This window comes from Protopterus annectens, chromosome 3.part0 (assembly GCF_019279795.1).
Source record: "Protopterus annectens isolate FY-2018-M chromosome 3.part0, PAN1.0, whole genome shotgun sequence".
In the NCBI taxonomy this organism is placed as follows: domain Eukaryota; kingdom Metazoa; phylum Chordata; order Ceratodontiformes; family Protopteridae; genus Protopterus; species Protopterus annectens.
Genome location: NC_056731.1, coordinates 138,481,315 through 138,701,314, shown reverse-complemented (window position 1 = coordinate 138,701,314; position 220,000 = coordinate 138,481,315). Strand labels below are relative to the sequence as shown.

Genomic DNA, 220,000 nt, shown 5'->3' with positions numbered 1-220,000 from the left:
AGCTGTTTGCCTGCATTGCAGTAGAAGGCAAACAATTGCTTGGCATGTAGCTGGGGGAGAAATGCTTCTTTAATAAAGCAATGCCAATCATTTGGGTAGTAGAATATGCCACTTTAAAAAAAATAGAACAGCATTGTGCTGGGTATGGAAGAGTGCCAAGAGGGAAAACAAATAGCAGTGCACTTCCTAGATGGCTTCCTGATAGCAGGATCGACAGTGGAAACAAGGGGAAGGATACTGAATTACTACAGCAGTTGTGTTATGAGGTAGGGATCCCGCTAGCATCTAATAAGTTAGATGCATAAACTAAGAAGTAAGCCTTTCTGAGTCTGGAAATAGATGTGCAAGTTCAGGCTTTTCGTTTACTAAGGAACAAAGTCTGGGCACTTAATGACATAAACTGACTTTTATGCTTACTAGTGGAAATTGCAGTTGAGGATATGATGTATTTACTAGGATCATTAAGCTCTGCATGTAGGGCAATAGAGTCAAGAAAAACATTTGTCAGAATACTGGCAGCATTTTGCATGGCAAAATGAGAGATATTTCATAAGGTTGACCTCCACATGTGAATCAGGTGTAATGATTTGGAAGTGCCTTCTAACGGACTTCAGTTGCACTTCCTTCTGTCTGGCAGGACAACTGGGTGAAGAAAAAGGATTTATGATTACCTCTTCATACAGCAGAAGCAGTGGGTATCCAGGGTTATTTGGAGGGAAATGGTTTGATACTACTTGGCCCAAAGAATAGAATCAAATGGGCATGCTGAGTGACATTACCTTGTTTCATTTACTGCCTATCTGGGCAGAAACAAGAGTCTGTATGCGAGATTTAGACAACAGAAACATTGTGTTTCAAACAGACAATCAAGCAGTAGTTCAAGATCTGAACAAGAGAGCATTGATCAAAATCAGTCAGGATGCAGATAATACTGAAAAGACTATTTTACAGTATTTGAAATTTAACATAATGATCTTGATATTTTCTGGAAAACTTGAATTTCATACATTCTGAATTTTAGAGTTAATGGCAGATGGACAGCAGATCACTATTATAGTGGAGGAGTAGGATATTGAACAGTGGTTGCAGGTTGGTTGATTAATTAAAAGAAAACAAGTACCAGAAAAGCTTTTAAAGCAAAATGTAAACCATTTGGGGAATTTTTGCTGTCATTGGAATGTTGGGGTAAGAAGCATTCATTGGGGACCTATGGATGCATTAAGTACACAGATAGTACAAAATAAATGCAGTCAGAACATTTAGGGAGAACCTGACAGCACTGAGTGTAGCTTTCATTTGCAGGGTCTATTAAACTATAAATGCAATTTGCTGGTAAGCAGGGTAGTAAAGGGATGAGTAAGACTACAAGGAAGGCATATGGGTCAAAGAAAGACCATATAGATTATTTTGTTATCCCTGCTAATGTGAGGCCATCGTATTGTATGCAGTAACAATGTGACTTACATAATTCTCAATTATCCAGATTTTCTCAGAATGTCCAGATTTTTGCTTGGTATTTTTGGTCTGTTCCTCATAAAATCTGTGGTTATCTGGCAAATCAGTAGGATGGTCTGAGGACTGAAGTCACTGAATATTGACATACACTTGAGTTTTAGACTTCATATCTTTCAGAAAAATGATTAATAAAACAAATCCTGTTATTCTATCAACTTTCTGAGTCTATAAGAGCAGTATTGAAAACCTGTCCATATTTTTGGGGCTTTGCCCCCCACCCCCACCTTGTCTCAGGCTTTATCAAGATTTCATGCACTAAGAGACTGAAAGATATGGTGACCTATGAAACATGGGGAGCTTTGGCAGTTTTCATATGTTAGGGAGCATTCTGAGATGGTGGACTGCCACATTGTTGCACTTTAATTGCCATTTGCCCATGATATGAGGTGAAGTAGACCTGGAACACCAGCTGGTTTTGTGGTTGGGCAGCTTCATAAGTATCCTTGTTAGAAGAGGATGGCAAGCCTCTTTGAAATCCAAAGAACAGGAGATTTGATGTGGCCATTGAGATAGAGTTTGTGCTGAGACATCAGAACAAAGGAAATAGACTTAATGAGTCTGCATTTGCATGTCCTTCAGTGGGATATAACAGATACATCAGCTGAAGTGCATAGCAAAGAGTATTCTGAGTAACTTATGCATTTATCCAGATCACTTTTCAATGCATTTCTTCAGGATTATTTGGTCTATTAAACTGTGGGTCATGGGGCATTAATAGGAGTTATCATGAAGGTGGGGAGATGACAAATAGGCATTTATGAATAATGTATAATATAAAGGAAAAACGAAAAAGGAAAAAGAAGATAAACAAAGAGAAAAGAAGGGGAATGATTGTGTGGGACATATAAATAAGGCAGGAAGAGTGATGGTTTCAGCTGCTCTTGTACAATGGCTGTCAGCAAACCAATTATTTGCCATATTCTTACACATTTATCTGTGAAATTAGATGATAGTGTGGATATTGTGGCATGTTTTTTATATATTGCACTGAAAAATAGGCCAAGTGAGATGTGGCAAAAGACAGCTCAGGTTTGATATGTCAAAAGCTAGTATGAGATGGAAAAAGAGGTATACAATGGAGTCACCTGGTTCCAATTATACATCACATGTTCTAGGAAGAAGAAGGAACCCTTCAGCATTTTGTTATAAATATGGGGGAGAACAGTTGGGGTCCATGCTTAAAAATGTTTGGAGTACCACATGATTTATTGTACCTGAAAGGGGTTTAGTGATGGGGATATTATTTGGATAAAAACAGTCTCCAGGCTTGTCTGCTAAAATGGTTTTAGCCATAGAACAATGGACACAACTATGAGGTACATCAGCAAAGAAATGTAGAGTGAGTAGTCTTATTGGAGATTTACCATCATTATGCACCATGATTCTTTGCTTTTTGATCAAAGTCTGAAGGGTACACGGCACGGTTATAAGACTACATCTGTTTAACATACATACTTAAATTATTCTGCAGGGTTTTAACAGAAAAAATACTGTAAAAGAGTGCGTATATAATTGTATGAAGGTAGGTAGGATCAATGAGATAGGTGAAATGCGTATGTGTGCAGGCAAGAAAAAAAAAAGAAGAAAGTCTTCTCTAAGGGCAAAGGAGTGGATAGATAGTCAGGTGTGAGTGCTTAGGCCTACTGGTTAAAAGTCAAGCTCAGTTGTACCTCATTACGAGAAACATTCCTCATTTTGAGTCTTAACAAGTCCATATTCCATGCTTTTCCACATTGAAAATGTTTGTTACATATTCATTGTTTATAACTGTTTAATCAATATCTATGGTAAATAATAATGAATTATACTAATTAATCAAGAGAACATTTTATAAGTATAATGTAGCTCATTATACGTACTCTGTCACCTTCCTAGGTGAATCTGTTAGAAGGTGTGTCACACTTTGCCCATCTGTTCCACAGTTTAGAGATGGAAGGTTGACATCTATGGACAAGCCTGAGACTGGGTTGTCTTGCAGAGGGAAGGCTGATAACTCAAGATACGCAATTATGTCAAGGTGTTTCATATATTATTACGGTGAATTATGTAGGTTGGAGGATACTCCACCAAGCATTGATCCAAAAAGAAGCTTAAGGTACTTCCACTGGAATCTGCATGGTTTTAACAAATTGCTTCAACTATAGAAACGTGTTCCTATTACCTGATTGAACGTTTAGGTTAGCGAATACTTAAACGTCGATCTGGTAATAGCAAAAGCAAAAAACTGCGAATGGCTGATTTAATGCAGGGAAAGAATTCCCTTGGCCATTATGTGCATTTTACCCCTTTCCCCACTGTAGAGCGATCTCAGAGTTGGTATATTTAGTTAGGGGGGTACATCGGAGGAGGGGTGTGAGAGGGGGAGAAATTTTGGTTTCATTTTTTTTTTTTTTGCGGCCAAGGGAATTCATTCCCTATATTAAATAGACCATTCATTGTTTTAATATTTTGATATTACCAAATCGGCGTTTAGGTATTTGCTAACCTAAACGTTAAATCAGGTAATATAGACACATAGAAACAAGCTGGTGGACATCTTTATCAACATTTTCAGCCTGCAAGTAATTGGCAACACCAAATTTTTGAGAATATGCATGATGGGTAATGACAAACTGGTATAGTTTGGTAGACCATTCATAGCATGGAAGGTAGTATGGAAGTCTGAAGGTAATAAAAAAATAGACCCATTATAGAATACAATGCCCCATTTGGTATGTACCTCCCAAGACATCTGCAACAACTGGAAAGGCCACAGAAATACCTCACTAAAAGAATCACAGGCCTAAAGCAGATGCCCTATGCTGACCATCTAAAACAACTCCACCTATACTCCGTCGCATATCGTTTACACAGAGGCGATCTCTGCTTAACATACAAGGCCATGTCAAACCCAGAGCTGTTGGACATGCTACACTTAAAGAAAACCCAATCCCTCAGAGACAGACGCTCCAGGGATCTAACCCTTGTCATCACAATGAACAAAACATGCTGGAGGGATAGGTTCCTGACCCAGAGACTCCCCAGACTCTGGAATAGACTGTCCATACATGTCAAGTAGAGCACCTCTTTGGCCCTCTTCAAAAAGAACCTTGATGATTGAATGGGCGATAGGAAATTCACTCCAGGGATCACATCACTTGCCCTGCTAGACAAGGGTCCAGGGAAGTAAATACTGTGGGATGAAATAGCCAGGGAATTGTTATGGCTAGGCTTGTATAGGCCCTAGGGCTGATAGCCTAGTACCAACCTTTGAACGTATGAAATGGATGAGGAATGTGGAACAAATCAATAAAGAAAATAATGAAAGTCGATAATGTTTCTGCAATATGAAAGCCGAAACTGATTGTTCTCGACAATATATGAGCAATGTTCAAAATCTATAACTTGGCAGTAAGTTGTTAATAACGTAGCTGATGGTACTCAGTTATGATGTGGTGATTTCAGAAGGGGAAAGCAACTGGACAGAAGTGGTTGTTTCTGTATATGAAGTAGCATATTTAGCACGTTTTCAGTGGCAGAGTAACAGCCATTTTGAGATGTCAGGTTGCCAGTCCATGTCCACTTAATCAGAGAAGAGAATACTTGTTGATGGCAGGTTTAGCTCAACACCTGTTTACAAATTCTGTAAGAGATGATAAGATTAGGTTTTCTATGTATTTTTTTGTGGAGAATAAAGTAATAAGCTAACAGTTGTCACTGAAAAGTTGGAGGTAGGGGTTGTAAAATGGATTTACGAGTAAGCATTCAGATAATTAAGCAATGGTCAGAGTTAGTGGAAGCTATGACCAGTTGTGAAGATGGCCATATCTTACTTATGATACTAACAAAATAAGTTAGCTTCTCTATATTGTATTTCTCAGTAATAATCAGATTTTATGTGATGCCTAGTTTTGCAACGTTTATCGTTAACATAATTTTCATTATCTGTATCCTTGATTAAATTAGTTAATTAATGTCAGCAAGTTTATCATTAGCAGAGGGCTCCACCCTTTTTACTGCAGTAACAAACAGGAATTTTAGCATTAAAATATATCAGCACTGTATATAAAATAAAAGATTATTAAACTGCTATTTGAAAACACAACAAGTAAGAAGTATTTTCTTTCTTATAAGCAAGCATTCTGATTCCTTTCAAAGTCTACCATCACTACACAAACGTGCACTGTTGCTTCTCATACCTTGGAATTAGTCAGTCTTAGTAAATATAAATTCTCTTGAACAGACACTGTAAAGCTCACCTCCTCAGAGACAAATGGACACAGAGTACTGCCTACTAGATTTTCCCTTCACTAGATTTTTCTCCACACTGTCTTCAGAATCTGAAACACTGTCATTCAAAAGATGGGTTATAAATATCATGATGTATACAGAAATGAAAATAACAACGTGCACCCTCCTTAGTAATGTACAGATTATTGTGCAATTAAAGGATATGCACTTATAAGTTAAGACACTTCATTGACGTTAACAGTTTGTGAAACAAATTAGCTTAAAATGCATGTGAGCATGATACTAACATAAACAAAGGACAATTAGTTTATTAGATGCCATGAAGCATTAAAAGGGAATACTATATTAATTACAGAATCTTTTGTCTCTAGATTAGAAACAGCTGTAGCTTTTCATTGCCTCAGATTTCATGTTACTTTCATAAATGGAAGTGCCTTGTGAGCACAGGTGCAGTACTGACTGGGTGCATGACAAAAGTTAATGAAGTGCCACACACATATCCTTTTTTCAGCTGCTTAATTAGCTGTTACCTCTCCCCACTTAAGCAGTTAGAATGAACTCTGCAATGTGATATATCAGATACTAATTTTTTGCTCTTTACATATATACCTCTATCCAGAAAAAAATAATGATATGACATTATGCCTTTAGAACTGTTCTTCATTGAGGAAATAACATTTGTTGTAAGACCAAGCATCCCTAAATATTAATGCCATACAAAGAAAGACACATGAAAAGCAAACACGTGTCCCTATTCATTTAAGAAAATAATTGCTGCAATTCCTTTAGTGAAACAATATATAGCCCCCATTTTATCATTGAAAGTCAACTTTCTTATAAGAAACACTCTTCTCAGAAGGCGTTGTACATCCTGATGTTTTTCACATTGTCATTTGTAAGAAGTGCTAACAGTGTGTCATATGTTATAAGTATGGTAAACAAGAATTATGTGCTCATTTGCCTACCTAACTAGTTTTTCGAGTGTACTCTTGGTTTACACATTGCTAGTTATTAGAAGGCTATTAAATAATTGCTTCATAACTAGAACATTGTAGACATTTTTATTTTGTCAAACATTACTTTTGAAAGTTAAAAATAAATTATATTAGAGATTTATTAGACTGCATGTTTCATTTTTAAAATACATTTTTGCTAAAACTGACAGTTATTCATTTTGCCCGAGTAATGTAAAAAACAGGCAACTTGCAATGCTTGGTGCTTTAATTTAAATCTCTGAACATCCTGTTAGCTGTGTTTCATTTCCATGATCAGTGCTGTACAAAGGATTGGCAAACCCAGCAGCAGGTTCTTTCCAGTCTGTTTCTGTGAATTCCTATGAAAAGAATAAATGAAAACATTGTAATGAATATATGAAAAAAAGAGTAATTTCACACCACGATTATATTAAAGACATAATTTCAAAGGGAAATTTAGTATTAGGACAATTACTCACAATGCACTGAATGAGTAAGGTTTAGTAAATATCATTCAGAACATTTGGAGTCTGTTTAAACTGTTTTTTTCTCTTATAGAAATGATAGTGGGGGGGATTCAGTAATCCTCCGTGTAGGACAAACGAAGCCCTACTCTGAGACTGCCATCTAAGAGTATGACGTCAGCGCATCATGCATATGCATGAGTGTGCACTGAATCAACTCCCTGGCTAACATGGAGCGTGTAGGAGTGCATAGGGCATGTCAGACTGCCGAGCAGTCCAAATATCCACACCCCTGCAAGTGCCTAAATCTGCAAATGTCAGCAGATATGAGCGAGTCCGCTCAAATGTGTATACCCCCAACACTACACTCCCCCACATTCAAAAGCCCTGTACAAATGAAATAAAATGTAAAAAAATTTTTTTTTTAGTATTCACGATATAGCTGCCCGTATTTGCGCGTGTGTGCTCGGGTGTACCCATTGCTTATCTACAGTTAGCAGTTTAGACATCGAAGAGGATAATAAACCCCTTATATGCAAATTAAGCCAAATAGCAATAGTGTAGTGGTAGAGCCTTCGCACAAAGAGGAGGCATTCCCGGTTTGAGTCCCACCACTCCCCTTTCCATTTTCTGTAGGAAATCCGTGCATAAAAAGAATTCCTGACATTTACCTTTTAAATTTTATTAAAATGCATTGAAATGGCCTATGTAGTAGTGAATGATATTTTAAATATATATAAGAAAGTGAAACGGTCATGCATACTAATGAATGCATAAGTAACCTATCTTAAGCAATGTGAAGCACTGCTAAGCAATGTTTACCAATAGTAAGCACATTTAAGAATAATTGCCCATAGCTAAGCACTGGTTTAACTAGTGCAATCGCTTTGCGCAGAGCTGCACATCGCACCAATTAGCGAAAACCAAACATGTTTGCGCGGAGGTGCGCACCATGCTAACTAGCCAACGTCGGGCAACGTCGGTAAACGTAGAGCAACGTTGGGCAAAGTTGAGCAAAGTCGGCTAAACCCACCCACACCCCCTACCGGTCAGGCCAGTAGTAAAATAAAAAAGCAATGACAGGTCTCGAACCAGGGATAGTGTGCACCATAATCACAGTACTAATCCACTAAGCCATGACAGCATTTGATGCTCTTGGACTGTCAGCACACATATACATATAAATCAAAGTTTACCCAGTGCTAAGCAGGTGTGCACTCAGCTGAGAACTTTCAAATCTGGCCAATCACAAATAAGTGTGGGAAATGAGGCATATTTAAGCTCCTTAGGCAGGAATACTTGCCATAACTGGTTGTAGCTCCCATCTGCAGGCAGCAATGGCTGGTGTCAGAGAGGGCTCTTGCTTCTGAGCGCAACGGTGGGGCATTGAGGAGTCAAAAGTGATGGTTTGGCTCCTCATCCATCATCATCATGCTAGACTCCTGCAGGGCCAGTTCCAGGGAATGGAATACAAAGCGGAGGCCTGGAACCGTCTCGCACATGAACTCACTAGTGCCACAGGCATTCCTCGGACTGGTGAGCAGGTTAAACATCACCATGCAGACCTGAAGAGACGCAAGCAGGACCAACTGAACCAATGGATACAGGAGGCCCGTGGGATGCAAAATGCCCCGCTACTGAATAGGTAGCCATGGACTGAAGTATGTAACAATTGCTAGTGTAGTCGATAGTATGGATAGGTATATGTCTCAATACCACTTCATTTACTTCACAGCTGCAGGTGTCCATGCTGCGAATCAGCAAGCCTATGCAGATAGGCTGCTAAGGCTGCGCCACCAGGCAGGTTAGTAATTTTTCTGCATGTACTGTTATATAAAATAAGTGAGAGAGCCTGACTAAAGTTGTCTTAGCCCAATAATAAAGGTATAATAAGGCTTGAATAACCACTCTGCATGAACTGTTATGTAAAATAAGTGAGAGAGCCTGAAAAAGAGTGTTGTAACCCATTAATAAAGGTATAATAAGTCCTGAATTATTTCTCTGCATGTATTGTTATATAGAATAAGTGAGAGAGCCTGAAAAAGAGTGTTGTAAACCATAAATGAAGGGATAATACATCCTGAATAAGATGTCTGCATGCACTGTAATAACAAATAAATGAGAGAGCCACTAGAAAAGTGTGTAATGTAATTAATAAAGGTATAACACCTGTAGTGTGTCCGTGTCACTTTCTTTGAAATGTTGATGTACTCTTGCAGTATAGAAATAGTAGTGTTGTATTAAGCGCTGTCAACCCACACTTGGGTAAGCCCATAGAAAGAGGATGAAGGGAGTGCCAGTATCTCAAGCATATATGCAGTCCACAACTGTAGTTTCAAGGCTGGCATGTATAGGTAAATCTGGCACATGAGTAGCTTGTAATTGTGTGCACCGGAAATGTCAGAGTGCTGCTAGAAATGTAGGGGGCTGTTAAAATATAACTGATAATGTCACCTGAACACATCCAGATATGTAGACATATGAATATAAATAAAATATATAAATACGTAGCAGTAACATCTGCATCCTGGACAGTTTGTATATTAGATACAGGTCAGGTACATAAGGAACTAGCAAAACACATCCCACAACGTAATGGACATTGCCTAGTGTAATAATACATATAGGGGATATATACCTGCAGTCAATAGGAATGTAGTGTAAACTATAAGTTCATATACGTTGTTAATGGAGGTATCTTTTTACACCCTACTGTATGTGCATAAACAATGCAATTCCACACCTCAATGGGTATGTGTAATCTCAAAACATTTGTTGAGACATGTGTCCTATTGGTTTATAAATATCTGCATAACTTTGATGCATGTGCCCTGTTCAAACACCACAATCTTGGTGGCCTATTGCCACCATTCATTCCTGCATGCTGCTGGAATGTCCATTGTAGTTCAATATATGCATGTGTTATGCTTGCTGTTCAACTGTTGGAACTCTGGTGTGTTGGGTTAATGGGAATATTACTGCATGCTGTTGCAACTAATTTGGAATGCTGTTGGCTATATTGTCATTAAATTCACCTAAACACAGAATGTATGGGAAGGCCTGTCCCAGTGGACCCACCTGTCCCACCTCAGCTGGCGATGGCACCTGGTACCAGCAGGTCCGGTGCCCAGCCCGGAACCTCCTCCTCCGTTTGCCCTATGCCACCTTCGGGTGGAAGCACTGCAGGGAATTGGGCTTGTCCCCCCATGCAAGCATGGCCAGAGGAGGGCCACCTGTCACCCTCCAAATGGTCCGGGCTGTGGTGCCTAGGGAGATCAAGCATTCAGTCGCTGATCCCCTACGCCAGCTCGAGGCAAGAGTGGCGTGACTCACGGGTGAGCCTGCCCCTCCTATTCAGCCCCCAGCACAGCCATCCTCCGGGCTGTGAAGGTGCAGTGGTGACTGCCCATGGGTGGGATCTCGGTTCCACTGTTACCATCTGTGTGCTCATGGGCTTGCGATTTCCAAACATCCTTCCCCATCAATTGTGTTCACCCATCCCATGTGTCATATTCCGCCCCTGTATGCGTCTTGTTTGTCTTGTCTGTTTACCTCCCCAACCTACCTCCCAAAACATACATACTTCCCCTACCCCACATTCCACTCTCACCTGAAAAAAAAAATGGGCAATCTGCTCCAACAAAAAAATTACGCCCCATACATAGCTGCCCATTTTGCACAAATGTCCACTGGACACAAAAACTGAAATTCAATTGGCAGTACAACATACTTTGTTGTCCTCATCCCTCTCTCAGGGGTGGAAGGTTTCAAAATTCCCTTCAAATTACTAGTATATGCACAGCTGTTGCTGTTAAAGAAATGGGCAGCTATGGACCTTCCCTACACCCGTCCTGCACATCCCGAGCTGTTTTCCCTACTGTCTTTCCCTCTTTGTGCTCCTTTTTCACCACTTTCCTATCTCCCCATTTTCTTTTATTTCAAACAAATGAGCGCGGGGGTTAGCGGGAGTAAGCACTATTAAGCAGTAGTAAGCGGGTTTGAGCAAGTGTGCACATGTGTGCGCTTAGCTAAGTATTGCTAAGCATCGCGCAAACATGCGCAAACCCGCTTACAACTGCTTAAAAGTGCCTTAGTCACCCTGCATATGAGGGGCCTTATTCTGCTCAGCAGCAAAATAAAACACCACTGTCAGTCTCGAACCCCGGACCTTGGACACACTAGACTGCATGAAGTACCACTAGGCCACAGTAGATATACAGCAGGATGTTGCTGAAATATATATATCATGCATCAGAATGTGTGAATGTAAAGTAAAGATAGGAATGCCATAACACAAAACCTGCTCTGTGGAACTTTACCAGCAGTCATAGTGGAATTGCATTACATGACTATGATAACAGAACCAGACATTCTAGCAGTAAATAATGTTACAGCAGCACTTCACAACCCACACACAGTATCATAGCAGGACAATCCCCACCCAAATGTACAAAATGCCAGTGTGTTCAAGGTACAGCAAGGATGTAGGTAGGCATACTCAGTACTGGAATTGTCCAGTTTCATGAGCATCCTGTGATAATGTCAACAAAATAAAAAGCACAAACAGTGCAGAAGTGAGTACATTAATATCCACAGTATAGCTATTCCCAAACAGTTCATGTGCCAAATGAAAACATCTCAATAACTACATATGTATGGCAGCTAATTGTAGAAGTTGTAAAGAAACTCCATACTCCCATGTATCTTGTGTTAGCATTTCTAGGGGTGAGTACAATTCTACACTGTCAATTGTGCACTGAAAGTGGCAACATTCAGGTCTGAGTACAACATACAAATAACTGGCTACACCCTTAACAACAGTTAGAAGAAGTATACCAACCTTCTGACTTACACAATGGTGTCCACAGCAAACCAGCATGGTCCCCACTTTGGAATTCTGAAAGGGCTACACCTACCTGACCTAGCAATTTATAGCACTGGGTTGCTATGACAGTGAGTACTACAAGTACCACACAGCAGGCTGCATGCAATTGCCAAATGGTGGCCACCAATTGGTACACAGGCCATCACATGCACATGTGCAGATACCTATAAGCAGTCTGTACTTGCTGTCCACACATGCAATCATTCCATTGCAGGTATGGAGGGAGGGAGAGAGAGAGAGAGAGAGAGAGAGAGAGAGAGAGAGAGAAAAAGTTATGTAATGTAAAGGAATATAACAAAAATAATATATTGAAAACAAATTAATATACTGACAAAAATTATATTGAAAAAATATTGAAAAGAAAGTATATTAAAAACAAATATTGAAAAAAATATATTGAAAAATATATTGAAAGAAAAATATATAGAAAAAAATTGAAAAAAAATATATTGAAAAAGAAATATATTGAAAAAAATATATTGAAAGAAAATATTTAGAAAAAAATATATATTGAAATAAAAAATATATTGAAAAGAAATATATTTTGAAATAAAACTCTATTGAAAAAGAAATATCTTGAACAGTAAAAGATATATTGCAAGGAAAACGTATATTGCGAAACAAATATACCAGGATATACGACAACAAATATGAACACATACAAAGGAAAGGTATGTAACAGGTATGTATTTACTGGAATGTAGTAGATGTTTATAAAGAGTACTGTACATAGTTTGAATCATCCATATGTGGCAGCAGTACGTATCAATGCACAGATGCCCTGCATAACTACTGGCATGGGGAAATGAGTGTGTAGCTGTGTGCTGTGGGATGTGACGATGAAATATGTAGTTCAGCATTAAATGTCAAACATCTGATCAATTTTATCTGTGTTCTGTACAGTAGTGTGTACAATGTCTGTTTGGGGTAGTAGCCCATACGGTTATGCAAACATGGATGTGACAGAGTAAAAAATGCATGATAGTCATATTAACGTGTAGCTTACCATTGGCAACAGCTGTACCAGGCTAGTATGTTATTCAGCATTAGCAGCTATGTATACACCCTCTAATATTACTGTGTGCTCACATGTGGCACCTGTTCATGTTGCAGCAAGGCCTAACAGGTCAGCCGTGAGGTACATGTACTTACAACAGTGTGGTCTTTGTGTGTGTATGGCACACACATATGGAGAGATATGTCCGTGTCAGATATATTAGCATCTGTACATTTGCATTGAGCAAGGGACATACTGCAACTGTTTGTGAAAGGTGGATATATATATATATGTTGTTGAAGGTTGTTATGTGCATATTTCTATGTAGGTTGTAGTGTGCGGCAGACCAGACAGCATACAGTGCTGGTATATGACGTGGTGGTTTAACGCTGTGTGTATGATTCATCAGGTTTGCAGTGTTGCAGCCAGTGAGGCCTGCCAAAGCTACATGGGCTGAGAACACCTTCAATGCATTCCGCACAACACTGTGCAATGTTATGACATAACTGTATACCTCACAACCTTCCCATACCTGATATTCCCACTATGACAGGTGGACTGTATATGTGCCTATATGTATATCTATATGTATACCAATGGATGTTCATATGTATGTGTGTGTGTGTATATGTATATATATATATATATATATATATATATATATATATATATATATATATATATATATATATATATATATATATATATATATATATATATATATATATATATATATATATATATATATATATATATATATATATATATATATATATATATATATATATATATATATATATATATATATATATATATATATATATATATATATATATAGAGAGAGAGAGAGAGACAGGGTCATAATTACTGCAACAGATGCCTGGTGACAAAGCCATGGACTCAAGCTCAGTGTTGAAACTACATTGGCATCCCTCCTTGCAAAGACTCAGTACCCATGAACTACCACATAGGTGGTATTCTACTTAGCAATGAAGGTGTGATTAGAGACCATGGGACACAGGTGGACAGTGTCTCTACTTCGATAGTCACAGTGCCACACTAGTCATGTAATCCATCTACGTGGCACACGTCATCACAAAAGGTGTGTCATCCAGGGAAAATAGGTCCGTGTTCCCCTCTACTCCACATACATAAAACCCAGTATAGAGTACAATGCCCTATGTGATATGTACCTCACAAGATATCTACAGCAAGTGGAAAGGACACAGACATACCTCACAAAGAGTAATACCGGCGTCAAACAGATGCCCTATGCAGAGCGTCCCACAAACCCACAACTAGATTGTGTCGCATACTGCCTACCCAGAGGTGACCTCTGACTGACATACTAAGCTACGTCAAACCCAGATCTGTTGGACGTGCTCCATGTAAACAGATTACAATCTGTATGAGCTACATGCTCTAGGGACCCAAACCCTTTGACCACAATAAACAGCACATGCTGGAGGGATAGATTCCTATCTCAGAGACATCCCATACTCTGGAACAAACCAACTATCCATAGCAAACAAAGTTCCTAATTATCAGTCGTCATAAATAATCCTGGAGATTGTATGGGAGATAGTGAATACACCCAGGCAATCACCTCAGTGTCTCTGCTTAACAGGGCCATGTGAAATGTAATTACCTGTGTGTCAGAGGCCAGGGTAGTGTATGGCTAGAGTCCTATAGGCCCTAGGGCCAATAGCCTCTTACCTACCTATGAAGTGATACACACCCACATGTACTTGTTGCAATAATCGATATGTGAGGTTGACTGAGTGTGATGGTGAATGTGTTGGTGAATGTGTCAGAGTTCGGTATATGTGTGATAGCTTAGTGGGAAACTGTTTCTGTCATGGTATTATGTGTCCTAGCTGTGATCCCAGCAAAAGATGTGTATGCAATTGCTAGGCAGAAAAAGCAGTATGCCATACGGTCTGACGTAGTCCCTTGTTGTCAACTGGGGTGTCCCATTGTAAGCTAAAGCAGTACATATATGCTTACTGAATGTTACTGCTGGTGAATCCAACTCCTGTATGAACTGTAGTACTACCTGAAGCTGTATGCCTAAACAGCACAGTATGGTGTACGTCCACATTTATTGGAACCACTGTTTTGTGTGTTCCCTGTAGTCCTCACAGATTACATACCTCAGGCATAGGGTCTTGTAACTACTGACACACAGTACTGTAAGGTACACAGGTAAAGGTCACCTGGGTTGCCATACCTTTGTGTCTGGTATGTATGTCTGTTGTGTGTGTGGGTATGCCTGTACCATGGCCTCGGTCATATGTGTGTTACAGGATATAACTGCGTATCTAGCAACATGTACTACAGAAGTATGCCACCTATATTAACAAATATGCACATATGTTAGGCAGGGGTCTGCCATCAACGACTAGTGTGGTATACTGGTAATACTGTCACTGGACTTTACAATCATTGCAATGGATTACATATTTCATGACGCATTAGCATGATATATACCTCCTGTGGCTAGGTGGTACATTGTGTCGCATACAGTGTGCCATGTACTGTTGTATAGTCTTACATACTGTTTAACTTTGTTGCTGTGCAAAATATGGTTTGATATATAACATGTGCCAGGCACTGTCAGGCATCTGTAGGTTGAGAACTGATATGTGGTATTGAAAGTGTGTATCTTCTGACAGCCAATAGGTTGCTATATATGGCAGTTAATTGATATCTGTACTTTAGAATGTTATGTGTGCCACATGACTTGCTCACACATTTTGTTTCATTGTCTTCCATGGTAATGTCCCACCATCGTAACCCTGCATATAGCACGGCTGAGGAAGAAGCCATCACAGCGAGCCTGGTGCAGCACTATGCGCTGCTGTTCTCCAGTATAACCAGGACCAGCATGAGCGGTCTGAGCTGTGGCAAGATCTTGTCCATAGGGTAAATGACATAGGCATGCATAACTGGACATATGAACAGGTACGCCATCACTGCAGTGATTTAATTAGACATGTCCGGCAGCATGCGTTTGATATCTGAGGACAACAGCTTGCCACAGGTGGGGGGGGTAGCCATCCACCCCCCCACCAGAGTGGAGGAGTTGCTCCTGAGCCAGGTGGCTTCTGGCCAACAACAACCACAACAAGTAACATGTATCATCATGGAGGCCGGAGCCACCCAGCAAGTTGACATGGAGCGTGCAGGTAACATGGCATAGCTGTAGAATATTGTTACCTCTATTTGTGCAGCATGCTTATGTGAGATGTGTACTGTGTAGTTAGACAATGTGGTGCCTAGTGTTGTGCAATACTAATAGATAGGAATATAATCTGTAGGCCTGTGACTGTCAACCTTGTACTACTGTAAGATTGCAAACACACAGTAGCAATGCCACAGATGTTGTCACTGACAAAGTGTCTGATATCCTCGTAGGTCCCTCTGGTGTGACAGCAAGGCAGCAGAGCCATGCTGGTTAGTGTGTTATACCTTTAATATTGCTAATTAAATGTGCATGTCATAGGTGAGGTGTAGGCCATGTACACGTAACACACCTACGCATAATGCATGCTGTGCATGTTTGCTGTGAGACTATGCACATCCTAGTAACATGGGTAGCTGCCTAAAACACATACAATACACAGAGCATCCCGCACAATTGTGGCAACACTGTAGTGGACATTGGATAGCAGAGTCGCTACACATGCACACAACATACACACCTTTGTCATACGCAGTACACGTTAACATGCTGCACATGGCGTATTCAGACACCCGCTGTAAGGTCACACTACAGTATCCCAAACCTCATCCACACAGCACACATAATATACCTGAGGGGTAGATGCCTCACATGTGGCTGTGCAACACTCTTCAACACATAACACATTCATGTTAGGCAATGCCCCCTATTGGGCACCTCACAAACCCATGTAACAACTGGCTGTGAAATGGTGAATGTAGCCATGGTACTGCAGTTCAGGTACAGCATCCTGTGTGCCGGTCTGGCACACATTAGTAGCCTTGAGTGACCACATGATGCTGCATGATGATGGCTCATGGTACTACACCCCATCCAGTTACAGTGGCCCCACTTCTACACATATCATGAATTGCTATGCACCTCAATGTTGTGTGTGTGCAGAGATATGCACCTATATACAATATGCATAGCAATCACCATTTGTAGAAAGTGACACACATATGTCTTGTAATGCTATGGGGTGTATAGGTCACATGACACACGTTGTGTATGTGTGATGTTTTATGTTGCAGTTGTGTGGTAGCATGCCATGTCATTGCTGGCACTGGCATGTCCACAATATGTCCTACACTCACCATAACCACTGTATAATGCCTATGTTGAGCAATGGTATTCCATCAGGTATACATGCACCACTCATCCTGTGTGTATACATAGCATGCATGTGCTACACCTGTGTCCACAATTATCTGCTAAAGACACAGATGCTCTAATCAGAAATGGATATCTATGATACACATCCAGCCATGGTATGTATACCTGTGACTGATGGTGCACAGGACATTGCAGGGCTTTTAATACCTGCACAGCAATGTTGTGTCCATGTACACATTGCGTTCCAGGGTGAAGACATTCACTGAACAAAACACACATGCATCAAGGCCATGTATACTGTTATTAGCAAGGGCTGTCTGCACTCACACTGCATGCTGTTGAGCAACACACGTCCTGCATACTGTCACGTTTGATATAAATGTTTGGCTTGTGATACTGTACCCCAACATCACACGCTATTGAGTATATTCGTGATTGCGGGTGGTGTGTGTGTGTGTGTGTGTGTGTGTGTGTGTGTGTGTGTGTGTGTGTGTGTGTGTGTGTGTGTGTCTGTCTGTTCTAGTGAGGAGTGTATTTGTGTACATATGTGCATGTGTGCATGTGTGCATGTGTGTTGACATCATGTACAGGTCGTAAAGTGTGTTTTCTGTCTCCCTCTCACAGGTGCTGATACTGGGCTGGTTCAATGCAGCAGGAATCTGTCACTGAGCATGATAGTGACAATGATGATAGGTGTGTTGAGGCACAGGCATGTTTGCCAGAGTCTATCGTTGGGCCACCAATCGACACTACACAAGTGTCCATCCCATCCATGCACACAGTCATACTGCCAATACATCCGTCGCCAATGCCCTTAGCAGAGGGACAGCATACAGCTGGCATTGGCCAGGACAGTGTGGTATCCATGGCACATGCATCCCAACACAGCAGCCATACCCAGATATTTGGAAGGGTACCACATAGGCAGATGTCCAGGGGTTCTCGTCGGAGCACTGCTGCCCATCATGCCACTGGCAGATGTGCCACAGGTCTAACAACCTCACGCATGTTCCAGGCTGTCATGGAGGCACGTATGGAATGGTACACCAGACAGGGACTGAGGGCACAGAGGGCACATAACACTGCCGTAATAGACAGTATCCGTGACCTAGCTGGTGCCATCTGTAATTACACTGAGGACACGATAGATGTTGGGAGAGACATTAGATGTCCTCCGCAATGTCATGTCCATGTGTCAGGACAGTGCAGGACAGTTGAGTCATCGACGTGGACGTATGCCAGCAACATCAGCAGCTGGCAGTCGCCGCGGACATCCCTCAAGCAACAGCCGCTTCAGTAGTGCCATTACCAGCCCCAACAATGTTGTGGGTGGGCTCTCCATAGAACGTCCTAGAAGACCACATGCACGTGGCTCTGGACAGTCCCAGCAGGGACCTGGGTCCAGTGTACATCCATCTACCTCTGGGGATAGTACCCAGTCTGGCTTGGTACCTGATAGTATCAGTAGCACCCCTGCCAGGCACAAGTACTGTATCCGTGGCCAGAGATGGTGATCTGTAAAGCCTCACAGGTACAGTCTGTGGCTGTCCCACAAGTACCCATATGTGGCAGCCACATGGTGGAACTGTGTGCATGCAGACACACACACACATAATCCAGACACCTAGGGCTAACACATACCCACACACATTACATCAACATTGGCCAATACCATTATTCTTGCCCCCCCCCACACACACACACATACATGTCGATTGGATGGCTCACTATAGGCCTCTGGCAGACCAACAGCACACCCTGTGCATATGATGAAACCTGTGCTACCTCCTGTCATCTGTAACATTGATGCAGGAACAGGCTACCATGGTGCTGATGCACAGGGTGTCTTTATAGCAGTATAGCAATGTTAGCATGTTGTCAGCAGTAGAGTGTAATGATATGCTTGAATGTGTAGCTGAGCAGGCATGATGCATTAAAGCTATGATTGTCATTGTAGTGTTGTTTACACCAGTATTAGTTCCAATTGAATATTGTCCGCCCACGTGCCACTTTGCCACTTGGCTGATGTATGCAGTATTGGCAGCATATGTTAGAGAGTGGACAGTATGTGTGGGATGTGTGTAGCACATATTTGCAGATGTACAGTTGTGGAAATGGTGGAGGTGCACTGTCTGCATGTACGTGCATAGTGGACACATGGGCAGGGTGGCATGCTCTGTATTACACAGTAACACTGCATAGTTTCTATTGGTGGCCAGTATGCATTGTACTACACACATTTTGGAACCTGACTACACACGTGTGTATGACATGGTGTGACACTGTGCTGTGGGTGATACTGTTACTATCTGTTATTGTTTTGCATTCTGATAGTATACATGACTTCAACAGCCTGACCATAACCAATTGTTAGCTGATGTCCTGACAACTGACACACAGATGTAGGACACACAGCAACATTTGAATCCTTCAGGTACTATACTATGCCAGTAACCAGTGGTATTCAGCTGCACCCATTACTGAGACCACTCCTGTTCGGCATATGGCTCTCTTAGGTACAAGTAATCACAGTAGAGATATGTCTGTCCATGTGTGCTAATGCATACTGTGGCCTATACTGCATTCTCCAGGTGACACACACATCTTCCACAAGGGTATCATACAGACAGATACCTGTCGTCAAACCCATGCTGTAAAGCTATAGGCAAAACTAAGCATAGTCATCCACCTTTACAGAACATAGTATCCCCCACAGTACCACATAGGTAGTAGCCACCAACATCATGAACAGGTACCGATGTGTACATGCAACCTAGTGTTACGTCATCTCTCCTTTGATAATCACATTCCCTAAGGTATTTTGAAATCCCTCGGTGGATCACATAAGCAATAAGGGCTCTGCATGCATGTCTACAAAGGTTGTTGTACACCTATAATGCATAGTCATCATCGACAGACTCTGCTTCTTTTGAACAGGTCTAACATATACCTCGGACATAAACCCTCACAGACCCAATTCAATAGAAACCGTAATGAGTGTGTGTGACACTGATGACCTAGGCCAGGCATAACTGCAGTGGCTGGCCTTGTCACAAGCATACAGATGTAACCTAAGGTCTGTGAAGCAGCAGCAGAGTTTGGCAAAGATGACAACTGTGTACTTGGATAAAGCAGGATTCCCACACATGCAATAATTGAGGTAACATGTACATATATGTATTTGCCTCACAGCTACCTCACATGTGCAATGCCTACTGATATGTCATACGGTAGTAAAAGCATAACCCCCAACACTGTTACACACATAGAGCACACACACTCACCAAGTGCAGGATTCAAACCCCTATCTAACTACTTCATGATATTAGAGAAGTACGCATCAACATGCCGTGCTATGCACATTATTGGGAAGTATTGTTTCCACATGTATATTTGTAGGATGGTGACATAATCAGACTTGACAAAGAATAGTTTACCACTTTTAAGGTGTTTTGCTACTCTCCTAAAAGGTTGCTCCTTCCCCAGGAGACCACACACAAACACACAGTTGTCAAGTGCAGGCCTCAAACCCCTACCTAACTACTTCATGATATTAGAGGAGTACACATTAAAACGACACACTATACACATTACTGGGCGATATCTTTTCCACAGGTATGTTTGTAGGATGGTGACATCATCAGACATGACAAAGATTGGTTTACCACTTTTAAGGTGTTTTACTACCCTCCTAAAAGGTTACTCCTTCCCAAGGAGACCACACACACAAACACACACACTTGTCAAGTGCAGGATTCAAACCACTACCTAACTACTTTATGATTAGGTTCATACTAGGCTATCTGCCCTAGGGCATTTATAAGCCTAGCCAGAGTGTGTTTGGCTTTTGCCACCCTTTTAGATTAGTTGACTGTGCCTCTGTATAGTAGGTCACAGAAGGTAGCCCTTTTAAGGTTAGTTTACTGTACCTCTGTCAAGCAGGGACACAGAAATGATCCCAGGGGTAAACTTACGATCTCCCATCCACTCATCAAGATTTCTCTTGAAGAGGGTCAGTGAGGGGCACTGCCTAACATGGATTGGGATTTTGTTCCAGAGTGAGGGGAGCCTCTGGGATATGAATCTGTCCATCCAGCATGTCTTATTTATTTCTGTGCTGAGGTTCAAGTCCCTGGAGCGTGTAGCTCTAAGGCATTTGGATTTCCTGAGGTGAAGCATGTCCATTAATTCTGGGTTGGACATGGCTTTATACATCAGACACAGATCGCCTCTGAGTAGGTGGTACGCAACTGAGTAGAGCTGGAGTTTCTTTAGCCAAACTGCATAGGGCATCTGTTTGAATCCCTTGATCCTCTTGGTGAGGTACTTTTGGGGTCTTTCCAGTTGCTGCAGGTGTCGGGTAAGGTGCATCCCAAATGGGGCACTGTATTCAATTATGGGCCTGATAAGTGATGAGTAGAGGGGCACAATGACCTCTCTTGATCTAGATGGGAACCCTTTCGTGATAAGGTGGGCTATATAGAAGGTCTTTCTAACCACTTTGCAACGTGATTGTCAAAGGAGAGATTGCTATGTACTTAGGTCCCCAAGTCCCTAATTACTTCTTCAGTACTTAATGGATTACCACCTATGTGGTAATTTGTGGGCACTTTGTTTTTCCCAAATGGGATGACTATGCACTTTTTGGCATTTAGCTTTAGGCCATGGCTCTGGCATCAGTTATCCGTCTCTGTGAGACCCTTTTGGAGGATGCTTGTGTCGGCCAGAGAGTCGATTATGGCACCCAGTTTGCAGTCATCTGCGAACTTGGTCAGCCATAGTCTGCCCATGTTAGCCTGTACCTTGGAGAAATATATACTGAACAAGAGAGGACCCAGGACTGAGCCTTGTGGGATGCCACTTGTAACTGGTTTAGAGTCTGACATGGCACCTGCTATTCTGACCATGTGGGTTCTATCCCTGAGCCAGTTTGCAACCCATCTTGTGACATAGGGGTTGATATTTAAGCTGGTGAGCTTATTTATGATGCCCGAGTGGGGTATTATGTCAAAGGCTTTTGCGAGGTCCAGATAGGCTGTGTGGACTACCTTCCCTTCATCTATGGCTTTGGTAACTGTTTCAAAGAAGTTGACCAGATTCAAGAGGCAAGATCTTCCCTTAACAAAGCCGAATTGGGTAGGATCCAGTGTCTGGAGGTTCCCAATGTCTTTGTTTATGATTTCCACGATGATACGCTCCATAGCTTTGCAGACCAGGCTAGTCAGGCTTATATGGCAATAGTTTCCAAGGTCTGTTGTGGCACCACCTTTGTGGAGCGGGACCACTGTTGCTGTACACCATTCCTTGGGTACATATCCTGTAGTAAGGCTGAGACTGAACAGTGACTTTATATGAGGGTTTAGTTCTTCATGGAGCTCATGTAAGACGCAGCCCGGGACACCATCTGGTCCCATTGATGATGTGTATTTTGCTTTGGAGAGGACAGCTCTCACCTGTGCATCTGTGATCTCAGGAAGGCTACACTCTGTTGGGATAGACATTTGCTCTTTTGGGGGGAAGGGGGGGAGTTTGCACTGAACCTTTCTGCCAGGATGTTGGCAATGCCTGTGGGTTCAGTGTATTTTATGTCATTTTGCACTAACTCAGAGCATATCTGGGAGTTGCCTCCCAGGTTCCTGACATAACTAAAGAAGGCCTTGTGATTATCTTTAGTGTCTTGTGCAATTTTTCTTTCGAAGCTGGCCTTAGATGATTTTATGAGGGATCGTAGTTTCTTGCTAGTACTGATCAGAGACGCCTTCCCTTTTTGGGATTTTGCTCTATCATGTAGTAGCTTTCTCCTTCTGTTGTATAGCTTATTTATGGCCGGGGTCCACCAGACAGGTCTCCTGCCTTTGGAGGAGTGAGTCTTGGTTTTATTTGAGATAGCATGCTCCATGCATTCCTGTAGGTGCCCATAGAATGCTTTTGTAAAGGATTCTGCATTTTGGGCCGTATTTTCCACTGGCCCGGGGCTTTGAAGGATTCCACCTCAGTTTTGAGAAGTGTGAAGTTTGCTTTTGAGAAGTTCCTCAATGTGGTTGCCTTGGCTGGGGGTGGGGACGGAATATGGATGTCCAGTGAGATTAGTTTATGGTCTGATCTTACCAATGAGGGGTATACCTCTGGTGTGGAACATAGAGACCCCATGTTGGTGATGACCAGATCCAATATGTTTTCCCCTCTTGTGGGAGTGGTGACCAGTTGTTCCATAGCATTTGAGTTTATAAATTCTAGGAACCGTTGGGCAAGGGTGTTTGGGCTTGAGTAGTTTTCCCAATCAATGTTTGGGTAGTTGAAGTCACCCAATATAATGGTGTTTGGAGAGAACTTCTTATTCTCCAGTGTTCTCAGGAAAGTCAAGTGGGGTTCCTGTGTTTGGGAGGGTGGTCTGTAGCAGGCTACAAACTGAAAGGCAGTTTTGCCCACTGTTAGTTGCACATGGATGGTCTCCAATGCTTCGTGCAGTGCCACTATCCTGGAGGTGTGGGTATCTTTGATAAATATGGATACTCCCCCTCCTTTTGTGGTTCAGTCTGAGTTTTGGGGCCGAAAATCATGGTATGAAGTATAACCTGTTAGTGCTGGGGTGCTCTCGGGATCCTTGAACCAGGTTTCTGTTACTGCACAGATATCAATATTCTCCATAATGAAGAGAGTCTCGAGTGCGTGCATCTTGAGGTTTAGACTTCTGGCGTTGAGCAGCATTACCCATAGTTTTTTTTTTCTTTGTGTTGTCTATGGAGGTGGGTTTGTCTTTTGAGCCTTGCCTAAAAAAATTCACTATGAGAGATGCAAGAGCCTTTGCCAGTATTCGAAAATCCAGGGGTGACAGGTGCAAGCCATCCCTAGCAAAGCAACGTGGCTTGTCAAGCATGTCATCCAAGGCTGAAAGACACTGGATCCCCTTTGAATGACACCAATACTTTAGCCAATTGTTAAAATTGATAATTTTGTCTTCATACTGTGGCATCATTCTTGGTGAGGGCAAGATGCTACTCAAGGTCAGGGTCATACCGGCCTGGACTCCATGATCAGAGAGTTCATGTAGTCCAGGGAGGTACATCTCAGGTCATTCACACCAGCATGGACAATGACTGAGTCATAGTTGTACTTGCTTTGGAGTGACCTGAGTGCTTGTGTTATGTGGCGGATCCTGGCACCCGACAGGCAGCTTACAGTGACCTTCTCCTTGTTCAGTCTGGTGAGTGGGACATCAGTGTGTCTGACAATAGAGTCACCTATTACAAGTGTATTAGGTGTATTAGGTGATACTACAGAGGTACGCATTTACGCACCGCGCTATACACATTACTGTGAGTTATCCTTTCCACAGGTTTATTTGTAGAATGGTGACATCATCAGACTATACAAAGTGGGTTACATTAGGTGGGCTACATTGAAGGAATGTCTAAACACTTTGGCCATGTCATCATCAAGGGGGTGTTTACCTGTGTCCCCAGGGCCATAATGACTTTCTCCGTACATACTGGATTACCAGCTATGTGGTAATTTGTGTGCACTTTGTTGTACCCAAAGGGGATGACTATGCATTCTTTGGCATTCAGCTTGAGGGCATTGTTTTGACACCAGGTATCTGTCTCTGTAAGACACTTCTGGAGGATGTCTGTGTTAGCCATGCAGTCGATTATGGACCACAGTTACCATTCATCTGCAGACCTGTTCAGCCATACACCTCCCATGCTTGCCTGTACCTCTGAGCAGTATCTACTGAACAGGTGGGGTCCCAGGACCAAAACCTGTGGGATGCCATTTGTGACTGGCTTAGAGTTGGACATGGCACCAGCAACTCTGAACATGTGTCTTTGATCTGTGAACCACCTGGCTACCCATCCTGTGACATAGCTGTTAATATTCCAGCTGGTACACTTGTCCATGATGACAGAGTGGGGAATGGTGTGGAAAGTCCTTTGTGAGGTCCGGGAGGGCTATGTGGACTACTTACACCTCCATCTATGTCCTTGGTAACTGTTTGAAATAAGTCAACTAGGTTTAGGAGCCAGAATCTGACTTTAACAAGGCAAAGTTGTGGAGAGTCCAGTGTCTGGAGTTCTCCAATGTCTCTGTTTATGGATTCCATGACAATTTGCTCAATAGCTCTGTAGACCAGGCTGAGTAGACATACTGGGCAATGGTGTCCATGTTCTGTTGTAGCACCCCCTTTCTGGAGCTGGATGACTGTTTGTGTATGCCATTCTTCGGGTACATAGCCTGTGGTACACTTGTGTCAGGACAGTGAATGTGAGTGAGGGTTCAGTTCCTCATGGGCCTAGTGTATGACGCAGCCTGGGACACCATCCAGTCACATTGATGCTGTGTTCTCAGCTTTGGTAAGGGCTGTCTTTACCTGCATGTCCATGATGTCTGGGGCTCTGCATCCTTCTGAGATGGACACAGGCCCTTTTGGGGGTGATGGGGGGTGTTTACACTGAACTTGCCCCCCTGGATATGGGCAATGAAAGTTGGTTTGGTGTATTTCTTTCCTTTTTTCAGTAGCTGACAGCATATTTGGAAGTTGACACCTACATGTCTGGTATAGCTACCGAAGGCTTTGTGGTTGTTATTCTTACATTCCTTGGCTATTTGTCTTTAGAAACTGTCCTTGGATTATTTTATGAGCGATCATTGTTTCATCCTGATAATGATCAGTGATGCGTTTCCTTTAATGAAGTTGGCTCTATCATGTGTTCATTTGCTCCTTCTGTTGTCTAACTTATTTATGGGCAACAACCACCTGATTGTCATCCTATTTTTGGAGGTGTGCATCTTGGTTTTATTTGTGATGTCTCATTCCATGGATCCCTGTAGATGTTCATAGGATGCAGTTGTAAATGATTCTGCAAATTGTATTCCATTATCCTATAGCAAGAGGGCTTTGGAATGCTCCACTTTGGTCTTGGGAAGTGTGCAGTTTGCTTTTGCAAATGTCTTCACAGTGGTTTCATTGACTGGGTGGGGGGCTAGATGTGGATGTCCAGTGTAATTACTTCATGATCTGATATTACCAGCGAGGGGTTTATCTCTGTAGTGGAACACTGGTACCCCATGTTGGTGATGATCATGTCCAGTATGTTGTCACCTCTAGTGGGCATGGTGACCAGCTGTTCCAGGGTGTTAGGGTTTTTAAACTCTAGGAAACATTGGGCGAAGGACGTTGTACATGAGTAATTCCACCACTCACTGTTTGGGTAGTTGTAATCTCCTCATATAATGGTGTTTGATAGAACCTTTATACTTTCCACTGTTCCCTGGAATACTGAGTGAGGTTCCTGAGACAAGGTACGTGATCTGTAGCAGGCTGCAATCTGATGGGCAGCTTTGGCCAATGTTCGTTGCACTTGCATGGTCTCCAAAGCCTCATGCTGTGCCACTAACCTGAAGGTGTGGGTATCAATAGGGTAAACGGGTACACCCCTTCCTTTTGTATTTCACTCGTGGTTTTGGGTCCAAAGGTCAGAGGGATTATGAGTGTTTTGCGTGGACCATATCCAACAGCTCTGTGTCTGACATGGCTTTGTATGTTAGGCAGTGAACACCTCTGAGTAGGCAATATGCAAGGGAGTACGTATGGAGCATTTTGAGATGGTCTGTGTATGGCATGTATTTCAGGCCACTAATGCTCTTTGTGTGGTATTGCTGCTGGCTTTCCAGTTGTTGTAGTTGTCTTGTGAGGTACATAGCAACAGTGGCGTGTTACTCTATTATAGTTCTAGTGAGTGATGAGTGGAGGGGAACATTGTCCTCTTCTATTCTGCATGAGACACATTTTGTGATGAGGTGTGCCACATAGGAGGGTTTCCTGATTACTGTGGGAATGTGATTATCACAGTTGTATCCACTGTCCACCTGTGACCCACGATCTCTTGTCACACTTTCAGTGTGAAGTATACTACCACCTCTGTTGTAGTTCTTGGCTATAGAGTTTTTAACATAGGGGATGACAATGCACCTTTTGTCATTGAGCTAGAGCCCATGGGTTTGACAACAGCCATCTGTGCCAGTGAGGCCCTTTTGTAGGATGTCCACATCTTTTGTGTTTACCATTATGGCTCCTGGTTTACAGTCCTCTGGAAAATTCAGCAGCCACAGACCTGCCATGTTAATGTTTACTTCAGGGAAGTAGATACTACACAGCCTGGGAAGTTATCTGGTCCCATGGCTGCTGTGATACTGGCTTTGGAGAGTGTTTATTACCTGTGCAGCCATGATGACAGCAACTTTGTAGTCTTCCATTATAGAGATGTGCTCATTCATGGGTGAGAGGGGGGTACAGTTAACAGTGATCCTATCTGCCAGGATGTTGGCAATATCAGTTGGCTCTGTACATTTACTGCCATTGAGCTGTAACTCAGAACAAATCTGAGTGTAACCATGACATGAACCTGTCTGTTGGGCAGAGATCTCCTGAGCAGACAGTATGCCACAGAGTACAGATTGGGTTACATTCAGTCTTGTTGCATGGGGCAACTATTTGAGACCAGTAATCCTCTTGTTAAGGTACTTCATTGGTCTTTCTAGCTGCTGAACGTGCCTAGTCGGATTCATCGCAAGTGTGTTGTGGTACTCTCTGACAGGTCTGATGACTGCTGAGTAGTGGGAACCTCCTTTGACCTACATGCACAGACCTTGGCAGTTTGTGTGAATACATAGCATGATTTTCCAACTACTTTGTGAGTGTGTTTCTGGAAGTAGAGATGACTATCCACATTTGTCCATAGATCCCTAATTATCACATCCGTATTTAGCCTGTGTGTGTGAGCATGCCCAGTATGACCTTTCAGTATGTTGCTGCCTGACATTTGCTTTGTTTCTTTAAGTGTGTGAGCACACCCAGTATAGGCATTTATACTATATGTGTATGGAAAATCAAGTTGTATTTTTACAGCAGGGCTCACCTTTGCGTCATAGATCAACAGGGATCATGCTGTGCCTGCAGGGCTTCCATGCGACACTTTGCATAGACTTATCAACATTTCTACATACAGGGGGAACAGCTATTCTTTGTACATTTCTACCCTGGGGCACACCTGATTGTTATTGTGGGTGTACATAGGATGTGGGTTTCACCTGACACTTATACACATTTGCTATGCCTGCACTGCTATGTACAGGACACCATTTCAGTCTGTACTGTAGCCTGTCATAGTGGCTTGAGGCATACTACTGTACTACAGATGTTGGTGTCCAATGTCACGTATATTACACTGCGACTTCATAGCCTAGACAACCCACACCACACCGCCTAGCCTAATGTTCTCGGTCTGCATAGGCGTGTGGGGGAGGTTACCCATTTGCCTCTTTAGGGGCATGATACTGCATTTCTTTGTGTTTGCATTAGTGTACAATTGTCCTGCTGTGTCGGTGCCACTGAAATGCTATCATGACTTAGTGGTTCAGTACTGTGACTATACTGCACAGTATCCTGGGTTCGAGCCCTGTCATTGCTTTTTATTTTCATGCTGGGCAGACCAGACTGCTTAAGGAACAGTAAAGCTTATATGAGCATGTTTAACTGACTTTGCTCAACTTTGCCCAACATTGCCCGACGTTGCACTAGTTGGCACGAGCAATTTTGTTTACATATACTAGATATTGGTAAATGCTGCTTAGCACTGCTTTATATTGCTTAAAACATGGCAATCATGCCTCAGGTGGTGCTGCAGGGCTGCCTATGTCGGATGCACATACTACACTCCCTATACATGTTTGGAAACAGGTAGTGTCAAGTTAGGCATCCCTATTATTTTACGTACGAGTCAGAGGGAGGTATCATTTCCAGGGTTCCTACTGAACCAGTGTATGTGCTATGCGTTGCCTCTTTGCCACGGCCAAGGCATACTGGGCATGCCTCCTTCTGCCTACTGGGGCAGGCTCAGGTTGTTCCTCCAAGTCATGCTGTGCCCATGCAGGCCTTGGCAATGATGGGGGGCTGTTTGGCCCTACCCCATGCTGTTCCTGCTGTAGCTGTTTTTGCAGGATCATATTGTGCAGCATGACACATACCATGACAATTTGGGTACATGTAGTTGGTGAGTACTGCAAGGCTCCACCAGATGTGTCCATGCAACAGAACCGTGACTTGAGCATCCCAAATACACGCTCGATTACATTTCATGTTTGTGCGTGTGCCTTATTATGATGTTCTTGTTCAGGTGTCTGTGCATTTCTGATGGGTGTCATCAGCCATGGCTCCAGTGTGTATCCAGCATCCCCCACTAAGTGACCGTCAGGGGTGTCCCCACTGGCAAATGTCTGGTACAGCTGGACAGATGCCAGATATGGGAATCGTGGTAGCTTCCAGGGCAGCCAGCACACACATTCAGTATTATGTCCTGGGCATCACACATGACCTGGCAGCTGATGGAGTGGAAGCCCTTGTGGTTGATGTAGGCCCTACCCCGCTCACCAGCTGGTACCTTGGTTTCCACTGGGATGGGTTCCCCTCTGTTGGTTCTGTGTGTGAGGCGTGGCCTGCACAGCTCAACAATTTGCTGCAGAAGCTCTCTGTCCACTCTATAGTGCTCCACTATCTCCAGCTCATGTAGCCCCTGGTAGGTTGCCTTGGGTCTGTACACTCTTCTCCATCTCCTCACTGTGGGTTGCTCAGCAACGTTCGCAATGGCACCACCCTCAGCATCTTGCACATGTCGCCTTATAATAGCAATGGCAGCCCCTAACATTTTTTTGTCTCAGTTAAGCTCTTTAAGTTTTCACTTCTCTTTGTAGACTGCAGTGTTTGAGAAAAACATGGGGGAATGTGGTTTGCAGAGTTTTAAGTGCTGGGCTGGGCTAGACTAGTGCACTGCCTATGTAATTGGCTGATTCTGATTGATTTCACCTGGCAGCTCTGTTAGTTCTCCTTGGTTAACTTCCTACTACTTCCTTTCCTTCCTTTTCCCATTTCTGTTTCCACAGGGGGCAGCGCCACGCAAACAAGCGCAAACACACACACACACACGAGTGCACACAGCCTTACACAGGCTTACACGGGCTTAGGTAGGTGCATATTCATGCATACATGCTTAGACAGCCTTACACAGGCTTACACGGGTTGACACGCGCACACAGGCTTAGACCAGTTTACAGGCGCACACACGCGTGCACACAGTGTAAGCAGCTTTGCAAGAAACTTCAGTGAAAGCCACAGAGTACACCTTCGGTTTCTGGGTTTCAGTTTAGACAACTGTAGACACGCCTCTTCCAGTCCTGAGTACCTCATAGCAAACACATGCCACTCTGCTCCAATAAGCTTACAGTCTTTTTGATACATACCCCCCTCATGATGTCACCTATCTTTTACTCTGTTACTCCCCTTATCCTACTCCTACACTCTAGGGACATGATTCACATGGCAGGGATATTTGGGATTCACTATCCTTATACTGATTTGCATAGGATTGCCTACTAATACTTGGTTACATCTCTCAGACTGAGCTTCCCCCCTTAGCAACCACTATTCAGTCGCCATGTTGTCTTCAGCCTGCCATTCACCTGCATGGCAAATGAATATTTTGAATAAAATACCTATTTGTGGCTTTTATTTTTTGTTTTTAGGGTTTTTAGAGCACTGCACATTTGCGTGGTGCTGCGCTATGCTTAAACCTCGGAGATTGAGGAAAAAAAATGTTATTTTTTAATTATTTTGCAACGGATAAAAATGCCAATGGCCATATATTTGGCCATTGGCATGCTTCCTCAACTGGATGCATCCTTTATTTGGAGCTGTCATAGCTCCATTTTGCTATTTGCAGAACAGTACTCAGTTGCCAACCGAGTACATTTCTGCAAATAACACTACTCTTACTCGGACAGGTTAGTATTTCCTGGATCGCAAATTTACCTAATTTGCATAGCTTTCAGCAGCAAATGAGGTAATTTGCATAAACTAACACTGTCCATGCAAGAGTCATTTTAGGAGCTCTCTTGCATGCCCCTGTCAGCTGTTCCTGGATCGCTCGGCAGATATGTTGGCTTGCTGGAGTTTTACTCTACTCTTAGACTCCGTGCAAGCCTTCGTGAATCCAGCCCAGTGTCTTCAACTCTGTTGGTTTACTAATTTCTGAATCTTATTTTTTCTCCAGCAGTATCATATTTGTACCCATAGATAATGCTGTAGTCAAGTAATACACATATTAAAGGTTAGAGAGTTTTTTTTCTTGGTCCAAAATTTGCAGCAGAGATTCTCTTCAGTTTCATCATATGTATACCATTTAATGGAACCTTTAAAATACTTCATAAATAAGAGAGTCTTGCTTTTATTTGTAGCATCTCTATAGATACCCTGCTTTAATTATTACTGGAACACATTAAGTCCAAGTCTCACAGCAGTGCCAGTAGGGCAACAGGTGGTGCATTCACCTTTAGTACAGAAGGCTGTGGGTTCTATTCCTACATCAGGAAGACAGATTGTTGACAACAGTGTAATTTTTTTTTTTTTGGGGGGGGGGTCACTTCTGAGTTTTTGCCCTTCAGGGAAGATGTAAAATCAAGGTCCTATCTGCCTGATTTGGTGTCAGTTCAGGTGGATGTAAAATATTCTTCTAGGTGAAGTTCCCCAATGCCTTGGCAAAATTTCCCCTAGTAGTCTAAATACCACTTAGGGTCTCCCCTGATAAAAGGATACTAGCCTAGTGGGACTAATTTGGTTAACATAAGAAAAATAAAATAAATAAATTGTGAAGTAATATTTTTGAATATTAGCCTGCTGAAACATACTTTCTGAATAACCACTCTTTTCACATAGCAAACAGTCAGAAGAAGTTTCCAAAATGGTGTGTTAGCACACTACTGAAAAACACCTTTGCAGGTATGCATGGATCACAATCCAAAAGCGCACACATGCACACACACACACACACACACACACACACACACACACACACACACACACACACACACACACACACCTTGCTAGTTTGCATTCTCACACTTTATTCCTATGTTATTAACTTCTTAGTCCCTATATTGAGCATGACTACTCACTAAGGTGACCAGGGTGAAGAGGTCCATGCTATAACACAAACATCATGTTGTTACTAGGCTTATAAAACTTTACTCAAAAGCATTACATATGTAATAGCAATAAGATATTATAACAAACTTTAGTTAATATTAGTACATTGCATTATACTGATTATTTATAGTCAAGGATATTTAGTATTTGTTTTCTACTCATTTATTCAGAGCTTCCCGGTGCCTGGCTTGGACTCCTGTGACTATAAGACCTAGGATTGCTTCAAAAACCATCTGTAGACCTACAAGCTGATAGAAGTATTTTTTTTCACTTGTTCCAACTATCTCAGTGTTATTTAACACTTCTGTGCTGCATTTATTGATTTGGCTGAATGTATTACTGTTTTTCATCCTGCACTTGTTAAGGAAACACAATATTTTTGTTACTATACTGCTATTAGTTAATTTTAACAGTATTCTGACATTTCCTAACTTCCTCTGATACTGAAAATGTTTTTATGAGTTTGAAAAAGATCTCCCGAGTTTACTAAAATATTTCTAAGTTTTGCAAAATGTTTCTGTATTTGTAAATGTTATCCCATGCTTGTGTGCTTTTTTCTGTATTTGTGAACATTTCTCAAGGATTGTGAACTTATTTCCAAGGATTTCTGATACTGCAGGAATTCTGCCTTTTGCTATAAAGCATTTGTTACTGCACTTGAGCACAAAACCAGTTCATATTACATTAAGAGTTTTTTTTCTACACTCTGCCGACTGCTAAGAGCTGAATCAATCCATCTGAGTTGGCAACTGCTGGTGGAAAGCATATTGTGTGTTCATCTGATTGGCCTGAGGGCGTAAATGTTTAAAAGTTTTTCATCATGCTAGCATTTTTGTTTTTGGAATATTTTTCATGGTTTATGAACTTATTTTCAAGGATTGCTGATACTGCAGGACTTCTGTCTGTTTTATTTTGAAAAGCATTTTGACTATACTTGAGCTCAAAAACAGTTTGTTTTAAATTAAGAGGGTTTTCTGCACTCTGGTAGGAGCAGAGGGCTAATTCAACCTATCCAATTTGGGAAGAGCTGGTGGAAGTCTTATTATGTGCTTATCTGATTGGCCTGACGGCTTAACTGTGTAAAAGTCTTCATACTGTTGATATTTCTGTATTTGGGATCCTTTCTCAGGGTTTGTGAACTTATTTCCAAGGATTCCTGATTTTGCAGTTCTGCCTTTCATTGTAAGGTATTTACTACTATCTTTGAACTCAAAACCAGTTTGTTTTACATTAAGAGGTTTTTTTTGCACTATGGTGGGAGCAGAGAGCTGATTCAACCCATATGAGTTGGGAACTGCTGGTTAAAGGCTTACTGTGCATTCATTTCATTGGTATGAGGGCTTAACTGTGTAAAAGTGTTTCATCCTGCTGGCATAAAAGCTAGCAAACATGATTACCCTTTGCCTGTATATAAGCAAACTTTAAAATCCTATATAGGTAATACTCTTTATAGTCTCTCACTGTTCATAGCTGGTCAAAGAGCTGCCAGTTTGTACAGAAGGCAGCACCGCTGCAGGTCATCTAAATGTATACTACTAAACAGTCTCACTTAGACCTTTAAGTGACTCTCATCTCCTCCTTCCCATCTACTAAGGATCTGGTATAATAGATAGGTGCTTCTCTGTCATCTCTGTTTCTGACCTCATGGAAATGGGCACCCTGAGGCAGTGTAGTAACTGCCTCATGTATACTGAGAAACATTTAATTTCAGAAGAAATACAATGTGTGAGAGCTGTAGATATACAATGTCATTGGATGCAAAGCTCTTGCATACACACATGAAAAATATGAAGCAGGCTGTCACAGTTACACCCAAAACATCCACTACCAACACTAAGGAACAAACAGAGAGACCCACATATACAAAGGTACTTACTTGTAATCTACTCAAAATTCCAAGGCATCCTAAAGCATCTCGGAGTGGCCTTGTGTATACTCAAAAAAAACAGCACCTTGCACAACACATAAATCTGAAAATCACAGTAGCCCCATTTCCAAGCCATTAAGGCAACACACCACACAGACAAACATTCTAGTTACTGGGGATTCTATAATAAGACATACTGATATTCCCCATACCATGGTAAACAAGGACAAGATCACAGTGAGCTGTCTATCTGGAGCCAGGATCCCCAGATCATGCATGCACTTAAGTATTTAAACCACAAGCACCAGTATGGCATGGTCATAGTCCTTGTGGGAATGAACAACCTAAGATGTTCCTCACTAGATTATAGGAAGAGAGACATGATGGAGCTCCCTGAATATGTGTCCCAGGCGGGCATGAATCTAGCCTTAAGTAGTATCCTACCTTCAACACTGATGATACTGGGCACATTGTGAGTGCTGTGAAGAGCACTTTTGACTAACATCAAAGATTGAAACAATACTAATTTCATGAACTTTAATCATACTTTGACTTAGGAATAGGATCCATTCCCGTCACAGTATTAGAAACCCAAAAGACTTGGAGAAATTTAAAAAGAGAGAATGATACCACAGTACCAGCAAAAAATGATTGACTTCAACAATTGGTTTATTTTCTGGTGTCACAACAAGGGGATCCAATCAATATCTGTCAGCCTGGGGAGACAAGATCAACAAACCATGATGTTTGCCAGGGATGGTTTGCACTTGTCACCACTTGACTTCCGATACTAGCATAAACTTTATCTGTCCCTATAGTACCTTTTTTAAGCTGTGCTAATTTGTTAGACACTCTAGCATAACAAAAATCACTCACAACTACCTAAAGGTACTGCTACTTAACACAATGATTTTAAATTAAAAAATGCACTACCTGGAAGTACTCCTCACCTTGGACAATGCAGACATATGTGCAGTCATGCAAAAGTGGTTCAGAACCATGGAAAGAACCCTGGCTATGGCTATCAAAGGTTACAATGCCTTTCATACATTTCAGTCCCCCTCAGCTCAGGATAAAACAAAGGGAAGTGGTGTCTCAATGTTCATAAAAGACAAGTACATCACTAGATTGGTCCAACAACATGGCTCATTTGTGCTGTTTTATTCCCAACTAACCATTGGTGAGAGGCACTATCATACCCTTGCTAGCTGAAGATTCCTTAACATGAGTCTGGAAAGCCACTCCTCCAAACTAAACCTACTGCAAGCTCTTAACATTCAGCCTAACACCATACTTATGACTAACTTCAACTATCCCTCCATAAACTATAGACTTATACAACCAATAATTCAATTGCTCAGAGGATTTTGGACTTCAGCAATGCAAACACCCTGGAACAACTAGTTATTAACTCCCCAACTAGAGGTACAAATATCCTAGACCTAGTACTCATGAACATGAAGGGATGCTGCTCCCTCCTGTGCAGTAACTCCTCTCTGGCAAGATCTCACCACAAAATGATCTCCTTTAGTATTAAAACTAACCCAGAACCCCCATCAGACTCCAAACCTGTTAAGAACTTTGCTAAGGCCAATCACCTTAAACTATGTGACAGCTTATCAAACTTCCAAGCCTCTCCAAACCCAGATGACACTGAGGCCTACTCTTAACTACACACAAAAGCACTGTACAACCACTTTCAAAGCTGCATAGAAGAGACAATTCCTGTCTGAGTCAAACGTATGATTACTGGCAAAAATAAATAACCCTGGTAGACCCCTAGCATAAACAGACTATTCAACAAAGGAAAAAAAATCCTCTCCGAAGCCAAGAAGAAACAGACAAAACAGTGCAAAAAGACACTCACCAATCTTAACAAACAAATTAGAAAGCTGGTCAAATCTGCCAAAGCAAATTATGAGGCAAATATAGCCTCCCTGGTGAAATATAACATAAGACTTTTTTAAATTATGTTCATAACCTCAGGGGAAATGCTCAGCAATGAGCTGAGTTAGTCAGAGATGGCAACACTTACACCCAATCTGAAACTATAGTAAACCTGCTGGTCAACAAGTTCAGTTCAAATGCCCCCCCCCCCCCATCACTTCCTACCACATCCAAAGAAATACCTGCAACCATCCTCCTACCACTCATTATGAGGGAACAGGTCCTAAAGTCAAAAACACAGCTGCCATGGGTCCCATCAACATTCCAGTATGCTTATTAAATAGCTTAAACAGATTGTACGATGACTAGCCATTAACATTCTAAAATGGGCACCATGTCAGTTGTAAATCAAGCATATACCAATGGAAAAAGTGCGGTCGCCTGGACTTTCTTCCATTACTATATCCTATAACTTTTTAAGCTTTCTTCACCATAAATAAATTTAAAAAAAAGTAGCAAAATAAGAAATCCAGACAGTCTGGACGTAAGAGAGAGACAGTATAAAGAAAATAGGAAAGTCACGAAATATACTGATTTTCCTTGTATTTTTTCCATCCTTTCTCTCTCTCTATTATTAAATCCTCACATACCTCCTGTCATGCATAAATATGTAGAATACTGGCATAATATGACAAAAAGGAACACAGTAAGCAGAGTTTTTCTGCAGTTCAAAAAGTAAATAAGGATAAATTTGCACTGCAACTTTCAGATTCAAACCAACCATAGACTGTGATGGCTTACTTAGGTGTAGCTAGAAATTCAGTTTTCTGCACTATAGGAAATGAATACAACTGGTTTCCATAATTTGGGCATTGTTTTGCTGGTGCTCAAAATACTTCTCCTGCAGTCATTAAAACAACTGGACTTTTGAAACTTTAAAATAAGTATACTTCAAGAGCAATCCACCTAGGTGACAGCACAAATGTAAGATCAAGAGGTGCACCTACCAGAAGCAGCAGCGTTACCATAATTTTTTTTTCATGTAGTTGTTTATTTTTAGATTCTGTTGTACTTCTTAAAAAAAAAAGGCAACAGAGATCTTCCTTTCTCCATTTCCTTTACACAGCACTGATGTACTGCATAAGCAGTGGAATGAAAGTCCCATACACATGCACAGTACATCAAGAAAGCCCCAGGATACCAAGTGAAAAACACGTCAGAGTAGCACACCGCCCTTATACAAGGACATTATTTAAGAAATGTAAGCAACTTTTTTCTTAAATAAGGTCATTGTGTAATAGCAGTAACCCATGGCTGGGTGTGGGTGATGCTGGATTTACCCACACCCAGCTGTGGGTTATTGCTATAATCTATCAGTGCTACCAAAAATCCTGTCTAACCACAGCCTCCAGATGGTCTTTGACCCAGAGAAATGTAGGACTGCAACAGTCGTCCCTTTGTAAAAGGGGGGGGGGGGCATCAACTGTCCTAGGGAAGTACAAACCAATAAACTTGACCAGTCTTATCTGCAATGCCATGGAGTAAATTATCATAGACAGGATCAGTAATGACAGGAACTCTCCAAACACTGGATCAGACCCAATTTTGGTTTTGTCAAGGGAAGATCCTGCCTGCTCCATCTGGTGGACTTCTTTGAGAAAGTTATCAGGGCCGTGGATTAGGGTAAAACAATACAAACCACTTATCTAGACCTGGGCAAAGCTTTTGACACAATCCACCACTCAGGGTTATAGACAAACTGAGTTAGGCATAAACTGCTACACCATCAGTTGTATAACCAAGTGGCTCACTTACAGGGGACATGTTGTCTGGATGGGTGAATATACTTCTGATAAGAAACCTGTTACTAGTGGTGTCCCACAGGGCTCAGTGTTGTGACCCCTCCTATTTGGTAAATACTTTTCTGAATTGAAGGCAAATGCTGCGGGCCTCTGACTCACCAATTCACCTAAGAATGTAAGCTGGGAGCAATCATTGTATCCCCAAGCAATGCTGACGTCTACGAAGAGGCCTAAAAATGACAAATGACTGGTGCCAAAAAACATGGTCTGAAACTAAATACTAAAAAATGCGTAATCAAACTCTTCAGTAAATCAGATATCCCTGACAATTATAATACTGTTAGCACACCCATAAAAGTAGACCCAGTGGTGAGAGACCTAGGAGCACAAATAGATAACCAGGTAGCTACAGCAGTGAGGAAATTTTTCTGTGAGGCTCAACTTATAAGTAAAGTCATGGCATCAAAATCAAAGGGAGTCATAGTGCCATTGTAGTCAGCTCTCATCAGGCCCATAATCGAGTGCAATGCTCCCTTCTGTATGTATCTAATGAGGCATTTACACCAATTGGAGTGGTCCCAGAGGTTTCTCACTAAAAATGCAATGCGTAAGACATGCGTCTTATGAAGACCAACTAAAGGCCCTATCCCTTCACTCCATCTTATAATGTTTATTGAGAGGGGACTTATGCCTGACCTACAAGGCATTCTCTGATCCAGCCCTGATAAAAATGCTACATATTCACAACATACCTCTTAACTGTCCAGATTTTCCCAAAATATCAAGATTTTTGCCTCATATTTTTGGCCTTTTTGCAGTTTTTGCGGTTTTCTGGCAAATCATTGAGAACTGAAGTCAGAAAATAATGGCAGGAATTTGAATTTCAGACTTCATGTCCTTCAGAAAATTCATACTAATGAAACCTGTTAGTCAATCAACTTTCTAAGTTTGCAAGATAAATATTTAAAAAGTGTCCCTATTTTGGGGCTTTTGTCCCCCCACTATTTATGGCTTTGTCTAGATTTTTTTGCAGTAAGAGGTTGAGAGGTATAATTCATAAGAAAAATTATATGAGGGTTATGTGTTCCATGCACCTAAAATTTTTTCTGACTCAGACAGAACTTGCTGGAGAGACAGATTAATATCTAAAAGTCTACTTCCTCTATGGGTGAAACTTCCCATTTTCATAAAATAAAGGCCATCCCTCACTGTTTTCAAATAGAATTTGAATAAATGGATGGGGAACTGTTAATTTACTCCTGGAGTACTGCCCATGTTCTTTATAAAGAGAGGCAGTCTGTAAATTGACTTAGGGCTCCAACACCCAAAGACCCACTGCCCTGATACTACCCTATCCCATATCTGGGGAAAAACTTGAACAGGCTGTAGCATATTTCAACAAAACATTTCTACAACACCTAGACACTGTTGTTCCATTGCGCAAAATCAAGGTTAGAACCTCTACAAACCCCTGGCTCAGTAAAGAAACCAAACAAATCCTCAAGTCCAGAGACACTGCCTGGCTTTACTATCAAAGAACCAAAGAAACACAAAGCCTAAGTACCAAGAACTGCACAACCTGCAAAAAATGCATTAGGCTGGACAAAAAAATCCTACTATACGACATTACAAACTAAATACCAACACAACCCCCAAAAAGTTTGGAAAAATGTAAACCAGCTACTAAAACCCACCATAAAGGCTACCCCCAAACCAACCACCTCTGACATTAAAGTTCCTATCGAAACACAATTCATCTCCCACTTTGTGAACTCAATTCTATCCTTAGTATCACAGGACAGTTCCTACCTCACTATATCCCCAACACAAATAACACTATTACAAGCTTTACCCTCAAAACAGTTTCCACCACTTCAATCAAAAGCATGCTCTCCAAACTAAAAATTTCATCAACAGCAGCCGACCTACTCCCCAGCTATTTCTTGAAACTCACAGCAGATGCTATTGCTATTGCTATCCCAATCTCCACTCTCATAAAAATATCAATTGTTGAAAACTATGTGCCCAAACTCTGGAAAATATCCTATGTTACACCCATACATAAAGGCGGGACCTCCACTGAACTTAATAACTACAGACCCATTGCTTTACTCTCCCCTCTTTGCCAAAATCCTAGAAAAATGCATCCACACCCAGGTGCTAAAATATCTCCTACACAGCAACATCCTGTCACCTACTCAGCATGGTTTCAGACCTGCCCATAGTACCACTACAGACCTCCTCTGCTTCACAGACACAGTAAACCATCTCAAAAATAAAGGCCTGCAGGTGTCAACTCTTTTTTTGGATATTTCCAAAAGCATTTGACACAGTCTTGCACCAAATCCTGCTAAACAAACTAAACCAGTATCACCTATCAAATTCCACTCTTACTTGGTTCTAAAGCTACTTAACTGACAGGTACCAAGCTGTAAAATGGGAAAATTCTCTCTCTCTCCTCAGCTTCCCATAACTATAGGAGTCCCACAGGGTTCTATCTTAGGACCACTACTATTCACAGTCTTCACAAATGACCTGCATACCTTCACACAGCATGCATCTATCATTCAGTATGCAGATGATACTACCTTAATCTGTGCTGCACAAAACATTGCCACCCTCCTGCAAACAACTCAACTAGCATTCTCTGATGTTGAAAACTACCTTACCAAAGCCCAACTTATCCTCAATCCAAAGAAAACTCAGCTTATGATTATAACCAGTTCAAACAAAAACACTGATAGCAGTCAATTCACTATCTACTCCACAAATGCTACTCCACTCGCTCCAGTGGCACAGACTAAGCTATTGGGAATAACCATAGACTCCCACCTAAAATTTGATAGTTATCTCAACTTAACTATTAAAAAAGTACATGCCAAACTGGGATCACTCCACCGTATCAAACCATTTCTTGCCAACAACAGAAGATCAGCCATTGCTCTCTACCAACGTCTATCCACCCTACTCTATGCATCTCCTATTCTGACTAATCTCAACAAAACTGAACTAAGCAAAATGGAAGCCTGCTATAACAGAATTGCCTGCTTTGCTGCAAATTACTCATATAGAACTCATCACTGTACTGCTTTGAGACAGCTCCACTGGCTTGAAATGCCCAACCTCCTAACCTACAATCAGCTCTACCTCTGTCAGTATATCTATTACCTCCCCAATAAGTGTCCTGCCCTCAAAAACCTAGTACAACATCACTCAGCCAAAAGGCCTCTTAGATCATCAAGCAAACTACTAGTAGAAGTCAGCTACAGTCAACAGCTACAATAGCTTTGGAGACACACTATATAGTAGTCCAGTGGCTAAAAAACAGAACTCTTTTCCCACTAGCATACAAAACATATTGTCCAAAGCCTCCTTTAAAAGCCTCATTAGGCAACATCTCATGCAAAGTTGGCAGTGCCATGATTGCTCACCAGGCTAGTGAAAACAGATAAGATACACATACTAAACCTAGAGTACTTGATAATAGTTTTCACTCTTACTCACAAACACTGACTAATGTACAATGTATGTACTGTACCTGTGTACTATGTTTGTATTCTGCCTATGTTCCAAATTTCAGCTGTACACCACAAATCTATTAATTACCTTTATTTTTAAATGAATATTTTCTTGTTTGTTCTCTCCACTGTAACTCTTGATGTGCTGCATACCACTGTAAAAACATGTCTGTTATAATTTGTATGTATACTGATCATGTCTAAATATATAAATGCATCTGTAATTTTTCTATCTGGAGCTATTTTCCTGGGCCTCTGCTGAAAAAGAGCCTTTTCAGCTCAGTCAGACACTCCCGGTTAACAAATGTAAAATAAAATTAAGGTATAATATTGTCATATCCTCTGTATTATTGGCTAGGCTCATAAAAAGTCCTGTTCCATTAGCCTAGTAATCAACAATGAATTTATGAATCTCTGCAGAAATATATATCTGCATGCAATAAAATTAACTTTAACTTTGACAGTAAGTATCAAGTACAGTTGAAAATGGAGGACCAGACAAAATACACAAGTAATATAATATAAAGCACATGGCAATTAAACTGTTTACATGAAGTGTAAACTATTTTTGACTTTGGCATACACTAGCAGGCAGGCTACCAAAGACTGGCTAACAATATACTCAAGTATAGTTACATTACTGGTAGTAGTGTAACTAACCCTTGAGCAGTGGCAGGCATAGTATAACTAAGAAAAAAGAGTATATAGACTAAATGAGAAACAATGCCATGTACACCCCTATTATCAGTAATGCAATTGTTAACATTTTAATATTATAATGGCTGAGGTTGCACTACCTTTGTGAAGGATTTGCATGCCTTGTTTGTCACTTATTACACCTGCCCCATTGCTGACAAGAATATGCAACCTTTGAGTGAACATTCAGCATAGTGGCTGGTAAGGCATGACTGTTGAAGAAGATAGGACAGTGGCACTGAATCATGAGAAAGAGACAGAGAGATGGTGACAGCTGATGCAACATCCCAAACTCAGGTATGACAATGGGAAAATGGGGTTGACGATTATGATGATGATGATGAAAGAATAATGAGTAGTACACTTTGAAGGGTATAGAGGAAGATGTCACCCTGCGAAAAGTTTTATGTAACTTGTTTGTTTGCTCTTTGGTTACTGGATAATTCAGTTTAGAATATATGTCTATTCAGTAAGTAGAGTTCTGTCCCTTGAGGTGAAAAAAATAATGGCTTCTTCTGCTTTCTTTTGCTACCATGAGTCTGTTGCTTTGATGACTCACTGATATTCCATTTTTCAATTTTTCATGGTTAAATAACACCTTTCAAAACAACACTACTGAGTCAGATTGTGCATCTATTCCATCTTTCTATTTTATTACCAATACGCTTGCATTTCATCCTAGTTTAGAGCTGTGGTATTCAAACCTACAGCAAAAGACTGCATATTACAGAGACCTAAACCTTTGCTTGCCAAATTCACATAGCTGTAATTTTCCCATTAGGTTCTTAAATGATTCCCTGAAATACAAGATTCTAGTTAGACACTTTAGATATCTAATTAGAACAAGAACACTCATCCATCTATCTACTCAACTGAATGAACTACTTGAAACTTCAAAAGGCGTCTTTATTCCTCCCACTGGGAGGGTATCAGAGAGTCTCCTAGATCTGCTGATTAAAGTGATATTATCTGGACTAATCCTTTGTACTCTGTTTCTTGTTAGTCCTGTCACCCTCTGGGTCATAGGTGGGATACCAGACCTGACCTGAGCTTTCTGGATTACCTCTGTTTTCTTTTCCATAAATATTGTAATATATTACAATGCACACAAACCCCAAATGATATTGTTTCTAAATTTTCATATTTCAAAAGCTATATAACCTAAACATATATTGTTAGAGCACTTTTGCTAACTAGACATAAGCTTTCACATGACAATGGATTCCTCTGTAAGTGCATGCCTACTGAGATATTTACAGAAATATGAAAACATGTTTAATTATATAATTAGCAGTACAAACAATACTGGATAATTCTCAAGATTTGCAACTTACAGTGTGAATATTAAGGCCACTGTTTTCAACAACATCTAATGTTTCAACTGTCACGCAACGGTTTGTAAGTCACTTATTTTTTGAGGGATTAAGCACACATGGAAATATTGTTTATTTTCATAATTACTAACAAACAACTAGCAATATTTCCAGAATAATGTGATATAAACCAACATTTTCATTGAATTATCCTGCTTCCCACAATGATGTTTCACACCATGTACCTCAATAAAATCTATCTCTCTTAGTTATGAAAATATGAACATAAATATGAAAATACGAATAATAATTGATAAAGATTCATTTTTCCACTGTAGAACAACCTAGGCTACCAGTCTTAGTGCCATTTTGTTAATAACTACTTGCACTTTCTAATACTAACTAGAATAGCTGGTAATTCACTTAAATAAAGATGCCGGACCCAAAAAGTTCTGTACACCATAAGGAGGTTTGGGTGTAAACTGGAAGTCTACAAAAAAGGTATTTTTGACTTGAGTGAGTTAAATTGCATCTTGCTTTCCTATTATTTCCTTGTGTAATTCATTTGAGCATGTACTCCTGACTTTGTTTACTTTGGACACATACCTACCGTTTAGTACGACCAACTGCTCTTAACACAGTGTTCCGTGTTTCTCTCTTCTTATTCCACAAACTGTTTGCTTTATTATTACTGAATCAAGCATCAAACCAAATTTATACACTTTTGTTTTATTCTGCGTTTCAGAAACACCTTATAGTGAATAAATGGAAAGATTATTTCAGTCTTACAATAATTTCTGATCTTTGTAATTACTGTTCCTCTGTACTTTTGTTTACAAGAAAAGTAAATTAGCTGTCCATCCTTAAGGTGTCTTCATCACTGACTCAGATGAGTATACTATATTATACCATTTGAGGCTCCTTGACTAACATAATTATAGCATCAAAGCTTCTAAGTTTTTGCCAATTTCAATGCCGAAAATGTCTGGTTGCTGCAGCTGAGTCATTCTTCTAATGAGAATTGAACTTCTGTACTTCCATGCTTACAAGATATCGAAGGCAAATATAATTTCACTTCTACATTTATATTTCTCCAACTGTAATAAGTATTCCTTTAATTTATCATCATGTGATGTCTGGATAAGGAGGAAAGAAGATATACACACTACAAAGATTGTCTTCTCTTCCTGATATCTACATACTGAACTTTCTAAAAGAAAAAGTACACCATATAAGATACAACTTTTGTAACTAGCTCTCTAGCATTTAAACCCACAAACACAGACATGCACCTATACATAATTGATTTTTATAGTGATATATTGCTATCATAAAGACATTAAAATGCATTTCTTGCCTTTTTAAGCAATGTTGTTGTTTTCTAAGGCTTAATTATATATTTTACTTGAGCACAAAATTGTAAATAACAAATGTTGAATATTACATCTCATAATTGTAGTGTATGTTAATTTGCCATGAAGGGATAGCATTTTGATTTATCTATTTAATCTTCTTGCAGTGCATAATTATTATTTGGTGACTTATTGTACAGTCTTAGGGCCGGATTCAAGAAACCTCCATGTAAGACTTAATATGTCTTACTCGGAGGCTGCAGTTGAACGGTATGACGTCAGCGTGCCATGAATATTCATGAGGGCACACTAACTCATCCGTAACTCTTACACGGACTGAGTAGGCAAGCAGGGGGCATGTCCGACTGCTGAGCAGTCTAAAAGTCCACGCCCCTGCAAGGTTTTAAAAAGCATATTGTCAACAGACAAGAGCGAGTCTGCTCAAATGTACTTGCACCCAACACCACACTCCCTGACACTGTAAACCCCCATCAGAGTTATAAAACGGAAAAATTAAATTTTTTTTTAAATCCACGATATAGCTGCCCATATTTGCGCTTGATTGCACGGGTGTGCCCATTGCTTAACCACAGTTAGCAATTGTGACATTGAAGAGCATATAAGAACTACTTATGCAAATGAATCCAAATAGCAATAGCGTAATGGTAGAACGTATGCACAAAGAGAAAGCATTCATAGTGCGAGTCCCACCACCCCCTTCTTATTTATGTTTTAAATCAGTATTTGAAATAATACCAGACAAATATGATTAAAATTTTATTAAAAGCAGTGACATGGCCAATGTATCAGCGAACAAAATATATATTTTTAAAAGACCCAGATATATAATAGCCTGCCATTAAGCAACATTTTACACAGCTAAACACAGGTGCCCATAGTTTAATAGCGCTATACCCATCTAAACAGAGGTGCCCATAGTTTAATAGCGCTTTATCCAGCTAAACAGAGGTGCCCATAGTTTAATAGCGCTTTATCCAGCTAAACAGAGGTGCCCATAGTTTAATAGCGCTTCACCCAGCTAAACAGAGTTGCCCATAGTTTAATAGCACTTCACCCAGCTAAACAGAGTTGCCCATAGTATAATAGTGCTTTACCCAGTGCAATAGAGTTGCCCAACATTTAAAAACGCTTTACCCAGCGCAATGTGTTTGCGCGGACATTTGTGCCGCGCCAACCAGGGCACCGTAGAGCACAGGGGAGCAACATAGAGCTAAGTTGCTTAAATGCAGCCACACCCCCTAGCCTGTCTAGACAGTATTAAAATAAAAGAATGACAAGGTTTGAACCCAGGACCCTTTGCATCATAATTAAAGTACAGAACCACTAAGCCATGACAACATAGGGGAAACAGCCACTATTAACATACATAAACTTAGGAATGGTAGTTTAACCATTACTAAGCAGGTCTGCAATCAGCTGAGAATTTTACAAAATGGCCAATCACAAAAAAGTGCGGGAAATGCGGCATATTTAAGCCCCACAGGTGGGAATACATGCCATAACTGATTGTAGCTCACATCTGCGGTCAGAATGTCTGGTGTTGGAGAGGGAGTGTGCTTCCGAGCGCAGAGATGGGGCACCGAGGAGTCCAAATACATGGTTTGGCTCCTAGCCCACCATCATGAGGCAAGACTCCTGAAGGGCCAGTTCCAAGGGACGGAGTACAAGGCAGAGGCTTGGAACCGGTTAGCTCGTGACCTCACCAGTGCCACAGGTGTTCCCCAGACTGGTGAGCAGGTCCGTCACCACCATGTGGACCTGAAGAGACGAAAGGAAGATCACCTGAACCAGAGGATACAGGAGGCCCGTGGGATGCGGGATACCCCAAAACTGAGTATGTAGCCATGGAATGCAGTATGTAAGGATTTAAAATGGAGTATGTATAACGGATAGGAATGTCTCAATTTCCCTTCATTTACTTTACAGCTGCAGGTGACCGTGTTACGAATCAGCAAGCCTATGAAGATAGGCTGCTAAGGCTGCGCCGCCAGGCAGGTTAGTGATTATTCTGCATGTATTGTTATATAAAATATGGGAGAGAGCATGAAAGAAAGTGTTGTAGTCCAATAATACAGCCATAAAATGGACTGAATAAGTCTTCTGCATGTACTGTGAGATAAAAACGTTAGAGAGGCAGAAAAAGAGTGTAGTAACCCATTAAGAAAGGTAACAAATGTCTGGAATAATATCTCTGCAGGCACTGTCATATAAAATAATATGTGAGTGAGCCTGAAAAAAGAGTGTGCTAACCTATTAATAAAGGTATAATATGTCGTGAACATGTCTGCCATATATACCGTTAAAACAAATAAAGGAGTGAACCTGTAGAAAAGTGTGTAATGTCATTAATAAAGGTCTAAAACCCAGAGTGTGTCTGTTTCACTTAGTATGAAATGTTGTTGTACCCTTGCATTATACAAATAGTAATGTGTTAGAAAGTGCTGGCAACCCAGAGTTCTGCAGTCCCATCTAAAGTGGGTGATGGAAGTGCTAGTAGCTGTGAAGTAAATATACAGTCCTCAACAGTCAGTTACTGGCTGGCATGCATAAGTAAATCTGGCACATGAGTAGCATGTGAATATGTTCCCCAGAAATGTAAGTGTGCTTCAATAAATGCAGGGTTCTGTACAATTAGAAGTGAAAATGTCATGTGAAAACAACCAGATATGTAGATAAAGAAATATAAATGCAACCATGAAATATGTAGCAGTAACATCTGCATCCTGGACAGTTAGCACGTGAGATATAGGTCAAGTATAGATTGAACTAGCAAAACCCATTACACAACCTAATGCATGGTGGCAAGTGTAATAATACATGTAGGGAATATACACCTGCAGTCACTAGGAATGTAGTGTAGAGTAAAAGTGTTTATAAGATGTTAATGGAGGTTTTTTCTACACCCTACTGTTTGTGCATAAACCATGCAATTCCGCACCTCAATGGGTATATGTAATCTTAAATATTTGTTGGGATATATGTCGTATTGTTCCATACATATTTGCACTCATGCTGATGCATGTGCCCTGTTTAAACACCATGTTCATGGTGGCCTGTTGCTACCAATCATCCCTGCATGCGGTTGAAATAACCACTGTTGTTCAATATATGCATGTGTTATGTTTGCTGTTCAACTGTTGGAACTGTGGTGTGTTGGGTTAATGGGAATATTACTGCATGCTGTTACAACTAATCTGGAATGCTGTTGTTTATGTTGTAATGAAACACACCAAATCACAGAACGTATGGGAAGGCCGGTCCCAGCGGACCCACCTGTCCCTCCTCAGTTGGCGAGTGCACCTGGCACCAGTGGCTCTGGTGCCCAGCCCGGACTCCCCTCCTCCGTTGGTCCTGTGCCACCTTCGGATGGAAGCACTGCAGGGGATGGAGCTCGTCCCCCATATGCAAGCATGGGCGGAGAAGGGCCATCCATCACCCTTCAAAGGGTCCGGACTGTGGTGCGTAGGGAGATCCAGCGTTCAGTCGCTGATCCCCTACGCCAGCTTGAGGTGAGAGTGGCGCATCTCACGGGTGAGCCTGCCCGTCCTACTCAGCCCCCAGCACAGCCACCCCCTGATGACTGCCCATGGGTGGGGATCTCAGTTCCACTGTTATCATCTGTGGGCTCATGGGCTTGCTATTTCCAAACAACCTTCCCCGTCAATTGTGTTCACCCACCCCATGTGTTAAATTCTGCCCCTGTATGCATCTTGTTTGTCTTGTCTGTTTACCTTTCCAACCTACCTCCCCAAATATACCTATTTCCCCTACCTCACTTACCACTCTCACCTGAAAAAAAAAAAAAGGGGCAATTTATACCCAAAAAAAAATTACGCCCCATACATAGCTTCCCATTTTGCACACATGTCCATAGGACATGTACACCGATAATTCTAATTGGCAGTGCAACAAACTATGTTGTCCTCACCCCTCTCTCAGGGGTGGAAGGTCTCAAAACTCACTCCAAATTTACAACATATGCACAGCTGTTGCTGTTAAAGAAATGGGCAGCTATGGGCCTTCCCTATACCCTTCCTGCACATCCTGAGCTTGTTTTCCTACTGTCTGTCCCTCTCTGTACCCCCTTTTTTCACCACATTCCTATCTCCCCATTTTCTTTTCTTTAAAAGAAATTAGCGCGGGGGTTAGCCGGAGTAAGCACTTTTAAGCAGTAGTTAGTGGGGGTGCACGAGTGTGAGCTTGTGTGTGCTTAGCTAAGCATTGCTAAGCGTCGTGCAAACAGGAGCAAACCCGCTTATAACTGCTTAAAAGTGCCTTAGTCACTCTGTATGACAAGGCCCTTGTATTGCTCAGCAGCAAAATAAAAATACCCTTGTCAGTCTCAAACCCAGGACCTTGGACACACCAGTCTGCATGAAGTACCACTACACCACAGCAGATATACAATAACTTAGTGCTGAAAGCAATTTATCATGCATTACCATGAGTGAATGTAAAGGGAAAATAGGAATGGTATAACACAAATTTTGTTGTGTGGGCCTTAACCAGCAGGTGTTGTTGAATTGCATGACATGACTGTGAAAAGAGAATCAGCCATGCTAGTAGAGAATAAGGTTACAGTAGTGGCTTACAAACCCCACACAGTATCAGAGCAGGATACACACTGGCATATTAGCATAGGTCACAGGCCAGACCTCCCAACATTGACTGCTCTACAGTGATGACCCTGATTAGTAAACAAAAGTTAGCTGTGCCCCTCTGACTCCCTGTGAAATGTACTAACAGTAGGCAGAAAGGTGGTGAATCTCACTTAATAACAAATGCCAATAAGTGAGAGTAGACACTGCTTGCATGTCAGAAAAGGTGTAGTAATAGAAATGGTCTGAATCACCCAAAGTCTGAACTGAAAAATGTCAGAACTATATCACAGGTGTATCCCAGTTATATGTACCTTTCCCTGAGGCTGTTCAAATATATACATGAGAGTATCTGAGGCCTGGAAGAGTCAGAAACACACAGGCATATCAGCCTGTCTGCTGTTACACACTCTGCAAATAGCTGTAGAATGAATCCCACAAACATGCCCTTATTAGAAGTACAACACAGAAATAGCAAAAGATGTAGCCATGTACTGCTAGCAACCACCTGTGACAATGCCATTGTTCAGGTGCTGAAAAGACTGCTGTGGTGCACAGTCAAAGAATACTAGGCTGACCTCTGTCTACCATCTGGATATGTCCACAGGTGGGAGCTACTCAGACAGACTACAAGCCTTCATAGACTTACAGGTACACAGCAACTCTGCATGTTCAGCAAGATAAACATCACACAATAATAAATAATGCACACTGCAGTTCTGCACTCCTACCCAAAGGTACTATACACCCGTGTAGTCAGGCACAACCAAGGGTGTAGGTAGGCATACACAGTACAGAAATATGTCCAGTCATCCTGAGCAGACTGTGCTAATGCCAACACAAACCACAAACTGTTCAGATGTGAGTAACGTACTAATGACAGTATAGCTGTTCACAAACAGTGCATGTGCCTGATATTCATAATTGGTAGTACAACATACTTAGATATCCTCACCACTCTCTCAGGGGTGGAAGGTTTCAAATATCCCACCTAATGTATTGCATATGCACAGCTGTTGCTGGTAAAGAAATGGGCAGCTATGGACCTTCTCCACACCCATCATGTACATCCCAAGCTAGTTTCCCTACTGTCTTCCCCTCTTTGAGCACCCTTTATCACCACAGTCCTATCTCCCCATTTACTTTTCTGTCAAAGACATGAGCGCGGGGGTTAGCAGGAGTGAGCACTTGTAAACCGTAGTCAGCGGGTTTGCACCAGTGTGCGCATGTGTGTGCCTAGCTTAGCATTGCTAAGATATGATAAGTTCCGCCAAGCTTAGCTTACTATTGCTAACATAAAATAAGCTTAGCTAAGTTTAGCTTAGTATTGCTAAAATACAATAAGCTAAGCTAAGCATTGCTTAGCATCGCTAAGCATCGTGCAAACCCACACCAACTCACTTACAACTGCTTAAAAGTGCCTTTGTCACTCTGTATGACAAGGCCCTTGTATTGCTCAGCAGCAAAATAAAATACCCTTATCAGTCTCAAACCCCACACCTTGGACTCACCAGTCTGCATGATGTTCCACTAAGCCACAGCAGATACACAATAACTTGGTGCTGAAAGAAATATAACATGCATTACAAGGAGTGCATGTAAAGGGAAAATAGAAAAGCCATAGGAATACATTGTAATGAAGAAATATAACATGCATTACAAGGACTGAATGTAAAGGGAAAATAGGAAAGCCATAGGAATACATTGCAATAACTACTGTTGTATGCCAGTTAATTCTCTACTTCCAAAAGAAAGTACATACTCCCATGTATCCAGTGTTAGCATTAGGAGGTGTGAGTAAACTTACACACTGAGAAGAGTGTACTTGAAGAAGCAACAGTCAGGTGTCAGTACAACATGCATTTCACTGGCTACAACCCAGCTTCAGATATGAGACATATACCAACCTTCTGACTGACACAACAGTGTCCACAGCAAACAAGCATGGTCCCCACCTTGCAATACTGAAAGGCCTATGCCTACCTAACCTATCATTTTATAGCAGTGTCCTGAAATCACAGTGAGAACTGCAATTACCACACAGCAGGCTGCATGCAATTACTAAATTGTGGGCACCAATTGGTGCAGAGGCCATCACATGCACATGTGCAGATACCTACAAAAGCAGCCTGTACTTGCTGTCCACACATGCAATAATATCATTGCAGCAACTGGAGAGAGAGACAGCGAGTGAGAGAGACAGACAGACAGACAGACAAACAGTTGGAGAGACCAACCCAAACAAAAAAAAAAAAAAACAAACAGAGGCAGTGGAAGACACCAACCTAAACAAATAAAAAAAAAAAAAACATCAACAGGTACAACAGACTGAGGTGGGAAATACAAAGGTAAGGTATGTAACACAGATGTATTTGCTGGCATCTGAATTATGTGTCTGAAGGGTACTCTATATTCTGTGAACACACCTTATGTGGTAGCAGTCCGTATCTATATGTATATGCAGATGTGCATAGGGCAAGGGGCATACTGCAACTGTTAATGAAGGCTGGACATATACATGTATTTGAATGTTGCTATGTGCACATATCTATGTAGGTTGTAGTGTGTGGCATTGAAAACAGCAAGAAGTGCAGGTATATGTCATGTGGTGGTTAAATGCTGTGGGACTGAGTTACAGCCAGTGAGGTCTGCTACGGCTATACAGCCTGAGGACAGCGAAATGCATTCTGCACAACACTGTGCAATATTATTACATAATTGTGTGTCTCACAACTGTTCCATAATTGATATTCCCACCATGAAAGGTGGGCAGTATATCTGCATATATGTGCATGTATATGTACAGCAGTGGCTGTTTACAAGTATGTGTGTGTATATATATATATATATATATATATATATATATATATATATATATATATATGTATATAAAGAGTGATATATAAATATATATGTATATAAATATTCATATATATATATATATATATATATATATAGTGAGAGAGGGAGACACAGGGTCAGACGTATTGCAACAGGTGCCTGCTGACCAAGGTATGGACTGAACACCAGTGTTGATACTGCAGTGCCATACCCCATACCAAAACACTTTACCCACTAACTACCAGATAGGTGGTTGCCTGACTAACACTGAAGGTGTCAGAAGGGAACATGGGACACAGGTGGACAGTAGCCTCCCCTTTGATATTCACAGTGCCACACTAGTCTTGTAATCTGTCTATGTGGTACGTGTAATCACAAACGATGTGTCATGTACGGAAATATAGTTCAGTGTTCCCCTGTACTCATCACAATGCCCCATGTGGTATGTACCTCACATGCCAACTACAGCAAGTGGAAAGGCCACAGACATACCTCACAAAGGGTAATACTGCCCTGAAACACATACCCTATGCAGACTGACTCACATAACCACAGCTACAGTGCGTTGTATACCGGCCACCCAGAGGTTACCTCTGCCAAACATACAGAGGTATGCCACACCCATAGCAGTCAGACAACCACCATGTCAACACCTCACAATCCCACTGGGCTACACGGCCTAGGTCACTATTCCCCGCAACCTCACTAACCAGCACATGCTGGAGGGTTAGGCTCCTACTGGCAAATATGCCATACTCTGGAGTAAACCACCCAGCATGAACAAACAAGGCTCCTCAGTAGCAGATGTCAGACATACCCCTGATGATTGTCTGGGGGATAGGTAACACGCCCTGGGAATCACCTCTGTGTATCCTGTTGACAGGAGGAAGTGAAATCTAATTACATGTGTGTCACAGGCCAGGGTAGCATATGGCTAGGCTGCTGTAGGCCCCAGGGACAATAGCGTATTACCTGCTTATGACACAATGCACACAGACATGTACACAGTGCAATACCTGCTATGTGAGGTGGAATGAGTGTGACAGTGAATGTGTGCAAGGTCTGTGATGGTGTGATAGCTAGGTGTGAGGTTGTTTCTGTCATGGTTGTTTGTGTCCTAAGTGTGAGGCCAGAGAAAGATGTGTCAGTTATTGGGATGCAGACATAGTAGGATGGTATATGTTGTGACGTAGTTCCTTGTGTACGACTGTGGTGTCCCATCGCAATACATGTATGCTCAGTAAGTGGTACTGCTGGTGAATCCAGCCGACATTTGAACTGTTGTACCACCTGAAGCTGTAGGCCTAAACAGCACAGTATGGTGTATGTTCACATTCCCTGGTAACACTGTCTTTTGTGTTTTCTGCAGTCTGCACAGATTACATTCCTCAGGCATAGGTATCTGTAAGTAGGGGCACACAGTATTGTAAGGTACATAGCAAATGCTCATCTGTGTTAGCATACATTTGTGTGTTGAATGAATGTCTGATGTGTGTGTAATAATGCCTGTACCATGTCTGCAATCACATGTGTGATGCAGGGTTTGCACATATACCTAGCAACATGTATACTCTGTTACAGCAGTATGCCAGCTATATTAACAACTGTGCACATATGTTAGGTAGGGGTATGGCATCAACGACTAGGGTGGATTACTGGTTATACTGTAACTGTACTTCACATTCATTGCAATGGATGACATATTTCTGCATGCATTACCTTGATATGTACCCCCCTGGCAAGGCTGTGCATTGGATCCCAAACAGTGAGCCGAGTACTGGTATATACTGGTGTGTCATATGTTGTGTGGCAAGCACTATCAGCCAGTTGTGGGCTGAGCACAAATATGTGGTATTGAATGTGTGTATCCTGTGACAGACGAACAGATGCTATATATGGCAGTTAACTTATATCTGTACTGTATAATGTTAAGTGTGCCACATGACTTGCTCACACATATCGCTTACTTGTCTTCCAGGCTTATGGCTCATCACAGGAACCCCTGCTTCACAGCTGCAGAGGAACAGGAAATCCACCATAGTCTGGTTCAGCACTATACCCTGCCGTTTTCAAGGGCCAGCCAGCACCAGCAGGAGTGTACTGCACTGTGGCAAGAACTTGTTAGCCGGGTAAATGACATAGGCATGCATAACCGGACATATGAGCAGGTACGCCATCACTGCAGTTATTTAATTAAACATGTCCGGTGGCATGCGTCTGCTATCCACACACAACAGCTTGCCACAGGTGGTGGGGTGGCCATACATCCCCCCCTCACCAGAGTGGAGGAACTGCTGCTAAGTGTAGTGGCTCCTGGCCTACAGCAACAACAACATCACACATGTGTCGTCATGGAGGCTGGAGCCACCCAGCATAGTGACATGGAGCGTGCAGGTAACATGCCCTTGCTGTAGACTACTGTTACCTTATTGTTAGATTATGCATGTGTAAGATGTGTACTGTGTTTAGCAGTGGTGCTGCCTATTGTGTGCAATACTGATAATTTGAATAGTATCTGTACACCTATGCCTGCTGTTCTACTGTAGTTTAGCACACTCACAGTAGCAATGCCACAGTTGTGGCCACTGACAAACTGTGTCCTATTCTTGCAGGTCCCTCTGGTGTGACAGCAGGGCAGACATTACATGCTGGTGAATGTGTTAACACTTTAAACTTGGTATTGAACTGTGCATGTCATTGGTGAGGTGTAGGCCATGTACACATAACACACCTACACATAATGCATGCTGTGCATGTTTGCTGTGAGACGTGAAACATCTCAGTAATGTCAGTAGCTGCCTCAATCACATGCAATGTACAGAGCATCAGACACAAATGTGGCAACACTGTACTGCACATTGGATAGGCATAGTTGACACACATGTACACAACATAACAAGTTTGTCATACACAGTACACCTCAACATGCTACACATAGTGTAACTGGACACCCGCTGCCAGGTCACACTTCAGTATCCCACATGTCATCCACACACCACACATACCATACCTGAGGGGTAGGGGCCTAGCATGGGGCTGTGCAACACTCCTCAACACATAACACAGTCATGTTAGGCAATGCTCCCTATTGGACACGTCACACACCCTTGTGCAACGTGGCTGTGTAATTGTGAACTTAGCCAAGGCACTGCGGTTCAGGTACAGCATGCTAGGCGGTGTTCTAGCTCACTTTAGTGGGCTTGAGTGACCACATGATGCATGATGATGATGGCTAATGGTACTACACCCCATACTGTTACAATGGCCATGTCCAGGATTGGTATCCCATCACATATACATGCACCACTCATCCCGTGTGTGTACATAGCATGCATGTGCTACACCTGTGTCCACAATTATCTGCTACAGATACAGACACTGCAATCAGACATAGAAATCCATGTGACACACAGATAACACATGCAGCCATGTTATGTGTACCTGTGTGTGATGGTGCACAGAACACTGCAGATCTTATAATACTTGCACAGAAATGTCGTGTCCTTGTACACATTGTGTTCCAGGGTGTAGGCAATCACTAAACATGTACACACATGCACCATAGCCATGTACACTGTCATTGACTATGGCTGTCTACACTCACACTGCATGGACTTGATCAACACTTATTCTGCATGCTGACACATGTGTGTGACTGTTTGCCTTGTGATACTGTCAACCACCTTCAACCAGTATTGAGTATGATTTGGATTTCTGTTATGTGTGTGTATCTGCTGTAGTGAGGAGTGTGCATGTATTCCTGTGTTCCTGTGTGCCTGTGTGCATGTGTGCATGTGTGCATGGGTGCATGTGCAGACCGTAACGTGTGTTTCCTGTCTTCCTCTCACAGGTGCTGAGGTAGGGCTTGGCGAAAGCAGCAGGCGACCTGAAGCCACTGCCACGGATAGTGGTGATGATGACACATGTATTTTGGCACAGGGAGATTTGACAGGGTCTGTCGTTGGTCCACCAATCGACAGTACACAGCGTTCAACCCCGTAACGTGTGTTTCCTGTCTTCCTCTCACAGGTGCTGAGGTAGGGCTTGGCGAAAGCAGCAGGCGACCTGAAGCCACTGCCACGGATAGTGGTGATGATGACACATGTATTTTGGCACAGGGAGATTTGACAGGGTCTGTCGTTGGTCCACCAATCGACAGTACACAGCGTTCAACCCCATCTATGTGCACACTCATACTGCCATTACATCCCTCACCACCAATGGTCATAGAGGAGGGACAGCATACAGTTGGCATTGACCAGGAGAGTGTGGTACCCATGGCACGTGCATCTCCTCACAGCAGCCATAGCCGTAGACTCGGAATGGTACCACATAGACGGAGGTCCGGGGGTTCTCGGGGGAGCACCACTGGACGTATTGCCCCTGGCAGGCATGCCCTCACAGGTCTTACGATGACCACTATGTTCCGGGCTGTAATGCAGGCTCAGGCACGTATGGAACAGTACACCAGGCAGGAACTTAGGGTGCAGAGGGCACATGACACCGCTATCAATGACAGCATCTGTGACCTTGCCGGTGCCATCCGGACATACACCGAAGTCATTGATAGAAGATGGGGGGAGACAATAGATGCCCTCCACAACATGTCTTCCTCAAGCCAGGACCATGCAGGATGGTTGCGACGTCTACGTGGACGCATGCCAGCAACAGCTGGCAGTGGTCGCAGATGGCTCTCAGCTCACAGCTGCTCCCATAGTGGCAGTACCAGCCCCAGCAATGCTGGGGCTGGCCTGTCCATTGTCCATCCCAGTAGACCACGTGCATGTGGCCCTGGCCAGTCCCAGCAGGGACATGGGTCCAGTCATCATACCTGTGCCTCTGATGACAGTACCCAGTCAGGGTTGGTACCCAATACTGTCCGTAGCACCCCTGCCAGGCACAGGTACTGTGTCCGTGGCCGGAGACAGTGATCTGTACAGCCAAGCAGGTACAGTCTGTGGCTGTCCCACAAACCACCGTATATGGCAGCCACATGGTGGAGCTGTGTGCATGCAGACACACACACATTAAGCAAACAACTAGGGCTCACACATACACACACACAATACATCAACATTGGCCCATGCTGTACTGTTGTCCCACACACACACACACACACACACACACACACACACACACACACACACACACACACAGACATGTCGATTGGATTGGTCAATGTCAGGCTCTGGCAAACAACAAAACGCCCTGTGCATATGATGATACCTGTGCCGCCTCCTGTCATCTGCATTATCGACGGTCGGACAGGCTAACATGGTGCTGATGCACAGGGTGACACTATAGCAGTGTAGCAATAGCAGCGAGTTGTCAACAAGGAAGTCTAACTACATCCTTGTAGGTATATTCAAGCAGACATTATGCATCAAAGCTCTGATTGTCAATGTAGCATTGTTTACACCACTGTTAGATCTGAGTATGTATTATCCACCCATGTGCCACTTGGCTGATGTGTGATGTGTTGCCAGCATGTGTTAGTGAGTGGACAGTACGTGTGTGATGTGTGCAGTACAGATTATCAAGTGTACATCTGTGAACATGGTAGGTGCGCACTGTCTGGATGTACGTGCATAGTGGACACATGGGACGTTTGGCATACCCTATCGTACACATTATTAACATCCCACTGCATCTTTCAATGGCCAGTATGCATTCTACTACAGTTATGTACTAACATGGGTAGACATGTGTATGACATGGGTTGACACTATGCTGCGGGTGATACGTTAATATCAGTCAATGATTTGCAGTCTGGTAGTATACACAACCTCAACAGCATGACTTTATGGTCTCAGGCACGTATGGAATGGTACACCAGGCAGGAACTTTGGGCGCAGAGGGAACATAACACCGCTATCAATTACAGCATCTGTGACCTTGCCAGTGCCATCCGGACATACACCGAAGTCATTGATAGATGTTGGGGGGAGACAATAGATGCCCTCCACAACATGGATGATGTCCTGACAAATGACACACAGTAGTAGGGAACCCAGTATCAATTGGATCCTTCCGGTGCTACACTATAACACTAACCAGTGGTGATGACCGCCACCCATTACTGTGACCACACCTGTGTGTCATATAGCCCCCTTAAGTACATGCAGACACACTAGGGATGTGTCCATCCAAATCTGGGAATGCATGGAATGGCCTACAATGCATTCCCTGGATGGGATGCATATCCTACACAAGGGTATCATACAGACAGATACCTGTTGTGTGATACATGCTGTATAGCAGTAAGTCGACTAAGGCATAGTCATCCTCATGTACTATACATACTATCCCGTCAGTACCACACCGGTGGTAGCCCTCAACGTGTATGTCGGGTACCATTGTGTACATACAGACCCATGTTATGTCATGTGCCCCTTGGTATCCACATATCCATAGGTATTGTGGAGTCCTAAGTTGTATCACACACATTAGAGGCCTGAATGCATATCCACAAGGCAGTTGTACACCTATAAAGACTGCCCATTCTTGGCAGACTTTGTTATGTATTACCATGTCTGACATATACCCCAGGCATATACCCTCACTCACACTACTCTTAAGTAACTGTCATGGGTGTGTGTGCCACAGATGACCTGGGCCACAGAACATGACAGTGGACGACCATGTCACATACATACATATGTGACCTACGATCTGAGTAGCAGCAGCACAACCTGTCAATGGAAACAAATGTATTCATGTAGTATGCAGGCTTCACACCTATATACTGATTGAGGGGACATGTACACATATATATTTGCCACGCAGATACCTGATGTCTGCAATGCACTTACTGTTGTCATCATACTATGTCATAACATAGTAAAAGCAAAACCCACACCGTGTTGACCAACAGTGACACACACACAGTCAGCATTTGCAGGATTCAAACCCCTGTCTAACCATGTTGTGATACTAGGGAGAGACACATTAACATGGCACGCTATTTGCTTTACTGGCTGGTTTCCCTTCTCCTGCTGTATTTGTAGGATGGTGACATCATCAGACTTTCCAAAGAGGAATGTGCCTCTTTCAGTGTGTTTTCACAGTCTCCAAAAAGGGCACTCCTTTCAAAGACAATTGCACACATACACACACTCAACTGTTTGCAGGATACAAACCCCTACCTAACTATGTTATGATACTAGAGAGAGATGCACTAATACGGCACGCTATTTGCTTTACTGGTTGGTTTCCCTTCTCCTGCAGTATTTGTAGGATGGTGACATCATCAAACTTTCCAAAGAGGAATGTACCTCCTTTACTGAGTTTTCACAGTCTCCAAAAAGGGAACACCTCTCAAAGGAAACTGCACACATACACCCCCCCCCCACACACACACACACACTTTGCAGGATTCAAACTCCTACCTAACTATGTTATGATACTGGAAAGAGACACATTAACACGGCACGCTATTTGCTTTATTGGCTGGTTTCCCTTCTCCTGCTGTATTTCTAGGATGGTGACATCATTAGACTGGACATGGTGATGTGTGTACACTTTGTTTTATGCCATTCCAGGACTGGTCCATGTGGGTCAACAGGTGTCAACAGCTTGAACATGACCTCAGTATCCTTACCTTGTGTGATCTATCTGTGGACACATTGACATTCCGTCATATGTCAACACATATTTATGCACAGCTTCTTGGTTTTGTGAATACTACATGTGTCTGGGATGTTGATAAAGGGCTATTCAAAGTCTATGTGACACATGTGTAGATGTGTTCATTGATGTATATCCTGGGTGGCTGCCTTGCAAACAGTCTAGCATGTTTGGGAACCATGATCCGCACATGAACATACCACAGTTCGTAGGGTTGTGTGTGTGTCAGCTTCCAATAGCTGTGTTTATGACTGCAACCATGATGGACTCCATGACCTTGCAGATCAGACCTCATAGGCATACTGGACTTGACATCCCATGATGTGTTGTGCACCAACACTTGTGGGGAGTGTCATATGTAGCTGTGATACATTCAACGGTTCCACATCCTGTGTAGGGGGTGCGGCTCAGCTGACTGTTCAGGTGCATGATCTGTTTGTTCTGTAGTTTGTGCATAACACATATTGGGAATCAATGTATTCCACCTGCTGCCATGCTTTTGGCAGTGGGGGTAGCTGCTCATCCATTCTACATGTGATATCTCCTGGTATAATGATGTGGACTATTGTCAGTGGGGGATGGGTATGTACATATGGGCCTGTCTGTCATGATGTCGGCATTGACACTCAGGTACAGTTGGCCCTGACTCAGGACATATATGTGTGTACATTGATATTTATGACATAGCTGAAGGAGGTGTCATGATTCAGTCTGGACTCCTTCTAAGCTCCTCTTTACAAAACACTAACGAACATGAGCACTAATCCCTGTTATACTCTTTTACATGCTTAACACCCTACTGATCCTTTGTGATCAGGCTACAGAGTATGTTATGATAATATCCTGGCATGTCCAGGGGTTGGTTTTGTGTGTACTCTTTAGTCCAGCTGGTGGATATTGTGATATTGACACAATGTCACATCTGCCTCATGTACACAGACAACCCTCTCCTCCTCCCGACAAACTCAGATATATGTGTGAGATGCACCTATATAGACATACAGGGAGCTGAACTCTCTCGACCCATGACTGGCACAGTCTATCAGATGGTGAAGGTAACCACACACACCACATATCAGTCTCACATATCCTCTAGCAACAGCACTCAAACCACATTAGCCCACATTGACATACTCGGATGCTGTAAATGTGCTCTACCTAAGCAGCAGAGACCTCCAGACCAGACACACACCTGCTACCCCACTACAATACCCACATATCACTAAGTTCACAATGTCAGTGTGCCACACAGTCACTGCCCTTCGGGCTAAACAACACACCTAATACACTTGTAATAGGTGACACTTATGTTCAGACACACTGACGTACCACTCACCAGCCCTGACAAGGGAATAGTCACTTTGGGCTGTCTGTTGGGTGCCAGGGTCTGCCGCATAACACAGGCAGTCAGGTCACTCCAAAGCAAGTACAAGACTGGCACCATCATTGTCCATGCTGGTGTGTGTAACCTCAGACGTTACTCCCTGGACCACATGACATGATACATGGAGGTACACTCTGATCATGTAGCCCAGGCCAGTATAACTCTGACCTTGTCTAGCATCTTACATCCACCAATTATGATGTCACAGTATATGGACACACATATCACATTTAACAGTTGGCTAACAAATTTGTTTCATTCATAGGGGATACAGTGTCTGTCAGCGTATGGTGATATCCTCAAAATGCCACGTAGCTTCACTATGTACAGCTTGCACCTGTCACCCTTGGACTTTGGTATGCTGGCTAAGGCTCTTGCTACCACCAGAGTGCCTTTTTTAAGCAGGGCTCAGAAATAAACCCACCTCCATAGACATTACAGGTTAAATGAAACTAAGGGTAATGCTGCTCAACAACAGTTGTGTTAACCTCATATTGTGGCCACTCAGGACTCTCCTCAGTATGGAGGAGAGCAATATCTGTGCACTAACAGACACCTGGTTCAGGCTCGCTTATGCACACCAGCACTACCAGGTTATGTTTCATGCCATGCTGTCTGACAACAAGACTTGGAACAGACAACACAACTAGGGGGAGTATCCATATACATCACAGATACACACACCTCCAGGTTAGTAGCACTGCACAAAGCATCACAGACCATACATATACAACTACCATTGTGCAATACTGCCTTTCAGTTTGTTGCCTGCTACAGAACACACTCCCAAACTCAGGAACCACACTCGGCTTTTGTGGGAACTATGGAGAATATGAAGGTCTCCACAGACACCGTTATATTGTGTGACTTCATATACACACATATTGACTGGGGATACTACTCAAGCCCCAACAACCTCACCCAACAGTCACTACGATTTGTGGACTCATATGCTTTGGCACAACCAGTCAGCACAGCCACAAGGGGGAATACATATTGGACCTGCTCATCACCAACATGAGGACTCTATGTTCCACACCAGTGATATACCCCTCATTGGTAAGGTCAGAACATACATGTATCTCACAGGACATACATATACCCTCCACACACCCATCATGGGTAATCTTGGTGAACTTCTCATGAGCCAACATCTCACTTCACCGAAGCAAGGTGATATCCTTCAGAGATCCTGAGACAGTGGCATATACGGCTCACACTGCTACATCCTTTACATACACATTCTATGGATACCTAGTGGACTGTGTGGATTGTGCTATCCCAAATAACAACAAGACCCACTACTACAATGGCAGGGGACCTGTCTGGTAGACCCCAGCCATTAATAAGCTGTACAACGTCAGGAGGACACTACTACATGATAGAGCACAATCCCAGACTGGGAAGGCATCTGTGATCTGTACTAGCAGACAGCTACAATCACTCATGGACTTTTCTAAGGGCTGCTTCTACCAGACAATTGCACCTGACACTTAGGACTATCACACGGCTTTCTTCAGTTATGTCAGGAACCTGGGTGGACACTCACTGATATGCTGTGAGTTACTGCATACTGACTAAACCTACCCTGAACCCACTGGCATTGCCTACATCCTGGCAAACAGGTTCAGTGCAAATGTCTCCCACCCATCCCCCCCTAAAGAGCAACTATCCATCACAACAGAGTATAACCTCCCGGACATCACGCAGTAACAAGTGAGTGCTGCCCTCCCCACAGCGTACATCACAGTATCAATGTGACTAGATGGTGACCCAGCCTGCATCATACACGAGCATCATGACAAACCCAACCCTCACATTATATCACTGTTCAATATCGGAGATACCACAGGATATGTACCCAAGGAATGGCGTACTGCGACAGTGGTCCCATTCCACAGAGTTCGTGTCACACCGGACCACAGACAATATTGCCCTATAAGCCTATGTAGCCTGTTCTGCAAAGCTATGGAGCATATTGTCATAGGACTCCTACACATAGACATCGGGAACCTACAGACACTGTGTCCTACTCATTTCAGCATTGTTGTGGGCAGATCTTGCCTCTTGAACCTGTAGGTATTCTTTAAATAGCTAACAGGTCCATCAACATAGGGACGGCTATCCACACAGCCTACCTGAACCTTGCAAAACCATTCAACACAATAACCCACTGGGCCTTTATGCATAGGCTCACCAGCGTCAATTTGGACACATATCTCACACAATGGATTGATACCTAAATCAGGGATAGCACTCACATGGTCAAGATTGCAGGTGCCATGTCTGACTATACACCAGTTACACATGGCACCCCACACAGCTTGGTCCTGGGATCTCTCTTGTTCAGTATATATTTGTCTTACATACAGGCTATCACAGGGGGAATATGGCTGAACATGTTTGCACTTGACTGCAAACTGGGTGCCATGATCAACTCTCCAGCTGCCACATGCATACTCAATGAGGGTCTCACAGAGATGGATGACTGGTGCCTGAGCCATGGCCTACAGCTAAATGCCATTAGTTGCATAGTCATCCCCTTTGGGAGTAACAACATGCCCACACATTACCACATAGGTAGTACTCCATTACATACGGTAGGAGTTGTTAGGGGTTTGGGGACATCACTTGTTCATACTGTCGCCTTTAACATTCACGTTGCCAATGTGGTTGGACACACCTTCTATGTGTGCCACCTTATCCCATATGGTTTCACATCTAGATCGAGTGAGGTCATTGTGCCCCTATACTCATCACATCCATGCTTGGTTACAATGCCACATTTGGGGTGTACCTTACCTGACACCTGCAGCAACTGTACTGGCCATGGACGGTCCTCACCAAGCAGATCTAGGGACTCACACAGATGCCCTGCATAGTTCAGATGCAGTAACTCCAGCTCTACTCAGTCGCTTACCACCTACTCAGATATGATGTGTGCCTGTTGTTTACAGCTATACCCAAACCAGAATTACTGGACATGCTCCACCTCAGAATATCCAACTCCCTTGGAGCTACACACTGCAGGGACGTATACCTCAGCACAGATGTTAATAGGACATTGTGGGGGGACAGATTCTTATCCCAGAGGCTCCACTCACTACAGAAAGTAATCCCAGTTTCACATAGGCAGAGCCACCCACTGACCACCTACTGGAGACATCTTGACAACTGTATGGGTGATTGTATATTTACCCCTGGGATATCCTCTGTGTCCCTGCTAAACAGAGGCACACTAGCATAAACGTACATGGGCTATCTTGTGTGACCTACTATTCACATACACACAGTGTAGTAATCTGACAGGGTTGCGAATGCCAAACACACTCTGGCTAGGCTTGTACATGCCCTAGGGCAGATAGCCTAGTATCGACCTCTGAACCTATGCTAATGTTCAAGATGCACAGTGTTTATTGCTGATACTGTTTGCAGGTCTTTATCATCTTTGCTTTACCAGTTTCCATGAAGAACTTCAGTATCTGCAGAACATATTTGATTATGACAGGGTTCCACTATATTATAGATGTGTCTGTTGTCATATAACTGTGTGCACAGGGCGGATTGCTGTATAGTGACAGGTTCCTGGGTTAACACATGCAACTGCCAGATATGCATGGCCCACTGCTGTACTCAGACATGGCCAAAGTGTGTGAGCATGCCCAGTTCTGACATTCCATGTTTTGTTGCCTGACATTTGTCTCATTTATTCAAGTGTGTGAGCATGCCCAGTGTGACCCTTCAGTATGTTGCTATCTGAGGTCCACTACATTTGCTGATGTGTGCAAACATGACCAATATTAACATTTATACTGTGTGTGTTGGAAGTCAGGTTCTGTTCTCACTGCAGGACTCACCTTTGTGTCATAACTCAACAAGGATTATGCTGTGCCTGCAGGGTTTCCATGGAATACTTTGCATAGACTTATCAACATTCCATCATACAGGTGGACTACTGCAATACTGTCATGGTTTAGTGGTTCAGTACTTTGGCTATAGTACACAGTATCCTGGGTTTGAGGCCCATCACTGCTTTATATTTTCATACTGAGCAGACCAGACTGCTTAAGGGCCTGTTAAGCAAATATGAACATGTTGGCTTTTGTTCTGCTATGCCCTACTTAGACCAGGCTTGTCCAACATTGCTCATTATTCCCCAACATTGCTGGACATTGCCCAATATTACTGAACATTGACCACAGTTGTGCTAGTTGGTGTGTGCGATTTTGTTTGCATATACTACATGGTGGTAATTGCTGTTTAGCACTGCTTTATATTGCTTAACACATGGCATTCATGCCTTAGGTGGTGCTGCAGGGCTGCCTATGTTGGATGCATATACTACACTCCCTGCACATGTTTGGAAGCAGGTAGTGTCAACTTAGGCATCCCTTTTACTTTATGTGTGAGTCGGAGAGGGGTATCATTTCCAGAGTTCTTACTGAGCCAGTGTATGTGTTATACATTGCCTCTTTGCCAAGGCCAAAGCATACTGGGCACGCCTCCTTCTGCCTACTGGGGCAGGCTCAGGTTGTTCCTCCTCCGAGTCACGCTCTACCTGTGATGGCCTTGGCAATGGTGGGGGGCTGTTTGGCCCATGCCTATGCTGGTCCTGCTGCAGCTGTGTTTGCAGGATCATATTATGTAGCATAGCACATACCATGACAATTTGGATACATGTAGTTGGTGTGTACTGCATGGCTCCACCAGATGTGTCCAGGCACTGGAACCATGACTTGAGCAGCCCAAACACATGCTCTATTACATTACGTGTTTGTGCGTGTGCCTCATTATGGCATTCCTGTTCAGGTGTGTGTGCATTTCTGATGGGTGTCATCAGCCACGGCTCCAGTGCATAGCCAGCATCCCCCACTAGGTGACCATGTGGGATGTCCCCATTGGCAAATGTCTGGTACAGCTGCATCAGATGCCAGATATGGAAATCATGGTAGCTTCCAGGGCAGCCTGCACACACATTCAGTATTATGCCCTGGGCATCACACATGACCTGGCACTTGATGGAGGGTAAGCCCTTGCGGTTGAAGTAGACCCTACCTCGCTCGCCGGCTGGTGCATTGATGCGTATGTGCGTGCAGTCTATTGCACCCACTACCTCAGGGTATTCTGCTATTTGCTGGAAGAGACGCATATTGCTGACCAAAACCTCACGGGAATTGGGGAAATATACATGATCACCGACATGTGCTGACATGGCATCCAGGAACTGGTGTAGTACCCTGGATGATGATGCCTGTGATATCCCCATCATATCACCAGTTGGTCTCTGGAAGGTACCTGTTGCTAATATTCTTAGGCCAACACATACCTTGGTTCCCACTGGGATGGGTTCCCTTCTGTTGGTTCTGTGTGTGAGGCGTGGCCTGCACAGCTCAACAATTTGCTGCAGGATGTCTCTGTCCACTCTATAGCGCTCCACTATCTCCAGCTCATGTAACCCCTGGTAGGTTACCCTGGGCCTGTACACTCTTCTCCGTCTCCTCACTGTGGAATGTCCAGCAGCATTTCCATTGTCACCACCCTCAACATGTTGCATATGTCGCCTTATAACAGCAATGGCAGCCCCTGACATTTCTTTGTCTCAGTAAAGCTTTTTCATTTTTCACTTCTATTAGCTTACTGCAGTGTCTGTTGTGAGAAACATAATGGACTGTTGTTTGCAGAGTTTTAAGTGCTAGGCTGGGCTAGTGTACTGCCTGTGTAATTGCCTGATTCTGATTGTTTTCACCTGCTAGCTCTGCTAGTACTCCCTGGTAGCTTCCTACTATTTGTTGTGCTTCCTTTTTCCTTTCTGTTTCCTCAGGGGGGAGCGCCGCGCACACAAGCGCAAACACGAGCACAGCAACTAACACGCGCGCACACATGCTTACACGGACTAAAACTTGCTTATTCGGGTTAAAACGCGCGCACACCAGTGCAAATGTGCTTACAACTCTTTAAACAGACTTATGCATGCTTACTCCGGCTTAAACGTGCGCACTCACGCTTACACGCGCGCACTCTGTCTTACTCGGGTTTACACGCGTGCACACGTGTGCATGCACGCTCAGCAAGAAACTTTGGTGTTATCCATGGTATACACCTTCCATTTCTTGGCTTTCCCTAGCCTACCTGTTGACACACCTCTTTCAATGATGTCTAAATGACAGCAGACACATGCCACTCTGCTCCAATGAGCTTCACTTCTTTCATACATACCCCCTCGTGATGTCACCTATCTTCTACTCTGTTACGCCCCATATTCTACTCCTACACTCCACTGACTGTGCTCATTTGCTATGTAAACTAGCGATTCACTATCCTAACACTCATTTACATAGGATTGCCTACTAATGCTTGGTTACATGTCTTAGACTGAGCTTCCCCCCATAGCAACCTCTACTTGGTGGCCATCTTGTCTTCATCTTGCCATTCCCTTGCATTGTACATTACCACTTTCAATAAAATCCACATTTGTGGGTTTTAATTTGTAGTATTCTGGTTTTTAGAACGCAGCCCGTTTGCTCGGCACTGCGCTACGCTTAAACATCGGAAATTGGCAAAACAAAATTATTTTTATTTTAATTTTGCATCAGGGAACATTTCCAATGGCCGTATATTTGGCCATTGGCATGCTTCCTGCACTGGATGCAACCTTTATTTGGAGTTGTCACGGCTCCGTTTTGCTATTTGCAGAACGGTACTCAGTTGTCAACTGAGCACATTTGTGCAAATAACACTGCTCTTACTCGGACAGGTTTGGGTTTCCTGAATTGCAAATCTACCTCATTTGCATGCCTTTCACCTGCAATTGAGGTGATTTGCATGTCCCAGCCCTGTCCGTGTAAGAGCCATTTTAGGAGCTCTCTTACACACCCCTACAGGCTGTTCCTGGATCACTCGTCGGACATGATGGCTGCATGGAGTCTTACTCTACTCTTAGACTCCGTGCAAGCCATCATGAATACGGCCCTTAATTTTTTCCAGTGATTTTTAAATTTTTTTTTTGAAGAAATGCATAAGAGGCAGTGGTATAATTTTCAAATTCTCTCACATCCATTTTATGTTAAAAAAACTATTGTTTGATGACATTTGATGGGGTGGATTTATGTTTAATCTTATACTCAGCCAAGTTGTCTCAGCTAAAAATGGTGGCAGATAATTCTTCCTTTTTGGCAGACACACTGATCTGTTTTATATGGCATTACTAGAATCATTCTTTAGGTTAACAGTGGATTTATTGCAAGTATGCTGATTGATATACTCTAGTAATGTTTTACATTTTCTTTATTAACTGGTAACCATCATACAGTGACTCTTACAAGGAGTGCAAGCTTCAAAGATGTACATTCTTGAAAACAGAACATATTTACGCTGGGTAGAAAATATCAATTTATATAACCTTGTAGGTAAATTTGCTTGCTATTAATTCCATACAAATATTTTGCATTGCTCTTATATTACTGTTATCTTATCAAAATTTTCTCAATGTGTTAGATTAGTTAGTTACTTATACATTTTATTGCAAATGAAATGACAGAAAAGCCATACATGTATAATTGCTGGAATAAGGTTTAATTTAAAAAAAAAAGAAAAGAGAATTAAGTGTTTAGAGGAAAATTAGCATGACTTCAGAATATTTGGTCAAATGCTTAACTTGCATTGTAGTCATAGAGCTCAGATATGGACTATTTGATTAAAAATTGACTAATATCTGCACCAAGACAGCAGGGTATGTGCAAAATGTTATTCCATGTTAAAATGACACATATGTTTCCTCTCAACAGCACATTGAGCAAATAAGTAAAGATTAATACGCAATAAAAAGAGAGCTCTAGCTGGATAACCACACATTGAACTTGGTTACAAGGAATTATATAATTCTATTGACTGTATTTGGCACCTCATATGCTATCAGGACACAATCAATGCTTCTGAGGGGATCAGTGTACTTTGTAAATGAATCCTCATGATATGCAAGCAAACAAATGCATGCAGATGAACAAAGTTCTTGCAAACAAAAAAGGAAAAGTATTTTTCCAAAGATGAAATTTCTCCTTCTAGTAAGTACATGTGTATGTGAAAGTACACACACACACACACACACACACACACACACACACACACACACACACACACACACACACACACACACACACACACACACACAAAACCCCCCACACACATTTATAAATTTAGAGGGGGATACATTTTATACATTTAGGAACAGCACAAAACATCACATTTAGTTCCCATAATGTAATAAAGGCAGTTAGCGGTCATTAGCAGTGAACAGTGGCTTACTTCCCAAGGCCAAAACTCAAATTTTAATTTGGAATATCATCAGTAGCGCAAATGAGTCTGGTGCTGATTTGCTTTTATCAGCACTCTTGATAGTACTGAGTGAAGAAAATGCATTTGTCAGCTATCTATTTCTGTGGAATAAGCTGTTAAGACATCATATTGGGAGCAACTACAGAGTGTAGGTTCAAATCTAGACTACTGATACTTTTAGTTATGTGGTCAGATTAAATATTGATATGCATTTTTGTATATGAATTAAATAGCCTAATTGTATGTAATAAATGCCAAAAAGGTTATCTATAGTCCGTGTGAACTGCTGTTGAAAATGTTTTGTTGTTGGAAACTAAACCATTCTTATTATTAATAAAACATTTGATATGCACGATGTACAATATGACATTTTGTAAAGTGTAATACATAAAATCAGTAACATGAGTAATGAGGAAATATGTGTAACGTGCTAGATTATTTATCCATATCTCCCAAGTTGTAATTGTAACAATAACACATTTCCTTTAAACACGTATCAGTTGTGTCAAAAATGAGCTAATCTTATTAGCTGTTTGTCTCCTTTGTCAATAATTGGCATTATTGCAAGGCGTGATGATGTATAACAGAAATGCAAATTATGATGTGGCAAGCAGATGTTAAAAGGATGGATGTGTAAGGTTAATGCCATAAGTGCTGTGTTCATTGCTAAATCTTCTTCTTTCAGCTTTTTCCCGGTTAGGGGTCGCCACAGCAGATCACCTGTCTGCTCATGATTGGCAGTGGAGTTTTACCGTATCGAGTTGCCAGGTGCCCAACCTTCCACAAAAGGCACTGTTCATTGCTAAATATACCCTATAATTAGTTATTCTTTCTTTTTTACTTCTGCATTTGCACTTTGATAGTGTGCAACAACAGTTTATGTCTGAAGGCAAAGAAAATAAAAAAATAATAATAATTTGTGATGTCTTCAATGTCACACATGGCTGGTGCTGGAGCATTTCTGGACAGTACTGAGTGAAGAAAATGAACCTGTTATCTACCTATCTCTGTGGCACAATGTGTGATTGCAGTGAGTATGGAGAAAGAACACATTTAATGTGTGGTACTAATCCATTGTATAGATAATTTTAATGAGAGGGTCAGAATAAATATTGTCACACAATTTTCTTTACTAATGTAACATTAAATTCAAATGACAATTACAAACAAATTTAGCAACATAACTATCACTAATAATTACTCAACTCAAATATATGTGTAAATTATGTTAAGCATAATGGTTATGATAATGTGAAATACACTTACATAGGTATAGAGTGCGCAATATGTATTTAAATGTATTATGCTTCATCACATATAATTATGTGTGCAGGACTGTATGCCATGTAAACTAAGAATGGAATGTACCCCAACATGCATTAGTTATGCCATTCAACTACATGCATAAAACATGTATTTACAAACATAAAGACAGTTTTTTTAGATAGACCTCCAGTACAATTATTCGTTAAAGTCACAGACATTTAGGCATCTCTTAAGTACATCTGCGTTCAGTTTGAAATTTGTATAACCCAACTTATGACTTAAAAAATAAGTTCTCCTGTAGCATGGACAGCTAATAAACATCAGTTAGCATTTTATCCTACTTTTTTCACATGAGTTCAGTTCCCAGTGATATTAGTCAACTATTGTTTTCTGTATGTCCCACCAACCCATTATGTCCCAATTCATACCATTTTACCTCTAAGCAATACTGATTACAACAAACATCATAAAGGACTGAACTGTTTAACAGTGGAACATATGTAAATAGGGTAATCATCACACATGACCAAGTCTCACTGTAGTATGTCATACCTTCATTTTTTTAATGGAAATATTGCCTGTGTCTCTGACAAGCCATGTCTGTGCTTGCAATTGTACAAATTCAGCTGGCAAAGCTATATGTCATTGTGCACAAACTGTTCCGTGTTAGATATGAATTGGGCACCAATTCAGACATATAGTTCTAGGTGTCTTTCAGTAGACATGGCAGGTAAAGGTGAAGATGGTGCTCCACTTAGACCACCAAGGTGGTATAAAGAGGAGTCCTGGATCTTTGTAGCACTCCGCATCAAGCTGTACAACTGTAATCTTCTGCAGGAAGACTATACCTGGTCTCAGAACAAGGCTGAGGCTTGGCATGGCTTGGCCAAGGCTGTGCCCAGTGGAAATGGTGTTTCACACACTGGGAACAGTGTTACCACCACTTCAGTGATATGAAGAGGCCCAAACTGGACCTCCTAAGCCAATAGGAGGATGAATTTAGAACTGCAAACATCCCTGAGTTCTGCAAGGATACTAAACCATTAATACTCAATGATATAACATGGATTTTTCAGCCAGCACACTTATTTATATTCCTCTATTTATTGTCCTTTTTTCTGTACAGCTGTGGAAACTTTTTATCTGAACAGACAAGTGCATCAAGAGTGACTGCATCACCTCTCAGAGGCAAAGGATAAGAATAAATCATGTATGAATGCAAGCCAGATCATACTTTTTAAGGCATCAGTCCATATGAGCTTGAGTAGGCATACTTAACCTCTATATCAAACATACATGCCTGCTGCAATAGTTCTTGATGACTGCGTCAGGCAATGAGTACAACTGAATAGTTCTATTCTCAACACAAGAACTTAGCTGTTATTACAGGGTAAAATGTCTAAATTAATTGCAGCAATTTTAAATACTTTAAACATTCCATTTTTGTAAGTGGATTTATTTAATTGGAATGCATATATCTGATGTGGCATACTGAAATAACTGTTTGCATATTATTTATAATAGTACTGAGACTGATGCATTTAATAACACATTAATGCTTTCATATCATATATGGATGTGGCAAAAGTGAACATAGTCATTTGTCATACTTGTCTATGTATTGAAATAATAATGTGACATGGCATTGATGTCATTATCTATGTTTTGTCTCCTCCGGCCCTATCTCTCTCTCTGTCGCTTTGTATGCATGTGTGTGTGTGTGTGTGTGTGTGTGTGTGTGTGTGTGTGTGTGTGTGTATGTGTGTGCAGACATTGCTACTGCAACACAAAGGAACATCAGCACAGGGAGGTAGACTAACCACTGGAGATCAGCGTACCATACCTCTACAAGTGGCTTTTATGGCATCACCACATGCAGCACAGACACCTCAGCCCACCATACCTCCACAAGTGGCTGGTCTGGCACAACTGCATGTAGCACAGACACCTCAGCCCACCATATCTCCACATGTGGCTGTTGTGGCACCACCACATACAGCACAGACACCTCAGTCCACCATACCTCCACAATTGGCTGTTGTGGCACTACCACATGCAACACAGACACTTAGCACATTGGGTTCATTACCTGTCCACAAATCCTGTACCACCTGCTCCATTTGCATCAGGTAGCTCTTCCCTGGCTGCTAGTGCAGTGGTACCCACTTTGAGTTTTACTGTAGGTAATGATTTTGTCACCCACCAGGAGCTAACAGGGCTGGTGGAGAACATCATGGAGAAGGGCCTCAGTGCCCAAACTGGCAAAGGAGGAAAGGTCCTACGTTAAATTGCAAAACTGATGCCACATCCAGCACTGACCCAGAGACCTGACCTGAGACAGGAAACAGTGATGACAGTTCTGACTAGATTCAAGCTGGATGAGATTGCACCTCTGATGTCCCCTACCTATCCCCAAACCTGGTGTACCACAACTTTTTGTTTCCATCACCATTCCCATCTATCTTGTATGTTCTTATGCCTACACCTGCGACCTAAAGTACCCTACCTAACTGACCCTCTTAGTCCTAAGCAGCTTCCCCTACAGTCCTCCTTCTACAAAATAAATAAATAAAATGGGCACCTGTCCCACAAAAATAAAAAAAAATAAAAAAAGAAATTCTGCCCCATACTTAGCTCTCTGTTTGACATATGTGTCTGTTTGACACAGCTGATTTAGTCTAACTGGTCATGCAACATTATTCTGTTTTTGTCACCAAGGCCTGATGTGGTGACTCTAAATTCATCAAATTCTACTTACAAGTCTAAATTTATCTTGTGAAGAAGTGGATAGTTATGGTGTTCCCCCACTACCGTCCTGCACATTCCTCTAATATTTCCCATGTGTCTTACCCTCTGATTGCCCTCATTTTCACCACTGTCCTAACACCTTTAATCCAGTCAAAAATAGAACCACACACAACACACATAGTCAAAATGGGTCATAAAAAAGCCTTTTTTGTCCTCAGCAGTTGAACAGATCCTGACATCTCGCATCAATGCTGAGTTATGATACATGGCGTTTTTTGTCTTGTTGCAAAAACTGGTGAGTTTTTGCCATCACACATACTAGCATGGTTGTGTTCATCAAACTTTCCTAACCCTGTTGTGTTCAATACAAACACAGACCAAAAGCACTATCATGAGACATTTATTAGACTGCTGGATGTAATGCACACCTTATGAGCTGTTACAATTGTCATTACTGTGATGAAGCCTGATACCAACATTCTCCTTTGCTTCAGTCTTTTTTCCATCTGTTCAAAGAAGTGATATTAACATTATGAGCAAAGAGCTTATATGTTATGAATTGAGATAATTCAAGTCTGTAGACTGCTTTTTGAGTAGTGTCAAAGGTTCAAATCCAGAAGTATGCCAAAGTATTATGTAATTTTTTTTCTATATTACCATTATGTGAGTAACTGTTGGTTGCATGTTTTTAATCTTCCATTATCTCTCTTATATGTTATTCATGTTTCTACTTTTCTTTCCCTGCTTGTTTCCTTTTAGAAACACGTTATTGTACTGAGTATGACAGATTAATTATGAAGAAAATAGTAAGAGAAATACACCACAAAGATGGTCAGAAGTCCAGAAACAAAGGCCTCTACCTCTCTCCTTGTCTTTCAATCTCCTTCTGTCTTATCATTTTTTATTCTTGCATACTTATGGGCTGCTCAGTGTAATTACATATCGTTGAATTTTATAATTCTGATTACTGTGATATAAGCTAATGCCTACATTCTTCCGTATTTCAGTCTGTTGTCTGATTTCAACTTTGAGATGTAAAAGTTCCTATGTGGTGTGGTAAGATAATACTCAAGTCTGTAGACTGCTTTTTGCATGGTGTTAATGTTTGAAACCAGAAGTATGTCAAAGTCTTATTACATGCTTTTTTATGATTGTTTTTTGTGTAACTGTTGGCTGTGTATTTTATTAACACACCATTATCCTGCTTCAGTCTTAATGTGCTTGCTTTCTATTAGGAACATTTTATAGTACAGAGCATGACAGAATAATTACAATAACAAATCTAAGAGCAATACACAAAGATGACCTGGCATGAAAATGTTTTATGTCTCTCTTCTACACCCCCATATTTCTCTCTACCCCTTTCTTTGTTATCACTCTTTGTTCTCAACATTTGCATGATGCCTGTCAATGAGCAGCAATAGTAAATGATGGTGAATGACACTTCATGGTTTATGGCAAACACTTGTGAGTTGTTTCCTTCAGCTGCATTAGTCTACTGCCCTTATTTGTAAACTAATAGCCCTATGTGGAGACAGCTATTATCTTAATGTTGAGTAGGCTGCAGAGTTAAATGTACCCCATATGGGATGTTGCAATTGTAACTACTGTAATTAAGTGTGCTGAACAAAAACTTTCTTGCTTCATAGAGTTTTCACAGTCCGGGATTTCACCAGCATTAACATGCTTGCTCCATTATATGTTTCAAACTCAGTCCCAAAATGCTCATACATTCCCATAAATAACTAAAAGATATTTTTTTTACAATCAAAGCTTTAAGCATTAAGAAGCATACTGCTCTATGCACACCTGACTGCTAGACACTGATAAGGCGATAGGATGAATTTAGTTGCATTTCTATGCTTTTACTGAAGCCTATTAATTGTGACACCTACATGTCTGTTATCATGTAATTACTTTATTATTGAGTGATGTCATACAATCCCTTTCAATTGCCTAAGAATTACTACAACATGTTCCAATACATGGACAGTCACCAGATATGAGGGATGTCTAAGTATGCACCTGTATTATCCACATAGGTATTACTTTACTGCAGGACACGTGTCAATCATGATACATAAAACATCAACATAAAACACATCTGGTTAGAATTTTTTCAGATTCGTAACTGTTTGTATTTCTGCACTCCTTATTTGCATGAAGGTTGGCATGGACTTCCACAGACTACTATTAATTCCCATTCTAATTTAAAAACTTCTTAATTTAATTACTCATCTGCCAATACTTTGCCATCAGTCTCACAAATGTGCTTGCCATTGATGCCCTTCTTGGAGATATTTTGGGAAAACAATTATTGTGAGTTTATTGTATTACATCTGTATGTCACAATGGACTGTTGCAGTGTTTATATGAACAGTTAACTGTGGTGCTGGCTAAACACTTCATAAGGTAAAGTTATGTCTGCACATTGACATACTTATTCCTGAAAATGATGTAGAGTAGTGTGCAATCTTTTTACATATACTTCATCAGTGGTATTAGGCAGTATTCTGCCATATTTTTGACCTGTTTATATTTATACTGCACATTGTCCATGTATGAGGAAATACATTTGGAAACGACACAACAAATGATTACTATTTCCGTACAATCATCCTCAACTTAACACTCATGAATGCTTGGTTGTTAATCCTCTGTTTCGTAAGTGTTATTGTCATCAGCATCCCACTCTGTGAAACAGGTACTTATTACTCACAGCACCATAATATACAGGAATGAGATGATGGATAAGTTATCTGAGTAGTATGCAATTACTTGTAATCAACATATTGCTGTTACTACTGCTTGGAAAGACACATGCCTTTTCACCCCGACCTGTAGCTTTTATATAACACACTGATATGGTAATCCTTCCAAATATGCATTATTACACACTTAAAGTCAGACTTCTCCTGTGGTGTTTGTGGTTGACACAGCAGACTTTAGATACAATAATTAGGCAGCTGTTTGAATACATTCTGACCAACTATCATGAGTGCATATGCAGGTGTATCTGTAGTACTAGGTAGGACTGGATTTACACACGCATCTGAGGTGTACACTTCTAGTCAGGAGAAACATTTAATCACTTTCTCCCATTTTTATCACAAACATTTTATCTGCAGTGCACTGATGAGGTCATCCTTTCAAAAAAGCATTCTCGCATTGTTGATGTCAGGCTTTTCCTGTGGCTCTTGCGGTTTATGCTGTGTTATCTAGATTGAATAAATAGGTAGGTGGTTCAACTCCAGCATTGCTTAAATACTATCACAGAATGTACAGGCCTGTACTTTCAGGTCAAATTGGTTTCATCAAAAGATCCATTGTGTAGACTTCCTCTTGCAAGACATGTTAATACTTGGAGAGGACTCTGTTGCATTTTTAGCAAAAACACATTCTATGCAACACATCAATGTCATCCTTTCAAATGTCCAAAATGTCAGCATTGCAATCAAGCTTCTCCTGTGGCACTTGCAATTGGTACTGCTGTGTTTTCTGGACTGCATAACTAGACCGTTAGGTAGTTGAAATCCAACAGTGTTGAGCTAGTCTGCTTCAGCAACAGATCTAATATGTACACTTCTAGTCAGGAGAAACATTTACTCAGAGAGAGTATTCTGACATTAGTTTAATACACTTTAACTCTACACTAATGAGGTTATCATTTCAAATGTGCTCGATCTCACATTACATTATAAGGCTTCCCTTTTGGTGTTTGTGGTAAATAGTTTGTTTTTTAGATTGTGTAACTAGATAGGAGGTGGTTTGAATCCAGCATTGTTTAAATGGTATGATGATGTGTATGTCTGTACTGTCACATAAAACTGGCTCCATCAAAATATTGTGTATTCTTCACATATACGTATATTTACACCGAGAGGCTCCTCATTGAATGTCTTGCATTCTTAGGCAAAATCCATTTTGTGGAACAGAGTGATAAAATAATGCATTCAAAAGTGCACTATCTCGTTGTTGCAAGGAGACCTCTCCTGTGGCACATTGACTTGATAATATGATCTGTAGATTGTGAAAATAAATAGGTAGGTGGTTTGCATCTGGCAGTGAGTGACTACTTTGAGTGTGTGTGCCTGTCTTGTGCTATGCAGAAATGGCTTCACCTACATGTATGATGTATAGCTTTACAATGACAATGGGCTCTCACAATACTTTCACTCCCATTTAGCAGACATATCACCATATTAAAACAATGGTGATGTCATACGTTCAAATATGCACTGTCACAGTTGTAAACAAACATCTCATATGGAGCTTACAATTCATGCAATGTACTCTAGCTTGCTAGGTAGTCAGTTTAAAACCAGACATTATTCCATACCCTCGATTGTGTCAGTATGTGTGTGTGAATGTACATGTAGGTAAGAACATTGTCATCGACATATCTGATGCATACATGTATAGCTGGTGATGTCTCTTTCTGTCTGCTTTAGCAAAGACAACTGCATTGTTAAACAATTATGATACCATTTGTTTAAATGTGCTTTATCTAAACTTAGTAGTAAGCCTTTTCATATGGCTTGAAGAAATTATATAATTTTCTGTAGCTTGCTGCCTTCGTAGGTCATAAGTTTGAATACTGGACAATCTGTGCATTGTACATAATTGTGTTTCTACCATCACAGTGATAATTGTACTATACAACACAAGTCTTAGTGTATACATAACATCGTGCAATATTTTGTGACAAGGAGGCAGATCACACAACTATTTTAAGCAGGTTACAGGCACACACATGCAATGCAGCGATAAGATGTTGTAATGCCTTCAAATGCACACTATACCACAATCAGAATAAGAATTATCCTGTGGAGTGTGCAGTCCACAGAATATCATATAGCTTATGTGGTCACATAGGTAGGTACTTGAAACCCACACTGACTGAATATTATCAGTGTGTATCACTATACTGTTATACATGAATGAATTACATCAACTACAGTTGTAATGTGAACAATTATGGGAGGAGAGGGCTACCGTGGTGCGTCCTATAACAGCGTAATGCTGTAGTGTGAAAACTAGTTAGGTAAACACCAAAAGGGAAGCCTTATAACACTAGGTAAGACTGCAATCCAAATTGTAGCTTGCTACAGATCCCCCACCATACCCCAAGATTCTCACTACACCTTTCTAAACATACTGGAAAATATTAAGATAGAACCAAACACCCTAATTATTTATTTATTTTTTATTTATTTATTTTACATTTGTTGACCAGGCTAGTCTAGCTGGATACATATCCTTTTTCAGTAGAGGTCCGAGGAGAAAAGCTCCAATAATGAGAAAAATAACACACTACAATTAGTTAGAGGTACAACATTATAAGGATAACAAATCAGTATGACATCAATATATACATGGTAGAAGAAAAAAATGCTAAGCTAAGGAGGTGACAGGACAAGCTAATGTGGTATGATGACATGGGTACAAGTGTGGTAAGTCAAATGGTAGAGAAGAGCTTTTGAGTGAGAAGAGTGAAGGGAACTATGAAACCTATAGGAATTAGTCTGGGTTTAGACATGGGCACAACCAGTGGGACTTTAAGTATTCTCTGAGACTGTTTTTGAATTGGTTAAGTGATGGCACGAGTCTAAGGTAGTTAGGAAGGGAGTTCCAATGCTTTCCAATAGAGTTCGCATAAAGAGCGTCACCGCCCTAGTTATTAGATTTGATGGTTGATACTTGGTTACTATTTGAAGACCTAAGGGAACTTAAGTTGGTGTATGGGGTCAGGATTTTACTCAGTGAGGGGGTTTTGTCTGGTTGATTTATAATTTTAAATGCTTCGGTGAGTTGATTGAATTTAAGAAGATTGGGCAGTTCTAGCCAGCCTAGTTTCCTGAGGTTGAGGCAATGGTGGGTGCGATAGGGTGTTCCTGTAATAAATCTGGCAATATGGTGGTAGGTGGTAGAAAATTTATTGAGCTCACGTTTATTGAGGAAGGAAAATATAGGGGAGGCATACAGTAGGGTGGTAAGGAGATGAGTGCGGGCAATGGTTAATCTAGCATGAGGAGTGAGAAAGTTCCTGATTCTGTATATTGAACCTAGTTTCTTGTTAACTGACTTGATGGTTTGGGCAATGTGCATATCAAATTTGAGCTTATGGTCTATAGTGACACCTAATAGCTTGGTGTGGGAGACGGGCTCAATGATGGTGCCATTAAAGGATTCGACATAAAAGGACCTAGAATTTGCAGGTTGTGGCACAGGGGGTAGGAGAGTGGTAGACGAGGGGAAAAATAGGAGTAACTTGGTTTTAGTTGGGTTAAGTATGAGTTTCAGGTCAGAGAACCATTTTTCAACTTTGGCAAAACATAGTTGGGTGGCTAGAGGGTTAAGGTCTATTAAGAATCCATCAACACCATTTGACCTTACTAATGAAGTAGAAGTTAAATTTCATGAACGATGGATAGCAGCTGCACATCGGTGCAGTTTAGAATGGGTGTCAATTTTAATTGAAAGAGACAATATGAAAAAAGACAAACTTGTAGTTGAAACTAAACAAGTTTGTGAACAACTGGTAAATATTACATCAAATTCTACATTAGAGAATTTCCTCTCAGGCATTAACACCAAATTAAATAGTTATGAAAAAGATCTGGTAGAAAGAAAAAAATCTAAATTAACTAGAGACATTAGAGACTATGACCACAAGAGGGCGTTTGTATTTCCTAGCTTTCAAAGAAACAGGAGAAAGAGTGTCTCTTTTCAAAAGGAAATCCTGCTTCAGAAAAATATGCCAGTAAGAACTTCCTGTCTGGTGAAAGTGGAGGGTCTTCATGGGAAGAAGATGACAGAGAAACTTTTCCTAGACTGCCAGTTGCAGCAAACCCAGAAGCATTTCATAAAACCTACTCAGAATCGAATGGACATTATACCAATACCAGGAAAAGGGGCTGGAACAATCCAGAACGCCAGAGAGACTCGGGCGATGGACAACATAAGAAAGGTAGATGGACATAACTTACATAGTAATTATGTTGTTAACTTGTCCAGTTATAAACTAGACAAGATAGAAATGTCTGTTTTAGAGAAGGGTTTAAAATTTGTACCCACATGCTTACCTAAAAAGTATGAGGTTAAAACTGAATTGTTCCAACTATGCGGAAAAATGCATTTAAAGGAACACTTCTTTAGATTAAATAAAGCAACTGAGTTAGATACTAACTGTGATGTTTTACTTTCATTAGATAGTGAAACAGAAAGTGAAGAAAGTTTTATTCATGTGCATCGGGTAGTGAAGATGAAAACAATGCTTATGACTTATTAAATACACATATGCTTAAAGATAATAACTATTTTTACCTCCATGTAAAAATTCTAATATAGTACGTTTGAATCTCTACTGAATACAATGTTAGAAAAGGAAATAGAGGGCTTTATGAATAAAAAGCATACTTATAATCTAACAAAATTGGAATGGGAAAAGTTGCAACAACTGAGTAAAAACTGTAATATAGTCTTTAAACAAGCAGACAAAGGGGAAAATTAGTTATATTAAATTCTCATGATTATTATAGTATGTGTATGCAACATCTAGATAACAACAATGTATATTGTAAAACTAACATTAATCAGCTATGTCAAGCAGAAAAGGATTTTGAAAAATTATTACAGAAAGGTGTGAGATTACACTATCTAAGTCAAATGGATATAAATAGAAAAATAAATGTAAAGAACAGAAAAATTGCAAAATTCTTTTGCTTACCTAAAATTCATAAAGATCTGAACCGACCACCTGGTCGGCCTATTGTGTCAGCTTTTGGATATTTTACTTATAATCTTTGCATCATGTTACATGAAATATTGATAAAAAGTTCTGTTGTTACCTTCTTATATACAAGATTCATATGATTTTCTAAGGAAAATAAAAGATATATATTGGGGTGAAAATATGTATTTTATTACGGTGGATGTAGAGAGTCTCTACACTAATATTTCCCATATTTTGGGCTTGGAAGCTATAAAATTCTTTTTGAATGATAGTCCTAAAACATATTATGTCCTGGAACTGGTGGAATTCTGCTTGAAAAATAATTTTTGAATTTAATGGCACTGTTTATAGACAAGTTACAGGTACTGCTATGGGGCAGCGTTTGCACCAGCCTATGCTAACCTGTTTATGGGGCTATTTGAAAATGAACATCTTTATAGGTTGCCTTTCTTTCAAAATAATGTTCTAAGGTATTTTAGATTTATTGATGACCTAATTTTCATTTGTCATGGGATTGGGAGACATCAGATAATTTCATTGATGAATTAAATAATAACAGATTTGGTATAAAATTTAGTGACATACAAAAGGGAAATCAGGTTAATTTCTTGGATATTTCGCTTAGGGGCAATAATGGCTTTCCCATATATACTAGTATTCATAGAAAATTTGATGAAATAAGCTGGAAAATGTGGGAGATAGTTGCCATCCCCCCCATACGTTGTCAGCCATCCCCTATGGGGAATTTTTGAGAATAAAAAGACTCAATTCTGATATTAATATGGCTTTTAGGAGGCCTATAAAGTGGCTGAGATATTTAAAAATAGAGGGTATAACCCAGATGATGTAGAAAATAGCTTGCATAGAGCCTTTAAACAGAGTAAGGGCACTACTAGACAAAATAACTACCAAAGGAGCAATAAATATGGGACTGAACAGGAGAGAATGTTTTTTGTTACAAAGTACACTAACTTCTCTATGATTGGTAATAAAATCATTATGGAATATTGGAATTTTATTAGAAAAGATATAACATCACTGAAAAATATAAAATTAATGACATCATATAGAAAGGGGAAAAATATACAGGACTTTCTGATACACAGCATTTATAAAAAGCCTTGCACTAATGAATTAAATGTTGTGAAGAATTTGGGAACATTCCCTTGTGGAAAATGTGCTATATGTAAACATGTTGTAAATGAAGTGAATAAAATAAATGGCAAAATTTTTGTTACAAAAGGCAAATATACATGTATGAGCAAAGGTGTTGTGTATGTCATATTCTGTGATTGTAACAAATATTATATTGGAGAAACAAAAAGAATGCTAGCAGATAGGATAAAAGAACATATTAGAGATGTTAAAAATAATAAAATTACTAGTCCTATTGCTGAACATTTTAACTCAGTGCACCATGGAAATATTGAGAATATAAAAGTGTCTGTTCTGGAACATGTTCCATTATATTATAATGATGTTGATAGGCAAAAAAATATGTTAAGACAAAAGGAATGCATTTTGATTATGAAATTTGGGACTTTGCATCCACATGGAATGAACAGAGAATGTAACTGGCAATGTCTTGTTTAAGACTATGACTTTAAATATATTTAAGCTATGTGATTTGATAGTTTAATTATGTAATTGATTGATTACTTGGTTTTTTGTATATATTGCAAGTGTTTTATGAGTTTTACTGTTTTACTCTGTAAAGGCTGTTGGCCGAGGCGCTAGAGAAGGAACTGTTCAACGAAATAAATTTTATTGGAAGGTAGAGCTGGGACTCACTGATAGTCTTTGTTGTTTATATATATACATCTTGTTTGCTGTTGTTTGAACATAGTTGGGTGGCTGTTTGGAGTTTCTGGAGAGAGAGATCAGAACAGATCAGGGTGGAGTCGTCCGCATATTGTATACAAGTGGTTCTAGGGATGATTGTGTGAAGATCATTAATAAAAACAGAGAAAAGAAGGGGGCCAAGTATGGAGCCTTGTGGGACGCCAATGTTGTTAGGGAGTAGTTGAGATAGAGTATTATGCCATAGGACTGCTTGGTGCCGACCAGAAAGGTAGTCCTTGAACCAGTTGAGTGTCAAGTTGTCCAGATGAAAGGTTTGCAGGTTGTGGAGTAATAGCTGGTGGTTTACCATGTCGAAGGCTTTTGATAGATCAAGAAAGAGCGCAGAGGATATAATTTTATTGTTACGGTTGTTGTTTATTGAGTCGACAAAGGAGAGGAGGGCAGTAGTAGTACTGTGATGGGGGCGAAAGCCATGCTGGGTAAATGATAGCAGATTATTGAGGGTGAGGTGGTGGAGGAGTTGTTTGTGAATACACCGTTCTAAAATTTTTGCTATTGGAGAAAGTATTGCGATGGGCCTATAGTTAGATGTTTCAGTGGAGGAGCCTCCTTTGTGAAGTGGAATGATGTATGAGATTTTCCAAATGGGGGGGACGGTGGCCTCGGTTATGGATCTGTTAATCAAAATTGATATGGGGTAGGCAATGACATCAGAGGCTAATTGGAGGTATTCCGCTGGGAGACGATCGGCCGCAAGGGTGGATGGTTTCAGTTTTTTTAGTAGGGTACGAATATAGGAGGTGGATGCTGTTTGTAGTTTAAAGGAGAGAGGAGGTGAGTCAGGAGGAAGAGTTAATGATGGGGAAGAGGTAGGTAGATGATTGGCAAGGGACTGAATGGTCTCCGTAAAAAAAATGTTAAAGGCATTGGCTATCACTTCAGGTTTATTACTAGTAAGTTTCTTGGGTATAGGGGTAGAGGATTTACCAGGATGGAGGAGATTGTTGAATCCAGCCCAGAACTTTTTTGGGTTAGTCTGATGTTTGTCCTGGAGGTGACAGAAGTACTGTTTTTTATCTCTAGCGATGTCTGATTTCGTGGAGTTTCTGAGTGATTGAAATTTAATATGATCTAGGGGAGTTTTGGTGGCTCGCCATTTGTTCCAAGCCTGGTCACAAAGTTTAATTTTTGCTTTGGTTTCTCTTGTAAGCCAGGGAGCTATGCGATTTTTAGTTCTAATTAATCGATTTGGAGCGTGGGAGTCAAGGATGTTTAGGAAAGTGTCATTAAAGTATGACACGCTCTCGGCTAGGGGAAGAGAGGTTAGGGTAGACCAGTTGCAGAATTTTAGTTCAGCTAGGAATAGATCTAGGTTGAACTTTTTCCTGTTTCTGATAAGTTTATGTAGGGGTGGATTGGAAGTACAAAGCTTGTGCTTTATAATATAAGTGACAAGGTGGTCACTTAAGTCATTGGGGAGGGTACCGGTAGAATAATTGTTAGCAGCTTTATTGGTGAGAATCCAGTCAATGGTACTCTCCTTTTGCTGTGCGTTACCAATTCTGGTGGGAGCTGTGATATTTTGGGAGAAGCCATATAGATTGATTGGGTGGGGATATGTCTTGGCAGAGCAGTGGGACCAGTCAATATTAAAGTCCCCTAGTATAATGGTTTCCTGAGGGTAGTTTGCGGCTAACCAACTTAAAGTAAGCTCAAGGTTTTCAAGGTTTTTCCCTGGTGGGATATAGATTACTACTAGATTAATACATTTATGGGAGTTTAGGCAGATCTTCAGTGCAATAAGTTCAATATTAGAGACCTGGGGGGGTGCAATGTGTTCCTAATGATGTTAAGTCTGTTTTTAAACATTACAGCTATTCCCCCACCCTTTTTGGTTATTCGATCATTCCTTAGGATATTATAGCCAGGTGGGAGAATTTCTTCATCCTTTGTGGCGGGTTTCAGCCATGTTTCTGAGAGACATATGATGTCTGGGGAGTGTGTGGCTATCATAGCATGTAGGCTGTGTACTTTGTTGTTAATGCTTCTTAGGTTGAGGTGAAAGATGAGGAGGGAGGTATTAGGAGTGTGGGGTAGTGTTGAGGTGGCAGGGTCTAGATGAGTGGTGGGGCCTGGATTGGGATGAATGTCACCATGTTGAGTAATACATTGTTTTAGGTGATCTAAAAATTTTTGAAGTTTGTAGAGTATCTTAAGGTTAGATTTATTATTAGGTGATCTAGGGTAGTGGAGGGTTGGTAGAATATGATTAAGGCCTAGAGATTTTGCAATAAGGGAAGAAGGAACTATAAGGTTAGGTGTTAGGTGTAGGCAAAAGGTAGTGTGGGCATTGGGGAATGGAATTCCTAATAGTGTTTGGTGTTCATAGCGAGATAAAAGGTAAGGGATGAAAAGGAGTAGAGTTAGTGAAAAGATAAAGGAATACTTGGTTTTACTCATGGTGGTGAGTAAATGGTAGTTGGTGGGGTGGGAGGATTTGGAGGCCATGGTAAGTTGAGTGGGATGGCTGAGTGTGTGGGAGGAGGAGTTATTAATCAGCGGACCGCCGCAAATGGAGGGGAGGGAGGTGGGATGGGCTAGATGTATCTATAAACTTAGAGGTAGTGGGGGTGGGTTGGATATGGGGGCAGGGTGGGGCGCGGAGCGAGCCCGAGTGGAGCGAGGGCGAAGCGGAGCGGGGAATACACCTGCCTGGAGGTTGCAGGGCCTTAGTTTCAGTAGGATACAGATGTAGGCTCCAAAGGTTGAAAAGGACCTTTCGACTTCAAGACCCTGGAGTTATTGCAGGGTAAGGATTAAATACATAGAAATTCAGAAAGGTACTGTTGAGTTTGCAGCCTACAGAACTTAGTCTTGGTAGGTGTAATTACTGTTTGGATATAGCTATTACCCTGTAAGTCTTTTTTAGCTAAAGCAGATTAATATCAGGATAATTGCTTTTACCCTTATAGTCCGTTTTAGTTAAAGCTGATGCTGAGTATTAGATTGTGCATTCGCACCGTGGTGGGGTTAATTCAGAGCCGACGCCAGGAACCAAGGAGCCACGCGATAGGTGTTTAGTGGGGGGGGGGTACCTGAAATAGGATAAAGGAGATAAACCACGTTTTAGAGGCAGGTTAAATGCAATAATATATGCTTAGACACTTCAATTATATATAGCAATAAGTAGTAAAAGGTATGTTGAGATAAGCAGTGGGAGAGAGGTATGAAAAATACACAAAACCATGCATCAACGAGCTTCACATACATAGGCGTTGAGACATTTAGTAGAAAGGCAGGTACATTATTGTTGCAGCCTAGCGCTGCTATAAAACATACGTACAGGCTAGTACTTCTAGTATTGTTAGATTAGCTATAGATTCCAGTGTGAAGCAACTACCATATACAGCCTTAAACGCTGACTACTCAGCGATAAATAGACCTTCACTCAAACACAGATAGAGACAATTCTTTTAAGCAGGAGAAACTGTGCGACTAAACATTCATTGAGCTGCAGTTATAAACAAACAAATTTCCCATGCTGTAGAAGTACACTCTAGGAAATGGCTACCCTACGATTGCTAGGCACTAGATGGTACGTAGGATAGATAAACTTTAAAACAGCAAGAGAACAGAGAAAGCAAGCAGTACTTTAATCAGCAGTAATAGTCAAATTAACCACGCTTAGCGTCATCCAGGCTAGGAATGCCAACAGTTGTGCAGATGCTTGCAAGCGTCAGGTCCAAACACTAGGAGCAAGTGAATCGGTCGGTCATCCAGTGAAGAAACCAGCATCAAATACACTGACCCATTGCAATGCAAAACACAATCTAGCCCAATTCAACCTAGCCACAACATGAGACCATTCAAGACCAGCAAGAAAGGCTGCCCAAGAGCCCCCCGGCTGAGCCGTATCACCTTCAGAGTAACGACAATCAAACAAATAGCAAAATGATGGCTGGCATAAAAACAAAACAGGCTAGTGATTTTAACTACCCTGCCATTAACTGGGAAAACTACTCATGTCCCAACACCTTTTCGCAACGGTTCTTGGAATTCATAAATTCCAATGCCCTGGATCAACTAATCCATAGTCCCACCAGGGGCCCCAATATCCTAGACCTGGTCATTACCAACATGGGAAATCAATGCTCCGTACCTATGGTCACCCCCTCGTTAGTCAGGTCTGACCATAAGCTAATCACCCTTAACATCCACATCCCACCCCCACCCCCCAGTAAAGAAACCACCATAAAAAACTTCTCCAAAGCCAACTTCATGTTACTCAAGTCAGAAGTGACAAACTTCATGACACCCATGCAGACGGGAACTGAAAGTTCAACTGCTGAATCCTACACTAAGGCACTGTACGAGCACATCCACTCATGCATGAATCGTGCCATCCCAAATAGAACCAAAATGCTCTCATCCAAAAAAAGAAAGCCAATCTGGTGGTCCCCTGCCATAAACAAACTTTACAACAAAAGGAAGAAACTTTTGCAGAAGAGAGGAAAATCCCAGGATGCAAAAAACTCCCTTACTAGCCTCAGTAAGAAACTGAGATGCCTCATAAAATCCTCCAAAGCTAGTTACGAAAATAAAATTGCCAAAGATTCCAAAGACAACCACAAAGCATTCTATAACTATATCAAGAATCTAAATGGCAATGCTCAGATCTGCTCTGAGCTAAAACAGAAAGGCATTAAATATACTGATCTGAAGGATATTGCCAATATCCTGGCAGATCGATTCAGTGCCATCTTCACCCCCCTCTCACCCCCTAAATGGCCCATCTCAATACCGGAAGATTGCCAAATTCCTGTAATAACGGCCACACAGGTACAAAACGTACTCTCTAAAACCAAGAATACAGCATCCATGGGACCAGATGACATCCCGGGCTGTGTACTACATGAACTACAATATGAACTGGCACCTCACCTAAGTGTCATGTTTAATCATAGCCTCACCTCAGGTTTCGTGCCCACTGAGTGGCACAGAGCTACAGTTATCCCAATCCACAAGGGGGGATCCACCTTGGATCCCGGAAACTACCATCCCATCAGTCTGACAAGCCTTATCTGCAAGGCCATGGAGCGTATTATCATGGAACTTATAAACAAAGACATTGGCAACCTTCAAACACTGGACCCCACCCACTTTGGGTTTGTGAAGGACCGATCTTGTCTCCTGAACCTGATTGACTTCTTTGAATCAGTCACCAGAGCCATGGATAAGGATAAGGTGGTCCAGACAGCCTATCTAGACCTTGCCAAGGCCTTTGACACCATCCCCCACTCTGGAATCATAGATAAACTTACTAAGTTGGGCATTAATCCCTATGTCACCCAATGGGTTGCTAAATGGCTTACTGATAGAACCCACACTGTAAAAGTAGCCGACTCCAAATCCAGCTCCAGCCAAGTGACAAGTGGAGTACCTCAGGGTTCAGTCCTGGGGCCGCTCTTGTTTGGCATCTACTTCTCTGAAGTACAGGTCAATACTAAGGGACTCTAGCTAACAAAGTTTGCAGATGACTGCAAACTGGGAGCCATTATTGAATCCCCAAATGATGTGGATACTCTACAAAAGGGCCTTACAGAAACAGATGTTTGGTGCCAGAGCCATGGGCTCAAGCTCAATGCCAAGAAATGTATTGTTATCCCCTTTGGGAAAAAACATGTATCCATGAATTACCATATAGGTGGCAGTACACTAAACACAGAAAGTGTGATAAGAGACTTAGGGACACAGGTGGACAGTGGTCTCACCTTCGATAACCACATCGCCACAACAGTCAGGAAATCCTTCTATGTGGCACACCTCATCATGAAGGGCTTTTCATCCAGAAAAAAGGAGGTCATTGTCCCACTGTACTCATCCCTCATTAGACCCATTATAGAATACAACGCCCCATTTGGTATGTACCTCTCAAGACATCTGCAACAACTGGAAAGGCCTCAGAAATACCTCACTAAAAGAATCACAGGCCTAAAGCAGATGCCCTACGCTGACCGCCTTTAAAAACTCCAGCTATACTCTGTCGCATATCATCTACTCAGAGGCGATCTCTGTTTAACATACAAGGCCATGTCAAACCCAGAGCTGTTGGACATGCTACACTTAAAGAAATCCCAATCCCTCAGAGCTACACGCTCCAGGGATCTAAACCTTGTCATCACAATAAACAAAACATGCTGGAGGGATAGGTTCCTGACCCAGAGACTCCCCAGACTCTGGAATAGATTGCCCATACATGTCAAGCAGAGTGCCTCTTTGGACCTCTTCAAGAGGAACCTTGATGATTGAATGGGAGAAAGGAAATTCACCCCAGGGATCACGTCAGTCGCCCTGCTAGACAGGGGAACAGGAAAGTAAATAATGTGGGAAGAAATAGCCAGGGAATTGTTATGGCTAGGCTTGTATAGGCCCTACGGCTGATAGCCTAGTACCAACCTATGAACCTATGAACCTATGAACCTATGAGTTCTATTCCCAGACATGGCAAGTGTGGATGTTTGCCTGCTTGTGTGTGTGTAACACTAGTCATAGGTGACTCTATAGTCAGACACACTGATGTCCCACTCACAAGACTAAACAAGGAGAAGGTTACTGTCAGCTGCCTGTCGGGTGCCAGGATCCACCACATAACCCACGCACTCAGGTCACTCCACAACAAGTACAGATATGACTCTGTCATTGTCCATGTTGGTGTGAATGACCTGAGATGTACCTCCCTAGACTACATGAAAAGAGACATGGAAGAGCTCTTCGATCTTGTAGCCCAGGCAGGTATGACCCTAGCCCTGAGTAGCATCCTGCCATTGCACAGAATCATACCACAGTGCAAGGACAAAATGATTGACTTCAACAATTGGCTAAGCTTCTGGTGTCATTCTAAGGAGATCCGGTATCTGTCTGCCTTGGGATGACATGGTCGACAGACCACAATGCTTTGCCAGAGATGGCCTTCTCCTCTCACCCCTGGGATTCCGGATACTGACTAAGGCTCTTGAAACCCCTATAGTGCTTTTTTTAGGCAAGATTCAAATGACAAATGCACCACCGTAACAGGAACAGGCAAGCAAAAACTGAGGATAATGATACTCAATGCTAGAAGTCTAAATCTCAAAATGTACTCACTCAAGGCAATCCTTAAAATGAAGAACATCGATATCTGTGCAGTGACTGAGACCTGGTTCAAGGCTCTAGAGAGCACCCCTACATTACCAGGCTATAACTCATACCACACTTTTTGGCCATCTAACCTGGACCAGAACACCAAAGGCGGCGGTGTGTCCATATTCATTAAGGATATCCACACCTCCAGGCTATTTGCGCAGCATAATAAATCTGAGGTTATCCAAGTGCAGCAAACTCTGGGCAAAACTGCAATCCAAATTGTAGTTTGCTACAGATCCCCCTCCATGCCCCAGGATTCCCACTCCTCTTTTCTTGATATACTGGAAAATATTAGGGTTCAACCAAACACCCTAATAATGGGCGATTTCAGCTACCCTACCATTAACTGGGAAAACTACTCGTGTACCAACTCCTTAGCTCAACATTTTCTGGAATTCATAAACTCCAATGCCCGGGATCAACTTATCCACACCCCCACCAGGGGCAACAATATCCTAGACCTAGTCATTACCAACATGAGTGATCAGTGTTCCACATCTGAATCTACTCCTCATTGGTCAGATCCAACCATAAGCTAATCACCCTAGATATCCGTATCCCGCTCCCACTCACCATTAAGGAAACCATGGTAAAAAATTTCTCCAAAGCCAACTTCATGCTTCTTAAGACAGAAGTGCTGACCTTCATGACACCCCTGCAGATGGACAATACAGTTATGACTGCTGAATCCTACATAAATGCATTCTATAAGCACTTACATGAGTGCATGGATCATGCTATCCCAAACAAAACCAAAACGCTATCCTCCAAAAAAGGAAGCCAATCTGGTGGTCCCCTGCCATAAACAAACTCTACAACAGAAGGAAGAAACTGTTGCAAAAGAAGGTAAACTCCCATGAGTGGAGGAGCTCCCTGGTCAGCCTCAGTAAGAACCTGAGATCCCTTATAAGATCCTCCAAAGCTAGCTACAAAAATAAAATCACCACTGATTCTAAGGGCACCCACAAAGCATTCTATAGCTATGTCAAGAATCTCAATGGCAACACCCAGATCTGCTCTGAGTTACAGCACAGTGGCATTTAAATTACAGAACCAACTGATATTGCCAACATCCTGGCCGATAGGTTCAGTGCTAACTTTACCCCCCCCCCCCTCACCCCTAAAGGGCCCATATCTATACAGGGAGAATGCAGAGTTCCTGTAATCACATCAATGCAGGTAAAAGCTGCACTCTCTAAAACCAAAAACACAGCATCCATGGGACCGGACAACATCCCAGGCTACATTTTACATGCACTTCAGAATGAATTGGCTCCCCACCTAAACACCATGTTCAATTATAGTCTCACGTAACTGCCATAAAAGTTCTATCTTTTCTAAATTTAGTGAACTGGAGCCACCTCTAAGCATAGTATGGATTAAATTGTCCTGATCTTGTATTTGCTCAATAACTTTAAATTTAAATGAGTGGTTGGGTTTTTCCATACAGTGTTTTGTTAGTGCATTCTCATGTTTGTGTCTACTGATTGCATATGTGTGATCGTAGATCCTGTCACAAAGCCTTCTGTCGGTTTTCCCGACATAGAGAGCTGGGCATAGTTGACATAAGGCCAGGTAGACTACGCCTTTAGAGTTACAGTTGAATTTGTTTCTCAAAACATAATTTCTATCTCTGATGGCAAACTTGCTGCCTATGTCTATATACTTACAATAATTATACATCTCACAACGGAACATACCTGCTATTCTGCATGTGTTGTTGTGTCGAGTTTCTATGATGCTTTTTAGACCTCAATGACCCCCCTATGAGAGCACTGGTAGACGCTCGTCAATCTATCACATACCCCTGTGCTAAGGTGATTGACTCCATACTGAAAATGTACGTAAGTAAAGAAAAACAAATTTGCAAAGATTCATGGTCATTCCTCGAACAAATCAACGATCACACATATGCAATCAGTAGACGCAAACATGATAATGCACTAGCAAAGCACTGTATGGAAAAACCCAACCACTCGTTTAAATTTAAAGTTATTGAGCAAATACAAGATCAGGACAATTTAATCCATACTATGTTTAGAGGTGGCTCCAGTTCACTAAATTTAGAAAAGATAGAACTTTTATGGCAGTTACGTTTGGATGCATGTCACCCATCAGGATTGAACGAAGTTTATTCGCTCGCCTGTATACTTAAACTTAAGAATTGGTTACCTTAGGTGTACAATTTTGCACTTAACGCACACAGTCCCCCAATGCGCATATTTTGCATTTGACCAACTAGAAGACAGGTGTCTATTACTTGTTGTGTTTTAGTATATTTTAAGGTAGTTTGTTTAGTATTTAATGACATCGTTTCAACAAGTGTTTCACCCTGTTCTGACAGGACAGGTTATTTAATACACACCGTATACACGGTTCAACACATTGTTGTTTTTTTTTTGGGGGGGGGGTGTAGCGCACCAGCGTTACACATATGGGCACCCTTCTAATTTTTAGACTTATCATACATCTGGGACATAACTGTAGCCCTGTTCAGTACTTCACATACAGGCACTGACAACACATTCAGCATTAGCATTTGTATGTTTTTATCTGTTAATACTCGTTGATATAACATCCTGGTTTGTAGTAATACACATATACACTTCTCGTTTTTGAGAAGTAGGGTGTAAAATAACTAGAAAGCAATGCATGAAATACATTGAACCACTGTGTTTAATTCAAATTATTTGTTGTTAGGTTTTCTTGATTTTTGCATATTGTCTTTCTCTTTAAAAGGTGAAAAGCAAGTCAGCACTGCTCTGACTCTGAAAGAGTTAACTTTAAGTAACATCCAGGGTTGCCAGATTTCCAGCAACCCAGGTAGGGACAAAAAAAAATAGAAGGTCTCTCACGAAAAAAAAAAAGGTCTTCGGCAACTGAAGACCAAAAAAAAAAAAAAAAAAAAAAAAAAAAGGTCTTTAATGCGGAACACAGTTCTATATATACAACACTTCTTATAAATCCAAACTGTGCTTGAAGTCAGCTGCACATAAATGTCACTGGATCTTTAATCCAAACACTGTGTCTTCCCCATTTACACAATGACAATGTTGACAACTTGAGTCAAACTTCCAAAAGAAATACATAGATTGCTGAAGGTCAATACAAAGACATGTAACAGTTCTAAGGACTAGCAGCACTAGACAAGCTGCTCATATATTAGAATATTTACAAGTATGCACTGGGTCAAACCTGCACCACAGTCCCCCTTGCAGAAAACTAGATAAATCACTCAGTACATAACTCATTTTAGTGTCTTGGGCTTCTGTGAGCAGTTCGGGTTAAAACATCCAGAAGACAAGGGACTCCTAAAGTAATGGAATAGAACAGCAGCTGAGCAACTCAATGGTGGAGCAAACACTGCTTCCTCAAACATCTTAGTTTCACAGTTGTGCTCCCAGCTGAGTTGCCTTCAGTGTATTAGGCAGCACCCACCCTTCCACAGCAGGTGGTATTGCCATGGCTTCTTTCCACTCTTCACTTACTTAACTAGCACACGGAGCAAAAACTTGCCCACCTCTAAATTTCTTTGATTTGTGTGACCCTCCTCTATCCTCCTTAGTGTTCCATTTCTTGACCTTTGCACAGACGTTACTACTTACATCCAGCTCCTGAATTCAGACATAAAGTCTCTCATTTAATGTCCATTATGTGCAAATCACCAGCATCTCTCAACAACTCGTAATCTATCATCAGTTCCCAGCAATTTGGTCTGATTGCACATGACTTATTGACTCACCTTTGGGGCAAGCAGACTGAAAAATGCAAAGCTTTTCATAGTCTGAGTCTCTCTGGTTAGAGTATACTAATATGATGACCTCTTCACCCCTCCATCATGAACTGCCGCAGACTGTTGGCTAATCGGTATGCCCGAAGACTTTAGGTTCCATTCCACAGTGGTGAAAAAAAAAAAAAAAAAAAAAGGTCTTTAATGCGGAACACAGTTCCGCATTAAAACTGAACTAACTCACTCTGCCTGCAATAAACACTGAGCTTCTCGTGTTTAATGCATTGCAGTTCGCATTAAACACGAGAAGCTCCGTGTTTGGCGCTTTTGATTGGCCGTATACGGCATATGGGCCAATCAAAATCAAACACGGAGCTTCTGTTATGCGAACACAAGAACTCCGTGTTTAGCAATTTTGATTGGCCCGTATGCCAGGTATACGGGTCAATCAAAAAAAAAAACAAAGTGGAGGCTGGCCGGGATTTAAACCGGCAGGGCGGGACTCGGGATCAGGCTACTGATCTCGGGACAGTCCCGCCCAAATAGGGACGTCTGGCAACCCTGGTAACATCTGTCATGTGACTACTTGTGCTGCATTTAAATTCCGTTTGACTTAAAGAGTGCATTTGTCTGAAGAAGTCTGTTTATATTAACAGATGAAAAGCGCTTTACACTTGGATTTGTAGATTCTTGTTTTTTGGCTTATTTTGGACTTTTTTCCATCACAGCATTGGTTTTTAAAGGACATTGATTTTATTAAATACTTGTTTGTGGATGCTGGCATTTTTCCTGAGCCGTTTTTCTTGTTTTTACATTGCCAGAGTAGTCAGGAAATCCTTGTATGTGGCACACCTCATCACAAAAGGGTTCTCATCCAGGAAAAAAGAGGTCATTTTTCCCCTCTACTCAGCACTCATTAGACCCATTAGAGAGTACAACACCCCTTTTGGAATGTACCTCACAAGATATCTGCAGCAGCTGGAAAAGCCACAGAAGTACCTCACAAAGAGGATTACTGGCTTCAAACTGATGCCCTACACTGACCGTCTCAAAAAACTCCAGCTTTACTCTGTAGCATATCACCTACTCTGAGGAGATCTCTGCCTAACATATAAAGCTATGTTAAGCCCAGAGCTGTTGGACATGCTACACCTTAAGAAATGCCAGTCCCTCTGAGCAAGGATGTAAAAAATGCTTCAGGAATTGTCAGAGCTAATTAGTCCCACAAAAGGCTTAACCATGTCTGAACCTCCAAACTTGCTTGTGGTTATTAAGCTATGTGGGAAGGTTTTGAATGAGATGCCAGGATTTTCTAATCAAATGGAGAGCTGGATTTTCTTCTGTAGAAAGGTGTAATATAATACAAAAAAATCACTGTACGGAAATGTGTATGCCTCTCAGATTTGTTAAACTGAGCGGTTAACGTTAAGATTATAAACATCCAGAGAAAAAAAACAAGTTTACAAAGAGCCAGAAAAGGGGAGTGGTTGGAGGCTAGAAACAGAGGGAGTGGGGGGGGGGGGGGTTGGTGCTGTGTTAAAGGGGGGAAATGGACAAAATCTGGAGGGATGTGGATGCCATGTGACTAAATGGCACCTTTCTGTATTGTGTGTATAGAGTATGTTTCAATACTTATGCCAAGTTGATTTAAATAGAACGGTTTTACTTGCCCCATCAAAGAACTGTTTTTATCCAAAAAAAACATATCCCCATGTACAGCCACTAAAAAACTTAATGAAAGCCACACAGGAGAGAGAGCTATTCCTATGGTAAGTGTTGAATGAGGATTGAGAGATCCTTAGTGTCCTCGTTTCTTTATCAAAGTTGCAAAGAGAGATTATTGGTCACATGTCTTAAATCGTGTATGGGTTTCGGCCACTGTAAGACTGATTGGTTTATGTCAAAAAATAAAAAACATCTGGGAGAGAAGAGTTTCAAAAGTGTCCTGAGGGGGAGCGGTTAAAGGATATAATTTAAAAATTATGTTGGGTGTTTTACATAAAGAGGTCTCGCTTGCCCTGCCAAAAAGCTGTTTTCTCCAGAAACAAAGCAGTATTCCCAGGAACACAATGAGGGGTGTCATCAGAATTAGTGACTCATGGCAATCAGACTTCAGTTTAGTGATAGTCAGTACTCATAATCTCAGCCTAAGCCTCACAGCAGAGTTGTGATAGTGAGAAAAAGAGTGCATTCAGACAGCAGTTGCAGGTCCTACTAGATAAAAAGGACAACATGAATTGCTGTTAATAATGGATGTCTTGAATGTACATATTGGGAAAAACAGATCAGAATACGAGGACTGCCTTGGACCACATAGATGGGGCAACAGAAATAAAGGAGAGGCCATTCTACACTTCTGTCTTGCAAATGGCTTGATAGTAGCCAGCAAATGTTTCAGAAACAGACAGTCACAGGATCACATAAAACAGTGGAGAACATGCAACTCAGGGGGACTTCTTCCTACTAAGTAAAGGGCACAGGGATAGAATCAGTGATTACAAAGTCATTCCCAATGAAACAGTAAATCCACAGCATAAATCACCAGTTGCAATGGTCATTTGCAAGCAGTGGTCAGAGAAGGCTCTAAGGTCAACAGAGAGCTGACTGAAGACCTGGAAGCTGACTGGAGATAAAGCACAACAGTTCAAGGAATTACTCAGGGCTCTAGCACCTCAGGAAGAAGATGAAATAGGTTGAGTTGAAGAAGAATGGCAACTCTTCAAAACAGCATGTGTGAGGACTACAGAACAGATGTGTGGCTGAGCCAGGTATGGAAATAAGATACATAAGGAAAGCAGGTGGTGGAATGCAGAAGTCCAGGAAGTCATCAAAAGAAAGAAGGAGTGCAGAAAATAATGAGTGATAGAAAAGACGGAACAGGATAGGATGGAATACTAGTTGGCTAACAAAGAAGCTGAGAAAGGAGTTGCAACAGCAAAGAACTAGGCATCAGATATACTCTACTAGCTTCTAGAAAGCAAGTCAGTAGATGTCACAAAGAAACTATATCAGGTTGCAAGGCAAAGACAGAAAGATAAAAAAGATAGTCAGGCATCATTCGTGTGATGCCAGCAACAACCTGCTCACCAATCCACAGGACATGAAAAGCAGGTAGTAGCAGTACTTCCAGCAGCTTCTGAATGAAGAAAACCCCACAGAATCTGTGCTGCCCCAGACACAGCCTATGATGAGAGAAGAGGAGGAGCCCACCATAAAAGAAGTAAGAGCATCATTGAGGAATATGATGGCAGGGAAAGCAGCAGGCTCAGATGAGGTCACAGCAGTTATAATCAAGATGCTGGGTGAGATGAGGAGAAATGGCTTCTGAAAGTACTCATAGCAGTATTGAGAGAAATGTGTATCCCAGATGACTGGAAAATAAGCATACTAGTGCCAGTGTTCAAGAACAAAGGTGACGTTTGCAACTGTGGGCAGTACAAAGGTATCAAACCCTTGTCCTGTTGCATGCAAGTTCTGGACAGGGTAATTGATAAATGAATACACAAAACAGTAGAAAGTAAAATGGGAGATGAGAAGTTTGGATTCAGATCAGGATGCAACACAACTGACCCGATGTTTGCAGTGAGACAGATAACCGAGAAGAAGCTAGAGATGCAGAAAGAGGCATATGACAATGTCCCAAGAAAGTTGATTTAGGCAGTCCTGAGGTGGGGCAAAGTGCCAGAAACATTGGGAGAATTAGTGAAAGCTATGTACAAGGACGCAATACCTCAATGACAAAAAGTGTTCTGTCTCACAGAGGGGTTCTCAGTGGAAGTGGGTGTGCAACAGGGTTCAGCTTTGAGCTCACTGCTGTCCATTCTGTTTGATGGACATTAGCAAACAGGTTAGAGGGGAAAAATCAAAAAAGTTGCTGTATGCAGATGATGTGATATTACATGCAGACTCTGAGCAAGAACTTCAGCAAAGGATAGGGGAATGGAATGCCAAACTAAAGACACATGGGATGAAACTGAGTACAGATAAGACAGTGTAATGGCAACAAATGGTATTGAGAAGAAGCTGAAAACTAAGGGAAGAGGGAAGACAGGAGAACAAGTTAACAGCTTCAAGTATCTGGGAGGGGTGGTGGAGGAGAAGGAAAGTCTGAATGAGGAGGCCAAATCTAGAATCAGAGGGGCTGCAGCCAACTGGCAGAGAGTGTCAGGTGTAATATATGACAGAAGAATGCTAAAGAAGATAGAAATAAAGGTGTACAAAACAGTAGTGCGACCAGTACTACTGTATGGCACAGAAATCTGGACAGTAAGGGCAGAGAAGTTGCGGAAGCTAGAGGTTATGGAGAAGAAGTGTCTGAGATGGGTGGTAGGATGCACACGGTGAAACAGATGAAGAAAAGAGGATGTCAAAACAGAAGCCAAAGTGGTTCCAAATGCAGAAAATGTTAAAGAGAACAGATTATGGTGGTTCATACACTGATGTGCAGAAAAGTGGAAGACAATCTGATGAAGAGGATTTGGGACAGATATGAAGAAGGCAGGAAGAAAGAAGGGTATCCATCAAAGAGATGAATGGATTTTGTAAGAGAAGACTTACGACAGTCAGGCATGGGTTTCAAAGAAGGCAGGACAGTGTCACTGAATAGAGAGAAATGACAACAGTAGACACAACACCCAAACCCCATGTAGAAAATGGGGCAAGGAGGTTGATGATGATGAGAGTTCTCTCATTGCTTTTACTTCACACAGCTACTCTGCAACACAGTGATGATGTCATGACTTCAAATATGTTCTGTGTCACAGTTAAGGTGAGAGTTCACCAGTAGCCTGTGTGGTTAATACACAGTTTTGTAGCTTGTGGACTTACAAAGGTGGCTGCCCAACTCCAGTGAAAGACAACATTATGTGAGTGTACAGATGTGACATACAAGTTATGTTGAGCCAGTTTTATGTAAAAACACCTTTTGGCACATTGGGGGTCTCACGACAGTCCAATAGGTGTGACTCTAATAGTAAGAGTACTCCCGTTGTACATACTGACTTGTATAGCATATCTACACAGAAAAACAGAGTTTTGAATCTGGGATTGTATGTGTGCAAAGCAGTGGCTGTGTGAACAGTAACATAGCTTCATCCTTTTCAGCCCTCAGACAAATTTGTATTGGATAAATTAACATCAAAGTCCTTTCTTTCTTCACACCTTGAAGTGTGTTATTTGTAACCATCTCCTGTGACACATGCATTTAATACACAGCTCTGTACACTGTATATTATGATTGACAGGTGTTTGAATCTAGTAAAATCTGGCTGTTAGACAATTTTGAGAGACAGGACTGGCTTAGCCAAAGAATGTGGGTATGGCAGAGTAAGAGAGCCATTTTCTAAGTTCTGACACTCCATGTTAATGGAGCCATAACCATTAGAATGTGAAAGCAATGTTATTCCTTCAAGTGTCTTCTTCATAACACATCAAATATGCCTCTTTCTGTGGCATATATGGTTGATACACCTCTCTGAGATCTGGCCTCAGCATGTGTTCCAGACTGCCAAGATATAACTGTTAAGTATGTCAGTGAATGCTCACAGGTATTATTTATTTCCCCAATAATAATAATGATCTGTATTGCATGACTTCATACAGACATTTATGTATTAATGAAATTGTTCTGTTCACAATTTAGGGCATTACAGAAGATGAGAGTTAATACATAATTCTCAATGCGTGCCATGCTACAAATTCATCACAGAATGAGTGGGGCTGTGTTATGATACTCTGTTGTGATTTTCTGATGGGTAGTCAGTGTTACTGTAGTTATTTCTATACTTCCTTATGAGCATTCCCAGTATAATGATGTAGTAGATGTGAATCATTAACATAAAGGACATCAAGTCAGCAGTGGTGTGACATAATTCTTGTCATGTTTTCCTCTTTGTCAAAATGTAACGTCTAGTCTGTGGATGGTCGACTTTGCCAATGTCTGTACAATGAAGTTATTGATCTATGTGTGGAGTATGACAGCCATTGCCACAGGTCAGTGTGCAGTTGGTGTATGTGCAAAGTAATCTTCAACAGGTCACTTAGAAATACACATTAATATTTCATCTGGTTGTGATGTATATTACTGCAGTGTCATACTAGTCTTACTAGTGTCTTTAACAAGGCTCACTTCAGGGCTAAATATCAGTTATAATATATTGCATTCACATGTGTACTTTCATACATTAATTTAATTCCTAATTTAAGTCAGCATACATGGTGTGGCACTTGCTCCAGGAAGGACATATGTAATATCATTGATTACAGTAACATAAAAGTATCATACTCAAATAATTGTAACCTGACATTTGTTACACTTGTTCAGTAGCTGATGTATTAACAGCATAATGCTGACATAGAATTGTATTTTGGCTAAGTCTTGTTGGGGCTACCTATCCGTTTATGTTATACACATAAATACAGCCTATGAATATTGATATACATTATGACAGTTACAGATGCAAAACTCATTTGTCAGGGGACTGACTACACTTGAGTTGTACCATGATTAATGAGTATGTTCACATTATGTCACATGACTATGCCACATTCTGCATGTACATCTGTTACTCCCCCTATAGTTAGACAACCTTTTTGCCCCAGAACTTGGACTGAAGCTTCAAAGCTGGTGGTGTTTCCATATTCATAAAGGATGTGCACACCTCCAGACTGGTTGCTCACCATAATGCATCTGAGATACTTCAGGTGCAGCTAACATTGGGTAAGACAGCGATTCAGGTCATAGCTTGCTATAGGTTCCCAACCATGTCCCAAGACACATACTCCACATTCCCCATTCTCAGCTAGATCATCTTCTGTGTGGAGACATGCGTGAGTGGGCGTACCTTCGTTGAAGGTTGTGCATTAGGGCTGGCAACTCGGCACGTAAAAACTGACTGTCAATCATTAGCGGACCGGAGTTCCGCTGTGGCGACCCCTAACCGGGAAAAGCCGAAAGACACAAGCAAACATTCGACACATGCTTGTCTTATACACATTTAACTTTACAATACCCTTTCTAACCGCCTTAAAGCCTTAAACTGATACAAGCACTCAACTCTCCTTGTTAATAAGGAGAAATTAATCGTAGGCACGAAACAGCCTGTAATTGCAAAGTACCTTGCAAAGGTAAGGGAAAACAGCTCTTGTACTTTACAAAAAAGCAATTAAACAGGCATGTCCAAGGGTCAGCTTCTGCTGATTTCTCCTGTCAACCTGGTGAATCTGGGCATACTGGGGCAATGCAGCAACTCCCTCATGTACACAGACAACCCTCTCCTCCTACCACCCAACACTACAACCTGCGAGAGATACACTTACATAGCCAAACTGGAAGCAAAGCTTTCTCCAGCCAAGATTGTGCTAGACAGTCAAGAGGAGAAGGTTAACACCTGCACTACACCTCAAGCAACACATAGCCCTTCAAAACCCACACCATCAACACCCACACATAGCAAAATTAAACCCACATATGTGGAGGCCCTTAACATTAACCTGCCCAAACAACAAGGACCTCCGAAGCTGAAACGCAAACAAACACCATTCACAACCAAAGTGACACATAGCTCACAACACCAGTGTGCCACCCAACAACAGCCCCTAAGGCAAGACAATGTACCTAACACTTTAGTCATAGGTGACTCTATAGTCAGGCACACTGATGTCCCACTCACCAGGTTGAACAAGGAGAAAATTACAGTCAGCTGCCTGTCTGGTGCCAGGATCCGCCACATAACGCACGCACTCAAGTCACTCCACAACAAGTACAAATATGACTCTGTCATTGTCCATGTTAGAGAGAATGACTTGAGACGTACCTCCCTGGACTACATGAAAAGAGACATGGAAGAGCTCTCAGATCATGTGGCCCAGGCAGGTATGACCCTAGCCCTGAGTAGCATCCTGCCTTCACCCAGAATGATACCACAGTATAAGGACAAAATGATTGACTTCAACAATTGACTAAGCTTCTGGTGTCATTCAAAGGGGATCCAGTATCTGTCTGCCTGGGATGACATGATCAACAAACCACGATGCTTTGCCAGAGATGGTCTGCACCTGTCACCCCTGGGATTCAGGTTACTGGCTAAAGTTCTCTCCACTCCTATAGTGCCTTTTTTAGGCAAGGTTCAAAGGACAAAACCACCACCATAACAGATACAAGCATGCAAAATCTGAAGGTAATGCTACTCAATGCTAGAAGTCTAAACCTCAACATGCATTCTCTCAAGGCACCCCTAAAAATGGAGAACATCGATATCTGTGCAGTAACTGAGACCTGCTTCAAGGCTCCAGAGAGCACCCCTGCAATACCAGGCTACAACTCTTACCACACTTTTCGGCCACCAAGACCAAAACACTAAAGGTGGAGGAGTGTCCATATTCACCTAGGATATTCACACCTCCAGGCTAGTTGCCCAATACAATGCATATGAAATTCTCCAGGTGTAACTAACACTAGGTAAGACTGCAATCCAAATTGTAGCTTGCTACAGATCCCCCACCATGCCCCAAGATTCTCACTACACCTTTCTAAACATACTGGACAATATTAAGATACAACCAAACACTCTAATACTGGGTGATTTCAACTACCATGCCATTAACTGGGAAAACTACTCAGGTACCAACACCTTTTCCCAACAGTTCTTGGAATTCATAAATTCCAATGCCCTGGATCAACTAATCCATTGTCCCACCAGGGGCTCCAATATCATAGACCTGGTCTTTACCAACATGGGACATAGGTTCATAGGTAGGTACTAAGCTATTGGCCCTAGGGCCTATATAAGCCTAGCCAAAGGTACCCTGGCTTTCGACACCCAAGAAAATTATTTTCCTGTGCCACTGTCGAGCAGAGCCACAGAAGTGATCCCCGGGGTGAATTTCCTATCTCCCATCCAATCATCAAGATTTTTCTTGAAGAGCGCTAATGAGGAGCTTTGTTTGATATAGATCGGTAGTTTGTTCCAGAGTATGGGAAGTCTCTGGGACAGGAATCTATCCCTCCAGCATGTTCTGTTTATTGTGGTGAAAAGGTTTAGGTCCCTAGACCATGTAGCTTGTAGGGATTGGGATTTCTTTAAGTGGAGCATGTCTAAAAGCTCTGGGTTTGACATAGCTTTGTGTGTTAGGCAGAGATCGCCTCTGAGTAGGCAATATGCAACGGAGTAAAGCTGCAGTTTTTTGAGACGGTCTGCATAGGGCATCTGTTTGAGGCCAGTAATCCTCTTTGTGAGGTATTTCTGTGGCCTTTGCAGTTGTTGTAGATGTCTTGTGAGGTACATACCAAAAGGGGCATTGTACTCTATAATGGGTCTAATGAGTGACGAGTAGAGGGGAACAATGACCTCTTTTTTCCTGGATGAGAAACCTTTTGTGATGAGGTGTGCCACGTAGAAGGATTTCCTGACTACTGTGGCGATGTGATTATCAAAAGACAGACTACTGTCCACCTGTGTCCCACACCAGTGGTCACCCCCTCATTGGTCAGGTCTGACCATAGGCAAATCACCCTTGACATCCACATCCCACCCTCCCAGTAATGAAATCTCCTTACAAAACTTCTACAAAGCCAACTTCATGCTACTCAAGTCAGAAGTGACAAACTTCATGACACCCATGCAGATGGGAGCTGAAAGTTCGACTGCTGAATCCTGCATTAAGGCACTGTATGAGCACATCCACTCGTGCATGAATCGTGCCATCAAAAATAGAACCAAGATGTTCTCCTCCAACAAAAGGAAGCCAATCTGGTGGTCCCCTGCCATAAGCAAACTATACAACAGGAAAAAAAACTGTTGCAGAAAAGAGGAAAATCCCAGGATGCAAAAACTCCCTTACCAGCCTCAGTAAGAAGCTGAGATCCTTCATAAAATCTTCCAAAGCTAGTTACGAAAATAAAATTGCCAAAAATTCCAAAGACAACCACAAGGCATTCTATAGTTATGTCAAGAATCTAAATGGCAATGCTCAGATCTACTCTGAGCTACAACAGAATGGCATTAAATATACTGATCCCATGGATATTGCCAGTATCCTGGCAGATCGATTTAAAGCAAACTTCACCCCCCTTACACCCCTTAAAGGGCCGATCTCAATACCAAAAGATTGCCAAATTCCAGTAATCACAGCCACACAGGTAGAAACCGCACTCTCCAAATCTAAGAATACAGCATCCATCAGACCAGATGACATCCCGGGCTGTGTACTACATGAACTACAAAATGAACTGGCACCTCACCTAAGTGTCATGTTTAATCATAGCCTCACCTCAGGCTTAATGCCCACTGAGTGGCGCACAGCTACAGTTATCCCACTCTACAAGGGGGGATCCACCTTGGATCCCGGGAACTACCATGCCATCAGTCTGAACGAGCCTGATCTGCAAGTGCATGGAACGCATTATCATGGAACTTATAAACAAAGACATTGGCAACCTTCAAACACTGGACCCCACCCAGTTTGGGTTCGTGAAGGAGCAATCTTGTCTCCTGAACCTGATTGACCTCTTCAAATCAGTCTCCAGAGCTGTGGACAAGGGTAAGGCAGTCCACATAGCCTATCTGGACCTTGCCACGGCCTTCAACACCATCCCCCACTCTGAAATCATAGATAAACTTACTAAGATGGGCATAAATCCCTACATCACTCGATGGGTTGCCAACTGGCTTACTGACAGAACCCAGACTGTAAAAGTAGCCAACTCCAAATCCAACTCCAGACAAGTGACAAGTGGAGTACCTCAGGGTTCAGTACTGGGACCGCTGTTGTTTGGCATCTACTTCTCTGAAGTACAGGCCAACACTAAGGGACTCTGGCTAACAAAGTTTGCACATGACTGCAAACTGGGAGCCATTATTGAATCCCCAAATTATGTGGATATTCTACAAAAGGGCCTTACAGAAACAGATGCTTGGTGCCAGAGCCATGGGCTCAAGCTTAATGCCAAGAAATGTATAGTTAACCCCTTTGGGAAAAAACATGTACCCATGAATTACCACATAGGTGGCAGTACACTAAGACCGAAAGTGTGATGAGAGACTTAGGGACACAGGTGGACAGTGGTCTCACCTTTGATAACCACATCACCACAACAGTCAGGAAATGCTTCTGTGTGGCACATCTCATCAATAAGGGCTTTTCATCCAGAAAAAAGGAAGTCATTGTCCCACTGTACCCATCCCTCATTAGACCCATTATAGAGTATAACGCCCCATTTGGTATGTACCTCACAAGACATCTGCAACAGCTGGAAAGGCCACAGAAATTCCTCACTAAAAAAATCACAGGCCTAAAGCAGATGCCCTATACTGACTGTCTAAAAAAAACTCCAGCTATACTTTGTGGCATACCGTCTACTCAGTGGCGATCTCTGCTTAACATACAAGGCCATGTCAAACCCTGAGCTGTTGTCATGCTCCATTTAAAGAAATCCCAATCCCTCAGCGCCACACACTCTAGGGATCTAAACCTTGTCATCACAATGAGCAAAACATACTGGAGAGATAGGTTCCTGACCCAGAGACTCCCCATACTCTGGAATAGACTGCCCATACATGTCAAGCAGAGCGCCTCCTTGGCGCTCTTCAAAAGGAACCTTGACGACTGGATTGGAGATAGGAAATTCATCCCGGGGATCATGTCAGTTGCTCTGCTAGACAGGGGTCCAGGGAAGTAAATATTGTGGGAAGAAATAAACAGGGAATTGTTATGTCTAGGCTTGTATAGGCCCTAGGGCCGATAGCCTAGTACCAACCTATGAAACTATGAACCTATGATTACAAGTGACAATAAATGGCAAAAAAGTTCCCCTTCTGAAGTGCATAAGACAATGGCTTTAGGGTTCATCTACTTTTAGTTTTTCATGATTGATGGAGAATACAACACACCGTTGCTTACAGCAGAGAACTTTAAGGCTACATATCTGATATGCAAAAACTGATATGCAAAAACTGCAGTATATGCAAATATCCCCTAATCTATCTACTGTCCCTGCTATTATGTCAATGCAGCAGTTTAAAAAATTTATCACATTTATTCCCCTTTGTTACACCATAGCTTTGTGTCCCTCACATCCCTTGTCAGCATTTTGTTGCTATGGCTGTATGTGTCCCCAAGTGAGCAGGATTACTTGTATAAATAAAAAACAATATTTAATTACTGCTTTTTGTGCACTAATCTAATAATATATCTGTCCATTTTCCCCATTTAGCTTCCCCTGCCTGTTAATTAATATAGTCGTGGGATGAGGTGAAAAGACAAAATCTGTTTGCAAGAAGTTTATATCACTAAAAATATATAAACAGAAGAAGTTAGACTGTGGCGATGGGCATATGTGACTGTGATTTGCAGTATTAAAATAAGGCTGCTGAATTTGTTTAAATGTTTTAATTCAGAATAATCTCAGTCTATTGGGAAAGCTAAGGTAATTATCTGTCTTTTAGTTTGGATGTGACTTTTCTTTTCTTTTTCTATCATTCTTTCCTTTTTTTGGTAATTGATAGTAGTGAAAATTACCATACTGAAGGTATTGCTTAGCATTTTGTTTCTATAGAAGTAAAAGACTTAATATTATTAATGAATACCTTAATCTGCATAAAGTAAACAATCTGCAGATCTGTAAATGGCATACACTGACTTGGTCAAACAATCATTTGATGGCTAAAATACATTAATTTAAATCTGTCTATAGCTCTCCTGAACAGAAGCAATCTTTTTAAATAGGAAATACAAACACAGCCTTTCTGCATTTCCTTATCTCTTAGGATGCTATTACAGCATTCCCACATACACTTTTTTGTGGATTTTCTGATGAGGAATGAGTATTTTTTTTCACTGCTATAACCATCTAAGCTATACACATCTTCCTCGACTACTAGCTTTGTGTACCGCTCACAGTTCTTCTGCTCTCATATAAAAGTAATTGTTTTGTAAGCTGTTAGCATCTCTTGGTCATTTCTCAAATATTGCTCCATTTTAGGTTCATAGGTTCATAGGTAGGTACTAGGCTATCTGCCCGAGGGCATTTATAAGCCTAGCCAGAGTGTGTCGGCTTTCGCTGCCCCATTGATTAATTAACTGTTCCTCTGTCAAGCAGAGCCAATGAAGTGATCCCAGGGGTGTATTTTCTGTTACCCATCCACTCATCAAGGTTCTCTTGAAGAGTGTTACTGAGGGGCTCTGCCTGATGTAATTTGGAATTTTGTTCCAAAGCATGGGGAGTCTCTGTGACAGGAATCTATCCCTCCAGCATGATCTATTTATTGTTGTGGTGAGGTTTAGCTCAATAGAGTGTGTGGCTCGCAGTGACTTGGATTTCTTTAGGTGGAGAATGTCCATCAATTCTGAGTTGGACCACCTCTGTCGTAAGTAAGGTGAAGTTTGCTTTAGAAAAGTTTTTTACTGTGGTTTCCTTAGTTGGGGGTGGTGGGGTGTGGACATCCAGAGTGATTAGTTTATGGTCTGATCTAATCAGTGACGGGTAGTCCTCCGGTGTGGAACACCTGTCGCCCATGTTGGTGATGACCAGGTCCAATATGTTTTCACCTCTGGTAGGGGAGTTTACCAGCTGATCCAGGGCGTTTGAGCTGATGAATTAAAGGAAGCGCTGGGCCTGGGAATTTGTACTAGAGTAGTTTTCCCAGTGAATGGTAGGGTAATTGAAATCACCCAATATCAGGGTGTTCGGTCAGACCTTCATGTTTTCCAGTGTCTCCAGAAAGGTGGAGTGGTGGTCCTGGGTCATGGAGGGTGATCTGCAGCAGGCCACAATTTGCATTGCAGATTTGCCCGATGTTAATTGCACATGGATGATCTCAGAGGTATCATGCTGCGCCACTAACCTGGAGGTGTAGGTATCCTTGATGAATATGGATACACCCCCTCCTTTTGTGCTTCGGTCTGTGTTCTGTGGCTGAAACGTGTGGTATGAGTTGTAGCCCGGTAGTGCCGGGGTGCTCTTTGGAGCCTTGAACCAGGTTTCAGTTACTGCACAGATGTCGACATTCTCCATACTGCGGAGTGCTTCAAGCTTGTGCATTTTGAGATTTAAACTCCTGGCATTTAGTAGCATAACCCTCGGCTTTTTGTTAATTGTGCTGTTTACGGAGGTGGGTTTAACTTTTGAGCCTTGCCTAAAAAAGGCACAATGGGGGCAGCAAGAGCCTTGGCCAGTATTCAAAAGCCTAGGGGTGACAGGTGCAAGCTGTCTCTTGCGAAGCAATGCGGCTTGTCGAACATGTCTTCCCAGGCTGACAGACACTGGATCCCCTTTGAATGACACCAGAAGCTTAGCCAATTGTTGAAATTGATCATTTTTTTTTTATACTGAGGTATCATTCTTGGTGAGGGCAGGATGCTACTCAGGGTCAGGGTCATACCAGCCTGGGCTGCATGATCAGAGAGCTCTTCCATGTTTCTTTTCATGTAGTCTAGGGTGGTACGTCTCAGGTAATTCACACCAACATAAACAATGGCAGAGTCATATTTGTACTTGTTCTGGAGTGACCTGAGTGATTGTGTTATGTGGCGGATTCTGGCTCCCGACAGGCAGCTAACAGTAACCTTCTGTTTGTCCAGCCTAGTGAGTGGGTTGTCAATGTGCCTGACTATAGAGTCATCTATTACTAGTGTGTTAGGTATTTTATTTTGCCTTAAGGGCTGTGATTGTGCAGCACACTGATTTTGTGTTTTATGTGTTGTCTGGTTTGTGACAGGAAGTGCAAGTTATTTGGGTGTCTGCTTTGGAGGTCTCTGATGCTTTTGCAGGTTTTTATTTAGAGCCTCCGAGTATGATTTTGTGTATTTATGTGTATTTTTGGCCAGTGCCCGTTTAGTAGGTCTGTGTGCGGCTGGAGGTGTAGTGCAAGTGTTAACCTTCTCCTCTTGACTGTCTGTTCCAGTCGTGGGTGGAGACAGCTTAGCTTCCAGTTTGGCTGTATAATTGCATCTCTCGCATATGTTAGTGTTTTGTGGTAGGAGGAGAGGGTTGTCTGTGTACATGAGACAGCTGTAACATTGCCTCAGGATACCCAGATTCACCAGCTGGACTGGAGAATGCACCTGAAGTTGCCCTTTGGTCATGCCTGAATAGTAGGATGAGCTGCTTAGTCGCTTGGTTGGTGAGTGGTGAATAAGGAGCCTTGCTCTGCTGGGCAATCAGTGTCAGAGTATATTAGTGCTTGCTATTAGGTCTGAGCAAGTGCTGGGCTGTAAGATGCTTTTTGAGTGCTTAGGTTGAGAGTTAGACTAGTTTCAAGGGAAAAAGTGAAGAGGAGACTTAGTCGAGCCAGGAATAATTTAACCGTAGCTAACCGGCACTGCCCGATGCGCAAAACTGTGCAAATGCAATTTTTATACCAGGGAAATGAAAGAGATAGAATTTAGCTCAAAATGGCCAATAAACTACTAACTTCTGGGCTGGAACCACTCCAGGGACAGATAGGTTGCTCAAAGCTCCCCTCTCTCACAGGTGAACAGTGAAACTTCCTTCTATCCAAGTAAGGTATGGGCAACTCAGAAACTAGTATCACAGCCCTGTATTCAGCACTAGCCTGAAAACTGGACTATACTAGCTTAGAAAGGCAGAAAACAAGTTTTTTATTTGATTTTTTTGTTTTTTTTTTTTGAAAAACTAAGACAAAAACAATAAAAAATACACTTAAAATAGCTTTAAATGACTACAAACTATCAGAAAAGGCTATCACACTTTAGTGTGTAGCCTACAACAGTTAAACAAATGATTTAAACAAAAAATAACTTTTAAGGAGTGCAGGCAGTCAAATAAGTACAATATGTGAAAAAAACAAGCTTTTAAATCACAATAAACGCTGGAAAATCTGCGTTTAGGTGGAAAACAGTTAAGTACAGCAAGAAAGTACAGAAAATTGATACTTAATCATTCCAAAGTCTCTCTTCTAAGCTAGAAGGCTTGTATCAGTTTAAGGCTTTCTAGTGCAACCCAGTAGGTTAGTTACAGGAAAGATGGGAAACAAGCGCAGATGTGGTCTTTTAAACAAGAAAGTTGAAAGAGACGGACAAACTGTCCAAATGGTCAATAAACTACAATTTATGGGCCAAGAACCTCTACTCTCATGGTAGACAGGCTAACTAGTGCTTATCACTCCCACTGATAAGCTAGAAGGCTTTCTTCCAACACAGAAAGGCTTGCGGGGCTCTGAAGCTTACCTGCAGTCCTGGATACAGCAACTCTGTATCTGGACTAGGCTAGTTACAGGAAAGGTGGGAAACAAGCGCAAATGTGTGCTTTTAAACCAGAATGTTGAAAGAGATGAAAAAAAACTGCCCAAATGGCCAATAGCTACAATTTCTGGGCCAAGAACCACTCCTCTTGTGGCAGATAGGCTACCTAATGCTTACCACTCCCACTGATAAGCTAGAAGGCTTCCCTCCAAAACAGAAAGGCTTGGGGGGGGGGGGCTCAGAAGCTTACGAGTCCTGGATACAGCAAATATGTACCTGGACTAGACTAGTTACAGGAAAGGCAGGGAACAAGTACAAATGTAGGCTTTTAAGCCAGCAATTTGAAAGAGATGGAAAACTGCCCAAATGGCCAAATAAACTACAATTTCTGGGCCAAAACTCACTCTTCCCATGGAGGATAGGCTACCTAGTGCTTACCACTCCCACTGATAAACTAGAAGGCTTCACTCCGACACAGAAAGGCTTGGGGGGCTCAGAAGCTTACTAACAATCCTGGATATATCAACTCTGTAACCGGACTAGGCTAGTTATAGGAAAAGTGAGAAATAGACACAAGTGCGGGTTTCAAACCAGAAAGTTGAAAGAGATGGAAAAAAACTGCTCAAACAGCCATTAACTACAATTTATGGGCCAGGGACCACTCCTCTTGTGGCAGATAGGCCACCTGATGCTTACCACTCTCACTAATAAGCTAGAAAGCTTCCCACCAACACGGAAAGGCTTGGGGGGCTCAGAAGCTTACAAAGAGTCCTGGATACAGCAAATCTCTACCTGGACTAGACTAGTAACAGGGAAGGCAGGAAACAAGCGCAAACACAGACTTTTAAATTAGAAGGTTGAAAGAGATGGAAACGCTTCCCAATAAATTATAATTTCTGGGCCAGAAACCACTCCTCCTGTGGTAGATAGGTTACCTAGTGCTTACCACTCCCACTGATAAGCTAGAAGGCTTCTCTCCAACACAGAAGGGCATGGGGGTGCTCAGAAGTTTACCAACTGTCCTGGTGACAGGTCTTACGAAAAACCCCTGTGTTGATAATATCATCTGGTAACCTTTCAACAAACAGATCCAAAAATTCAATCTTATGCTCAGAGAAATGTATAGTAAACTTGAGGAAGGTGGTTAGATTGTTCATCATTGTATACATAGATTGCAACTGTGCCAATGTCCCTTTCCATAAAACAAAAAGGTCATCCACAAACCGCCGATAAAATACTACATGCTCCCTGAACAATGTTTGACAAAACAACACATGTTCCTCCCAATGGGCTAGAAATATGTTAGCGTAGCTGTTCGCACAAGGTGTGCCCAAACCTAGCCTAAGGCAGTGCAGGCATGTAAAGTGACTATTTGTAATTACTTATATGCGTATGCCTACATTATGTCCTTATGTCTCAAAGTTTTTTATGTATTTATATATAAAATTTTTTCATGTATTAGTTTATGTGTTTTGGAAAATCTTTTATATATTCTATGGAGTGTTTAAAGTCATTTTACGGATGTTTTAAGTTATTTTATGCATTTATATTCTTGTAGTGAGCTTTTTTTCTGTTCCTTTTCTGTTCTTTGCAGTTTGCTATGCCTTTAAATAGAGGTTTGTGTTGGATCATCTTCTTGATAGGTTAATTATTTAATTGTCTCTGTGTGCTTTTAATATATAACTAGTTTGTGTTAGGAGGTTTGTTTCATGGATCTGAAGAAGCTGATACAGTGAAAGCGCTTATCCTTTTGTTCTTGTCTGCAATAAACTACGTGGATTTTACATCTTGGATTGTTATCTTCTGTTATTTTCTCACTCTCACTCCTGCTCAGTACTTGGTTGTTTTACAAAATTTTTTATATTTCTCTGAGCAGGGGCGTTTACCTGTGAAGCAGCAATTTGTCAGACTTTTTTAGTTTCTTCCTTTTGTTGTAAAGTTTGTTTATGGCAGGGGACCACCAGATTGGCTTCCTTTTTTTGGATGAGAGCACCTTGGTTCTATTTGGGATGGCACGATTCATAGGTTCGTAGGTTGGTACTAGGCTATTAGCCCTAGGGCCTATACAAGCCTAGTCATAACAATTCCCTGGCTATTTCTTCCCACATTATTTACTTCCCTGGACCTCTGTCTAGCAGGGCAACTGACGTGATCCCTTGAGTGAATTTCCTTTCTCCCATCCAATCATCAAGGTTCCTTTTGAAGAAGGCCAAAGAGGCACTCTGCTTGACATGTATGGGCAATCTATTCCAGAGTCTGGGGAGTCTCTGGGTCAGGAACCTATCCCTCCAGCATGTTTTGTTTATTGTGATGACAAGGTTTAGATCCCTGGAGCGTGTGGCTCTGAGGGATTGGGATTTCTTTAAGTGTGGCATGTCCAACAGCTCTGGGTTTGACATGGCCTTGTATGTTAAGCAGAGATCGCCTCTGAGTAGACGACATGCGACAGAGTATAGCTGGAGTTTTTTAAGGTGGTCAGCGTAGGGCATCTGCTTTAGGCCTGTGATTCTTTTAGCAAGGTACTTCTGCGACCTTTCCAGTTGTTGCAGATGTCTTGAGAGGAACATACCAAAGGGGGCATTGTATTCTATAATGGGTCTAATGAGGGATGAGTACAGTGGGACAATGACCTCCTTTTTTCTGGATGAAAAGCCCTTCTTGATGAGGTGTGCCACATACAAGGATTTCCTGACTGTTGTGGCGATGTGGTTATCAAAGGTGAGACCACTGTCCACCTGTGTCCCTAAGTCTCTTATCACACTTTCGGTGTTTAGTGTACTGCCACCTATATGGTAATTCACGGATACATGTTTTTTCCCAAAGGGGATAACTATACATTTCTTGGCATTGAGCTTGAGCCCATGGCTCTGGCACCAAGCATCTGTTTCTGTAAGGCCCTTTTGTAGAGTATCCACATCATTTGGGGATTCAATAATGGCTCCCAGTTTGCAGTCATCTGTGAACTTTGTTAGCCAGAGTCCCATAGTGTTGACCTGTACTTCAGAGAAGTAAATGCCAAACAAGAGCGGCCCCAGGACTGAACCCTGAGGTACTCCACTTGTCACTTGTCTGGAGCTGGATTTGGAGTCGGCTACTTTTACAGTGTGGGTTCTATCAGTAAGTCAGTTAGCAACCCATTGGGTGATGTAGGGATTAATGCCCAGCTTAGTAAGTTTATCTATGATTCCAGAGTGGGGGATCTGTCAAAGGCCTTGGCAAGGTCTAGATAGGCTGTGTGGACCACCTTACTCTTGTCCATGGCTCTGGAGACTGATTCAAAGAAGTCAATCAGGTTCAGGAGACACGATTGGCCCTTCACAAACCCAAACTGGGTGGGTTCCAGTGTTTGAAGGTTGCCAATGTCTTTGTTTATAAGTTCCATGATAATACACTCCATGGTCTTGCAGATAAGGCTTGTCAGACTGATGGGACGGTAGTTTCCAGGATCCAAGGTGGATCCCTCCTTGTGGAGTGGGATAACTGTAGCTCTGCGCCACTCAGTGGACACGAAACCTGAGGTGAGGCTATGATTAAACATGACACTAAAGTGAGGTGCCAGTTCATATTGTAGTCCATGTAGTACACAGCCCGGGATGTCATCTGGTCCCATGGATGCTGTATTCTTAGCTTTGGAGAGTGCGTTTTTTACCTGTGTGGCCGTTATTACCGGAATTTGGCAATCTTCCAGTATTGAGATGGGCCATTTAGGGGGTGAGAGGGGGGTGAAGTTGGCACTGAATCAATCTGCCAGGATATTGGCCATATCCTTGGGATCAGTATATTTAATGCCATTCTGTTTTAGCTCAGAGCAGATCTGAGCATTGCCATTTAGATTGTTGACGTAGTTATAGAATGCCTTGTGGTTGTCTTTGGAATCTTTGGCAATTTTATTTTTGTAACTAGCTTTGGAGGATTTTATGAGGGATCTCAGTTTCTTACTGAGGCTGGTAAGGGAGTTTTTTGCATCCTGGGATTTTCCTCTTTTCTGCAACAGTATATAGGCTATATAGTATATAGTAGATAGGCTACCTAGTGCTTACCACTCCCACTGATAAGCTAGAAGGCTTCCCTCCAACACAGAAAGGCTTGGGGGGCTCAGAAGCTTACCAACAGTCCTGGATACATCAAATCTGTACCTAGACTAGACTAGTTACAGGAAAGGTGGGAAACAAATACAAACTTAGGCTTTTAAGCCAGCAAGTTGAAAGAGATGGAAAACTGCCCAAACGGCCAAATAAACTGCAGTTTCTGGGCCAAAACTCACTCTTCCCATGGAGGATAGGCTACCTAGTGCTTACCACTCCAACACAGAAAGGCTTGGGGGGCTCAGAAGCTTACTAACAATCCTGGATACAGCAACTCTGGAACCGGACTAGGCTAGTTATAGGAAAGGTGGGAAACAGGCACAAGTGCGGCTTTCAAACCAGAAAGTTGAAAGAGATGGAAAAGAAAACTGCTCAAACAGTCAATAGCTACAATTTCTGGGCCAGGGACCACTCCTCTTGTGGTAGATAGGCTACCTGATGCTTACCACTCCCACTGATAAGCTAGAAGGCTTCCCTCCAACATGGAAAGGCTTGGGGGGCTCAGAAGCTTGCAAAGAGTCCTGGACACAGCAATTCTGTACCTGGACTAGACTAGTAACAGGGAAGGCAGGAAACAATTGCAATCACAGACTTTTAAATCAGAAGGTTGAAAGAGATGGAAAAGCTTCCCAAACGGCCAATAAATTATAATTTCTGGGCCAGAAACCACTCCTCCTGTGGTAGATAGGTTACCTAGTGCTTACCACTCCCACTGATAAGCTAGAAGGCTTCTCTCCAACACAGAAGGGCTTGGGGGGGGGGGGCTCAGAAACTTACCAACAGTCCTGGATACAGCAAATCTGTACCTGGACTATGCTAGTTATAGGAAAGGCAGGGACCAAATGCAAAACGGGCTTATAACCAGAAAGTAGAAAGAGATGGAAAAACTGCCCAAATGGCCAATGAACTACAATTTCAGGGCCAAAACCCACTATTCCCATGGTAGATAGGCTACCTAGTGCTTACCACTCCCACTGATAAGCTAGAAGGCTTCCCTCCAACACAGAAAGGATTGGGGGGCTCAGAAGCTTACCAACAGTCCTGGATACAGCAAGTCTGTATCTGGACTTGACTAGTTACAGGAAAGGCAGGAAACAAGCTTAACATTTTTTTTTTTTTACAGAAAAGCAGCTAAAACAGCAGTAAATACAATTCAAATTGTAGTGCAGGCCAGCACACCAGAGTGTGTAGCAACACTACGGCAAATACAGTTCAAATAAATGCAATTAAATTAACAAATGACTAAAAAACAAGTGCAGAAGGCAGTAAGTTAGAAGGCTACTAACAAGCAGTAATAAGTGCAGTGTACTTCTTTTTCCACTTCTTTTTTATTATAAGAATTAAATTTTGTTCCCAATCTATTCAGAGAGAGCATAACTCTGAATACCAAATATTAAAATAATATCTGTCTGTGAGAAAGGCTTCAAACACTGACCTACATAAAGGCCAGAAGTTGAAAGAAATGAGTAGCCCACAGAGCATAACACCATCCCCACACATATTTACAATATTTAGGAAGTGGGATACAAACTCTTGTCCATATACACTGGCACACAGGCCCAAAGTCTCACATGCACACACAAATGTGCAGACACACACACACACACACACACACACACACACACACACACACACACACACACACACACACACACACACATATACGCACACATGCAGACACACACACTCACATATGCACACATGCATGCATACACACGCAAGTACATCTGAGCACAAAGACACACACAGATGCTTGTCCACACACAAGCAAACACACACACACACACACACACACACACACACACACACACACACACACACACACACACACACACACACACACAGTTGTTTTCAATAAATATTACAAAGAAAAACACTGTGATGTGGTAAGAGTTTATGAAAAGTGACCATGACATATTGTATGATATGAGAGAAATGTTCTTAATGATAGAAAATTGTGGCCTTGATATCTCACTTGCTAAAGCTAATAGTGTAAGTAGATCAAGTAATGTAAAAGTATCCAAATAGATTATATAGCTATATATATAGCTAGACAGACAGACAGGAAGAGAAATTGAGTTCCAGTGTTGGTATGAATTTCAGGCATACAAAAAGGTAATGGCATGTATTGAAAGACAACAACGTACGCTAGTGTAAAAAGAGTTACTTCAAGGTGTCAGGAGAGTAGATTATGCTGGCAGTTTAGTGAACAGCATTTAGGATATGAGATTCAAACAAGCTTCATCCTACAATGTCAAGCTTAAGTTCCTGATATTTTTTTTCTCTTTGCTTATAGTCTGTATGTATTTTTTGACTTTAGTATGGTTTGCCAGAGCTCCTTGGGTTTTTCAGTTTGTTTACTGACTGACTACTCTAAACTGCTGAAGTAAGTATTCCACATGCCTGCCCATAATCAAAATTGGAGGTGGGGTGGGGGTTGGGGGGCAGTTGTTTCAAAATGCTGTCTCATTGTAAATGTTGCTGGCTCATATTGTCAGTGTGTAGGATTCTGACCTAATGACTTGTTGTTGAATATAGGGTTTGTCCTGATTACTTGTTATTGGAGATGTAGTTCGACAGTTTGTGCCAGATTTCCTAGAGTCCTTGTGTTTCAGCCAGTAAAGTCACTACCTCAAAGTGCAAAGGATTAAGCTTCGGTACAAACAGCAGTTTAGTGCAACTGCATACCCAATTAGCATTCTTATAAATTGCTTTCTTTTAGAATGTTATATCCCACATTTATGGGAAAAAATCTATCATTACTCCACGACACAAAGGTGGAAAGTCTCATGACCTCTCAAAGTATCACCCCATCTCTATGCTTTCCCCATTATCCAAAATCCTTGAGAAATGTGTACAGATACAATTACTCAAATACCTCTTGGAAAATGATCTGCTGTCTCCCACCCAACATGGCTTCTGCCCATGTCACAGCACTATTACAGCCCTACTCTCATTCACTGATACTGTCAATAAAACCTTAGATACTGGTAACCCTACTTCAGTAATCTTATTAAATCTATCAAAGGCTTTTGACACAGTATCACATACTAAATGTCTAATCCAACTAAAAAAACTTGGTTGCTCCCTGAAATCCCTCAATTGGTTTACGTCGTACCTAAACAAAAGGCAACAATCAGTAAGATGGCATAACATCCAATCTGACTATCTGTCAAACAGCATAGGAGTCCCACAGGGTTCCATTCTGGGACCACTACTCTTCAATATCTTTATCAACAACCTTCATAAAGCCTCCCAACTAGGTAATATTATCCAATACGCCGACGATTTGTCAATAATATCTACCTCAAACAATTTCTCTGACCTCCTCACTGTTACTCAAAATGCATTTACAGAAATAGAATTCTTGTTAAATAATGCACAACTGCTGCTAAATGCCAAAAAAAAACTAAAGTTCTACTATTCTCTTCAAAACCACCAGATATAGATTTCAAAATCTTTTCTAAAGACAGAACAGAAATAGAAGTAGTAAAATCTGTCAAACTACTAGACATTTCAATAGACAAACTCACTTTTGAATCACACATTTTTAACACAATAAAGATAACACACTTTAAATTAGGCAAACTTTATCATCATAAACTCTACTTAGACAATTACACCAAAACACAACTCGCAAATACCTTGCTTATCCCTTCCCTTCTATACGGTAATGCCATCTTTACTAACTTTCTCTCATCCCTCAGCAACAAACTTCAATCTTGCTACTATAAAATAGCTAAATCTGCCTCAGGAAAGCCTAACCACTCTCACCACTGCCAAGCAATCTTGGAAATGAACTGGCTCGAATTCCCCAACTACCTCTGTTATGCTCAGTTAATGCTAGCCCATAAACTAATGTATAAACCAAATACCTGCCCAGCACTCTCCTCTATACTACAAACTTATATACGTACACTTAGATCCTCCAACAAATTGCTATTAAGTGTAACCAAACCCAATAAAAAAGCTGGACAATGTTATGCAGTCAAGAGAGGTTATTTAGGAAATATGTTTTTAATGCTGATTTAAATGCCTTTGTACAGTCTGTTTGGGTAATATGGGAGGATAAGGAGTTCCATTGTTTTGCAATGCTATATGAGAACAAACAATCAAGCCACTGTAAAACTTTCCCTAATTATTATTAATCTACATCCACTGTTCAAATGACTACAACTATGCTTGTAATGCAGCTAAAGTACCACTATTTGTTCTGCAATAACTGACATTTATTATGCAATGCAAAAATTGAATAATGAACTCATGTACTGGACTGTATTTTAGTTATCTGTGATTATATTATGTACTGATTACCAACTGTTGTCTAAATTTTATAAGTCTTATAAGTATTGTAATATATGTCTATCAATATTGTTAAATCATTACTTTTTTCTCTGTATTAATTCTGGAGCTTTTCTCCCCAGGCCACCACTGAAAATGAATCCTTCACCCAGTGAAGATTCCCGGTCAACAAATGTCAATAAATAAATAAATAAATGATTACCTAAATGGAGTTTTCATGGTTATCACAGGTCTCTGAAATATTCCCTGAGTACTTGTGTTCCACTAACAGTTAAAAAGATGCAGCAGGACTAGATACTCTAAACTGTTCTTGATGTGTTATTTTTAAGCTTGACTTGAAGCTCAGCTCACGGTATCTGCAGATTGCAAGGATCATAATTTCTCATTATTGACTGAGATCTTGCCAAGCAGATACAGACCTTGTGTTCAGTGCCAACCCTTTGATTATGGATTTGGTAGAAGTTGAACATTCACCATGTTTCCACCTAGTTCATAAAAAGTTAAATGCTAGATTTCTCTATATGCTGATGACAGTGGTTTTTGTTTTGCTACCTGATTGCTAGTGGCCATCAAGCCTCCTTCCCCACGACACATTTTATAGCCTTATGACCCATTCATTCTTCCTAGGGATAAGGGGAAAACAGCAGGAGCAGTGTCATCATCATATTTGTAGGTCTACTTATGTACATTTTCCTTAAGCCTACCATCTCTGCTTCTGCATGACCACAGTATCCCAAAGGACATTGTGTAATGGGTGTACACAAGGCTCATTTCTTCTGTTTCTGCAAGAATCATCCACTAAAACAACCTGTCACCTTGAAGGAAAAGTTCCTCCGGTAGTCCCAGGAATTTAATCAGTAATCTGCACTCTGTATATGTAAATTCCAACCTTCTTCCTCAAATTGATGTAAGCAGGCACTCCATTTTCATTCCACTCACTAACCATACAATTCCTGCATTATCCAGGCCACTAATGAAACCAGGTTTGGCTGGCTGTATTCCAAGAAAAGCCAAAGAAAATGACCATTCCCATACCTGACAAAGATAGTAGTCAGTGTCCCTCTGATATTATTACTGCAATCAGTGTGACTAGAAGTTAAACAATGGGTAGCGTAGAATAATGCATCACATTGTTGGGGTCCCCCATAATAAAACACTCATGTTTGCCTAAGTATTCCACTTATGGCACACATAAATGCTGAGCTGCATGGGTACACATAATGAAAGAAGGGTGTATTTTGTCTATTAATATCACAGCAACTGAGGAAAATCTGGAAAACTAGAGAGAGAGAACGATATGCTACTGAGAAGACATGTTGGAATGAAGCAGGAAGCTGACAAACTTTATTTTGCTAACATGCATCCAGGTGTTTGATATGCAGTCTCAGTCTCTGTGAGATAAACATAGTGGGGGGATTTTCCAGAAGAAAGAAGTGGAATGATCTTCTACTTTTGCTTCGCTTACATATTAAATGACCTCTACTTTTGAACAATTGTTATTAATGAAGCACACAAAGGTAGTTTATTTGCATCAATTTCCATATAACTGCCTGTAATAACAAACATTTATGAAAATAAATTAGTTATTTCTATTTTTGTCTCTCACAGCAGACCATGGACTACAGTTGGTGCCTTTCTGAATCTACTGAGTCAATCAGGCTCTCCCATACCACTCCCATACTTAGTCTGACTCCTGCTTGGAGTTACTGGGGAGATCAAGGTATCCTATATGATACATCATGTTGCTGCCAAGGGGTATTTTTATTTTTGCTCTAACTTCCTGTTTTCCCTATACATGTTTGCATGTGTTCACTTCTGCAGTGACTCAGCCAAGTCTAACACCTTTTCCCAGTTTAGAACAACATTGGTTTTGCATGTCCCAGCCTCCACCAGGGATCTAGCTCAAGAAGCATCGAGTTGAAAGCCCTATCCAGATTAGGCCATCCCATCCTCCTTCTGACATTCCTCAGATGCCAGAACTACTAATTAAAGCAGGTGCTTAAAGCAGGTGCACCTGGGCCATAGTTACTGCATTTTTCCCTCTATGCCACTTTGTGGCTTAATTATACTTTTTTGTTTTGCTCTGTAGTAATATATCTGTATTTCAAATACGTTTTTGGTTATTACATTTTGAAACATAGAGCAGCATGTTCATTTCAGATTAGTACACTTCCTATTCTCCCTTTTCATTTTGCATTTGATTAGTGGTGATCAATAAAATGATGATATTCAAAGAGAATTAAACAATGCATGAATGTAAAGAAATGTGTGACTTGAATTTTTTGTTCCATTTAATTAAGAATAACTCCCTACTCATTTAGTTCTGTTTTTATTAATTTTTTGTTATCCTTTCCTTCATAGTAAATGGATTCATGCTCATAGTCAGGATTTTTAAAACAGCATGTCAGCTTCTAATCATTGCACCTTCCCACTTATGTAGCTCTACCCACAATCTCAAAAAGTCCAGACTTAAAATAAATAAATTTAGAGAGAGAACCATTCTGAGAAACAGGATAATGTAACAAAATATATAATGACAAATGCTGATTAATATGCCAGTTTAAAAAAGGTTTATGCCATGGCATACATGGTGACTTCCTACACCCACTAAGGCACGACCCCATACTTATTTGGATTGTCATTGGACAAACCTGCAGCATTTCAATTTAGAATGCTTTTCTCTCAACATGGTGTTGTAGAGGAAAAGGTCCTTTATCATAATGAAAGAGTCAATTAAAACAAGGTGAGCATACTTTTCTTCTGACAACAATGAATTTTTTTGGAATCAAAATTATGAATGCTATTTACATTAGAATGCATTTATGTATATTTGAGAATCGAATGTTTGTCTTTTCGGCTTTTCCTGGTTAGGGGTCGCCACAGCAGAACTCCGGTCCACTAATGATTAGCAGTAGATTTTTATGGTGCCGAGTTGCCAGCCCAACATCCAACCTTCAGTCCATTCACGCATGTCTTTTGGAGGCCACTCGACCACAGGGAGGACATGCAGACTCCACACAGAACGCATTCCAGCTGAGAATCGAACAGGAGAACCTCTTGCTGTGAGGCAACACAGCTACTGCTGTACCACCGCAGCATACATTTGAGAATCTGATAATCAGTAAATAATTGTAATTATTTTATTATACTTTTTGTTTTGTTAGGTTTAATCTCAGGGCCGTCTGATGGTCTCCTAAGAGGTAGGGGTTGAAACTGTATCATGTTGATGAGCTTTGTAAAGGCATATTGTTTTGTGTGACAATGTCTTGATTTGCTTCACCTTCTCCAGATAAAGGAAAGGCCGTTCACTCAGCCAGTGGGTAAAAATATATGAAGATCATAAATATGTGAACAATGCATAAATATATGAACAATGCATAAATAATGGTTAAGGGGGATGCCACAGTTAAAGTGGAAGGGCAATCTATCATATTACAGGTAGGAGAACAGCAAAAAAAAATCTGTTTTATTTTTGCTCAGAATTGTTTAAGGCTAAGATAAGTCTGTATATACATTATACAACATATTATTATAATTTGTTACATTTTCTCACTGTTCTATCTTAAAACTGAATTAAAATAATTTGGTGATTGGTTTCAAGGTACTAAAGGAGCAGCAGGCATTAAAAGACAGTTCAGGGATCTGTGTTTGTGTTTCCCGGTATCCCGAGCCTTGCGTGCGTCATACACAGGGAATCTCATCTAGGCCACCTGTAGGTAAACCTTCAGTAAGCATTTGATTTATGCCTTTCTTATTTCCTAGCATTACCTTGTAATATAGATTTAAAATCAATGCCATACTTCATTATATTTCTTTAGTATGTATCAAATGACCTGATTTTGCTTAGAGCTTTACAGATGCAATAATTCCTGGAGAAAATTTGTGACATCTGCATTAATTCCAGGTTACCTTTAGATTTTGCTGTTAGATTTCATGTAGCGTACCTTTGTTTTATAGGGCACCAAACTTTAGAACAACATTCAATATTCTTTTCTTGTATTCAGTGTGACAACTTTCAGGGTACAGCACTAAGAGATACTACGCACCACCTCAGAAAGTAGCACACAGCAAGTTTTATAATTAGTATAAAGTACAAGAAATGACACATCGAAAAGTTAACTAAATAATGGCATTTTTTATATGACCAGTACAATTTTGTGACTTCTGTTTTCAGCAGTGTTACCTTTTCAGTATCTTCTGGTGTGTCAGACTGTAGTTGAGTAACAAAACTGTTTTTTAATTGGAACACTCAGAGGGATATTAGATGCAAGTCTAATCAATCAGAAAAAGCATGAGATTCTAAGAGGGAAGAGCGTAGTTATGAATATGCTTTTTATGCTACTAGAATTATCATCCACCGTGCTGCTAACATTTTTACCTAAAGCACATGCTAATCCATTGTAGTGTAGTATGCATTAATACAGACATGCTGCCTTTGTATTTTGGGTATAATGCATATTTTCATTTTTATAGGTTCATAGGTGTGTGCTAGGCTAACAACCACAAGGGCCATTTTAAGCCTAGTCATGCATCCCAAATCTCTGACAAGTTCTGGTACATCTGGGAGATGACTTATTTACAGGCTGCATGTGCCCTTTAGAGACATAGGTGTCAAATCAGGGATGAATTTCCTGTACCCCATACAATTGTCCAAGTTACACTTGAATTGGGTCACTACTTTGTTAATATTTAGACTCTGGTCATGGCAGAAAAAACAGTCTTTGGAAGAGTTCACTTGACTTACTGACAAATAAACAAAATATGAAACATTTATCTATATACAATGTTTTATGTGTTGTATTTTTAACCCAGATAGCTGTACACTGTAATGTGACCTTTCAAGTCGTTTGACTTATCTAAGAAATTAAAAAAATAATCCCCCATCTCTCTCTCTCCCTCTCTCTCTCTCTCTATTTATCTATCTATCTATATATATATATATATATATATATATATATATATATATATATATATATATATATATATGTGTGTGTGTGTGTGTGTACATGTTGAGGCAGGAAATCAATTTCTCTGTAATAATAAAGTTAATAAAGTTAATGAAATGCTGCTCTTTGTTTACAGCAAATGTTTTGCATTTTATATGTTTATATATTTCACTTTGTTAGGTTATGCCAGCTAATTCAAATACTCCTTTACAGGTTAATCACTGGGAGAGAAGTTTTATGATATTAAGCTATGAACAAATTTTTAGTCTTCAGTCAAAGTAGCATAACTCTGAGAATTATGGGGAAATAGAGCACCCAGAAAAAACCCTATCGTAGATGTATGGAGTAAATATAAACTCTGTTCAACTAACTGCTGCAGGCCAGAATCAAACCCTGGTTACTGTAGATGAGATGAAGAAACAATAGCCACTGTTTCAGTGTTCTGCCCAGATTTATACAAGTCCTAAACATATGCATCTTTTTAAAGAGATAAAAACTGACACTTTTATTACTTGATAGTGCAACATTTGTGACTGCAGTCTGAAAAGATGATTTGCATACAAAATATTGTTCTAAAGTATACATTATATTTAATCTGAGGAATATTAAGAGAAACCAGCATTAGTAGCAATACATTCAGACAAAAAATAGTTATGATTCTCCTCTGGTCATTGAGAATTTGCTAGTCAAACAGGTATTTAATAAAACTAGAGAATTTTTGCAACTTATTAGCCCCAATTCCAATAGACTTGCTCTCGGTGTAAATGAACAGTCTCTCTGAAAGCAGACTGAGAGCAGGTTTTTGGAATCAGGTCCCTGTTGTAAATAAGCCTATTTATAGATAGGCCTTACAAAGAAGTAAGTCAGTTACACTGAGAGCAAGTCTTTCGGAATTAGGGCAGGCAACATTGAGTGCAACTCTTTTGGTATCTGACCCAGTGCCTTCATTGATAATGCAGTGCTAAACTAACTGAATTAAAGACTGACTTCACCCACTTGCACAGTTACTCTATAATATGTGACTTGGACTAAGTATCACAATGTGACTTAAATAATTGTTTTAAAGTCATTGACTTCAGTTGGGTGTGCAGTGTTTGACATTGCTTAAATAGCAAATAAATAAATATAAACAACAAATAAAATAAAATGCCAGCAATTGTTTTGTTAATTTTAAGCAAGCAGGTAAAGTTTTAAATAAACTGATCAAATAAACAATTCTCAAAAATGAAAGAATGCCTGCTGTTTTGCTAGTTGTTATACTAAGTATGTAAAATGTGTAAGAATCAGGACAAACTCCTATAGCATGTGAATAGCATAACATGCCTGAAAAATACTAATCAACAGATAAGCCTTGATTTTCTTAATAACGGTCATTAAATTTGAAGATGCATTTCCACCGTACTTTTGTTTATGAGCAATCATTAGTCAAATAAGTCTTGCAATGGCTTCAGCAGATTTATTTCTGGGCCTGTGTCCTTCAGTTGCATATGCTGATATACCCCTTCAGCAATCAGCTCTTATGCGTATCCTGATGCTTGTCTTCCCACTTGTTTACTGTGTAACAGCACACGTGCCTTACATTCTTATTACCTCTGAATCTATTAGTTTATTTGAACAAGAGTCTATTTTATGTTTTTTTTCTTTTTATTTTTTTTTTCTTAGGTTCATAGGATCATAGATAGGTACTAGGCTATCTGCTCGAGGGCATTTATAAGCCTAGCCAGAGTGTGTCAGCTTTCGCCACCCCACTGATTAATTAACTGAGCCTATGTCAAGAAGAGCCAATAAAATGATCCCAGGGGTGTATTTTCTGTTACCTATCCACTCGTCAAGGTTTCTCTTGAAGAGTGTTAGTGAGGGGCTCTGCCTAATGTAGTTAGGAATTTTGTTCCAAAGCATGGGGAGTCTCTGTGACAGAAATCTATCCCTCCAGCATGTTCTATTTATTGTTGTGGCGAGGTTTAGCTTACTAGAGTGTGTGGCTCACAGTAACTTGGATTTCTTTAAGTGGAGCATGCCCATCAGTTCTGAGTTGGACATGGCTTTGTAAGTCAGGCAGAGATCAGCTCTGAGTAAGCAATATCCCACTGAGTACATCTGGAGTTTTTCCAGTCGGGCTGCATAGGACATATGTTTGAGGCCAGTAATCCTCTTGGTGAGGTACATTTGTGGTCTTTCCAGTTGTTGGCAGTACGAAGTCTTGTGAGGTACATCCCAAATGGGGCATTGTATTCTATGATGGTTCTGATAAGTGACGAGTAGAGGAGCACTATAACCTCTTTATTTCTAGATGCAAACCCTTTAGTAATTAGATGGGCTACATAGAAGGATTTCCTAACTACTTTGGCAATATGATTGTCAAAGGAGAGATTACTATCAACCTGGGTCCCCAGATCTCTTATTACCTCTTCTGTATTAAGGGGGATGCCACCTATGTGGTAATTCATAGGTGTTTTATTTTTCCCAAATGGGATGACTATGCATTTTTTGGCAATTAGCTTGAGACCATGACTTTGACACCAGGTGTCTGTCTCAGTAAGGCCATTTTGGAGAATGTCTGTGTCAGCCGGAGAGTCAATTATGGCTCCCAGTTTGCAGTCATCGGTGAACTTGGTTAGCCATAGTCCTCCTGTGCTTGCCTGTAATTCTGAGAAGTGCATGCTAAATATTAGGGGTCCCAGGAACGAGCCTTGTGGGACACCATTTGTGACTGGTTTAGAATCAGACCTAGAGCCTGCTATTCTTATCATGTGAGTTCTGTCTGTAAGCCATTTGGCAACCCATCTCGTGATGTAGGGGTTTATGTTCAGGCTGGTGAGTTTTTCTATAATTCCCTAGTAGGGAATGGTATCAAAAGCCTTGGCGAGGTCAAGGTAGGCTGTGTGAACCACCTTCCCCTCATCTATGGCCTTGGTGACTGTCTTGAAAAAGTCAACCAGGTTTAGTAGGCATGATCTGCCCTTAACAAACCGAACTGGGTCGAGTCAAATGTTTGGAGGCTCCCAATGTCTTTGTTAATGAGTTCCATGATGATGCGTTCCATAGCCTTGCAGACTAAGCTAGACAGGCTTATGAGGCGATAGTTACCAGGGTCAGTTGTGGCCCCTCCTTTGTGGAGCAGAATAACCATTGCTGTGTGCCATTCTATGGGCACATAGCCTGTGGAGAGGCTGAGGTTGAGCAATGTGTTTAGGTGGGGGGTTAGTTCGTTCTGCAGTTCGTGCAAGACACAGCTTGGGACACCATCTGGCCCCATTGATGCTGTGCTTTTGGCTTTTGAAAGGGCTGTTTTTACCTGTGCGTCTGTGATTTTCGGGACACTACACTTTTCCGGTATTGTTGTGGGCCCTTTTGGGGGTGAGAGGGGGGGTGAAGTTTGCACTGAATCTATCTGCCAGGATGTTGGCAATATCAGTAGGTTTAGTATATTTTCTGCTATCTTGCACTAGCTCAGAGCATATCTGAGAGTTGCCACTTAGATTCTTGACATAGATAAAGAAGGCTTTGTGGTTATTTTTCAAATAATTGGCTATTTTTCTTTCAAAGTTAGCCTTGGATGATTTTATGAGGAACCTTAGTTTCTTACATATACTGATCAGGGATGTCTTTTCTTCTTGGGATTTACTGTTTTTCTGAACTAGTTTCCTCCTTCTATTGTATAGCCTGTTTATTGCAGGGGTCCACCAGACTGGTTTCCTTCTCTTGGGGGGGGGGGGGTGAGTCTTGGCTTTGCTAGGGATGGCATGATCCATGCATCCTTGTAGGTGCTCATAGAGTGCATTTGTAAAGGTTCCTGCATCTTGGACACTGTTATCCTTTAGCATGGGGGCTGTGAAACTTACCACCTCTGTCTTAAGTAAGGTGAAGTTTGCTATAGAAAAGTTTTTCACTGCGGTTTCCTTGTTTGGGGGTGGTGGTGTGGTGTGGGCATCCAGAATGATTAGTTTATGGTCTGATCTAACCAGTGACGGGTTGACCTCCGGTGTGGAACACCTGCTGCCCATGTTGGTGATGACCAGGTCCAATATGTTTTCACCTCTGGTAGGGGAGTTTACCAGCTGATCCAGGGCATTTGAGTTTATAAATTCCAGGAAGTGCTGGACCTGGGAGTTTGTACTTGAGTAGTTTTCCCAGTTAATGGTAGGGTCATTGAAATCACCCAATATCAGCGTGTTTGGTAGGACCTTCATGTTTTCCAGTGTCTCCAGAAAGGCAGAGTGGTGGTCTTTGATCATGGAGGGTGATCTGTAGCAGGCCACAATTTACATTGCAGATTTGCCCGATGTTAGTTGCACATGGATGATCTCAGAGGTATCATGCTGAGCCACTAACCTGGATGTGTCGGTATCCTTGATGAATATGGATACACCCCTCCTTTTGCGTTTTGGTCCATGTTCTGTGGCTGAAATGTGTGGTATGAGTTGTAGCCCGGTAGAGCTGGGATGCTCTGTTTCACTGAAATAGGAAGGAATGGGGGAGCTAGGAAAGTTGAAATGTGAATATATCAAGCAGAAGAAAACATACAAGGATAACCCTGTGGTACAGCAGGTAGGGGTAGGAAAGACAATTTTTTTTGTGATGTAGGGAGTCCCCATTAAGTATAAAAAAAGAAATGACAGGGGGGTGGGCAGAAAGGGATGGTAAGGGAATGGATACAGGGAGAAGAGAATGTAGCAGGGGCAAACAGGGAAATATAAAATATAGACAGACAGACAGGAGTACTTTACATACAAAAGGTGGGGACAGTACTAGACAGACATAGACTGACAGACGGTGACAATTAGAGATGAAGAGGGGTGGCCATTTATCAAGATTTGGGCAACATCAAAATGGGTTGGAACCCCTGGATAGAGTCTGGGGCAGGGATTATGGCCAGGTGGTAGGTTGGCCAAGAGGGCAACACCCCCCCAAAAATCATGGTTCCTGAGAAATAAATATGATTTTTTTTTTTACTTTCTGTTTAATAACAACTTAATACACATGTTATTTTTGGACATTTGATTCACTGTTTCCCCAAACAAGAGGTTACATATCCCACAATAGAAGCCCCAGAGGGTGACACCTAACCATCTGTCAAATCTGTGACTGATGTCATGAACTAGATGTGCCTTTTCTGGCATCATGGTCTGGCCTACCAGTCATGGGACTGAGCTGTTTAAGGAATGAGGTGCTCCACTAAACTGGGGCATGTAGATTGTGTCATCCTCTGCAACAGATGTCAGAAAATCAAGGGAGGGCTCCTCCCTTTTCCTGAAAAGTGGTCACAAATGCAAAATGCAATTTCTCCAGGTCACATTCGGTATAGTCTCCTCTATTCTTATGCTGTGACACAGACCTAGTGACCACAGATGATCCAATTCCTGGGGCATTAGCTGGCGTAACTGAGGTGACTACCACTGCTTTACATCCTGTACCACAAATGGACCTGGAGATAAACCAGAAAAAAAAGAACAACTTACTTTGCAGATATAGCACATTTACAGTGGCAGTTACATATTGGGGTGGTAGACATGGAATATGCAGTCTGCTACATCATGCTACAAGCAGAGCAGTTCTCAACTACTGTAACATCCTGCATTGATCAACTCCTGTCCTTGGGTAATGCAAAAGAAAGTATGCACAGCAAGTAGATAGATGATTACAATACATGGCTGGTGTTCTCTTCCTAACCACTGCCTCTGACTGCTGACAGAGATCTGACAATTCTTTATATATCTGAATCATATCATTACTGTGTTCATATGATATCAGAAACAAAAATATATTCTTATCTAGGAAAAAGGTAAAACTTTCAAGTATTTTAATGGTTTTGGCAAAACACATATATCTTATTTATTCCAACAGGCAGGTCAATGCCCTAATTTCAGCACTGGTCACCAGAAGAGTTGATGCCATTATCATTTACCATCCTGGCAAGCTCATGCCAGGCATCCATCATTCATAGGAGGCCATCCTATCTCTACCGCAGTAATTTAGAAACATCTATATTAAAAAATGAGAAGAAAACATTGCCTTTGCTAGCACACCAGGCAGGAGATCTGCAGTTAACAGTGCTTGAAGATACTATACCCACTACACAGGTCAACCTGACAGGCAAAATGGTAGCCCCATGTGAATGGGCAAACATTTGGAAAACGTGATTTGAATCATAGCGCAGTATACGTACCTCTCAACTATACAGATTTTTGCAGAATGTCCAGATTTTTGCCTCATATTTTTGGTCCATTTTTCATAAAATTGTGATTTTCTGGCAAATTAGTGGCAAATCGTTAAAGACTAAAGTTTGGAAATAATGACAGAGATTTGAGTTTCAGACTTTGTACCCTTCAGAAAATTCAGACTAATGCAATACTTGTTATTCTATAAACTTTCCAAGTTTGTAAGAGCAATATTTAAAATCTGTCCCTATTTTTGGGCCTTTGTCCCACTTTCATATGTGGCTTTGTCCAGATTCCTTGCTCTAAGAGGTTGAGAGGTTTGCGCAGTAATGGTGCACTGCCAAACCTTCACAGTACAAAGTTGTGCTGCTTGGGAACTACAAAAGCTGTGTGCATGTGCATACCGGTTACCTGCTTCCACAGAGATCTACTCAACATGACTAGCATCAGCTGAACTGAGCAGTATATTGTGTCTTGGATGTGAGTCAGACCTGTGTCATTAAATTGATTCATTAGGTTAGCCACCAAGCTATGATACCTTTATTGATGTAATGTACAGAATGGGTGCCATTTTGCCAAAGAAAGTTTACAGATAAAAATCAGTGAAATGCAGAACTATTCACTAATTCACCTGAAGTGAATATACAAATACAAATTACAGCAAACCCACCTAGTAATGTACCCTAGTATTGTACTCAACAGCTGTGTTGTGTGTTATGAGGACACAGCATAAAGGCATGGCACTGTCACGTCCAGCTGTGGTGATGCAGATACAAGGCACACATAGAATGACAAAACTCAAGTGAAATGAAGGCAGCTGAGCAACACTTGTAATTAGGCTCACAAGTGGTGAGCCAGATGACCAGAGATAGATTAGTGGTTCAGGAAGGGCTAGGTGGAATGGATGAGAAACACTGATGCACTCAGATGGGTGGGTGGGTCATGGTGGCTCCTACCCCTTTGGTAACCTGGAGTTCCAGGGAAATGGCTTGGCAAGACTCCCTGATAGTAGGCTACATTGACTGAGGGATATTGAACGCTAATTCCACCTAAAACGTGGCCTTTTAGCACTTCTGTGGATCCCTAGTGATATCTGCATTGCTTACTGTACTTATTTCCTTGTTTCACTTGAAAGAAAGTTACTGTTTGTCGTTTTTGCATTTAAGTTACCTGTAACACATTGCATTTAAGTTACCTGGCACTTGCTCACTAAAGCAATTATATAAGTCAGCTCTAAAAAATTAAAAGCACTACACCCTCACAAACTCCCCTTGAGTACCTTGTTCCCCATTGGCCCTTTTTTTCAATTATAAAGGAATTCCCAATACTATTCTAGCATGTCCAAAGGTCAGTTGTCAATCTCCTCTCCGGTCCAGCTGGTGAATCTGGGAATCTTGAGGCAATGTTACAACTGCCTCATGTACACAGACAACCCTCTCCTCCTCCCAACAAATTTCAACACATGTGAGAGATGCAACCATATAGCCAAACTGGAGGCTAAGCTCTCTCAACTAAGTACTAGCGTAACCAGTCTGGAGGAGAAGGAAACCACACTCACTACAATTCCAGTCTCACATAGACCTACCACGACAACAAACCAAACACATAAACACACAAAAACATACTCGGAGGCTCTAAATAAAAATCTGCCTAAGCAGCAGAGACCTCCAAAGCAGACACCCAAGCAACCGCTACCCCAAAACAAAACACGTGCAACACATAGCTCACAAAGCCAGTATGCCGAACAGTCACAGCCCTTAAGGCTAAACAACACACCTGATACACTTGTAATAGGTGACTCTATCGTCAGGCACACTGACGTCCCGCTCACCAGGCTGAACAAGGAGAAGGTCTCGGTGAGCTGCCTGTCGGGCGCTAGGATCCGCCACATAACACAAGCACTCAGGTCACTCCAAGGCAAGTACAAATATGACTCGGTCATTGTCCATGCTGGTGTGAATGACCTGAGACGTACCTCCCTGGACTACATGAAAAGAGACATAGAGGAGCTCTCTGAGCATGTAGCCCAGGCCGGTATGACCCTGACCTTGAGTAGCATCTTACCCTCACCAAGAATGATGCCACAATATGAAGACAAGATGATCAATTTCAACAATTGGCTTAAGTGTTGGTGTCATTCAAAGGGGATCCAATGCCTGTCAGCCTGGGATGACATGCTCGACAAGCCACGATGCTTCGCTAGGGACGGCTTGCACCTGTCACCCTGGGCTTTCGGATATTGGCAAAGGCTCTTGCTACCCCATAGTGCCTTTTTAGGCAAGGCTCAAAAGACAAACCCACCTCCATAGGTATCACAAGGGATAAGAAACTAAGAGTAATGCTACTCAACGCCAGAAGTCTAAACCTCAAGATGCACGCACTCAAAACTCTCCTTAGCATGGAGAACATTGATATCTGTGCAGTAACAGAAACCTGGTTCAAGGCTCCCGAGAGCACCCCAGCACTACCAGGTTATACCTCATACCATGCTTTTCGGCCCCAAAACTTGGACCGAACCACAAAAGGAGGGGGAGTATCAATATTCGTCAAAGATACCCACACCTCCAGGTTGGTGGCACAACACGAAGCATCAGAGACTATCCATGTGCAACTAACTCTGGGTAAAACTGCCTTCCAGTTTATAGCCTGCTACAGACCACCCTCCCAAACACAGGAACCCCACTTGGCCTTCCTGAGAATACTGGAAAATATGGAGGTCTCTCCAAACACCATTATATTGGGCGACTTCAACTACCCAAACATAGACTGGGAGCATTACTCTAGCTCCAACACCCTAGCCCAAAGGTTCCTAGAATTTATAAACTCAAATGCTATGGAACAACTTGTTACCACTCCCACAAGAGGGGAAAACATACTGGACCTGATCATCACCAACATGGGGACACTATGCTCCAGACCAGAAGTGTATCCCTCACTGGTAAGATCAGACCATAAACTAATCTCACTGGATATTCACATCCCGACCCCACCCCTGCCCAGAAAACCACAGTGAAAAACTTCTCTAAAGCAAATTTCACACGCCTCAAAACCGAGGCAAAATCCTTCAAAGCCCCGGCCTGTGGAAAATACGGCCCAGACCGCAGAATCCTTTATAAACGCATTCTATGAACACCTTCAGGAATGCATGGATCATGCAATCCCAAATAAAACCAAGACCCAATCCTCCAAAGGCAGGCGTCCTGTCTGGTGGACCCCAGCCATAAACAAACTATACAATAGAAGGAGGAAGCTACTACATGATAGAGCAAAATCCCAAAAAGGGAAGGCATCTCTGATCGGTATTAGCAAAAAACTACGGGCACTCATAAAATCGTCTAAGGCCAGCTTCGAGAGAAAAATTGCACAGGACACTAAGGATAATCACAAGGCTTTCTTTAGTTATGTTAGGAACCTGGGTGGGAATTCCCAGATATGCTCAGAATTAGTCCAAAATGACAAAAAATACACCGAGCCCGCAGACATTGCCAACATTCTAGCTGACAAGTTCAGTGCAAACTTCTCCCCCCTCTCCCCACCAAAAGGGCAAATATCTATCCCAACAGAGTGATGCCCCCCCTGACATCTCAGATGCTCAGGTAAGAGCCGCCCTCTCCAAAGCAAAAAAACACAGCATCAATGGGACCAGATGGTGTCCCGGGCTGCGTCCTACATGAACTCCAAGAAGAGCTAAACCCAAACATAAAACTACTGTTCAATCTTAGCCTTACTACAGGATATGTACCCAAAGAGTGGCGTACAGCAACAGTGGTCCCTCTCCACAAAGGTGGTGCCTCAACGGATCTTGGAAACTATCGCCCATAAGCCTGACTAGCTTGGTCTGCAAAGCTATGGAAAGGATCATCATGGACCTCATAAATAAAGATATTGGGGACCTACAGACACTGGATCCTACCCAGTTTGGCTTTGTTAAGGGCAGATCCTGCATCTTAAACCTGGTCGATTTCTTTGAAACAGTCACCAAGGCCATTGACGAGGGGAAGGTGGTCCACACAGCCTACCTGGACCTCGCAAAAGCCTTCGATACAATACCCCACTCGGGCATTATAGATAAGCTCACCAGCTTAAATATAAACCCCTATGTCACTAGATGGGTTGCAAACTGGCTCAAGGACAGAACCCACATGGTTAGAATTGCTGGAGCCATGTCAGACTCCAAACCAGTTACAAGTGGCGTCCCACAAGGCTCAGTCCTGGGACCTCTCTTGTTCGGTATATATTTCTAGGCGGTACAGGCCAACACGGAAGGACTGTGGCTGACCAAGTTCGCAGATGACTGCAAACTGGGCGCCATAATCAACTCTCCAGCCGACACAAGCATCCTCCAAAAGGGCCTCATAGAAACAGACAACTGGTGCCAGAGCCATGGCCTCAAGCTAAATGCCAAAAAGTGTATAGTCATCCCCTTTGGCAAAAACAAAGTGCCCACAAATTACCACATAGGTGGTAATCCATTAAGTACAGAAGAAGTCATTAGGGACCTGGGGACCCAAGTTGATAGCAATCTCTCATTTGACAACCACGTGGCCAAAGTGGTTAGAAAAACATTTTATATAGCCCACCTAATCATGAAGGGATTCACATCTAGATCAGGGAGGTCATCGTACCTCTTTACTCATCCCTCATCAGGCCCATAATTGAGTACAATGCCCCTTTTGGGATGTACCTTACCAGACACCTGCAGCAACTGGAAAGACCCCAAAAGTACCTCACCAAGAGGATCAAAGGGCTCAAACAGATGCCATATGCTGCCCGGTTAAAGAAACTCCAGCTCTACTCAGTGGCATACCGCCTGCTCAGAGGCGATCTGTGCCTGACGTATAAAGCCATGTCCAACCCGGAATTAATGGACATGCTGCACCTCAGAAAATCCAAATCCCATCAAGCTACGCTCGAGACTTGAACCTCAGCACTGAAATAAATAGGACATGCTGGAGGGACAGATTCATAACCCAGAGGCTCCCTTCACTCTGGAATAAAATCCCAGTCCAGGTTAGGCAGAGTCCCACATTGACTCTCTTCAAGAGGAATCTTGATGAGTGGATGGGAGATCGTAGGTTTACCCCGGCTATCACTTCTGTGTCACTGTTAGACAGAGGCACAGTATACTAACCTCAAAAAAAGGCATAGCAAAATTAATTTAAAATGGGTGGCGAAAGCCAAACACACTCTGGCTAGGCTTATAAATGCCCTAGGGCAGATAGCCTAGTATGAACCTATGAACCTATGAACCTATGATGGTACGGTAGTACTAAAGGCAGCATGTCAGGGAGCAGGCAAGTTTTAGTAGTTGAGAGCACAGGCAATACCTCTGCTGTGATGAGGAAGAGCATATTATTACTTGGAAGTAAGGTCATGTTGTATTATAAAAATAATTCCCTAATGACTCCAAAGTAATGGCTCCATGATCTGTTCTTGCCTGACATGGAACAAGTGAGCCAGGAATGCTTCAAAACCCATGAGGAATGAATGGGCTAACATAATGAAAGAAGCTGGTGGTAAGCAGGCAGCAGGAATGCCAAAAGATCTAGAAAAAAACACAAGGTGTTATTTCTTAGGTAGGTAGGTAATACCTAAACTCTGTGAATTGAGGAAAAATATGCTGCTAGTTAGACAACAACTCAGATGCTATGAAATCACTGATGGTAGAATGGCAATCTTATGTGTGTTTTGTACTCAGTATCCTATTACAGTTTTTCAAAAAAGTATGAATTCTCCCAAAGGAATCAGCAAATGGTGTCATGCACAGATACTTAAGTTAATGTTTCAGAGAATATTTGATGTCACAAACTGACATTATGCCCAGTTTCTAATGTGGAGTGATTATGACTTCTGATCAGAAGGTAATGTGAAATTAAGGTCTACAATATATGCAGTAAAATCGCAAAGTCCACAGCATATACAGAAGCGAAAAGGCAGTCCACAGATATGAAGACTTGCTCTCAGTGTAACTGACAATATATGCAGTCAATAGATAAGGTAATAGTTCCATTGCTGCATATTAAATTCATGTACTGAAAAAAATGTACAACAATGGAAATCCTGACTGAGATGAAGTAAAATCACCGATGGTGGAATGGCTGACTTGTGACTTACACTCAAGTATCTAATTATAATTCTTTGAAACGTATTTTGAACAGTAATAGGATATGGCCTATGACCTCATATATAGGTACTAAATTAATTTTTTTCAGAAATCCATTAATTTATTTTTTTATTATGAACTGCCATAATAGAACTGAGATATGGTCTAATACATAGGTACCAAGTATAGTGTTTTAGAGGAGTAGTACTGTTTCAGACTGTCATTATATCTTGCTTCTGTTGTGGGATATGTAACCTCCTATTTGGAGAAAGTGTAAATCAAATGTCCAAAAATACATGTGCATTAAGTTGTCATTTAATAGCAAGTGAAAAAATTGTGTATGTTTCTAAGGAAGAGTGATTTTTTACTTCATATGTAATATGTCACAGACATTGTTTGAGATGGCTAAAATATTGTGGCAAAATTAAGAGATTAAAGGCACTGGAATCCCTAAATTTAGAATAGCACTCAAAGAGGCATTTGATAGCTGAAAATGCTTTTGTTACAGTCTGAATATGTTTTGATGAAAACACAACGAGGCACCAAATATCGGTTTTCACATGCCATAATTTCACAGTGTAATATTTTACATTGTACTCAATTTTCATGGGGGTGTGGTTCATGACTTCTGCTCAGGGTGCAGACTACGGTGCTTGCATAAATAACATTTTAACTGTGGTATCATTCCATCAAAAGTAAAGATGTCAAATAGCTCCATACAAAAAAAATAAATAAATATTGTTATTGTAGCATCTTATGGTTCAAATGTCTGGCAATGAAGGAACTAAAACAGAGCAGACAAATTTTGTGTTTAATTTCAATGAAATCCCTAACAGAAGCATACCAGTTTACATAATTTGTTGCTTGAATGTTTTGTAATAAAGATTCAAAAGAGCAATGACATATGACCTTCTGTACTTAAGTTTTATGTGCTTTCATTGTCTCAAACCGACATTTTCACTATACTTTCTTTTCAATGGGACTGTTGTCTATCACTTTTGTTCAGTATTCTAAATAGAGAATTGATCTAGAATACAGCATTACTAAGTTGCCAGTTCAACAATAGCAAAATAACTATATACTTGTACTGAAAAATGATTTTTCATTTGCATCATGTCGTAGATCAAATGCCATAATTTCATGTTTTGTAATGGCTAAGGTGCTGGCATCATATTTATCACTGAGCTGCCCTGAAGTCCAAAATGTTAAATGTCTGTCTAAGTAGCACTTTCTATTTGAACATTCGGTTACAGTCTGAAACAGCTGTAATACATTCCGGGGGGGGGGGGTATGAGGTATTTTATTCATGAAAAAACAAATATTGGGGTTAATATGTCTTTGCTGAAACATTCTGCCATTACACACTGTAATCAGTTTAAATGTGGGCATTGTGTATGTCTTTTGCTCAGTATGTGGAATATAGTACTGTTATGCAGCACATCTTTGCTAAGTTATCATCACAGCAGATGTAAGATCAATTTGATGAAGTTCATGTTTTCTAATGAAGTGAACAGAAGCACTAATTAAATCAACATTGGGGTATATCTCTCTGGTGACTGCAAGTTTGTTTTTTACCTGTCTTATATATATAAAATAGCTACTTGGACTGCTGACATACTGTAGAAATATAGGAGGAAGGACACTAACATTCTCTATATAAGTATTGTATTAGCACAAGTATGACATGTGGGGTAGTAATGTATAATGTCAAGGTTCAGGGTGTTTGCTGGCAAGGTGTCAGCACATGGATTCATGCCTGACTTTAGGGTCGAGGTACCTGAGATATCTGCACTGGGTCTGTTTCTGGCACAAGGTCATGTACCTTAAGAGTACACTCCTATAACTATGAGAAGAGGTCCTATCATATCTCAAACAATTACCTAACTTCTAGAGATTAAACTGGAGACTTTAGTGCAAAATAACCCAGAGAACATGCCTAACTCTTAGCCATCAAGAGCTGCTGGACATGGGGTTACCTGGCATAAATGTCCACTGTCCCTAAAGTACAGCCAGCTGGCTAAAAGACTAGTTCCTGAGACCAGACTAGCCACATACATTGTCAGAGTAATTGACCAGAAGATGGATGCTGCTTGCACCATTGGATCTACCATTCAAGGTTAATACTAAGGTGGTGTCTCTATAAAACAATTAATCATCTACTGAAGCAGAAAATAGAAGCACATTTAAAATCTCCTTTGCTGGTTAAATATGAGAATATGACAATGACAGATTGGGAGGTCATCCTGAGAATAGTCATACATTCAAGACAGCATGACTACTGTATCCTTCTGGATCTCCTGCAAAGACCTGAAGCAACATGTAGAATATTCCTTGTGATCCTCACTCTGGACACATTTTCCTGCTGCTAGACTAGACATTTCTACTTCCAATGCCTGCAGGTGTCACAGTTAAATTATTGATACTTATGGCAAAGCTTCATGTATCGATCCCCTCCAGTAAGTATAAGCTTACTTAGTGTGACATGAATTCCCAAAATGCAGCAGCACAGGGCATGCATACCTTTGAAAACAGCACACTATATTGGAATGAAAAGTTAATGCAGATGTGGACCTACCAAAGACAACTCCCTAAGGTTGCATGTGAAATCATACCCTGACTCCAATGTTTCATGCCTATGGTCCCCCACATCCCTTAGAAATCTCAGCATACCCTTTATCTGAAGAAAGGTGCTGAGCATTGTATGGCACATTATTCACAGTTGTATCCTCTTACACTTATGCAACTAATAACATTTGTTGTTACTGAAACTTGTGACAGCCTGGATACTCCAACATTTTCTGTTACTGCTTCTACCAAATTTTGAGTAAATGTGTGCGTGTGTGTGAGAGTATGTGTGTGTGTGTGTGTGTGTGTGTGTGTGTGTGTGTGTGTGTGTGTGTGTGTGTGTGTGTGTGTTTGTGTGTGCGTGTGTGTGTGTCTCTGTCAGTTAGCCATAATTGTGGGATATCCATCTGATGGTCAGATAAGTAGATGGTCAGAGAAGTAGATGTCATATAAAAGAGTTCCCAGTACAGAGCCCTGACAGAAACCACTGTTCATATTTTTGCTTTCAGATGTAGATATAGACACTTTGATTATGTGTGAGCTGTGCCACAGCTAGTTTGCTGTTCACTTCACAATATGAGTTTATGCTTAGGTTCTTAAGTTTGTTGACAGATCGGGTATGGAGTGTGAACAGAGTTGCTTGGCTATTTACAGCTGATGTAACCATCTCAAAGATGTTTTCTTTGTTGAGTAGGCATGAATAGCCCTTAACAAAGTAGAATCAGTGAGGATCCATTGTAATAAGGTTTTTAATATTTAAGTTTTAAAGTCTGATATAATGCATTTCTTGGTTTTGCAAATTAAACTAGTTAGGCGATTGGGTCTGTAGTTAAGGTTGTTGGAGGCAAGACCACATGGTTTGATAGAGCATTTCAACAGACATTTCAATGCTTAAGAAATTGACTGTGGATATATATAACATAGACAGAATATAGAAGGGGGTCATGTTTCATAACACATAAAATACAGAATATTATGACCCCCTGTGGGTAGGATGATGTTTTGTTTTAACTAATTTGTATATTAAGTTATAGAACCTTTGGGCATGTTTACCACTCATGTCATATGTCTTTCAATAAATAGCTAAAAATTATCCTGCATCATAAAATTATTGCAGTTTATGAGATATTTACCTAGTATATTTAGAAACTTGATTTCCTTATTGGGGAGCATGGAAGGTGACCTATACCAAGCTATGGCATAGTAATTTATGCTGTTTAGAATGATTTGAAGCTCAATAAGCTATGCTGTACCATCACAGGGAATTTCTCTGTAGAGATAATGGGGTCTCTAGCAAAAACACAGCCAGTCATAAATCTAAATGTATGATAGCTACTGAAATCAGGTGTACATGGAGTGCTATGTTTTTACTGAGTCTGCACCTCTGCTACTGCACAGATAAGGATGTGTCTAAGACAGAGGAGAACCTGTAGGTCAAGCTGCCTATTTTATAAACTTATGGCATTGAGTAGAGCTACTTAATGTCATCAGGACTGGGATATATTGAGGTATGTTTGCTACATAGGGCTTTCCAGAAGATGGACTAATGCAAGGCTTTATGGGGACAGCAAAGTCTCAAGCCAATATGCTGAAGCCATGGCATGAAGGAAACAGGACAATCCTTGTGAAGAATGCAGGCCTGACAATCACTCAAAGTATTGTCTGCACTGGACATATGTATTGCAAACTCTATCATGTTTCCCTACATGTCCCTCTGTGTTGAATATCTCAAATAATTCACACCCACTTGGCCATTACCATGTCATAGAGCCCTCAAAATGCCATGAATCCTTCCACCAGAAGAAGAAAATGAAGAAATGAATGCCACACTCTTCCTACGAAGATCAACGAGACAAGAATCTGTGCACCAAACAGCAGAATCATCAATTACTATGACATTTCCATTTGTTTATACAGACTCAATGGATGTACATGGTTTAGGGTCAGAAACCTTCTGTATCTCATTACTAAGTGACTTTATACTATGTTTGTTGGGTTGTAGTGAGCAGTGCTGTGCTATTGGTTTGAGGCTGGAGAGTGTCTTGTGTATAGAAGGGTTATGAATTAATTTCTTAAAACATTTATTGGCATGTGTGGGTAGTATGTGCACATGCAGAAATGGAAGTCAGCTTGTGTGAAATTTAGTAGTTACTTACTTTGTAGAATAACTTGTCTCCAGATTGCTTAGATAGTTGCACCTCAAACAAATGTTATCATGCACTAAGCTGTCTCTATACTACTTAATATTAAGTGTTAAGAATCTGACTATAAGACAGGTAAAAGTAAACTGAACCTCCACAATGTCCATACAGGTTGTCAAAGTTAAAGGCTACACAGTACCATTAAACCTTAATGTCCAATAAATTCTTAAACCTTTCTAACAGCAAAGACCATACCAATCAAGACTCAGCTATTAGTCCATAATTTTTCAAATATTAATTTGAAAAATGAAAATAAAAGAAAGGGGACATCATCTGCAACAATTGCTTTTCTCTTTACTACATAATCACATTGGTGTCACTTCCTAGGATATCAACTGACCATGTCTCGTCACCAATGGGATCAGCCTATATAAACAGTGCAGTCTCACAGCTCAGTGATGTTCCTGCCATCTTGGAGTAGGGAAAATCCAAACCTCTAGGAATCAGTAAACACCACCAACATTATCTCTACATAAACTTAAACTACAATGCCATTACACATTCACTGAACATTACATCAGCACCACCCTAAACATTCACATTACCAATAACTTTAAGTTTGTTAATTATATAAGGAATGGATCTTTTCCTGGTCACTTATAAAACTCTGCACTCATTACGTGACAACATGATCTCATCAAAATGAATACATTCAGGCAAACATATTACTACCAGTTTTGTTTGGGAAATCAAGCTTCCAGAATTATTTTATCATGAAACTCTAACATTTTTCACATAATAACCTTGTTATGTAAGAACAAAATATTCAGCATAACACCTTTCAGCATTAAATGTGCATAATAACATGAAGTGAAGTTAGACTAGATATCCTAGTTAGTTGATATCCTAGGAAGTGACACCAATGTGATTATGTAGTAAAGAGAAAAGCAATTGTTGTAGATGATGTCCCTTTTCTTTTATTTTCATTTTTCAAATTAATATTTGAAAAATTATGGACTAATAACTGAGTCTTGATTGGTATGGTCTTTGCTGTTAGATAGGGTTAGAAGGGCAACATAACTGAGAAGTGATCATGGTCTGTGTGAGGTGATATTTAAGAATCAGCCATTCAGAAGTGGCAGCTGTCCAACCATTCAGCCTCAGTTTCGGCATCTTGTATGTCTGACCATTTGGGTCCCCTTTTGCACTTTTCCCAGGTCCTATAAAACATCATTTTTTTATTTTTTATTTTTATATAGTCACAACCTGATATACCTCTTTACCAGTCCTGCAAAAAGAGGGAAAAAAAAGCTCTCTGGTACGAAAAAAGGCTTTCGAGATAGCTGGATACTGAAAACTTTTAATCTTTATGCTTTTATGATATTATATGTTTGTGCTCCTTGTTTAGATGTTTGCACAGAATAATCATAAAAGAAAAAATATACTTGCCACTATCTGTGAAGTAAATACTACTAGGTTGCCATAAGTGAAACAGAATTTGCACCTTTGTATATCAGCCCTCAAAATACAATAGCTGTTGGCAATAAGCTCTGACTACAACAAAGGCACTTTGTATATTTTCTCTAAGTTAATATAATTAGTTGTGCAGTCAGTACACTCCAATATCCTGTCTATCATATAAGATGCACAGCCCATTTCATCAGCAAAAGTCCCATTAACACCAGCAATCTCATAATCCATAAACAAGTCCAAGGGACATTGTCCAATATCAACACTGCCATTAAAAGTTACATTTTTAGAAGTACTGTTGAGAACCAGCAATAACGTTATGTCAGAAAATACTTTACTTCCATTTTATCTTGTGCTGTTCTGCATAACTATTTCTTCCCTGTGATGAATAATTCCATTTCCCCCTCCAAAAATGTCTCTGTTGTGGTGGTGTTCTCGCCCAGTAATTTGAGCTCACCTTAAGCCTTCCATCACATCTCCTAATCTCTGATTCTTCCCCTGCACTGGAAATGTCACTGTATTCTGAAACCATAGAAATACTTTCTCTACTTGTTGGACATGACCAACTATTTTTTTATCACAGAATCTTTTACTTTCTTCATACCACAAAAATGCAGTATGCTTCTTATCATCTGCCAGGTCCTTCTCAGGTTTCCTTTGCCTTCCTTCTCCTTTAACATCTGTCTTGTAGTACTGACCGGCACCTGGGCTTTCATCTGATGGTACAATCCACCTCTTTCAATAGTAATTTTGCTCTTTTTTATATTTATTCCTTTTGATACATTCTGAACCCATTCCACAGCACATCCATGTGCAGCTGATATGCAATTCTCCTTAAAAACTCTTTCCATTTCATCATTCTTGTCAAAAAAACTACTGCGGCTTTTAAATGCTTTTAAGTCCCATGGTATTACAACAATTCCTTATATTTCTTCAGCATCAGAATATTATAATATGCTTTAGTCACAGTTAGCAACAGTTTCTTAATTTATCCCACAAAAAATGTATTAGTAAGATTAGTTTCTTTAATTTCCGTTGTTCTCAGACAAAAACGTTGCTGTACCTAATGTTTCTCTCTACTAAAAACTTCACCATAGGATCATCTGTCACACTAATCCATTTATCTCAAATCATTTCCTACTTTTTCTCTTTTTCATTCATAGTTGAAGATAATACCAAAAAAAAAAGAACACCCAAACTCTTCTGGGTACTCTCCATAAACCACAACAATCTCAGAAATTCATCCAACAAATTAACATCTATTCCAGTTGCCATAAAAATAAGAATTATTTGTAGAAACCATTAAAAAGTTATAACATGTCACATATAAAATCACATGCAGGTCAGAAAAAAAACACTTTAATATACGAGTCTATTGCCTCGGCATTATGCCTTTAAAGATTTAAGAAACCTGTGCACATTTACAAACTACTTTATATACTAAATCAAATAAAAATTATACATCAGTGCTATAACAAACTTTTAGGCAATTAAACCATCAATCCAATTAAACTCCAATAATTATCTCCAATTCTATTAAAACATTTTATGACAATATAGGTCAGAAAATGCAACATATTTAAAACTTTGGAGCATTCCGCTCAAGTTCATTATTCAACCCATAGGGTTTTAATGTGTGAAATTTTACAATTAATTCTGCTTCCATACATTTTAAAACATTTTCAGTTAATCCATTACATCTTAAAGTCACTTTTACTTGCAATAACACATTCATCTTTATTAAATAACATTCCCTCCATGTTGCATATTAATATGTTCAGAATCCAGGTTAATATAGTTCGTTTATTTTTGATATCATTAATTTGTTCATAGGTTAGTACTAGGCTAACTGCCCTTGCGAGCCATTTTAAGCATAGCCAATTATCCCCATTGAGATTCAAACCCTGTACCTTGTGTTTGTAAGGCAAACACCTTAACCTTTAGGCCACCCTCCCAACCCCTTATGTTCTCACATTCTCATTTTAAGCTTCCTTTTAGTCTGACCAATATAATTCAGTCCACAAACACAACTAATTATATATACAACCCCTTGTGAATCACAAGTATGAAACCCATAGCACAGAATCTTTCTAATATTAATTAGTGGAGTTTAATTAGGTTGCTTGGTTAATTGCTTAAATGTTAGTTTTAGCATTGATGTTTAATGTTTGATTGATTTAGTGTATAAGGTAGTTTGGAAATATGCACAATTGTTTAGGTCTTGAAAGGCATAATGCTGAGGTGCTAGGCTATTTTATTATGTGCCCCAATCTTCCCTTGGGTGAGGGGCAAGGGATTTGTATCACAGTGGGAGCTGTGACTTACAAAGAGGACTATTGTATTTGTGGCTTTGTGGCCAAATGCCTACCCCTAGGCCATCCTTTTTACATCAATACCTCTTTTCTAAGGGGGTGTGGCACTGAACAGTCCTGATCTGTCACCCCCATCACCAGAAGTAGGCTTACCCAGTCTCCCTATACCAACTGCACCAAATGCCCAATAGGCTATAGTCAGGGCTTTATCACTCTGTGTTAACTGAGACATCACTCATATCAGTTTCTCCTTTAAATCATAGTAGTGCATTAATCTTTTATAATTCAGACAAAATGGCGTCCACCCAAATATCCACTGCCACAGCTAAAGCAGTATTACCTGTTCTGTCTTCAAAGAATATGGGTTCCATCTTCCCCAACATCACAGGACTTGACATACTCTTTCAGCTCTAGTATTAGCATGACTGTTCACTGAATTGTACTCTTTCATCAATGTAGCTTATCTTTACTTAACTTTTCACCCCAACATGTACTTATACACATTTTATAAAACAATGCTTAATTGCCAGTTTAATAACATTAACAATGGACTGGCTGGAAAGATGCTTTTTCACTGAAGATAGTAAGAGATTTCTGACATATCCATTTTTTTGTGGACTGTAACAGTTCAAATTTCAATATTTTATGGGTATTTTTTCATAGAAAAATAGAAAATCAGTGTCCCTCGATGATTTTATAAAATATATAATTTTAATACTAAATTTACAGGCTTCAAAGCTATACTGTGTTAAATTACTTTGCATATGTTTGTATTAGTTTACAACTGATGAGTTTAAAAGCAAATTATACTTCATGTTAATTCAACATGGATTTTTTTTTTACTACCATAGTAACATGATTGTCTAGTGAGAGGTGATGTTTCTTGCTTGTGTTTTCCATTTTTCCTTTAAACTTTCTTTTTATTTGAAATGTAAATATCAAAAGATTGTATTTCTAAATTGTTTATAACATGTATCGGATCTTTAGCTCACATCTGAGGCAGATGGGACCTTGGTTTAACATCAGGTCAGAATTATGACACATCGGGAGTGTAGCACCCTCTCCTTTGTACACTGCAGTGTCAGTGCTGTAACATGATTCCTTGAACTTGGTTTGTTGTTGCAGTCTGCAGAATTCTGATTTTCTGGCATCAAATTTTAGTTTTCTATCTACTGAGCCTGTGATAGTTATGCTTACATACAAATTTTTCACATGATCATCTGAATGTCTTAAAGAGTTAGAATGCGTATTTAACAAGATAAGGAATATGTGCATTGAGGGTATACAAAAGGTCTGTACATTTTGCTGTGAAAAGTAAACTGCAAAAACAGAAAACAAGAAAAAAAAAGAGAAAAGCCAGGCTCAATGTACACTTTTGAATATGCCCAGTTATATTAATAGGAGTGGGGCTCTTTCTTAATTTGAGCAGTCCTTTGGTTCTACAGAACACTTTTGTTTGATAGTTTAGGTACAATGTAGCATTAGACCATGTACCATATACTCATTTAGGGATAATGTGAATTATCTAATACTTGCACTATAGTCAGTGAAGCATACTACAGATGCCACTGTCCCCTAAGCACTGATCCACCATTTATTTGCATTGTTGGCTGGCTTTTCAAACTCAGATTTTGACTGCACCAGTCTTCTGGTACTGGCCTTTTCTTCTGGAATTCTTATCCAGTTCTAACAGCAGTGACTGTTGATGGGACACCTTGATTATGTTTGCTGTAGCTTTGCCTTAAGTAATAGGACATTCAAAGACTCTTCAACATGAAGCTTTCTTTCATACTACTGGTCCTGTTAAAATATTTCACAACAGCCACTTATCAGACTGCAGACCTCTCAACTGTCCCTATTTTGGAGGAGTGTTCCTATTTACAGGCCTGGTTTACCCTTGCAAAGGATGTTCCTATTTTGGTGGTATATCTCTATTTTTATGCTTGATTTACCCCATTACACAATTTTTCTGAATTTCTCTCATCAGAAGTGATTTTTCAAGCTATGTAGTGCACATAATACCACTCTAAATTACAAACACACTACTGGTAACAATGAAATAAACAGACACACAACTTACATCTTCCTTTTTATTAAGCAAAAATAAAAGATCTTGCATGGTAGAATTTTGCAATACAGTTAATCAAAGTCTACAGATGTTATACCATCTCTCAGAAAATGTGCTTAAACTTTTCCATTATTTTTGTCACTCATTTGTTTTCAACAAGTGTTTCTATGTAGTACCCCACATTCCTACTGGAAATGGGTAGAGTTATGAACTATTTAGTAATCACATTTTATGCTAATTAGTCTTTTAGCAAGATGTTCCTACTTTTCAAGGGCCTTTCTCCAGTTGTTCAGTGTCTGCAGGTTGAGAAGTATGTTCAGATGGCCAAGGACTGCCTTGAGCTTTATAGCAGTTTTATATGTGATGGCCTGTGAGGTTTCAGAAATATATTGGTAAAGAAATTAGTCTATTTTGATCTGGGAAGTAATCATTGTCAATGACTTTTGCATCAATTCCTTTAAATGTTTTTTTTTCTATTGTGTCAGTTTTGAACTGCACAGAGAACTATTCATTTTAACAAAATATTTCTAAAAATTTTTAAAGTTGCAATTTATTTAGACTGAATATGCAGTTTTATTCCTCCTGTTATAATTCTGATGCATTTAGTTTGCACTAAAAGACTTGTTTAGCTTAGTACCAGCAGCAGTCTTTCAAATCTTTTGAAGTTTTCTTGGTTTAATTGATTCGAATGCATTGCATTTCTTACCTTAGGCTGCTTAGTATTATTAGTAGAATTATGAAAAGCAACACCATTTAAATAATCTCCAAATCATTTCTGGGGGCAGCTGGGCAAGACAATTGTGAGTTACTATCTGGTTCTAAAATTGATCAATGACTTATTGTAGCATATCAATTAACCTAAATTAGACCAAATGTATATATGTATATATATATATATATATATATATATATTTTTTTTTTTTTTTTTTTTTTATGTTAAGTTACTACAATATATCAAGTGTAATGTGCTGCTCATTTTTTCTGATCATTAAACTTAGATATAGTGACATCTTTCATGACATCATGATATGAATACATTTATTTTTTATTGACATTTGTTTATCTGGCAAGTTCAATTGAGCAGTAACCCATTTTCACAGCATCTCGGGGATAGAATCTCCACCATATTACATTAAGGCAAAGCAGTAGAATACAGTAAATATACAAGTACATTATGATATAACAAAGTTATAAAAGTTGTTATTTTTGCGAGTATAAAAAATACAAAATAATACAAAGTAACCAAAGAAATAATACGATTGTCTAGTGAGAACAAGTGAAGCTAGAACAGAAACAAAGGTGAGATAATTAGGGAAAATCCATGACTTCAAAAGGGATAGACAGACAGTGGTTAGTTGAGAATAGGGTTATTAATAAATTGGAAAAGAGTCTCAGAATGAGAGAGAGAGAGAAAAGTCTGTTAGTAAATAAAGGAATAGGTGTCTCCATAAGAAGTATGTGTATAAAGTTAGAGAAACAAATTGCAAACTAGTATTTGAGGGATATATATACATTGGTAGCATAACAAGTAAGATTTTCAATGGTGGAACAGGAGATGGCAATAGGGCACACAAAAGGGGTCTATATTATGATATTGCATGCTTAGAAGAGTGAGCGACACATAATCGACCCCATGTAAGTGAAAGCTTACAACGTCGAAAGCTCAAAACAGCAATTTTTTTTTCCAAGGGAAAAAAAATCGCTGTTGTGTATAAAAAAAAAAAAACCCTGTAAAACATTACATAATGTTCCCACCAACATGGGGGGGGGGGGTTGTGTCCCCCACCCCCCTACTTAAATATACCAACTTCGAGTTTGCACTACAGTGTTGAAAAAGCAAAGTAGCAAAAGCGGCCAAACAAATTCTTTCCCAGGGAAAGAGTTCTCTGAAAAGTCGCTTCGCTATTTTGCCTTGTCGCACTTTTCAGTTTGACAAAGATGCATTTGACAACCTGCATCTGCAACAGCGTAATAGGAAGCCCAGAAAAGGGACAGTAGGTCATAAAAATTAAAGATGATTATAGCTGGAGGAAGTGAAGGGGAAGCATCCCTGCAAGAAAGTTGTTAAGAGATAAAATTAGTTAGAAGATTGAGGCAGTCTGAAAGAGAAACAATGAATTATATGATTGAACTAGCTTGTTATAAAGCACTAGTGTAGCCAGGAATTAGGAATGTTTGTAAAGAAGTTTTAAACATGCTGAGGTTGGCTGATGACCTGATTGCTACAGAAAGTGCAGTCCATGTTTTTGCAATCCAGGTGTTTATGAAACTTGTAACATTCTACTTCTTGAAACAAACTGGTTCTGAATCATGGTGTATTCAGTGTGCATACATTGAACTGATTTTCATTTTTTCACTAGTTATACTGATAGCAACAATCTATGTGCATCAATGGACCATAATATAGCAAATTCAAAGCATAGAAAATAATTCTGCACATATCCTTTTGTGAAATGCGATATATGCAGTGCTTACAGTTTCATCTGCCCCCAATCTAAGGATCTAAGAAATCATTCCTTTACACCACTCCTTTTCAGTGTAGCTGTGGAACAGAAGACAGATGTACCAGATTCTTATATTCCTGCCAATAATAGTTTTAGATAGTTCTTTTTAGGGATAACCTTCTGTGAGTGGGTTATTTTCAACAACTTCTTGAACTCTTTCTGCCTTCTTTCATCTGTTTTATACTTACTAATTGGTCCTTTGTTCTATCCCACATTCTGAGTCAGCTTTTCGTCCTGTGTTTTCACCAACATACAGAATATGTTCTTCTAACATCATAGCTAGAATTTTTACCTGTGTACAATATTTCCTCAAGTAGTATGCTCTCTTTCTTGGTTTGTGTCTTTTCCTGTCACTTCAAGGCAATAAACTCATGGAACTAAGCAGTGCTCATAACCACCTCTGATTCACAGTCTTTTGTAACAGGATTATTTTGGATGGATATTGCTGATGAGAATCCATTTCTTTTCCTGTGCCATGCCAACCTCTTTTGAGAACTTTTGGCAAATAAACAGTCAAGAGATGAAATATTCATTAAGATATTTTGTCTGTCTGTCTTTCTCAGGTTTAAGCAGAATATGCCAAGATGTCTGTCAACGTAGCCTCATACTGTTACAGGTTGTTTCATGTCTCTGGTACCCTGGATCTCTTCAATAGCTTGTGCCATGAATGTATCAAGTAATATCCCATGCAGTTGCATTGACATAATGAAGTTGCATACAATGATACGATACAGTAGGACTCATTACTGATGTATAAATCATGTGTTTTTGCTCTAACAGTGACTTGGCACAAGTCTTATGTTCTACAAGTGCATAGCTGTACAACAGTGTGGACTGTAGCATATAGAAATCCACATGGATTCTTCCCGTCCCTTCTCTGTGAGACATATAAATAAAGCTGGCAGCATAGCAGGTGGTTTAAATAATTATTCTTCTGTCTTTTACCAGCCTAATCATTTTGGTCATTGGTCTCTCTCTCTCTCTCTCTCTCTCTCTCTGCTCAAGAACAATTTTATCTTAAAATAGCTCACATGACATGATCATTGTCTTTATGGCTATGACAAAGAGTGGCCTCCCCAGTTGGTTTTGTGTCTTTCTGTGTTTTTACATTTTATGCTAACATATATTTCACTTCCACATTCCTAATTCTAAGTTAGTTAATATTAGTGTAATATTGCCAGTTTTTGATAATATTTGATGGCTGGGATACTGTAGCACCATATTGTTCATATCAGGACATAACCATGACCTAGACTATAAATAAACAACATACCCATCTGCTGACATTGGTGTGTTCAGAGTTTTACTAAAATCATTAAGTAAATGCTGTTAGATCAGTGGAAGTGTATCTCAAGAAATAGGTTGAACCACTCCTTGTAATTGATGTAGGCTTCAAAAGGGGTTTACATTTTATAGGATGAAGAATTGATCTCTGTAAAATCATAATGATGTTCCTGAATTTTTGAAACAACAAAAATACATGTGAATGAATGATCAAAATCAACGCATTTTTTTTCCCACCACATAGGGTTAGTGTGGTGTGGTCTTGGTATAGAAGTGAGCAGTATCACACTGCTTCTAATGGACGTTGGGTATAAGTGAGCTGATTGTTTAATGCTGCTTTTGATAATAATTAGATGAAAGTGAACAGTTAATACTGCCTACTGTATTTATTTTGTTGGAATTCATAACATTTGAGTGTGTGGAATTTACGATATATTATTTAAATAAGCTGTTGTTGTTAACAAATGGTCACCTTACATTGAATGGTGTGGTCTGTTTTGTACAAGTGGGGCTCTGAACAAAATTGTATTATATTATATGGTCTATGTCTTAATTCCAGACATCAACAGACTGCTAGTGAAGGAATATTTGCTGTGGGATGCAGTTTTCTTTCAAAATAAAACCTCTATGAGCTACGTTAAAATTTCCAAATAAAACATTTGCCCTAAAATGCAGACTCAGGCTTAGGTATTTAATTTAACAATTGAGCTGCTGCAGTTTGCATGATGTATGTCTCTTAACAGCATTCTCCACCAGTCAGTATACTTAAAATAGTTTGATACATGTCAAAAACAATAGAGTATTATTTTAAATTGCACTTTTGAAATTACCCTGTTATGTATATATATATAAATACAGAGAGAGAGAGCGAGCGAGAGAGAGACACACACACAAGTATTTTTCTATTTTTTTTAGAAGATGCAGCTAACGGACTTACAACGAATGAACTTCAGTAAAGATTAATAAAAGGGAGGAAAAGAGAAGGAAGACTCTGCTGCATGCCACATGCATATGATAGTAAAAAAAGTATCTTTGCATCACTTTCATAGAACATAACCTGCCAGGTAGATAGTGAGATTCTTTAAAATACACTGACATGCTGTTTGCCAGGTTAAATAAGATGTGTTTGCTTGTATTTAAGAAGTTTTCTATATTTGTTAACCAGATAATTCCTGGTGAGTCACATTTATTTATAGTTCGGACTTGGAGAAAATGTTCAAGGAAAGTATAAAACACAAGGCAGTATGTATAAATCAGACTGTGTAAAACTGTGAGAAGAAATGCAGCAAAGAAAATACAGTAAAATTCACAAAGAGCTGCTGTCTACATAGCATAGATTGATGAAACTCTGATTGCAGCCTTGACAATGTGGCCTCAAGTAGCTTCACTGTTTAGCAGGAGATAGTGCAAGGTGGACGAAGGCAGTGACCAGATATTGGTCATTCAACTGTTAGAGGTGTTCTGTGACGGCCACAACAAGATGGGATTTTGGATGTTGGTCAGATGAGCAGTTATAGTAGCATATACAGATATATATACTTAAAAATATCCTAATACTCAGCCACATGAAGTTGGATACATGTTATACTTAGAAGAAACTTAACAGCAGATTGGATACTTTTGATACAGAAATTCAATCTTTACCTAACTGGCAACAAACAGAAGGTTGAAAAGATACAGTGTGCATGTGACATTCCAGTTTGTGAAAGTGAAAGAAGCTTTGAAGTTGTTTAATATATTTACGTCTCTCAACATACAGGAACACAAAATAGCAACAATTAGTAACTTATGAATAATTGTGAGCCTAGGTTGAACTTATTTCACCATTTATTCTTTGTAATAGCAGAGTGGCCATGGTGGTGCAGCAAGAGGTGCTCCGGTTTGATCATTGGCTGGGGTGCCTTCTGTGTGGAGTTTGCATGTCCTCCCTGTGGTCACGTGGGTTCCCTCCGGGTGCTCCAGTTTCCTCCCACATCCCAAAGACATGCTGTAGTGCGTACATGTGTGTGCCCTCTGTGGAAGGTTGGGCACCGAGCTGGCAACTCGACACCATAAAACTCCACTGCCAATCATGAGCAGACAGGTGATCCGCTGTGGTGACCCCTAACCGGGAAAAGCCAAAAGAAGAAGAAGAGTCTTTGTAATAGCACAATGTCCTACAGAGTCTTTAAATGCTTATTTTACTGAACTATGGAATTGGGCCAAAAACTGTGAAATTGGTAAGATGCACTATTCATCAGTAAGTGATGAAATAATAATAGATTGGGTATAAACACTGATAAAACAATGGGCAGGATATTAAGTGAAGTAATTCAACCTTATCAAAAGGTATGGATATATAAAAAGTGAGTGAAATTGTGAAAACATGCTAAAATTAAATAAGGAAATGGAAGCACATGTGATAAAATGTGAGTCTAATAAAAAGGCAAAAAGGAAAAACATAATGAGATTGCATTTGTAGCAATATGGGAGATGAGACAGAGAGCCCTGTTATGCACAGGGGGTATTGAGCATCTGAAATGTAAGCCTCATGCACTAGATCAAATAATGACATGAATCACTGTCCCACTCTGAATAATTTTATTGAAACTGTGGAAGAAAAAACTATTTTCTAAGATGTAAAAAAGGAAAGACAAACGTATTCAGAATAAGTTCCATCTTTCTGTTCTGTGGAAGAACAGTAACAATGAACAATTGCATTATTCATTAAATATTACTTTTGTTGGGGGTGTAAAAGCAAAGTCATGAAATGATTTCTTCATATCACTTTTGGCTTACCTTCGATTACACCTGGACATAGAATCACATCATCACTCTGCATACTGATGTCCTAGACTGAGTGTGTGGGAGTTGCACGTCACATGAATGCCAAAATACTTTTTTTTTATTTTATTTTATTGTATTTATTAAACTTCTTTTTGTTTGCATTTGCTTTAAAAAAGCCAGAAATTGGCAGACAAATGCTACCCAGTTAGCTCAAAGTTTTCTGGATCAATCAGGTTATTTTGAACATGATCTTTAAATGATTTCCTCATGTTAATGTGCTTAACTGTGAAGCTAAATACCTTAAATACAGTATCTCAATTAAGTTGCCTTAAGATGAAAATGCTGTATGTGGTCTGCCATTTCAGCACTATCAGTTTTAACAGGACAAGTCAATCCACCCTGCTAGCACTATTGTCATGCTTAACACTACAGAGCATTCAGCTCTGTAGGTCTGTCTCATTGATTTACAGTAAAGAAGAACCGATTCAGTTATGTCTGAAAATACATTAGAAAAAGAGAACAAAAGAGGAAGGCAAATTGTTGGCAAGAAATTAATAAGAAAATTAATAAGGAAATGTTGAATACAAAATTAGGCACAGATGCAGAGAAAATATGTCTGAAGATAGTTTTGAAACCTGGGTGCTAAAAGGCATGCAATAGTTATTGTTTACTCAATGCTAACATACTCAGAGCATCTTCTAAAGCCACTAGACCAAAGCTGCTAACACAAACACAAAAATATTGTAAGTTCTGGTCTGTTTTATTATATTTTAGGTTGTTTTGCTGTTGAAAAGCTAGGAATGCTGAAATGACTTTACAGTGTGAAAGCAAAGAGTGAATATGTATACAAGCAGTCATAGAGTAACATATATACATTGAAAATAGAGAAATAGCAATTATATTCTACCCAATTATGTAGATTTATTTACAACTTAGGAGGATTGGAATCCTTATAATATATATACTATAAAGAATATAACAGCTGCTGTCAGTTGTAGAACCAAGCAGGAGCTAAAGTAAATGGAATGTTTAAGTGTTATTAGGAAACAAATATAACCAACAGAAAGGATAAATTGTATGGCTATCATTGTAAAAGTTTACATTTTTACTGGCAGTCAAAGTGCCTGCTTATATTGTTTTTAATGTTGTAGATAACTCATTACAACTTTGATTATCAAGAAATTCTTGATAGGGTGTGGGTAGGGACATTGCAAGGGTTGTAGTGGGTATGTATATCCCCAACAGGGGTACTGGAGGAATATGTGGACTCTTTATCCGTGTGTCCACTAAGGTATGTATAGCCCTCACTATACTTGAGTGCATTATCGATTGCTACCAGCTGAAGATATGGAAATGACAATGACAATTATTATGTTATTTTCAGTACTACTTTAAACTAGGGATGCTTGCAGAAACATTTTATTTTCAGAAAGCTCCAATGCTGTGTGCATTTAATATGCTATTCATAATGTAAAGATCACCTAAACTTCCATTTTGAGTTTCATCAGTAACATCACACGCATTCCAAAGAGCTGTTGCATACGTAACTGAATGCTTACCTGACATTGTAAACAAAACTGATAACAGAGTATGGGGCCAGGAAAAAAGAAGGAAGAAAAATTACAAAAGACGTGCACATTTTAATGAATAGATTGAGAAAATATCATTTCTATACCTCTTAACCTCTCAGCACAAGAAATCTGGATAAAGCATAAAACACTGGAGGCACAGAGGCCCAAAAATAAGGATATATTTAAAATATGGCTCTTATAAACTTTAAAAGTTGCTAGAATAGCATTATATTTTCTAGCATGCATTTTCTGAAGGATATGAAGCCTGAAACTCAAATGTATGTCATTATTTAGTGACTTCAATCCTTAGTAATTTGCCAGAAAATCACAAATTTTATGAGGAACAGATGAAAAATATGATGCAAAAGTCTGGATGTTCTTCAAAAATCTGGACATTTGAGAGGTATGAAATTTCAGTCTATGTACAAATAAATGCCAAATAGGGCAGTCAAGTCTGAAGTAAATTAAGCATATTGTGGCATTACTGTGAAGTTGCTACCAAAATACAAAAGCAAAAACCAGAAAAATAAAGACGCATTGTAGAAGCTTCCAGAAGATGAAGCAGTGTCATAGAAAGTTTTGTATCTATTATTTCTCAAGAATCTTCAGCCATCAAAACTAAAAGAAAAAAATACTGCAACTTTGAAGCAACTAAAAAAAAAAAAAACTTCACCTGACAAATACCCCAGACCAGTAATATCATTGCAAAATTAATACATCAGCTAAACCAAAATACCTGAACCAACATTTTTTCTGGAAGTGCTAAGAACCTTGCATCTCCCATGCTGGTTTCTTTTCTCCTATACTCTGTAATCACATAGCTATGGGATAGTCAGAAGTTCCATCACTGTGTAATTTCAGAATAATACAGTTCATTTCCAACATAAAAACGGTTGTACTTTAGAGTGTAACAGCTTCTATAAAACTGATTAATTTACAATTCCTCACTCAGTAAGGACTTGCAAGAAATATCATCATCAGAATATATTTTTCAACATGACATAATGTTGCCTGTGAGAAAGCTGTTAGAGCATTAAGTAGTAGGAGAATGGGGCAAGAATTCAGTTTAGGAAATGGTAAAGAATTCAGTTACAAAATCATTAACATTAAAATACTAAATGTGGCTAAACCAATTGTGTAAGAAAAAGAATACATTTCAAATAGTATAGGAAATGTAATTCTAGGACAAAACAGGCCAGTTGCTTTTCAGCCTGGACTTATAGATGCACAAAAAAGATATGTTCACAAAGAGAAGGATCAATTATCAGTACCATACAGATATGAAAAGTTCCATGAATATGCCTATGGTAAATGAGTTCAGATGGAAATAGAGAAGAATATTTTGTAAGTAATACTGTGAAAATCTTTGTCCAAGGCACCTACATGATTGCAAAAGATGCTACTTAGGGTGGTATTCTTAGTCATTTAGACAAATGCATTAAGGCTATCTGCAATGTCCACAAAGAAACTCAACTGCACTGTGAGTCATAGAGGCCATTTATGCAAATGTATAATGACCTCGAATGAGCCTATGCAAATGTGCCAATAATGAGATGTAAATAAGGAATGATGTAACTCAATGTATGCTAACAAGGTATTCTGCACATGGTTTGTGATTCACAGTGGAATTTTCCTGCTTGTTCATGCTACCACATATATGTTCTGTAAAGGGAAGTCTCACCAAATGTATCTGAGTTGCAGTCTGTGATAATACTTTCACTTGTTGCTAGTCTATTTCCAAGTGTGAGTTGCTTTATGTGTTGGCCGGGACAAAACTGTTTCCACCCAGTGGCACCCACCTACCTAGAAGGCAAAACTATAAACAGAGGATGACACTTTATAACTTTGATTATCAAGAGATTCTTGATAGGTTCAGAGTGGATAGAGACATTACAAAGGTTGTAGTGGGTATGTATAACTTCTATAGGAGTACTGGAGGAACATGTGGACTCTTTATCTAGGTGGACACTAAGGTATGTATATCCCTCACAATACTTGCCACAGAAACCTTCCAGAGACAGATTTGTGATACGGTGAGGATCTTACAAGCTTCTGCCTCAAGATTTTGCACCATTTCCTGGATGTACTCTTGGCACATGTGAATCAGTGTATCTATTTCCCAGTTTCACATCAGGACTGAGCCATGAATATACATGCTTTTATGGGATGGCACATTTTCCTGAGGTACTTGACATGATAGATTGCACCCTTCTGGTCCACAGGTTGAGAGTAACTGCAGTAGGAAAGGCTACCATTCCATCAGCTGTCAAGTAGTGTATGATCCATGGGGATGCATCACCAACATTTTTTCCCAGCATCTTGGCAGTGCACATGATTCCCATACCTGGAACCATAGCTCACTCTAATTTAAAAAAAAAAAATGTTTTTGTTTTTTTGATTGTAAGTGAAACTCTTGTTGGTAGGATGAAAAATATTCCTTTCTCTTTTTATATACTGTATTTAAGTATTTATTCATGGTAAAAATGTACTTGCGAATTCTAATAAATTATTTTTCTTTGTTTGATTTCACCACTTTTTCTCTCTCTCTTTTTTGTCTTTTGTGTGATGCTGGATATCCAGTGGAGCCATGACTCATGCCACTAGTGTGAAATCCATGTGGAGCTGCAGAGGAGACCTATAACACATCCAGGTCCCAGACCTGTATTGTAATCAAGAGACATTTCAGGTGATTGAATGAGTTTGGGGTGCTCTTCATATGACCCAGCTTCTGGGTGCAGGGTGTTTACTGCATGTTGCATTCTTTACAGAAAGATCTGTGATAGAGTGGGCCATGCTCTCACTGCAACTCCAAGTTCCAGTCCCACTACAGTTAATGATGACAAGCTGGCAATAATATTAAGGGACCCTGTGGTGTAGGCGTGTGCTCTTCATATGGCTGTACAAGTAATGTGGTGGTATCTAGTCCAGAACTGTGGACCATAACATTTAGATTAGTGTTTCCTTTCTTGTAATAAAAAAAAAAAAAAAAAAAAAACATAGAGTGTAAATGAAGCATGCAGTGATATCTGTGAGTTATGTTGTTTGGTGCATGGTCTACTGTCACTGTTCATCTGACATTCTCTCTCATCTTAAAAAGATTTTTTTTTTTACTTTAGAGAAGGTACTAATATCATTGTTTGTTAAATTCTTGCCTGACTGCTCACTTACTCATGTTCAGTGATATTGCAAGGCATCATATAAATAATAATCACATTTTTCACTGTTTTGATGAATACATTCTGCTATAGTGACTTACTTAAGCAAGGAAGTGCTAAATGTCCTCAACATTTCAATATTTCATGAGTTACTACATTATTATTGAATGAAAACATATCATACTGTTTTGTATATTATGCCATTTCTTTTCAGATTCTGTTTAATGTGATTCTGCACATCACATTATTTTTATGTTGTCATACAGAATAATTTGTGACTTCAGAGACATAAAATATGTCTTCATTTGTGCAGTGGTGAGGGTGAAATGGCAGCAGTATAAGTTTACATGAAAAGATGCTCATTTTAATCTGCAATTATTTTATGTTTCTCCTAATTTTTTTTTTTGTGTATTAACAGTTTTATGTTGTAGATAACTGCCAGTAACAATGGCAATGCATATAGCATTTATGTTAATGATTGCATTGTCATTTTATATCATATAGATTTTTTCCACCTTTCCTTGATTGTTTAAATAGCTATATTATAGAGATAAATGTATATATATCCTCCTACCTTTTTGTTTATTTTATTCCCCTTCAAGTTAAATGTTTAACAATGCATTTGAAGGAGAAATTGAAAGTTATAAAACTGTCAGGCATGATTCAAAGTAGTTCAAGATCAAATGAGTCATACATATCTGCTAAAGATAGGCTTGGTGGAGGGTCAAATGATTTTGAAGTGGGCCTATCATAAGAACTGTATGGTGAGATAGTCTGATGTTGTGACCTGCTTGATGCAGGTAATCCTGCAGATACTAGTCTGACAGTGCTGTGGTGCCATGACTGTGATTTTGAATGAGAGGTTCTGCTAGGTATACATGAATGCTGATGTGCTCTATATGAAATCTGTTGTGTTTGTTTAACTATACTACTTACAGTACTTCCCTGAGAAGCAATTGTTCATAGGTTCATAGATATGTGCTAGGCTAGCTGCCCTTTTGGCCCATTATGCCTAGCTAATTTCCCTTAAAGGTGAGACTCAAACCCTATACCTTCTTGCCGTGAAATAAACACCTTAGCCATTTTAACCACTCAAATCAAAAGCAACACTCTGTAAGACAAGAGGGATTGCACACAACAAATAGCACACCTGAAGCAGCAAACAGTTTTTAATAAATCCAATATAACACTTTCATCCCAAAACAACCAAGGGACTTCATTGGAATATAGGACAAAGAATACAACATTTTATTTTATACTAGTATCTCATGTCATCAGTTAGATATTTAAAGCTACATCACCCATTAATATCAAATAAAACACACTAAAATACATAAGTAAAAAAATTTAAAAATATAAATATGTCATGTTATCAGCAAATATCAAATAGTTATAAAAACTTAATAAACAGAAAAAAACTGCTTAAAAACCTGAATGACCACACAAGACTGAAATGTGGTTTAGTGCTGTCATTTGTTTAATACTACAAACTTCTTCAGAATAGATCATTTCAGTCTTGTGTAATCATTTGAGTTTTTAAGCACTTTTTTTGGTTTTTGAGTTCATTTTGTTAGTGCTTTTGCTGGTGGTGTTTGGTAATTTTATTGTTTATATAGTTATAAAAACTTATAAAAAGTAATAAATTACATTTTTTCTGAATGAAGTTTCAGCAACTATTGAATGGACAAAGATTCATTTAAACCAAGTGGGGAACTGGCATTAAAGCTTAAGATGCCAAAGTAATTCCTTATGTTCAAGTTTTGTTTCCCAGTCTCCTACCTGTCGGTTCATATTAACGCTTTCTAAAATGACAAATTTGAATTCATTATGTCCACCATTCAATTGTATGTGTTTAAATAGAACATTAATGCTGTTCATATTCTTTACATTATTGTAGTGCTCATTAATTCTCTTCCTAAGTGGTCGTCTTACCCACATAATAACTAGAGCAGGAACACTTGGCCAAATACACAATGTTTGCAGTTGAAAAACTAATTTTTCAAAGCTTCAAGATGAAATTAAATGTATTGTCAAGTGTTAAAAATGAACACTGCTTCCAGGCACCACATTTAGTGGTTCCTGTTTTTTCTTCTTATTTTTAATAACTTCACTACTTTTAATATTCTCAAAAATATTCTTCAAATCATGTGCTCTTTTTAACAAAGAAATTGGATATGGTACCACCACTTCATATACCATCATATTTGCCCTCATAATACTCTAATTCATACTTACAATATTTTTACCATATTTTGAGTCATTATACTTACATCATCAAAGCTCTTTCAAAGACTGAATCATATTCTTTAACTGGCACAGTATTAATTCTTGATTTTCAAACAACCCCATACATACAAGGGTTTTGTATCTTTTAACCCATTCATCCAATACTTTGTTATGTATATTTCTCACAAGATCACTGGGATAACCTCTATTTAAAAACATATCATGAAGATTGTCCATTTCTTTACATGTCTCTCTCCAAATGTAAAGGTCATTCTGGCAACCCTTATACACTGCTGTTTTATTCAACTTTTTTTAAAGCCAAATTGTATGCACTTTTATAATATAAGTAGCTGTTGCTAAAAGTTGGTTTCCTGAAAATTTCACATATAAATCCTTCATTGGAATGCCCAGTCATGGTGCCTAAGTAGTTCATAACATTCTTGTCAAAATTAAAAGTGAATTTAAAGTAATTAGTTGTGCAGTTGAGGTAATCAGCACAACTAGGAGTAGTATCCTCAGGATCTTCCTATAAAATAGAATGTCATCCCACCCTTTCACTTTTAAAAAAGTTTAACAAAAGGGCAATGTATAAGAGCTGTCAGAATGACGTATACATTTGGAGAGGCATGTAAATAAATGGACAACCTTTATTATATGTTTTTAAATAGAGATTACCCAGTGATCTTGTGAAAAATATTAGTAAGGAAGTGTTAAGGGAATGGGGTAAAAGACACAACCTCCTTTTAGGTATAGAATTGTTTGAAAATCAAGAACCCAATACGGTGCAAGATAAAGAAAATGATTTCAGTTTTTGAAAGAGCTTTAGTGATACAGTATAATAATGACTCAAGTAGGAATCGGAGTATTATGAGGGCAGATTTGATAATATACAACGTGTTGGGACAATATTCCAATTTTGTATTTAAAATAGTGCATAATTTGAAAAATATTTTTGAAATTAATTAAAATAGTAAAGTTATTAACAGTATTAAGAAAAAAATGGGGATCACTAAATGTGTTTCCTCTAAGAACTGTTCATTTATTTTGGAAGATGAAGTTTTAACACTTAACAATACATTTAATTCCAGCTTGTCACTTCAGAAAAGTAAATATTCAATTGCTGGCATAGTGTACGTGGGCAAATGTTCAGCTTGCCCTAGTTATGATGTGGGCAAAACCGAAATGTCACTTAGGAGGAGTATTTATGAACACTGTAATAACATAAAGAATATGAACGGTAATAATGCTATATTAAAACTTGTGCAGGCACATTGTTGCCAAACCATTGCAGGCTGCACTGGATTCAAATTTGCCGCTTTAGAAAGTTAGTATGAACCTCCATGGAGGAAATTGGGAAACAAAACTTGAATGTAAGGAACTATTTTGGCAGGTTAAACTTAATGCCAACTACCTACTGGGTTTAAATGAATTTTTGTCCATTCAATCGGTGCTGAAACTTCATTCAGGAAAATTGTAACATTACTTTTAAAGTTTTTTATAACTATTTGATATTTGTTGATTACAGTGTGTGTGTGTGTGTGTGTGTGTGTGTGTGTGTGTGTGTGTGTGTGTGTGTATGTATGTATATATATATATATATATATATATATATATATATATATATATATATATATATATATATATACATTTATGACTGTCCATCAAACACACGTTTCACAGAAACATACCACTGAACACACAAATGCAAAAGTGCATTTATCGAAAATGCACTTTCACTAGAAGGTAAGTAAGCAAATAATTGTTTGCATGTAGGTTTAGTTGTACATCAAAATGGTATAGATTGTACAACTAAACAAACTGTTGCTTAGATTTCAGTACAGTGGGGATAAGGTAATATTTCCTTTTCTCTACTGTAGTGTGATCTCGGAGTGAGAATATTAAAGTAGTGGGGTGTGAGGGAGCACACATGGGGGGGGGTGGATAAACATGAGTAGTCTTTTATTTTTTAGTATTTTTTTCCCATATTCGATGGACAGTCCTAGATTCATATACATAAATATATATATATATATATATATATATATATATATATATATATATATATATATATATATATATATATATATATATATATATATATATATATATATATAAAATATACCTTAGATAAGTTTTTATGTATGTTTTAGTGTGTTTTTTTATTGGGCTAGATAGCTTTAAATGTCTAATTCATGACACAAGGTACTAGTATAAAAGAAGGTGTGATATTTTTTGTTCTAAATTCCAATGAAGTCCTTTGGTTGTTTTGGGATGAGAATGCTCAATTGGGATTTCAATTTCTATACGTGTTAAAATGTGTTAATGAGCCATTATTGCAACTGTATAACTCTACTTTAGGATTCTACTGTTTTTGTAATTTGTAATTTTTTTCTATGACTGTGGAGCTTTTCTCCCCAGTCCTCCACTGAAAATGGGCTCAATATGGCCCAGTTTACTTCCTGGTTAACCAACCTCAAATAAATAAGTAAATAAATAAATAAATTGATTTAGTAAAAACTGTTTGCTGCTTTCTCTGTGCCATTTGTTGTGTGCCATCTCTGTTATCTTCCAAAGTGGTACCTCTTGGTTTGGTTGGTTATTTGTCTTGTTTTATAACACTCTTGCCTTTTGTTTGTGACTACCTTAACCATTTTGCCAAACCTCAACCCTAAATTTCATTACTACTTCAGAGTTATAGACCTTACTATCTATATCACAGGTTCATAGGTAAGTATTTGTGGACCATATTAAACCTAGACAATTCTCTCAAAGGTGAGAATCAAACACTGCACACTGTGTCATTAATGTGAAAGCACAAGGGTGTGCTCCAAACTGGTCTGAAAAAGAGACACTTATTATGCTCTACCTTCTCAAGAAGTCATATCAGGATAAGACTGAGGCATGCACATGTGTTACTGCTTGGATTAAAATTGATATCTGATAAGAGTTGAGTGACCACCTATCATCCCTGACAGATAGTACCCACTCTGGCCAACAGTGTCGTCAACAATATGATGACTTGCAGAAGCGCAGGCTGGAGCAACTGGCTGAGTGGCTAGATCAAGTAGTGAAGAGTAGGCGAGAGTTTTAAAGTAAGTACCCAATTTTGTTTTTTAATGGTCACTTTTTATTGGGTCATATTAAACATAAAAGAAGTATAACAGTTTTGCACAAGTAGAGGTATTTCATAGGTTCATAGGACTGTACTAAGCTATTGGCCTGGAAGCCCTTATTAGCCTAGCCAAGAATTTCGCCAGTGTTCCCACAAAGTCAGCATTTGTTTTCCCTGTCCAGCAGGGACACAGGTGGGATCCCAGGGCTGCATTTTATGTTTCCTATCCAGTCATCTGGGTTCCTCTTAAAGAAGGTTAGTGAGGTACTCTGCTTGACATGGAGAGGGAGTCTATTCCACAGATGGGGGATTCTTTGGGGCACAAATCTATCCCAGTAACAAGTTCTATTAATGTCACAGAACAGGTTGATCCCTTGTGTGAGGGTTGCATGAGTGGAATTTGACTTATGGATCTGCGATAACTCCATCAAGGCTAGGTCTGAGATGGCCTTGTATGCCAGACACAGGTCACCTCTGAGCAGATGGTACAAGACTGAGTAGAGGGACAGGGCGTTTGGCCTAGCTGTATAGGAAAGGTGTTTGAGACCTTGTCAGGAACCTCTGTGGTCTCTCTGGCTGCTGCATGTGCTTAGCGAGGTACATGCCGAAGGGGGCATTGTACTCAATAATGGGTCTGATAAGGGAGTAGTACAGGGATATTATGATCTCCTTGTTCCTGGATGAAATACCCTTACTTATGAGGTGGGCCATGTAGAAAGCCTTCCAAACAACACAGGCAATATATTGGTCAAAAGTCAGGTTGCTATCAACCTGGGTTCCCAAATCCCTCACCACTGACCAAGTGCTTAGTACATTGTTTTAATGTGATAATTAGTGGAGATGTCATTTTCCTCAAAGGGGATAGAGATGCATTTCTTGTCATTCAGTTTGAGACCAGGCTTCTGGCACCAGTCATTAGTTTGGGTAAGGCCCCCTTGGAGGATGCTCACATCAACAGGGGAATTTAAGACAGCACCCAGGTTGCAGCCATCTGTAAACTTGGTCAGCCACAGACCACTGATTTTGGCTTCCACCTCTGAAAAGTATATCCCAAACAGTAGAGACCCCAAGACTGATCCCACTTGTTATGGTCCTACTAGTAGAGGTGGCTTCCCCTGTTTTGACTGAGTGGGTTCTATCAGCGAGCCAGTTAGCTACCCATCTGGTAACATATGGGATGAAGCCTAGCTGGGAGAGTTTATACATTGTGCCCAAGTGGGGAATAGTGTCGAAGGCTTTTGCTAGATCAAGGTAGGCAGTGTGCACCGTCTTCCCCTCGTCCATGACTTTGGTTACTGTTTCGAACAAGTCAACCAAGTTTAACAGGCATGATCTCCCTTTGACAAAACCAAACTGTGTGAGGTCAAGCATTTGGAGATTGCTAATGTCCTTGTTTATAAGGTCCATGATAATGCATTCCATGGCCTTGCAGATCAGGCTAGTTAGGCTGGTGGGCCTATAATTGCCTGTCTCAGTGGATTCTCCACCTTTGTGTAGAGGGGTGACAGTGGATGTCCTCCATTTGACTGGGATAAAGCTGGATCTCAGGCTTAGGTTGAATAGGATGCCTAATGGTGCTGAGAGCTCATGCCTCAGTTCATGTAGGATGCAGCCAAGGATGTTGTCAGGACTCACTGAGGCTGTATTTTTTTGCCTTTGAGAGGGCATTAAAAACCCTTACCCTGGTGATGAGGGGATGGGGGGAAGGTTCTGAGGATGTCTTGGCTTATTGATGGGGTGGACAGGGGGGTGAGGTTTTCACTGAACCTCTCTGCAAGCGGGCTGGCTATATCTATGGTGTTTGTGTATGTGGAGTTCTTGAACCCCCCGTTAAGAGCAGATTTGGGTATTATTTTGGAGACTGTGGATGTATGTGAAGAAGGCCTTGTGATTGTCCTATGGAAAATTTGGACTTGAAGTTAGCCTAAGAGGATTTCAACAGTGACCTTATCTGCTTGTTCAGACAATGGAGAGATTGCTTCCAACTTGGCACTTGCTCCTTCTTGGTCTTGGACAGCAATTTTTTTCCTTTTATTATAGAGTTTGCATATTGCTGCTGTCCACAAGACAGGTTTTCTCTTCCTTGAGGAACATGATTTGGTTCTGTCAGGTATTGCTGAGTCCATGCAGCTATGTAGGTGCTCATATTGTTTTTTGGTGTAGGCTTGGACATCAGTGCTAGTTCCAACTGAAGGGATGGTGGCTGTGAAGCTGCTTATACCTGCTCTCAGGATGTAGTCAGCTTTGGAAAAGTTTTTTTGTTTGGCCCTGGCAAGGGGTGGGGATGAAGGTCAGGGGAGATGGTGACTTTGAATGTTATCACTCTATGGTCAGATCTTGCCAAGAAGGATGACACTTTACAGGTGCTACAGCGGCTACTGATGTTGGTTAGTACCAGGTCCAGCATATTTTCCCCACTCATGGGGTGTCAACCAGCTGATCAAATGCATTGGCATTGATAAAGTTGAGGAATCGCTGGGGATTCATGTTTGGGCTAGAATAGGTCTTCCACTCTACAGCTGGATAGTTAAAGTCGCCCAGGATAGGGTAGGGGGTTGAATCTTGATGGATTCAAGCAAGTCTAGATAGGTGGTGTGGATGTCCTAAGTCATGGTTGGGGGTCTGTAGATAGCTATGATTTGAACAGGTGTTTTGTCAACAGTTAACTGCACCTGGAGTGCTTCTGTACGTCATACTGTTTGACCAACCTGGAAGTGTGTACATCTTTGATAAATATTGAAACACCACCTCCTTTGGTTTTGTAGCACTCCATTTGGGATCTGAAATTATGGTAGGATAAGTAACCTGGTAAGGCTGAATTGCTCTCTGCAGCTTTGAACCAGGTTTCATTAACTGCACAAATGTCAGCATCTTACAGAGCAACGAATGCTTGCAATCAGTGCAGATTCATGTTAAGAATCCTAGCATTTAGCAGCATGACCTTTAAATTTTGTTTACAATAATTTTTCATGTTGGTAATTTTGTCCTGATGACTTTTCCTAAAAAAGGCACTATGGGGAGGCAAGAGCCTTTGCCAGAAGCCTGAAGCCCAGGGGAGACAGATGAAGGCCATCTCTGGCAGAGCATTGTAGTCTGTCAATCATGTCCTCCCAAGCTGTCAGGTACTAGATCTCCTTGGAATGACCCCAGAAACTAAGCCAATTGTTAAAGCAAATCAATTTATGTTTGTACTGAGGGTGACGGTAGGATGCTGCTTAAGGCTAGCGACATACCTGCCAGGGACACATATTCAGAGACCTTAATCATGTCTCTCTTCATATAGTCCAGAGAGGCACATCTTAGGTCATTCACACCAACATGGACTATGACACAGTCATAACAGTACCTGTTGTTGCGAGACTTAAGTGCATGCATGATATGGCAGATTCTAGCACCTGACAAGCAACTTATCGTGACTTTCTCCTTGTCTAGCCTGGTGAGCGGCACATCTGTGTGTCTCAAGAAAGAGTCTCCTATGAGTAGTATGTTGGGTTTGTGACTGGGCCTTAGAGGCTGTGAGACAAAGGAGTGTGTACCATGTGTGGTGCTTAGTGCTGTGGGTTGTGATGCGCATGTGTGTTTTTGCCTCGGAGGTCTCTTTTGTTTGTATGTTTTTGTTGAGAACCTGTGCATATGTGGGAGTGTGTTGTTCAGGTGTCGGTGGTGTTAGAGGTGTGGTGTTTGTAGTGTTTGTGCAGACAGCCTTCTCTGTGCCAGATATACTGGCTTGTGATTGAGACAGCAAGGATACTAGGTTCTTAATGTAATTGCATCTCTCACATAGTGTGTTCCTAGGTGGTAGTTGTAGAAGGTTGTCCATGTACATGAGGCAGTTGCACCACTGTCTCAGGATGCCCATATCAACCAGATTAGCAGCAGAAACCATAGGAAATTGTCCATCCATGGTTGTTAGACTCTGTGGAAGAGAGATCAGGGATAGTAGGTTGGGTACTATCTGAGGAAAGTACCTCTAAGTGTGAGTAGGGCTGGATAAAATCAATGCAGTAGCTGCAAGGGAGGGCCTTGCTTACACAGGAGTGCTGGTAAGGGAAAAAATACAGCTGATATACTGTACCTCACAAAGGGTTAAAATAGCACAGCAGTGGCGTGTAGTGCACAAACAAGAAAAAACCCGCACAAATGCGGGGTTTAAATACCACAAAAATTAAAGTAAAATTGAAACACTGGAATTGACCTATCAACCCTTGTCCTTGTGATCTTAGCTAAACACCCTATGCCAGATCAGTTCCATCCAGTTTGCTTATTCCCAATATGTGCAGGTAGGCTCCAACCAACACAAAATGGAGTAGCAGGAAACACAGGAAACACAAGAATCACACAAACAGATCCGGCTACAGCAAAACCTGAAACCAGACAATGCTAAAGATATTTTAACTCTGTTTAGGTCAACTTAACACAGGACAGCAGATACACACTTAGATATAACAAAAGAACAGTTTACACTCAGTTAATTAAACAGTTTAACAGTAAAATGTGAAAAAATGCAGTGCAGATGTAATGGAAGTTAACAAAATAGCATAATTAAGCATACAAGTGCAGTATAAATCAGAATAAATTAAAAAATGGCACTTAGATTTGCAGATTCTCTCAGCAGCTTTGAAATCAGTACATGGTAGATGCAGATTGCTCGACACCCTGTAGCTCAACTAAAACAAATAGTTATGTGCAACTGCAAATATGATATGTAAAGTATTATAATGCAAAGGTAAACATAAACATATCTATACACATAAATGCATATGTTTAAAAAGATATGATGATTATTATGTATTAGCATAATGTTCTGAATAAACACAAATGTAACACGTATAGTAAACAATCTGCATGTATAAATCTGCAAATCAAAGACATGTATGTGCTGTATTACAAAAACTACTTGTTCGTGCATTTATAAAGACTGAAAAAAGAAAAGAACATCACAGTTACACATACTAATTTAATTTATCATTGCATAAACTGAATCACTAATTAGATTACATGCAGCAGGTTTTGGTAAATAAATTATTGTTTGTGTAGGACAAAGAAATATTATAACAATTGCTTAACACAGTAGTTTGTTCAAAAGTAATGTAACTGCATGTACAACATGGTTGAAGTTTCAGTCGGACAAGACACCCTAGTCAAAGTGGAGGTTGGGGTGGTGCTCTGCCAAGTGAATAACCAGTACAGGTTTTACTGAGAAATAACTTGTTTTCTTTTTGCATTACTTAGCAAATCACACACATTTGTACAGCAAAGGAAATGCAAACTTCCTAGAATTACTACATCTGTCAGTGTGTGAACAACTTCAACCTGAAAACAGTGTTATATTCAAACCATAGAATTTTCAAACCAACATACTACCCACATAGCATACATTTATTTTTAACTTGCATTAAAGGGAATACTGGCATATTATAAGAATTCATAGTATACATATGTAAACCAAAAAAATAAATGAAAAAAAAATTGAGCAAGAACTATATATATATATATATATATATATATATGTATATATATATATATATATATATATATATATATATATATATATATAAAATTAAAATTCAGGTAAACAAGAATGCATAGTAAAAGGCAGCAGGAATGAAAAGGAGCTAAGCTCTTTGAATCTGACGGATAAGTTATGACTACAATTCCATACAATAATGTTTGTCGGTATGTGGCGAAACCAGTCTGTGACTTTATTTAGCTGCCATTAAAGTATATTTGCTGCACACTGCATCTGTGGTTTGGATTTTTGCATTAGCAATATGCCTTCTATATTATACAGACTGTGCAAGATTGCTGGAGACTGTTGGCTGGTTGGTTTCTGGAATTTTTTCCTCCGTGGCACTAGATGTCATGCACCATAGTGCAGAGGTTGGTGATATATATATATATATATATATATATATATATATATATATATATATATATATATATATATATATATATATATATACACACACACACACACACACACACACCACCATCCTGAAGTGTTTGAGGCTTTGTGGGACTCCAGCATCATCTCTTCATCACAGCCCTTCTTCCCTCATCTTTTGAGCACCACTATCTTATCTATTGCCCACCCATACTACCTTATCACAAGAAAGTTAGAAAAATAGGTAGGTCTGTCCACTAACAAAAACATGGTACCCCTCCTCTCCACCTTCTCCAGTACAAACCCTCTTCATGTTTTTCTTCTGTGCTCCTCTCTTGTTTGTCTTCTCATATTTAATCTTTCCTATCCCCTTCTTTCTATTCTTCAATAAAACTGTCATGGTGTCTGTGTGACTGTGCCTAGCCATGCTCAGCCACAATACTCAAAAACAAAGTAATACAAAGCCTCAGGGTTTTAAGTATAAATTTGCAAGTTCCTAATGCTAAATTTTACATACTTTACAATTTTGCCATAAATTGGCATGTTTTACAAACAGATTTGCTTATACTCATCCATCACAAATAACCTAAGCAGAACTTATTTACATATCCATCTAGCAGCTCTATTCACATATAACTGCTAGGCATGTGCAGAGACCCAGACTATGAATTCCAGCCCAAATGTGCAAAGGTATAAACTGAAATAGGAATAGACCAAACAAGTAATTATAAATATCAACTACATTGTGTAGAACATATTTATCAAAGAAGCACATATAATTGTTAATAGAAGAATTACAAATTCCTTGCATAGTTCATCAGCTACCAGTGACAGAATAAACATCTTAATTAAGTAATACTAGAGATATATAGACACTGCCTAGAATATAGGCACTGAAATGTGTTTCAGTGAGAGGTTGGCCTGAGCAGAAATCATTAGTATGGAAAGATTTGCAGTTGTACTTTTTTTCAAGGAAGAAATACATTGTCTTCAGGGCTTAATGTTCTATCCTGATAAAAACAGTCCAAATCAAATGACAAAACAGAGTTTTGAGAGAATTACAGCTGTAAATAATAATAATCCCCAGAAGAAGAGCAAAATACATAATGTACTGGCCAGCAATGTTGACTCATAAAGAAGTTGTACAAATTTCTCCCATATACATTTAATTCCTTAATATAATCAAAGTGATGAGATGTACCATACCAAGTAACATCTCATTAATGGAGTCAAGTAGGCCCATATTTGTCACAATTCAAAGAAGCCATGTATTATGTGTGTGCACGTTATTATTTCAAGTCTCATGAAGTAATCATGCTGACAGAAAGAAGAATACAAATGTGATTAATTCATTAAAGTCTAAATTCTTGAGATGGGGGATACACAACGTTTTCATATCTGTGAAGATGTCTACAATACAAAAGTCAAGAATACAGAAGATGTAAGCATAAGTAGTTATTCAGTACATGGCATCAATTCCACATTATCTTCTCTTTTAAGATGCAAGTATATAGAACATCAAAAGCATTAAACCATCTTCAGTACAGAGTAATACCAAAAGCTGCATTATAGAAATACTCCATTGCAGGGACTCCATCCCTTACAAGCAGACTTTTTAATATGCAGAAGGTTACCAGATCCATTTATATTACTGATACCATAAACTCTATACAGAGTAAACTGCATTCAAGAAAGAAGTCAGAAGAGACAAAATAATACTGCTGGTAACAAACTGAGACGAAAATCTGTGATAAACTTTAACACCTGAAGTTGAAGTAAGCAGTCAAGAGGCTCTATATCACTTAATTGAATACTTTTCTAATCAAATGCCTCTTCATCGAACCCTTTTACTCAAACCTCCTATTCATTAAACTCTTTTATCATTGAACACATAAAGATTGATTAATTTTAGTTGGCCATCTTACAAAATTTAACATATGACTTCACAAATCCACTCCATAAACAGAAAATATGTACAAACCTTAAACATTACTTTAATATTTAAAATGCAATACTTAAAAAAATATTGCTTAAATAAAATAAAATAATGTTGACTTTTATTACTTTTAATTTTAATATTTACTCAAATTTGCCTTACTATACTACCTCTCAGACTAGTGCACTGAAAAGTGGGCATAGCCTCAGTAATTAAAAACGTAAAAACTAAAATTAATTTTTCTCTTTTGTTTAAACAGGGGGGCTGTGCCCTCCTGCACCTGCCAAGTGGGAGGGGTTGCCCCCCACACCCCCTGCAAATTAAACATACCAACTCCAAGATCACACTATATTGAAGAAAAGTACGAATAGGCTATGAACATTCATGCCACCATTGGTATGAATATTACTTAACTTTCACTCACTGTTGCATGGTAGGTGGGGTTTAGGTGGGACTTGCTACTCAACCTGTTGCAATGCACCACATTAATACAAACACCTTTTTTTTCTAATTAGTAAATATATTTTGATCAAAGACACACTGTAGCATTATCTATAACCTTGTTCTTACAGTACAATTTAAATGACATTATACAACACTGCTCATTCATTACAAAATTTACGCTATTTTTACAGCATGTATTATATTCCTGATGTTGGCCAACAAAAATCATTTGACAACATTCAATTCGACAATAAAAGAGTTTGATGAATAGGACATTCAAGTAAAAGGGTTCGATGAAGAGGTATTTGATTAAAGAGCTATTCACTAAAGTGATATAGACCCAGTCAAGCACCTTAAACCAGATCTTAGGCAGTACTCATAGTCACTTGCGCAAATGCGATAGGGGTATTCCTGATGCTTAAGAATGGGCATAGCAAAGGCACAAATCATAGAGGCCATTTACACTGATGTGCAAGGCCTAAAAAATAATGAGATGCAAATGAGAAATGGTGTGAAGTTTAGTATGCTTATAAGGTGGTTTTGCAATTCATAGTCTGACATACCTGAGGTACGCACAGCCATTGTTAAATGTGATGCATTGCCTTTGATATTGGAGTTGCAATCCACAAACTTGTTTGTCCAACTATGCACAAACACAATTTTAACAGCTCTTATAACATGCTATAATAATAAATGTGATGATTCAGGTTGTGTGTCTTTGCTCACACACAACCATCCAGGTACACTCAATAGTTTTAACTGTAGGTATGTTATGGTTCACCCTAGGAAACCACAAGATACCTGTTTTAAATTATTGTATAATTTTAGTTTTAGATACAGTTTCTTACTGTCTTATAGGTTCATAGGGGTATACTAAGCTAACGTCCACTAGGGCACTTATAAGCCTAGCTGTGTAACCCAAATGTGACCCACAAATTTGATTTATATATGAGCGATTTAATGACTGGCTTTGTCTATCAGATTCACAGGCACCAGACCAGGTGGAGAATTTCTGATACCCATCTGTTGTTCCAAGTTGCACTTAAATAGGATTAGGGAAGAACTCTGCTTCACACGGATAAGGAGTCTGTTCCAGAGAAAGGGAATTCTCCTAATTTCTGTGGGATATAATTGCTGCATGAGGTTTCTTTGGAGAAGTTGAATGGTTCTCTGAGTTTTTAAGAATCTCTTTTGTTTATGGTGGTCTAATAGGTGTTTTTTTCCTCTAATATTAAGGTAACATTTATTTTTTTTATTCAAAATAGTGAAATGGAAGTTACTACTACTGTTTCATTAATGTAGTGAGGTACTTGTCAGGAATTGATAGTGTTACACTTTAGACAATTTTCTTTTAATTATTTAAATCTTATTTTATGTAGATTTTTAATTTTTGATAGGTTTGCCACAAAAAATGTTTTCCGGTTGTCTTGCTATTGATCAATTTTAAGTTTTTTTTTTTTTAATTTTATTTTAGGTAGATTTCATTTCTTTGGACTGGTGTATCTAGATGTGGGACCAGATTCCAAAAGATTTGTTCTTAGAGTAAGTCACTTAAGACTTAGAGTAACTGACTTATTAGTAAATGGCCTCTTGCTGGAATTGAATTCACCATTTTAACCACATGTCCTGTCAACTGGCTGTCCATTTGGTGGTATAGGAATATATGCACAGTTTTATGAGTTTATTTATAATACCTAAGTAGAGAATTTTGTCAAATGCCTTGGCTAGGTCAAGGTAGGTGGTATGTACTGCTTTGCCCTCATCTATTAGTGACTTTTGCATAGAAATCCACCAGATTCAGTAGAAATGACCTGCCCTTGACAAAGCCAAAGTGAGTCGTGTCCAGTGTTTGGAGGTTTCCTATTTCATTCTTTATCAGGTCCATGATTATTATTTTCATGGTGTTAAATAACACTAATCAAAGTTATGGGTCTGTAATTTCTGAGGTCAGTAAATGGTCCCCCTTTATGCAGAGGCATGGCTGTTGCTGTCCTCCACTCTACTGCCACAAATCCAGTCTGGAGGCTATGGTTAAACAGAAAACATAATGGGCCTAGGAAGTCTTGATTTAAGCTGTTCAAGATGCAACATGGAATATTGTCAGATCCCACTGAAGTGTAGTTTTTAGCTCTAAAGAGCATAGAGGCAACCTATTCTTTGTTGATAATTGCCGATGGAGTCATGGAGAGTATTTTTTGGTAGAGAACTGGAGTGATAGGAGGTAAAATGTGAACTGAATTTGTCAAACAGCAGATTTGCTATATCTTCCAGTTGAGTATAGGTGATGCTATCGACAACTAATTCCACACATTCTTGGGTGTTGCTCTTAAGATTGTGTACATAACTGAAAAATGCCTTATGGTTATTCTTAGGTTTGGAGGTTATTTTTACCTAAATGTCTGCTTTCAGAGACTTGATTAGTTCCCTGTTTCACTCACTTTGACTAATGAGGGACTTTTTGTTGAGTTGTGCACATTTCCTCTTACTTCTCATAGGTTTATAGGTTCATAGGTGTGTACTAGGCTAATGGCCCTGGAACCTTTACAAGTATAGCCCATAGAAGTGCCCTGGCATCGTTCTGCTTGACATTAGTTCACAGTGCCTCTATCAAGCAGAGCCACTGGAGTGATACCCGGGGTGAACTTTCTATTTCCCATCCACTCATGGAGATTTCTCTTGAAGAGGGTCAGCAAGGTGCTCTGCTTGACTGTATGGAAAGTCTATTCCAGGGTATGGGCAGTCTTTGGGTGAGGAAACTGTCCCTCCAGCATGTTCTGCTGATTGTGGTAATGAGGTTGAGATCTCTGGAGTGTGTGGTGCAGAGGGATTGGGATTTCTTTAGATGTAGCATTTCTAACAGAGCTGCATCAGACATGGCTTTGGAAGTTGAGCAGAGATCACCTCTAAGTAGTCGATATGAGACAGAAAATAGCTGGAGTCTTTTGAGTCTGTCCATGTAGGACATGTGTTTAATGCCTATGATCCTTTTCATGAGGTACTTCTGTGGCCTCTCCAGCTGTTTTCATGTGTCTTGTGAAGTACATACCAAATGGGGCATTACACTCGATAATTGGTATAATGAGGGAAGAGAAGGGAGAGACAGTGACCTCTTTCTTCCTGGATGCAAAACCCTTGATAATTAACTGTGCCATATAGAAGGACTTTCTGACCACAGTGGCAATGTGGTGGTTGAAGGAGAGGTTGCTGTCAGCCTGTGTCCCCAGATCTCTTACAATGCCTTCAGTGTTCAGTGGGTTCCTATCGATGTGGTAATTAGTTGGAACTGAGTTTTTACCAAAGGGGATGACTACGCATTTTTTGGCATTAAAGTTAAGGCCATGGTTTTGACACCAGTCATTGGTCTCAGTGAGGCATTTCTGTCGGAAGTCTGCATCACTTGGGGAGTTAATAATGGTTCCCAGCCTGCAGTCATCTGTGAACTTGGTCACCCAGAGTCTCTTTGTGTTGGCCTGGACGTCTGAGAAGTAGATGCCAAACAGGACAGGACACAGGACCGATCCCTGTGGAATCCACTTGTGACTGGTCGGCAGTCTGACTTGGAGTCTGCTACTTTCACATTGTGTGTTCTGTGTGTGAGCCAGTTTGCAACCCACCTAGTGATATAGGGGTTGATGCCAAGTTTGGTGAGTTTGTCAATAACTCCCGAGTGAGGAACGGTATCAAAGGCATTGGCCAGATAGAGGTAGGCTGTATGCACTGCCTTTACCTTCATCCACAGCCCTGGTGACTGACTCAAAGAAGTCAACCAGGTTGAGCAGGCATGATCTCCCTTTCACAAAGCCAAATTGCATTGGGTCTAGAGTTCGGAGATTTCCTATATCTTTGTTAATCAGATCCAGGATGATGTGCTCCATAGCTTTGCATACCAGACTCATCAGGCAAATGGAGTGATAATTCCCAGGGTCTGTAGTCGCTCCCACTTTATGGAGAGGGATGACTGTAGCAGTGCACCATTCAGTAGGGACAAAGCCTGAGGTGAGGCTGTGACTCAACAGGGCACACAGATGTGGTGCCAGTTCACTTTGTAGTTCATGTAGAACACAGCTAGAGATATTATCAGGTCCCATGGAAGCTGTATTCTTGGCCTTGGACAATGCAGCTTTAACCTGTGCTGCAGTAATGCTGGGTGCCTGGCATTCTTCTGGTATTGTGATTGGTCCCTTAGGGGGGGAGAGAGGGTTAAAGTTAGTACTGAATCTGTCAGCCAGTATGTTGGCAATATCTGTTGGCTGAGTATTGGAGGTACCATTGTGCAGTATCTCAGAGCAAATCTGAGTATTGCCGTGGAGGTTGTTGATTTAGCTATGTGATTGTTTCTAGTGTTTGCCACAATTACAGGATTTTCTTTCTTTTGTTGTACAACTAATTAATAACATGAGTCCACCTGGGTGGCTTGTTTTTTCAGTTTGATCTGGGTTTATTTCCGGCTGGTACTACCATTTCTCTGCAGTTGTTTATATGGTTGTACAGGGCTTGTGTGTATGCTTCTGCATAGGTTTCTGTTTTGTCTGAATTAAGGAGAGCTTGGAAACTGGTTATGCCATCCCATAATGGGAGGTAATTTATCTTATACAAGTTCTTAAAGTTTTGGGGTTAGGTGGGGGGACTAGTTTTACATTTATTTCAAATAAAATAACTTTGTGATATGATTGTACCAGTGAGGATATCACAGTGAAGCACACACATATTCGTGAGCACCAGATTTAGGATATTTGTTCCCTAGTGGGAGTACAGACTAGCTGCACCAGGGCATTTGCATTTACAAAGTCAAGAAATCTTTGAGCCCGCATGTTAGTGGTTGTATATGCCTTCCAATTAATTGAGGGGTAGTTAAAAATCACCCAAGAGTATGGTATTAAGTTGGATGGTGAGTGATTCTAGTAACTTCAGGTATGATGTATGGGTATCCTGATTCATGGTAGAGACCTGTAGCTAGCAAGAATATGGTGATGGATTTTTCCTATGGTTAGTTGGTCATGGAATAGCCCAAACATGCCATCTTCTTTGACCAGGCTTGAGGTGTGCTTATCTTTTGTGTAGATATATACACCTCTGCCTTTTGTTCTTTCATGTTCAGTGGGTGGCCAGAATGTATGGATGGTATTATAGCCATACACTGGTGGACTGCTTCTGTGACTTTGAACCATGTTTCAGTAACTGCATAGATGTCAGCATTCTCCAGGGAGAGGAAAGCTTCCAGGGAGGAGTGCAGTTTTTTTTTTTTTTGAGACTCATAGCACTGAGCAGTTAGCCCCTTTAGCTTGTTGTGAGTAACTTATGTCAGAAGGTTTGTCTCTGGCTGAAAGAACCCATTGGAGTGACATGAAATTAAACTGAAGGAAAAAAAAATACAATGTAAGCTTAAAACTTCTGCTATCAGAAATTAGTTTGTGTAAATTGATTCATCAGAAAAGATCACCAAGCAACAGATATCAGTTATGTTCTTAAAATACACATAAACCAACATATGAAAGTGGTTCACCCACTAAAAGTGACAAAGCAATAAAAGATGGTAAAAAGGCCTGTGAAAAAGCAACTTTTGTAAGTTAAATATAACATTCAAAACTAATGATGTGAGAGAATTTTGCTCATTAAAACCTCGTTTAACTTTGTATTTTCATTAAAGTCAGACAGCCTTAGAATATACAAGTCTCTTCTACTGCTATAGCTCTAACAAAGTCTCAGTGACCTCACTCAGTCTGTTAATAAATTTCCAGTCCAAATATGCAATATACATTTCTTAAATCTGTCACAGTTCATGGATTGCTTAAAAAGTCTATTATTAGCATTTCACTTCCAGATAGAATACTGATGTTCATTAGCAGGGTTAGATAACTTTCCCTTGGTATACCCCATATAAAAAGAACTTTTTTTGCACTTGGCGAGATAAATGACATTTTAGTGCTGCAATTGATAAGCCCTGGTGCAGAACAGACTTTCTGGGTGGCTGATCTATAATAATTAGGACCACTGGCAACAAATGGCACTGGGGGTTCATTTCATTATGGAATGCCCCTCTCGGTTAGTTTGTCCTAACTCTGGGGTTCTTAACATGTCTGACCATGTCTGTAATATTAGTTTTGCTAGTAAAATGAGGAGCTTCCCTTATAATATTTCTAAGTTCATTGATATCTACCAAGATGTGCCAGTTATTAAAAACTATACAATTTTAATGGCCACATATCCCAAGCTGGATTTAAAAGACATTGTCATATTCTTGTCAACAATATCCTGATTGCTGCTACTGTTGGCTTTATGCTTGACCATTCTTAAAGGTGCAAAAATTGCTGTTTCACTTCTGTAACTTAATTCCTTATACTTCTAAGTGAAGAAGAAAGAGAACCCCAATAACAGGCTTGACATCCTGGCATTCTTCTTTTAAAAAAGGCAGATGGCTTGACAACATACCTATTGAACTTGATAAATGGGCCTTTTCATACAATCGTCTTACATAATGGGGGTTGATGCTGTTATCATTTAAATATGGACTGCTAATGATGTTTTTCTGCTACATATTTTCATCAGTCATCTGTTATTGCAACAATATGCATTTTGAAATCTAAGAAATTGACATCTCTTAAATCTTACATAGAAGTTAATATTAGAGAGTTTGTGGTAGTATTAAAGTGTGGATACATTTACTTAATGTATGAACAGTGACTGGCAGATAATAAAACTACTGTCAATAAAATGGAGACAATTGTCATTCTATATATGTTTATATGCCATAGAAAAAAACAATTCTGACAAACTGTATTTTCTATTAATTTCTTTTGTAAGGTGCCTGGTGGCACCATGTAACCCTTCCAGTTAAATATTAAGCCTTGGCTTACCAGCAGATTTAATGGAAACATAGTGTTCCAGGTTGATTAAGGGAATGTGTCATAAAACACAAACATTGCAGTTTAAAACTTATTCAATTAGCATGATGATCCATTTCTCAAATTGTGTAAGTGTTGGAGGTAGGTAAAACAAAATTATGTCCAAAATAACTGAGCAGAGTCTGTTTTGCCAGCGATAGCCTCAAAAACATTTTCTCAGAAGGGCCTTTAAAATATTTAGTTTGTGATTGCACATTTTCATTAAGAAGAGTTTCAGAATTGTTCAAGCCATGCCAATATAAATCTACTGCTATAGTACTCTACTACTTTTTCCAAAAAGGGTGGCAGAATGATTCAAACAAGTGCTTAGAGTTTTCATTCAGTGAAGGAAACAATTCTGTGGGAAATGGAATGGTGTAATAAAAATTATAAGTTCTATAAATTATCAAATTCTGGTCAGACTGAGCACTGTATGAAGGTGAAAGGATAACTAAATCAAAGATGGCAGAACCCACTGCAATCAAGACCAGCTAGGTTAGATGATCCAATTTAAGTACACTCAAAATGGGCACTCTTAAATGCAAACAGTGAAGGGCAATATTTATACAACAGAGCAAGAAATGAAATGAACTGCAATACTATTTATTTACTTATTTGTTTTTTAATTGGGGCTTCTCAACTTTGCGGTGGGGGTGGCTGTGATTTCCCCCACCTTGTGACTTACATATGTCAGTTCACGGACTGCTGAATCGCGTAGGTGGAAATCCCCAAAGTATTGCAATCTCAGAATTACTATACAACAGCACTATGCCAGTCACTGGTGCTTGCACTAAAGAGTGATGGGCATCTGTGTGATGATAGGGTACCTTGCTCCCCTCGGGACGTAACACCTGACTTACATACATACCACCCTATTCAGCAGTACCTTTGGCAACTCATGCAACTAATGACAATGTAGGAAATATCAATATCTCGAACGATCCTGATATAATTGCAATTCTAGATGATACAGAAGCATCCAGAATGACAACACTAATAATTAGTTTTGACCAATATGTAATAAGTCGTGCCAGAATGCAAGCTGAAAAAACATACACAAGCTATGTTAATTTTTAGAAACTGAAGATTCAAATCTAACAGTGGGCAGATACACAGTATTTATGTAACCAAAGATCATAGCAAAGGGTCTTAGAAACCCCCCCATGACTTTAAATATTACTTCTTAAACATAAATGTTTCTTGCCTGTATCAATATAAAGCTTGAAAAATCTGCATTGACTGTTTGTGAGCGTAGCTTCAATGAAACTCAGATATTAACCTTACTCAAAATGATAATTTGCGTATTGATGCCATGTACAAACTAAATTTCATTTAGTACAAATATTGAAGAAGGAGCATCATAACACAGATAAAAGTACAGCATTATGTTAATACATACCTCCTGCAGCTTTTTCCATGGGAAAACACTGACAGTGATTCTAGGAAAGCCATTGTTCTGTGAAAACTAGAAAAGAAATGACAGTATAATCAAAGGTCTGAACACTGAAGTCCCCAGAGATATAGTAATTTGAGCTGCTGAAACTCAAGTGAAAATAGCTAGCCATAGTAATTGTTACCTGGTGCTATCAGTGAAAATGAAAAAAATATATATATTTTTTTACAGTTACAAATGTCTCTTAATGTCATAATTGTACTTTTTACCTTAAAATACTTTACAGATACTTTTTAACTATCTACTGTGACACCATCATATCACACGTGGTAGTAAAGGGCTTGAGACATACTTTTCTACAGTATATGAAAAGAAACATAATGGAGCTTTTGGAATGCATGACCAAGGCAGGAATGAACCTAGCCTTGAGAATAATTTTATCATCATCGACAATGATGGTGCAATATGAACAAAGGATTATTGACATCAGTAATCTGTGTCGTTTCTGGCATCATTCAAGATGCCCCATTATATATCAGCCTGGGAGGATATGGTCAAAGGTCCTAACTGCTTTGCCAGAGATGGCCTGCATCTATCTCCACAAGTCCTTTGTATATTAGCTAATTGTCTAACCACACAGTGCCTTTTTAGGCAATGTCAGCCTTCAAAAGCTTACAACCTAACGAAGCATAATATGGAAAACATAAAGGTATTGCTGCTTAAGGCTAGGAGCCTCAACAAAAAAAAACTCCACTCCCTACAGGCACTGCCTACCCTTGGAGAGTGTCAGTATAGGAATTACATGGAAACATGGTACAAGACAATTTTGAGTATTCCATCAGTACAGGGTTTCATACCCCTTCAACAATCTGAGGTGCACAGTGCTAGCCAAATGCCCTAAAAGTGGTGGTGTATCGATATTCATAAAAAAAAAATTCTCTTCCAGGTTTGTGAGACAGGATAATGACCTAGAACTCTTCCTTGTCCATCTTACCATTAACAAAACCCCATATCACATTATAGATAGCTAAAGGACCCCCTCTATGCCATCCTTGGCCTATACCTCCTAGTTGGCTATTATGGAGTCTCTAAATTAGGCCAAATACCTCCCTTCTCTCAGTTGGGAGAATTATACATCCTCTAAAATGTATGACCAGAGATTTCTGGACTTAATAAGTACAAACTCACTGGAACAGTTAGCCTGCACCACAACTAGTGGAGGTGAAATCCTGGACTTGGTCCTCAGCAATATGGGTCATCTCTGTTCTTCGCAAGTTGCAACTTCCTCCCAGGTCAAATCAGACCATAAATCAGTCACTATCTCAGTAAGACTGAAAACACAAGTATCTTCAAATACCTCAGTGTTCAGAAATTATGCAAAAGCTAATCTGCTAAAACTGAATGATGACCTGGATAAATTCAGCATTGCCCATAGTACATTGCATGGGTAAATAGTTACAAGCTTAGATTCACTACGATAATGCACCCCGGAACAAACTGACAACTCTTCTAGTGTCAATATTGCTACAGTTATTTTTACAGGAATATAATAACAGGATATGACATTAGTTCCTGCATAAAACTTTAAGAATAATTAATATTCTGGTAAATAATATTATAGTACTGTTAATTCATTGCATTATTTTGCTCAGTTAGTATACATTTATTTGTTGTAGTAATGATAAATCTTTGCTTCCATAAAGAGCAGTTTACTCTTGGGACATAATCATCATTTGCTCATTCACTAATATTATTTATGGTTTATTTCAGTTTAATTTCTCCAAGTGTTTTGGCTTTCTAATACCATGGTGGCAATGGACCCCATTCCTAAGGCTGGGTATGATTAGAGTACCTGAACTTAGTATTGTTTCAGTCTTTGATGTTTGCTAAGAGTGCTGTTCTCAGCCCCTACAACGTGCCCGGAATTGGCTCTATAGTTCTTACTGGATTGTATCTATTGGTAGCATTTTTAAGTATGATTGTAAGTTCTTTTTTATTACAGCTGGTGCTCCTACCAGCATTGGACCTATTTGGGTATCTTTCTTTCACATTGCTCTCATTTCTGCCTGCAAAAGTCGGTGTTGCATGAATTTGGCTCTCTTTCAGTATGTACAACAATGTAAGCACAGGTTGCACCAATTTTAATGATTGATGATACTTTTTGTCTTTTTTATAGACTGTTTTTCTCATATATATTTTCTGAACTGTTGGCAAAGGGTGATCCCATGTGATATAAACATCATAACTGTCTAAAATGTTTTGTAGTTCACGTTTCCAATGCTTCTCCAGTATTTCTGTATTGCAGTGTTTGCGCAATCCACAGTGCTATAGTCTTGCCAAATTATTGAACCTTTCAGTGTACAGGACCTCTGCCATCAGCGTATCATACCCAACAACTATGTGTACAACTGTTTCCAGTTCTGTTTTACAGAACTTGCATTTGTCCACTTCTCCAACATTTTAATGGACTTTGTAAACCAATGTCCACATAGTCCACCATCCTGTGCCACCATTATTAGCCTTTTATATTTTGGTTTCAGTTCCCTTCTTTTTCTTGGAATCTTTCTTTTGTGTTTTGACACATTCACATGCTGTCTGATTTTTGTCACCTTGTGACTTGATTTTCATTCCCACTTTACGGTGCATAATACCGCATACTGTATGCTGCCGTAAAACCTTTCAAGCAGACATGCGATGCTCTTGAATTTGTCAGCTTTAGGTGTTGGGACACCTGAACAGCATGTCACGAGGTAGACAGTGCTTTAGGAATGCTCAGCATTCAGTACTTAGAAGAATTTCTTAGTGCTTCAAAAGACACTTTGAATGCACCATCTTCTGACTGAATAGTATCATCTCTTTGTTTTGGTAGTAATATGCACCATCTGTTGTTTCAGATGAGCTGTGCATTGTACACATGTTTTAATTAGCAAAGCAATCTTCTAGAGATCTGAGAGAAGATTCTCCACCCCAGCTTCACCTATATGACGAACGATCGCTCACATTGGCATTTCTTTGCTATTCAGTGAAAGACATTGGCAAAGTATGACTAGAGTCACAATTAAGTTGAAGTGTTCTCTTCCCGTGCCCACAGGTATTAATACCTCACAGCCACGTTATGGCTTGCTACACTTCACACAGACAAAAATCTACATTTATTAAGGCTTTTTTGTCAAACCTTTTGTAGTGAATAGTGCACCATTCATTGATAAGCCTGCACTACACATATATAGGGCATCCAGCAAAACTCCTGCACTTATATATACTGACACAACAGTCACATAACAGTGAGAAAAATAGAATCCTCAATGATTGTTGAAAATGGTGCTCAGTAATATTGATTAACAGGATCAGATCTCAATGATATTTCTGTTGACAAATCAACTTTCTCACCCATGTTAGGTATTCTTTGTTTTGGTTAAGTTTATTAAAGTCAAACATGAGTGCAATTAAGATTAACGTTGTGCTAACCCTAACCATAACCCAAACCACCTCCGCCTGCCTGAGTCTAATGGCCAGTGGCTGAGCCAAGTTCTGGATGACCACAGAGAATGTATCAGTAACATCTGTCTTCTGAAATTGAATTTGTCAATCAAAATAAATCTGCAGTTCCTGCTTAGAAGTCTTATATAGTCAGCCTTCTGAGACTTTGTCAAATAGGGTGAAAGTAGCTGAAATTCGTGAATAACACCTGCAGTCCTGTGAATCCTATACTTTTCCTCTTGGTTGACTGATTCTCTTTTAGTCAAACTACTTTATAAAATTCTTTTTGAGACCATCCTGACTATTCACATTTGGGTCTGGGGAATTTCTTAAAATCTCTGGTAGGAATTCCTAATTTCTTACCAACATACAGATGAGAAACCTCTATTGTCTAATAAAAGGCAAAGATTCCCCTGGTCTGTGAGCTGTAATAAGTAAAATCTAACCTAGAACTGAATGTAAAATAAGGGTAGTGATATGTGAAGTCAGTCTAACTGTACCCTGCCATAAGCTTACAACAGCCCAAATAGTATAAATTCCTTGCCTTGAATAATATCTACCAGTGAACACCTTAAGTGCAATTCAGAATAATGATGTTATAAAAAACTTCCTCTAATAACTATTAAGTTGTTGAGTTTCATTGAATTTGCATGGATGTACTATTACTTTAGGTAGTCCTAAACTGAGAGTAGCTGGTATCATTGTGAATTTCTGCTGGGAGGTATTTGCAGTCATCTGGGATGACATTTTTATTTCCAATGGCATGAAAAACCTGTGGTCTTTATTGTCTTAGAGGAATTCCGGAGTTTGTGCAAAGATGATACAGTGGTGTCTTTATATTTAATCTGTACATAAGATGGGGGCAATTTCTATGGTTAAGCACTTGAAAATGAAGTGCAGAGAACAGACATGAGAAATGAGTTAGTATGTGTAGGTCTCTGGTCTTTTTCAGAGTAATACAGGGATCAATCTACAGATTTTATTAATAGAAGTTTAAATAAGATGAATATTCTCATTGGTGCTTAAGTTTATACCTGGCAGATAATATTCAAGGCAATGAATGTATATCTTTTTAACTATGTATTTTTATGATTCAATATTTATGAGGTTAGAGATCTAGCAGCAGGTTTTCAGTTGTGTTGCTACATGTTCAACCAAAGTCCATATTATTTCTGAGTTTCGACTTTTTTGTTTTCTACCTTCTCCCTCTTCTTTTAAGTTTGAGTGACCTAGGAGTAGGTATATTTAAAAAGTGGGCATATAAGGGCGTGACCCTCATATCAGGGAGTAGAGCAGGACTGGTCCCTGGAAAAAAATGTGATTTGCAACATTGGAAATGTACTGTAACCTCCTGAGGCTTTAGTAAACCCCAATATGGCAGGTATTGGCATCTTTACTCTTACTGTTTCTTGTGAACAATATGTTAAGATGCTGACATGATTACAGTTGCACAATGACACATTTCCAGTTTATAGCAGTCTTCAGTTTCTTTCTGTGGCTGAGCTTTCCAACTCACTGTCTCAACGCATAGCTTCAAAGGTAGATATTAAAAGAGTATATCTCTTGAGGAGGGCATGGTTGGCCTATGTAACTCCATTGCTCCACCTGCCCATAACATTAATATTAACACTTTTAGTGTTTGAACCCTTGTTATTGGTAAAATAAAAAATGATAAAATATAAGGACACTATGCCAAGCATCAATTTAATGAAGCTTTGCAAGAAGAGTCATGAATTGTATCATTACAGCAGCCATCTGTGGTGGCCCAAAACCTTTAACTAGACCACCTCGAGTCATCAGGAATGCACTGAGAATCTAGATAACTGGTTGTTAGTCATGATCATTATGCTTGAAGATCAAAACAATGATTCATTTTAGACAGATGGATCAAGTATAGAGAAAGAATAAAAGAACTGCAAACATACGATACTAGATGATCTGGAGAGTGAATTATGAAGACTGATGGCCAGCTAATTGGGATACTGGAGCACACAGTTTAATATACTGCATTTTACTTCATCTTACGAGATACAACAGAGATATTGCATGTGCCTGAAAGTTACAGTACACTATTAAATGGATCCACTGGGTTGGCAAGATGATCTGGGATCCTCAAAGGTCACACCACACGATGGTGCTTATGCACTGATATTAAGCAAAAGAGTGGCTAACTACAAACAAATTGCATTTGTATAAACTGAAATTAAAATTTGTTGAGGATTTTTCTAAAGACTTATTTGTTGTCTGAAAAAATATAAGAGAAGTTAAAGTACAACAGTTGCAATCCCACATGTCTGGTTAACAAAATGAGCAAGAAAAAGGCAACTTTGAAGATGTTTATTCAGTAAAAGAGATGGGACAGAAGCCATCTAAGAGAAAACAGTGCCCGGACTGTTCCACACCACAGAGGAGTTAAAAAAGAAGATGTGAACTACAGATGACAGTAGTTAGGAAGCACAGAATGTGCAGCTTGAATGAAATCAACTGAATCTTAACACAGATTCGAAATGTAGGGTACCAAGCTGAAGGAACAGAGAAACATTGCCCTTTAAGAAAAAAATATGGGTTACTTTTTTGAGCTGAAAAGGCCTTGCTGGTGAATGGAAAAAGAGGAGCCTTTCCATTGGAAGATTTTGTCAGTGGATGCTGAGGACTTGGATAAGTATTTTTAGTTCAAGGAAGAATCATTTCAGGAATGATTTAATTTTTGGCACCCACATTTATTAAAGAAAGCTGTAGTTGCATGGTTATATGATTTTTGTGCCACCATGGATGATTACTTCTATACATTTTATAGTTCTGCTTTTAGGTGTTTTTTAGGCCACTTCAATGTAACACCAACTTTCACTTACTTTATCAACTCAATGGGACATGTACAATTTAGATAATTAACAGCCTAGTTTAAGCATAAACAAGTACAAATGAAAGCTAATCTATTTTGTTGTCATTTTAAACCTTTTGTGCTCTTGAATGGTTCATAAAGTTGACTTTTTCTTTTTTTCTTTTTTGTTTATTCTGGAGAAGGTTGACAAAGATGAATATCCATAGAATTATGAATATGGAATCATATTACACAATTTAATATGTAATGTACATATAAACATGGTTACTGTACAGAGGTCAGGCAATGCTGTACTTATAAGCAGAGATGGGAGATCATCCATATTTTATTTACCCTTATTTGGAAAATCAGAGTGAACTGCAACAGTATGAATGAATAATACATTATCATTTTTAAATTGGAGATTCATGATGTGAATGAATTTGGAAACAAGAACTTTAAAAATGACTTATAATAAATGATGTAGGCACTTTTTTAATGTAAGTTATTTCATGGCAATGAACTCTACTGAGCTATTTGAATGTATAGTTCTTATAAATTTGATTAAACTAAATGTATGAAACTTAATGCTTTTACATGGGTTAAACATTACTCCCAGCCATTTTGCCATCCAGTATGATATTGCTGATCATATAATGACATTTGTTTTGTTTTTAAAGCTGTCATGGGATTTGATTGCTTTCATTGAATTTGTATAGGTGTACTATTATAAGTGAATGTATTCAACAATGACAAAATTACTAAAATTAAATGTTTTTATGTATGTGTACGGTACTGTAGGGAGTTGAAACCCAAATAGCTTTGACCATGAGTCCATTACACTATATGCTAGTTAATATTCTGAATTCAGAACTTTAGTTAAATGATTACTGTGAACTTTAATACTTAGAATAGGTGTATTAAAGAGAAACCATATCTATGTGAACCTAAATGTACTATAAACATTTTAACAATTTTAGAATCATAGGGGAATGTTTTATGGAGGCAGGAGGCCCTGAACATTCTTACAAATCTGCTGGCAAGTCTATTTTATCAATTTTTTAAATATCTGGATGGATAAAATAAATTAAAGAAATATTGTATCTCTGTGATTCTTATAAACATAATTGGAAGAAAAATAAATAGATAGATCACAGATATATTATAAGTATATAACCTATATAAGTAGTCTCAGCTCATCAACTTCACTACCAGGCCCTCTAAAGACTTCTCTAGCGGCAGCACCCTAGACTGGATCTTAGTCTCTCACCCCCACTACTACCCTGATAGTGGAACTCTTCCCGATTCCCTCAGCGACCACCTTCCCATCTTTACTAGGCATCTCCCTTCTTCATTACAAGTAACTCATAATTACATCAGCACTCGCTACCTAAAAAACTTCAACCCAAAAGCCTTCTCAGACTCCCTAAAATCAATTAATTGGAACCCTCTAAAAACTCTACCTCTGGATAATGCTGTCACACACTTCAATACAACCTTCCTAAAACTGCTTGATAGTTTTGCCCCCATAAAAACCAAAAGAATAAGAAACAAAATCACCCCCTGGCTAACAAAAAACACACTAACTGCCATGCGACTTAGAGAAAAAGCCTGGGCACGTTACCAAAGACTCCCACCCTGGGAGCGAAGAGGTTTGTACATTTCTATTAGGTTTTGGTTGTTAGATGTTAGGAGTCTTTGTGGCTGGTGCATTTTAAAGGTAGAGCAGAGGGAGGGAGGGATGAAAAATGAGTTTGTGTGCATAAGCAAGCTGAGTATAGGTGAGATAGTTGGGAAGTTCAAGCCAGTTTAGTTTGTGGTGAGATGCACAGTGATGGGTTGATGATTTGTGGCTAGTGGCAACTTTGGCAATTTTATTATAACAAGAGGACAGTTTTGTTTTGAGAGATGATTGTAGGTTTGTTAGGAGAGAGGCACCATAAAGGAGGGAAGGGATGAGAAATGTAGTAGGGAGAGTGAGCTTAGTAGATGTAGTGAGGTATCAATTGTGTCGGTAGAGCATGCCAAGTTTTTGGTGTTTTTTTTATGTTTAGTTGCAGGTGGGTATTGAATTTAAGTTGGTCATCGATCTGGACTCCTAGTAGTTTGGTTTCAGATACCAGTTCAAGAGGTGTGTTATTCTGGCTGGTGATGGAGAATAGTTTTCTATCAATGGTGTTGGTTTTAGAGGAGGTAAATACCATAAGTTTGGTTTTTGATGCATTGAGTGCTAGATGATTGTCTTTCATCTACTGTTGTTTGGTAGAGATGGCGTCTTGAGTCAAGTTTAAGAGAGTGGGGATGGATGTGGCTGCACAGATAATTGTTGAATTATCTGCATATTTAATAAGGTTAGCATAAGGGATTGAGCAGAAGAAATCATTTATGAATATATTGAAGTAGGAGGGACCAACAATGGATCCCTGGGTGACAGCAGTGGGGGTGTTAAGGAAAGAGGAGATGGCTTTTTTTTCCACTTGACAGCTTGTTGCCTGTTGGAGAGATAGCTGGTGAACAAACTGAGAGAGGAAGGGGATAGGTTTAGGTTAGATAGTTCAGTTCACTTCAGGAGCAATCATCACAAGCCAAGGTTTACACTGACGGGTGGCTAGCCCTGCATGGTGTATATATATATATATATATATATATATATATATATATATATATATATATATATATATATATATATATATATATAGGTTCCATTCAGAAGCTCGAAATACTGAAATCTCGAATTTCAGTATTTTGAGCCCAAGAAGCTGAATCTTTAAGTAGGGGGAGTGTGGATTGTAGTAGAGTGATTGTGTGTGTTTGTGTGGTGGATGGTGCATGTCTGTGTGTATGTATGTGTATGTGTGTGTGTGTGTGTGTGTGTGTGTGTGTGTGTGTGTGTGTGTGCGTGTGTGTGTGTGTGTGTGTGTGTAGTAAAACCACGAAATTCAAAACTTCCGGTATTCGAGGTTTTGAATTTTGTGGTTTTTACTTTTCATTGTTTTGTGGATTCCACTTCTTGGGCTCGAGATACTGAAATTTGAGATTTCAGTATTTCAAGCTTCTGAAGTGAATCCATATATATATATATATATATATATATATATATATATATATATATATTTATATATATATATATTTAGTTAGTTTTGCAGGGGAAAGCCCCCCTCCATCTCCCATGTGGGAGGTTTCATCTGCACACCCTTAGCTTTACAGATACAAACTCACACTCATACATTAAAACTAAATTATAAGGAAATTCTCTTTAAATCCTGGCATTGCTTATGGTCGCTTGGATAAACTGAATGCACCCGTAATTATATCTGCACTTCTAACTAATAATAACTACTTAAACTGGTCCATTACCTCCCCACTCTCAATTGTATGATTAACTATGCATATGCTGTCCTAATCTCTCCACCTAGTCTATATTTCTACAGCCACAGCTCTCAGACTTCCTTCCTCCCTTTTGTTCTCTTCTTCCTATTCATATATTGGAACTTCTCCATTCTATTTTTTCTAATTCATAACTATGGTATTTTTCATCTGCTATGCTTTTCAATACCCTTTTCAGTTACCCGCACTGAGTAGACAGAAACATGCATCACTACACTATAACAGCATGCAAACAGCTACATAGGTGCATCAATACCCCATAGGAACAAGCGTAGAGCAAACCCCAGAAACAAACACACATGGTAGAACCATAATATCAGCAAGCTTTATAACAAAAGGAAAACAATGTTCACCAAAAGTAAGGAGAGTAATTCCTAGAATGTTACAGCCTTGTCACTGAAATAAACAAACAATTCAGGAGCTTTCTAAAATCCAACAAAGCCACGTTTGAGGCTAAAATAGCCAAAGACAATAACTCATTTTTTTCGTTATGTTCATAATTACAAAAGAACAATGCAGCAATTTGCTGAGCTGATTGTGGACAATGTTACCTACACTGAAGCTGAAGATATAGCAGACCTACTGGTCAATAAATTTAGCTCTACCATTACTCCTTCACTCCTTTTTGTCTGTCCCTCAAGATATACCTGAAACTGTCTCACCTCCAGGAATCACATAAGACCAAGTCCTACAAGTGCTATCAAAAATTAAAAAGACTTCATTGTTTTGCTCTAAAAATATCTTTGGATGGATCTTAAATAGCATGAAGCATGAATGAGCCATACCCCTAACAACACTGTTCAATCTCAGACTACTTACAGATTTTACACCAAGTGAAAGGAGATCATCTTCAGTCATTCCACTGCATAAGTAAAGAACTTCCACAGACCCAGGCAGTTACATACCCATAAGTCTGGCCAGTCTTACATGCAAAGATGTGGAAATACTTATCTTGGAATTAATCACTCAGGACATAGGGAACCTCCAATCACTGGACCTGTTTCAGTTTCGATTCATGAAAGGCAGGTTATGTTTACTCATCCTGTGGATTTTTTGATAGGGTTATCTAAGCAATGGGTGAAGGCAAAATGATACATACAGCATACCTCAACCCAGCCAAAGCTTTTGGCAGAATTCCCTAATCAGTCATTGTAGAAAAGGTAAATAAAATGGGAATAATCCCCTATCTCACACACTGGATTGCCAACTGTCTCACAGATATGACACAGATAATCAAAATAGGGGAATATATCTCAGTAAAAGACCAGACTCCAGTGGAGTCTCCCAGAGTTCTGTACTGGGACCTCTCCTATACTGCATCTACTTTTCTGAAGTAAAAACCAAAGGGCTCTGGCTGACAAAGTTTGCAGATGACTGCAAGCTAGGGGAAGACATTGAATCCCCAAATAAATTAGCTATCCTACAGGAAGGTTTGTCCCAAATAAATAACTGGTGCCAAAATCATGGACTGAAACTACATGCCAAAAAAACAATGCTTATTGTATTTCCTTTGTGAAGTCATCTGCCCCAGACTGCTACTAATGCATGTAATCTAAAAACCAATATACCCACATGATCCAGACTTTGTACGTGGTGTTGTACAGCTGCTGAAGCCCCAGCTGCTTGAATTCCAGTACCACACAGCCAGATACCCAAGCAGCTGTTAACCTGTGAGAACAGCTACTTTTCTTTAAATCTGTATATGAGTTCAGCCAAGCAGCAGTTGCATATAGCTACTGGCATGCGACGGAAGGGAGTCAGGAAGTGCTAGTGGGATAGGTAAGTCAGGAAGGGAAACAGGGAAGGAAGCTTTCAGTTTAAGGAGGGAAGGAAGGTTTTAGGTTTAGAAGCAATTGGGAGTATAGGGAGGGGGATTTTAGGTTTAAAGAGCAATCAGTGCATTAGTCTTAACGAGAGGAGGGGGTTTTAGATTAAGGAGTGACTTTTCATTAGGTTTAGTGAGGTGTGGGAGGTTTTAGATTTAGTGAGTGATAATGAGTTTAGGTTTAGGTACTTCGTGGGAGAATTTATGGTTAAGATTAGGGTTCTGGTAGAACTAGCAAATACTTGGCTTTAGGATGGATACTTTTTCCAAAGCCATTACATTTCCTTCACAGCTCTGCTTCCTCTACCACGGCACACAAACTATTCATAATATGTTTGAATTTTTTGAATCCATTTACTATCACTCTCAACCTGCAGGTGTCTAAACAGCTACAATGCCTTAGGCAAGAACAACATTTGATTAAGATTTTCATTTCCCCTTAATATGTTAGAACGGGCCTACTTGGGTAGACCAAATTTTCACTTTCACGAATTTCTTTTGATTGAGAAGACAGTACTGAACTGTCTGTAAACTGAAAGCACAAAGTACACACTACCAACATTTTCCACTGGGAAATGAAACACTTGGACATAAAATAAACATAAGCATACACTGCAATATGTAAACCCACACAATTCGAGGGCTTCTGCTGCCCACACCCCTCAATGTTTGGGCCTGCATCCCTCACACCCCCACTAACAAAACATACCAACTCCAGGAGAGCACATTGGGGAAAAGGACCAATTTCATCATGTTGGCTGAGTGTTTCATTTCCCAGGGAAAAAAAGGCTGTGCAGAACATGACTAACCACCAGTCTATAGTGGTTGTAGATTCTACACCAAAGTGATCTGGTGAAAAGATGAGTGGTCTGAGGTGCAACAAATGGCCATACCAGAGTTACCCACCTGTAACTGACACAAATTGCTAGCCTGCTGTAGCAGCAAAGGCTGTTTGCTTGAAATTTTATTTTTGTGGCTGGAAAAAAGGACAGATCATGGGACTGGTAGTCTGTGAGGACAGATCGTGGGACTGGTAGTCTGTTCTGTGGTTAACACAGTATCCACAATCCATATACACGCTGTATGAGTAGAACTCATAGCCTTCTGCATCAAAAGTAAATATGCTACCCATCGTGCTACAAACACTGTTTTCAAACTTTCTGTCACGATATTGATGACATTTGCTAAACAAACCGGTTGTACGTTGAAAACAGACTTAACATGAGCAACAGTGAACTTCTCGTCCCTTGAAACTCACAATTCCTTGAAAATGCACTGAAGTACACAATTCCTTGAAAATGAACTGAAACTCACATCATTGTCTCCATCATTTCTTGATAGCTCATTCTCTCAGATGCAGTAGTTTGAGTTGTGTGACTGCTATCCTACTGTTTCATTTTAACTATTTCCTACACTCCTAGCTGTCAAAACCCCTGAGTAACTTAGCAATAAAGTAACAGCTTCAGTAGAGAAAGAAAGGCAGCCATCTATATTGGGGTCCAATCCCCCCACGCACAATCACATATTCCACTGATGGTAGATTGAGTGTAAACCGCTATACCATTTCACTATAGAAAAGGCTGTAATTTGAGAATTTTTATAGAAAACGTTTTACAGGATTGTGTTTGTTTGAAATTCTACAAAAAGCTTTAGGGTCCTGGAGATACTAGACCTCGGTTTCATTGCTTGCATATATCTAGGTATGGGCATGGATGAAGTGTTGCACCACTGATGTATGCCAATTCAAGGACAAAAATGATATCCAAGATTCTTCTTACCAAAGGGTACATGTCACCCCAACTTGGAACATAACACCTTTGAATGATTAATGGGACAAGATTGACAGAGTGATACTGCAGGAAAATGTAGACCATGGCCTAAAATTAAATGTTGAGAAATGTAGCATCATGCTCATTGTTAAAACTGGACACCCATGTGGTGGACACCTTCATTAAGGACCTGGGCATTTGCATTGATGATGAACTATCCTTTGATCAATATGTAGACACTTTTATTAATAAATCATTTTATCTAACCAGACTAATCACCAGGGTTATTTCTCCCAAATCTAAGGAAGTTATTATCGCTCACTTTCGCTCCCTCATCTGGCCCATAATAGAGTGCCTTGGCCTGTTTTGTGTGTCCTTGTCTAAGCATATGACTCAACATGAGAGACCTGAGCATTTACACACTAAGACATTAAGGGTATGTCTCCCACAATCTACGTGGACATTAAGTATATGTTTAACAGGCTAGTTAAGAAAAACAATAGATAAAAAATGCCTCACACCATTATATTTTGTTCGATGTCTGCACAGAAATTGTAACTAACTAGTGACCAAACTAACAATTTATAAACATATAGAATATGCATGGTTGCTGAAGAAAAGTGTTGAGCATTATTTTACAAATACTGACAAAACAAAACCCGCAAGTTGTGTTTGGTTTGTTCTATGAAATGCTGAAATTAAATACTTTTAATTATGGTTTTATGAAACAAGAAGCAAGGTTTCCTGTTAAATTAACACATTTATTAAGCTCTTGCGGTGCTGCGGTAGCATTGTCGCCTCACAGCAAGACATTGTCCCATTCGATTCTCAGCTAGAGTGTCTTCTGTGTGGAGGCATGCGTGAATGGGCGTACCTTCATTGAAGGTTGTGCGTCAGGGCTGTTAACTCGGCACGTAAAAATCCACTACCAAACATTAGCGGACCGGAGTTCCACTATGGCGACCCCTAACCGGGATAAGCCGGAAGACACAACAACAACATTAAGCTCTTGCAACACTAAATGGATTTGAAGCTTACCAATTACCATTTAGTGTTCTCACGCCATAAGTCTTTAGAGATCTTCACTCCCATTTTTATGATTTCCAGGTCTTACTTTTTTTTCACAAAAATCTGACTCGAAATGAACTTTGCATTTTATTTAACCTTAATCAATATTTACTGGCTAAATGTTCTAGGAAAGCATTTGTGACATAGTGTTGTTACTCGTCTCAATGTATGTTGCTTGATCCTTTTGTACCTAAGCATAACATTTGATATCTATGTATATAATGCTACAAGATGGAGGGGGGTGGGTGGATACTGGGCTATCTTAGGTACAAGTCAACAAAACAGGCATCTTTCTGTTTGTCAGTAGTTTCTTATTTCAGTTTGTAATGTGCACATGTATAAAATAATTTTTGTACAGAGGAAAGCCAGTGGACTAGGGATTATGTTCGCTGTTGTTATGGAGACAATGTAAACTATGTAATTTTTTACATCTCATAATTCCTTTCTAGTCCTTAAGGAATAGCACTTTGGTTTTCATTTAAATGTTCTCAACTAAGTATGTGTTCAAATAAGATATAAAATAAATTAACCTTTCATTTTATTTGTCTTATGGGTGATTTGCTCCTTTAGTATTGTACTGTTTTTAATTTAACTTCACACAACTGTTTTATTTTATTTGTATTCACAGGAAGATACACACCCCAGATATCACATAATTAAATCTTCCTATTTGTGTTTCTCCACATATTTGCTATCTGATTTGTTTGCCACTCCCACCATATGTGGTATGAATGTTCATTGTTCATTTGAAGCTAAATATTTACTTTTTCCTGTATGCTTTACAAACGTCTTGACTCACAGATGGTGCAAATACTTCCCACTCAGAAATTTTTGGCATAAAAAACAACTTCACTGAGTTTGCATGGACTGGCAAGCAACACAGTTTAGTCTCAGGACAGAATCTACCTTCTTACCAAAGGGTACATGTCACCCCAACTTGGAACATAACACCTTTGAATGATTAATGGGACAAGATTGACAGAGTGATACTGCAGGAAAATGTAGACCATGGCCTAAAATTAAATGTTGAGAAATGTAGCATCATGCTCATTGTTAAAACTGGACACCCATGTGGTGGACACCTTCATTAAGGACCTGGGCATTTGCATTGTTGATGAACTATCCTTTGATCAATATGTAGACACTTTTATTAATAAATCATTTTATCTAACCAGACTAATCACCAGGGTTATTTCTCCCAAATCTAAGGAAGTTATTATCGCTCACTTTCGCTCCCTCATCTGGCCCATAATAGAGTGCCTTGGCCTGTTTTGTGTGTCCTTGTCTAAGCATATGACTCAACATGAGAGACCTGAGCATTTACACACTAAGACATTAAGGGTATGTCTCCCACAATCTATGTGGACATTAAGTATATGTTTAACAGGCTAGTTAAGAAAAACAATAGATAAAAAATGCCTCACACCATTATATTTTGTTCGATGTCTGCACAGAAATTGTAACTAACTAGTGACCAAACTAACAATTTATAAACATATAGAATATGCATGGTTGCTGAAGAAAAGTGTTGAGCATTATTTTACAAATACTGACAAAACAAAACCCGCAAGTTGTGTTTGGTTTGTTCTATGAAATGCTGAAATTAAATACTTTTTAATTATGGTTTTATGAAACAAGAAGCAAGGTTTCCTGTTAAATTAACACATTTATTAAGCTCTTGCGGTGCTGCGGTAGCATTGTCGCCTCACAGCAAGACATTGTCCCATTCGATTCTCAGCTAGAGTGTCTTCTGTGTGGAGGCATGCGTGAATGGGCGTACCTTCATTGAAGGTTGTGCGTCAGGGCTGTTAACTCGGCACGTAAAAATCCACTACCAAACATTAGCGGACCGGAGTTCCACTATGGCGACCCCTAACCGGGATAAGCCGGAAGACACAACAACAACATTAAGCTCTTGCAACACTAAATGGATTTGAAGCTTACCAATTACCATTTAGTGTTCTCACGCCATAAGTCTTTAGAGATCTTCACTCCCATTTTTATGATTTCCAGGTCTTACTTTTTTTTCACAAAAATCTGACTCGAAATGAACTTTGCATTTTATTTAACCTTAATCAATATTTACTGGCTAAATATTCTAGGAAAGCATTTGTGACATAGTGTTGTTACTCGTCTCAATGTATGTTGCTTGATCCTTTTGTACCTAAGCATAACATTTGATATCTATGTATATAATGCTACAAGATGGAGGGGGGTGGGTGGGTACTGGGCTATCTTAGGTACAAGTCAACAAAGCAGGCATCTTTCTGTTTGTCAGTAGTTTCTTATTTCAGTTTGTAATGTGCACATGTATAAAATAATTTTTGTACAGAGGAAAGCCAGTGGACTAGGGATTATGTTCGCTGTTGTTATGGAGACAATGTAAACTATGTAATTTTTTACATCTCATAATTCCTTTCTAGTCCTTAAGGAATAGCACTTTGGTTTTCATTTAAATGTTCTCAACTAAGTATGTGTTCAAATAAGATATAAAATAAATTAACCTTTCATTTTATTTGTCTTATGGGTGATTTGCTCCTTTAGTATTGTACTGTTTTTAATTTAACTTCACACAACTGTTTTATTTTATTTGTATTCACAGGAAGATACACACCCCAGATATCACATAATTAAATCTTCCTATTTGTGTTTCTCCACATATTTGCTATCTGATTTGTTTGCCACTCCCACCATATGTGGTATGAATGTTCATTGTTCATTTGAAGCTAAATATTTACTTTTTCCTGTATGCTTTACAAACGTCTTGACTCACAGATGGTGCAAATACTTCCCACTCAGAAATTTTTGGCATAAAAAACAACTTCACTGAGTTTGCATGGACTGGCAAGCAACACAGTTTAGTCTCAGGACAGAATCTAGTGAAAGAAATACTTTTTGACAATATAAAATAATGTTGAATCACTGGGGGCTAACTTAGTCTTCCACTATGTATGACCTGCCAAAGTAATTTAACAGCTGCTTCTAAGGTGAACCACTCTGCTGATAAAACATGTGAGTAAGAAAACATATTACTAGTGATAGTTCATGGACTGAGCTATTTGGGAGACTGTTGGATGAATGCTTTGAGAATGCTGTGCCTGCAATGTTCTGGAAGTTAGATTGAAAACCCTTTATTTGCATTGCACAGGGTGTGCCATATAATCATTTTCCATGTCTATGACTACATACACCATAAAGGCATTTTGCCTTCACATTTTATCATTTCATGGTCCTGTAACAATGTAAACAATTTATCTGCATGCAGTACTGCATCCTGATGGGGAAAATTATCATATGTCTTTTTGCTGTCTGCATATTGTGCTTTTTTTGTGTTACATGGCAATTCAGAAATAAACCATAATTTTCTGTTACAAAGACTCATATTACTCAAGTGAAATAAATGTCATTTTTTTTTCAAATTTCTTGTAGAAAAAATATTATACATCTACTAATGTACCATAATCAGTGGAGCATTACAGCAGAACAAAAGTAAAAAAAAAAATCCCATCAGATCAAATCTTTCTCAAGTACCTACAGTTACTACAAGCCCACTAAGAGTACAAGAGACTGACAATGTCCAGATAACACCTAAGCTATTCACTAGCATAAAGTGCGGACAATGTTTGTTTTTGACAGTTAGCAACTTTATGTTATTATGCCAGCAACTTCGATGTTTATCATCTGGACAGCAAATATTCAGACTTACAAAGTTCACATATGTCATGTAGGTGATTTCATAGATTATTCTAATTCCTGATAGCATAGCTGTTAGAAGGGGTAACATACTGACACAGTGATTTATTTTGTTGTTTTGTTCTTCAGTTCACTTCTTGATTAAGACACTGTCTTTGAAGAGTCACCATTTCTACTCTATAGCAGACTGAGTTTTTTTGGATGCTTCTGTTTCCATATCTCAAACAATGCTGTGAATTGATGAATTAGTTATCCTCCAAGCTGCTCATCAGCATGTGTGTGTGCGTGTGTGTGTGTGTGTGTGTGTGTGTGTGTGTGTGTGTGTGTGTGTGTGTGTGTGTGTGTGTGTGTGTGTGTGTGTATGTGTGTGTGTGTGTGTTTGTGTGCGTATGTCCTGTAAACAGAGTAGTGTCCTGTATATAAGCTGAAGGACAGGGACCATCTCTGTGTCTGTCCCGAAATTGATAAAGTGGGTAGCAGAAAATAAACAAATACATGGAAGAACAAAGCACACAAGGAGAAAAATTTAATATATTTATTTTTAAACATGAAGTACATGTACAAAGCTAACCTGAAGCCCCGTGAAATGTATAGGCTGATAGGTGTCTGATTCTTTTGGAGTTTTTGAAAATGCATAATACTGGCTAATAAAAACAGTCAGCAATATACTTCCTCAGGGATAAATTCAAAACTAAAGATGAAGTGAGATGAAATCAGCAAAGATTGCTGTTTACCAGCCTTGGATTCATTTAGTAGGGTGGGGTTAGTTGTTTTTATGTCAACATTTTTCTTTACCAGTTGTATAAAAAGGAAACACATGGATGGTTTTGTAAATCCTTATTGTAGTTAGCATATTGTAGTTAAGTAGGCTAAAAATTATGACAAAATACCTGTGATTCTGCAACCTATGTTCTTGTAAAGTTGTAAAGTAGCAATTATTTGATAAACTGCAACCACTATTGTAACACAGTTTCTTTAAGATACTGTTTGTTTATTTAATGTGCCTCCAATGTAACAAATATGGAAATAATAAATACACAAAACTCCATCTATTAAACTGAAGTTGGCATTATTACAGAGTAGAGTGTAATAAAATTCACTGATCTCACATGTAAGCAGCCATATTTGAGGGGGGTCTCATTGGAAAGATGATAAAATCAGCAAGCAAAGGAGAGTAATATTGCTGGAACTGAATTCATCCTCAAGTCTTGGTGACTACCTTTACAAGGTGGACCCTGCTTTTATAAAATCTCACCAAGATGACACCAATATATAGACTGTATTCTACATAGCATATATCATGAACAGACGTAGGTTAAAAAAAAAAGATAGCTGGGTCCACAAGTTTCAAGATAAAAAAGTGCCCAATACTGGTAGGCACACTGGTGGCAGCACAGGAAAAAATGACAGTGTAGAATCCTCAAGACACAGAAACATTCCTACAATGGGGTTAGGCCAGGCTCAGGAGAGTATAGCCTCTCTGTTGTAGAAGGAAGTAGTAATCCACAAAACCACAAAAGCTGACAGGCCAAAAAAACAGCCATAAAGATGATAGAGTAGACTATTGAGGATAAGAAAGAAGTTATATATTGTTACTATTATACAAGAAGCCAAGAATTTCCAGACAGAAGATATACAAAAAGATTAAGAGAGAAATTACAGAAAAGAAAAATACTTGCACAAGAAAAACTGTCAAAAACTTCAAATGCAAATTTGTGTTCATTAAAAGAACAGATTCATTAAAGGCATTATAAAGAGCAAGAAACCTTGGGTCATTTAGAAAAAGAATCAACCAAGGAAGTACAAGAATATATGGAGCAAAATTTAGTGATTTTTGAAAGGTATATAAAAAATATGGACACAGGAAAGAACAAAAGATATGGCATGGTGCAATATTTATGCAAATGAGAAAGCTAAATTAACCAATACAAAAAGCAGCTCCAAAGATATTTGAAGAAAAATACAGGCAAAGGCACCCAGATATGGAAACTCTCACAATACAAAAAATAAGATCACGAAGGGGAACATAGAAGAGAAGATTAGTGAAGTAGAAGTTAAACAAATAGAAGCTGAAGTTATAGAATACCTGAGAAGTGAAGGATTTAGTGAAGAAAGTCTAGTACAGGTTATGTCACAGCATGATGGAACAATGAGCCCCCAAGTAATGAGAAATAGGAAGGGCGAGAAACATCTGAAGAAGAAATATGCACATGGGAAAGAAAAAAAAAGAGATTTAATATGCTGCAATATTTATGCAAAGGAGAAAGCAAAGGCACCCAGGTATGAAAGCTTCTACAATACAAGAAATAAGAAAACAAAGGGAGAAAGAAAAGAAGATTAGTAATGTTGAAGTTAAAGAAATAGGAACTGAAGTTATGTATTACCTGCAAAATGAAGGATTCAGTGAAGAAAATCTAACTCTGATAACATCATAGCATGACAGAGCAATGAGTACCCATATTAAGGAGAAACCAGAGGAACAAAAAAAATCTGATCAGTTGCCATATGAAGATACCTTGCAGCCTTATAGCCTTCAGTAGGAAATCAGTATAAGAGTTCAGTTGGAGCTGCACAGCAGGAAAACTGTGGCAACTCTGATGTAGTCAATGTTGTGCATTGATAGGCCAGTGGGTTCTTATATGCAAGGGGAATGGGATGAGACATGATGAAACTGAAGAGAATATGGCACAGGGAAATGTTCTGGAACTTTTTGTAGAATGCCTGCAGGGAATGGAGAAAAATGAATGTGCCTTTAGTTTAGAAGAAAATGATATATGTGAAAAGTTGCTTGATTTAATAGAGATGGATAAACATATTAAGAGCAATAAAAGAAATACATTACATAAGGTCAAGAAGACCCACAATGTTAGAAGTTTGATAAAAAATGAACACAGTAATCAAGACTGTTCATAAAAATTCATGTGATATAAAATAATTAAATAGAATATATTACTATGCACCCAAATTAATAACAGTTGTAGTCTTAACAAAAAACGCAGGGCAGCAAGGGAAAGAAAGGGGAGAAATCAAATGCCATCATGGAAGTATCGAATATAGAGAAAACTATAAAGAAACTAAGATGAGAAATATAACTGTTAGAACAGAGAACAAATCAACAAAAAATACTCAGAAAGATAGATGTGATGGCAATAATGTGCAGTATCAGAACAAACCAGCATCTATCATCCACTATTGGAAATAATAACCTAAAGACAGTAGCAGAGGCAGGAAAACTTAGAAGATATGGAGATGAATAAAAGGGAAAAGTACACAATTAATTTATTAATGACCCAAAAAGATTTTTATAAGAGACTTGGGAAACAAGGCAAAAAGAGTAGAAACACCAGCAAAAAAAGAAGAAATAGACTCATTTTGGAAAAGTATCTATGAAGATCCTGCAGAACATAATAAAGGTGCTGAGTGGATAGAAGAAGTAAAAGAAACAATAAGAAGTTCAGATTTACAGGATATGAAATGGGCTGAAGTAACATCCAGAGAAATTAAAACAAAATTAAGAAAAGCTCTTTACTGGAAAATCCCAGGCCTTGATGTAGCACCTAACTTCTGGCTAAAAGTATTAACAGATTTACATGATAATTTAACAGTAAGAAGTATTTATATGCACACCCTGAACAGACATCACCTGGATAATAACTGGAAAAATGATACATCTCCTAAAGAGTGAACTTGCAAAATATCCTAAAAACTATAGAAAATAACCTGTTTTCTGATGATGTATAAACTATTCATTGGAATTGGTGCTGACAGAGTTTATATTCATTCAGAAGAAAACTCAATTGTGGCAATAGAACAACATGGTAACAAGAGAAAGTCATATGGAACAAAGGATCCTTTGTTGTTAAATAAAGTCATAATGGAGAATTAGAAAAGGGGGAATAATCTAAGTATGGCATGGATAGACTACAAAAAATAAATATTTGACAGCATCCCACACTGAAGGCTAAAAGAGTGCTTAGAAATATATAAGATACACCCTATGCTGATTGATTACATGAAGCACTGACAAACAACTTTGCAACTAAGCCATGATAAAGGACACATTATTATCCCAGGGATACAAATTCAAAGACAGATATTCCGGGGTGACTCTTTGTCACCGCTGCTCTTTTGTCTTGCCCTTAACCCATTAAGCTGTCTACTTAGATTAGGTCATGCCTACAATTTGGCTCCCAGAAAACAATAACGTGTAAAGACTTCTTATCTTCTTCCTGTGGATGATTAAAACTGTATAGTTTATCAGCTAAGGGACTAAAAGCACAACTAGAAGTGGTCAAAACTTTCTCAAATGATATAAGATGGTTATTTTGTCTTGATAGATGTGCAAAAGTAACCTTTAAATTAGGAAAGCTGCAGCACCAAGAAAATATCAGTCTGGGACAAGAGTGTGATATTAAAGAATTTGAGCAGGAGGGTGTATATAATTATTTGGAAATTGATGAAGGATCAACAATAAAACATGAACAGATGTGAATAAAACTTAGTTAAGGAATATTTTAGAAGACTAAAATTAATACTGAAAACAGCCCTGGCTTCTAGGAACAAAGTCCAAGCTATAAACAAATGTGCTCTTTCTCTTTTAACTTACAGTTTTGGGGTGACTGACTGGCCCCACATTGCCTTGCATCAGTTGGACAGGAAAACAAGAAAAATGCTTTATACTTATCAAATGATTTATCAAAATCAATGTATACCAAGACTAAATATTTTTTGTTCTGAAGGAGGTATGGGCCTCCTCAAAATTGATTATATGTATTGATCTGCAATCGTAGGACTGCATACATATCTGCTGACCTCACAAGATCCAAATGTAGTGAAAGTTTTAAAATGTGAGAAGAATAAGTCTAAGATGACTTCCCTGCTTAGTTTAGCAGAAGCGTATTAGAGTCCAGATGGAATGAAAATCAAACCAGAAGCAGATAAAAATCAGGCAACAACTGAATGTGCAAAAAAAAAAAAAAAAAAAAAGAATATAAGTGGAAGGATCATATGAGAAGGCAAGAAATGTGGAAAGTGCATAAATATAGTTGCAAGTATAGAAAACTCCTTGTGTCGATTAGGGTCTAAGGAGGAATGGTTAAGGAGAGGTGAATATAAATCAAAAGATGAAAGGTTAATTGGTAGCTCAACATAGTGGACTACATACACGTTGGTGTACAAAGTCCATTGAACATGTCAGAGAAACAGACAAATGCAGGTTTTGTAAGACAGAATTGGAAACAATTGTACATCATGGTATACTGAAAGGCATAACAATATGGCAAGACTGTTGCACTGGGAATTGTGTAAACATTATAATATTGAAGTAGATGAGAAGTATTGGAAACATGAGCCACAAAGCATTATAGAGACAGATGAAGTTTACATCACATGGAATCATCTATTACCAGTGATTAAAAAAATAGATGCAAGAAAACTAGATATAGTAGTTCATGAAAACAAGACAAAAGTAGCATTGATCATTAAAATTGCTATGGCCAGTGATTACAGTGTCTTACATACAGAGAGACACAAAGTTATAAAATACCAGAATTTGCAAGCAGAAATGAGGGCAGTGTGGAAGATGGATGCCCACACAGTTCCAATAGTAACAGCAGTAATGTGTCTCATAAAGAATTTACAGTCTTATTTAGATAAATTACTGATACATGTAACTCCATATGAATTGCAGAATGAGCCATTTCTGGACACATTGTGGCTGCTGCAAAGAGCACTTCTGGCTAACGTCAAAGATTGAAACAATACTAAGTTCATGAATTTTGATAATACTTTGAGTTAGGAATGGGGTCCAATCCTGTTATGGTATTAGAAACCCACAATGTTTAGAGAAATTAAACTGGGAGAATTACAGACTGCTGAATGTGACTAGGTAAGTTTTAATGCACTGAAAGGTAGGTAGGGTATCCTAGTTAAGCTGGTAGATATTTTTAGAAGGTAAGTTGAAGAAGGAACTATTGTCTGATGCAATTAGGTGAGGGTGTGCATATGTAGTGTAGCCTTTTATGTTTGTTGTGCACTTTTAACAGATTACTTTCAGCAGACTGTATCTTCAGTCTTTTATTAATTTAAAATGGTGTTGCCCATCATGATTTAATTTAAATGAAAATGCATTTGACTCAGTGCATTTTTGTGTCAATTGATTCAAAAATTGAAGTTGACCTGCATTCATAGCTTATACCTACACTCTGACATTTGAGGAGCAGCATTAACCTTTGTTCACACAATACATGGAAAAGAATGTTTATTTCCTATAAATGTGCAGAGACATAACATTTCCAGTGCAAATCATTAGATATTGAATATATTTTAAAGTAATATATCAACACGCAATAACACATTATGACATGTTACCTACATACTGATATCCAAATAATCATGTTGTTTATGCTTATGTGTAAAACAATTCTAGTTATGGCTTTCAAAGTCATTGGGATGCTGCCTTGTTCATTATGTCTGCCCAGGTATGAGTATTTAAACAATGTACATAAATTAAAGAAAAGAGTAGGAGAAAAAGAAGAGGAAAACAATATTCATGTTATTGTGTTGTTTATGCTAAGTCTTAGTGTCATACATTATAATCCTTTTTATTGCATGGTTTAGGATATGCATGAAATGTAAGCACCATGATATGTAATCTAAGCCAGAACTTAAAACATAATACTCTGAGCTGGATCCCATTCTTATCATCATGTTAGTTTCCATTCTATAAATGTTTATCACTAATTTAAACCATTCAGTTCATGTATGTGGATAAGAGGTTTTTTAGCATGTTCTAATTTATTTGCAAGCTCCACTGAAAATTGGGAGTAAAGGCTGATACAAGAACATTCAAAACTACCAAATGTCTGGGGAATATAGTTTTATCTGACCATGCAGTTTATAAAAATAATTCTATTTTCTACTGAAAAGGGTATATCAAATAACGTTATAATACTTGTTAACAATTTCATATGTCACGGTGTAATTATATATTTGCTTTTACTGTATACATCTTGACCACTTTGCTGGGTGCAATAAAACGCTGTGTAAGTGCTTCTATGTTAAAAAACAATTCTAGAAGGGGAGGATATGATAGCTTGCATCAACACTAAGCTTTCTTTTGTATTATTATTGAGATTAGTTTATCCAGATCTTTTCATGCCTGTAGCTGTATAGGCTCTTAGGTTCATAGGTAAGTACTAGGCTAGCTGCCCTTGTGGGCTATTTTAAGCCTAGTCAGTTTCCCTTTTCGGTGCTGAAATACCCTATCTCATTTGGATATAGAATGACCTTACTCATCCCATGGCTGATAATTATATATTATCCCTAATGAGAATAACAGGTATCATACCATAGATAATTTGTGGGTACCCATCCATGGGAGAAAGCATATAGGAGCTGCATTTGCTCATTAGTAGTACAGGGGGCAGGTCCACCATAGTTCTACATTGCAATTTATTTATTTATTTATTTTATTTTACATTTGTTGACCGGGATAGTGCGACTGGATACATGGTCCATTTTTAGCAGATGCCCGGGGAGAAAAGTGCCAAGGTACAAACAGAAAGAAATTACATGGTTCATGTTAAACACTGTTTACAGACTTTTTATGTAAGCAAGTTCTACAATTTTCAAAGTTTAAGAATTCACAATGTAAAAGACGTAGAATTTGCAACACATCTGAACTGCAATAAAAGTATTAGACTCCATCATAAGGAGAGAGCTAGTCAGGCTTGGTACAAGGACATAGCCAGTTTAGTTTCAAATACTGTTTGAGTCTTTTCTTAAATTGATTCGGGGTAGATTCCAGGGTGATATCAGCAGAAAGAGAGTTTCAAGTTCTACCTACAGAGTTGGCAAAGACAGAGACATCAGCTGAATTATTAGTTTTTAAAATATAAACTAGCATTCTATTGGACGAGTGAAGAGGTCTGAGATTGTTGTAAGGGTTAATAATGTTTTAAAGTGCAGGTGTATTGTCAGGTTTGTTAAGTATTTTATGTGTCACTATAAGTTGGTTGTACTGAATTAGGCTGGGTAGTTCTAACCACCCAAGATAATTTAGGTTGTTACAGTGTTGTGTCCTGAAGGGCATCCCGGTGGCAAATCTGGCAATGTGATTGTAGCAGCTAGAGTTTGTTAAGATCAGTTTTGCTTAAGTTGGTGAGTAGAGGGGATGTGTAGAGAAGAGTTGAGATTGAAAATGGAAAGGGGTGAACTTTGTTTTATATAAATCAGGAGTCTGTTCCATACCAGAAGTATTGTCTTAGAAATATATCTTTCCCTTCAAACCATTCTGTTGATGTTGCAGAGGAAGTTTAAATCCCTAGACCAAGTATCTCTGATGTCATTTGACTTGCTGATGTGCAGTAAATCCATCAGTAATGGGTTGGGTGATGCCTTGAATGTCATACACATGTCACCTCTTAGCAGTCAGTAGGATACTGAGTATAGTGACACGGCTTTGAGTCGGTCCAAGTAGGACATGCCCTTTAGCCCTTGTATCATTTTAGTAAGGTAACTCTGTGTGCACTCCAGCTGTTGCATGAAGCAGGACACATACACATCAAAGGGGCATTATATTCAGTGACTGGCCTAATGAGGGGTGAGTAAAGGGGGACAATGGCATTCCTAGATCTAGACACAATCTCTTTGTTTATAAGCAGTGCAATACTGAAGGATTTTGTTACAACTATAGACACCTGTTAGTCCAAAATTAGGCCATTTTCTACATAAGATCCTGAACAACTGGGCCAACTCTTGGGGGAGTATTGTCAATGTGGTAGTTCCCTGGCATACATGAATTCCTAAAGGACACAACAATACATTTTTTGGCATTTAGTTTCAGACCATGATTTTGACACCAGAAATTTATTTGCTATAAACCTTCCTGTAGGATGGCTAAGCCATCTGACAAACCTTCCTGCAGAATGTCTAAGTCATTTGGGGATTCATGACTGCTCCAGTCAGCTAGCACCTTTGGTACCATATGAGACAGCATGCTTCCATCTTGTAACCCTCATTTAATAGAAAAGATACAAACAAATGAAGTTAGTTTATTCAGCAGTACAAAAGCGATGAGTTTTAAAAGTTCTGGAGGGACAGCAATACTGGCTGGAGAAATTATATGAAGTTCGTTTACTGCAAAGTGGTTTAGGTCTTATAGCTGACGTCAGTGGTTTGCTTTAACATTGCAAACTTTACTAATGTTATCAATAATGCATGGGTTATTTGGCAGATAATAATCAACCAGTCCAGTAAACATTCTGCAGCAAATATGCAATAATGTGAGGTAGACCAAACCCTTCCTTTTCTTTCTTTCTTTCTTTCTTTCTTTCTTTCTTTCTTTCTTTCTTTCTTTCTTTCTTTCTTTCTTTCACCTTTGTAGAGCAGTTTAATACCACTAGGTTTGCCAGTTGGCATAATGGTTAAGGAATTCTACTCCCCATCTACAAAGCGCAAAGTTCAATCTGACCTTGGACCAATGAACTCCAGCCTTTATGGAGTTTGTATATTCTCCTTATGTCTCTGTGAGGTTCTTCCTAGTTCTCAAAAAACATGCTGTGTGTGTCCACCTCAAACCCACCCAAAAATAGAGTTGAGAGCAGCAGAATAGACCCTGGATTGTGCCTATTGGGAGAACAGCTGTTTAGACCAAATGCATTGGGCCTCAACTGTGGTGTGCAGTACCCTCTAAATAGGACAACACAGATCACAGACTATGCACTGAGTTAGGGGTGTCCACTCACTGGTGTAAAAACTGTCTCTAAGTGATTTGGTGGTGTTGACTAATGTTGTCAAATGGCATTGAGTATTTGCTGGTGATAAGTGGGTTGAGGACCCATCCTGCTCTGACCTATGCCAGGCACCTATGCTAGTAGTTTAAGGGGTGTATGTACCCTTATTGGCCAGTGTGTGTACCTGTCATAAAGCCCAGCAGCCACGAGTCAATAAGCTACTTGATGGCTGATGTTCAGTTGCCTTATTTACGTTACCTGGGATAGATCTGTTAAGTGAAGGCTAGATTTAAATCCAATCAACCTGGCAAATATGAACTGAGAATTGCTACACCCAGTGCAGGTTCTCTGTCAGGACACAATTTGGAAATAGATTATATGATAGTAAGGAGGAAAATGCACATCCTATGCATCCAGGAGACAAGATGGAAGGGCACTGCAGCAAAGCCATTTGGCTTGAGAGCCAGAGTCTACTACTTAAGAGGAAGACAGACTAGAAATGGCATGGAAATTGTACTGAAGGAAAGGGTTCACAAGACACTGAAAGATGTCATTAGAAATAGTGAGAGACTCATGACAATCAGACTCCAGTGTAAGTATAGGGCACTATTCATATCCTTAGCCAATGTCCCACACAGGGTTGTGATACTGAAGAAAGGAGCATATTCAGACAGCGGTTGCAAGACCTGCTAGAGAGAGCAGGACAACAGGAAATTGTGTTAGTAATGGGTGAACTGAATGCACATATAGGGAGAGACAGAACAGGATACGAGGACTGCCTGGGTCTACATGGGTGGGGCAACAGGAATAAAGAAGGTGAGGCCATTCTAGACTTCTGCCTGGCAAATAGCTTGATGATAGCCTATACATGGCTCAGTAATACAGACAGTCACAAGATAACACATAAGACCGGCAAAAATGCAACTCAAGTAGACTTCCTCCTTGTGAGGAAAGGGCATTTGGGTAGAATCAGTGATGGCAAAGTCATACCCAGTGAAACAGTCATCCCAAAGTATAAACCACTGGTTGCCATAATCAACTGAATATAGTAGTCAGAGAAGGCTCAAAGGTCAAAAGACACTAGACTGAGAGATGCAAGTTGACTATAGAGAAAGTACAAGATTTCAAGGAATCATTCAGGGCACTAGCAGCTCAGGAAGTAGGTGGAGTTGAAGAAGAATAACAGCATCTCAAAACTGCTTGTGTGAGGACTATCGAACAGATATGTGGCCAAGCTGGGAATGGAAATAAGGTACATAAGGAAAGCTGGTGGTGCAATGCAGAAGTCCACAATATCATCAAAAGAAAGAAGTGTAGGAAAAAGTGGAAGATACTGCCAGCAGCTTATAAATGAAGAAAACTCCACAGAATCTGTACTTCCCCAGACACAACCGGCAATAAAGAAAGAGAAAGAGTGCACTCTAGAATAAGTAATAGCAGAAGTAAGGAAAATAAAGTCAGGGAAAGCAGCAGGCTCAGATGAAGTTACAACAGATAGGATCAAGATGTTGGGTGATACAGAGGAGACATGGCTCCTGAGGGCACTAATTGCAGTATGGAGAGAAAGGGTACCCCAGAAGACTAGAGAATAATCATACTAGTGCAGGTGTACAGAACAAAGGGACATCCACAGCTGAGGACAGTATAATGCTATTAACTCTTGTCATACTGCATGGAAATTCTGGACAGGGTGACTGATAAATGAATCCACAGAATAGCAGAAAGTAATATGGGAGATGAGGAGTTTGGATTTAGATAAGGATGCAGCATGACCTAGTTTGCAGTAAGACAGATAGATGAAAAGATACTAGAGTTGAGGACAAAGTCCAGTTGCACATTCCTCGACTTGGTGGAAGCACATGACAAGGTCCCAAGAAAGCTTATTTGGGTAGTCCAGAGGTACTTTGACATTAGAAAAATATTGGTAGAATTATTGCAGGCTATGTACAAGGAGCCATTGATTTAAGTGCAAACTATGTTTGGTCTCACAGAGTGGTTCCAGTGGAAGTAGCTAGGCATCAGGGTTCAGCTCTGAGCCTGGCCACTGCTGTTCATACTGGAGAAAGTCTACATTATCAAACAGGTCAGAATAGACAGTTAAAAAAGTTGCCGTATGCAGGCAATGTGGCACTACAGGCAGAATCTGAACAGGAGCTTTTGCAAATAATAGGGGAATTAAATGCAAAACAGAAGGCACACAGAATGAAACAGAGTGCAGACAAAACAGTTGTAATGGCAACAACTGTAGAAATCAGAAGAAGCTGAGAACTGAGATAAAATGGAAAATAATCAAACAGGTTAACAGCTTCAAGTATCTGAGAGGGGAGGAGCCCCCTGCCCTCTTTAGTAATCGGTGCTAACCCTAAACCTAATGCTGTCCCTTGTCCCATTCTTAAACCTACATCTTAAGTCATTAAAACCTTCATGTAACATTGCCAGCATTCAGACAAACATGAGGCTAGTGTTACAAGGGGGTTTAGTTTCAATATCGAGAGAGGAAATAGTTTCCCCTTTTTTCGATATTATTGTTTTCATTTTCTTTTTTTTTTTTATTGTGTATGATTGAACTTATATGTTGTGTCTATCGTTTTTTCCCCGGTTAGGGGCCGCCGCAGCAGAACTCCGGTCCACTAATGATTGGCAGTGGAATTTTACGTGCAGAGTTGCCAGCCCTGACGCACAACCTTCAACGAAGGCACGCCCGTTCACGCATGTTTCCACAGAGAAGACGCTCTAACTGGGAATTGAACAGGACAACGTCTTACTGTGAGGCGACAACGCTACCGCGGCACCACTATGATTGAACTTATATATATATATATATATATATATATATATATATATATCTTGCATCAGTGTATGAAACAACAAATCTAGTTCTTCGTGTAGACATGATGGATATATTTCTAAATTACTCTGTCTACACCTGGGAGATTTAGTGTGGCTTACACCTTGCTAGAATTTGATGTAATTTAGTGGGAATAACCAATTAATATAAAGGTAGCTTTATTATCTTGAGAGAAAATGCTAAGAATATAATTTCTTAGAAAATAATGAATCTTTTTTATATTAGTACCAGTTCCCATCCTTTCTTTGTTGTTAATATAACAATCTTTTAAACATGTTAAAGATTTGATGAACCCCTTTAAATCTGCATTATCTCTCAGTGGATTGTTGGGTGCCATTGGTTTGGGCTGTAAGAATTGTTATTTACAATCTGTCAGCAGGGATACAAGTTTTTCTTTGTTTTTTCTTTTTTTCTTTACATTTCTAATGCCATTGATGTTTTGAATATTTAAGAAGAACTCTTAGTTATTTATTGCCACACTTATAGCTGGTGAAATCATTTATCTGGTGGCACAGTGGTCTAACAGGTAGTGCTGCCTTCACACAGCAATCAGTTCTCCAGTTCGATTCTTAGCTGGGTTGCCTTCTGTGCACAGTCTGCATATCCTCCCTTTGTTAACACATGTTATTTTCTGGATGGTCCAGTTTCTTTTCACATGATGGATAAAGGCAATAATGTGGACTACGGGCTCTAAATTACCCGCAGCTATGAGTATGTATATGATACAGAATGAAGACCTGGCAACCTACTTCTGTTTATCCCTTTGTCTTGAAAACTCTGTGGATAGTGGTGGCTGTCCATGGGGTTACTCTAGGAGTTGTATGTGACTTGTAAGAGTGAGTGAAAATTTGAATGCGATAGTAAAATCTGATTGCCATTAGTTACTAGAATCAAAATGAATAAAAGGGTGGGATCCATCCAGCATCTGACTATGTTGTATTTGTCTTTGCAGAAATAAAATTTCAAATATAATGACTTTTAAGGGCATACCATAGTTTACTCTAATGCCATTTCAGCTGTAAAAATAGAAGTTAATTGATTAGAAATTCTACATTTCCTTTACGCCAACTATCTGAAGCAGTTACTTTGAAACCATTTAAGGGAAACCAAAGGCAAAGACTGTTTTTGCAGGAATGCAAACTCCGTGTGTGTGTGTGTGGGGGGGGTCCCTGTACGTATAACAGGAATGTTAAATATTCATGGTTCACTAAAAATAGTTGTCACAGTAACAGTATTACTGTCAGACATTTGTCACACTGACATTAACACACAAATGTGTATGCAACCACCCCCCCCCCCACACACACACACACCTTACACTTAGACACATTCACCAGTGCATGTACAATCACAAACATGCATCTGCTACATGCACAAAGACCCATGGTTAAAGCTGTGTGTGTCTGAAGTATAGCTAACAAAAAACTTACTAGCTATGTAAGCACTTGCAGTGAACACAGTCCTTAGGCCTTCTCTCAGAAGTCTGCCCCAGGATCACTAGGTGATATTCTCATAGGCTAGGATTCAGAAAGGCTTAGTATAACTGGGAATCACTCTACTACTGAGGACAGGGCTCTGTGCTAATGTGACAGCCCAGGGGAGTGGTTAATGCTAATTAGCCATGTGAAACAGGATCCAAGATTTATCTTCTGCTATAATTTTGTAATCTCATAAACATGCAGCAAAAGAAAAAGAAATCTATCTGTTGACTTGCTAAAAGGAAAGGAAACTAACACATTCAATCCAGCATGGGAGCTTCTAGTACAGGTTTGGTTTGTTTAACAAGACCTTACCTCTGTATGTGACTCTCTGTTTTTATCATCAGATACTGGGATGTCCATTCCACCAGAGAATAGGCAAGTGACTTTCCTGCAGATGATAAATAAAGATAAAAAGTCTATTACCTAAACTGTATTATACAGTTAGTTTTCTCCTGCTACAAATTACAGTGGGAGGAAATTATATACTTTTGGGATGGGAATACAGCAATCTTCATGGGAAAAAAAGATGGATTCTGGGAAATAAAAGTAGCACTGGCCTTGAGTGAGGACATGGAAAGTCATTCATGATTGCAAAGGATTGCAATGGTGTGCCAGAGAGCTAAGTCATGGATTTAGCTATATGTGACAGAATATACTATTTGAGAGGAACATCTGCCTAGTCAGACATCATCTTTTATAATCAAGTTTGGAAAAAAAAAGATCCAGTAAACCTTCAAAAGTAACATGTGGGTTATATTAGTATGGTACACAGGCAATTAAGACTTACTTTAGATTTAGCACCCTGGAGGAGCATGAAAACATAACTCGGATTCATAGACATGGAGCACTTTGAAAAGGACTGTTGCCCAGAAAAGACCTTACACACTTGAGATTCAAAGTTAACAACATAAGAGATATGTCACTGTACATCATGTTAGCTGCTAATGCTCACCATATGCAGAAGAACAATTTCCTATAAATAACACTTCTAAAACTATCAGTGACAACTGTCCTACAATGCACATACACAAGTCTAGTAGCTGAAAAGAATAAAGTGAAACATAAATAAAAAACAAAACATGCATTCATCTGTTTCACTTCATACTTGGTGGTTTGGATTGAAATTTGTAAGTGTTCTTCACTTTTGGGTTCTTTGTAAGACTGCTAACTGACCAAAGGACACTGCACATGCACTAGCATAGCAACGGCAGCACATGTCACACTTTCCATTCGTACAGAGCCCGCATTACTACAAAGACAGACACATCCAGACACACAGGCACACACACACACACACACACACACACACACACACACACACACACACACACACACACACACACACACACACGTATGCAGGAATGAGCCACAATGTGCCACAACAGCGACCCAAAAAGAGCCATAACCAGGCTGAGCCACTGATGCACGTTTTGTTTCACTAACATGCAAATACAGCCTGTAACTTTATCAGACCACAGTAACAGTGTTTAGAAATGTGACAGGATGCAGGTTACCCTTTCAGAAATGTGAAACCTGTTACTGTTTGTCATGTGATGGAAAATCAACTGAAACTGTAAAAAAACACATCAAGCTTTGAAACTTGATGCATTATTATTAAAGCAGTTTTTGAAAAGAGCTTCTCCCACCTGTACTTCCTGATGCAGATTACACTCCTGCTACTGATGTATACCATTTCAGGATTGTAGCTCGTGGGGAGGGGGCAAATCTAATGAAGCATAACCTCAGACTCGGTATGTCCTCCCATTGTTCACACATATATTCAAAGCTGTTCTAAGGAGCACAGTTTCAGTCCTTGGACACTCAAAATGATCCCAGGACAGTGATATTAGCCTATGAATACAAAGCCCATATGAGGTGGAAATGAGAACTTGTATGAGGGAACAGGCACTCAGGTCGGCGTAGTTCAAATATTTTCCAACACACACACACATACACGCACATACACATGCACACGCACACACACACACACACACACACACACACACACACACACACACACACACACACACACACACACACACACACACACCATGCACTTATTCAATAAGTATGTACATTATTGTAATCTGATTTCCAAAGTACATCCCTTTCATTTTTCATTGCTAATTTCGGTTGCAGAAGCTATATTTGTACTCTTCCCACCCAATGTTTTCTATAGACTCACAATACTAAGTGCCCACCCACCAAACCAGTGTTGCTCTTGAGTAAATCTTCTTTACTACATATTGTCTCCTTCTCACTTTCCTAGAGCTTAGCAAAGCTTGGAATCCTAGTCTGTGTTCCAGAAATGTTTTATTTGTATACAGTGTCATCCAGGCAAACGTAAGTAGCTAATGATTGCTAAACTGCACTTGCTGAAGTTATTTTGAGTGCTTACTCCTGTTTCATGCTTTTATGTCTGGATTTCACTGAATTGTTTTGCAACAATTTGCTCTTCCACTCACTGCTACTACTCTAAGACTGTTTTGAAATCGCCTTTAGCAAGGGATTTCCAGGTAGTTGTTTAGTTGGTTTATTGTAGCATTGCACGTGTGGGTCTCTTCTATTGTGTTTTACATCACGAGGACTGGGTTTATTCATCTCATGGCAGGGGTGTTTGTCTGGCCTATCTGATTTGGGAGATACACAAAAGGACTTATAGCACAGTCATTTCATTAGGCAGAGGGCTCATTAGTTAGTTTTCTGTTTTATCTGGTGGACTTCTTCAAGACAGTCACCAAGACCCCAGACAAGGGGAAATCTGTGCATACAGCCTACCTAGACTTAGCCAAGGCTTTTGACACTATCCCCCACTCAGACATCATTGACAAACTCACTCAACTAGGCATCAACCTTTAAATCATTAGATGGGTCACTAACTGGCTCACTGATAAAAAAATTATATAGTCAAAATAGGGGAATCCACCTCCAACAGCAGACTTGAAACCATTGGTGTTCCACAGGCATCAGTCTTGAGACCTCTACTGCTTGGAATCTATTTCTCTGAAGTACAAGCTAAAACTACAGGTCTTTGGCTGACAAAGATTGCTGATGACTGTAAATTGGGAGCAGTCTTAGAATCTTCAAATTATGTCAACGTCCTACAAGAGGGTTTTACACAAACAAATGATTGGTGCCAAAATCATGGCCTTAAATTCAATGCCAAAAAATGTATTATCATTCCTTTTGGTAAAAGCAATGTTCCTGTTAACTACCACATCAATAGCAACACCTTAAGTATGCAGTCAGTGGTGAGACCTGGGCACACAGGTTGACAGCAGCCTTACCTTTGATCATCATGTCTCCACAGTGATAAGAAGGGCATTCTATATTGCTCATCTCATAAGTAAGAGTATTGCCTCCATAAGAAAAGAAGTTTTAACCTCCCTGTACTCTTCCCTCATTAGTCCAATATTTGAGTACAGCACCCATTTTGGTAGGTACCTTTCTAAGCACCTGCAGCAACTGGAGAAACCACAAAGGTTTCTTGCAAGGAAAATTCAAGGACTTCACCACCTGTCCTATGTGGATAATTTTAAATCACTGTCACTTTATTCTGTTTCATACAGACTACTCAGAGGTGATCTCGGCCTTGCATATAAGGCAATCTCTGACTCTGCATTACTGGAAATGCTTCATATCCAAAAGTCAAATGGTAAACGGGTTACTCACTCTAATGACCTTAACCTGGTATGTGACATTAATAAAACCTGCTGGAAGGACAGATTTGTCTCCCAGAGGTCACCACACCTTTGGAATAGACTTCCACTTCATGTCAAACAGAGAACCTCATTGGCCTTCTTCAAACAAAATCTGGATGATTGGATGGGTGACCATAAAATCACCCCTGGGGTTCCACCTGTGTCTCTCTTGGACAGGGGCGATTGGTGCTGATTGTGGAAATAAGGGTGAGAACTTGGCTAGGCTTGTAAGGGCCCTAGGGTCATTAGCTTAGTAACCTCCTATGACTCTATAATCTGTGCTGCTATAAATTTTGCATGTTTGCATGGGTTAGCAGTGCCCTATGCTGCAGGAAACACATAGAAAGCAAACTTTCCCTGTGGCATGATCTGTAAAACTGCACCATTTAAGTAGCAATGTAGAGTAAATATCTTCTGCACTGATGAATTTAAAGCAACTAATTGGGCATCGAGTGACAATGCCTACAGATTTTGTAGAATTCAGTATCGTGTAAACAATAAAGTTAGTAGAATGTATTACTGTTTAGCATAATCTGCTCCAATAAAGCACCCTTATTAGTCTGCACCAACAAAGCACCCTTAATAGCCTTCAAACCCCAATACACCACCAGCTTGTAGCTCACTAATCAAAGGACTGGACTATATGTATATGCAATTTCCTAACTTCTCTTAAGCCAGCTAGGTGGATATGTGCATTTCAAGACAATGTAGCAATTGTCTCATGTTTACTGAAAACCACTTAATCCTTAAAGAATCAGACAAAGTATGCGAGAGGTTTACCTACACAATGATATTGGAGGCTAAACTCTCGCATACAAGTCCACATCAGTTTGTCAAAACCACACGCACAACACCCAGTCATATACCACACAACACACACATAGACTAATGTATGCTGAGGCACTTAAAAGCAATTTTTCTAAACAACAAAGATTACCTAGATTATTATTACATGTTCAGTGATAATACCAATACTATAGACTGTGTAACTGTGACATTAAAGACAACCCTGGAACATATAACAATTGTTGGAGTGTATAGACCACCAAAGTCAAGTGCAGATGACTTAGAGGAATTCATACATTTCTTGCATGAAACACAGGAGGGAAGAATAATATTAGCTGGGGACTTAAATTTACCATAAACAGACTGGAATATTGACTCAACAACATTAGTAAGGAAGCTATTCACAGGGTATATTCAAAACCTACCAGTGGAGCAACATACTAGATATTATTTGTGTTCCCAAAGAAATTGCTGTAACTTCAAGTCAAGTTTTATCACCATTGATGTGCAGTGATCATGAGATTATAAAGGTTAATTTGTTGATAGATAATTCTGCCAAACTGAAATCTAAGCCAATGCACAGAAGGTTAATTACAGATTATATGGAAGCAAAACAGTCACTTATGTAAAACTAACTGGAGTGAGGTGTTCAGTGGAAAAACTGCAGATGGAATGTGCAAAGTTTTGAAAGAGAAATTGTTTGAGTGCAAAAAATCAAAAAAAATTATTTAACATCAGGATCTAGGCATACAATAGCAGGGGGATGTTTTTCCATAATAACAAGATATTTGATTAAGGTGAGACACAAAAAATATAAGAAATGGAAGAGATGTCGAACTGCAATTTTGAAAACTGAAATAAACAAGTTGGGCAAACAGATTAAGCATATTGCTAGACAAGATCAAGAAAAATTTGAAAAAAACATGTATATAAAGATATTGAACATAATAGGAAACCTTTTTATAGATACATAAGATATGGAAGGAGTAAAGACGCACAAATTGATAAACTGTGTTCAAATTCTAAAAATTATTCTAAGACACAACAGATTATAGATATATTTACAAAATCTGATGCAAAACATTTTGGCTCCACAAAATGGTTGATAAGTTGTTCTAGTGATATCCAGGTAACCCCCAGATACTGGAATCAAATTAGATTATATTGAAAAAGAACTGTGTAAACTGGATCCAAACAAAGCGCAGGGAGGAGACGGAATAAGTAACAATGACCTGAGAACACTTCAGCAAGAACTTACAGTACCGTTATATCTATCATTCTCTAGGTCATATGAATATGATGAGATTCCTCAAGATTGGAAACATGCACTTACTAAACCTGTCTTTAAGGGAAAGGGGAGTAGGACAAACCCAAAGTCATACAGACCCTTAAGTCTACTTTCATGTTATGGAAAAATAATGGAGAAGGTAATATTGGATAAGTTATTGTCAGAACTGAATAGGTTGGGACTTGAAACCATATATCAGCATGCATATGTTGAAAAATGATATATTATCACCTGTAACATGATGTTCTATAACAATATAATAATAGTTATGAATGAACAATTGTGCTGTGATATCATTTATATAGATTTAACTGTAGCATTTGACAGGGTCATACACAAAACACTAATGAATAAATTAATACAACTAGGTATTGATGTACTAGTCAAGACTAGAATAACTGGTCAAGATGAGAAGGTCGACACTTGGAACACACCACACTGAACACATAGCCCTCCAGAACACACACCAGCACTGCCTTCACATAAAAACACAAACCACACACCCACCTTCACAGAGGGTCTCTATAGAAATCTAACCAAACAGCAGACACCTCAAAGGCAGAAATGCACTCAACCACCACAAATAAATTGTAATATATATATATATATATATATATATATATATATATATATATATATGTGTGTGTGTGTGTGCAGATGGGATATAAGAGAAAAAGAGCATTATATGAAAGATATGCTACAGCATAAATAAAAATCAGTAGATATATACAAATATATACAGGAGATAAATGAATAAAAAGCAGAAGAGAAGTATTTCATCTTTTTTTTCCATAATACTTAACAACAATGAGAAATATGTTAATCCCTAGAAAATGAAATAGGGAGCATAGTAAAAAGTCAAAAAATTAAAGGCTATGAAGGTTTTTCTGAAAGGAAGAATATATATATATATATATATATATATATATATATATATATATATATATAAAGGTGATGGGCTAAGTTATGTGTGCTATCACAGTTTACAGGGTTGACATGAAGGCATACTAGCAAAATTCTATACCTAATGCAATAAAAAGACAGTCAGAAAAAAAAACCCTTAGTATGGCCTGAGAGAGTTCATAATGAAATAAATTAATTTTGAAAGCATGAAGAAAGTGAAAGAACTTGTATGTCTTCAGCAACAGAGTTAACAGATGAACTACAGATACATGAAGAGATCACACATCAGACTTAGGTAAGAAGGCATAAGTTAAAATGCTGGGAATAGTACAACATTGAATGTTACTTAAGAGCAATCAAATTTGCTTTATCTGTAAATTTAACCACTAGAACCCTAAATTGAGCTCTGAAACTGCCAGCCAGCTCTTAAACCAAAGTCTTACTCCTTTACCCAAAAATTTCACCCCAAACCTAAAATCCCAAATAATTCCCATAACATAAAACTCCACTCCCATTCATTACCCCTAAAATCCCCAAATTGCTCCATAAACCTAAAACTCTTGCCCCCGTGCACTAAACCTAAATTTTCCAGTCACTCCCTAAACATAAACATCCCCCACTCCCTATTCCTAAAACTCCGCTGCCACTCCCAAACCATAATTGCTCCTCCTGCTCTCTAACCCCAAAACAGCACTGCTACTCCTTAACCCAAAAAGTCCCTATCCTTCTTTCTAACCCTGAAATTCAAAATGTAAATCCCCTTCCCAGTCACTGCCTTAATCTACACTTACACACACTGCCACAGCCTTTGCAATAGCGGCAGCACTTACCTTGCTCCGACTTAAATAATATGTTCAGGTAAGGTGCCATATCTGCTGCCTGATTTGAGTATGTGCTTGAGCAGAAGCCTGTTCCCGCTACAACACACTCGACTCTCTGGCACTGAGACAATGGTCTTTGAGAGCTTGGAGTCTGAGCAATTGTAGTGGAGTCTGCTTATTTATTGAGTATTTAATCAGTGCACTACACCTTGGAGTATAGTTGTGGAATATGCTTTTAGTGCTCTTTGTATATATCAAGTAAATTCAGCAAATGTGGTTATTACATCAAACAGTAGAAAACACAGGCTGAACATGGCATAACTGATTTGTTTTTATAACTTTCATTTGTATTTTTTGTGAAAAAAAAATATTTTTGAACAGAAGTACTCAAAGCTTGAAATAAATATTTGAATCTAGATTAAATTATTTTTTTTAGGTATGAGGGGAGTGGGTTAAGAACTATCACAAAAAGCAATCAACACAAAGCTTAAAAACCAAAAGAGGAAAATAGAATACTAGAATTTGAATACAAATGAAAATACTAGAATTTGAAAACAAACAATGTGTTAAAAAGGATTCTGTGGTATAACATTTAGAGAAGCAGGTTGGTCCTCATTTTTCTTATTTGTTGTGAGAATTCATAAAAGCATTTTAGAGAAACGGCCCTTATGAAAGAGGGGTATTAAAACCATTTCTGCAGTTCAAATGACCTACATTCAGTAATCAGCATGGGTGCTAGATGAGACCCTAA

General features: G+C 39.7%; 1 long non-coding RNA gene across 1 annotated transcript; it reads right to left on the bottom strand.

Annotated features, from left to right (window-relative positions):
* Positions 1 to 6,872: 6,872 nt before the first annotated feature.
* On the bottom strand, positions 6,873 to 212,138 carry LOC122796283. Its single transcript, XR_006363957.1, has 3 exons — positions 212,063 to 212,138; positions 179,651 to 179,716; positions 6,873 to 7,078 (listed from the first exon to the last, which is right to left on the bottom strand). It is a non-coding gene; the product is annotated as an uncharacterized LOC122796283 (long non-coding RNA).
* Between the last annotated feature and the right edge of the window lie 7,862 nt (positions 212,139 to 220,000).